Raw genomic sequence first — 280817 nt, forward strand, 5'->3', positions numbered from 1 at the left:
TCAAGATAAATATCATATGTTAAATAATTATATAGTGAATTTGCTTCACATAAATTTTTAAACTAGTTTTTAAAATCTTTTACTTTTACTAAATACTTACTAATTCAAGTAAGTTTTCATAAAATTAAATTGTTTTATAGTTATGATATTATAATATTTTGAAAGAGTAGTAAATAAAAATTTATTTCTTAGTAAGTACTTAGAGTTTGTCTTTGATATTATGGAACATGATAACTATTATTATTAAAATCCTGGATAATAAAACTAAATTATGATAGTAAAATGGATATTAATTAAAGTTTCAGTCTATAATAGTAAGTAAAAGAATTAGTTTTGTAAATTTCTAGGTTTAGACTGAAATTTATTGTTGTTAAGGTTTGCTAGGTTAGGTTGCTTTAATACTTATGTCACAGCTCATGTTTGGTGATATTGAAAATGTAATATTCTTTACATGAACATTATCATGACCATGAGATTGGTTTGTACCATAGTTATTGTGTGTATATGATTATCTAAAAAAATATTTGTTATTGACATTTATCATATTTTATTATGTTAAGATTTATGGTATGAAAAATTTGAAATTTGTTGAATCTCATATAAGTATAAAGTATTTGTATTAGTAGATACTCTTTGTGGTAAGTTAGTTTTTAATTTTAAAATTTCTTATTGTCATATTTGAATTGACATGCCATAATAAAATCATTATTAATTGTTGAAGCAATTATTGGTAATATGACATTCTAAGTATTTTTGTTGATTAATAGCATGATTATAGAACATGACAAAAAATTTTAAGGTGTTTAAAATGGTACTGGGCATTTTAAATATTTACTTTTAGTGATCCGTAAAGGTTTATTTAAATTAGTACCTTGCCTTGAGTGATTACATATATAAATGGACATAACAAAATTAGTAAAATTTTTAAAATAAATATAAAATTTTTTATATTGTTAGGGGATTGTTTTTAGGTTACTACATGTGTTACCTGCCCAAAGAAGGTGCTTGAATGTTTTTATTTTAGAAATAATTATGAATCATTTTGTGAAGTGAAAAGATACATAGATCTAAACAATTTATCTACCCAAAAGGGATAAATATTCAAAAGTCTTTGTATTCACAATTATTTTTAGTTGAAAACATATAAGGTATAACGTTTTTTTTTTCTAAATGAGTTTGCCCAAGATAAAATTTTTATAAAGCGCTTTAATTATTAATGATAAGACTAGAAAGTTATTAACTTGATTAAAGTTTTTTTCGTTTGGATCATTGATTGACCTTTGTTCACAATTTCAGTTTGTTAGGGTAATTGTCATCATAATTAGTTAATGTTTGCCATGAGTAAAAGTTTTTGGATGTTTTATACTATATAATAAATGCATAAATTGTTAATCATTTTAATTTATCATATATGAGAATATAAATTTGTTGCATAGTACCTTATGATAGCTAATATGGTTTTCTTCCATACAAAAATGTTTTAGACATGTTATAATATCTTAATTTGTTTTAAGTAAAATTGAAAGTTGTTGAAATATAATTTTATTTTGACAAATATTTAGTTTGGTTATTTAACTTTAAATTAAAATATTAGTTTGATTATCTTAGCTAATATTATTAATCTAAAAATAATCGATTTTAAAGGTCATATTATTATCATTTGTTGACAATGCATTTTAAAAAAAAATTAATTTTTTTATGAACTCACATTTAAAGGAAAAAATATTATTTTACACTTATCACATGTATTAGAGTTTCACGAAATGAATTTTATACAAATAAATAAACTATTTGTTTTATTTTATTGGTTCAATTCATTTTTTGATAATCTTCCTTGAATTTTGTTTTGATTTACATTATGTATTTTTTCGAACTAATTTTTAAAGGAAGTGAAAATCAACAGGAGTTTTTTTGCATATGTTGTTTTAAAAATTGATAAAATGATCTTATTAGATAAAATTATTAAGATGTTGTCTCAAGAGCTAAATTATTTTTAAAATTATAGCCACATCAAAATAAAATTAATCAGTTTGGAATCTTATTTTTTAAATTATATTTTCTTAAAATCAAATAACTTAATTAATATTACTCAAGTGAGAATATTTGAATTTTTTATAATATAGGCTATTATTAATAAATAATTTTATAATTTAAATAAAATAAATTAATAAATTTAGTTTTAATATGAGACATGAACGAAAACTTAAATAATTATAATCATTTATATGTGAGTTTTACGTATTTTATTAGATTAATGTAGTTTAACAGTTAAGTAGACTTTTAACTTGTAAACTTTTGATGAAAGTTTTTTAGAATTATAATAAAATTGGTTAAGATCCTTTTTTTCCCTCTAAGTAATCCATATCTACACATGGAAACCATCGTTTAGAAAAAAAGGAAGAAAAAAACTTAATCTTTGCTATAAAATTACAGGTACTACTGTTTATCAACTGTAGTTGCATGAACAAATATGTTAATTAATTAGTTTGATCTTAAAATTGAATGCTAACACCTGGAGCTCCAAATACTGGTTTGTCCACTTGCAGGCCTTTGTTTGGGTCTTTTCGCCTTCCGGGGTTAAATCTCTCCCTCTCTCCATCCTTTCTAATTCTGATTTCTCCGACACGATAAACTTCCACTCTCTCTCTCTCTCTCCCTCCTGGTTCAGACGACCCGGAAAAGGCTTTCTTTCTCTGAAACGTTAATTTCTCGTCTCTTTATTTATTATTTCTCTCCCACTGCTTCACTGCTCGATAATATACGCTGGTTCCCTTTTTTTTTTTTTTTTTAATAATGGGTTTCGCAATTGCAAGTGCATATAATAGCAGGGGTTTTATTCGCGATTCGTTGAAGCACTGAACACCTTTTTTTTTCCTGGTATATTCTTCTTTTCTCTTTGCACAACTTTTTATTTTCTTTTTAATTTTAAATAAATGCATCAGAAGGAAAAAAAAAAAGTTCAATCGTTACCGTTTTGATAACCAATTCAATGGAAAGTGGATCCCAAGTTTGGTTCATGCCATCATGTTTATCGCAGTTATTTTAGTTTTCCTGTTTGTTTAATTTGCTTTTTGCTTCTTTTTTGTTTTTTTTCTCAGTTTGAGATCAAGGACGAGCTGTGGAGTGAAGAACTATATAAGCGAAGATGTTTGGTGCAACTAACCGTCTGGTAGAAAATTTACTGGAAATTTTATTTTAATTCAATTCGTTGAGCTGATGTTTCCATGAATGTATGATTGCTTCTGTTCTTTATTAAAACTGGAAGCGTGTGTCTAGTGACTTTTATGTTCTTCTACTCCTGCTTTTGGCAGTTCATCATCATCTTTTGGTGGTAAGTGTTTTTATGTATGTTTTCTCTTTTCTGTTATTATCATTCAGTTCTCCTTCATTTCATATTATTTCTGTTCTATTTAAAGATATTAGAGAATATGATTTTAATGTCTTTTTGTCTTTTGATATTTTGTGATGCTTTATTCCTAGTGTTCTAATACCACATGTGTAGATCTTTGAGTTGTTACGCTTACGAGTATACATACATACATACATACATACATATTGATATTACCATTAGTTGCAGTTTTAATTTTGTGGAAATGGAAGAATTTAGTGTTTCATTAGTAAGAAACTAACTTGTTTGTTTCATTATTCATTCTTGAATGGGAGCCATCTTTTTCATAAGGAGCAATTGTTATTTCTCATGTACATTTAATTTGCTAAGTTTGGTAATCTACTTTAAATTTTATGCATGTGTTGACTTTTTAGTCATTAGCTCTTGTGTAACTTGGTTTCCTTTCCTCGGTATTAAACTGATAACTTTCTTTTTGGATAGGGTCTTCTGTTTTTGGTCAGAAGCCTGCATTTGGCTTTGGGTCTACTCCTACTCAATCAAGTCTTTTTGGAAGCACAATGCAGCAATCATAGCCTGCATTTGGTACTGGTATATTTGGTTCCTCTGCTCCTTTTGGTTCAACTCAGTCTGTATTTGGTTCCAGTACCCCTGCCTTCGGTGCCACGAGCATGCCTGCTTTTGGTGCCACAAGCACCCCTCCCTTTGGTTCAACTGGAAGTCCAGCATTTGGGAGCACTGGAACTGCATTTAGTGTCTCTAATTCCCCAGTCTTTGGAACAGGAGGCATGATGCAGCAATCACAGCCTGCATTTGGTAGTGGTATATTTGGTTCCTCTGCTTCTTTTGGTTCAACTCAGTCTGCATTTGGTTCCAGTACCCCTGCCTTTGGTGCCACAAGCACCCCTGCTTTCGGTGCCACAAGTACCCCTGCCTTCGGTGCCACGAGCATGCCTGCTTTCGGTGCCACGAGCACCCCTCCCTTTGGTTTAACTGGAAGTCCAGCATTTGGGAGCACTGGAACTGCATTTGGTGTCTCTAATTCCCCAGTCTTTGGAACAGGAGGCACGATGCAGCAATCACAGCCTGCATCTGGTAGTGGTATATTTGGTTCCTCTGCTTCTTTTGGTTCAACTCAGTCTGCATTTGGTTCCAGTACCCCTGCCTTTGGTGCCACAAGCACCCCTGCTTTCGGTGCCACAAGTACCCCTGCCTTCGGTGCCACGAGCACCCCTGCCTTTGGTTCAACTGGATGTCCAGCATTTGGGAGCACTGGAACTGCATTTGGTGTGTCTAATTCCCCAGTCTTTGGAACAGGAGGCACATTTGGAGCATCGAGCATACCTGCTTTTGGCACTTCCAGCACTTCTGCTTTTGGAGCTTCAAGTTCTGTTTATTGGGGTTCAAGCACTCCTGCTTTTGGAGCATCTTCTACTCCTTCATTCAGCTTTGGGTCTAGCCCAGCTTTTGGCCAGTCAACACCAGCATTTGGTAGTAGTCCTTTTGGAACCACTACATTTGGAGCCCAGAGTTGTCCTTTTGGTGAGTAATCAAGTCTCCATGATTAATTATAAACTTTGAAATTACTTAATACAGTTTGGGAAAAAATATATATTTTCATAAGCTTCCACCTTTTGAGTACTAGGAAGTTCATATCTATATCTATATCTATATATATATATATATATATATATATAATTAAATTCTTTTGAGTTCTCATGTAGGAACTCAATCTTCTGCACCGGCATTTGGAAGCACCAGCTTTGGCCAGTCACCATTTGGGGGTCAACGTGGGGGAAGTAGAGTAGCTCCTTACACACCTACAGCTGAAGCAGATAGTGGGAGTAGTACACAGCCAGCTGGAAAGTTGGAGTCAATATCAGCGATGCCTGTTTGTAAAGATAAAAGTCATGAGGAGCTGAGATGGGAGGATTATCAGTTAGGAGATAAAGGTGCCTTCGTAAAATATTGCAAAACCCTGAAAGTTAATCATTCTTCTTTTCTGTGCTTGACTTTGACTACCTTGCTGTATTAATTTGAAATTTCAGGTGGACCACAGCCAGCTGCTCAGCCTTCTGGAGGGATTGGCTTTGGTGTGTCAGCTGCACCCACAAGTCCTTTTGGCTCTTCTTCAACATTTGGTCAAACATCTGTAAATCCTTTCTCCGGCACTAGTACCAATCCATTTAGTCCAAAGCCTCCATCCTTTAATAGTACAGGTCTCACATCCTCGACTGTTACATCAAATCCTTTTCAATCGACATGTAGTCCTTTTGGAACCACTACATTTGGAGCCCAGAGTTGTCCTTTTGGTGAGTAATCAAGTCTCCACGATTAATTATAAACTTTGAAATTACTTAATACAGTTTGGGAGAAAATATATATTTTCATAGGCTTCCACCTTTTGAGTACTAGGAAGTTCATATCTATATATAATTAAATTCTTTTGAGTTCTCATGTAGGAACTCAATCTTCTGCACCGGCATATGGAAGCACCAGCTTTGGCCAGTCACCATTTGGGTGTCAACGTGGGGGAAGTAGAGTAGCTCCTTACACACCTACAACTGAAGCAGATAGTGGGAGTAGTACACAGCCAGCTGGAAAGTTGGAGTCAATATCAGCGATGCCTGTTTATAAAGATAAAAGTCATGAGGAGCTGAGATGGGAGGATTATCGGTTAGGAGATAAAGGTACCTTCGTAAAATATTGCAAAACCCTGAAAGTTAATCATTCTTCTTTTCTGTGCTTGACTTTGACTACCTTGCTGTATTAATTTGAAATTTCAGGTGGACCACAGCCAGCTGCTCAGCCTTCTGGAGGGATTGGCTTTGGTGTGTCAGCTGCACCCACAAGTCCTTTTGGCTCTTCTTCAACATTTGGTCAAACATCTGTAAATCCTTTCTTCGGCACTAGTACGAGTCCATTTAGTCCAAAGCCTCCATCCTTTAATAGTATAGGTCTCACATCCTTGATTGCTACATCAAATCCTTTTCAATCAACATGTAGTCCTTTTGGAGCCACTACATTTGGAGCCCAGAGTTGTCCTTTTGGTGAGTAATCAAGTCTCCACGATTAATAATAAACTTTGAAATTACTTAATACAGTTTGGGAGAAAATATATATTTTCGTAGGCTTCCACCTTTTGAGTACTAGGAAGTTCATATCTACATCTATATATATATATATATATGTGTGTGTGTGTGTATATATATATATAATTAAATTCTTTTGAGTTCTCATGTAGGAACTCAATCTTCTGCACCGGCATATGGAAGCACCAGCTTTGGCCAGTCACCATTTGGGTGTCAACGTGGGGGAAGTAGAGTAGCTCCTTACACACCTACAGCTGAAGCAGATAGTGGGAGTAGTACACAGCCAGCTGGAAAGTTGGAGTCAATATCAGCGATGCCTGTCTATAAAGATAAAAGTCATGAGCAGCTGAGATGGGAGGATTATCAGTTAGGAGATAAAGGTACCTTCGTAAAATATTGCAAAACCCTGAAAGTTAATCATTCTTCTTTTCTGTGCTTGACTTTGACTACCTTGCTGTATTAATTTGAAATTTCAGGTGGACCACAGCCAGCTGCTCAGCCTTCTGGAGGGATTGGCTTTGGTGTGTCAGCTGCACCCACAAATCCTTTTGGCTCTTCTTCAACATTTGGTCAAACATCTGTAAATCCTTTCTTCGGCACTAGTACCAATCCATTTAGTCCAAAGCCTCCATCCTTTAATAGTACAGGTCTCACATCCTCGACTGCTACATCAAATCCTTTTCAATCAACATCATCAAGCCTTTTTGGCCCAACTTCGTCAACAACAACTTCAATATTTAGTTCATCTTCAACTCCTACATTTGGAACTGGTTCATCATTCTTTAATTTGTCTGTCACTCTTTCTTTTTCAACTTCACCATCCATTTTTGGTACAACTCCTACATTTGGAACTGGTTCATCACTTTTTAGTTCGTCTATCACTCCATTTTCATCTTCACCATCCATTTTTTATGCTGGTGTAGCTCCGGCAACAACTCCTGCATTTGCTACTGGTTTAAATTTTAGCAGCAGTCAGACATCCCCTCTGTTCACTTCTACTGCTGCAATTGGGCAGACAGGCAATGCTTTTGGGCAGGTGACCTCTACCTTTGGACAGAATACTGGTAACTTTGGTCAAACAAGCATTTTCAACACACCTTCCACTGGGTTTAGTGGGAATATGTTTTCAAGCTCTCTATCATTGGCTTCTTCTAGCAACCCAGCTGGGTTCGGCCCAACAACTGTAAGCAATGCATGAAATCTTTACAATCATACGGCTTTTTCATCATATTTATGATCCTTTGCTCATGTCATTTGATTATAGAATGAAGCTACAATATTTGTTGCTTTAGTCTTTAACTTTGATCTAAGTATTCTGTTTCTGTACATTTTCATCATGCTTTTCGAGTGATGCAGAATTATTTGCATTTCTTCTTTTATTGAATTGAGAATTCAAACTAATTATCCAATGTTGAGCCCTGTCGTGCATGATTGATTGGGAAGTGGACTAGATATCTGATTTAATTGCTGATAAGAGCCAGCTATTTGATTCTGTATTATATAATTAATAAAGATCCAAATAAGAATTTTTTATCTTGCCAGATTTGGAAGCCTATCTTTTTTGTTGAATGAAGAGTCATAATTGATATTTTTATGAGGATAGCTTCTGCATATCTCAATGTCAGGGTTAATGCGGAGTGATATTTTAATTTCATGTATACTTGTTGATTGAAATGCGTTTCAAATATTTTATGAAAAATATGCGTTGCTTTATGATTTTAGGAGTTCTGCTAGTTTTAATTTGCAATAATACTCTCTAGGTTTGTGCATGAGTCTCATGTAAACACAAATGCTTTTCTTAACTGTTTCTGAGCCTTAAGCTCAGAGTTTGATCGACTGTTTGTGCAGCCCTCTTTTGCTTCACCTTTTCAGCCAGCTCAGAGCAGTGGTGCTTTCAGCTTTAGCAATTTTGGTCAGAATCAATCAGGTAGTAGAAGTTTTATTTTGAATATTATCATTGAATGTTTGAGCTTTCTATGATGATGCTGACTATAATGATGTTGCTGGGCTTTATAGGTGGTGGATCAAGCATTTTTGGTCAGAGTAATATTGGCCTGTCGTATGTGTAATATCCTTTGGATTTTAGTTTTGTTTTCACTGGCACTTGTACATATCCTTATACATGGCTAGAAGCTTCTGCATATCTGTTACTAATATAATTTTTTCTTGTACCTTTCTATATGTGCATGCAAAAGTATGCCAGAACAAGTTCTATCCATGGTTATCCAAATAGTTATATGATTATATTTTGGAGCTTAATCCTGCATGCTCTTCTGTTTGACAGGTCTTCTACACAGAGTGCTGCTGTAGTACAACCCGTGACTATCACAAACCCCTATGGAACACTCCCTGCAATGCCTCAAATGTCAATTGGTCGGGCTGGGACTTCAGCATCTGTTCAATATGGGATTTCAAGCATGCCTGTAACTTTCTGACCTTACTTTAGTTACTCTAAGGCTTTGAGTTTGATCTACTGTTTTATTTATTTGCTGTAGAGCGTTCTCTGTCTCTTCATGCTAGTATTGCCAATGATTTTGTTGTAAATTAAAATATAATAGTATTAATTGGTTGACTGGTAATGAATTTATCAGGTCGTGGACAAACCTGCTCCTGTTAGAATATCACCCTTATTGACTTCTCGATACCTTTCACAAAGGCGGATTAGGCTGCCTGCAAGGAAATATCATTCTAATAATGATAGTCTGAAGGTGGGGGTACTGCCTCTTGTTAAAGTAGTAACTCTAATCTTCTGATTTAAAATATTATTAAATTGCTTTCCATATGAGGTAACAGTTCTAACATGTGTTTGTTTCATTTGTTAATCGATATATGCAGGTTCCATTTTTCAGTGATGATGAAGAGACACCCAGCACACCTAAGGTTGATGCTGTTTTTATTCCTAGGGAAGACCCAAGTGCTCTGGTTATTCATCCCACAAAAAATTGGCCTTCAGGAGATTCTGCAGAGATGGCATCACCATTGAAGGATTCATCCACTCTAGTGCACGAGAATGGTACCGTAAGACTCTTTCGAGCTCATCTGCATTCCGTTGGTGGGACTAAGTGAATTAATTAGGATTTGAACAAAAGCTTATAGATAGGGGCGAAAGTTGATTGCTTTGAAGCATTTTAACTTTTTGCAGGCTTTGTTTCTTCTTTCCATGTGTTACCTACCACCATTTGACAATCTAATGTGTTCTGCGATTCAAAAAATGCTATTGATTCTAAGGCCCTTGCTAATAGCATTTAATCTTTGAGAAGTCGGTAGTGAGAGTATTTTTTTGTTATGCTATTGATTCTCTTTGTAGTCTGTTGTGTTTCTGTTCTCTCTGTTTCTCTCAAACATATGCACAAACACTTACATACAAAAACCCTTGGATTATAATCAAACTAATGAGCTAACCAATAAATACCAATTGGCCAAGGGAAAAGATGGTAATGCCTTCTATTGTTAGAAGTAATGTTTCTGGTGCCATTACAATATTCTTATTGCACTGAGAAAATGCTGTGATTTTGTTTTCAGATGTATGGATTATGTGAGTATTTTTTTTATGGTCTGATTACATTGATTTTTGACTTCTTGTGGCTGATTCTTTGGAGCATCCTTTTCATTTAGGCAAAATTTCTGGTGATGGCTCCAAAGCTGAAGAGAAAGATAGTAAGTAGTATCTTTTACATGAAATTATAATCAACTTTAATTTCCTGTTTTGCCATTTTATTAATTTTATGTCACAAAAATAGTTTCTTTGATTTAGTGTTTTATGATGTGAAAATTGCATGGGTCATAAAACATTTCCTCCCATCTCCAGTTCCATGGCTTGATTTAGGAACTATCTGTAGCTCCTGCAGTTTCTCCGTAGTCTGTTTTATAACTCTGTGCTAGACTTTCAGAAACAGAAACAGGGTAGCCTCTTGTCTATTCCTTTTCTTTGGAGTTTCTGATATTCATATGGGACAAGGCAAAGCATTAACGTAATCTTTTCGCCTTTCTGCAACGGTGATTCTATTTGTGATAAAGATCGGTAATAACTTTCAGATGAACTTAGGATCATTATAAAATGGCTTGCTGGCATTACTGGTACTGTTTAATTTCTTTTGATTGATATGATCATTGTAGAAAATCCAGTTGAATATGGCCTTGTGAAGGAGCCAAGTCATCCTGTCAGAGGTAACCAGAAAGCTAATGGAGTCCATGATGATCATTCTGTTCAAAAAGAGGACTCTTACATGAAGATCAGTGGCCACAGAGCTGTCGAGGATGCTATTGTCTATGAGCATGGGGCTGACATTGAGGCTCTAATGCCAAAGCTCCGGCGGTCTGACTACTATACAGAACCTCGAACCCAAGAACTGGCAGCCAAGGAAAGGGCTGAACCAGGGTACTGTCGCCATGTCAAGGACTTTGTGGTTGGGCGGCATGATTATGGAAGCGTCAAGTTCCTGGGTGAGACAGATGTGGGACATCTTGATCTGGAGTCACTTGTCCAGTTCAACAACCGTGAGGTGATTGTTTACATGGATGACAGCAAGAAACCTCCTGTTGGACAAGGTCTTAATAAACCTGCAGAGGTAACACTTCTCAATATCAAATGCTTTGATAAAAAGACCGGATGCCAGTACATGGAAGGGCCACAAGCCGAGATTTTTAAGAAAATTCTTAAGAGGAAGGCTGAGGACCAAGGAGCAGAGTTTCTGTCCTATGATCCCATCAAAGAAGAATGGAAGTTCAGGGTCAATCACTTCAGCATCTACAAATTGGAAGACGAAGAGAAAGATTACTCAGAAATGTGCTCTGTTCTCGATTGCTGATAAGATGGGGACACTGTTTGCTTCCTGCCAAGTTTTGGCTGGCCTTAATGTTTTGTCCCCATGAAGAGTTGATTTGAATTGTATAGAGATTGCCCAATTGTGGTATTGTTGTTGACTTTTGAGTTGTGTCATCGGAGTAACACATGAATTGTTGTCGTCTAGTAGTTTATTTATTTTCGTTCTTGCTGAGTATTGGTTTTGTTTTTGTATTTTTCTTTCTCTTTTCAACTCTTTCAACATGTTACTTCTGAATTGACATATCAGGGAAACTGCTGGTCAGGAGGGAGATCTGATGTTAGTGCTTTTTCACATGAAAATGTTTCCTCCGGCTTTGAATTTTGAATTGAAGTCTGTTATGTTCATGTTTCAATCATACATACATAGATATGTTTAGGAGGTGTTGCTATCTGTTTGTATAATTTTCTTCTTTCTTTTTTTGGACTGAATATGTATGTTCCTTCTCACTAGGAATATTGTTATCCAGTATCATTACCACTACTTATAGTTACTCTCAAAAATAACGAAAATATATAAAAAAAAAATCAATACTATCAAAACTAATGAAATATTAAACTGAAAACATCAGAATTTATTTATTTATTACGTTATATGGGCCAATCAAAGAGCTTTATTAAATTTAAAATGTTGGATCTTAAATAAAAACATTGTCGCAAGCCAGCCGCATTAACCTTAAAGAATTAGGTCTAAAATAAAAACACTGTAGCAAGCTAGCTGTGGACAATTCTTTCAGTGAGGGAAATTTAAAGTATCGGGTCAGCTGTATTAAATTTAAAGTATTGGGCCGTAAATAAAAACACTGTGCCACCTGTGGGCATTCTTTGGGACGGGGAAATTTAAAGTATTGGGTCAGCCGTAGGTAAATTTAAAGTATTGGGCATAAATAAAAACAAACCAGCTGTGGACGTTTTTGAGTTAGGGAAACGCATTGGATCATGTAACATTCATTCCGCACTAAAAAAGTCCTAAAATTATTATTATTTTTTTAAAAAAACTATTGTATATTTATTATACATAAATAAACCAACCTTCTTCTTTGATTTATATTTAAATAAGTTATTATTTCAAACAAAATATTAATTTATATTAAAAGTTTATTTAAGTATAAATTAAAAATTAAAAAATTATTAAAATACAAATTAAATGTTAAGTACTTATTTGAATACAAATTAAAAATTAAAAATTTATTTGTGTTCAAATTAAAGATAAATGTCATATTTAAAAAATAAAAGAATTTATCTAAATAAAATAGTAAAGTTTAAGAATTTTTTTATTATTTTAGTCAAAGCAATAAAGTAATAGATAAAACATAATTACTAAAATAAATAGTGAAATTGACAAATTTTTGCACTTTAATAAATTGTAAGATTTTTTGGATTATAACACTACAAATTTGTAGACCACAAAGAAAAATAATTTTATAATTTAAACAAACAATGTAAATAGTAAAAGAGTTAGTATTTGATATTGTGTCATTATAAATTTTTATTTACACAATTTGAATTAAAAGATTGATACATGTACCTTTTTTTAATTAATAAAATAAAATAAAAATAGTTTTCATAAGAAAATTTTATAATGTAAAAATATTAATAGATAAAATATTTTAAAATTTAAAATGAAATGTAATTTATGATAGTAATGATACTATGGGTCTATTTGGATGAACGATGAGATTAATTTCAATAAAATTAAAAAATTGGTAACAATGAAATTAATTACTATAATTATGAAATTAAAATAAATGATAATATAAATGTTTTGATATAAAAGCAATAGTAACAGTTAAGTGAAATATAAATTTTAAAAATACCATTAAATACATTAGATTAAATTTTTTATATATAATAAATTTTAAATTATTTATTATTTGCTAATTTATCTAATAAATAGTTAAAATTACTAAAAATATAATATATTATTTATTTATGCATTTATTCGATTTTTAGTTATTTGTTTATTAATTATTTTATAATATATAATTATAAAAAAATATTTATTATATTTAATTAATAAACCTATTTAAAAATTTTAAATAAAATATAATAAAATAATAAAAGGCTAAGTCACAAGGATATTGTGTCCCTTCGTTATACTTTTTAGGGTAAAAAAGAAAAAAAAATAGTAAAGCAAGGATACTAAATTTAATAGTAATACTTATATATAAACTAGAAAAATGCTGAGTATTGCTGTGAGTAAAAATTATTTGTTTATCATTTCTATTCACTATTAAATTTTTTATAAAATTTATCTAATTAAAAAAATAAATAATAAATAAATGAAAATGATATGCGAATATTTTAATTGATCTTTTTTTTTCATAAAATATATCTAATAAAAAAATAAATACAAAATAAAAAAAAATGAAAAAAAAAACTCACAACTCAACATTGACACCTCATATTGATTTTAAAATATTAATTTATTTAATTAAGATAGAAATAACTTTATTAGCACAAAACATATATATAAATATATGTATAAATTAAATAAATAATAAAATATATTTTTATATATACTTTGAAATAAATAAGGGTAAAACATTATAAATACACTTTTAACGAACTTTTTTTTAAATAACTCGACTTGTTTCAAGTTAATTCTTATTAAAAATAAAAAAAATGAAATAACTTTCTTAATCAATAATATCACATGAGTCTCACATTACAAATATTAAATATTAAAAAAAATAAATATTAAAAAAACAGAAAAAGTAAATTTGAAAAATGATAAAAGAATAACTTAACAAATTGTATATCTTTGATATCAAGTTTGCGAAATAAAAAAATTTAAAATCTTAAAAAAATTTATTTAATATATAAAAATTAAAAATAATTACAAAAGAGAAAAAATGCAACACCTTAAGAAAGATTTTTAAACTAAAAAAAGGAAAATGAGTGAAAAAAAAAGAATTTAAAATCAAATAAATTATTTATTATATATAAAAAATATATAAATTCACAGCATACCCTTAATATTAAATGTGTGTCACACAAAAAAATACGTATTAAAAAATTTTAAAAAGTAAATCTAAAAATAAAAAATTTTAGAATAATGTGGATCCTACCTAAAAAATAAAATTTTTAAAAATATTTATTAAATATTAAAAAAATAAAATAAAAAAATAGAAACAAACAAGTGTCACGTAGCACAATTTAAAGAACGTACATAGAAAAATAAAAAATTAAAATTTTTTAAAAGAATAAGAGAAATGAAAGCCACCGTATGACACCGGGATTAAGTTTCGTGAAGGAATAAAATTTATTTAAAGGCTATATTAAAAAAAAAAAAAAAACTTGGTAGAATGGATCCTAAAACAATTGGAAAAATCATGGCAAAAAAAGTAAAAAATATGAAAAAAAAATAAAATAAACTTAAAATGCAAAAAAATAAAAAAATAATAATAAATAAATTATTGCACGTGACACTATGCAGTGAAGGGGAGGGTGCCGTATATTAGTAATTTCAAATGTACAAATGGATTTCGATATAAGGTCGCTAGGGTTAGGGTTTTTACAAAGTGAATGTTGGGTGGGCCGCCTAAGAGAGGAAGCAGAGAGTAAAGAGAAGATGAAGACCATACTCTCCTCGGAGACAATGGACATCCCCGATGGGGTTAATATCAAAGTGAAGGCCAAGATGATCGAGGTTGAGGGCCCCAGGGGTAAGCTCACCCGCAACTTTAAGCACCTCAACCTTGACTTCCATCTCATCAAGGACGAGGAGACTGGCAAGCGCAAGCTCAGGATTGAGGCTTGGTTTGGCTCCAGGAAGACCAGCGCCGCCATCCGTACTGCTCTCAGCCACGTTGAGAATCTCATCACCGGCGTCACAAAGGGATACCGTTACAAGATGAGGTTCGTCTACGCTCACTTTCCAATCAACGCCTCCATCACTAATGGCAGCAAGTCCATTGAGATCCGTAACTTCCTTGGCGAGAAGAAGGTCTCCTATTTCTCTCTCTCTCCCTCTCTCTTTCCCTTCCCTTTTTAAATATATTTTAATGCATATATTTATATTGAACCCGATTCTGATTGTTACCGTTATTTTATTTCTTTTATTTATTTATTTAAGGTAAGCATTTGTTTGTTTTTCTACGTTATGCATCTTTGTTCCGAATGCCAACACCCCTAATCGAAGCTTAAAATTCTTACATGTTCTTGACCTGTTATTTATTTACTGATGTATTGAAATGGGCAGCCCTTGCTTTTACTTTTTAAACCAAATTGTTCCTGTTCAAGGGTTTAAGGAACCAAATGTGAACCATTTTTAGACTTGAATTGCCATACTATTATTGTTTAAGAATTCGAGATTTTATTTTATTTTATTTTATTTCTATGACATATTAATATGGCTTGTTCTTCTTTTTTTGGCGTACATCAGGTTCGGAAAGTGGATATGTTGGAAGGGGTTTCTATTGTTCGATCTGAAAAAGTTAAGGATGAGATCATTTTGGATGGTAATGATATTGAACTTGTGTCACGATCCGCAGCTTTGATAAACCAGGTATTCTCTCCTTATTTAGGATTATTAAACACTCAGTAGACACATTACGCAAATATTTCGTATTTGTCCATGTTTTATATATAGCTTTCAACTTTGCTTTTATAATCCGACTCTCTGACCTTCATTTTGAACAGAAATGCCATGTGAAGAACAAGGATATTAGAAAGTTCCTTGATGGTATCTATGTTAGCGAGAAGGGCAGGGTCGTTGAAGATGAATGATTGTTATCTCTTGAGTTGTAGTTATAGTGGTATTTTATTTTTCTGTCATATTATTATCTTGGGACCTTGGTTTTGTTGTCTTTCCCCTCTCCCTGGATTTCAGCTGCTGAATACAGGATCTTATTGCCATTTTAAGTGTTGTGTTGAAAATTTTGAATATCTGTTTGATCTTTAGTGCTCTAATTATATTTTGTTGCCGTTTAAAGTGTTGTGTTGGTTTATAGAATTCTTCCTCAACAAATTTCATTTTCTGCAATTTGCTTAAGTGCCAACTCTTTTAGAGTTTGAATTCTGCAGACTCTGACATACAGATTTTTGAAATTGAATCGATTTCACAGTATGAGGTTGTCAGAATCTAACGTACGGTCAATGCAGTTTAGCTGCGACAGATGCTACTGGTAAATTCATCATATTCTTGGTTCATTGTTATTGACTTCAATTTATTTTGTATATAAGGAGTCCACTTTCATTTTTTCCGCCTCTGCGATTACTGTCTGATAACAGTGGTTCCAGATACTTGTTTGCTCTGTTGGTCAGTTCTCTGTAGTTGCTAGTTTTTATTTGTTCAACCAGGCTCCAGCTGGTTGACGAACTCCTATTTCATCTTACTAATTTTCGAGAGACGGTAGTTAGAGTGAAAATTGAGCTGAAACTTGAAATGGGTGATGGTGAGTGCTTGAGCTGCAATAGGACAATTCTTAGGTTGAGAATTAGGAAATTAATAAATTCCAGTACCGTTAGCAACTCTGGCACTGCAATGGCCAGAATAATAGGGTTTTATTTCTTAAACTTCGACAATGGTTTCTAAGCGTCTAGTTCAAACACATTTAAGAATGAAGTGTGCTGAAGTTTGTTCTCTTGCCTGGTGGTAACTGGTAAGGCAGGACAGATCATCTCTACCTTCTTTTTTTTTTTTTTAACCTTTATTGAGTGTTTTCCATTGTCGTGTTTCTTTTTTTCCTCTTGCTAGATTGATTTTAATCCTTTACAACATTTTCAGTTTTATATCTATACCCAGTAAAAATCAATCCGTATTTGCAAGCACAATAACGAAAATAACAGTGAAATTTTAACCAGTTAACATTTAGATTGATATTTTACATTTAAAAAAAAATACAAGAATTAAATTTGTTCAAATTATTATATAAAAATTAAATTTTAATCTTTGTACGAGTGTATAGATAGTCCCATAATTTGACCTTCAAAATAAAGCTCTAGTGAAATGTTGATTAGTCTTTCCTGCTGGCTCATTACGTCTTTGGCAATTTTTCAGCTGTCATCATTTTGGGTCTCTGGTCTCTACATTGTACTTTGTGACTGGAAATGGGAAGGATAAAAACTAACTCGATGGTGGTAGTAGAATAACGGAGATTTCTGAGAATTACTGCAATTAAACAACCGGCGATAAATTAAGTGAAATGCTGAGAGAAATTAAATTTGCTCTTGCTAAAATCTTTAGTCGTTAAGACATGAAATAGCCAGTTGCTCCGATGTGCTGCCACTAATGCCATCATTGACACAAACAAGAATGTGGACATACGCTGTGAATAAACAAAGATTTCAATAGATATTCTTACGTCTCAATCGAACCCATTCTGAGTAACACTCTTCTTTTCACTGACAGTTCGCTTATTTCAACTTAATTATTGACCTAGGTTTTTTCACACAACACAATAAAAGCTCCAAGGGATTAGTACATTCCCACCATCCATCTAAGAATAATGCTAATCACAATACATGTGCTTTCACCATATGTGCTGGACTTATAAGCCTGTGTTGCAGAAGATAAATTCATTTTTGCTGCCATAATCTCATTTCAGGGTGTTCTCGATGTCAATCACAAAGCGGTACTTAACATCCCTCTTTATTAGCCTCTCAAGAGCTTCATTGGCGTATTGAATTGGAATTACCTCTATCTGTGGGTAAATTTTATGAGCAGAACAAAAGTCTATCATTTCTTGAGTCACTTTTGTACCCCCCGTTATGCTTCCTGAGACTGTTCTCATACCTGCCAAATGGTTGAGTCAAGCATTTAAGTTTACACTGCTCAAGTTAGAATAAAGACTGCAACACAAATAGTGTTACATACCCAGATTAAGGCTTGCAGGACTAAATTTGACTTCACTTGGGAACCCAACGAGGACATAAACACCAGCAATTTTCAGGAGTGACATGTAGGGATCAAACGGATGATCACCAGATGCGGTGTCAACTATAAAGTCCAATGATTTTGATAGGCCCTGCACCCAAAATATCAGCTCCAGAATGGTCAAAGATTCAAATGATTATAAAATATGAGCTTCTATGATGCTGACACTCCTTAGTCTTTACCTTCATCTGCTCTTGGTCAGAGGAGACAACAAATTTGTCTGCACCAAGCAGATTCAGAGCCTCCTCTTTCTTAGATATGCTTGTGCTAAAAACTGTTACACACAACCCGAAAGCCTTCCCAAACTTCACTGCCATGTGACCAAGACCACCGAGCCCAATCACTCCCAAAGATTTGCCAGGTTGGTTCATGTTATGGCGTATCATTGGTGTATAAACAGTGATTCCAGCACAAAGCAAAGGTGCTGCTGAAGCCAAAGGATAGTTGTTTGGTATTCTGAAACAGTACCTGTTGATTCAACACCAAAGCTGAAATTTTATCTTTGGTAGATATTTGCTATGGCTATGAAACATTATGCAAAACAAGTAAACAAATCGCAGAAAAAGTTAATTAACTCTAGAAACAGAAATATCAAATTGTTATAAACTATTAAATCCATGCATTTGTTTTATAGCATCTTTTACTTGACAAATATTAGATGATTAAACAGCTTCATGCCAGAAGAAAAGGAGTCATCAAAGAAAGAAAAAAAAATGAAAATTCAGCTTTCGTGAATTGGCAAATCTAAATGGATAATCTAATAACCTCCTTTAAGAAACTAAAAAACAAATTAAGTAAAATAAAACAAGAATTACAGCCACATAGTTTTGCATCATGAAATGCTTGCCTTTCAGGGACAACAATATAGCTAGAATATCCGCCTTTTGTGACCGTTCCATCCTCATCAATGCCATTAAAAGTGAAAACCGTCCCTTTTACACAATGAACTTCAACACCATCGTTACAATACTCACAATCTCTGCATGAGTTCACATAAGTTCCCACTCCGACTGGATCACCAACCTTGAAGCGTTGAACATTGGACCCGACCTCCTTCACAATACCAGCAATCTCATGCCTGTTATGGAAGCAATTATAATAGCCACATCAGCTTAAGATCAAGTTTAGGAACCATTCATAATTCTCAATCAAAAATCATACCCGGGCACCAAAGGATACATTGAATCTCCCAGTATATTCCTAGACCAAATGACATCAGCATAACAAATTCCACAGTGAGTAATTTTTATGGAAACATCGTCACTTCGAAGAGGCCTGAATACAGTTTACCAGACAAAAGAACAAAAGTGATCAAAGTAATGCAATTGAAAGATCATCAAGTTATGTGTGAAGCCAAGTTTCTTTATCAGATGTTCACCCTCTAAGCCAATGTCAACAAAAGATAATGAAAATTACTGCCTAAACAAACAATAGTTAGGCCAAGAACATGAACTTGGCATAAAGTTCAACGATTTTTAATAATCCAATGAATGAAAGGTGCTCTAAGAAACAATCCCTTTATTGCTATGTTCTGCAAAATGGCAATAACTTAAAATGTGTCAGTTGAAAGGAAAAAAGAATCGATCCAATGCACCTGCGACTGAATTTGTAGGGTGATAGAACTCCAGATGGATCTCTGGCAGCCCACCCAAGGCAATTCTCGGTTTTGGTCTGAGAATCCATGGTTAACTAACCCACCAATACAGCAATTCAGAGTCAGTTTTCTTAATGTCAATCAAATTTAAGAAAAAAAAAAAAAGAGTACAGATAACAGAATATAGTGTATCGACCACCATCTGATCAGTATTAGACAAAATTTCAGAAAAAAAAAAATTGTCTTATATGTTCTCCATCATAACCCAAATCCTAGATTCCAGTCTATGGCATCCAACTGTCATATTGAAGTTTTTTTGGGAGGAGACAATCAGAAAGGTTTGAGTGATGGGATTGAGAAAATGAACTTCATGGTTTCGTTCAGCAGTTAATGCTTCGTGTGGGATTCTGCGTTGTACGGTAATAAGTAAATTTTCAAAGAAATGCGACAAGAAAAAGCTTACCATAGATCGACAAAAGAGACAAACTGCTACTCAGTTCTATCTGCACTCTGTTTCCTCATCCCCAAAACCACGGCCCTTTTAACACTTGTTGTAAAGCCTACCACTCTCCTTGGCGCATGCAAATCTCTAACGTCACCTCTTACGAATGCATAAGCTTGTTACATTTTCATTTTTGGGGGAATTAGAAGTACCGTCAAATAAGAAGTTTTATATTTTGATAGAAAAAATTAACAAAATTACCAAATAAAAAATTAATACAATTTTTTAATGTCATCAACGAAATTAAAATTGTGATTCATATTCCTTTAGTATATATTTAAAAAATAAAAAAAAAATTTAAAAAATAAAAAATAAATTATTATTTTAATTTTATTTTTGAATTAAAAATTTCACTATTAAATAATTTCTCATATAATAAAAATAATTTTCTGTGTCAATAAATTAAAATTTTGCTATTTCCCACCAAGTAATAATTTCTTTCTATGACAGTGATTCATAAAAAAATTTGATTGATTTAGTTTTCAATATATTTTGTAAATTTTAATTAATAAAAATTTTAATATAATAGAGATTAAAATTGAAAAAAATTGATCAAAACAAAGTTAATCTGTGACAAATTTTATGCATGGAATATTTAGTTTTTAACAAATGTAATTTTACCTTTTAATTCGATTTAAACTTGATTAAAAGTTTTAAATTTGATAAAATATTTTGCTATTTTCTCATGGAGTAGAGAAATATCTTTTATTAATACTTTTGACTATTTTTAAATCAAATTAAGAATTATATTAGTTAAAATATGAGTGATAAATTTAATTAATCACTTTAAGTAAAATAATGAACTTATATTTTATCCCTAAATCTTAATCAAAGGATTAATTAATAGTTGTATAATTCATTACTTTTTTTTTAAGTACAAAGGAAGCAAAGACCTAAAAGAAATTAGAAAAAGCATCCTCATTTTTTCCATCCCAATATCAAATGGTAATAGTATAAAATCTTCAGTAGAGGAAAAGCAAGCTCGGTTGCCAGTTTAAACCCTGAATGCATAAACATTAACCAGGTATGCAAAGCTTATCATCTTTCAGTCGATCAGAACAGATTAAAAGTCAGCACAGTTGTATTCAAAAGATTCTACAGAAAAAGCCTAAAAATAGGTAAACAACAGAGAAGACATGATAGAAGCATTGAGCCAAAAAGGAAGACTCAAATACTAAGGGATCTTGTATAGCAATAAAATTGATTGCAGGCAAAGAACCAGGATACATCTTATTTTTTAGTTTTCTTCTTCCCCTTAGTGGAAGGCTTCTTGGTTTGAAGTTCAAGCTGTGGAGGTCCTTTTAATAGGTCAGTTTGAGGTTCTTCAGGCAGGGTACAGTGCAAAAATTTCTTGCTGGAACCAACTTGGTTGCAGAACAACTTTAACATTTGTCTCCCCCTCATCCATTTGAGCATTATCTTCATGTGTGTTTTGCTGTGTAATCCACCAATACCAGCTTCCTGTCATTAGAATAAAAAGCATCCAAATTAGAAACAAGAAGCTTGTACAGAAAATAAGAATAGCCTTCTATTCTATCCTTATTAAACGTTTTGAAAAGCCAAACAATAAATGCAAAGCAGAATCTTGGTAAACCAGCAAGATACATGTCTCAAGCAGAAAAATAAATAGAGCATAATATCCAAATGAACATAACTACACAAGTTTATCGTATTATGCTACAGGTCTAATCGTCAAGGTGGTGAAGATTCTACTGTCTTCCTAGGAATTGCAAAGCACATATACTAACCCTTTTTCCACGTGTTTACTTGAAGATATTGACCATAACTTGTTCCCTGCATAACCCTCATGCCTAAAGTTGCAGACAGACATAACTCATGTGATCAAAAGGAAAGGAAGAACTCGACACATCATCAGAAATTTGCAAGATTAAAACGGACAGAATCAAAACAGAGCAAAAGAAATTACAACATTATCTGCATAGTTGGTATAAAAATACTAAGACAATCATTCTAATTCATCAGAAACGAAATGCAACTAACTGGCAAAGAGATACTGACAAAATGAATGCAACCGAGTCATGATAATCAATTATCAACAAATTAATATGTGTGAGTTAACTTCTTTTATTTCAGAATCCTCTGGAATTATAGGCATGCAATTCATGGATAATTTTGACATATCAATTGATAAAATGACAATAAAAATCAGTTTTTAAGTTCACAAATGAACTGACAAGAAAATTCTCTATCCACAACGGCATGATGAAATGGAAGGGAAAAGTAAAGCTTTCTAAGGCTAATAAACTTAAGTATTCAGAACTCAATCAAAAGGAAGAAATGATGCAAATTATTGAAGGCGATGGGCATTTTTGAAATGATAATCAAGAAAATACAGTCAATAATAAAATTTACCAAAAAAAAAAAGAAGGGAAGAAAGAAAGAGGACCTTGGCGTGGATCCAAGTGTTGGGAATGGTGAGAGGACCGTGTTGCTTGATGAGATCGTAAAGGGAACTGGCGATGCAATTAGCTTCTGGAATGGGTACCTTTGGGTTCATCTTCCTCACATTCACTGCCCTACTCCTCGACATGTACCGAACCAACAAATTCCCAACGCCACCGTTCCCACCCTTTATGCTGTTCTTCACCATCCCTGTTAACCACATCTTCCTTTTGTTTCTGATTACTCCACTTTTTTCAATGCTTATTTCTTCAATGATTCTTCTCCGCCAAAGCTTTGAGGTTCTTCGGATTTCAGGGTTTTAAGAAACCCAGGTCGACCACGTTCGTCACTTGGACCATTGGGCTGAAGTTTATGTGCCTTTTAGGTAACTGAAATGGGCCTCCCTTCCCTACCCAATAAGCATGGAGTCAAGTAAATGACTGGTGAGGTGAAGAATGAAATGGCCCTTCCTGTCTTTCCGTCCATTTATTCTTTTACATTTTCTTTGTACCTTTTCTCTTCATTATTATTATCATGAAAAATGTTAATTAGTGTTTAGAGATATTGATTAAAATATTATTAAAAAAATGCAATTAATAAATTATTTTTTAATTTAAAAAATAATATATTAAATACAAACAAAATTCTTAAATAATATTTTAATTATTTTTTAACCAATGCCTATAAAAACTCTTTAACATATCATATTATCATATATTTTTATCATTCTTATTTTGTTGTAAGAAATTTTGTGTTAAATAATTATATTTTTAAAATTTTAAAAAATATATAAAACATGTCTCATTCTCTCTCATGATCATGAATCATAATATGTATCAATAACAATAGTTTCTTTTAAAAAATATTATCTTGATTTAAAAGTTTTTATATGTGCAATAGCAAATTTTGGAAAAAAAATGATTTTATATTTATTATTTGCTTTTCCTGACCTTTGATAACATTATTTTTGGAGGCAATGTATTTGGTACATAGAATAATATTCTATGGAGATGATTAAATAAGATAAAATAAGAAAATCAATATAATTATTAATTTTTATATTATTTATATTATGTGTGATTTGTGCAAAACTATTAGTAGGGGAGGGGTAACTTTTACCTCATGTCATATTTTGTTTACTATAGTGCACTTAATACAAATTTTTAAAGAAAGTTCCAAATGTACTTAACTTTAGATGTAAAAATGACAAACATGGAAAATAAGGCATATAAAACCAACAAATTTATATTATGAGATAATGGAAATTTAATCATTTAATTTGTTTTATAATTGTGTGATTCAAAATTCTATAAAAGCTGTATGGATACTTTTGGATGTTTCTTGTTTGGGACGGGGATGCTTAAAAAAAAATTTATGCGTTAAAAAACAAATAGAGGTATGAAAAAGAAGAAGAAGCAATATTAAAATAAGAAAAAGAAGATGGTAAAAAATAATAATAATAATAAAAAACAAAAAATATGTGAAAACCCAAAAAAAAAAAAGCAAAAAAGCAGCGGTCCACTTGCCTCTGCGATAAAGCCGATCCTGCAGTATCCACATGGCACGTATCTTTACTTTTACATTTTTTTTTCCTGTTTTCCTCTTTTATCCTTCCCTTGGGATTGAAGAAAAAGAGACCACTGTCCGTCTCTACTCTCCAAGAATCTCCTCCTTGTTCTTCGCATTTCGTCTGAATTTCCCCATCAGCTTCATCTCGTTTCCACTATTAGGTTTGCTTCTTTCCCTTTTTAATTTTTTTTTATTATTAGTATTACTTATTCGACCCATCTGCTATCTTTGCCATCACTTTTTTTTTTTTTGACGATTTAAACTCTGCCCAAGTTTTTGATAATATTTTACTTTTATTAGTTTTGGTTATTCAGGTAAACTTGTTCTTCTTTGCCTCCTAGCTGTTTTCCCTGCATCCATTTCGTTAGATGTTGTATTGTTTTTACTCTTTCAATTTCCAATTCCATCAACTTTTTTTTTTTTAAAAAATTTTGCATGTTCCTTGATTGTGGGTTGCGTGCGATTCTGCTTTTGATTGATATCTGCGTTTAGGGTCACTTACCGTTCAATTTCTTGCAGCTTTTGCTCTTGTTCAAACTCAAGAGCATGTCAAAAAAAAAAAAAAAACTTTTATTTTGTAAAGTTAGTGACTATTTTAACTGGTTTGATCATAGCCGTCTGTTTTTCTGACATCGATCTGCTTGAAAAACTTATTATTGGGTTTTGATGATCGGGTCTTCTCTTACTAGCAACAGTAACTATTGGTGACTGAAACTAACCAGTTGGATCTGTAACTAGATGGTGTCTGAATTAACAACTGATGAAGCTTAGTTAAAGCATAAACTTCTGGCTATACGCAATTTACATTTTCCTTGATTATATGTTTTATTTTTCGACAAAAAAAAGTGTTAACAAATGGACTCTGGCAGTGTTAAATAATTTGACTAGGCTTATTATATTCATCTTGTAGCATCAGCTGTCTAGATGTGCTCACTCACCTACATGTCATTGTTCAAGATGTCATATAAACAAGTATGTTCTGTTTGTGAAGTTTTAGAAAGTTTCTTTGTTCCGAAAGACCAGAATACTTGTGTACCCATTTGTTGACTAATTGAGGGACTCCAGTATTCTTCAAATGGATAATCTGTTATGCTCCATTATCAGGTCAATCTTAAGTATGGCAGATACTGAAGACATTCAGCCTCTTGTTGTCGATAATGGGACTGGAATGGTTAAGGTGAGAAAAATCTGTTATTTATTTTCTGGTCTCTGTGTTTTTCACTTTAAGGCAGTAAAGATTTAATAACCCTCACATATTTCCTCAAACAGGCTGGTTTTGCTGGAGACGATGCTCCTAGGGCTGTCTTCCCTAGTATTGTTGGGCGGCCTAGGCACACAGGTGTCATGGTGGGGATGGGACAGAAAGATGCCTATGTGGGGGATGAGGCTCAGTCCAAAAGAGGTATTCTCACATTGAAATACCCAATTGAACATGGTATCGTTAGCAATTGGGATGACATGGAAAAGATCTGGCATCACACTTTCTACAATGAGCTTCGTGTTGCTCCTGAAGAACATCCTGTGCTCCTTACTGAGGCTCCTCTCAATCCAAAGGCCAACAGGGAGAAAATGACACAGATAATGTTTGAGACATTTAACGTTCCTGCCATGTATGTTGCAATCCAGGCAGTTCTATCCCTTTATGCTAGTGGGCGTACTACAGGTTAGTAGCAGTGTATGATGACTTACTTGAGACAACATGATGCTCCCTCAAAGTTGAATGCCAATTTGTTGACAATGTTGTTATTTCCAGGTATTGTGCTGGATTCTGGTGATGGAGTCAGTCACACGGTTCCCATCTATGAAGGTTATGCACTTCCGCATGCCATCCTCAGGCTTGACCTTGCTGGACGAGATTTAACAGATGCCTTGATGAAGATCCTGACAGAGAGGGGGTACTCATTCACCACAACTGCTGAACGAGAAATTGTACGTGACATCAAGGAAAAACTTGCTTATGTAGCACTTGACTTTGAGCAGGAGCTTGAAACTGCAAAAACCAGCTCATCAATTGAGAAAAGTTATGAGCTACCTGATGGTCAGGTAATAACCATTGGAGCAGAGCGTTTCCGTTGTCCTGAGGTCTTATTTCAACCATCGCTCATTGGAATGGAAGCTCCTGGAATTCACGAGACCACCTATAACTCAATCATGAAATGTGATGTTGATATTAGAAAGGACTTGTATGGTAACATAGTGCTTAGCGGTGGGTCCACCATGTTTCCTGGTATTGCTGATAGAATGAGCAAGGAAATCACAGCCCTTGCACCAAGTAGCATGAAGATTAAGGTGGTAGCACCCCCAGAGAGAAAGTACAGTGTCTGGATTGGTGGTTCTATTTTGGCTTCTCTTAGTACATTCCAGCAGGTATGAAGTATATTATATTGCTTTCACAAGGTTGTACTACCTTTAATTCTTTTATCTGCTGTATTAGAATACTGACTTTAATTCTCGACTAATGTAAAAGGCTGAAGATTTGATGTTGACAGAAGAGTGTCACCTTGCACTGTTAAATAAAGAAAGAAACCAAAGAAAGACTTGACTGAAACTTGAAAGCCTTTGCTAGAAAGAACAGATTTAAATTAGAAAATGAAGTCAGTGGATCTTCTTAATGTGCTTTCCATCTTACATTGAATGCTTTGAGTTCTGTTGCATTTTTCATAGATGAAGTTGTACTTATTTATACTTTTGGTTATTCAGAGTTCAGACAATGTTATGCTATCAATTAACTCTAAATGTTGTGTTTTGTTTGCATTGAATGTAGATGTGGATATCAAAGGCAGAATATGACGAATCAGGGCCTTCAATTGTTCACAGGAAGTGCTTCTAGATATGTGCTTGTGTTCCTTTGCTGTTTCCTTCTGCATTTTGTGGTTTTGGATTTTCTGATTTGGTGATGGTCGGTTTGGCTTGCCTTTCATTTTGTTTTATTTTTTTTTTATTTTTATCCTAAGTGTATGTATGAGACATGCTTAGTTGATATGTATGATTATATGCTAGATTGTTTTGCATTGTATCGTATAATGGTAGACTTGGTCTCATTAATAATGTAATATGACTATTTTCTTCTTTCCTTTTGACTGTATTGTATCTTAACCAGCTGAAAGTTTAGAAGTTTAATGCTAGAAAAGCTTGTAACTTCCGGTATAGATCATTTGGCATCGAATGACCCCTGCTTTTCAAGAATCTTGGATACAGTTGTGTAGTGGATCAGTATCTACTTCCCTGCTCTTATCTACATCAACTTTTTATATCTGGCCGGAAAGTTAAAAAGTTGCGTGGCATTGATGATTGTTTGCACTACCTGAAGCAGCGGTGGGCAGTGTTGAGATTAAGGTTAGAACTTCCAAAATAAATTAAGAAAAAAGTTTTGTTTTCTCATAGAGATTTTATTTTAATCAAAGAACTGTTTTAAAAATAGCCTTATGGCTTGCACGCAACTTGTGGATTCATGGGAAATTTGAATTGGTCAATGCTCCCATGTAGAAATACTCGTAAAATGCCTAGTGGAAGGCACAATTTGAGGATCCTAAATTCTAGAAGGGAAATGGTAAAGAGTCCAATTAGAAGGCCCAACTAATCGATTCAACTAGAATTGGAAGTCCAACTGTTTGGTTCAACAGTCTTCAAGTACGGCAAAGAATCTTTATTACTGGAAGTTGATACTGGCGGCAGAGGCAATGCTTCAAAGGAAAAAAAAAAAAAAAAAAGAAAAGAAAACTCCCAAGGTTGTCCCATCAGCCAAAAAGATAAAAGGAATACCGGAGACGGAGAATCTGTTGAATAATTGTCGGGCGTCAGTCAGAAACTCATAATGACTAGAAGCCCCGAGGTTGAATATGCGATAATTTACCAGAAAAGCAACAAGAAGCCGCTACAACATGTTTAGTAAGTTATTGGTTGTTAAGATGTCGCAGTTCTTATTGTACCTATTCAACGGAAACCGGTTTAATTTTAACAGATCTCTGTTTCTCTCCGGGTCCTCTTATTATTATTTTATTTTTTAAAATTCAGTTTTTCCGTTTAAGTGTATTTGATGAGCGGTGATATTGATGACAGTGAGATTAGCCAATATAAAAAGTTACTTGAAATGTAAGAAAGGTTTTGAGTATGTTAAATACAGAGGTGTACTGGTTGAAGACAAAATAAGTAACATATACATACGCTATGGAGAAGAGCAACCAAAGCTGCTACAGTTCTAAGGTTCCCTCTCGGAAATCACTGGTTGGGAACTGTTGTCAACGCATTGGTGGTTAGTTTCTTCTTGGGATGGAGATGGAGGAAAGCAACTACAGCGGCAAGTGGGACAAGAGGAATGGGAAGACAACCACTGCTGTATGCATTGTACATGGAAACCATGCTTACAGTTTGCCAGAACTTGAATTCCCTCTCCATCCACGAATTCAGACAAGCAAATAGCACATTCAGCCTCTGCTCCTGCCAGCTTCACCCCGGTTGAGTAAACCAGTATTGGAGCTGCCACCATGTTAGCTGCAGCTGCCTCTGAGACAGGCTTTCTCTGCTCAAGTTCTTGCTGCGTTTGGGGAAGGTGGTTGTTGTTGCGGGAATAGCGTGGGCGGCGCCTACCATCGCCACGTAGGCAGCAGCGAATGGCAGCGTTAAGAGCCAGAGAGCATATTAGAGCACAGAAGAGAATGATTAAGACCATGCCCACCTTAGCTTCAAAGTCATTTGAGTTGGAGTAAGGCCGCCACCTGCAAGTCGGGGGGTTACACGTTGAAGTTGAAGGGGAAGACATTTGTGGTTCCCGGGAAGAAAGCGGTGGGGACATGTGGATGAGGAGCTGAGCGATTGCCTCTGGCGGTGGTCGCATTTGGTTTTCCTAGTATTTTGGTTTTCCTTGTTATCTGCAATGTTGCCGGTTTGGGGTTTTACGGGGTTATGGCTTCCGAAGAAAGGGGAGAATGTTATTGGAATTTCTGGGTTTTGGCTTCTGAGAGGGAGAGGGGGATTGCGTGTGAGTAGAAACGAGGATGTTTATAGGCATATTTTAGTAGGCATCAAGAAATGCATACGTGCATTTGAGGTTAAATGCTGTTAACCTTGTGGGGTCTTACAGCACGTGTGTCCTTTTTCATTTGAGGTTAAATTCTGTTAACCTTGGGGGGACTTAAAAGCATGTATGTCCTTTTTCATCTCAACTTTTTTCTCTTGTACAGTGTGAAAAAAAGCCTTTAATTAATGTTTTTTAATTTCTTGGACTTTTTCAACGTCCTTTCTCCCCTAATTATATTCCAGCTTTTTTCAATTCTCCATGATCACCTAAACAGTGCAATAATCGTTGTTAAAGGAACCTTTTTATAATGCCAGGTCCCTGAAGCTTTTTCTGTAAAATTAAATCATGCCCGGCCCCTTCTATATTTTCTTTGGCATATTTTTTAATAAAATATTCTACACTCTTGCTGTCTTGCTTTCTGTACTGTTATGTGGCGATGGGCTCCATATATATTGTGCTTGAATCTCTCTTTCAATCATAGAGATGAGCACTTACAACAATCAAAACAAAAACGTCGCTAATGCAAGTTCCACATATTTGCTTTTTTGATAGGCCTTGACGAAGAGGTCACAATCCAACAGCCGAATAAGATATGAGAGACATAAATGTTTATAATGTCAGAAGTAATAGTCTGAAATGAAATGCAATCACTTATCCAAAGGAAAAAAAAGGCTCATGGACGACTGTGTTTCTTTTTCTTTTGCCTGATGAAGGCAGTGTTTGAGGTAAAGATAGGTTGAGAGGTAAAAGTTGTTAGGATAAGTTTGCAACACCTTTGAACACAGGGTAGACCCCAGAGAAGGCCTACAAGCTTTAAGAAGAGAGTCCTGGACAAGATAAGTTGATAAGGTTTTCAAAACCAAAGTGAACGAAGATGCTGATTGGTGTTTTTTGGTCTTATTAGCGGAGAGTGAGAGAAGGGTGTCTCAAAGATTTTAGAGATAGACCCTTTATTAAGACCACGTAGACAGTAACATAATTCCCTGAAGTTGTTCCAGGAAACGGACAGAGTTATGGTTTTGTGGCATAGAGCGGAGAGTGAGAGACTTGAGAGTCAGGGAAATAAGCTAAGGTCCACATGAGTAAATGAATATCAACATGGCATGGCCTGGCATTATGGCAGGACGCTGGCTTTCAGAAAAATACAATCCACAGATGTCATTGTGGACTGACCCACCAGGCCCACCAGCGCCAGGTTTACCATAAACTTCTTCTGAAATCAAGATGCGTGCGTAAAACACAAAACAAGATATTAAAATCAGGAAAACAGGGATGCGTTGCCTATTCTCCTTTGCCTTCAGGCAAATGCACAATAGCATATCGAATTGTAATGAGTAATGAAAACCTTTTACCCACCTCCATCCTCGCATCTAATGCGTTAGGTGGAGGTTGCTTTCTTCAGAGTACAATGATTTAGACCATTTAGTCATTTTCCTTACTTTTCTGCCCAGCTAAAAATGAAAAAAAAAAAAAACAGTACTAGTTTTCTAGTTGATCTTGCTTGAGTTTTTTCCCCGTTAATATAGCAAAAGAAAAGAATAGACTGCCCACAGAACTACATCGGTCGCCCCGTACTGTTAAAGTCAAGCCAATAGTACTTTTGAAGGTCTCGATCAGACAGAAGCCTTAAAAGCTTAAACAAATGTTCGTTGCCTGCTCCAGATGCCAGGATACTCAAATTTCAAACATGGTTAGTTAATTATTGGAAGGGGCTCAAGCTGCCGAAGAATATTCCTTGATTGCAAAACGAAAAAACCTTGAGAATATACGTTTCTTTTCGCGTTAACTGTAATGGGATTCGATTTGGAGTTGTAGACCAAAAGCTATGCGAAGTTGATGAGAAAGTTAAAGAAGTAAAAACACAGCTTGAAGAAGCAGCTATAGGTTTTAAACATTTTGTAATTATCATTCAATTCGCTCCGCACTTTTGATTTTTTTCAATTAGATTTCAATTGGCTCAATGGCTGTGGTTACCTTGCTCCGCACTGGAGATCATGTCGATTGATTGAAGATGATGAGTTGTCGGGTACCGTTCAAGCTCCTACCAATATGGTTGGCTGAAAATTTCAGTTTGTTTTGGCTTTGATTAGCCTCCGTAAGGGCTAAGTATATTTGATATTATAGCTTTGTCTTGGATTTTGGATAACCGAAATAATATATGGGTACAAGAATAGATTTCTTAATTTGGCTCAAAAAAAAAAAAAGAGTAGACTTTTTAATTAAGCAATATTTCAAAATCCGTTTTAAATTTCGTGAGAGAATTGGAAATGTTCTAATACTAGTAATAATTATTAAATGATTTGGGGAAAGTTAAAATAAAAAACATATTTTTCATTGATTAATATATTGGGTGGTTCACGGTGACGTTAAAAAAATAAAAGTTTGAACTCAGCGAACATAGCATAGGGTGATTAATTAAAAAAAAAAATTTGATCAAAGTTACAAATAAGACAAAGTCATGGTCTATCACACATTCCACTTGTGCACTCCGATTTGATGGGGAATTTCGCATAGCTTTTGGGTTTGTTCTTGGGCCTTTAAACTTCAGACTGTTTATAATTTTTGGGTTTTTTTTCACTTTTGACTGGGTGGGCTCCTGTCATTGCGGGCCTAACTGTTTGGGGTGAAGGAAAACTAGAGCGGAGCGGGGCAATCGATCATCGAGGAGTTTAAGGTTGGAGGATTCGATCGTTGAACGATTCCCTGGCTCTAATTCCCAAACGGAGACACCGTCAATGGCGGGATCATCATTGTCGGCGGCGGCCGTGAGGTCATGGAGAACGGCGTTTCTTACTCTGAGAGACGAAACCCTAACGAGCCCTCCTTCCATTCCTCAACTTGTCCAATCCCTAATCTTCTCTCACTCTCACTCTTCTTTCATCTCTGCCGCCCCCGATCTCCCTGCCCACGAGGTATCTTTTTCTTTCCAAAATTCCACTTGCTTTTACTCTTCCTTTTCATGCTGATGGTAAAGCTTTCAATTTTTTTTTCAGGTGACTTCCGATATATTATTTCTCATCCAACTTGTTGTCAATGCCTCCCAATTTCAACAAGATTTTATCCCCACCTTTTCCAACACTTGGCACTTGGTATTGTAATTTCAGTCACACTGGCTTTTTCTTTTCTTCTATTTATTATTTATTGTGAAGAAGTTCCTGACTGCTTCCTTATTTGCCTAGATCCATGACGTCACTCGTCGAGTTTCTCTTGATATGAATTCCTCATCTTGGGCTTTGATTCTCGAATCCTTCACCAAAATGATGGATTTTTTTCTTGCCAAAGCAACCTCCAATGCTGCTTTGTATAAACCAGTTTTGGAATGCTTAGAAACTGTCAGGTTTCTTCATTTTGCCATGCTTTTATTTTCCCTTTTGCAATTATTTTTAATGCTTGCCGAAATTCTTAAGTTGTTTATTCCCAGATATCTTGTCAGTGAAAACCAACGAAAATGCACTGTGTCAGATGATGTTCAGTTGGTAAATTTTCTTCTCCACATCATTGCATGTTCGCACGTGGATTTAATCTCCTTGTATCGTCCAAGTGGCAATCAAAAGAGTACTATTGAAAAGGGAAAGAAATTACCACGATATGGTAGTTTATGGGAGGTTCAAACTGCTGCCTTTACTATGCTTGGTGAAGTATATTCAAGGACTGGTTCTTCTTTTCAATTTGATATTTGGCAATCAACTATTCAGGTAAGTTCTCTATTTGGCTTTGATGGCATCTGTAAACGAGTAGCTAAGATTGGGTTTTATGAATTAGGTTCATAGGAAGATGATGGACTTATTAGCATCCAAGAATTTGGTTGTGGAAGACATAGTAATGTCCAGGTATGGCTCTTTCCTGCCTCCTTTGCGGTTAAGAGAAATTGAGAAAATAAAAATAGATATTGCTCTTTCAAATTTTGATAAACAAAATTTCTTGTTATGTGAAGGTTTTATGCATCACTTCTGCATTGCCTTCATTTGGTTCTTATGGATCCTAAAGGTTCTATTTCTGAACATGTAAGTAAATCATTACAGCTTAGGGCTGTAGTATTGATTTGTAAATTTTGAATTGCCTTTTTGTCTTTGCTACTTCATGAATGTAAAATGCACTTGCAGGTGTCTGGTTTTGTAGCATCCTTGCGAATGTTTTTCATTTATGGCCTTACTAGTGGACCCCAACTCATGTCTGCTGCTGTTGGTTGCAAGGAGAAGGAACTTGGTTCACTGAGTCTTAAGTTTACTTCAGAAGAGCCTAAAAGAACAAATAATTCTCTGTATAAGCCCCCGCACTTGCGCAAAAAGGATGGTTTAAATACAAGGCAGGCTAAAGCTCAGGATTCTCAGATTTCTTCTGATCATGATTCTCCTATCGTTGATGTTACATCGTCAGATTCCGATTACAGTGATAATGATGGATCACTTAAAGATATTAATAGTTCTTGTTACTCAAAGGTTAGAGTATCTGCCATTGTTTGTGTACAGGTAAAATTTAACATCATTCTATCTTCCTTGTGACTCGCTTTTGATGCTTAGGTTTTCAAGGTTTCTCCATTTATAATAGCTTAGTTCTAGGTGATTTTTGACTATTCCATATTAAATATGTGGAAAAAATTTGAAATGTGGTAAGTCTTGTTTTTGATTTAGGAATTAGTAGGAATACTTGCAATGCCATGAGGGTGATACCTAAGCCTAGGTTATACAGTATAAATGGAGTCCTTTAGAACAGAAGCGATTATATTCTAAATTGTTAAATTCACTGATTAGTCATATGAATTGGCATTAGGAATAACTATGAGTTCTACACCGATATGTCATTGAAGGATCCTTTCTTTAGGTAGCTTTTTTTTAGTTTGATTTGTTATTCTATGCATTTAGGATTTCTTATGTCAGAGTAGAATTAAGTTGGGGAGGGCATTTACCTTGAAATCGACTTAAATTGGTTTATAATGTTATTTGCGTAACATTGTTTTAAAGTAAACAAAGTACTATTTTATGCTTCTTAAATTTTTTATCAGTCCATTTTTAATTCCTTTCTCCCTATGTACAGAGCCTTTAGCATTTCTGTAAACACCTGTCATTGGGTTGGTGTTGGAACTATTCTTATCCAGCTGTTTTTGTTTTCTTGCTCAACACTTTGATCTAGATTGTCCTTTAACATATGTTGCTTCGAGTTAGTATTCTTTTTTTTCTTTTTTTTTTGCAATATTGCTTTCTGTTACTCTTGTATTAACTCAGTGTGAGGTTGATACCATCAAACCATGGAAGCTGCTTGTCTTTGTTAGTCTTTTGCTTTATGGTTTTCGTAATTTGCTCGGATGCTTGCTGGGTGACATTTCCTTTTTTGGTCATTAATGGGTAATGTACTAGTGAGTGATCATTGACACTGAATACTTCTAACCGGGGCTTCCTTGGTTGTTTGTGTTTCTGGTGAAGGATCTTTGTCAAGCTGATCCCAAGTCCTTTACAACTCAATGGACGATGCTTTTGCCAACCAATGATGTACTACAACCAAGGTAATGTGATCCACTATTATTCTTATTGAACTATTTTGTTCATGGATTCTATTTTTTATTCCTTTTTTTTGTCTGTAGAAAGTTGTCTTTGTTTTCCATTTATTTCACATTGTTGACTGCAGGAAATTTGAAGCAACTCTAATGGCAACCTTGCTATTTGATCCTTACTTAAAGGTACAATTTTTGTTGTTTGTAGAGATATATATATATATATATATATATATATATATCATCTGTTTTTCTTGGCCAATTGTTTAACATCTAGGCCTCACGCTTAATTTAGTTGACAATCATTGGATTATGATGCATGGATATTTTCATTGTTATTTATGACTTTACAATGTCTAGTTGGCAGATGTTTTCCTTAACCTCAGTAATACTTCTTGCTTACATGTGAATTTTACGATGCTTAGGCTCGAATGGCGTCGGCCTCAGCTCTGGCTGTCATGATGGATGGGCCTGCTACTGTTTTTCTTCAGGTAGCGGAATACAAAGAATCTACTAAGTGTGGATCTTTTATGGCACTTTCTAGTTCACTTGGCCAGATACTAATGCAACTTCATACTGGTACTAGAAATAAACAATTTTCCTCTGCAGTTCAACTTTTTTTTTTCTTTTTTCGGACTGTGCTTGCTTTTGGTACTTTCCGTCTGTGTTTCTTGTTATTTTTTTAATATAATTACCTATGGTAGTACTATCTTTCTCTCCTTTCTGATGTAGGTATTCTGCACTTAATTCAGCATGAAACTAATAGTCGGTTGCTGGTGTTGGTATTCAAGATTCTCATGCTTTTGATATCATGCACACCGTATGAGTCTGCCTTCTCATACCCTCTCATTGTTGTTAAAATGCTTGTTTATTCCTTTTTCTTTAGCTGACAATTTGTGCCTTTTCAGTTAATGCTTTCTGTTGTTCTTATGATGCTAAACCTTGTTTTCAGACTTATCATGTGCATAGAATTTTCTATCAGATATAAGAACACTGATCTGTAGAATCTTTTTTGGAGGAAAATAAAGACAAAGGTGGTGTTTGAGAATAAAAGACAACCTATGCAGAACAGAAAGATAATGAAGAGAGATTATAAAATGACTAGATTATTCGAAGTCAGTAGTGTAACATATGAGATTGTTGAGTAGCCCTATATCAATTCATGGGTGATCTTTCCTCTGCCTTCTTCCTCTCCTTTCTTGTGTCTATTATCCCGTCCTTATCTCTCTCTCTTTTCTTTTTTCTGCTAATCTTGTGTCTATTCATGATATTCTGATAATTATCTTGGAGACTATGATAACTTCTTTCATTGTGTGCATGCAAAATGATGTATGAATATGCTTTTTTATAGTCCAATTTACTACAGGTTTTGTGTGCATGCAAAATGGTGTATAAATATGCTCTTTTATAGTCCAATTTAGTGCAGGTTTGGAATTCACTAACTGATAAAGAACAAATAAGATACTTCAATCAATTGTATTTTGTGGGTCCCCTGGGACTTTATGAAGGATTTGATTCACAAAAATATTTGAACGATGAATAAGAATCTGAGTTTCAGTCCATAACGAAAATCCAGTATGGTTTTTATTGATTGATTTTAGATGCTTAAATAGGAACTCATTTGCTGGTATTCATGCCTTCGTTAATTTCATGTGTTACCTCCTTTCATCTTTTGAGAAAAGCTTTACATATGCATACTGGATTTATTGCATTTTGTTGCTTATAATTCCACAGATATTTACGAATGCCAGGAGATCTGTTGCTGAAAGTAATTTTGTCTCTGCAAGCTAGGATTGAAGCAGGTTTTCCATTCAAAAGTGATCAGACTGGTCTGCAGGTTAGGGTTTTCTTAATTGTTTTTATTATTTTTTGCTTTACTCGACACCCCGCTTCGCATCTCTTCAACTGGTGTGGATAGGCAGCATTTAGGTATTTTTGGTTGTGCAGAAAACTATATAAAATTTTCTTTTGTTAGGTCGCTGCTATTAGTTGTTTGACAGCTGCTTTATCAGTTTCACCTTCAATCCAAGTCAAAGAAATGATTTTAGAGGAAGCGTTGACAGGTTGGCACACTTTTCATATGTTTTTACTTAATTTTATATTATTTATTTTCAGTTAGGCTTTCCCCTTTCTTTCTTTTTTTTGGTGTGGAGGGAGTCAGAGATGGATTTCAGCTTGTGAAACTAATCAAAGCATATATGCTCGTTGTTGACATTGATTTCACATGAAAGAGGTTGCTAAAGAGCATTATGCTGATTGACGATTGCTTCTACCTTTGGTAATAAAATTAAAAGCATGGAGTTGGTAACATGCTTTTATAACCTCATCTCATGCTAAGGTGAGGAGAGGGAAATTCAAGTGACTGAACACCAGAGTGAGAGTCAGAGAGAGTGAGGCATAGGAATCTACTCTATTGTTCACCTTCTTCTGTTCTTTGTGCTCAATTTTTTTTTAAAAATATTTTATATTATCACTAACATATATCTTTCATAAAAGATTAGTTTTTTACCTTTGTCACTTTCCTTATTTATCCCGATCTTGCTTGCTGTCATACTAGTGTCTTTTTAATAAGTTTTTCCCTAATTCAAATTGGAACATCCATACATACATGTAAGTGTTTGAGAATAAATGGTGGTCATGCCCTGCTTCTCTCCAATTTTGTGAACCAAGACCTGCCGAATATTTCGCTTGTGAGTCATGAAAATGTTTACTGGTGCAGAAATTGCTGCACCATCTCACATGTGATTGGAGATTTTTAATTTATTACATTGCAAAACTTTCAATGCTCAATGATAAACCAGTTTTGCTTTGGCCTGTTTATCGTTGAGCATTTCTTTAATGTGAATAATTATTCAGGATATATGGGTTCCGTATCCAGTTTTGCAATGGCCCATTTGCTGTCTGAAGCTTTGAGTTGTATGCATGTATCAAAAAGTCAAAATATTGTTTTTTTTTTTTTTGGTCTCTCTTCGAGAAATTATTTGCTAATTTAACCTCGGAATTCTATTTGAAGCCTTATTCCAGGTTTTGTGGAGGCTGACAATAAGTCTGGTGTTCTTTTTACATTACTTAAACATTCTGAACGACTAAGCAACCCAACAATATGCTTTGAAGCACTACAGGTAATTCAATTGAAGCTATAAGCATCTAATATGTTGGTTAATTATGTTGAGTTGTGGTGGCTTATAAGTTATCAATGCTCCTTTGGTTGAGCATGTATCATTATGTATCCCTGATCCTTGTTTGTGCATTTTCCTCCCTTTTCTCTGATGAATACTTTATGCACTTCACAATTTGGTAACGTGTATTCTGAATTTTTGTATGATTCTGGATAAATCTTTTGTGGTTATCTTATATATGTACCTTTCATTCAATTAGACATTGATAAACTGTCTAAGCTTGAATTATCTGCTTGTTACAGCAAAGGTAGATGAAATAAAGGATGCTAAAGAGGGAATGAGATCATGTTTAAGTGTAATGAGCCACAGGATCAATAAATAATAAATGTAGTATCAGTGCAATAGAACTGATGAGCCTTATATTAAGTTGATTTTGAAGATAATGCTTGTTTGTTTTTATGTTAAATGAGCATTTCCTTCTCCGATGACAACACACAGACACAGGGAAAAATGAAGGAATTGGCATTTGATTGATTGTGATCTATATTAATTAAGCTATAGGTGGGAAAAACAGATTGATCAAGATATATATAAAAAAAAGGATATATATATTTTGTTTGGTATTGAAAAGATACTTTTCACTCTTATGATTGCGCAATCCTGTGTTTTGAATGAGAAGCATAATGATGGAGGACATTCTTGCAAATATTGGGAGAATATTTATTCGGCCTAAATTTAGAAATATTGAATTTAAACTGCTCTACGGGCTTGTTTGTTTGGTTTGTTTTATTGGATTTTGCTTGGTATCTAGGTAGGCTTTACTTCCCGTGGGCTTAATTGAAACTTGAGATTTGAGCTTATTCAATTGAGGTTTTCTTTGACTATTTTGATTTTTTTTTACCAATGAGTATTTTGATTTAAGAATACTTATTACACACAAATATGCACTGCATGGTTCAGGCCCTTCGAACTGTTTCACACAATTACCCTGACTTAATGTTAGTAAGTTGGGGACAAATTTCTGCCATTGTTCATAAAATTCTGAGAGAAGCTACTGCTGAAGTTCCAACTAAGACCTGGAAGGAACAAGCTGGAAATACTATTGTGTTTGTTGGGGAAAAAATGGTTACAGCTGCTATAAAGGTAAGTTATCCTTTGGCAATTGGTTTCTTCTTTAAATTTTATTTGTGTCTTATTGTATGTTTGTGAGTGACATTTCAGATCAGATCCTTTTGAATGTACTCTTTATAGGCATTAGTATAATTTATGTTGTGGTTCCTTTGGATTTCGTTGGTCTGGAAACTCCAGAAACACATCCTGTGCACCAAACAAATGGAAGGCAGGCAGATTGGTCTTGCTGGAGTTATTAGATATATTAGATCTTAGAGAAGTTTCATTTTTTTTATACTATATTGTGAGCTACCTATGTAATAGGTCAAGATGTTCTTTCTTCATGTGGTAGTTGTGCGTGCAAGTTTCCATTTCTGATTTAAATTCTTTTTGTTTCTCCTTGTTTGACTTGACAATTTATAACTTTTTATGCTACTTTATTCTTCAGGTTTTGGATGAATGTCTTCGTGGAATATCTGGATTTAGAGGAACTGAGGATCTTTCGGATGAAAAATTTTTGGATACCCCATTTACTTCTGATTGCGTAAGGTCAAAGAAAGTATCATCAGCCCCATCTTATGGACCACAGAGTATGGAGGATACAAAAGAACAAAATAAATGTTCATCAGGAATTGAGCAGTGGGCTGAGACAATTGAGAAGCACATGCCTCTCGTTCTAGGGCATACTTCTGCAATGGTTAGTTAGAGTCTTGTTCCCCTTCTCTTCAGATTTCCTGGACCACTGTAAGGCTTATTCAAGCTGAGTTGATGGACTTCTACTACTACTACTACTACTACTACTACTACTACTACTACTACTACTACTACTACTAGTATTATTATTATTATGTTTTTGTTATTTTATATGCAATTAGAGGTGGATGCATGCTCTTCTCTTTGCCTTTCTTTTTGTTTTTCCTCTGAATATCTACTTCCGATCCAATTATGTCATGGTGTAAAGGATCCTCCTAGCTTTGAATGGCTAAACAAATAGAAGATAAAACACCATAATTTTTGGTGGAAATCATTTGACCATCAAAATTCTTAACTTTCTGGCTACTCTTGGAGAAGCTTAAAAAATTATCCATTTGGTTTAATATGGATGGCCTTCAGTGCTATATGTAATAGCAATGTTTATCTGGTGAAGTTTTAACTTTTTAAACACCACAAACTTGTTTGTGAGAGCTGCAATTTTTTAGGGTTGAAGCATGCAATAAACTCTGGAGGACTAAAGAAATTTGTGGTGACCTGTCATCTTTTAAACTCCCTATTTTTTTATCCATACTCAACTATCTGGTAAAACCATGAAAATCAATTTTGGCCTCATTTGATGCCTTGCAGACATAAAGTAACTCCTGATAACTGCCATAATCTTTTTTATTTTATTCCTTATTTATATGTATTTTTGGTTGACAAATAGATGTTGAGTTGTTGATGGGCTGTATAAATTCTACTGCATGCTACTGTTATTGGTGCTAATTATTTATCCATGGAATTAATTTTCAATGAAGCTTATAAAAAATTTAGATGAAACTTAGGGTTTTGCTTTTTAAATTGTGATTATGATCTCTTTCCATTTTATTGAAGATAGTAAGTATGGTTCTAGATTCAAGTATTCTATTATTACTTGTATACGACACTTAACTGCTTCTTTTCACTGGAAGGTGAGAACTGCATCAGTAACTTGTTTTGCTGGAATCACTTCCTCTGTATTCTTCACTCTCACGAAAGAAAAACAAGATTTTGTTGTCTCATCTTTAGTAAGTCCCGATATAGCATTGTTCCAAACCTGATTTTTCTTATTGCTGTAAACTCACACAACATTGGAAAAAAATTGTAGATCAGTGCTGCTACGCATGATAAGGTTCCTTCAGTTAGGTCAGCTGCTTGTCGAGCCATTGGTGTTGTCTCTTGTTTCCAGAAAACTTCTGAGAGGTAATTCTACAATGTTGCTTAATGATCCACCCAAGTTTTTATGATCTTTTAATTAGTTGTATATGTTTGAATCATGAATGAAAAGTTTACAGAAAGCAAAACTATTTAGTGCAGGGATCCTTGGCAAGTTTATCCATGCTGTTGAGATTAACACTCGTGATCCTGTGGTTTCGGTATATTTTCCTACTGTTCTTGAGTTAGACCTTAAGAGAGCGTTTACATATTTATTTTTTAATATTTAAATATCACTTCTGAATATGTTTAAAAAAATATCACTTTAAAAAAAAATCACTTCTGAATGCTTTTGTAGGTACGAATACCAGCCTCTTGGGCTTTGGCAAACATATGTGATTCTTTCCGCCACTTTGTTGATGATTTTCCTTTAAAAAAGTCAACAGGTCTGTCTTGATGGAATTGTTTTTGAATTTTCTATATCTGATAATAATGTTTTTTCAAGTATTTAATTACTCTTTTCTTGACTCTGTTATAGAATCAGATACAAACTCCCAATTAGTGGAGTTGTTAACTGAGTGTGCTCTGCGCCTAGCAAAGGATGGGGACAAGGTATAAATGTTTGTCACATCTTACAATTGTTGGTGAGATAGGTATTTGATGCACACTTTTGCCTTTTTTTTGTATGCTTGTTCAGTAATTGATAACTTTTCTGGCTGATCCAGCAATGCTCGTACGTTTGTGAGTTATTTCAGTTATTAGAGTATATCTATTTTTTCATGAGTTTCTTGCTTTAGCTTTATATCTGCCATAAGTTCAATTCAGTAATGTACGAATTACTTGATCATACGTGAAAGCAAAGGGAGAGGATGGGAACTGGGAAGAGTATGGGTATCTCTCTTTTTACAACTTTGGAAAATATATTGGGTACCTTTATATATCAGTTGTGGATTTAATTTTCTGTTGCTTTGACATCATCTCTTTGTATTCTCTTAATCCATTTGTGTGAATATTGATATGTTGTAAGTGAGAATGTACTCATTAAACTTGAATCTGGAACTTGTAGGGTCAGCTAACAAATCCTTTTATGTGGATTTCTTCCATATTAGCCCAAGAAGAATTGAAATGCTATAAATTAAGGGTCATAGTGTCCTAGAATATCTGTTTTATGAACTGTCTATTTAACTGTATACATCTAAGTTATCATATATCATGGTTTATATCAAGTGTTTAGCCTTTTCCATGACGGCAGACTAGGAAAGCTGCTGCTCTATTTTTCTTATATTTTCAATAATTTATCCTGGGTGCTCAGATGTTAGATACTTGGTTTTGGTAATTACTAGTTAATATTCAGCCAAGTAATGGTCTATGAATTTTTTTTTTTTTTAATTCTTGAAGAGTGTAACCATCCTAATGGTACATCATTTATCGGCTTTTATCTCTCTTTTTCTTTTTATTAGATCAAATCAAATGCCGTGAGAGCTCTGGGAAATCTTGCAAGATTTGTCAGATATACAAGTTCATGTGTGCATAATAAGCCAGTGCCAAATACAGGATTTTCTTCTTCTTGCAACAATCTTACTATGTTGCCAGCAAGAAGCAATCTGAAAGCTTTTGATGCAGGCACAATAAATTCATCCTACCCAGCATCATTGAAGGATTTGGATTGGCTGTATAGAATGGTACAAGCATTTATTTCTTGTGTTACAACTGGAAATGTCAAGGTATTATCTTGCATTGTAATTTTTCTGCAAAACATTAAGTTCAACTTGGTGCAAGCACATAATCCTTATGAATAGTAATTTAACTATTCTTCACTGTCTGACTTTACATTTACCAGGTTCAATGGAATGTCTGTCATGCGCTGAGCAACCTGTTTTTAAATAAGACAATACAACTGCAGGATATGGATTGGTATGATGGTGCTAAATTCTTTTCACTTACATTCTTACAAATACGTCTCTATACGTTTGCCATTTCTTGTTTAATACAGTTGTATGTTTACTGTTGCTAACAATAAAATCATAAACCAGTCAAAATGAAAGGCTGGATAAATTATTGAATGGGCAATTTGCTCTTACATAGTTGGGCATGTTTAAAGAATGTCCAAGCGTACTCTGACCTCAGTCTTCATTATCATGTGATAAGCCAACCCTACATTTAAAAACCTGCACATTCAAGTTTGACAAGAGGAGGAAGTCGCAGAATTGTTGTCATTGTTTTATAGCTATTAACCTTATTTTCAGAATGATGCTCAAGGATAGGAAACTAGCTTGGCTCCCCAAGATCTTTTTCAGAGTTAATTTTATATGGTTGTATTTTGTAAATGCTTTCCCACTATTCGGTATGCTTCCTACCTGAGACAATTTTTAATTTCGAACTCCTTTTTTTTATTTCTGAACAACTAGAAGATTAAAGCCATCAATACCTCTTCTTAAGGATAAAATATCTAGCCTATCATGTATCTATTTAGGCATAAATCATAAATCATAGAATCCTCAACTTTTGTTGCCTTGACACATAATATAGTTACTGACCTGTGAGAAATATCTTATTTTCTTGTTTGGTTTCATCAGTGATAAGACTTTGCTGCTCTTATGCCTTAAGCTAAGAACTGAATGTCTTCTTAAATATTTGAATCAATTAGTTCCTACTTCCTTGATAATTTATGTGTTTTATTTATATGAGCAACTTGTTTTTATTTTACAATTTGTGATACCTAATTGAAATATATTTGTAACTTTGCTTATACACATTTATGGCAGGGCTCCGTCAGTTTTTGGTATTCTTCTGTTACTCCTACGTGATTCTTCGAACTTCAAGATCAGGATACAAGCTGCTGCTGCATTGGCTGTGCCAGCATCAGCACTTGGTAAATATTAGGATTGCTTACTGTTTTGTTGTCATGGTTATGATGCGGTTGTGGTTTTGTTTGCCTTGAATTTAAGATGCCTTCTTCAATCATTATTTATGGCTAAACTTGGACTTCTTAACTGGGATTGATTGTCACAATAGTTTGTACGCTTCTCTTCAATGTAAAGCTATTTTACTCTTTGGTTTGAGATTATCACATTGTTTGACAGTTTAAAGCTGGATTTATAACATTGCTTACTTTGTTTGATGCAGATTATGGGAAATCTTTCCCTGACATTGTCCAAGGTCTGGAGCATGTAGTGGAGAATCTAGGTTCAGACCAAATTTCAGTGCCATCAAGTTTCAAATATAGAATTGCACTTGAGAAGCAGGTTATTTTGTGCATATGTCTTTTGAAATAGTATAACACAGTTTAGAGAACCTTGCATTTTCTGCACTTATTGAACAAATGTTTTGTATCTAATCCTGGTCAATGGAGAATATGATATTAAATTAAGTGAAATTAAGAGAAGAAATTTACACAGCCACAATAACTCCTGTAAGTCTGAAGTTTCTTGACAAAATTTTAAATTGCTTCATTTGTTATTAATTATTTTCAAAAATAGTTTTTATAGCGTTCCAAGTTGATTAATACAAAGCCATGTCTGATCATTAATTGGATTTGCTTTTTCTTTTGCAGTTAACTGCAACCATGTTGCATGTTCTTAGCTTTGCTTCAACCACTGATCACCAACCTCTGAAAGATTTTCTTGTCAAAGTAAGCTTTAACCACCCTCATTTGACATCCACCATTGCTGTGAATGGATTCAATGAATTTTATATGAAATCATGTCTTTCATATAGTTTTTATTGTTGCTAATGATGATTTCTCACTTTGTATGGAGTGACAAATTTCCAAGACTAAAAAACAATCACCTAAAACTTAGAAAGTTGAAGCTTTGGCTTAACAAAGTTTCTGTTAGATGTTAACTATTAAGCACTATGAGCATGAGTTTGCTTAAAAATTTGGGAATGACCTGACGCACCTAGATTTCACATCTACTTTGAAGTGATGTGTGCTAATATAAGCATTCCTCGTCATAGGGGATCATATTCTCATTACTGGAAACTTGAAACAAAAGGAATCCCTGCCATTCATTATCAGGGATGGCCAATATTTGTGCAATATAAGCAATTGACTGCAAACAATATTGCTTCTTCAAAATCAAATGCTGGCAATTTATTCTGCTCTGCCATATTCCATTTTTGTTTAATAGAAAGCATCCTTTCTGGAGGACTGGTTTAAGATGGTATGCTCATCACTGGGGGAGAGTACTGCTCAGCCTGAGATTGAAAGTGATTCTATTGGCAACCAAAAGAAAGAGATGATATCCAAAGCTCTACAATCATTGATTGAAGTTTATGAAGGCAAGAAACAGCTTACAATCTCTCAGAAATTCAAGAAGCTGGACAGTAGCATATCCTGAATATATCATAATCAGCCATTTTCATTTTGCTTGGCTGGCTGATCATTTTTGTTTTGTTATATGGGTAATCTTGGTTTCGAGCACCTTAAGGATTACTTTGAGTCTTTGAATCCTTGAATGGCAGTTTGCCCCTCAAAAGCCAATTCATTGGAATTTGGAAACACCCTTTCCTGTCCTCTGATTGAACATAGAGTGGGGAGTAACAGAATTATCCGGCGTGCATGAGGGCCCCTGATGGTGAGGAAAGTTTGGTGCAGGATCTTCGAGTCGTACACAGCTAGTCCTTCTGGTAGAAATTCAATGTGAATTAGATGAATGGGGTCCTGATGTATGTAAATTATGATGTTTTTGCTTGTAACCGTAGCTGTGTGCAGCAAGCGGTTAGACTCGGATGCATAGGAATTACTATGTTACCAATTTTGCTTGTAAGATTTAATTAGTAGCGTAATCAAAGGGGGTCCCTGATCAGACTTTCTACTATGTATTGCATTTCTCATACATCTATCAGGCTAGCGTAAGACCCTGAATTTAGATACGGTGGAGCAGAGTTGGTGTGCTTATGTCTGCCTCGGTGAGTTGAATAAAACAGAAATTTTGGCCGACTATTGCCGGTAACGGCCAACGTAAATTAGGCCTTCTAGGAATGTGTTCACTTTAAGGAAAAAAGAAAATGAAGAGTCTCGGTATTGTTGTTTTCCCCTTTGTTTTTTCTTTTCTTCGGTGAATTTTGAGCTCTATCTTACTAGGTAAGCTAATTTTCCTTTCCTTTTATCTCATACAAACAAACTTTGTCTTTTATATCAATAAAAGTTTCAAATCTGTTTTCTTTAAACCTTCTTTGAGATGTGTTATTAGAATCATAAGTCAATATTCAGTCAATTACTTTAATTTTGAGTCACTTGTTTTATTAATGGGCAATGAATAACTGGGCATATGGTTGGTTGGTAATAGCAAAACGCAACAATGCATATTTGTTGCGGTCGAACTATAATAGGTAGATCAGGTGAGGATATTTGCTCTCTTGAATGAATTGTCTACAAAACAAGGGGATGCAGAATGGCCTGGATGGGAGCGTGCTTGAGAGAAAAAAAAATTGTAGTAAATGAAAGCATCAATGAGCACACAAAGACATTATTTGTTTATTATATATGAGCCCAAAAAAAACAATTACGGGAAAGAAGCAATTCTTTTGACTAAAAAGTCAGGGTGCAACGTGTCCCACTAGCTACCAACGTCCTTTATTTCCACTTAAGCTAATGAATATGACGTAGTAATAGTAACAGTATTGGATTGAGATTCTATGATTCTTTGCATGTAGATTGTTCTAGCCCCGACACTTTCAACCCTAAGCCGAGAGGTCAAACGTGCGACATCATCAAATCGTAAAAGAAAACCATGAATTAGTCATCAACAGGACTCCTTTCTCACTTCTACTTTTATCGTTAGTTCCATTTTTTTTTTCCCTGGTCACGCAACATTTTTGTCTCTCTATTCTTTTTCCAATGTGATTGGACATCACTGAGCCCACACTCGGCCTTTTAATCTGATATATATATATATATATATATATGTACGTATGTATGGACGAGTGATCTTTACCTAGACAATTATTATCACCTCAACTTGCTTTGGTTGATATTTCCCTTTCTTTTGGATATATCTGTCAGAAAGTGCAGAAAAAAAGAGTCATGCTTGATTCCAGACTGTGTGGTGGGTCTATCTTCTTGAAAGCTGGAACAAAATTCCCTACCGCAACTTTCCAAATGAAAATATTTTTTTAAAGCAAAAAAGTTTTTTTTATTACGTCAAAGTTTGATGTTGGAACCTAAAAAGCAGGGTAAAAAATTGACTGGAAATGAAGACGGATGAGACAAATGAGGCTGGTCTCTCTCCTGTGAATGCTCAAATTCTTCCACTTCCCGTTTGTCCATTCTTAGACAAAATCCACGCTCTTGTAGAACTTAGATCTCTTACCTCTTCTTCTGTCCTTTACGTTATTCCATTTTTGGTTTAAAACATCCCAAAAAAATTTTGAAAAAAATAAATAAGCCCCACTAAGATAGTACATGTTATCCATTCCTCCTTTTTTAGTGCTAGTATAGTTCTTTTTTCATAAAATAAGAGTCACCTACTCCTGTAATGGCGGAGATCTTATACTTTCCTTTTTCATGGTCCCTTATTATTAAAACCTCCCTTCTGCACCAATGTCTACCTGCTTTTTCTTAGCTACTTCTTTGGTCTTCTTTTCTCTATTTATTTATGTATTCATATGTATAAGATAAACACAAAGTTCCATGTACCCTTTTTACAGATACCTTCATACTTTGAGTGTCTGAAAGTCTTTACAAAACCAGATCACCTTCTTCAGGTACTTTCCCGTTTCTTTTTTGGGTATAAAATTTTCTTTTTTTTTCCCTCAATATAAATGGAACAAGGTTGCTGCTGCAGTGTAGTATGTTTTATGCTGAATATCTCCCAAAGTCAGGGTTTTGTTTCTTTTTAATTTGTTGTGAAAGATGAAGAAGGTAACCCCAGACAAAATGTATTGCAAGGTTTTCTTTCTTCCAAGAAGTTTGTAAGTTTCTTAAAGGACTCGTTTGTTCCATGATTTCCCTTTTTTTTTTGTTTTTCCTGTGATGGGTCTGCTGTAGTGTTCTGTTGGGTTATTTGATACGTTCTGGTACATCATTTTCGTGGGTGTTGAGATGCTTGCTTTTAACTGCCTTTCTTTTTCAAGTTCTTTTAGTTTAGGTATAAATCAAAATATTGTTGCCTGGATTCCCTTAAGGCGCTGCAGTCCGTATTCTCTTCTCTGTGTTTGCTCTGATTCTTCTGTTTATTCGCCTTATTCTTGTTAATCGGACGGCTTTAGAGTCTTTAGTTAATTTTGTTCTGTTCAGTCTAGTTTATGAAACTTTACTTTTACCTGCTTGAATTCCAGCATTATATCTGCAGTTTACTTATGAATGAATCACTTGTTTCCTGACTTACTTTGGACGAAATGTGGCCATCTTTTCTGTCAGACTGGGTTCTTGTTTTCTCTTTTCTATAAATAATTGAATATAGAATTAAACTAAAATCTTTCTTTTAAAAAAGGATTGGAACAAATTTGCCCCTGTAGCTACTTGTCGTATCCTTCCTTACTTTTGTATAAAGGAAATTATGATGACATCCTTTAAGAGAATTCGTATGCTGATATTTTTGTTTTCAATTGGTGCTATGTTTCAATTCTAATCTTTCCCCCTTTCATCTTTTTGTATATTAGCTTGTCATCAGATAATTGCAGTAGATCGTGATGGCCAAAGAGTATAGTGGATCGCCTAAGCATCATCAGCTAGAAGCAAAGAGGAAGCGTCTCACTTGGATACTAGGTGGTAGTGGCCTCTGCATATTGTTTTATGTGTTGGGAGCTTGGCAGAATTCTTTTATTCCCACCACTCGATCTGATGTATACACTAGAGTTCGTTGTGATAATAATGTCACTACGTCAGACAGCGGCAATGCTGTAGTTAATCCATCAACAACCAACTTGGACTTTGCAAGTCATCATCAAGTTGAGCTAGACGGTTCTAAAACAGTCAGTCAGTTCCCACCATGTGATATGTCATTCAGCGAGTACACTCCCTGCCAAGATAAAGTGAGGGGAAGGAAATTTGATCGTGACATGATGAAATATAGAGAGCGGCATTGTCCCACGAAGGAAGAACTCCTCCTCTGCCTTGTACCTGCTCCACCAAAATATAAGACCCCTTTCAAATGGCCTCAAAGCCGAGATTATGCCTGGTACGACAATATCCCTCACAGAGAACTCAGCATTGAGAAGGCAATTCAGAATTGGATTCAAGTAGAGGGTGATCGTTTCAGATTCCCTGGGGGAGGCACCATGTTCCCTCGGGGAGCTGATGCATATATTGATGACATTGGCCAGCTCATTCCCCTTACTGATGGAACCATCAGAACAGCAATTGATACTGGCTGTGGGGTAAGTAATTAACATCCTTTTCGATTTTTTTGCTTGCATAGTTTTTCATCCTTTAGAATTTGTTGCTATCTAATGGCTTAGAAACTTTTTAAAACCATGAATTCTTTTTTACTTCTGTGCTATTACAAATACCATATCTACTTTTGGTCTATGTTTATAACTCTTGCTCCAATTGTCTACCAATTGCCTCTGCTAGACTGCTAATTTTTTCATGGATGTTAGGTTGCAAGTTTCGGTGCTTACCTGTTGAAGAGGAATGTCTTGACAATGTCTTTTGCTCCTAGAGATACACACGAAGCACAGGTTCAGTTTGCTCTGGAACGTGGAGTTCCTGCAATGATTGGAATCATGGGTTCACAGAGGCTTCCTTACCCGGCAAGGGCTTTTGACTTGGCTCATTGTTCTCGCTGTTTGATCCCTTGGCAAAAGTATGGTAAGGCATATATGTATGTCGTGCTGTTTTGTCAAAAATAAGGTGACTCTGTAAGGAAGATGGAAATGCCAATACTACCTTCTATGTTTCAACAGCTTTGTATCATGTGACCTTTTATTACCCTCTATCACATTATCCTATAGGTTGAAAAGTTGTGTAATGCTAATAGTTTAATTTAATTGGTATAGATGGTTTGTATCTTGCCGAAGTGGATCGGATTCTAAGGCCTGGAGGTTATTGGGTTCTCTCTGGTCCTCCTATTCACTGGAAGAAATACTGGAGAGGTTGGGAAAGGACCCAGGAGGACTTAAAACAAGAGCAAGATGCTATTGAAGATGTTGCCCAACGACTATGCTGGAAGAAAGTGATTGAACAGAATGATCTATCAGTTTGGCAAAAGCCCATCAACCACATTGAGTGTATTAAAAGTAAGGTCTTTAAAACACCGCATATTTGCAAGTCAGACGATCCAGACACAGCTTGGTACTCTCTTTAGCGACTTTCATGCTTTTATTTCCACCTTTGACACACATACACATAAAGCCCTTTGTGTTCTCATTTTCCTTTTGTCATTTGTGCTAAAAAGGTACAGAAATTTGGAAGCTTGCATAACCCCACTTCCAGAAGTAAGCAGCTCAGATGATGTTGCTGGTGGCACAATAAAAAAATGGCCGGACCGTTTATTTACTCTTCCTCCTAGAATTAGCAGTGGCTCAATACCAGGCTTCACTGCTGAGAAATTTAAAGAGGATAATGAACTGTGGAAGGAAAGAGTAGCACACTACAAACGAATTATTAGTCCCCTACCCACTGGACAATATCGGAATATTATGGACATGAATGCTTACCTTGGGGGATTTGCAGCAGCCGTTTCAAAGTATCCAGTGTGGGTCATGAATGTGGTCCCTGCAAATTCAGATCATAACACTCTAGGAGTTATTTATGACCGAGGTTTAATTGGTACGTACCAGGACTGGTGTGAGGCATTCTCAACATATCCAAGGACGTATGATCTCATCCATGCTAGTGGCTTGTTTAGTATATATCAGGACAGGTAATATTTGAGAGGATGGCAATCTCAATCATGAACCTTCTTTTTTGATCTTGCAATTTATAATTGTGGTTGAACTTGTTTAATTTTGTTTATTGAAGGTGCGACATCACTTACATCTTACTGGAGATGGATCGGATTCTGAGGCCAGAAGGGACAGTAATATTTAGGGACACAGTGGACCTGCTTGTGAAGATTAAGAGTATAATAGATGGAATGAGATGGAAGAGTCAGATCATGGACCATGAAAGCGGACCCTTCAATCCAGAGAAAATCCTTGTTGCTGTCAAAACATACTGGACTGGTGAAGCAACCCAAAAGCAACGCTAGTAGAGATTTATGCTCTCTCTCTCTCTCTCTCTCTCTCTCACTTTTGCACTTTCTTTGTTTCATTTTTCATCTTGGGAAATGGTCGAAGTCACTCAGATTCCATCCAAGATGGTTTTTCCTTTTCAAAGAGTAAAAGGTTAGGTTTAATTAAAATGATTATGTATTTTATTTACTGTAAAAGTAAGCATTTTACTCCAAATCTTTGTCACTGTCATTGGCTTGATGCTAGTAGGATTAGCCGAACAGAAATGCTCAGTGCTTACTGTGTGCATTAACTGAAAAGCAAGCTCTCGTCTCTGCAGGTGTAATGATCATGTATAAATTGCAAGATGATAAGGTATAATATGGTCGGGATAGAAAACAAACCTGTCTTCTTCAATAGCAGATAGCAAGGCATCACAACTGCTAGAACGGTGTGCTTTTGAAATTTTCATTGCAGCATATTTTTAGATCTGCAGTACTAATGGTGGTTGAATTCGGACGTTAGTTAGACTTTCCAACTTCCATGGTGCAGTTTCGGATATGTAATTTTTTGTTTATAATTAAAATTATCAGAAACTGAATTGATTATTGAAATTAAAATTTTAATATTTTATTGGAAGTGATTGTTTTGGTGCAGATGATTTCTTTGTTTTGGTGCGGATGATTTCTTTCCTTCTTTATTTCGTTTTCTTTTCTTCTTTTTTTTTTTTTGGGTGGGCTATTGATGATATTGAATGGTTAGGTAGCTTTTCAATTGCAACCAAGTAGGGAATGACACGACTCTCACAAGTCAAAGCAAGCCAACAATCCTCCGTTAAAGAAGGGTCTTTTATAGTAATTGGTAGTTTATTCAAGTACTTAAGTTGTACCAACAAAAGGAAATTATAATACAACTTTGACAAAAGATATCCAACAAAGTTGTAGGAGTAATTGCGTAATTGGCAGAAGTGGCCGGCGTGAGGTCAAGGTTTTTGTCATAGTTGGATAAATTGGAGTTTGGTGAGTGGAGAGGCTTTCAAAGTTGCCAACCGCAATAGACCATGGCAAACTCCGAACCGAAGGCTACGGACCATAGCTAGGTTTCCAGGAGTTGGCTAGGTCCACTGTTGTACGGGAGAGAGGTCCTCGGCTCTACCTGTAGAATAATGGTAACATCTCTTGGAATATTTTAGCAATGTTGCTTATTGCCTGGACAAGCTTTTAAATGAAAGCTTTGCTCTGGAAACCACCGGTGAGTGGGATTAGTGCTCTAATGAACAATTAACAGTTATTACTTATTACCATTTCCCTTCATCAGGGAAGACCATCTTTTTCTTAGTATAGTATATAAGTTAAAACCAAAGTGGAATAGGTACTGTAGAGACCAATGTCTAGGAGTTAGGCCCCCTAACACCTACGAAGGCCGGAGGGTCCCGTCTCGACTATCCTCTACCCTGTGTGGTTAAGAGTTCAAATAATTAAGGATCGAGGCCATTGCCCGTGTTGGTGCTCTAAAAGCTAAGGTTGCTGCCTGCGGTTGCTGCTGGTCAACTTGGACCCATCTATGGTTTGTTTTTCTCAATAACCGAACACAAAAAAAAAATAAAAAAAAGTAAATAAAATATGGAACCACGGTTGGCGTTGGTGGTCCTTGTCCCATCCCTCGATTTTTTTTTTTTTTTTTGGTTAGAGAAGAGAAATGAAGAAGCCTTTTCCTTTCCCTTTCCACCCCCACCCCCACACCCCCAGAAGGTTATGTTTCCAAAAGGACGAGGAAAGCACACCTTTTGTTCCTTCAACCTTTGAGCAACAAAATATATATATATATATATATATATTCATTTTTCATTTTTCAATTTATTGCCTTTTGTCTTCTGCAATAATAACTCAAACAAAATTCTTAGATATCACATCAAATCAAAGAATATTTTATTAGAAAGAAAAAACCTTATTCGAAAAATCTAAGGAGAAGAAAATGGAGAGGGTGGAGGAATCGGCGAATAAAGTGGAAGAAGAAGTAGGGAAAGTGGTGGAGCAAGCCAGAGAGTTGCACGAATCAGGCACTTCCCTCATATCGAGGATATCGAAAGAGGAGCAATCTCTTCGCCAAAAAGCTAATTCTCTCGAATCCTCTATTCGCCGCCTCCGTTCCCTTCTCTCTCAAAAGCTTTTGGATCCCAAGCTCTCCGAGAAGGCAAAGTCCCTACCTTGCATCTTCCCTTTTCATTTTCTTTTTATTTTCTCTTCGATTGTTTATTTAATCGAATCTTAACAAAAAAATTTAAATTTGGATCCGAAAACAGCTTGAAGAGGATTTACAGAGAGCCAGATGCATTATGACCGATGGAAACGCCGCTGCTTTTCTTCCTGCCAAAGCTCAGGGTATACTAATTTCTCCTTGTTTTAATTAATTTGATTTTCCTGTCATTAGAGATAATAATTAATTAATTTGTAATTGGTAATGGCAGGAAGATTTCTGAGGATGTTTCTGGGACCAATCAATGTGCGTGCATCCCGCAAAGACGTCCAGTTGAAAGTTAAGGAGGAATATAATAGCTACAAAGTAAGAATCACTTCTCTTTAACTCTTTTTTTTTTTTAATTCTATTCTTTGATTGTAATTTGATTGGCATCCGAATGTATTCTTCAATTGCATGTCATTTCCCTCGTATACTTACACATCTCAAATTAGTAGTAGGATTTTTTCGGACTCATGATTTATTTGTGAATTATTTTATTAGAAAGAAAATTTGGAATGTTTTAAATTTAAGTATTTTTACGTACTTATTACTATCTCCCTTCAACAGGATAGGACTGCCTTTCTGTTTCTTCTTTTTCCATTAACTTTGCTTATTTTAAGATCTTGGATCTGGGAAGGATGCTTGCCTGCATTTCCAGTTCAATTGTACCAGGTATTATACAAGTTAATCATTAGGGTTTTTGTTTGGGATTCGGTTCATTTGTTGCTGATCTAATGCAGAGTTCTTTTTCTTGTGATTTAATGCTGAGTGTATTCAATGTCAGGCATGGTTGTTGTTCCTTTACACTGGTTTGGCTTTGCGAGAGAATATATTGGGAGCCAATGGAAGTGATATTCGTTCATGGTAATTGCATGTCTCCTCAAAGCATGTTTACTTCTATTATTGTTTTGTATAAAAAGGACTTTGTCATAAAAAAATGAGATTGTATATGCAGTACTTTTGAGATTAAAATAACTTGAGAGGTGTGTTTAAGTTCATGCAAATGGTGACTTGTGGCCTACATCATATTTGGACATATGCCCATTCTCCTAGCAATCAGATGGTCTCTCTCTTTTTTGTTTCTCTTTAAGGGTTACTACATGATTTTAAATTATGTCTTTTGTGGTTTTCATTGTAATGCATACAAAGGAAAAAAGTAGGAAAGAATTCAGAAACGTGACCTCTCTTGTATGTTTATGCACTACAGTTAATCATCCTTGCCCTATTGCATTTTCCTCCTAGAGTAATCATTTAATGTTAATAATTCTGTTATACCCTTAGGTTGGTGAACTTGTGCAATTGTTTAGGACTACTTGGAAGAGATCCTACAGAGTGCTTGCCAGTGTGTGAGTATGTGGTTGAGTGGAGAAGAAAAAGTAGAAGTTTGTGAGTAAGACGCTTTAGGGGGATAGAATGTCATGAGATCGTCAAACTGGAGAGTTAGAGTTAGAGGGACGTAGGTCATCAGTATGATTTTTTATCTTATTATGATGCTGAAGTTGATGTTTCTTTGTTTTGAAGAGTGGAATAAATCCTGGTTGTTTCTTTGAGAACATAGAAAGAAAATGGTGTCTATGTCTATGTTAAATTCTCCTTTGGTTACACCATCACAACTGATTCTATGTACTGGTTGTAACTTGTAACCATTTTCTTGTGTTGTAGATGGTTTATCTGTATCTTATCCCTTTCCTGGTTTAAATCAAATGTTTAGATCTTCCATCTGGTAATTGTTTATTGCACTGTGCTCACAGTTAATGCCTGGAACAGTCTCTTATTGCACTTTGCTTAAACGTCTTGACTTCTTGTCTTGGCTACATTGCCAGATTTGTGCGAGAGAATAGAGATTGACTTGCTTGTGATTACATACATGCATTTTGCTTGGTTATATAGCCTCTCCTAGTTTGTTTGCTGAATTACATTAGTTACAACGTCAGCCTGTCAAAATCAGTTTACTCAAATAACATCTATATTACATAAGGTGGGTGAGGAAATAAGTTTTATCCATGACCACTTTATCTGGGTTATTTGAAATTGTTCAAATCCACTTAGCAAGCTAATTTTAGCCATGAAGTACCTAGAATCTTGTGGAATCTCCTTTAGGATTGGTATGTTTTGATATTTTTTGGCAACTCCTTATCTAATCTAGATTTATTATAGCTTTGTTTGGATATGTGTTGATAGATTGTAGCTTACAACAGCCTGGGAGAATAATTATTATCTGCATTATGAAATACCTATATGTTAGTTAATTATCAATTCTAGAACTTCTAACGTTCATTGTTGATGTTTATCTGTAGTTTGTGTTGTGCATCACAATTTCCTGGTTAATCTTTCAACTCAATTGATGACTATATGATACTTTCGCAGGTGGATATACCATCATTATTGTGCAATGGTTATGGCCCTAGTTAGTCTCACTATGGAGATTAAAGGACAGCCTAATTGTGCTCAAAAGCAGGTCATTATTGTACCATTGTGCACTAATTATAATTTGTGTCATTGATTAACAAACTGTTAAATCCTGTGCAGAGAGGTGTAGAACTTTTCCTTCAATGGGCTATGATGCAAGGGGTTGCCATGCTTCTTCAAAATAGATATCAGCGCCAGAGACTTTATACGCGTATTGCCCTTGGAAAGGTGTTATCCTCTTTCTGCATCAAAAAATAAAATAATTTGTTACCTTTGTTCAACATTAATTCTTTTTGCATGCTAGCTATAACCTTGGTTTGAATCCCTTTCTGTTCTTTTGCATGTTACAAAATCTTACCCCTTGTCTGCCATGAGTAGTGGCTATTATGCCTCCGTTTCAGATCCTTAAAATTACAGAGAGCCAGCTCTAAATTCTAATATTTTATTGTTGTTTCCAGGCTAATAGAATGGATGTCGTCTGGGGAGAAACAGCTGGTGTAGACGGCCAGTTGTGGGTTTTATGTCCAGTACTTTTCCTTATGCAGGTAATGCAAGCTAACTTTTGACTAATTGCTGAGAATGTGTCGATAGGACAATGTCCATTTATGTTGTTCTCTACCACTATAAGGATCTAAAATCTTCAGTTCAAACTCACAATTTGTAGTGTCCTTATGGTTTCCATGATTTAGTATAGTTCAAGTCAGCAAATAAGTTAATCTCTTGTTGCTATCAAATTCTTATTTATCTTTGAAGTTGCATACCTGTTTTAGCTTGTTTAAATTCTTTAAGTGAATGCACAGCTTTAAAGGTGTATGTTTTAGCCTTTTAGGCATGCTGTAAAATTTTTAATTTTAGTTTTCGATCGACATAAAACTTAAATCAATCATATCCTGTAGGTTGTGTGAAGTGCTTCTCTAGGGTTGAACTTCCATTAGGTCATTAAACATCTCAAAGATAACTGCTTAAGGGCCATAGAGTATGACCAAGATCTTGCAGAAAATCTCAGTTGTTGGTTGCAAGCACAAAGTCCCTTTTCATTTTTTTTTTTTTTGCTGGTTTTCTAATCTTACATCTCTTTGCTCTTTCTCCTGCTTAGCATGAAGGAAACCAGTGTCCATTTTCTTTTCCTTTTTTCTCCCTGGATACAAAAGGGATAAAGATTGATGAAGCATGTCTTTTTGTCATCAGAGCATCTTGTTATAATCCAGAATACCGTTCTATTCATGAGTTATCCATTTTCTTTTGTAGTTTCTCCACTAATAATTGCAATTAACCATGTGCCTGTAAACATGATCATAGGGTTTTGAGGCATATGTTGGACTACTATTGCTCAAGACAGCATTTGTTGGGGTTGATTCTGAATGGCAGGTAGGTTCACTTCTCACAGTTTTGCTTCGTTCATTTGTGCCAAAAAAAAAAGTATAAAAATAGAAAACAAATTACAGTTGTATACATGCTAGAAATAACGTAATCGGTGATGGAAAACTGGGTTTTGGCAGGTAATTTTTTGTGGTGTCCTTTTCGTTTTGATGGCTGTTGGGAACTTTATAAACACAGTACAGACACTCATGACAAAGTCAAGGTTTAAGGCAAAGATGAAAAGAACTAAGAGCAAGCAGTAGTTGGATTTGTTAGGTCAATCTTCCATAGTTTTATAGTCTCATTTTTTTTTATGTTTCCAGCGTCTCAAACATGTTTGGTTTTAGATGAGGCAATGAAAATTCTTTCCGAGATTTTTCATTTTCACAGGGAGTTCAACTTCCTATGAAATTACTGTTGGTTTTTTTTTTTTTTTCCTTTTTCCGTCTTTTCCGTTATCCAAAGTAAAGAGTACTGTAAATTTGAGTGGAAACAAGCAATGCCATATTCTTGGCCGCTCTCACCTGACCTAAAGCAGCAGGGGATTCTCATATTTGGGAGTTCTCATGGGACAAAGATGAGGCAGCCGAAAACATGGCCTTTCTATGCTAGTTGTCTTTTTTTTTTTTTTTTTCTTATTGGGCCTGAAATTCTTCACCATTTTGTAACTCTAAGAAAATGCCAAGCCCAATGGTCGGCTTTCTCATTACAAATAATTGGCTTGTACTGTAATGCAACCAGTTTTCATTTCTCCAATTAATAAAAGATAGAGAAAGGGGATTGTAAACTTTAATACGATCTTACTTAAAATCTGTATTACCTTATCTAATTTTATGGTACTTTAAAAGTTGTGTTAGTTATTTATTCACCTGTCACTATTCCATCATTAAATGTTTTTATTCGATTTATCATATGGAGTATTATTATGTACATTTCCCTTACATTAATTATAGGTGATTGTCACTTGATATAATGTTAAATTTTTTATTTTTGTGATAAAGATGAAGTTGCTTAATTATACCCTTCAAGTTGTCTACTTACTCTTTAGTATCAACAATTTAATTAACAAAAAATAAAATGCAATATTTTTTTTCAATTTTTTAATTCTGTGGAAGGAATATTTGAATCCGGATATTCCTTTTCACAAAAAAAAAAAAAAAAGTGATGGCTAGCTAATTGTATTTTTGAAAATATATACAGCCTTAAAAATAGTAGAAAAAAAAAAAGAAGAAAGATTGTCCATAACGCAATGAAACACATGGTGGTGCATGTCCAATTGTCTATTCCCATGTGCTAAATGTAATAATGTTGGTGTTGTTTTCTTTTGATTCCCCAAATATAAAGCAAAGTGGAAGAATATTGGGATAAGTATGTCTCCCCTCTGACGCTGTTCTCTTCCTTCCCTTTCTACCGTCACTTTAAAAATGTTTGCAAGCGAGATGAAAGTTTTTGTACGTTACAGGCTGGGCCCATCCTTATTCATATGTGTAAATCCAGCCACCTCTTCTCACCCCCGCGTGCTGCTGCGCAACTACTGTTTATTTATATATATACTATATGGTTTTATCATACGAATAGGGTTAAATAACTATTTACCCTTGAATTATATCACTTATGTTGTATTGATAGTTAAAAGAATTAAAATTTACGACTTCCGTCGTCGGGAAGTTTGAATATGTGAGTGTAGTTTATATAAGATTTTACATTAATTTAAATTAATTAATTTTAAATTAATAACGTATCATATTCTAAAATAAAAATAATAATATGTTTTTTTTGCCTTCACTAGTTGTTAGCAATAAACCCATTAAAAATGTATCTGTTTCTGGTAAATAGGGCTTATGCCTCACAAAAATCTAAAAATTTAATAAATGAAAAAAAATTGAGGAAAAGTTTTTAATAAAAAAATAAAAGGAAAAGCGAAAATCGGAGAGCGAGAGAGTAAAGGAAAGGAGGCGGCTCCGACTAACCCGGGTGATCGGCAGCCAATCTACCCTGAAACAAACAGATCGATGATCAATCGCTCGAGCCGACTAGATCGCAATAGTCAAAACCATCCACATTCCCCTTCTCTTTTTTTTTCTCTCACTTTCCATTCCTTCCTTTACTTTCTCTCTTTTCTTTTTTATTTTTTTCAAATTTCTATTTTTAACTTTTTGATTTTTTTATGTGGCGTCGAAACTCGCAAATGATTTAGCTTTTGAGTGTAAATTGACTTGACATTTTTAATAAATGCTGATTTATTATTGGATAATAAAATCATGTCAGCTTTAATTCTAATGTAATTAGTCTTTGGATTAATTTTCCCATAAAAGAAATTTTAAGTGTTTGATTATGAATTTTAATTCTTTTAAGTTCAAATATGACAAAAGTATTATAATTCAAGAGACAAATAAATATTTAACTCATATAAATTCACAATATATTTTAATTTGTATACGAATTTACGATGTATTCTTATTGATCACCAGTAGTGGATAAAGATGTAAATGATATATTAGTACTCGCAAGTTACTCGAGTTCGATTCGAAGAAAACTTGAATTCGGTTCGATTATTATCGAGTCGAGCTCGAGTAGTTCGATTTATTGATCGAGCCACATTTGAGTATTTTTATATCCGATTCGAATAGCTCGCGAGCCTAATCGAACTTTTATATTTAAATATATTTTTATTATTTTAATTAATAAAATATTTTGAGTTCGAGTATAAATAATCAAATCCTTATTTAATATATGAATTGAGCTTATTTTTATATATTAATCGAGCTTAATTGAACAAACTCGAATAATTCGAATTTGATCACGAATCAAACTCAACCTTAAAAAATAAAACTCGATCGAATTCGAATCAAGTATCAAACCCTGAGTTGTGAGTTGAGCTCGAGCTCGAGCTCAAACTTCTCACTATTCGGCTCGATTACACCCCTAGCAATGAGCAAACAATCCCCACTATAATTATTAACATCATAAAATACTATACCAATACACATTTATATTTATATTTATATGCTTATAATAATTACATAAAAAAAAAAGCACATGAAGGATAAGTAAGTCGATAAAGATGGGAAAATGAAAAGGCAAATCGGCAGTGAAAGAAAAGAAAAAGAAAAGTTACACGGCTATGAAGTTAAAAAAAAAATTGGGAAAGTCTGGGGTGCTAGAGAAAGGCCAGGATAGTGGTAGTAAAATAACAAGCACATGGGGAGGGGCATGTCAAAGGGGTTGAATGATCATCAAATGTCACCTTCGTTTTTCTTTATTCTTTTGTGTGTGTCTGTGCGTGTGGGGTGAGAGAAAGAGAGATATTGTCATTGTTTGATCTTGATAGGTATACGAAAGTGGGGAAAAGAGAAACTCGCAGTGCACAGTGCAGAAGATAGCTAGTTGGCAAAAGCTGAATTTGCAAGTGCAATTATGGGGACTACTGTGCTACGCGTAATTGCTGCCTACTTTTCAATTTGCATTTCTTTTCTTCTTGTCTGCCCACAAATTAAAATGTGATAATTTGTATATATGTGGTTGAAAAATAGATCTAACGAGTATAAATCACTAGAAAGAATGTCACTTTTTGTAATATTTCTATCTTGGTTTTACTTGTATTTGAAATTTCTTTTCACATCTCACTGAGCGTTGGCCCCCGGGATAGCATAATTATTGATAAGAGAATTTATTACATTAAATTTCCTTGCGAATTAACAGGATTAACTAATGTTTCTTTCAGTTTGGTACGCTTGTTTCTAATTTTTTTCTTCTTAAATATTTACTGTTTTTATTTGTTTTGCAATTGATAACAGTCAACATTGATCCATTAGATGTTGTCTTCATTTTTTTTGTTTATTAATGGAAGGAAAAAAGCAAGACATTCACTTTACAGATCAAGAACAACCAACTGACACAGTATCTGAAGAAACATTTTTTTTCCCATTTTGTTGGTTAATTATCACAATTCAGTGGCATTCCAAATTTCAAATTCCAAATCCTTTATGACCTAATAAGATATTGAAGTTAATTTTATGACCTCCAAATTTACAAATTCAACCATTAATTACCAGTTCAAACCCAAGAACAATTTCCTTTTTGTAAAGGGAAAAAAATGGGTCTAACAGGAAGATCCAACCGTGCATGTATATATATACACATACGTATATATATGTATGTATATACTAATACACTGGCACATTTATTTAACAGTAGCTGAAATGACAACGTCGGAACTGGTAACCAGTCGGGGAACTCAAGGCTACCTTGACGAGCAACAAAGACTTGAATAGTAGTAATAATAATAATAATATAATAATGAAAGAAAAAGGAGGGAGAAAAGGGATTGATCATGAAAAGACCAACACCTTCTCCCCTAGGAGTTACTGTTTCCGTCTGTACTTGTTCATTGAGATTCTGAACTGCTAAGCCTAGATACAAAGAATTATGACAGAAGACATAACTGATTACAAAGTTTAAAAGGGCAAGAATAGGAGTGAACAGGTCAGTACACAGTTGACAAAAAAGAAAACAAATCTAATTCTAAGAAACCCTGGAAGGAACGGATATTCTTTCACTTCTTTATTTATAACCAATCAAAGTAAGAGAAATTTTGACACAAAACATCTGCTTATCCTACTTACACCATACACGTACCTCTCTATGATCCATTGGTTCATGTTTCTTTCTGTCCTTCGACGGTGCTTCTGGTAATATATACCCAAGCTTATTTCCTGTCTCAATTCAGTCGTACACTTTTAGTGTCTCAATTCAATTCATTCGAAGGTACATATGGTGTACATTTTTAGTGATGGAGCTGCTGCCGAGGTTATTGAAACATGGCCAAGAAGGAGAGTGCCACATTCCTTCCTCCATTGGGAGTGGTTGCCTTCTGTCTTTGCTATTCTATCTTATAACCCATCTTTCTCTCTTCTTCCAATTCGTCATCATCCTCATCGTCATCTTCATCTTCCTCGTAATCCATATTATCACTATCAGGTTCATCAATCTTTTCATAGCCATCCAATGCTGTTGTTGCCGGTGCATCCTCTGCTCCTCCATCAGCTCCCACACAATGTCTTCTGGCTTCAATACCACCCCAGAAATCAATAAGGCATCATATAAAATGGTTTATCAAAATGCAATGGTAATTGAAAATGTCCAAATGACGATAGTGAGGGGAAAAAGAAAATAAAGAAGCCGGTAAGTAAAATAAATTTACCATGCATCTTTGCAGCTCCACCGTTTCCTTCTCCAAATAGACTCCTGGGCAAACCTTCTTTGCTTGTCAGCACATCAACAGTAGCTCCAGTTTTATTTTCAGATTGATCAGTTAGCAGCGTCAATGGCGGGGCCGCCGTGATTGGTGAGGCGTCAGTAGCATCTTGATGCTACCGTGACGTTTCTTCTTCAGGCCTATTCTGGTCACTAAAGCTACTGGAACCACCGCTAGTAGCACCTCCAAGTATTTTCTTACGGTAAAGGGTATCAAGTTGGTGAAAATAGGGGCAAGTTTTGGCATCCTCGGGACGTTTCTTATTACTTTCTTTGACCTTTTTGAAGTACTTGTTGATGTTCTCCCATTTTTCCTTGCATCGTTTGGAGCTTCTCTTGTAGCCCATCCTGAACATATCAGCGGAGATTTCTTTCCAAAGAGGGCCCTTGGGCACAGCCTCTTGGTACCGGGATTCAAGCCCACTCCTCAGGCTTATAAGTGCAAGAACTTCATCTTTAGGCCATCTAGACGAGGCAGGATCCAAGCTCCCGCTCCCACCAACCTCCTGTGGTGGAACCTGTTGTTCCGGGATAGCCATTACTACTTCTGAAAAAATAGGCTGTTGATGATACCTCACAACTTCTGTATTTTGAGGTTGCTGCTGCGGCTTAACAACTTGTGGCTGCAACGGATGTTGAAGGTGCGATTGTGACTGTTGCTGCTGTTGCGAGTTACGCTGTTGTTGTTGTGGTAATGACGGTGGCTGATGCAATGGCGGAGCTGCTGAAGGAATAGGAGCCCCTGGTGGAACAACTGGCACGGTCGTTTGTTTCGATGGAAGGGGAGCGGCGGGAACAGTGACAGTTGAGGGTAACTGTATAGTCTGACCAGTAATCTTTTGCAAAAAATAAATAATAGCAGCATCTCTTGAAGCAGAAATGGCACGTTCTTGAGCCATAAGTTCACGTTCGCGAGTTAAACTTGCCATCTCTTGTCTTTTCCAAGCTTGTTCTCTTATCATCCTATCTTGCTCTCTCTTCTCTATCGCTTCTAAATACCTCTGCTGCATGGCTTCTTGTTTCTGCATGACCTGTTTCAATAGACCCTCGAAGAACTCCATCATCCTCCTGGTGGTACTACCGCCCCCTCTTGAAGACTGCCTTTTACGTTTACGGCTAGTGCCAGCCATGTTCGACAGTTCTCCTCCGAGTTCATCCTCCTCGCCATCGTCGTCTTCCAAGCCTTGAGAAGAGGAAGAGCTGTTAGAAGAGAAGCTGATTCCAAATGGAGCGGCTGTTTTGGTGATAGGAGGTGCTGATGCCGGAACTGGTGCTCTTGCTGGCACTGTCGCAGGAGCAGACCCAGGCATGGGTAACATAGAGGAGGACATTGGAATAGCTGTAGTAGGTGGAATTCTGACAGAAGAAATGGCCATAGGAATCCCAACCGAAACGGGAGCCACGTCAGGGCTGGCAGCGGTAGCGGTAGTGACAGCAACAGTGGCAGAAGTTGTATGGAGAGCCTCTAGCTGGCTGAAAAACATGCAACTCTTACCATCTTGATGCCCAGCTCTCCCTTCTTTTGTTCGCTTGTAGTACTTGTGAAAGTTCTCGAATTTTTCCTCCCACTTTTTGGCACTCCTTTTGTAACCCAACTCCGCTAGCTTCCTGCGAGCGATGCCCGTAGTTTTTTCATATAATCAAAACACTAATAATTTGGCAATCATCTGAACTAGACCTTTTGCCAGGTTTTTTTCTGACTGTTAATTAATGCTAAGTGTCGAGAAAAGGAAAGGAGATGAAAGAATGAACGAAGTCTCGTAAACCTTCTAGTTATACTCTTCGTGCTTGAATGAAGATTGAACATGAGAAATATGGTAGGAAAATAATTTGATGCCTCCACTCTCACACAGTTACCCAACTGACCTCATCCTTCCTTCCATATAATAATAATGAATGATAACCGATTTGGTGTCTAAGTAAGCATTATTGACGTGAAAAGGAGGGAAAGACCAAAAACACAAATGAACAGAAAGAGCTGACGGGGAGAGAATGGAGAGTGGGCGAGCCCTCCCTTCCATGGCGTCTAAGAAATTTAATAATTAAGTAGTAAAAACAATTCCTCTCGGGATTTTCAAATTTCCGAATTTCCACTTGAAATTGACAAAATAAGATAGCCAAGCCAAGCGCAAGCCATAGCAGTTGCCTGGATTAATGCTTTTAAATTACTTAAAAGTAAATAAAGGAGAATATATATATATATATAGATAGATATATATATATAGAAAAGATAAAAGATAGGATTGGCTAGAGTTCATGTTTCTTAATTGTAAGAAAGAAGGTGGTAAAAAAAGGAAGAAGAAGAAGAAGAAGAAGATGCCCCAGATCGTGAGTCGTGATGGAAACAGATAGAAGCCATGTGCGTTTGTGTTCAAAATGAGAGAGAAAAAGGGAGAGCGGGAGACGTTGAGAAAAAGCCCATCCCATCAGTATTTCACTGCTACAACTAAGCTCTTTGATAGCAATGCATTATATTAATGATTAAATTTTTACCAGTTGTTGAATTTACTTTATTTTTGGCAAACAACATTTAGAAAAGGAAAAAAAAAAAAAACTGATTTTAGGTTACGGCCGTGTGGAGTGGGGGCGAAGTACTTTACCTGGAAACGTCTTCCCAAAGAGGGCCCTTGACGGTGGCATCATGAAAAGTAGCATCCATATCTGACCTAATCTTGAGAAGGGCAAGAGTCTCTTGACGGGGCCACCTATTACCACCTGAAACTCCAGCTGCTCCTCCGCCACCAGGTTGATCCCCTTCATCTCCTTCCTCATCTCCACCACCAATTGCTAACCTCATGAGCTCATCCAAATTACCAGTGGCAGGTGGTCTACTACTTATAGGCGATGCCGCTTCCACTAACTGCTCCGACTGGTCGCTTACCATGTGGCTACCGCTCACTGCAACCGTTGTTTGAGCACCCATCTCCCCATATTGAGATTGATGCCCTCCCCCTCCTCCTCCTTGCTGCATCTCTTTCAATTCTCTTGTTTTCCCTCAATGATGTCGATGAAGTTGCTGGTTGGCAAAAGTCGGAATAATCTTTTATCAGTGGTGCATGAAGATCTTTCTTCTTCTTCTTCTCATCAACGATAATATAATTCAGTTGAATCGTTTTCACATATTGCCCTCCTCCTCCCTCCCCCACACAGTTGCGATGCGAGAGGGCCGGGGGAGCTGCTGGTTTATGGCGGTGATGAGGATGTTGAAAAACAAAGAAAGAAATGGGCTTAATCGAAACGATAAGAGAAACAAAACAGTAAGCAGAAAAAGCTCGGTGAAAAGATGAGGTGATGTTAAATACGATTAATTTTTCTTCAAAATAAAAAAAAAAAGGACTCAGAGAAAGAGAGAAGACAACCGGAAAGATTGGTCGGCAGAAAGAGTAATCCTACGAGTTAGTGCTGCGATTTAGACTTCTATTTTCCCTTCTTTATAAGTAAAATTTTTTTGTTTGTTTTGATGGGAAAATTAAACTAGTTATAGAAAAAGAAAAAGAAGGAAGGAGGGTTGCAGTAAAGAAGAAAGAGAAAAGGGGCAGAAAGGCTTAATCAAAATCATCATCAACTGCACTGCTACTGCACTCTGAAAAATTTTGGACAGAATAAAAAAGAAAGTTAATAATGGAAAGAGAGGGAGGCAGATAAAAATGAATGGAGATGACGATTATGATGATGACGATGATTAAGAGAGAGAAGGAGAAAGAAGAGGCAAACCAAAGTAGATGTTGTGTTGTTAGCGGCTCTAACTTTGCAGCTAATAAGGAACAACCTATATCATAGTTTTTTTAAGTAAATTTATGGATTTTTTTATTAAAAACAACTTAATAAAAATTTTATATTTATATATGAATGGTGTTTAATAAAAAATAAATATTATTAAAAATATAATTTATAATTAAATTATATATATATTTTTAATGATAAATTTTTTTTAAAATTTTTACTAAAAATATTTATTTAAATAATATATTAAAAATTTTTTTTAGTTTTAATTTTGATTCAATAAATTTTAATAGAGGATTTCAACTAATAAATCTCGTATAAGACTATTCCATAACATTTACTTGTTAAAACCACTTTTCAAAACATTTATTCCATTAAATTAAAAATAAAATTTTCAAATATGTTTTATATTTATTCACACGTCTACTATCTCTATATAATTCAAATAATTTTATTTTTAAAAATAAAAAGAAATCCGGAATAAAAATTCCTCGTTTATTCCTACGTGGCCATTACTAGTTGGGTTATTGGCCTCTCACCAACAGAGAACCTGGGATTTGCATCTTTTTTTATTTTTTTAATAATTTACCAACAGTTAGATGCATGCTTCATAAATGACTCGAGCAAAGCAATAGACATCTTCTACCTTTGGTAATGCATGCAGGTACGCTTCTAAATTTGTGCTGTTCAGGAACTCAATTCCAATGGCAATGGGAAAGAATTTTAATTGCATACTTTTTCTTTCTTCTACTCCTCTCAAGGATCCTTTGTTCCTTCCCCTGTCTTAATTAAACCAAATTAATCACCAATCAACAGGCATGGTCAGTGCGCCCGCCCTTGTCGATATGAGAGAACTTTACTTGAACGACCGATAAATGATTAATTTAATCAGTTAAAATTTTTTTTTGATAAAAAAATTTTAAATTTAAATGTTACTATAATTATTTATAAAAATTATTCTAATATACTATTTATAATTATTCATTTTCAATTATTAAATATAATATATATTTTTTAACATAAAAAACGAAATAACCTATTTATTTCGAAACTTTCTTACCAAAAAAAAAAAGAACAGAACTTTACTTGAACAGCCTTTGTCGGGAAAACCCCTTCTTACATAGTCCAATCATAACATTTTTACGAAAAAATTAATTGTATTGAGAAATGATAATAAGGCAAGAGTGAAATGGATTCAAATGTATTGAAGGAATTCAAAATTTATTTTAATTAATTTATATATTTATATTAAAAAAATAATATTAAAAGATAATTTAAATTTTAAATTCTATAATTTTTTTTCAAATTACGATATACGATATTTCCTAGCGTATGTAGCATCGGTAAGTTATTTTTATACAATTAAGAATAGTAATCAAGCTTACGTATAATAATAAAGGAAGGGACAGGAACAGATCCGTACAGCTGTAACTGGGCCCAAAATATGAGGTGGTGGTAAGAACGTGCGTGGCGTTTCTCCCTGATTTGTGAAACCAACCCCCCCCCCCCTCCCCAACTGCCATGCCAGGCATCTTTTTCAATTATACCCAAATCGGTGCACATGCCTTATCCCTCTCCCCTCTCTTTGCTTCCGCATTTTCAAATCCTCATTTCTATTTACTCTTTCTATTTTTAAACCTCTGCTTCTCGTGATTATTTCCGGGCTTATAGTGGCCACCGGCCAGCCAGTGAGTTTTAAACTTTAATCAAAGTGGTTATTGATTCCACTACATCCGAATCAGTTGGTGCTCATTATTTTTTTGTGGTTATAGCCCAACACAATGTCAAATCAAGAATTAATAGCTTTTGCAATCTTGGAATTTTGATTCTCAATTTTTAAAAAATTTTAATTAAATATTTAGCTGAATCCGACACATGTTTGATATTTATAGTCAAATTAAATAGTTTCACACATAAATGACTAAAATAATATATATATTTTTGTGATCAGAGATCTAATTAAAAATTTTTTACAAATTAAAAACTAATAAAAACTTGAGCCAAAATTGGAAGACTAGCGTGTTATTAACTCTAAAGTCTGAAGTCAAATCAGTTCAAAATGTAGGTATAAATAAATGTTTTTCTGGTACGTTCCCGCCGGCGACAAAAAAAAAAAAAAGCAAAAGCAAGCATCCCCAAGCATACCATGTCAATGAAGCTAGGGTTGAAAAGACTGTAGGTAAAAAGAAAATTTCACTGAAAAATTTGTGTTGAAAAAGAAATAATAGTAGTGGGGATTTGCTTTAAGAAAACAACAATTGAAATGCCATGGCCAAATAAATATCCGAAAAACCCAGGGCACATGGAATACTTTAAAATCAAAAGGAAGTTTGAATAGCGTCTTTTCAACGTCTCAAACGCAATTCTAAACCACGAAAAAAAAGGAGCAAACTGCTTTTTGTGTTCTGAGTTGTATTTGCATTCCATTTAACTCAAATTAATGAACTCAACCAAAATCCAAAAACAAAAATAAAATGCACAGTGAATTGCGATAGTGGTCCAAACTCCAAATCAACTTTTGGTGTTCATAACTTCATATAACAACGTCGAAAAAACTCTTAATCAAAGCTGATTTTTCCGTGGTGAAGATCTTGCTCTAGAGCTGAAATTTGAAAGCAATTTGAGCCCAGAGAAGAACAAATTTCCAGTAAAACTGTAAATACTTCGGCTTTATGTTAATAAATAGAAATCCCACTTGAGTATGCATTTTTGTATTTTTCATCCAATTGGTATTAAAAATATATTAATAATATTATAAAACAAAGGGAAAAGGGTTATTTATTCCCATGGTCGGTATTTTTTCTGCCCCAACATGCTAATACATAACTCGTCGAAAGTATAGGAAGCGATTTGCTTCTTTGTTGCTACATTCTTGTCAAATTGGAACCAAGGTATGAATAAAACAGAAGGCAAAAATGAGATTTCAGCTGAAAAACCTCTTCCTCAAATCAATTATTAAAAAAAAAAATTACAGTGATTAAAAATCGGGTTTAAGCACATAAAGCAAAAGAAGACACTTGTCTTTAGCAGTTCACATCATATACGTATTTGGCAAAAGCTACAGGCGTGGATTTATGGTCAAATCCAAATTGACTTACATTTGACAATATCAAAGAATTTGCCTCGACGATTAGGAAATCAAGGCATCAAGCCAACATTTCCATGCTGCAATGGCGGCATTGAGCGGTCAAAGCAGGATGGCTATTATTTCGTTTGGATGATCGGATTGAAGGAGACTCACTCCATTTGGTCCCAATAAGATAAACAAACAAGTATTTTCTAGTAATAAGAAAACAAAAATCCTACCTGTTCCATCTACACAGTCACGATTGCAAAATGCATAAACGAGTATGCCATAAAATACATGTTCACATGCAGCATCAGCGCCCTTTACCACCACCCACCCCGCCTCCCCTCACAGAAAAAATGCAACAGCAACTATGTCACTGCTGAGTTCCATAACAAGAGAAGAAAGTTCAAAGGAATCCAAATAACTGGTGCACTTTTCATGCAACAGTATATAATATTGTAGGGATAGGAAAATCTTCCGAAATATAGAAGGGAGCAACTAACTGAAGTTTTAGATGTGTCCCATCTAATTAAATCAACCAAATTTGTAACGGGTTCAACTCTCAACTACTAAGTTACAGTTTCGTCCACATATTATTAGTGGCTTATGATTCATAAAATATCAGTCAGTCAGCTGGAGTGAAGTATCCCAGTTTGATACACTCGAAATTCTCATCAAGTTCTAAAATAATCATTACAAAAGCATGAGAAACTATGATGCAAGAAACAAATGTAACAAGGTACATCTAATATACTACGATTCTTAGCCTTACTAGCCAGTTACTGAGTTAACCTTACAATTTCGCAAATGTGCCTCTTATAAGTTTTACAGTGCCATCAAATGTCTTGATCAGATTGACTTCTTAAATCCTAGCTTCACCCTCTTCCCAAGCAGGTCCCATCAGTTCCCTCTCAACCACGACAGTGAACCATAGTTTCTAAACTACTTGAAGTAACTTCAAATGAGTTATAGCCTAGAACAGTTAGTCCGAGTGGCGGCATAGTATCTTCTAAAAGAGATTGAATAAGTCCTATAATGAATTTAATTCCTGATTTCCATTCCATAAAATCTAGAAACCCTCGCTTTTAAATTCCTAATGTTTAGCAGAAGTTCCATTGATACAGTAAGGTTGTTCACATAGGACATTTCTAAGCAATTCTGTTAAGCAGACCTTTAAATCATTTTTTTTTTTCTTTCTTTGATCTGAGACCTCTCGATCAAATTCATGGTCATCATTTTCACACATTAATATGCTATACTTGTTATAGTACCTTTGTTTTATATATGCTAGCTTCGCTTTGGGACTAACAATTCAACCAATCATCACCAAAGGAACGCTAAAAGAAAACAATTCTTCCCAAACTTGAAGTTCAGCTATGTGGAGAAAAGCTGAAGACAAATTGGAAATTCTGAAATTACATGGAGTAATGAATAAACAAAATTAAGCTCCACTTACATAAAATTATCATTTTTCCCGGCTCTAACATCTAAAAGCAACTTTCCCGATCATCAAATTTCAGTACATCAAGTACAATCAAAAGGGGAAAAAACTAATAAGTATTAAAGAAAAGAAGAAATGATGTCAGAATTATAAAATAACCCAGTATCAATTCCTATTTAAATTGCAAAAGAATGTAGAAAACTAAGCATGCAGGGACACCTACTTTGGGTTATCTATGATACCACTCTACCCAAATGAATGGCCAAAAGAAAGACATAAATCTTCAGCCATTGCAGCAGCATCTCCTCCATTTTAACAGTTAGTCAACATAAATCTTCACGGAAGCATATGTGTTTCTCTAATGAGAAAAGATAATGTTTTTGTTCTTTCTATTTCAAGCTAGGGAAAGTACTCCACAGAGATAATAACCAGGCAAGTTTATCTTCTAAATTGCAACCTCGCCATTAAAAAAAAAGGCCAGTTTATAGGCCTTTTCTATTTTTGTTGTTAATCCCATGAAGGACCAGCTACAATTCCAAAATACTAGCATGAGAGTTATAAGCTCAGTGAACTGAACTTACATTTAGCCAAGTCAAGCAACAGAGCAAGTCCATTTGGCCATCTGAGCTTTTAACTAAGGCAGTTGGACTAAGGATCCCAGCCTCCCAGGTGCAAGCCAACATGTTGCAGACACAATAGATTCATTTTACTGTTGGACATTTGAGGGAAAATAAGTGGTAAATTTAGACAGGTCTGTATCTGCTTTCCTCCATAAAACAAAATCAAATAGGATAGGTGTTTTTAACAAAACAGCAATAACAACAAACAAGATATACAGAAAAAAGAAGAAAACAAGCAGTAAAAAGGAGAATATTTTGACTAACGCCCCAAATTTCATAAAAACTTTTTTTATCAGAATGCCAGATCAGAGCATATCACACACCACAGGAAGGATAGAACTGCAGCGAAGAAAAGGAATCAAAGGTATTCCAAGAATGATGATCTAAGCACAGAGAAAATGCCCGTTTATTGATATATATATATATATATTTTGGCCAAGTTCATTGGTTTATATTTCATGGCATAACACTATGGACCTCATTTCAAACATTTATAACTGATTACAGAGGACACAATATATCTCATTGGTTTATAACAATCATTGATCAAGAGAAAGAAAACCAAAAGAACATTATAGAATTACCTAAATATCTGGCTCTTAAAGTTCTGAAAAATCACACAGCTAGTAGGTTAATGCCTAAAAGTCTAGAAGGAACTAATAGATCAAGCGAAAGTTCCTTAGGGGTAAAGTTAGCAGCGTTAGAAGAAAAGGCAAAGAAATGGATCTAAAGAAATAATAGATGTCCTACTAGCATAGTTAAGATGCTGGATGAAGCATGTTTTCTTTCCATCACACGGTCAAAGACAGGATATACATCGGAGAAGACAAAATAACAACAATTTAATCTAATGATTGCAAACATATTCTCTCAAGTCACTACAGCTATTCTAGACTGAACAGAAGCTTGTCTGGCATGAGGTTTTCTTACTAAGCATGCTTTTAAAGAAATGACTTGTATTGTAAACCAGGACAAATTGGGACAATGCATCCACAGGGCTTTCAAAAAAAGACGCAGAGACTGATTTCTAGAGTTGCTCAAAGTTGTAATCACTTTAGATGACCTCTGTTAATAATAATGATCCATTGAAGCAAAAAAAGAAAATGAAAAATGTGCAACCACCTGGCTAAGGATTATGCTACTATGATATAAAATGTAACTCAAGTCTATAAAGCATTAATTCGGTTTCATGGAATCAATCATGATCAAACTAAAAGGCTCATCTTGAATTATGATGAGTACATATAATGCCCTGAATCCTGATCAGCTCGCTCGCATACTCCCCTCTTCTTTTTCAAAACGCATTTTGTCCTCTCCTTAACCTCCTCTTAAGATACGTCGTCCTTTTATGATAAAGAAGAAAATAACATAATATCATTGATAGAATCCAGGCTTTTACAATCCAAATAGTTATGGGGCAGGCCTGATATACAAAAAAGCTCTGGAGAAAGAAGGAGAAGAAAATAAAAGGGAACTATATGGTCAAGTTAAAGCAATAAACAAATGAAAATGGAAAAGGACTTGGTTTGGAGGGGTGACTAAAATCTCATAAGTTATACTTAAGTTCAATACAGCTTTTGTTAAAAAGGTAAACTTGTATTAATTAAACAGACTTGAGTAGCTAACCACAAACAGACAATCCCTGTTGCGTTGTCTAGCTTGAGATCCATAAGTGTTCAAATTTAAAATGGATGAGGACATAAAAACTAGATTACTAATGCATTTTGTTCAATTTTGTTCAATCTGTTTTGATATAAGATTCTTCTCCTTTACTGACATATTACTTTCCCTCCTCTGAATTAGTCATTGCGCAATCGTAAAATTGTTTGCATGGCCAATCACCTAGATGGTAAGATTAGGTTTATTCCAGACCAAACATCTCCTTTCAATTGGAGCAAGCTCAAGAAGAACTATGAAAATTAATGAAAGCATGCGCAATGCCTAGAATCTGGAGGGGCACCAAAAATAAATTTAACAAAATCAATATTTAATATCGACAAGTAAGTACCAATGTCACTGCATCAGCAAGTTCAAAATGTTAGCTATCAGTATATGATGAATACCTTCTGAACAAAAATGAAGGCAACGAATTGAATGACTGAGCTGAAGTTGCAAACCAATCTTCAACTCTATCAACTGTGTACAACAAAGCACTCCAATATCTGATATAAGGAAGTAAGCTAATGAGAAAAATGTTCAATGTCAATCTCAAGGCAAACCCCAAAAACTTACATGCAGCTAAAAAGCATAAGGAACAAATAGGTTTGAGGTCCATCTTGAAGCCTGTATGTATACTCAACAGCATCCCTCCATCATTCACAGAGAATCAGTAAAAGAACTGCGAGCTTCCTTCCCACACTGCCCAACTGTTAATCTAAGGAGTTCATCACCAGTATTGTTTATCTTGCAACATAACCGACGCGGCACCTGCCATAATACATACAAATTATCATGAAAACGAAAAGGCCAGAAACCACCTAAAGAGGAAAAAAAACTTAGGAAACAATTATGAGAACATGACGCACCAGATGCCAATTCTTTCCAAGAGGATACCCTAAAACCTGGATGTTCTGCACATATTGCAATGGAGGGGAACGTGGAAAGCAGAAAACCTTTCTTTTCAGGTCATCTTTGGCTTTGGCCCGAGCATATGAACCCAATGTAGCATTACCATCTTTCATTACATCTTTTAGGAAAAATAGAACTGGCTTTTTGCAAACAGATTTGTAAGAACCCCTGGTGTCATGATCAAATTCGTGGGGGTGTCGTAATTTATTCCAGGCAATGTAGGTATGCTCTGAACGTTCTAGCTCACGAGGTGGCACAATATTTGGGAACACTTGAACAACATAACCGAGTGAAACTAAAAAAGTGAGGCGCCTAACACGATCATAACAGATTGATCGTTGTAGAAAGCTCCTGGGTTCAATTCTCATAGCTTTTATAAACAGTTTTAAACTGTCTAACGAACTTAATCCAGGAAAAAATGGATCCACATATTCAACATGGTGGATTGAAACGAATGGTGCAATTGGATGAGAAGATAAAAGACCGTGGGCATTTCCTCTAATATCCCACTATCAAAACAAATATAATAATTAGTTAATCATATTTAACTATATTAATTAGCAGAATTTTAATAGTTTATTTTATGATTACCTGATGAAAACCATTCTCTCTGGTGAGTGGAACACCGAGTTCCGTAATGCAGGCGTGTAGACGATCATCGCTTCCATAAAGCTTCGGATACCTCTCGATGCAATCGTCGTGGAATTTAGAGAGAGCCTCCACCAGAGGATAACTAATGGCAATGCCGCCACCGCCAAACGCCATGGAGTGGCTGAAATACGCGTTGGCGGAGTGGCTTTCAGAGGGTGCCCCGATGTACATCATCTCGGAAGAATCATATTTGTTTAAGACTGCCACCAGATTGTCTACATTGAAAACCGTGTCGTCATCTCCTAAAACGAACCAGCGGACGTTTGGCAGACGGAGACGGAAGGATTCCGTTAAAATGCGAGAGATTCGGAGACCGGAAGGATGGCCCGTTGGGTTAGTGTAACGGAAACGTGAGATGTCTTCGGAGACCATGAGTGGTGGAAGCGAATCGTCGGCTTCTTCAGGTGGGACCTGCTCTTCTAACCAAACGTGACCGCGCATTTCCGACTGTCGCCACCAAAGCCTAACTAACTCTTTCCGTTGTTTCCATAGATGTGAAGATCCTGCTATTCCAAATAAGATGTCGTTCAGAAAAAGCTCTTTTTTCTCATTTCCACGCTCCGAGAGGCTACGGTTACGAGGAGAGGCTGGTGGCAAATCAAACCGAAGAGGGGGAGGAATTGATCGAAGATAGGGAGATGAAGACCAGGGAAGAGAGCGGGAGAGGTAATGGGGACCACCTTCCCAGTCCTTGAAACGACGCCAGCAACGAGTGGTGGTGCCGGAGAAAACAAGAGAGAGCCAGGCGCTGGTGGAGATAAGCAACGCGGCAACCGCAACCACTGCGGTTCCCATACGGCTCTGACGCCAACGACGACATCGGCTTCGAGGGAGGCGTGGAGATGGCTCATTGGATATGGAGAGATTATTATGGCAAGGCAGCATCATGACATTGAGCAGCCTCATCCTCAACGCTCATTTCCGCCACCGCCTAATCAAAACGGTAACTGAAAAAATAAAAATTAAAGTAAAACGGCGGGGAAAAACCAATGTGTTACGTACAAAATGGATAAAAAGATTTGAAGGGTCTTGAATTTGGTAAAGAATTTGCAGTTGGAAGGACATAATTGGATTTAATTAAAATCAAGAGCAATTAGGGGTTTTCTTCTATCCCTTCCCCCACTTTTTTTTTTTTTGGTGTTTGGATATTTTTGTATTTGGGAAATTTGGACTCCGTTTGTGCGCTTTTTTCAAATTCTGAAACTGACCAAACGCAAAAGGAATCGGGAAAGATCGATAAATAGAGCCGTTGCGTTTTTTGTAGCTTTATATATACTGGAAGCCCTACTTTCCGCTGTCTTCCCTGTGTTGGTTGATGTCCCCAGAAACCATTTTCCAACGTCATCCAATAATTCTTCTTTGGAATTGAAGAAGGCAAACTTTTGTTTGTAAAGAGCATTTGTTTTTATCTCACCTTGGGCAGTTTTTAATGCGTAATTACTGCTAATTGCCAAAGTAGTTGCTGTACCCAAGTGGTTTTTTTTTTTTTTCTCCAATACGAACGCAAACGGATTATGCTAAGCTTTGAAACAAGAAATCTGTGTATGCATTTTGTCTGCATGCTTATTTGCTACCCAAATTTCCATCCTGGAAAACAGTTCCCACGCAAATTCGAATTCAACGGGATAACTGTGAGCCATGGCCCCCGGGCCCCACGCCCAGGGTATGGTCTCAAAACAAAAGAAAGGCAGAAATTCCCCACGTGTCTCGCCGAAAGTGAGCACATTTTGAAGAATATAAGGCCCGAAGCCCATTACTTTTCTTGGGAAGGCCCGCACGTGGAAGCCCCAGTCTAAAGTACGAAACTCCGACGCTGAGGATGGACTACAGTGTACAAAGACTTATCAAGAGAGAAGGCCCAAAAAGAAAATGAAAGTGAGCGATCATTAATATATAAAGCAACCGGCAACCGTCCACCAGCCCCACTGCTTTCCTTTCATTCTGAACACTGATATGGACATTTCCAAATATCACGCTTCTCAAAATTGCAGTAAATGCATAAAAAATTGTCTGGCATGAGCTTCTCGTGATTGGCATGCCACTCGCTATCATCATGATTTGAATTTTAAAAAAAAAATAAAAAGGTAGAAAAATTTGGAAATGATCATCGTTCTTGGCAAAATGGATTAATCAAGTAGAACGAAAGGAAACTGATGAAAAATAAAGCTATAAGAGGTTACTATCTTTTATCCTAGAGATCTTTGAAAAATATTACACGTGAAAACGAAATGTAAATGTTTCTTTCGGTAATAATTAAAAAGAATAAATTTTAAATGAGGACTAATTGTATATTTCTATAATTATAATATATTACTAAAAAAATTTAAATACGTTTGATCATAAACAAAAGTTTTTAACGAATATTTGATTAACTACCTTCTCTCCATATTCACTCACACAGTCACATGGGACAAAATGATAATTTGAAGCCATAGAAGAGTCAATTTTGGATTAACAATTTTCCCTCCATAGCCCACTAACTTTTTTCAGTTTGCTAATTATAAGTCAAATTTTATTTTTTTAAAATATAATTTCTTCTTATATTTAAACTCACTCTCCCCTTTTTATTTTCTAAAATAAAAATTATTAGCTATATTATCGATTGCTAAAAATATCAATTTTACTTACGAAAATTTTAATTTTTATCTAAGTAGAAGTGGATCTAGATATCAAATTTTGGGGATAATGACAAAGATGAATATCATTTTGAAATACTCATTGGATTGAGGATGAAGATATATAATATAATATACATCTTGTATTTGTATGTTATATATTTAATAAATATATAAAATATATATTTGTTACTTATCTTAGATTATTAATTTTTATATTTAAAAATGTCAGAATTTGAATTATAATTATTAAAATTAAAAAATAAATATTTTATTAGTAGATTATATAATTGTTAATTCAATAATTTTTTTAATTATAATTGTTTAAACTTGTTTTAATATATGTGTATAATTTGTAAATTATTATTTATTTCAATAAATATTAAATATTTTAATTTTTAAAGAATTACAAATACAAAAATTATCTTTACCTATTAAAATTTATTGGGAATAAGAATGAATATTAATTTTTATCCAAGTAGATTAGGATATAAAGATGAAAATATAAAAAAATAGGGATGGAAATGAAAAAATGTTTATATATATGTAAAATTGGGAAAGAGAAAGATACATGCGTGTATCTATTTTGGATTTTAAAGCTACTACTGCAAACCTACGTTGCAATCTGTAGTGTATTTTCTTTCGGGGGTTAGCCCTCGTGTCTTATTTTTTTAATTTGAAATTTTTTGATGTTTGATAATTATTTTAAATTTTAATTAATTTAAAATCAAATTAAATTGAATTTCATAAAAAAATATTTTTTAATATTTTTTTTATTTATAAAATTTAAAATTTTAAAAATAAGACACGAGGGCTTTCACACGTCCCCTTTGCTAGTGTTATATACTTATAAATTTAAATAAATAGAGTAATAATAATAAAAAAAAAAGGGGTCCCTGAAGTGTTGTCTCTTTTGGTGTTATGGAATAATGGGGGAAGGCAATCTGCGCCTAGCGATTTGGTTGGTAAAGGGTGGCGTTCAGTGGTATTAGGAAGTCGCTTTTAAGTGTATGGCGACCATCCAACTACATTGGGAAATTGTGGTTGGGGACATAATCAGTCCTTTAAGCCTATTATTTTTCATTGGTCTTTCTGCCCCAAACTCTGAAAAACATACTTTTAAGCCTATTATTTTTCTTTGGTCATGCTTCCAAATTTTGATTTTAACCAAATTATTATTTAAAAAATTTTTTTTTTTACTGTCTCAGTCTTACCCATTTTTTGTCAACTTTAAAGAGGATAAATAAGAAGGAAAGAAGATATCAGTGAAAAGGATAAGAGTGGGATTTAAGAAAGATACTCCGAGTGGAGTAGAGAAAGAGAGAGGGGAAAGTATTAGTAAAGGAAATTGAAAGTAGAGTTAAAAATGGGATAATGCCTATGGTAGCCAGATGCCGAGATCCGCCTAAAATGCTGCCCAAATTGCTGTCCACATGCCATGTCGGTTTGATCGATGCCTAATCCAGCCCCGAATGCAGCAAATCAATGCTCAGCAAGCAAGCATTATATTTATGTCAAATCCACAAATAGGTGAGATTTTCAGCATTGACTTTTTTTTTTTATGTATACTTTATAGAGAAGGAACTTTTTTTTTTAATGAAGCATTTTACTTATATTATTATTATAATTTAAAATTTTATATGTAATTTATACATATAAATAATGAAGAAACTATACATAAAAATAATTAATCTTTCCATAATTATTTGTTATTATTGAACAATAACAAGATTATAAAATGAAATACTCCTTCTTTATTATAACATTGGCCACGTCAACAATTAATCGTCATTTTTTTTTATAATTTAGCAATTAACTTTAACAAAATTTAATTAAAAACATAAAAATTGTACTACTAAAATGAATTGAACATGATGAACAAAATCTTGTTATTATATGATAAATTGAAAATTTTTGTTGTCTCATTAATTTATATCATAACTTTATATGAGAATGATGACTTGATAATAACAAAATACAAAGTTATTAATAATTAATTTAATTGATTAATATAATTATTTTTTAAAAAATAATTTTAAAATTTAATATATATAATTATTTTTATTTTTAAATTTATTATTTATAAAATAATAAAAAAATTATTTAATACACTATATTTAGTAAGTTCTAAAAAAATAACTACCAAACATTGGATGGTAATGAAGTTTTTGGTAGAAATGAAGTAGTTATGGTCATTTCCCCGTGCAGCCACGATCATGATTATAAAGCATGACATCATAAATAACGCGTATACAATGATATTAAAATTGCAAAATATTGAAGTATAAAACGGCATGAGTTGCACATTATAAAAAAAGGCATGGGTTGTTAGATTGATTAAGACTTTATGTGAAATTGACAATGTTAACAGCTTACTTTTTAATACTTAATACTTAATCTACTATTATCATTTTTGAATTAATGTGCAACTTTTCATTTAAAATATAAAGTAGAATTAAAGAAAAAAAAAAGATACACATGAAAAACAAGGTTTTTTTTTTTATTATTATTATTAAGATCTCATTTCACTGTCATTTGGATCCTTTCATTGTTTTTTGAAAATGATATATTAAAAGTGCTTATTTATCAATTTTCTTAAAGATTTATTTAATATTTTTTAAAAATTTCAAAATAAAAAATAAAGCAAAAAAAATCTTTAAAAAATACAAAAACAATAAAAAAATTCACCAAAATAAATTTGGCTTCAAATATATAGTAATAAATTTTTTTATAATCAATTTCGTAGACAAGGGAATCGTCCTTAGTCTTTGGTGTTGGTGCTGGCATGCCACTATCTTACTTTTTTTTTTTTCTTTCAATAAAAATTTTAAATTTTGTTAGATGAAACAAATAAAGTAAATAAAAAATAAAAAGAAATTCTCAACTTTCAAATTTTTGTAGTACTAGTATATTTAAAAAATAACCAGACTATATTTTGAATAGCCGATCGGTCAAACTCAAATGGCTAATTGCTCAAAAAGAGAACCTCTTTGGCTTTCCTTGGAGGTTTCCATCGTTTCTCTGCCTCTTTCTCTCTCCACTTAGATCGGACTATTAGATCGAGCTTTGTAGGATTCTGCGCGTTCCCATGGCTACAGCTTTGACTACTGACAAATCTAAGGTTCGAAGGGAATGGATTTTAGGTGTTTCAAATTTTGTCTGCTGGTACAGGCGTTGTTGGTCCATCCCATCCATTCTCTTATTACTACCAATGCTCATTTTATCTTCTCTATTCACTTTCTGCGTCGCTTCCCAACCCATACCTTCTACTGTTTCCCACACTTCCAGTGATCCGCCGACACCTTCTTTAAAACCAACCCAATCGCACGTTAACCCTCAAATTGCTATTCTCATCACTGTTTCTATTGTCTTGCTTCTTGCCTTGTTGTTTGCCATGGGGTTCTTGTTCAGATTCCTCGGATGCGGTAAATCCTCGGCAACCGCTCAACCTGATCAAAACAAGGGAAAAGATTCTGGCGTCGAAGGTGAAGGGTTTGCCAGGAAATTCGGATGGGAGGAGATTAAAGTCGTGACTAAGGATTTTTCCCGTGTAATTGGTCAGGGAGGGTTTAGCAATGTCTACTTGGCTAACTTGTCTGGTTCCAGTCAAGGAGCAGTTAAGATCCATGTTGGTAGTGATCGACTAAACCAAGTGTTCAAACAGGAACTGGATATTTTGCTCCGACTCCGTCACGACAACATCGTTAAGCTTCTTGGTTACTGCGATGATCTAGGTGCGTTGCGTGAGGCTTTTGCTTTACTCTTCAAAAAAAGAAAAAGAGCAGTCTTTTTTATTACTTTAGAAATGAAAAGTTATTAATTGAAAATTTTTTTTTTTTAATTTTGTGTCCAGAGGAAGGGGCCATGGTGTTTGAGTACGTTCCTAATGGAAACCTACAAGAGAAGCTACACGAAAGGGGAAGGGAAGTACTTCCATGGAAAACCCGCACGGCCATAGCTTTCCAACTCGCCCAAGCAATCGAATACCTACATGAAAAATGCACCCTCCAAATAGTTCATGGGGACATCAAAGCTTCTAATATCTTGCTAGACGAGCATTTTAATTGCAAGCTCTGCGATTTCGGGTCAGCAAAGATGGGTTTTTCTTCCGCGGTGATGCCGCCGTCGTGTTCCAGGACGAAGCAAGTAATGATAGGCTCACCAGGTTACACTGACCCTCATTACTTGAGAACTGGGTTCGCCTCCAAGAAGAACGATGTTTACAGCTTGGGTGTTGTTATTTTGGAACTTGTTACTGGAATGGAGGCCTTTTGCCCAGAAAAGGGACAGCTATTAACATCAATAGTGGCACCCAGCTTAAGAGACATTGCTGAGTGTGGGGCGGAGGAGAAAGTGGCAGAATTGGTGGATCCACGCCTGGCTGGAGAGTTTGACTTGGAAGAAGCCAAGGCTATGCTTTCAATTGCTGCTCTTTGTCTTCACCAGTCTCCCACTGTTAGGCCTTCTGCTTCTCAAATCATGCAAACAATTAAGGAGAAAATTCCTTCCATCGACTTCCTATTCTCACCAGGCAAAGATTGCCACTAGTAACTAATTGATGGAAAGAACCGTGCTGATTGGGCTTATTGCTTTGAAAACTGAAATTGTTAATACGTAGTTGCATTTTTTTTTCCGTTTCTTTTCTTGTAAGTAGATTTGCAAAGTCCAAAAATCAGGGCGTGTCCTGGACTGTGTGCCCTTAGATTATAGAAAGAAAAGATTCGTGTGGAAATTCAGCACATGTAAATTAAATCATCAAATCTTTAGGACAACGATTTTACTGTAAAGTGGAAAGTAAAAACACATTGGACAGGTGCATTGGATTTTGAATGTTTTGCTTATTATACTTTGATTCTGGCCGTCTTGAAATTCTGGCTTTCAGTTGCAGCAATTCGATGGACAGTCGATTGGGACGTAACGTAAACGCGTGCCTTTGTATTTTTTTTTTTAATTATATTATTTGATGAGAAGCATGCTTGCTTGAAATCGAAACATTTGAAGGATAGAGCCCAGCCCAAATTTACAGCCCGAAGCAGAACCGAAGGGGGCCCAAATATCTCAAAAAGTCAGAAAAATTGAGCAGGTTGATTCATAACGAAGAGAGCAGGGGAGTGGAAGCGAAACAGTCGAGATGCTGTCGTTATCTTTGGTACCGTTAGTAATTAAAATGCCCGCAATGGCTGCGGCCAAAGGCGCCTCAAATCCAAACGACCATCCAAAATTCCCATCCTTAAATCATCAAACTCCGAAAGCAAAGATTTGGTTGGCTTTTGTTTGAGAAACCAAAATCCTATTCCAAAGAAGGCTTTGCTGCCTATCCCAGCTAGCAGATTTTGCCCCAGTTACCTCCGCTGCCTATGGAATCCTTCTACTCTCTGGCGGTCTCTTTGCCTGTATTCTTCTCTGCATTCACATCTCTCTATTTGCTTTCTTTCATTTATCAGCAATTGAATATTTACCAACTATATTAGCATAATTTGCAATTTGAAATTTGCTTCTAGTTAGTCAGGGAGTCAGGGATCACTCTTTGGAGGCCTCAGCGGAGCTCCTCTCAAGACATCTGTGTGTTTGATATATCAACTTCTTCTGCATTCTGTTTGGACCTTTTCTGTTTAATAAGGTTGCTTATTGAGTTGTGGTGTTCATTGAAAGATGGATCCCACCATTACGGTGCTCCATTGTAACTGCTTGAGTAATATGGATATACTTGGGTTTTGCTCTTCTAAGTGGTGTCTTAGTGTAAATATGTTAAAATCATATCAGGCTGAATTGTTCTTTGGTGTTACTGTCAAAACTGGGGCATCACTCAAACTATTTTTGATTGATTGTTGTTTGTTTTCTGTTTTTATGTATAAGTTGTTGCATTTCTCTACTTGCTGTCTGTAATTGTTTTTATAGGTGTGCTGTTATTGACATGCATCCTTATACTATGATATAGCAGGTCTCTCCTGCCTCTTGGATAAATAAAATATTTTTATCTTATCCAAAAAAAATATTCTTTGATGTTGCTGTAGGAGCTTTTCAGATCTATTATAATTTCCAATGTTGGATGCTATGCTGCTACGAAAATCCTGTTGAAACCCGCAAGATACCATTGGGTTTTTGTCTCATCAATGTTTCATATTCATAGAACAAATCTGACTTTGATTTTTTGAGTTTGTTTCTTTTTCTGGAATGTGTTGACTAAAAGTCGGGTTTCATTTTACACGTGAACTTTGCTTGTCTTGGACCTCCCCTCAGCTACTTGTATATTTAGACCAGTCTTTCTCTTCATATTTCAACTGAATCTTCTTTTGTCATTCCTTAAAATAAGGTTACTTGGAGGCATGTTCTTTTGTCACTGGACACTTCTTTAGCTTGCATTTACATTCTTCAGAAATCATTTTTGATTACATATGCCTATTTTCATTGTTCTCAAGTACTTAGTGCACTACAAGTTGAGTCTTTAATGAACATTACTTGTCAACTTCTTGGATTCTGTGTATATTTTTAGTTTAATATCCAGTTAACATGTGCTTTTATTCACTTTGGATCACATAAATCAATATTATAATTGAAAGTCAGAGTGCTGTTACTTGATGCCATAATGTTGCTCAATAGTTCACTTTTGCAATTGTAGACACATCTCTCTAATTAACATTAATGTGAATGATATTTGCAACCTGTAACTGTAATATTGTCTACATAGGCATTCAGTTAGTCATCTTCTGAGTTTGGAAAATTATACCATTCAAGTAACTAAAAGTTGTATGGTTATGTGAATTGAATGCTATTCATTTACACACTCCATGGGTAGATAGTATAATTAGTTAACTTTTGACCTGGGGAAAATGAAGGAGTTTGGATATGGTTCTTCCTCTTTCTGCGGGATACTTAATTCTCCTCCATCTCATCCTTCATATTTCCTTCTTTTCTTATTATCTCTTTAATTTTTGACTCCTACATCATTCAAAGCATTGTTGTTTCCAAATTTTGACTTGCATCTTCACATTGATTTCCTATTGGAACAACCTAAGTCGTTCTTGAGAAGAGTGAGGTTCACATCTCACTCCACTTCATCAAGATTGAACCAACAATCTTGGTTAAACATCTTATTCCGTCTATGAAGTATCTTGCTATTAGGTATAATATAATAGCCTCTTAAAGTGTAACCATTTTATAAATCATCCCAATGCTTACATTCTTCTTTATTTTTTTCCTTTAATCACATTACAGCTGCTATTAATTTTGTCATCCTCCTAGGAACCATGAAGCATGTGAAAAAGTTTGTGTAACTTAATACAATTATCATTGTCTGTTATGTCAGTTTAAATGAATGATTTAATTTTGTGCTCCATAAGGATTTCGCAAAAATGATATTTGCATGATGTAGATGTAATTTTATCATAACTAATGTAATTTGATTTCTTAGTGCTATCTACTCGGTTTTCTTCACTTTAATTTGCTTGATTTTTGTAGGGTGCTCATGGTTATAGCTATACAGATCATTTAAATTTTAGTTTGCCTGTGACCTGGTATCTTCTTAAAACAGAAGTTATTCTACCATAAAATGCAATATGTAATATTTGATTGTCCAGTTCAGGCTTATTTTCTTATGCAAGCATCAGAGACTAAAGAATTTGGTGATGCCCTTGGTTTTGGGTCTGTCTTCCTTTTCTCCTCTGTGTTTGGTATGTTTATTTTTTGAAATTTTTGGTATTTTTACCTTTTACCATATTTGGTGATGACTATGCTGCATGCACACAATATTTTAGATGCATTTCATGTCAGTTCAGTAAAAATCAATATATGGAATTTGAGGTCTAATCCTTATCTCCCCGTCTCTCTCCCTATCTGGTTACTGTTTTAGGGATACGATTGGCAGCTACTCGAACTGATTCCTGCAGGTCCTTTATTAGGTCTTTCTATCTGTGCATTGGTTGTGTTTACCTCAGCGTATTTGCAAGATAGTCTTTGATCCTTGTCTTTTATATTTGGCACAACACTGCTAGAAAGTAATTACCTCTTGTTAATGCGACAAAATTATGTTACTTTAATATGATATTTGTATTCCTTTTGGAATTAGCAGCTGAAGTACTTCAATAACTTGTCTCTGTCTCACTTGCATTCTCAATGCAAGTTTCTGCATTCAGTGTTTACCATCATTGATGGTTTAATGTGCTATTTTGCATCTCTCAACGGAAAAAAAAAAACTATTCGACAAATTTTATATACGTGTCTTGTGCATAATGATACGGCTCCTGTTGATTGAAATTTAGCACAGTTTTTTAGGTAGAAGTAGTAGCATTTTGAAAAGCAACATCAATTGATTTTCCTTTTTGGTTTTCTTTTTTTCTTTTCACACTTTTTTCTAGGGGTGGGTTGGTTTATTTAATGTTGGCAAGGCATAAAGATTGAGTGAAATGCTTTGTTGGAAGTCCACATGCCTTTCTGCTGATTGAAAATGCAAAACCCATTTGAAGTTAAATAGAAATTAGTCTTCCACTCTAATCTTTGTTTGATATTGTTCTAACAAAATTGTTTTTGCCTGTGATACGTTCACGTAATAGGGATATGTGTTTATGAGATTAACCACAAGGTGTGGAAGTTTATCATTTATCCAACAGAAAAAGGGAAAAAATAGTATTTTGATAAGCTGATCAGAGAGGTTAAATCATAAAAGTAAATTATAGGAGTTTGTATTTTCTGAGAAAATACATGAATTATCAATAGAATTAAGAATGTGGTGGAAAAGGATTTTCTAAATTTGGTATTGAGACCATGAGGAACATATAAAGAATGTTCCCCAGAAACTTGTAAGAAACTGAGTTATAGTTAAAGAAATCTTTAAGTGTTTGGTGGGGGAGGCCGCCGTCTGGCTCGGTTTAGCATGGCCCCTCAGAAGGTTGCTGGTTATGAAGAGTTGGTAGCTTTGGTTTTTGCAGTGCAAAAGTTGGCGATTTGAGTTCTGTAGTTGGTTTTAGGAGATGAAGTTGTTTAATTTGGCATAGCTGATATCATAAGCTGAAATAAAATAACAAAAAAAAAAGGGTTTGTTGGGCTGGCTTATGGCCATGAGTGACATAATCAATTGTTTTCCTATAACCGCGTTTGATTCTTAAATTTTTTCGTTTAATACTATGATTTATGTTTTTACTTGTTTCTTACATATTCCTGGTCCCTGGAACATGTGCTAAATGTCATTATTTTTGACAAGTATTTTTTTAAAGGCAATACAATTAACGAACTTTTACGTATGGATGTACCACTGAAAATGCTCTGCTTGCTGCATTGTACATACATCATCCATAGACATTTTCTCCCTCGTCATCAAAAGCATATATCGGTGGCAGTAACATCCATGAAAATGCATTCGTGATTATTCATACAATGAAACTATCTGTATTCATGCATAGTATTTAGGGATGGGAATTCAACCCGACTCCGGCAGGTTCCGACCCGACCCGACCCTATGAGGTAGGGTTTTTTTTTTTTTTTTGAATTTCGGGTTTTCGGATCGGGTCGGGTAATGTTAGGAAATAATCGAGGTCGGGTTTTAGGTATACCCGACCCGATCCGACTCGATATTATTTAAAAAATTATTTTTAATTAATTTTTTAATTAATTATTTATATATGTATATTTATGTAATGATATTTTTAAATATTTATATTTAAAAAATAATATTTTTATTAATTTCGAGTCGGATCGAATCGAGTACGGATTATATAGTATCGGGTTCAGATCGGAATCGAATATGAAAAAATAAAAAAAATTTCGGGTCGGATCGAGGCGAGCAAAACCCGCCCCGAACCCGACCCGATGTCAACCCTAATAGTATTACATTACAGTACAGGAAAAGTCTCTTTATCTGTTTCAAAAAGAGGCTGTAACCCTGTGTTTACCTGTTAAAAAAATGAAGCAGAGAAAAGCTCCTGTTGTGTTGCTGCTTTCTGCATATGGCTGGCATTTCGTTATAAAAGTTGATAGTTAAGCCATGGCTAATTGGCTTGAAAAGTTTTAAGTGGATGGGAAGGGGAGGTTGGTAGTTCTCATTGAGAATCATGTGGAGTATATTCTACTCATCAATCACGTCCCCATCCCAAAGTCTTGTGCCACGAAATAAACTCCAACAATAATAAAGCTTGTTTGACAGAATCAAGCACTCACATGCAATCATTAATTACACCACAAGCTTTAGCAACTTTCGCACTTCGATTTTTAATTTCTCCAATTCATGATGACATACGTAAGAGCAGAGAGAACGTGGGAATCATTACTACACAAAAATAATGAAAGTACTTTTAGCAGAGGTACGAACGAATTTATATATTTGTAATATGCTTGTTTATTTTTAGAGTTATTCATATTGGATAAGAAAATTATTTATTTGTTTCAATTTGATTCAAAAGGTAAAATGTTTACGTGCGATTTATGTTTGATTTATTTAGGTTAAATAAAATTATTTATAAATATTAAATGAATAAGTTCACAAATATATATAAATAAACATGTTTATAAATAATAAATAAATATATCAATAAACAACAAATAAATTATAACTAAATAAAATTTTAACAAAATTACAATTGTAAAATTAAGAATAAATAAACATAAACAGACAAAATATAAAACTATTTAACGAGTGAAAGTGTTAAACAACAAGTAAAGGATAAAAATATAATATTATTATTACTATTATTAAATAATAAAAGAATATAAACAAATCTTAACAACAAGTTTTAAAAGAATATTAAATAAATTTATTTAAAAATATAAATAAATCAAACAAATATTTATTTGTATTCGATTCGTTTAAGAAACAAATGTAAAAGTATTATTTAAAATTTTTTGTTAAGCTTAATAAATAAAAAAAATCGAACATATTCTTGAATCGTTCGTCAAATTAAATTCTATTCATTTTCATTTTTAATTTTTAGCTTATGTTTAGATTGAGAGAAGGGGAAGAAAAGGAAAATAAAATCGAGAAAAGAGGGAAAAGTTTCCCTTGTTCGAATATTATTTAAATTAAAATAATCCCTTTCTCTCAAATGTTTTAATTTTCAATTATCCTAAATTAGAGAAAAAAAACAAGGAAAAAAAAAGAAAGAGATTAATTTTTTTAAAAATATAAAATAAAATTTATGTTATTATTATTTTCTTTAAATTTTAAAAAATACATTATAAGCTTGACAATTGATATTAATATTTATTTTTTTTATCACACTTGAACCTGTCTCCCTACTTGTTTTATTTGCTTATAACTTTCATCAACTTCGTATAATATGATTTCTAAATTTATTTTTATGAAATTTTTTGTTTCTTCTTTTTTAGTATATATTCTTTATTTTATATGAAAATAAATTTTAATTTATTATCTATTTAGGTAATATCAATTGTCCATAATAAAAAGTAATCGTATCTTTTATTTTTTTTTTAATTTGGGTTGGAGGCTCATATTTTTTTTATATTTTATTATTATTTCATAAATTTGAGAAAAAGAAAGAATATATACATGAAAAAACACATAATTGAAGAAATAATGTCTATGTTAATTTATATTTGTAAGAAAATACTAATATAAGTTTATAATTAATTTTATTTACTAGAAATATATAGATTTTAAAAATTTCTTATTGAAATTAATTCTGAAAAAATATAAATCTGTGGAAATAATTTCAAACATACATTATTTTATGTATTAATAAAAATCCATCTCTTTTATTAAATTGTTCCATTCTTTTGTACTTAAACAATTAATTTCTAAATTCTTCATGTGATAAATAAAATATTTCATTTAAAAAGAGTATAATTAAAAAAATATTATATTGAATTTTTTTTTCATTTTTTAACCAAACAATAATCATTATAATTTTTTTCTTTTATTAATTTTAAACTATCCAAATACAAAGCATAGCGTATCTTTTTTTCCTCTAAAAAATCTTATTTTATTTTCCTTCACTTTTTATTTATCCAAATATACCCTAAGAATTTAAATTAAGAATGATGGATTAGTCACTTTTGCTCCGGATGGGTAGCTGGGTTTTGTTTTTATCTTATAATATAAATTTGCTACTCAAACCAAAAGACAAAGGGAGAAAAAAAAAAAAAAAAAAAGGGAAAAGAAGGGAGTGTTCCCGTTCATCTGGTTTGTCCACTACAATGGGAGTTTTCCCGACTTTGGTTGAGTTTCAAATTTCATCATTAAACCTCTCTCTCTCTCTCTCTCTCTCAAAAAGGATCTCCACTAGCATTTGTCCTCAAGTGCTCCTATAATGAACCATCAATTTTCTTCGTGCTTTCCAAATTTTTATCTTTTCTGAACCTCTGTCACTTTTTTTTTTAATATTTTAAATGAATAATTGCTTGATTATATTTGTTGACGAGGTTATTTTTTTAATGAAAATTACATTTTTTATAAAAAAATCATAGTTTAGAAATAAAAAAGTATACATATTTAAATTTGAATTTTGTATATTTAAATGTTATTTTTAAAAAAATAATTATCAATTAAAATATTTTAGATTAATTAATATCCCCTTGAAAATTTAATACACAATTAAACCCACCCGTTTAGACCTAAAATATGTTTGTTTGATGCTGCCAAGTTAATTAAGCCTGGTTTATAGAAGGAACTAAGAAGGTGACTGTCACCTTGGTGGTCAAGTATTCTCTGCTAATGCAGAGTTAATCATGCTTTCCTAAGAACACTTAAAAGACTATATCTTCAAATTAAGTGCACAAACCCCACCCATTTAGGAGAAAAAAATGAAAAAAAAAGAAAAAAAAAAGGTGCATAATCTCCGCTTAGAAAGGCAGCCATGGTAGTGCTACAGAATAATTTCTAAAAGAAGTCATTCGATGCATTATTTAATCCTTAACAAGTACTTAATTAGACCTTTATGACTTTTGTTAGGGGCATATAATAGTAAAAAGGATATAGTAATTTTTTTCATTTTCAAAGCTTTCAACAAATAATTTGGGATATTTTGATAATTTGTACTAATTTGATATGGCCACCTCAGCTTGGTTGTCATAACTGTTCTCTTTTTAACCTTTTTAGTTTACCTATAAATATGAAAACTCAGACATTATGAAACCAGGTTCATCTAATCTATATCTTTCTCTCATTATTATTTTTTCACTTTTTTTTTGACCTAATTCTTACTGACTTGCGAGTCGGAATGCAAATATAGGAAATACTCATTATCTTTACCTCTAATCGTCATTCCCTTCTGTATGTACATGAATACTCTTAGGTCAAAACTCGATTCCAATATTTGGCACACCAAATAGAGGGCACATTTTACATTAATTGAGCACGAAACAATGCCACCAAGAAAAAAAACCCAAGAGGAAGGAGAGGCAGCTGCTTTGACTGGAGTAGAAACTCACCTAAGCCAGCATTCTATCTGCCTAGCTCAACCACTGGTGAATCCAACCATAGGGTAATTTCAAGCCTAAACCGAACAAATACAAGCCCTCAAACAGATGCTACAAACTATAACCTATCATAAGTCTCCAAAGTGTTAGACTTAGTCACACTGGGCCGAGAAGCTATTGTCAAGTAGGTAAGCTACGAAGAGGTAGAAGCCTCATCGGCCTTCAAAGAAGAAGAACACACTAATCTAACTCATCACCACCCTAGCTATAATTCAACACATGCCACTACCCTAAAGTCTAAACAAAACAGACCATGAACTTCAATTGAATAGAGATTTGGAAGCTTAAATGCAAGCTATAGAGAAAGAAATGAAAATGAAACCAATAGCATTTGAGGATGAGCTCAAATTCTGGGAGACCTCACCCTTTACCTAAGAGATTGACAGAGCCATGCTTCCCAAGGGATTTAAAATGCCAACTTTAGAGACATATGATGGTACTTCTGACTCTTTTGATTATTTAAAACTTTATTGAACTAACATGATGATCTAGGGGACAAATGAGGCTCTAATGTGCAAAGGTCTAGCCACTACGTTGAAAAGTGCAGCTCTGTCCTGGTATAACAATCTGGAGCCAAGGTTAATCACAATATTTAAGGAGCTTAACCACTTATTCCTGTCCCGATTTGTAAGTAGCAGAAGAGTTAAGAAAACAACTCTGAGCCTAATGTCAATTCATCAAGGGCGGAATGAAACTTTAAAAAGTAATGTCACGTATTTTAATGCGAAAGCTTTACAGGTCAATGATCCAAAACAGACAATCGTTATTGTCGTATTGACTTGTGAACTCAATGATAAAAAGTACCACTTAAAGTTGACGTTATTACTGGAACCACCTAAAACTTTGATTGATATCCTGTTAATAGTAAGAAAATATATCAACGCTAAAGCTACAACAAAAATAAACCAAAGTGAGAGAGGCTTATTCTCCCTCTTCAGTTGTAAAAAAGGTAAGAAATTTTATGATCCTCTCTAAAAAAAGAGACAACACAGGGTTAGAAGCCTTAGTAGAGAAATAAGCTACATTACATTGAATACCTCTTATAAGAGGATTCTGATGCAAATTAAAAAAAATCTCAACCTCAGATGGCTTAAGCCACTAAAACAAAACACAAGGTAGGATTCGACAAAAAGACGCGCCTTCCACCGGGACATTGATCATAATACTGAAGACTGTATCGACTTGAAAAATGAGATTGAAGCTTTAATAAGGCAATGTTAGTTGAAAAGATTTGTAAGACAGAAAAGATAAGATCAGTTTAGAAAAAACTACAAAAATAACCACAAAACCCCCACTCGAAGTAAAAAAAGAAGGTTGGATCAAGGAGAAAATAATGCCCAAAGAAAAAAGTTGAATCAAGAATAGGGCTTAACTGACAATAATAGGCCAATCACTGGGGGTGATTAATGTGATCACATGAGGCAGCTCTACCTCGATGAAAGAATGTTTAACTCAAGCACGATGATGACAATAGGCACCTCGACTAAGAAAAAAAAAGATCGAAGAGATGAGTTGATCTCCTTCAACTCAAAAATCTTGAAAGAGATCCAACACACATATGATGATATCATAATGATCACAGTCTTAGTATACAACTATGTGGTCAAAAGAATCCTATTTAACAATAAGAGTTCGACCAATGTTATATACTATGGCTGTTTTAAGAAAATAAGGATTGAAAAAGATCAGTTGAAGCTTATCACTATAACATTAGTGGGATTTAGAAATGAACAGATGCCAAAAAGAGGAACCATAAAGCTCTCAATCTCCCTAAGGACAGAATCGAAGATAATTACCTCAATTGTAGAGTTCATGATAGTAGATGTCTTGTTTGCCTATAACATGATATTAAGCCAACCTAGCCAATTTATTATGTGGTTTATAGGCTCAGCTCCTCACTTGAAAGTAAAATTTTCAACACCTACAGGGGTTAAAAAAGTTCAGAGAGATCAGTTAATAGTACGATAATACTATGTCACAATGACGAAGGGTAAGACTGAAAAGCAAGCCTCTAGTTCGATCAATACCAAGGTAAAAAGTAATGAAAAACTAACATAGAGAACCAACAAGAAGCAAAAAACTACCAACAAAATCATAAAACGTAAAGTTGACCTAGAAGAAGTGCGCTCTTAAGCTGCTCTCAGCTTCTAAGCTTTAAAAAACTTTAATTTTGTTCTTTTTTTAAATTTTTTGAAACAATAGTAGAAACGATCGAGCTTTTAAGATGGTATGAAAAATTTGATGTCACTTGGAGCAAGCTAACACATCAACCAAAACACAACATTAAATAAAGAATATACTTCACTTTTACCAATACAATTTAACAAGTTGCTTAATATACTAATCATCACATCAGGATCTGTTATTGCAGGAAATGATACCGACCTAATGGAACAAAAATAGATAATTAACTAAAAATCAAACTTAGATGCAAACTGACCTGAGTTGATTGAAGATTTTATGATAATTTTGTTCTGGAACAATATTCCTCAAAAATACATGTAGATCAGAGCCAAATTCCAATATAAAGACTAGCTTATTCAACTTATAAAAGATATTGTTGACCTACTTGTGTGGATATCGTTCAGTGTACCCGAAATTGACACTAAAATGATAATCCACAGACTATACACCAATCTTGAGGTCAAACCAGTTTGACAAAAGAAAAAAACTTTTACCTTTGAAAGACAACAAGCCATCGAGTAAAAGATTGACAAATTATTATGAGCTAACTTTATGAGAGAGGTCTACTACCCTGAATGGATAGCCAAAGTGGTCATGATAGAAAAGCATAGCAATAAATGGAGAATGTCCATCGACTTCACCAACTTGAATAAAAGCATATTCAAACGATAGCTTCTCATTCTCTAGCATAGATCGACTAGTAAATGATAATGCCAAGCACGATCTCTTTAGCTTTATAGATGCTTATTTAGGCTACAATCATATCAAAATATTAAAAAAAATGATGATAAAATAGGCTTTATTACTAAGAAATGCCTTTATTACTATAAGGTCATACTCTTTGGATTAAAGAATAAAAGAACGACCTACTAGAGATTAGTGAATAAGGTGTTTAATGACCAAATCGGCTATAATATAGAGATATATGTAGATGACATGATAGTCAAGAGTAAGAGTTTGATCGATTATCTAAAAGACTTCAAATAAACTTTTAATACTTTGAAAAAGTATAATATGAAACTTAACTCGAGCAAATGTGCTTTTGGGGTTACATTGGGTAAGTTTCTTGACTATATGATCAACTAAAAAGGGATAGAAGTGAACTTTGAGAAGGTTTAGGTGATATTAGAAATAAAGGCACTGACTTGGTAAAAAAGGTGTAGAGGTTAATAGATAGAATAGTTGCACTTAGCTGATTCATGTCCAGATCGATAAAATGATGTCTACCATTCTTTAAAACTCTCAGGAATGTCTTTGACTTCAAATGCACTTTTCAATACCAAAAAGCTTTCTATGAACTCAAAGAGTTCTTATCCTTCTTGCCTATCCTATCAAAATCGAAGACTAATGAAATACTATACTTATACTTGGCTAGCATAAATTGGGCTGTCAACTTGATCATAGTTTGAGAAAAAAAAAATAATGATCGATCTATTTTACAGGCAAAGTAGTGACAGAACCTAAAGTTAACTATAGTAGTATAGAGAAATTGACTTATGCCATAGTCACCTCAGCCAAAAAAATTAGGCTATACTTCTAGGCCTATACGATTAATGTTCTAATCGATCAACCATTGAGGTAAATCTTACAGAAATCTAAAATGTCAAGAAGGCTAATCAAATGAGCAGTAGAGCTTAACAAATTTGATTTACACTTTTTACTTAGATCGATATTAAAATCACTGGTGCTAAAAAATTTTGTAGTAAAACACACTTCGATACAATCGAAATGACAACATTAGAAAAAGAAAAAAACTTCAAATAAGGATGACTAGAAGCTTTATGTCAATAGATCTGCTATAAGCCAGAGGGAAGAACCAGCTTCATTCTGATCAATCTAGAAGGGCTACAATACTTGTATGCCTTGATATTCAAGTTCAGGGTATCCAACAATGAAGTAAAATATGAGACACTGATAGCTGGTTTAAGGTTAAGAATCGAGCTGAATGTTTAACATATAACTGCTTATAGTGACTTTCAACTAGTGATTGATTGGGTAAACGAGGAATTTAGAGCTCAAAAAAATAAAATTTAAAAGTACCTCGACAAAGTACTAGCCTTGATAGTTGGCTTAAAAAAATTAAGGTAAAAAAGATACTGAGGTTAAAAAATTCAATGACAGATTCTTTGTCTAAGTTGACATTAAGAGCTGCAATGAAAAGCTTAAACCAAGTTTTAGTAGAGGAACTAATGTATAAAAATACTGAGGACAAGTTTATGGGATAGGTCATAGAGAAGAAAACCATGATGATGTCAATTAAAGCATACATGGCCACAAGAGTGCTACTCAATGAAACAGTCTGAGCTAAAGCACTAATGAGAAAAGCCTTCCAATACACAATGATCGAAAAAAAATTATACATAAGATTCTTTAGTCATCATACTTGAGATGTATTGATGAGAAAAAGGTATAGTATGTTATAAAAGAAATCTATGAAAGAATATGTTGAAATCACCTCGGACCTTAACCTTTGGCTTATAAAATGTTGAGGTAGGGTTATTACTGGCCCACTATCAGGAGAGATACAATCGAACTAGTAAAAATATATGAAAATGTCAAAGGTTTGCCCACGTGCAACATTTTCCCTCAATTGAGCTCACTTCTATCATCAGCCCATGGCCATTCATGCAATGGGGGATTGATGTCCTCGAACCATTCACTCTAGCCACATGTCAAAAAAGATTTGTTTTAATGGTAGTAGATTACTTCATAAAATGATTGAAAGTCGAAGCTTTAGCCACTACCATAGAATCATAAGTTGTAGAAAAACCTAGTTTGTAGATTCAAACTACCTCAATCTATAATAACAGACAATGGTAAACAATTCGATAATTCAAGGTTCAAGAAATGGTGTTCAAATCTTCATATCAACCTTAGGTTTATATCGGTTGCCTACACTTAATCTAACAGACAGGTCGAAGCTACAAATAAAATCATACTAAAAGTTTTAAAAAAGAAGCTCAATGCAACAAAAGGAAAATGGGTCGATGAGTTACTAAGAGTTCTATGGGCATTAAGGATAACTACGAAAGTTCTCACTGGTGAAACCCCTTTTCACTTTTCATTTGAAACAAAGGTCGTAGTGCTAGTTAGAATCAACTTACTGAGCTTAAGAGTTGAACTAATGTTGGAAGAAAAAACTAAACAAGCACTTAGGGCCAACCTTGACCTTGTTGAAGAACAGATAGACATAGCTTTAATCTGGATTATAGCCTACCAGCAGAAGGTAGCTAATTATTATAACAAGAGTGTCTGACGTCAACACATTAGGAAAGGTGAACTAGTACTAAAAAAAATTAAAGCTTCAAACATAGATGACCAAGATGGTAAATTGGTCTTGACATGAAAAAGATCGTATATTATTAAAGAGGTCATTCATGATACAGTCTATAGATTACAATATCTGAATGGCAACATCATTTCAAGGATGTGAAACACAGACAACTTAAAAATTTACTAAAGTAGTTTAGTTTTAACTGAGCTTGCACTTGTATTATTTTATCCTAAAGATATGAAATATCACTAGATTGGTTTAACTGAGCTTACACTTAATGTTATTTTTATGTGCAAACATATGAAGTAAATTATCTTCAGTAAGCTTGTGTATGAATGATCTAAAGTCATTTGAAGAAATCTAACATAGAACTCGTAATTATATTAATCTGATCTAAAATAATTATGCAAGTCTATAGTCTAATTATCTACCTCTGGATGGTAAACCATTCTTGAACTAATGTAAATAAAAAAGAAATGATAGTAAAACTAAGCTAAAACTTAAGAAATTTTCTTTTCTATTTCAATATAACAAAGTACATCAGTTGGAGTACGAAAAGTCTTCACAAAAACCTAACTTCAAAGTCAAAAAGTTTACAAAAAGTTTACAAAATCAAAAGCAAAGACAAAAATCATCAAATTGATTCATAAATGGTAGCTACAGTGGGAGGAATACTCTCATCAATAGTAGTGAGAGGAATGACTTTAACTTTAACGAACTTTCCATCTTTCTCTTTTATCCCGATGGTAACCTTTAACTCTTCTTCTAAGGCTTTATCTTCATCCTCCTCATCTTTTTTTTTTTATTATTCTTTGGTTGATTCAGAATAGGTCTTGATATGATATTATTGATATTTATATCAGAGAGGTCGAGGTTAAGAAAGAAAATTTTGAACTATACCTCTTTTTTGGAAAGCTAAAAGGTACCAACAATGTTTTTTCTAAAGAATTCCACCTTTACTAGGAGATAATCATCGGAGGCTTTATACTTTTCCACTATGTTCATCTCTAGCTTTTTCTCTTTCTTGTCATGAGCTTTGAACTAAAACCTCAACCTCATAATTTTAGCCTAAGCACTATTTAATTTTAGCTCAGTCTATTCTTTCATTGATTCAACTGAGACCTTGTCCATTAAGATGACCTCTAGCTTCACTGTCAAGTCATCTACTTTTTTTTTCAACTCTACCTCCTTATTGTGAGATGCAATTAGGCTTGATATGATATTACTTAATGCCTTCGAGCTTTTTTTTATACTATTCAGCAAGGGCAACTATATCTCTTTCAGCCTTCAACATATGTTTCATGATAAAATAAGCATGATGAAGGGCTTGGCTATTATTCTCTAAGGGATGAGGTGGGAATTTCTTTTGGATTGTGTAAAAAGACCTTAGATTTTAAAAAATAAAAACAAAAATAGTAAGAAAAAACTAAGTTGAGGTCAAGAGATACTTACCAAGAAGAAGAACCACCACTTTGTAGAATCTCTTAGCAACATCGAGGTTAGAGATAGGGTTATCTATCAAAGCAAATTCTAACCCTACAAATATTCTTTTTGAGCTAGGTCTCAACACCTTATCCTCGAGGTTCTCAAGAAGAGAGGATAACACCTCTACCCATGATTTTTTGGTTGGAAAGGGTGGCATCGGTGTGGATATGAAAGACAGGTCTTGACTTGCCTTAACCTTTGATTTTTAACCTAAGAAAGTGCAAGGTATAGCTGTAATAATCATCTTGTCTCCCCTGCGTAATGAGGCCCCAAACTAGAATTTTTTTCTTTCTTGGGCCACAAGGCGTGTTGATATAGGGCGATGTTAAAATCTTTTCCAACTTTAGTCATATATGTAAAACTGAGCTAATAGTTATATAAAAAATTAACTCAAAATAAATTTTAACAAGGTTACCTCAAACCTACTCTAATACTTTGTCCTGTTTATTACTTCCGAGGAGATCAGCCTGTGAGCATCGATAATGAGCTCCTCTTACATGAAAAATCTAAAATTTTATCCCGATATAACAGATTAAGGATAAAAAGGACCACCGGTGCATTCACAAAGAAATCGAATGTACTTCTTATTTCTTAATCCTCAACCTTTGACTCACCATCTTTATTGGCCTTCTATTTTTCAAGGCATAGAAAGAGTAGCTTTTAATTTTTTATTGAGCTTAGACAATCAGTGAGAATCTTTTTATTTCGTTGAGCTGTGATATGAAACCACCTACTATCATTATAATGCTTTTTAAGATAGAAGAATTTATTGAATAGAGGGAAAAAATAAAGAATATTTAAATGTTGATAAAGAATAATAAAAAAGACTATGTACTGAACGAAAGTTAGGGTGAGCTAAGTTATGGTTAAATTATAAGAATTAAAAATTAGAATAAATAATGGATATAATGGAAACCTTAGACCGACCATGAATGAATCCCAATATACATAGATATAATATGGCTCTAGTCTATTAATGACCTGATTTGAAGAGTTCGACATTATTATATTGTACCTTTCTATGAGAAAAAGAAAAGTGAAACCCAAAGCTCAAACGTGATGAACCGAGCATATGTTAAGACTATCTTCAAGATTTGCTCTTTCTTTTAGCTTGTTCATCACGTCCTTAAGGATCACATCAAGGTCACATAGAGTATATACATAGATTTTGATGAGTTCATCTTGCTCTATAAAACTCTTTCTTTCATCGTCACTTTTTTTGATCGAGGTATTCCCTTCCTTTTATTCCTCATTAGAACCTTCATGTCAGAATAATCTAATTTTTAGGTGGGAGATGGATCTTAAAGAAAAGTAGTGGATGAAAATAGCTCAATCCCAAAGAAAGAATGACAAGGTGAAAACCTCTCAAGAGAGGATAAAATATCAAGAAAAATTGATTAAGGGGAAAGAGTAGAAGTGGCATAAGGTAGAGAAGATTGAACCCCAGAAGGGAAAATAACTGAAGAGGAAGAAAGATCAATCATAGAAGATGGATAGACTTGAGATATGAAAAAAGTAAATGGATTTTGAAGTTCGAAGTTGATTTGAGCACATAGCTCTTTAGTGTTCAAAACTCATTCACATCATCCTCGAGCATTCTTTTTATTACGCCACTGCCCTTATACATCGGGTTGAACCAATAAGCCATTTTTTCATAGTTGTGGTCCCTAATAATATGAGAGATCAAGTTATCAACATGCTGCTTTTACGGGCCTCTTTTTAGCTTTACCCTATAACTTTCAGTCTCTTCAGAACTTATACTAGAAGACATGGTTAGAAATATATACTGAAGTAGGTATAAAAAAAACTTGAAAGGGTGAAAAGCTATTAAAATAAAAAATTTTAGGTTAGATTCAAAGCAAAGAAAGTAAAGGGTGAAAGGCTAAAGCCTTATCAGCCTATATATATAGACATGTTATAAACTGGATGAATGACAAGATCCTCAACAAGTGTACAAGATCCTCGCCAAGTGTCAAAGATTGGATGGGTATATGTTTTCTCATTTTTTTGCTTTAAACCTTCTTGCTCAAACCACCTCTCTTTTCATCTAATGCTATTAAACTGGTCTAACTAGTCAAATCCTAGATTAGACCGACTGAATCAGATAATTGTCAGGGGTAAACTGAAAGCTCGATTTATTTTTAAAGCCCAAAATAGAGGTTCAAATCTAAATTTTTGAAAGAAAACACATGTCTCACCATAGCCAAATGAACTCCAGCAATAACCTCGAACCACCTCAGATAATTATCACCTCGATAATCCCTAAATTTGTTATACACTTAATCCTGAACACATGCGTGAGATCGGACTATGGGTTAAAGCTAGTCATCATCCAAAATCGACCTCATTCTACAACGTCAGCCTTTGATGAACTATGCAGCCAACTTACCCCACTCCATGAATGTCAGTAATAAATTTGACCATATAATATTCAAATTGCTTGATAGGAGACAGTGTTCAAGGCGTTTGATGGTAAAAAAGTCATAGTATTTTTTTTCCTTTCAAAGCCTTCAGTAGACAACCAAAGATATCTTGGTCATTTATGCTGAACTGACATATTAGGTTGATCTAACATGGTTAGTGTTATTTCAGCTCAGTCCTATCATGATTGTCCCTTTTTTATCCTCTTCAACTTACTTATAAATATGAAAACTTAGGCATCATGAAGTTAGATTCATCTAATTCATATATTTCTCTCATTTTTACTTTTTCACTTCCTTTTTAACCTAATTTTTACTAATTTGTACGTCATATTGCAAATGCAATGAACACTTCTTATCTTTGCCTCTAACTATTCTTTCTTTTTACATTTATAAGAACACCCTTAGATCAGAGCTCGACACTAACAACTTTATTCCCAGGTTTAAATACATTGGTTTGTTTTTATTTGAATACTATATATAATATAGGAAATAAAAGAAAATTCAATGATGCATATAACTTTGGCGGGATGGAAGTTGCCAAAAATTTACACATTGGCACTTTTTCAACTCCCAAATCCATTTAACGAAGAGTTGTTGATGCATCAAGAATTAAAACTTGTAGAGAAACTTTTTTTTATACAAAAAAAATTTAAAATAAATAAGTTATTCAATTTTTAAGTTAAAATTAAATATATTTTATTTAATAATTTAAAATAAATAATTATAAATTATGTATTTCAAATAATTTTAATAAATAATTATTAATAAAATTTAAATCTCAAAATTTTTTTATCAAAAAAGACTAACTTTAACCATTTGAACTATCTACCTATCGGAAACTTGTAGAGGAATTCGAAGAAACTAATCGTGACAAAGGAAGGACGAACAGAGTGAAAAATTATTAGCCAAAGCAGCCGCGGACAAAAATGTTCCAATTCAATTATAGGCCGTGCTATCTTGTTCTGGAGCATGGAAAAGTTTGTCCTCCTCCTGTTAATTATTTCCTCTTCTGACAGGAGATTAGGAAAATTTACATACCGACAACCCGTTCATAATCATATAGCTAGTAAGAAGGGAGGTAGCTAGTTCTTAGGGGTAGTTTCTGAGTTCTCTCACATTGTCGGAATGTTGTTCATCAAATGGGGTTAAAGTATGAAAAAAAAAAAAAAAACAATTATCCCAATCGATATTAGAAAAACGGGGCAAAAAGAGATTTCAAGCTCTTACGAGTGAAGTTGAATGACTGATTCCAGGGTTCTGTTGTGGGTAACTAAATAGGAAAGTAGGATCATTATATTTCTTTATTTCCATTTCTTTGCTTCATTCTAATTTTCTGTACTAGTAATACAAATTAAAAAGCAATTTGATCAATTATTTTATTCAAAAAGCAGTTTCAATTTTATTTGGTTGATTTTGATTTTGAGACAATGAGATCTTAATGCAATAATAAGGCACAAAGTTGGGACCTTATATCTAACTTATATGTTTTTTATAGTTATTATTGTTTGTGAAAAACAATTGGATTTTATAACAATGAAATAAATTTGACTTGTTTTGAACTTTTATTATTTTGTGTTTGAATGTGATGAATTTAAATTATTAATTTTTTTATTATATAAATTAAATTGAGTCAAGATAAATTTTAAAATTCGTATCAACTTTATTAATTAGACATGAAAATCATATATTAATAACACGGGTAATGAACAAAGATTTAAAAAAATGAACAGCAACAGCTTATTATTTTAAGAAGCAAAACGTACGCTGTCTCTTTTATTATTTTACTCTCTTTTTTGTCTCTTTAAGGTGGGTGGCGTGGAGGTCATTGTTTATTACATTATATTGGGCGGCAGTGTAATAATATAAAAGGGGAAAATGATGTCGTGACAGGGGCATTCGGGGTCTTTCGCATTAGAGTTGGGAAGATGCCTTGAAGAACCAATCCATCCATCAAAACCCAAAATCGGACGGCTCTTACAACGTCTGTGAGCCAATGTTCCAGTCACTTTAGCACTCATTTGTTAAAGCCAAAGAGCTGTCAAGTTTCAAGATGATGGGATGTTGCCATTGACTTTTAGAAATTGACATTGTGTTATATTAACGTGCAGCCTTCACCCCAAATGGCTCCTTCGTATATCTATCGTCATCCTGATCATATATGTACTATAGTTTTCTTACAATTTATAATCCCGAAACTCTCGTTTCTTCTCCATCTTCTTCTTTTATCAGCAGCTAAGTTGCTAGGCGCCTGATTTGCCCTTTTTTCTTCCTTCTATATCTCTTTCATTTGAAGCTGGATTGGTTCGTTTTCGCTCATCCTTAACTATACTTCATAAAAACATTTGAAGCATGTAAGTTTTGCCTTTCCTAGTTCAAATCCTTTTCCAGAAAAAAAAAAAAAAGTTTCTGTTTTGATTTTCTGTGCAAGTACTTGATGCTTTATCTATCTAGCTAATTGTAGTTTGTAATGTGGCTATCGTCACATCTCAAATTCCTTGGCCGCACTTTTATAAAAACCTGCACAGCATTTAATAAATAAAAAAATTATTTTTTATTTAAACTTTTAATTTTTTAAATTTTAAAATATTAATTTTATTTTAAATACACATATTTGAAACAAAATGATTATTTGATTAAATAAAAAATAATTATACAAATTATCATATGTTTTAATAAAAATTTTATGACTATTTATTATAAATAATTTTTTTATCTAATCAATTTTATTATTTTTTATTTAAAAATTTGAAAATTTTGTTATATCAATAGTTATAATTACTTTTAAAATAATATTTTTCACTTTTCAAAATTATTATTTTTATTATTTTTATTTTCTCAAAATTTTTTAACACCATTAATTCTTAAAAAATCAAAAAAAGAAAAAAAAAAGGATTTTTTAAGAGAAAATGCCTGATGGGACTGGAACCCCTACGGCGTCGGCACCGGCAACTCCGGGAACGCCAGGTGGACCGCTGTTCACGTCCATGAGGGTGGACTCGCTGTCGTATGATCGGAAGTCAATGCCACGATGCAAATGCTTTCCGGTGACTGCCGCAACGTGGGGTCAACCTCACACATGCTTCACTGATTTCCCTGCACCAGACGTCTCTCTTACCCGCAAGGTTCTATCTCTCTCTCTCTCTCTCTCTGTGTCCCTCAGTTCAGATAATTAATTTCTGTTCCTATTAGTGGAGTATTCCGTCAACTAGAATGGGTACTGCTACGGCTATGCGTTTTATTGCTATACGCGCCAAAGCCTTTGCAGCAGCAGGAAGCCCAAGTTGAGAGAAAGGGTTAATTTCTGGCAGAATCATTAGCCAGTAATGATTCGTTTGCAATGTTTCACTGGAAATTATAATAATGCGGCCGTTAGCAGTAACAGGCTAAGAATTTTTTTTGTAAGCAATCGTTCCAACAAAAAAAATAGTGTTATTATCATAGTAATTAAGTAGAGTTCATTCAAATTTGAACCCCATTTAGCCACTTTTTATGCCTGCATATCGGTAAATAAATCTTAGACTTTATCCACCGAAAGCCCATGTTCTGACTTGTTTGTCATATATCATGATCATAAATTAAATTGTTTCCGCACTTGTTTCTTCATTTTCTTTGAAAGGAAATTATGCGATGCAATATCATTTTCCCTTTTATTTTGGAAAAATGAAACGAAATGAAACTCAGTAATTAATCAAAATCGAACCCGATAAGATGCTAGCTAAGAAGTACTGCACTGCGAAGTTCGTCCTGTAGTGGATGGGAAGAGTAGTAGAGTTTGGAATTCTTATGAAACTTATGGGAAGAGGCCTTCTTCCACTTTAGAATAGTGGAAATTGGAAAGCAAAGACTTTAGCCAGCAAACGAGGGTTTACATTTTTAATTCCATAGAGAATGAAAGCCACCGACTCTTACTTTTAGTGGTCTCCTTTTTTATTTATGCGGGCGGTACGTAGTGGCCTGTGGAGGGTCACGACTCCTCAAGAGTTGCAAGAGAAATTCCAGAAGTAGTTTGATCTAATTAATTACCTAAGATAAATTAATGAATGTTAAAGTACATAATTGTTTTACTATATCATTTTCCTGTGATTGGTTGTTACAAGCCTGAATCGCTTTCCATAAGCACGGGCATGAACTGTATCTAAATTTTGAAACAAACTAGTAGAAATTACAATGGTATGGAAATGGCTTTATGCAGCTGGGAGCAGAATTTGTGGGAACCTTTATCCTAATTTTTGCGGCTACAGCGGGACCAATAGTGAACCAAAAGTATTCTGGAGCGGAGACACTGATAGGAAATGCAGCATGTGCAGGGCTGGCTGTTATGATAATAATTTTATCAACCGGACACATCTCTGGGGCTCATCTTAACCCTTCCCTCACCATTGCATTTGCTGCCTGTCGTCACTTCCCATGGGCACAGGTTCCAGCATACATAGCCGCTCAGGTTTCGGCCTCCATTTGTGCTTCTTTCGCTCTCAAGGGAGTCTTTCATCCCTTCATGTCTGGTGGCGTCACTGTCCCCTCCGTCAACTATGGACAAGCTTTTGCACTCGAGTTCCTCATTACTTTTAATCTTCTCTTCGTTGTCACTGCCGTTGCCACTGACACCCGTGCTGTACGTTGTCTTTGCTCTGCCACTGCTACAATTCGATCTTTACCATCTACTTACAACCCTATGATATCTTTATTCTCATGAACAGGTTGGAGAGCTGGCGGGCATAGCGGTTGGGGCGACTGTCATGCTTAACATTCTTGTGGCAGGGTAATTAATACTTTTTGCTTCTTTTGCCCCCTTATCAAATTCCTACTTTATCTTCCCAAGTTTTATTTCTTTTTTATCCATTTTGTTTATGCTTAGAACATATCACAATTACATTTAATTATTATTTTATTTATTTTGTCTTAAGTTGATTTTTTAATTTTAAACACAATTTTGGTGCACGCTTTGAAACGAATATCATATTCTTTGATTATATTTATATACAGGGCTTCTTTTTGTTTTTATTTTTTCAACATAAAGATGTTAAACTTTACTTTGGTGTATACAGACCCCAAATGTAGAATTTTAATCATCAAGAAATGTCAAATGATATAGATTTTTTAAAACCTTTTTATACATATTTTTTAAAACTTTACTCTAGGGTTAAACGTCCATGGTATTTAATTCTCATAATGTTCATTACTTTACTCAATATGTATACGCTTTATATATATATATACATTTTAATGTAATAATCTATGAAATAGTATAAAATATAATCCGAAATTCCTAGACATATATGGATAGAGCAGCTAGGCTTAGGTCGACAGCAAAGATAATTGATAGAAAGACTAGAGGTCTGCTTTTGGTGTCATTCAAAAAAAAGTAGCTAACAAATGATCCAAATAGTAGTGATAATAATTTATGTTTGACCTTGTTTGCAGGCAAAGTAGTGGGGGTTCAATGAATCCAGTGCGGACTTTGGGGCCGGCTGTGGCAGCAGGAAATTATAAGGCATTATGGATTTACTTGATAGCACCCACACTGGGTGCCCTGGTTGGTTCTGGCACATACACTTTGGTGAAGCTCCGAGGGGAAGAGGCTGAAGCACCACGGCAGGTCAGGAGTTTTCGACGCTAGCTTTGAAGTCCAAGATAGCAATCATATCATCGTTGAAGGCAGAAATTTGATAGTTTACGTATAGTTTTTCTTCTTCTAATGTCTCTTTCTATGAAAGCATATATGGTCGTTTGGTTGTGAGTGGGGTAAGGATAAGACAGCTTTGGAGGAGAATGGGCAATGTGACTATAAGTCCACGCCCTACAGTATGATTGAATAATCTTGTCCTTGCTTCTTTATTCTATATGGTTTTTGGACATGAATGTGATTGGCATTTCCTTGTCTGTTTTAATTATGCATCGTTCAATAATTGGACTTTGATTTGTAATTTTCCTTGTGATGTTTTGATTTATAGTGTCAATAATGTACGCTATCATAGGCAAAATAAATGAATAAAAAAAATAATAATATATCTTTATCACCTGTGATATTGTTTAATTAAGAGTATAGTAGGCAAAATCCAAAATTATTATTTATTTAAAAAAATCTGCATATTAAAAAAATTATAGATATTAAAATTTGAAATAAAATTTTGATAAATATATATTTTTTTAAAATAATTATTTAAATTATTTAAATTAAACTTTGGATTGATATTGTTATTATTTAATTTAATCTCTACTTTATTATCACTTGGTTTTAGTCTAAACCCAAGTGGCAGGTAGCCATATACAGTAGTTAATTTGACACAAGATTTCATGGTCAAAATTTTTTCATGATCTTCTGCATTTAGTATTGTTAGAATACAAAACAACTATTTTTTTAGGAAAGTATATAAAACAAATTAGTACTGAAAATAATCGATTTAATTGGCAAAAAATAAAGTACGATTTCATTGCAAAAAAGGACTGATGGGCGATAGCACTCTATGTTTCCAGTCCATGAGGTGTCATGGTCAGGTCCTGGTATACCTTAATCCTACCATAATTGATCTTGAGTTGAACAGCAAATGAGATCTTATTTTTAAGATAGTGGTCTTGAAGTTGTACGCGGGTATTTTAAACACAAGGAATATGTTGCTGATATTACGTGCGGACAGTGTGAGTCATAGGTCTCAAAATATGTAGATAAGTGTTAGTTAGTAGACAGGTGTCTTAGAGTCGGTTAGCTAGTTGAGTGCTATTGAAGTTGTGTATGGACATCTTCAAGTGGATTGATAGAGTAACAAGTAAAATGCTAGAATTATGGTGATTAAAAAAAAGGTCATTGAATCCTAAGTTGGGTGAAGAAAAGCATGAGATGATTGTGAAAAAAAATACTCATTTTAAACATTTTTACAATTCTTGATAGGAAGGCAGAAAAAACTCTTATGTTTTTTACAAGAGAATGATTGGTGTCAATTTTCTATCAATCCTTTGATTAGTGGGTAAGTCGGAGTTTAATTAATCTGAAGTAAATTACTCTTTGGCACATATGTTATTTAGGTAGGCAAGTATAGTTAGATCATGAGTGTGTGAGAAGATATTTTTTCAAATCATGATAAATTTAAGAATAATCGGAGTCGATGTGTCTCGTATAATGTCGTTGCATTGAACTATGGGGTTAGACAATAACGTTTGTTATGTCTTTCAATTTTTTTTCTTTTAAATTAAAAAAATCATGAGATAATATTTACATAAAAAAAATATTATCGAACTTGAGAGATGAGCGAGTTAACAGACAGTTATTTTGTTAGATCCTTGTAGCCAATTAATAGAGGTGTACTACGGATGGGTAGTATATCGAAGTTCCCCGAGGCAAGACGTGTATAATGTCTGGTGTCCATTATGCATACGAATAGCTACAATGAAACTAAGGGCTAAGGCCCTAAGATATGAGTGTCGTCGGATGATATAAGCCTAGGTTGGCTTAGGGTTGACCAATATATGTATTGTACTTTCGAGATTTAAGCATGAAAGCTTGCATACGATACCGGCGGACATAATTTTGGATTCTCACTATACAAGAATGAGATAATATCACGAGAACTAGAGTTGTGAGCCCTTACATACAAGGTAGGTCGGTGCCCGTGACCTTAATGCCGCGGGCAAAGATGGGTGTGGGGGCCACCCGGAATTTTGTGGGTTGATGAGTTTATGAGAGTTGAGTTCCTTCTCGTCGAGTCTAGAAATGTGCAACTCTACGGAATCAAAGCTAAGAAAGACTCTCGGGCATGAAAAAATTAACCCGCGAAAAGCTGACCTCGATTAAGAATAATTTTGATGCCATACCGACGGTGCCACACGCACACGTGATTTCGGTCTAAGAAATGTGTGGCCCGTGACACCAAGCTTATCCAAGACCATATGTTCCAAACTGCCAGGGCCTACCTCTATCTATAATGAGAATTCTTGTCCTTGTTTCAGTTCAGACAAGACCCCCCTGCAAAGATTCAGCAATGTTGTTCAAACAACTGGTTTAACTATGTTTGGAACCTTGGATTAACTCTTCTTGGGCCGTGCGATGATAGGCGCAAACAAGCCTAGACACCTTGAAATTGAAAGACCTAAAAAATGGAGAGAGTTGAAGAGTTGATCAAGAAAATCTAACATCAATCTGAAGGAAAAGTTACTTATTTCTTTACCAAGTTTCCGCAAAGCTAAATGTAAGGTACCGAGAAGAATATACATACCCAAAATAAAAGCTAACAAGTTACATGACTGATTGAAAATTGATGCTCTTGGCATCATTTACTCGATTCGATCAACTTTTTGTTCAAAATGCCTGGAATTCAAGCCCAGAAGAACTTCAATAGGATGCCCGTCCCACCTCCAATGGTATTGTCTCCAAAAATGGCATGTTGACAGCTGAACTTGACTCAAACAAACCAAGCTTCTCTAGGAGTTTCTTGATTAGTTCACCAACTAGGTACGAGATCCAGGAGCCGTAATCCCTTGGAAGACATAGCATGATACAGTCCGGTAGTAAGTTCTGTGTGGTTTTCTAGCATGACGTCTCCCAAGTGCAAGCAAAATTATGCAAATTAGAGAAGCACCCGCCACTGCTGCAACCTTGAGATCTTTATCATTGCTCTTACGAAATGAGAAGCCATAGAAGACAGGAGGAACCAAGCCAAAAATAAGGAATGAAAAAATAGCTAATTAGCTACAGTAACCTGCAATGTAAAATTCTGTCCCGTCCTAACAGTACTTGATACCGGTCTTCCTCTATGTTGGTATCAGCGGAAGCTCCACGAGGTTGGTCATTTTTCAGTTCTCTAAGCTGTAAAATTTAATTGTAAGTTAGTCGCCAGAAATGAGATCATGAAAAACAACTGAAAGAAATTTGTCAATTCTAAAATACATAGCTATGGTTAACGACGTAAGTAAAAACTCTAAACCACCTATATGCAAGCCAGTTCAGTACTGAAAACAAGAAAGATCTAACGATGTGAAAATGTCTGTCTCTGAAAATGCATATAGAAAAAGCACTAAAATGATAAAAATAGCCTCTGTATTTAGGAATGTGTCTGTAAGAAAGATAATTTACAAAATTCTATCCTGCATTTTAAGGCTTGGAATTTCCAAGTGAATCTAAATACAGGTCCCATCTTCGGTACAACACTCGTGGATTGACAATATATTAAATCTATTATTACATAATAAAATGTACATATTAACAGACAACTTTCAATTTTATCATGCATCATTGCTAACCGATGAATATTATTCACCGGGAAAAAAAACTCATATTATGACTAAAAGACAATAAGTCCTCCAATCAGATTTGCAAATCCCTAAGCCAAAACATTCACTGCAATTACAAAGCAAAAACTTGGTGTAAATGACAGAAGCATAAAATTATAGGCAATACTTATTATTGTGTCTGCTCCGGTAGGGGATGCTTGGCCTATGAATCTGAAAGCAAGCAAAACTACTCAAAAGAGTCAGGTATAGTATGTGGCAATGCACGGCAATGGAGCCATTATAAAATTCAAAGTTCAAATTGTTCTTTATTCTCTATGCAAGGAAATACAGCCATTATAAATCATTTGCTGGAAGTGAGAAATATTCTAGGCTATATATATGATATAAAGGATGACAGAATATGACAAAATATGCATCTACTCAAACCATTTGATGGAATCTGGAGAGGGGAAAAAGAGAGAAAACTTACCTTTATCAGCACCAACACCTGCTGCAGAAGACACAACACCTAAACCTGTGATTGATTCAATTAGTCCACCATAGACAATGCTTTTTAGAATTTCCCATTCATGAGCTTCACCACCATCGGTACCTCTCCGTTCATTTTGGGTTCTACTTTGAGATGAAGGTGCCACTTCCGTACACGGGTATGATGTCGGCTCAAGTGGCCCAGCTTCAATATCCTCTTATCTCATTGTCCCCTGCATCTTATTGCATGGTAGAAGATGCGGACAAATCAGAACTTCTACGAATGTATGCAATAGATTGCATTAGAACAATCAAGTAAATGAGTCAATAAATGTGAGAAAGCATTTTTATTCCCGTTCAAAGGAAAGAAAATTAAAGTTAAATATTCAATTAAAGGGCCCAGACACTGAGTGATTGGTTTTGCTATAAGAGCAGGCAAACACACATTTAACAGGACTAATCACCTTAAAGAGAATTATGTATGAATTCAAAGATATAGATGGTGATGAGAACTATTGAGCTTAAAAAGTTTTATTTCATATGTTGAGAAAGAGCAGGTTTGAATCCTCAGGTAATGCCAAGCAAGCACACAAAAGTCAAGGGAATCGTTAATGAGAATTTTGCTTTGAAACTAAGGTTTAACAGTAAAAAATATACTGTCATCAGGCTAATGCACAACAAAGACTCGAATTATCCAGAAAAAAAAAAAAAAAAGAAATACTTGAAAGGATAACAAAAGATTAGAAACAGAGAGGAAAACATCAACACAATAATTCAAAGGCAATCTGAAACCTTCTAAGCAACTACAAACTCCATACAAAGAGAAAAGGCAAACAATAAACAGAAAAAGACAAATGAGCAAATAGTCATAGCAGAGTTTCATCTTTTAATGGTTGGAAAGTTAATCATACTTTTCTCAAGAGTAGCGTTGGAAGCATTTAGAGATCATAAAGTTATAATGATATTTTTCTATGTTAGAAGCCTTTAGCATATAGTTAGAGGTCAATCTAATATATTCAGTGCCACATCAATTCAATTATGTTTTTATTGTCTCCTAATCGTTTTCTATCGCTTTATCTATAAATACAAATGTTCAGGTATCATTAAAACAAATCCAATCTACCCTTAATTCTTTTTACTACTCTCATTTCGACCTCACTACTTATGCGTCGGAGTATAAATGCAGGGAATACTCATTACTTTTGACTCTAATTGTCCTTCTCTTTTGTTTTTCCAAGAATACCCTAAGATTGGAGTTCGGCACAAACATTTAGCATTCCAAGTAAAGGTTTTTTTTTCATTCACTAACCGAGCATGAAACAATACCACCAAGGAAGAGAACTTTTGAGGAATGAGAGATGGACATTTTGACTAGAATAGAAACGCATAATAGCTAACACTCGAAATGACCTGTCCCACCATAGGCTCGATCATGAAACAATTTCAGGCTTTTATTGAGCAAATACAAGCCCTTAAATAGATGTTGCAAACCATAACCCCATCATAAGTTTTGAAAGTGCCTGACTTAATCACCTTTGGCAAAAAAGATGGAATAAGACAACAAAGTTATGAAGAGATAGAAGGCCTCTCGAGCTCCAGAGAATAAGAGCATAACACCCCAATTCGCCATTACCCTAACCACAACTCAACACATGCTACAATTCAAAAATCCAAAGAGACAAACTTTGAACCCCAATCAAACAAAAACTTAAAAGCCCAGATGCAAACATTGGAAAAAGAGTTAAAAATGAAGGCAGTAACATTTAAGGGTAAGCTTAAGTTCTTCAAGACCTCGTCTTCACTAAAGAAATCAATAGAGACATGTCTCTCAAAGGGTTTAAAATACCAATTTTAGAAATATACAACGGTATTTCTAATCCCTTTGATCATTTGAAAATTTATAAGACTAACATAATTATACATGGGGCAAACAAAGTTTTGATGTATAAAGGCCTTACTATCATTCTAAAGGGCATAGCTCAGTTTTAGTATAACAGCCTGAAATCGAGGTCAATTATAACGCTCAAAGAGATCAGCTACTCTTTCTTGTCTCGATTTGTAAGTAGCCAAAAAAGGAAGAAGATAACTTTAAGTTTAATGCCAATCCACTTAGGTCGCAATGAATTTTTAAAGAGTTATGTCACGCGTTTTAATGCGAAAACTCTATAAATTAAATACTTAGAGTAAATGGTCACTGTAACTGTCCTAACAAATGGATTCAACAACAAAGAGTATCACCTAAATTTGACATTCTCATAGCAAAATTACATCTTTTAATGATTGGAAAGTTAATCCTACCTTTTTCAACAGTAGCTTTGCCCTTATGAAATGGAAAAATAAATAAAATCCAATTTATCTTGATTGTAGGTATCTTTTGAGGAGTTTGTTTGCTTTCATTATAGTTCATGTCTGTAGACACCCAATTTGATCTAAGTCCGGATCAATTGGGCTTAGTCCAATGACGTCAGTCATGGGCTTAATTATTATCTATTTATTTATTTGTTTGTTTTTCTTCTAGATTTTTCTTTTGTTTCCTTTTCAGATTGATTTTCGATTATTATTAGAATAATTAAAAATAAAAAGGGGGGAATGAATTCTACCATGAATAAGGCCAATGAAGAATCATAGTTGGATTAAACTATTAGAGGATAAATTCAATGACTAATCTGATAATCCAGAAATCTAATTAGAAAGAGAATTCGGATTAATCAGGGATTCTAAAATTGATCATATAAATATAGGCTTAAACAGAACCACAAAACAGAAGAGACAGAAAGAAAACAAAAGGTAAACAGAAGCAAAATTAGTGTTTAGAAGAATAGAGGCGATTTTAGAATTTTTAGGAAACTTTGTTGAATTTTTGGCTTTTTTTTTTTTTGAAAAATTTTTGGAAAATTTTCAGATTCCAAGCAATTTTTAGGCAAAATTCAAGTTTTTTAATGACTTTTCCAATGAAAAACTCAGTTTCCTGTAGAAAAACCCAGAAACTGGTGAGAATTTCATCGACGTTCTTCGTGGGTAGAAAAAAAAGGAGAAAAAATTGAGGGAAAGAGAGGAAAGGGAGAAGCATCTGGCAAAAAAACGAAAGTTTTTGCCTTTTATACTATCGCAAAACGACGTCGTTTTGAGTGTTAATAAATCTAAGATCCGTGTATTTTGTCAAGATCCGACCCGATTCGAGCGCTAACCCGAGTTCGTTGACTTGCACCCTTGCATTTGGTTTAGTCGAGTCGAGCTGTTAAATCGAGCCGCATATCAAGCCATCCAGCAGCTTTTATCTCTCAAGTTAACCGAATTCAAGTCGGAGCCGTTTCAAGGTTTTTTTATATATTTATATTTATATTATTATTTCTAAATTAGAATTATTTGGTATTTTTTAATTTTTTTAATTTAAATTTAATTTAATTTAATTTTTCTTTTTAATGATTTTCTTAAAATAAAGTTTTCAAAAAAAAATATTTTTGAGAAAAAATTAAAAATATCAATTTTTTTAAAAAATAAAATTTTAAAAAATATATTTAAAAAAAAATTAAATCTATCAATTTTTTTAATAAAAAATAAAATTTTAAAGAAAAATTAAAAGTACCAAATCTCTCGTTTAATATTGAAAAAGGGAGAGAGCCAACATCGAACTCCATTTAATGGTGTCGGTAATGACAGGAGAAGTTTCCAGGAATTAAGGAACATCATGAGTTAAGTTGATAGAAAGATTAGTAACTAACATATAAAAAGACATTGAAAAGCCCCAACTCCGATGAAGAAACTTGATGATGTTGCAAGATTTTTACACTCCAACCAATTTTCCGCGTCATTCTTATTCTTGGATGGATGAAGTTATTCCATACTGCTATTCTAATCCTTTTACTCTGTTATTTTATTTTCTATTCTCTTTCGTCCCTTAAATAACTTATTTTTTATTTTTTCAATAAGATATTATAATTTGAGAAAAATAAAATAAAAATATTATAAATGTTGACATTTAAATTTTAACCAAATTAACTAACTTAAATTTCAGATTATTCTAAAAAAGTTTTTAGTTTTTGCATGTACAACAACTTCAAAAAAATTACAAAAAATTATTTTCAACCACAAAATAGACATGGATTATTTTCATAAAATATTTTGATTATTGTTAATATTATTTATGATTGTTTTCATAAAAATAATAATTATTATTTGATAATGTACATTTTTTAAAAAATTTTAATTATTTGAAATCATAATATATCAACAAATGTATTATTTTAATATATTTGGATGAGAAATAATAAATTTTTTCCTTTTTTAATTATTTAAAATTATAATATATCCATAAATTATATATTGATTTTATTGTTTTGAACATATATTTGATTTTTTTTCTTATATTTGAATTTGTTTTATATTTTTTTTCTTAAGAATCGGACGGGTCGCCGTCCGAAGAAGCAGAGTGTGAACCCTGGCTCTGGCTAATGGCGGCCACATCAGACTTTGTTAGAAGGCATTTCTCTTTTTCTCTGTTCTGTTTTATTTTTAGTTTTTGTAAGTTTCTTTTATAAAAAAAAAAATAAAAATTGAAGATCCAATTATTGAATGAAACGTGTCACTAATTGGAGTCTCCATGCACAATGCGTCAATGCCAATTACAACCTTTATTTTTTGTGTGGTTAGATTTCCCAATAATACAGAAAAGAAATTAAACTGTTCTCTACAGCTTCAGATTACAAGTTTAAACCAAGATGAAAAATGACACTTCTCTGGCCAAGTGGAACCAGAAAGTGATTTATATTGGCCTTCTGCAAAGCATCTATGATTCCCACTGGCAGAATATAATTCAGACAAAAAAAACAAAACCCAACTGAATATAAAGCAATTTGAAGCCAGAAGGCAGGGGCAGGGCACTTAAAACACGTTGGACTCATTAAGGCTTCTGAAACTGATTGGGATTGTGCACCGTAACTTACAGGAGTTGCTGGCACTTGGACCGATGATGACTATACACTTGTCAAAAGAGGAGCTGCCAACTTTGAGTTGGATGCCTAATAACATCCCATATTTTTCATGTGCTTTGCCTGATTGTGAAGATACAGTTTTCAGGAGCGAAGTTGCCAACTTTAGGGTGGAAAAAAGCGAGGGCCAAGGAAAGCCATTGACCATAGACTCAACAATTTTGCCTATATGAAACAAGGAGCTAAATGTCAAGTGCAAAACAGCCATAGTGCTTTGGAATCGATAAGTTTGACTAGCAATGTTGGCTTGTTGTCCAGACAGGCAAAATAGAGCTGACCATAGGCTTTTCCAGGTAAAAGTTGACCAAAAAAAAAATCAATAATTATCATAATAGAGGTCCAACATTTGGGATTTCTTGACATCCAACTCTAATATTGCTATAACAGCATCTAAGGAAGAGCTTAATCAAGATTATGCCAACTTTAGAGACCAACAAAAAATCAAAGTATACAAAACATGCATATGTCAAATGCGAAATTTTTTACATTAACTCATGAATTAAAAAAAAAACACTTAAAAAAGCAATGGTACTGGTAAAAACCATAGATTTACATTCCACATAGACATCCTGGAAAAGGATTTATATTCATTTTTGTTTTAAGAAAGGAAAAGGCACAAAACTTTACAAGTAGATGAAATAGATAAACAGTACCTAAGGACTCAGAAGTTCGCTATATTCTACAATTTTGTTTTTTGGCCAATATATTCCTCTACAATTTAATGAAGGTGCTATTTATTGTTTTGAGTTGTTCCAGCTCCTCCCCACAAGCAATTCCAGGATCAATATAGCACAACTGAAAAAGTCGTAGAATATAAGCCCATATATCAAAAGATGGTTAGATCAAAGAGAAAGTGTTTAAAAATTGTGTTATAACCTGGTATTGTGGCTTGTTCAGGGTGTGGACTCCTCTTTTTATAAGCTTCTGCCATCCCTCATTCTTTTTAAGCGATCTTTCCAAAGCAATTGTTCCCTGTACTTATATAAAAGGTTACAGAAGAAATGTAGCATTAGCTGTGCAACAATCACATGCACAAACATTAATGCATCAACAAGAGCACGCATACACGTAAAAAGCGCTAGATTCTAGCAACATAAAGAAAGACTGGTTATTGACACCCCTGCAAGTCCCAACTTTTGTAATTTCTGCCAAAAGAAAATTTTCAGATTACTTATTTCCCAAAATTTGCTTCCCTGATTACAGAACAATAATTAACAGGCCAGTGCATCAGACTTGAATTCTACAGTTACAAGGGCATCTAAAAACCTAACTCTTAACATGGTGGTCATGATTGGGCCTGAGTTTGTGAATCAAATGTACCATACAGGTTTTTCTACCAAATATTTAAATCAGATGGAAACCTTCCAAATTTCATATGAGGAACTCTGGATATGATTAATGTGCATAGTAATTGCAGTATTCAAGCATAGTTAAAATACACGAGCAAATGATAAAAGAAATGAGATAGCTAGGGTGAGGACTACATATATTATCAGAACTTCAGTAAAGTGGCAATATCATGATTCATAAGTATTAAAATCAGCAAAATTCAGTAGTAGTGGCATTTGTCAATGTCTACAAGCTGTTAAGAACGTCAGATAGCCAGCAAAGGCAGATATATGTGTAATACTCACATCAGAAGGGTCCAAAATCAAGAGATTGAACTGATGCATCCCATTCTGTTGATGTTTAACTTGAATCCCAACTATCGTTCGTGAATGTCCGTCATGTTGGAAGTATAAAGGCCTGCTGGGGAAAGCTACTGTCAAAACGGAACCATAGAATGTAATAAAAAATTGTATGCTTTCGTATCTTAATAAAACTGAGGGGAAAATTGGACAGAAACACAATGATATTCATTTGATGCACACCCTAGAACAAAAAACAATGTTAGAATAAAAGTTATAGCAGCAGTGTTGATGCTCACTTACGCTCTATCAGTGACTACAACACGACTGGAGCCAGATATGGTTAACCCAGTATCTGAAAAGTAATTCCACACCCAATCAACCAGAACCTGAGGTCCCTCACTTTTCCCTTTAGAATTATCACTCCTTCCATTGCCCAAAGACACACAAGAGTGACTTCGCTTCTTCAAACCCTGCTGTTGATGAACGTATCTATCCATAGGTCCAGAAACTTGGATTGCGTTCCTTTTCATCACTGGTTGTCCAGCAGTAGAGCTAGGAACAGAAAGATAAAATGGCTGAGATTCCTCCGGGCCAAAGTCAACCACCCTAGCACGAAGACCAAATGAACGCAAAAGAGAAGCACATTCAGTAGTCCCGATCCTATGAATGGAACCATAGATTTTGCAGTTAAAATGCTGGGCACCAGGTGGATCAAATCCCCTTTCCCAAGCAATCTCAAGCCAACGTTGGAGGAAGGCAATATCAGGAACAAAACCCGAACCACCAAACAGGACTTGTCTAGCTTCCTGCCTGCAAGCAAGCAAATGAGAGCTCAGCATTTGGATGTTGCGCCAGCCACAACCCCAACCAACATCCACGGACGGAAGGCTTTGGAAGTGGTCCACATAACCAGACAATATGGTTACTGATGAATTGTGTTGGGTTTCTAGTTCTAAACAGTTTCTCAGCAAGGAAATCAAACCATCTCTGACATGGTAAAAGTTGCTCCTTGTCTGTAAAGCAATCAACGTGGAAATGCTATCCACGTCAGTTGAGCCTGAAAAACAGCCAATTTGAATTTGAATAGCCAATCCCAGGTTTTTAGCTTCTTCATCTTCATCCTCAAAGTGACCGTTGGCGTGCCTGTATCAAATAATTGCTACTACTATTTATTAAAAATCTTAAACAAAAATTAGAATTTAAAAAGGAAGTAGAACAAAGAAAAGAGCATACCGTTGCAGATCTGAGGAGGAAACTGAAAGATGACAAAAAGGACAGATGGAAGATTCCATAGATCGTACTTCTTCAATGCCGAATAGTTTATTTTTTAAAAAAAGAAAAAATTATTTTTACTTTGATCTCAATTTCGACGAAAATCCAAATCTTTTGGTTAGCGCTAATTTTCTGATGAATAATAGCAAGAAAAATAAATAAACAAATAAATTCAGTCTCGGAGCCTATGATGAAAGAAAGATGCGGCCATGGGTATCAAGACGCTCACCTCCAAAAGCAGAAGCGGTGGTGAAGGCAAGGGGGAGAGGTGATCAAAGTGAAGCCGTCGATTCGCCTCCTAAGTTGCGTTTATGAATTGTAATGTTTGGTTGGGAAACACGGGAAAATTGGAGCGAAAACTCGCTGTCCTTCCATTTTCACTTCAGACAAATCATCCCAAATTAGGAGAAAACTATAGTTATATTTAAAAAAAAAAAAAAAGACATTCAAATTTTAAAATCAAATTACCTGGAACCAGTAGCAAATGTCTTTCCCCAAATACACGAGCTCCTTTAAGTTCTAGGGTTAATTTAAGATTGAAGTTGGGGGTTGCTTTTACATTTAAAAATACTTTTTAAATAATGCTAAATAATAAACAAATGATTTTTCGATATAAAAATATGAATTGTAAATTCAAATAAAAAAACTAATAAAGGTATTTTTTATTATTATCTTTATATCCCTTAGTTATGCTTACTTTCAGACATTTAAATTATAACTATTTTTTTTCAACTCAAACTTTTTTATTACGGTAACAAAAATACGAAACTATACCTTAACCTGCTTGAAAACTAAAAATGAGCCGTGCACTTATAGAATCCCTTTGCAACAAGTTCTTCCGTGCTAGTAACAAATTATTGGGAAAGTGTATAAGTATAAACGTAAGAATAACTGACTACAATCTTGTTGGAACAAAACATCAACAATTATTTGTTACTGCCGGTACTGGTATTATTTGTTTATCCAAAAATAAAAGGAGAAACTTTTGTTTTTCCCAACTTCTTGAACTAAATTCACAAGGGATTTCTCAAGAACAAGCAACGTCTAGATGAGAGAATTTTGTTTGCATTTAGCAAATTCCAATGACTAATTCAATAATCGTAACCAATGTTCATTCAGAATATGTACATAATCCGTTAATCCTCTCTTAAAGAAATTTATTCTGTTTTGATCTAAACTGCATCAGCTGCTGCTGTATTTAGCATCAGTTGACAGCAATATGATCATCTACAACACCCCACCCACCGAGAGAGCAACTACATTTCCTCTTTCCTAACCACCTGAGTTCCACTCTTTGATACTAGTAGATCTTTCATTTCTCTGTAGCTCTTGAGCTCTTCGAGCGCATCTGCTGTTTTACGTGGCATAAAAAATCCAGAAGCAGTGCCAATACCTCCCTCATATTCAGTCCTTATCGAATGAGTTGAATAACAACTTGGATCTTGTCGCAGAGGAGGTGCTGTTCTAAGCATTTGAACAAGAATGCCAACAGCAGCATCTTGTGATTTTTTACCAACTGGCACTGCCTGTGCAGTGAATTCTGAAGCTTTTTTACCCTCTACGTTCTGACTGTAAAACCCAATTGCAGGCATAGAAAGAAGAATAAAGAATGTAAGCCAAAAGGGAACCAATCATAAACATTATATAAAATCAAACTCTTACAACAAGCAACAATAAGGTAACCTCAAGAATAGGAAAGTCCCATATTAAATTGATCCAAATCAGCAAAGGCAAGTAAAGGAGGAGATGCATATCCGAGAGCAGACTCTGATTCCATATAAAAAAAATTAACACATCACTTTGTTCCTGAAGAATAGAACTATTCTAGAGAAAAATTTTCCTGGTTTTTATTACTCGTTGTATTCTTTATTCTGATGATATAAATGACCTATATGTCAAGCGCCGACTATTAACCAGGCTCACAACTTCTGATGCCTAGGCTTTTTGTACACTTTTAGTTTCCTTCTTGTTTTCCGTAGATTTGCTTCCTTTATCCATGCTTCAGGAACGGAATCTTTATCTTAACCAATATCATATTCTAAGCTTAGAAACAAGTATATAGGATCAATTAACCTGAGCATGTAATGTGTGTAAGATAGACTTGAGGCAAAATAAAGCTAACTGAATGAGTGCAGCCTGAAAATAGCAGTTCAAAATTAGTCTTTCATATCATGAAAAACTTTTCACACAAGGAGTGCTTCAAAGATAAGCACTAGATCAAATGTGAAACTAGCAGGCATAAAAACTAACACTAAATATTTTTTCAACAAGAAATGTAGTACGGGCATCAATACCATGAAACAGATTTAAAAAAAAAAAAACCTACGTACCTGGTCTGATTCAAGGAATCAGATACATCTACATCATCAACATCAAACGGGCAAGAGAATTCGCAATCATCCATGTCATCCTGAAAAGATAATCTACTAGAGCTTCTAGAGAATCCAATACGGGGTGATCCACTAGAAGATAACAATCCAGAGAATCGGCCTGAGTCATCTTTACTATCTCTGACCACCTATGAAACAAATGAGTATTGGCCTTATGCCCTTATCAGCTGGTACATAAATACAGATACAAGGTTTTGTAGAAAGGTAAAAGTTTCAAATAGAAGAAACAGAAATTTAAGACTACCTTGTGTACAGAATAATGATTTGATAAGCCAGAAGGAGACTCTCCAGCCCTTAGAGCTTCTATTTTCCTGTATGATCGAATCCCAGAGGGAGATTCCTGAGATGAGGCATAATGCTTTGAGCTTCTGGGAGACAGAGGGGGAAGGGAATGTCTACTTGTATCAGAAGAGTTAGGAGAAAGATATCTAGAACTTCTGCCAGTTATTGGACGAGGAATGGTTACAGGGGCAGTCTCAGAACGATGATGACTAAGTAAAGGATTAGCACCAGATAAGTATGTTGGAGGTGATGGGGAAGGAGATGGTGAGAATGGGGGTGAAAGCTGATATTCATCACGAGCAGTAACCTGTTGTAGAGTTGACAGTCTAGGATTTTGAATTCTATTACCATACATATCAGAAGGTGGAGATGCAACATCATATGTCATCGGAGATGTAGAATAAGCAGGTGGAGATCCCGCAAGGGATTGATTTTGTGCAAAAGGGAATCCTCTGTGAAAACCACTAGACCAGCTATGTGGACGTTGAAGTGGAGCTGAAGATGGAGGTCGCACTCCTATTAATGGAAAGGAAGTAGCACGGACACCCTTCTCTGATGAAGGAAAGGATCTCATAGGGTCTGTGGTCGGGCTACCAACATAGTCTGTAATAATCTTTGGTGGCAAAGATACCAAAGGCTCAAGGTTGAAATCAGATAGAGATGTACGGTAGGTCACTGACACACAAAGAAGACCAGAAAGAGCCTCAACAGGAACAAAACTATATTCTTTCATCACATGCTCCTCTTCCCTAGTGAATGGATGACAAAATGATGAAACCTTGTAAACAAGATCGAAATTATATGTTTGGCTCAATGAACTCAGCTGCCTAAAGATTCTATATGCAGGAAGAAGCCTCATTTGTGCATAAACAGACCGTAAAAGTATGATAGACTTCCTGTAAGTCTTCTTATACAAACCAGAAGTATCAGCACCACTTGGAGTAGCAACAACCCGAGGGCAATCATATTGAACAACCCATCTTTCTATAACAGTCTCGGTAAAGCCCGCAGCTGCAGCTGAAGGAGTACAAATATTGTCCACTGATGAGGAAGAAGAACCATGTTGAACTAGTATTATGTCGATTATCACAGGATCCAAGAGATTTCTAAGGGAGAAATTGAGATTCTCCAAAGCTGCTGGGCGGTGTCCTAATACTAAATTGAACCATTTGTCAGTCTTTCTCACCCGAGAAAGAGAAAAAGATTCTTGCTGTTGGTGGTGGTGGTGAAAAGAAGGGACCCTGGAGTCCAAAATAACGTGCAAGATCTTGGAACGAAATTGAGAAACAATTTGTTCCGATTTTCCAGACTCTCGATCCATTTCCATGGCAATCAATCATCAATCCTTCCCCAAATAAACCGAAAATTATTGCGATGTATTACGAAAACGACTATAATTAGTCGACAAAGGTGGAGAAGGGAAGCTCCCTCTCAACTCCGATCACCAACGATTTCACTAATCATTACCGAATAATGATGATGCAAAATCATTCATATAAATCAATCTGAAATGAAAATAATAAAACCTAGTCAGCCGGCAAATCTAAGGATTTAGGAATTTCGAAAGTCTTACCTGTAATCGGGAACGATAGAAAGGGTAAAAGGATTTCAAACTGGAGGCTAACCAAACCAACACGATCTAAAAGAAAAGAGCGAAAGAGTATAAGAAATTAGATTAACTTACTTGAGATGAGAAGGGAAAAATGGTGGCTGGCTGTGTAGTGATATGCACTCAAAGCCAAAAGAGACGTGAAAATCAAAAACACGATCGCGTGAAACGCAGAGGATGATATGAGCCCGGCGTCCCGCTGTTAAAATTATTAAACTCTCTCCCTCGGCTACGTCACTCTCAATTAAGTATAAAAATATTAATTTGACGAATAAAATATGACTTTTTGGGTGTGAAAAATTTGACTAATGGATGGTTTTCAGACGCCGACACGAGTGTCAGGGCTCCGACACGGGTAAGAATTAGTTACTTTTCTTTTTCTTTCCCCTCGCGGTTAAGTCAAGTTCATGAATTTTTTTGTTAAATATAATTAAATATTTAATTATATATAAAATTTATCACAATTTTAATATATTTTACAATTTTATTATAAATTATAAAAAGTTATACTAATCAATAAACATCGATAATTTTTGTACGAATGTGTTAATTTTAGCTATTTTTTATATATTATTAACATTTTCATTAATTTTATCAATTTTTTATTTTAATTTTTAAATTTAATTTTCATTTAATCAATTTTAACCAAAAAATTTACATGTATAATTTTAAAAACTTTATCTAAATTCTCGTTTGATTTCATTTTGGCATTAAATAACAATAGGATGCAACGAAGTTCATTTTCAATTTCCATACCTTGAATTAAAATTAATTAAAAAATATGAAAATAAATTCATTAATAAAACACAATTAGTGTAGATAAATGAAATTAAAGTTAATAACTGGTAACCTTTTCAACTCATCTACTTATAATATGTTATTTAGTTTAATTATATTATTATTATTATTATGCAATGTACCCTTCTTGGGGCCACATTCACGGCGTGCCATATTACTTTCACAGGTCCTGGGCCGAAGCCAACGGGCTTCTAATCTTCAGCATGAAGGCTCACCCCTTCTCAATCTCTTCTGTTTTCTTCACCGTCCATGTGACAGCTCCAGCGTTATGTCTTTTGTTTTTTCTACTTTTTTGGATGACAAAATATTATATATCAAGGAAAAAAATTTGTTTTCTTTAATAGACTTTCGTGCCATTGCCAATACCATAACTATCATTCCTCGTTTGGCGAAACAAAAATTAAAATTGTTTTATTTATTTGTAAATATAAATAATTAAATAGGTCAATTTTCAAAAAGCGTACATCATAACTTAATAATGCTCCAAGTGAAAAGCTAAAGTAAAAGAAACTAAGCAAGCAAAAATAAAATAAAAATATTGATGGATGGATGAAGTTTTAACAAATTTAAAAATCAGGAATTAAAAAAATTTTACATTGCAAATTAAAAATATATTACAAAAAATTAAGAATTAATGGTGGAATTTAGTCAAAAAAAAAAAAGAAAATATAAAAAGAGGTAAGGAACGCAAGGAGAATAAGGGAAAAAGAAAAAGCAGACAAAAGACCGGGAAAATATCGGAGAAAAGAGCCCTGGATTGGATGGTTGGGTTTTGGAGGTTTCAAGAATCTACAACAGAGCTTCATCGACATTTGTGCATTTGTTTTACTTATCTTCATCATTCATTCAAGTGATTTGATAAAACCTAAATGAAAAAGTGTCGGTGAATGGAAGACCATATCTTAAAAAGGACGAATGCCTACTAATAACATCGGGTTTGATATCAGGCCGGGTAGTGGGGGTCCCGATGGACCCAAAACCCAATTAAAATTATTAAATAAGAAGGCCAAACTTCACGCAAGAAGCCCTTAACCCATTGCGTCACGTCTATCGACAGGCTGCAATTATGTGCATAAGGACAAGGAAAGGTCACGCAAATCAAATACTGCAAAGAGTTGAAAATTGAATTTGTAAAAGCATTAAGCATATAGAAACGCCAATAAAGAAAAGGGCATTTTTGGTTGAAGCTATATAGGAGAGTCTACTCCTCCGACATCGGTTGATCCTCCATAACTGCATCTACTGTACTCTCCACCAATCAAAGTAAAAAACATATAACAACGAGCAAATGGCTCCAACAATGGCTGTAGCTGATTCCAAAGCCATGGCAGCAAAGAAAAAAGAGGAGGAAGAGTTGAGAAAGAGAAACCAAGAGTTGGAGAAGGAGTTGAAGGAAAGCAGGGAAAGAGAGGAACATATGAGAAAAGAGTTACAAAAGATATGGGAAAGGCTAAGGGTGGCGGAAGAAGCCGAGGAAAGGCTGTGTTCTCAGTTGGGAGAGCTAGAAGCAGAGTCCTTCAATCAGGCCCGTGCTTACAACGCCCATATCCTCTACCTCATGAACCAGCCCTCCAAACCACAGCTCCCCTGCACCCATCTCCATCCTTTGATTTTTTTTTTTTTCTAAATTTTCCAAAAGTTTTCTAGTACTGGTATATAATTTTTTGGCTTCTGGTTTTGTCTGATGTTTTATTATGTAACAAAGGCGTGAGGAATCTAACCAAGTTTGTCTATGGATCCGTAAATATATGAGTTCCAGTCTGTTGCTAATCAGCAGTTATGTAAACAATGTTAAATATTCATGTGTCAGCGTTTGAAATGTGGCAGGACAAAAAATACTAGTCGGTTACTAAAAATTTAATGACAACATGGTAAGATGACACAGCACACAGCAACCAATTGAGCCAACTTGGTGTTTTGTTGGACGAATGAGAGAACTCCATGTGGCAGAAAGGATATAGTGGCTAAACCACCGAGGGAATCAGGAATGGATTGGAGAAGTTGTTGATTTTAAGAAACAATTTTCTTCGATCGTTGGTTGAGCCAGAATTAGAGTCAGTTGCTCGAGTGGAGGAAGCGACTATTGAAAGAGTCCCTTCAAAAAGGGGCAGGGCCGCCAATTGATCAAGGATAAACCTACTACACACAAACGACTCATCATGCTTTAGCTGCAGCAGTTCTATTTCTACTCAAAAGTTTATTTAAAATTGTTTTGTCCAGTCAAGACACTCGAAAAAACCATCAACATAATTCATTTTAATTCTTATAAAATTATCTTTCTTTGATTCCAGAGTATCCTTTACATTTTCAATTCATGCTTTTAATGATTTAAAGAATCTTTTGCAATTTTAAAAGAAATTCAAAAATTCAATCGTCTTTCAAAAACTATAACTCACTTGATTGATTTTCTGTAAGGTGCTCTATAATTAATCTTCAATCAGTTATACTGCTTCAAAAGAAAGGTCACCAAAATCATGCTTTAGTAATTTGAATTCAAAATTAACAGGCACACCTGATTGATTTAGTGTGATAAAATATTAATTCAACAAAAACACCTAAAATTTTTTAAAACATTAAACATTGAAACTAGCATGTAATTTTTTCACTTGATCGATTTTCGGTAAGGTGCTATATGACTGTATGCATGCTTGTTTGTCCATAACCATCTTTAGTTTTTTGAACTCGTGTTTGTATAAATTTACGCAATTTGAATCTGCAGCGCCATTCAATGGAGAGGGAACTTTCTCCTTTTTGTAGAGTGAAATTTGATCTTCCAATCCCAATAATCTGCAAGCTACAAGAAAGAAAATTTAATTAAATAAGAACGAAACTAAAAACAAAAATCGAGATCGAGACAACAGTAACGAAATCCAAGCCCTACGGCTACGAAGAAATGAAAAGATTAGGCAAGGCATGCCGGGGCTGGGCTGATGGTTACTGTTCGGGCAAGGATGGTCCACCATTGCACGTTTCCCGATTATTAATGATAGTTTTGCCAACAAGTGGCTTCCAATTGTTCATTTTCGTTTTTGTAAAATATTAAAAAAAATACTTAAACTATTTCACCTTATTTTTAAAAAAATAAATTTGAATATATTTATTATATTTAAATAAGTTTTTATTTTTTATTTATATTCGAATAATTTTTTATTTTAAATAAAAAATTACATTATATCAAAGATTTATTTAGATATAAATTCAAAAATAAATATCTATTTGAATAAATTAAAAATTAAAAATTTATTTATTTATCCCACCGCAACCTCGGGTGCCAACTCTGTTACTAAAAACCACCTTTTCACCCCGGCATGGCAGCCTGCATCAATTAACCATCTTTACTACACTTCCAGACCAGAATCCCAAGGTCAGCAGACCACCAGAATTTAGTCACATATCTAGTTTGCTTTGCTTTCGAGCTTTGGGTAAAATTTATACCACACGTTGCAAGCTGACTCATCCAAAAAATAGGTTCAGATCACCTGGAAACGAAGTCATCATATAATTCTCAACGCAAGCAAATACTTTGGACGTTTCCAGTATCTAAAACAGCTTGTATTCCAGGTCAAGGAGTGATACAATCATCATATCCAATTTACCATGCATTTGAATGCTGTCAAAGGACGGCAAACTTACTAGCAGCTGCATTAACCCTGTTGGACTTGGAAGCCATTAAAGCTTTGGCTAGAAAAAGCAGATGCAAATACAAAAATTACTGCATTCGTTCATGCAACTAGCTTTATCTGATGTTTAGTATAACAGCAACTGAAACTACTCAATAAAATAAAGCTAGAGCAAACTTGTTTATTGAAATTGGTCGTTAAGGACAAAGAAACAAAAGGAATTCATTTCATTGGAAGAGATACAAGCCAGTCCCCCATTCTTTAGTTTCAGATATATTGGAAATTGCCCCTACATGGTGAACCAGCTTGATAATAGAACTTCACGCACGAAGCCCTTGCTTCTCTCTCAATTCTGGGTCCCTGAAGACAAATATTTAACTAGAAGGTGAGATAGGATCCAATGATCAAGGGCAATATATGATTATCCTACATGGAAGATTGAGTCAAACCTCTTAATGTGATCAAGAATAAGGAGCCTGGGTCCAGGGGGTATTTTGACGTCTCTAAGAGCACTGAAACACACCATGTCAATGTAAAGGCCGTGAGAATATATCTACATGGTTCATAAAATATTAATTAGAGAGTTAAATTAAGATAAAAAAATCCAACTGCTTGCCTATCAGTGAGCAAAGGCAACGTGCTATCTGTTAACAAGCCTTTTTTGAAATTCTTCTCGTAGTTCTGCAGGCCAAGACTATTTAACATGGACCTTGTTCGGCAATAGTACACATCCTCAGCAGGTGGTTGAGAAAACTTTTGCCCTAACTGTATAATCAGAAAAAAAGGGCTGCTACATATGAAACTACAGGCCAATAGAGCAATATTTCAAAGCAGTACTCATTCAGAATATTCAACCGCTGAAAGGGGAAAATTTGCTTGAAAAGCAAATGGATATAGACACTCTCAACAACAATTAATTCCAAAGTCTTTTGGTTTATGCATGCTCTATTATGTTCACAGCTTGCAGAGCACTTAATAACATGGGCTGAAAATAAAATAGTGATTTCAGAGAGGTTAATGAGATAATAAATCACCTGGAAAAGCCCGCCTTGAACAAGTGCGAAAAAAAGTCCAGAAGTGACTGCATTTGCTGCTTGATTTGGGCCACCAATGCCACTCACTAAAGAAAACATGGCCCCAGAACCAAAAGCTGCCACCATGCTGCAAAATACAATATTTGTCTTAAACAATTTTGTAAACCTAAAGTATTAAAGTCCACCAAAATAAAACAAAACTAATGAAGTCTACAGTTATTTATTCAAACAACAAGCTTGGATCATCTATACAATCTTCAGATGACCACACACAAGTATCCAATAATGCTCTCCACAAATAATATTGCAATTCTAATTTATGACGGGAGAGAGGAGGTACAGAAGGCAGATTGCACCCTGGAGAAAGGGAAATAAAAGTAGGGGGAGAGGTAGTATCTAGAAGAGTAAATGAGAGAAGAAAAAACCTAGTGTATATTTTTATCGACATAGCACCTCCAAGTTTCTAACTGATAGAGAAATAAGCCAGTTCCAAATGACAACATTTTCAAATATTGTTATCTCATTTGCCACTCAAAATAATATATAATCAGTTAATCACCTTTTAACTGTACCAGTTAAAATGTTTGCAAACTTATTTCTATTCATCAGATGCCTACAAATTAAAATAGTAATGGGATGATGATAGTGTCAAAAAATAAAAAATAAAAAAATAATAATAACAGGACCATGATCTTTACATAGCTTGATACAGCCTATTTTCCCAGATTAGCTAGAATGGAAATAAATTTGGTTTCTAAAAGGCAGCAACCTTTAGAGTCTCCAGGAAAATTAAAGAGAAATTGCCTCCAATTATGACTAGACAACAAACCAAAGGGATACATGATACTTCATCCTTTCCCAAATACTCAGTCGTTGAATCTAACTGTGCTGCTTTTAGACCAAAGCAAGAAAGAACACTCCTTTCTAACTAACCAATTCAGCAAAAGCCAGTATAGGATACTACAATAAAGTTTCCATGGTCCGGAACAACCTGTTTGACCAGAACATTTGCAAAGCTAATATTGTTTTGGCCTTAAAGAATGAAAAAGATTTTCTTCGCATCTCAACAAGGATCTCAGTGAGATTCAATACACAACTGAGGATAAAAAGAGAATAATCAAATAAGAATATACGATGAAAAATATTTGTAGTGTGTCTGTGTTCAGAAACAAGTCCATTTATAGCATTATCTGTTGGTATCTTTTATGGGTTAATTGTGCATATTGCAGCATACGTTCGTATGTTGTATTCTGATTGAACTATGACTAGTAGCAATATCCTCCAGTTATAAACCAACAGCAAGAAAATCAGTGAAGATAAAGAAACTGTGATCAAAGGTCCACCTAGATTGAACATCCTCCTTCCCTCTCAATCTTTTCATAACACAAGATATGCCAGCATTGACACCCGTCATCACGGCAAAATTGCGAGCTTGTACCACGGGTCCTCCTGATAGAGCCTGTAATCAAAGTAAGCGTCCATCATATATCAGTAAAATCCATTTATCGACAATAGTCCGATACTGTTTAGAAAACACTTCAGTAGTTGTAATTTGTAACTAATGCTTTCTAAACAGCAGTAAACTCAATTCGCATGCACCATATAAGAACCTGATTCTTCCCAAAATAACACAATCAGCTTTAACCCATGAATTCACAGAGCAGCAAAATAGACAAAAAGCATTCCAAAAACATAAAAAAAACCGTGACTTCGGCATTAACCCAAATTAAAAACGAACTTGAGAAAGGAGGATTGGAAACCGTGTTGTTGGTTAAGTTACAGTAAAAACTATTACCAAGTAATACTGTTTTTTGAGATAAGGCGATTGTAGTTCTTAAAACATCTAGGTTGTAGAGAAGAATAAAGGCAACAAAAACAGACAAGACCTGGGCTTGCTTGAGAGAAGCCATGGCTTGAGGATTGAGGGAAGCCTGAGGAGGAGTTGGAAGAGAGGACGAAACATCGCTGGTAAGGGTACCCATGAAAGCACCGATAGCAGCACCCTGAGCAGCGCTGGTGGTGGTTACCACAGCCGCCTCGACTGCCAAGGACTGCTTGGCTAGCCATGCCCTGAACCCACTCTCCACTTCCTTGAACTTGGTTTGCAATTGTTCCAGAGGGTTTTGCTGGGGCATCACCATTATCCCTTGCTCTTTTCCTCGCTCCATTTCGTTACCTATTTATTTATTTATTGTTAAACTGCCCAAAGGAAGAAGAGGCTTAGGAATTGGAAATTGGAAATTGGAAATTGGAACGTGGGTTTGCCTGATGCTGCCGCTGAAGATGGATATAGATATATCTGGTAGTTGGTACAGCATCCTATATTTTTTTGCTTCTGGATTTGGTTTTATTCTAGAATGGGCTTTTAGCTGAAACCCGAGTCCGGATCTGTTATAAAAAGGCTAAAATGGACCGACTCAACCCCAGAACTGAAATTTTACAATGCGGTAGAAGGATTTATATATAGTTCATAACTACTCCTTAAACAACATGATTAATATTTCCTTCCATGAAAAATGCGAATACAATGCTTGTAAGAATCAATTACATATAAATGTTGTACCAGCATAACCCTAAAATTAATTGCACAATTTTTGCTTCTTTTGCAAGGTCATAAATCACAAATACGGACCAGCAGTGGTAAATGGGGAAGAAAAGAGGAAGGGAGTTGTTACAACTAAGCTAAGTGATGATCTTAGCTAGGAGACTAGGTAAATCAAAACTACCTATCATAACTACATTTAAGAATTCGAGGAACACTGCTTGACAATATTAAGCATTCAAACAGCTTACAGGCTGAGTGGTTGCAGCTTCCAAGTATGGCAGGATTGGATGAACAAAAAGGAACAAGTCTTGGCGGCACTTCGGAGTTGGGTTTGACAAAACTTCAATGTCTCAGGATAGCACAACTTATAACAACTTCCTTGGTCTGCGGCTCAGCAACTCAAACCTGGATCCACCTCACCAGGTAAAACTCAGCATCAGTTCCTCTTACCTTAAGTGTTTTGCTAGCCCTGACAATTGCCGGGACAAAAAACAAGAATCATGTAATGGAATAGCAAGATTTCGACATTGCAATTAGCAAAGCTTTGATGTTTCAAGTCGGACACAATCCAGGCAACTACCAGCTGTACAGTTCAGCTACCTAAAACACATCCAACTTCTTCGCTAAATTCAGCACTACAGCCTATTTTTCCCAAAATTTTTTGTTAGCATGCACTTTGATTCAGTTGGAACAAGGGAGCTTTCTGATAAGCACAATTTGATTCTCAGAGGTCCGTAAATGGTTATCTCACTTCTTCATTGGTTCCAAATACAGGCCAAAGGTTTTCAGCAACTGATCCCATAGAAGTCAAACGATATAGTTATTTCATTCTCAGCACAGAGAAACCAAGTAATTAAATGGTAAGGGGATCAATCACCTTGCTTATAACTCCATTTTAATTTGGCAAATCAGGTTCAAACCTCAAAATACATCTGCTATTATTCAGAAAGACAGCAGCATTAACACAACATTTGTTCAAGAGCAGCCAAGCAGAAGATACCAATTGGTTTCTTCTCCCCACCAAAGCTGCAAAAGCATGGGTAATTGATAAGCACTAGCACGTAGCAGTTCTTCCATGTGCAAAACTCAAACAGTACACATTTACATGGAACTAGCAATAGTTCTACCTTGCTGTTGTCTGAAGATGGCAATTTAATGTTTGACTTGTGTAAGGTTGAACCACCTTGCATTCTGTGGGGGAAAAAGCCAGACTGCTAATAGCAGGCAGCAAGCATATCATGGAACCTAGTTCACCAGCAGTAACAGGCATGGTTTTGACATCTAACACAAGCAATGAAAAATTTACCTGCACAAGAATTATTAAAAAATATGAAAGTCAGAACATTTCGATCCATAAAAACCCGGAAATGGAAAAATTCATTCATTATTGCAAATGCATATTTAAACTCTCCTGAATTGCACACTTTCAACCCCTGCAAAATCAACATATACTTCAGGTCTCATATAACAAATTAACTGGGGAAAAAGAAAAGGAAGAGAAAAGAATAAACTAAAATGTAAAAAACGCATGACAATAGCCATGCCATTCCTCTTCAACCTGCATTCAACTAGTCAAAACACAAAGCAAAAAGTTATAGAATCACATTGAAAAATAATGGCAAACCATGAAAATAGGTACAATATTTATAAAATGAAAAGCTATAACTGATTCCACACTATCAATACGATTCAGAGCTAGGTTAACAATCAAATATAGCACCATACATCCACAAATGCTCAAGTTCAATAAAATAATTAAGAAAGGTGCAACATTAACAATTAGAATAAACATAAATAACCAAGGAACTGCTAAATGAATATCTTGACAATTTAACTCCTACCAAGGACCTAGAAGCACCATGTAGCTGTGAAAGTTGATAAATCTTAGTATAAGAAGAGTTAGAAAGAAACTGAATTAAATTCAAGTTTCATAACGAAGCTAGGAGCTACATAGCATTAGGAAAGATAAGAAATATAAGTGTTTTTCCTACAGGCGAGTAGAACGCCAACGTCCATCAACATCAAGTCTATTATCCATTTATCCATATTTCTCCCATGAAAGGAAGCAAAATGGCAAAGATTCAATGGAACACGATAAGTGAAACAAGTATAGGAGTCCTGAAGGATAATAATATGATACTATATATGTAACCTAAAATCTAATCTAATCTTAGCTCATATCCATGCCATCTCCAACTTGGCTGCAGATCGGACTAACAGCAGAGAAAGATCTCTCGAAAGGAGAAGGGTGAAACTGCGCATTGCGCCTGCGCTTAAAACAACAGCTATCAGAGGGTGGGGAATTGTCAGCATCAAGCTTCCTCCTGACGCCTCTGACCGCCTGTTCCTCAGCTTGAGTAAGGGGAAAGACCTGGCCGCTTGCCCGGCAAAGGGAACTATGGTTATCATACAAAATTCTCTGGTTACAATTCTTGTCACAGATGTGTGTGATTCCTGTTAGTTTGCAGCGATACATGTTGCCACAAACATGTTCATTTTGACATTTCCAATCGCATTTGTGAACAGGAATAGGGCCATCACGGCCCAAAATAGTAGACAAAAAAATAACATTTGCAGGGACAGCAGCCATGGTTTTGCCATATACCTCCATTGCCTCTGGGACTAAACTTGATCAAAAAGTCTTTCTATGATGGAAAATCCCCAAAGCTCCCAACCGTGAAAACACTCAAACGTTCTTCTGCAAAACCCAACAGAAGATCAAAAAATTGGTCAAAATCTTGATACACTTTGGCGGGGTCTCTTCTCTTGCTTGCTACTACAAATATCTTTGTCAAAATCGCTAAAAAAGTAGTCTTGCATTTGAGCAAAATTACAAAAACAACCGAGCTTATAGATCAAAGATTTAAAGAATGTGCCTTATTCCATTAAAAAAAAAAAGCCTTAACCGTTCAACCCATCACGTAAAAACCAAAATACATGGTCAAATTGCAAACAGATCTCAAAATAGGCACAAAATTGCTCATCCTCCAACAACTAAAAAGAACAAAACTTAAAGGAAATCAAATAATAGCAAGAACATGGGAAAAAAGACACAGAAACTAACCTGGAGCCGGAACAGTGAAAGCAGAAAAGAAAAAAGGAAACCCAAGAAAGAAAAGAGAGCCCTCTCTCTTGAAGAAGCGGCAGCAACCAAAAAGCAAAGAAATGGGAGAAACAGGTGAAGGGTGGGGAGAATATATAGAAAAAGGGCAAGAGTGGAAGATGGGTAAAGTGTCGAAGAGTGGGCGTTGGGTTGACTCGGCGCGGCCCTAGTGATTGAAAAGAAAATGAAAGCACTTAGGAGTTTGGAAACAGCACACGCACGCAAAGGACAAAAGATTAAATAAAGACAGAGTGTGGTTTGGTTGGGGGACATGAAATTGAAATGCCAAGCAAATTCACATGATATTTTGCATTGTTACGACATGCGAGAGGTACTCAAATCCCAACACTCAAAACCACTGAATTAGAATTTGTCTCCGTCTAATTTTCCACTATTTACTTAATCACTGCCACGTGTCTATCGTTTCTGTTCTCATTATTTATTTGTTACCTTCTCTCCTCTCTCATGACTTTTTATCTGCTACTTTTGTTAACTATTCAATCGGGAAAGTCCCACTTCCTCTCTCTCTATCTCTCTCTCTCTCTTCAATAAGAGAGAGAATGATTACGTCAGCTAATTGTTCAGCCCACGCCTTCGCCCACCCATTCTAATCCAATTCTTTAAGTAATCTTCATAATGCAGATAAAAAGAATAGGCAAAAGAAAAAAAAAAGCACTTATGTAACATTCGTTTTACTGAATAATTTTTTATGGAATGTGAAAAACAATTTTAAAAAAATAAAATTAGTTAAAAATATGTAAAATTTCATATTAAATGATATTTATATCTTTCGTGTTATGTAGTTATTGTGATTTAATTTGGATTTCATGTTAATTCAATATTATTATATAATTTTTTGTAAAAGAGATTGTAATTTAAAAATAAATAATAAATTATAAGTATTTGAATTTAAATTTTAAATTTATTAAATGTTATATTCTAAAAATGAACTATATAAATTAATTAAATTAAGTTCTAAATGCGTATTATTTCATAATTTGTTAGTTTTGTTTTCTATATTGTTTTCTTCTAAATATGGTCCTTTAGTTGGGCTTCAAATCTTAATGGATGGGCGAGCCCGATCAATTTTCCCATTATGCCGGTCATTATCTGGCCCAAATCTTGAATAAATAAGTCGACCTGGTCAGGTCCCTCCACTCCTAGCTTAAGGCCTTTATAATTAATGTTAAATGTTGCCCTAGCCCGACTGAAAAGGAGCCGAAGCTTGCAGGCCTAGGACGACACCTGGGTCCCTGCCTCCTGGATAGATTTGTCTTTCTTCATTTCTAATCCTGGCGATAATATACATGCATCAAACATCATCGTGGTATTGTGAATGTTCCCATTGGATTTATAAGAACATTCAAACAAACTTGTTCTTGTGGGGATATAGTAACAACAATTTGTTAATTACCACAACACTGATCATTTTATATATGGATATGATCTGATTTTCAATTGTTACAGATCATGTAACAACAATGGAAGATATAAAGCTGATCATAACGAATCTGATCAGGGTGATACAAATTACAAAATACAATCCGAACTTCCAAAAGTAACAATTTTTAAAGATGATGAACCCTGCCCTAGAGGCTATAGTTTTTCTCCGTGATCACAGAGAAACGAGAGGCGTATCACTTCTTACTTCTTCCTTGCTTGGGGCAGCATTTGATTTGAGATCAGCTTCACCCTCCTTTTGCCGGCTGTACTGTGGTATTGTCAGTAATCTCCTTAACGATGTCCTCTGTTGGTTTGACGGTCTCAGCGACTGTCTCTGCCGAAACTGGTTCAGCAGTAGCAGCCTTTGGTTCAAAGGACGAGTCTTGAGCCCCCTCCTTTTCAGGTTCAGAAAGATCTACCAAAGGTTTTTCAATCTGACTCTCACCTCCGTTAGTGTTGTTCTGCGCTCATATATATTGAAAATAAAGAATATTAATGAAACAACAACACAAAACCGTTAATCTGTAAGCCCCCTAATCGTATGAATAGAAATTTAAGGTGTTACCTGAGCAGCGGTCTCAAGCTGAGGCTCCTCAGAGTTGGCCGGAGCCTCGACAGGGATGTCAGACTCCTTAGGTCTGCTCGCACAGCCTCCCATTATACGTCAGGAATTTTTGGGATGATTGGGCGAGTCTCTGGAGGTGGTCGGATTGTACTTTCTCCAATATGCTTTTAGATTCAATAATACAATTGAGGCTAAGGAATGGGAGCAATGGAAGGGAATCGTTAATATAGGTTGAGCAGTTTCTAATATTTAGGAGACTTTCTCGATAGCCCTTTGTTGTCCTAGCAAGCTGGTTTTTTTGGCCTATCTATATTTGACCTTGTCAATTGGAATACAAACCGGACGGCATGGTTTCCTCTGGCGCCTTTCATACCAGGGTGCAGAGTGAGAAATCAGAAACGCACCTGGAACAGTTATGATCTTGTCCCTTCTTACATATGCACCATGAAGAAAAGGGAGATCTGGTCATTTGCAGATCAAGATTTGAACCTCAGATGATATCTTTCTCCAATCACATCCGCAATGGTCGGCTGGTCATAATCTTCCATCCGAGGCCAATCCCCTCAAATTTTCCCCTCTCAAACACATTGTCGAACTCACCCCTCAAAAAAGAACAACTCGAATCAAGGCATCGACTCAACGTAACCCAAACTTTTTTTTATACATTATTATGTTCGAATCATTTTATATCAATTATATGCATGCTCTATATCATAATACATCGGGTATTTCAGATTTTGGTTGGCCTTAAATCTCCTACCTAAAAGATTGTAAAGGTGCACTCCTCGTATATTTCATATCTAAATAATAAATTTTGACCATGAATGAACAATCAAGGGTACCGCATACTACTCTTTAATTTTTCTTTTTCTTTTTTTAATTTTTTCTTTTTTTATATTTAATAAATATTTTTATAGATTTTATCTTTTAAAAGTGAGACTCGCTTTACACCAAACTTTCTTTATATATATATATATATATATATATATATATTAGACATAAAAATATTATATTTTTCAAATAATTAAGAGGTATTCTATACATTATATCATCCATTATATAAATTTTGCTTATTTTGACTTTTTTTTCCCATTCAATTTGTTAGTGTGACACTTTAAATTTTTTTTGCTAATTTTTTGGTTTTTTATTATTAATTTAAATGGATTTGTAAAATAAACCCAATTGAGATATCCACATGACACCCCAATTTGAAATTTTTTTTGTTTATTTTTAATTACATAAATTTTGCAACACAAATGAGTTTATGGATAAGTATAACAAAATAATTTATATTTATTGCAATTTTATCTAACTCGATTTTATAGAACATGATTTTTTTTTTTTTGTTTGTTGGCTTTTTTTATTGTTTAATTTTTATTAGATCAATTTTGTGAAAATTAATTTCGATGAAAGTGTTTATATAGTACCCCATTTGTTTATTTCTTTTTTTTTTTTTGCTTTTTAAATTTTTTTTAAATGCTAACTTTTGATTTTTATATTTTTTATTGCTTTTTCTTTAACTGTTTCTTTTTAACTTTTTTTGGTTTTTATTTTTCTTTTTATATACAATAAATATTTTTTAATTGTTTTTTATTTTTTTGAAACCCACTTAATACATAATTTTTTTTTTACTTTTTTAAAAAATATTTAATAAATATTTTTAAGATTTTAATTTTTTTGCGTGTGAGATCTACTTAATACTAAAAGTATGCCACATGTTTATTTTTTCATTTTTTTTATTTTTCTTTTTTTAATATATTTAGTAAATAATTATTTAGATTTTATTTTTTTTGACCCACTTGATATCAAGAGCATGTCACGTATCAAACTATTTGATTTTTTTATTTACATAATATTTATTTTTTATTTAATTAATATTTTAGAATATTTTAAATTTTTTAAAAAATGGAGCCCATTTGATTTAGTTATTAAAAATATATATTATTTTCTTTTTTATTTTTATCTTTTTAATTTAATAATTATTTATCTCATTTTATATTTATATATGTATTATATTAGTAAAGTTATTATTTAATATTTTAATTTAATAAAAATACAACTTTTTTATATAATTAAGATGTAATTTATCTATCTATCCATCTGACATCCGTTATATAAATTTTACTCATTTTTATTATGATTTGATCTTTAACTAATATGTTGGTGTAACATTTTATGTTTTTTTTAATTTATTTTTTTACAATCTTTTTGTTTTTATTTAAATAAATTTATTTTAAAAACCAATATAAGTATCCATGTAGCATCTTAATTTCTTTTTTTTTTATTTCATTATTTTCTTTTTTTAATTAGATAAATTTCACAATCAAAGAGTCGATGGATAAGCAAAACGAATTGTTATGAGTTTTAATCCAACTTAATCCAATAGTAAGATTTTTTTTTCTAATTTCTTTTACTTTTTGCTTTTTTTTTTCATTTATTAATTTTTTTAGTTAGGTCATTTTTTGTAGAAAATAAATGTTAATAGAGGTGCGCACGTAGTATTCAATATATTTTTAATTCAATATCTGATATATTTTTATCTATTTTAATTCAATATAAATACTTTTATAAAAAATCAATATTTAATCAATTTGATTTAATTTTTTAATAAAAATTGAGGATGTATCAAAGGCCAATTTAGTTTTTTATCTCAAGCCACCATATGATATATATAAAAATATATATCTTATTATTATTTAATTTTATATCTATATATGATATAGGACTTTTTGTTGAAAGCCTTATATTAGTGGGTTCCACAAGTAAAAAAATAAAAAAATTATAATATATATTTTGTTGGGAATAAGAGGTTAATTTAAATATTCACGTTAACCTTTATTTGGATGTTTTATCTTTAAATTTTTGCAAAAAAAAAAAAAAAGAAACACGATAAATTTTTCAAAAAAAAAGAATAAAAATAAAAAATAAAAAATAAATTGGATTCAAGCCAGCGTCCCACCTAATTAACCTAAAAAATATAAAAAATTAGTAAACTGATTTTCCACGTGGCATGATGCAAGTTAAACATACTTACATAAGAATAATTGAGAAGCAGTTTAAGCCTGGCATCAATCGTCATCAATGGAAAACCTGTAAACTGTATTGGACAGCTAAGAACAAAACCAAAAGGTTAATAATTATAGTATTAGTATTCTCTGAACCTTCATTATCTTTCCTTTTCCTTCCCTTCTCTAGCTTTCCTCTTTTCGTATTTACGTACATGTAATGTAAGATAAATTCTTTGCTTTCGAGGCAAGGATTAAGCCTTGATTTCCTCCATTCCTCTGTTCTGCCTCAATCTTGCTTTGTCTGAGTCGGGAAAGAAAGAAACGCAAGGCGAGCTTTCCCTTTTTCGTTTAACAAAAGGAAAGCTTGCCCCCACTTTTAATGTTCTTAAAAATTCCTTTCACGGAGAACCCATTTTCGAGTTTGAGATCAATCAATCAATCAAACATGGTGGTGTTGTTTCCAATCCCATTCCGTGAATCCACATTGTCCCTGATGTTGCTGCTGCTGCTCGTTCCTTTCTCCTCTTCCTTCACCAGCGGATCACAACCGAAATTCTCGGCCATCCGATTGCCTTCGGAAGCCGATCCATGCGCCACTTTGCCACGACCCAATTCCTGCCCCGTCAACTGCTTCAGGGCTGACCCAGTTTGCGGGGACGACGGAGTTACCTACTGGTGCGGCTGTGCGGATGCTCATTGCGCTGGGGCTAAAGTTGCCAAAATAGGATTTTGCGAGGTTGGTAATAATGGTGGAAATGGATCTTTGTCTGGTCAGGCTCTACTTTTGTTGCATATAGTTTGGCTCATTGTTCTGGGCTTCTCTGTTTTGTTCGGCCTCATCTGATTTTCTCTTCTTTCTTTTCCCTAAAAGAACAAAGAGGGCTCTTTTTAAATCGTCGACTTTTTAGTGTACCCAGAGACAGGCGTATCCGTGAGCATTTGTGCAAGTAAATGTTAGATTTTTCATTTCTCGGCCATCATTTTACTCTGTTCATCTCTTGTTTTTGTTCAGCTTCAATATTGCTTGGTTGCTAATTCCTTTTTGTTCTATAATGGCGTTTTAACTTCTGCATAATTGTATTGAAACTATTATGATTGTGAACTGTGATGTACTCTTTGCTTTTGATCATATGGTTGTTGGAATCATATTCCATCACAAGTAGCTTCTATTGCATCTGAATTTCTTAAAATAATGCACTTTCATTTGAATTTCATTTGTCAAATTCGTTTCAAGCATAGTGCGTGAGAACTTGCAAGCTTTTTCCAGTTCATTAATTATATGGGAGTAAATGAGTTATATATCATTGGCAACAGGAGAGTTATCACTTTGTTTGGATGGGAAAAGGCAACCATGATTTTCGTTGCCACTCCTTGCCATGGAACTCTTCGGGAACAGAGATAATGTTGTGACAGTGGCAGGCCAAAGACATCTATTTTGTGACAAAAAAATGAACATTTTTCTTTTCTTTCAAAACAAAAACGGACTCACTGTTTCTCCCACGAGCGGGCAGCTGTCAACGGTTCACGTAGTCGATGGTCTCACTCTTACATGCTACCGGCGTATTACTTATCATGCCCTTTATTTTTTTGTTCATAAGTAGGAAAGCCTTGCCATTTTATGAACACACCTGGAACTGTTGGTAGTATTTTTCATGAGGAATGAGTAGTAGGCAGAAGGGACATCATAAGTTTACATGTTGCTGCAGAAATGATAGTTGATAGCTTGAAAACTTCGAAAAAAAATGGAAGAAAAAAACAGATCAAGTTTTATTTGATTTACAGTTTAGACTGTAAGCGTAAGAAATTAAATCCAATCAAATGTTTGTACCCCACTGCTACGTATAGGCTTTTAACCCTTTAGTTGGTGCCTCGAGGCTCAAAAAGATACCCAGCCTGTATCACATCGCAGTCCTAAACTCTTACCATATGAATGGACATCCTCTCTTATCAATTCTTAAATCCCTAAATCCTTGCCTTTCTTTTTGAAATATTCAAAACCTTCTCCTAACTAGTATCAAAATAGTCTTCATACAAGAACCCGGAAATATCTGGTTTCAAGCAATGGAATTTTGGTAAAAATCATTTTATTCGTTCTTCTTGGAGGCCAGAAGTGAAAATCCAGCTTGACCAACATGACTTGAGTCTCTTGCTTCCTTGGCTTTAGGGTTCAGGATTTCACTTTCAGTCTCTCCAGAGGGAGCATTCTTTGTGCTTCCAGATAGCTCAGGGGAAATGTTTACACGAGAACCATCAGTAGAAACATCGCTGACCAGGCTTTTGTACATGGTGAGAGCTTGGGCAATCATGTTGGCAGGGTTTGCAGCAGAACTAGGAAGCAACATTGTTGTGCCCTAACAAATGAGCAGAGAGGACAAGTTCAAGCAGCATGATAGAACGAATAAACATTGATAACATTAATACTCGCAATACGTGTCTGAGATCTCTCTTTTACCTCCTTGGCAATATTACTGAAGGCTTGAATGTACTGCTCTGCAATCTTCAAGCTTGCTGCCTGCCAAAGAGACCATAATTTTGAGTCCCATTTTTAGTTAGGAATGAGCATGATATCAGTACCTCACATCTACAAATGACTTCAGCAACACTTTATGATTCATATAACACTTAGAAATTAAAAAAAAATGCTACATATAAGCATAAAATTATTCCTTTAAATAACAAATCCTTTTGGGTATCACCTCAGGATCAACAAAGGGTTTTTTCTCTCTCCGAGACTAATAATTCCCTCTTAGAGCATACAACAATACAGGGAACAGACTGAATATCTCCTAAGATCGAACTAGAGTTGTACAGACAACTGAACCAAGCTTTAACTGGAAAAGACAAAGAAGGAAGTACGGACAAGAAAGTTTGAAAAAAAAAAAAAAACTGATGTCTTCGGTATATTCCCTATATCTACAAATCCAGAAAACTAATGAGCATCAAGTCACTAAATTCAGACAACTAATGACACTCCAGTCATTATACAAGTGCAGGTGTCCCGGACCTAAGGAGGAGTTTTGAATCTCACATCGAATATAAAATGAAGGTCACTAGGGTATATAAAGATTCACACTAGCTCTGCCTTGTGAAGAGCCTTTTGTGGGACAATCGTAAGGCCAGAGCGGACAACACTTTACAAGGATGTGAACCGTGACAGTCAGGCTGATCTAGGACACCGAAAGAGTAAATGCCCGGGTCTTAGAGCCGCGTGGGTCAAAGCTTAAGTCTCGACCCATGACAAATGATATCAGAACCAGCCCTAAACCGTTCAATCCACGCCAAGCCCCTCGAAAGAGGTAAGCAGGGTGGCTAGCCTCCGTAACGAGAGCGTCACGAGGTTAGGTGAGGGAGAATGTCACGGACCTAAGGACGAGCCTTGAATCCCACATCAAATATAAAAGAAAAGTCACTGGGGTATATAAGAGTTCACACTACCTCTGCCTTGTAAGGTGCTTTTTGTGGAACAAAACCGTGAGGTCAGAGGAGTCAAAGCGGACAATACCTCACAAGACTGTGAACCGTGACGGTCATACTGATCTGGGACACTGAAAGAGTAAATGTCCGAATCTTGGAGCCGCACGGGTCGAAGCTTAAGTCTCGACTCGTGACACAGGCACCGGGAATTGAGATCTCTTTGACATTTATAAGTATCACTATGAGGCCAACATGTTTACGAACTTCTAAGTTCTATCACATGGAAAATAATGATAGCATAAAAGTAGACTAGGAAATCTTGTTTGAATCCTCCTCTAATAGTTTCAGCTTGGATGGTATAAATCTTAGCACCTATTATGCACAAACGTGATGACAAAGATGGAAGAACCTCACCTCAACTCCCCCATTTTCCTTCAGGGACCGAGACACCAAGGCAATTCCTTTAGCTGTAGCTTGAGCTCTAGCAAGGATGGCTTCCGCTTCACCTGATAAATTAGTTTGTTAAGAAGGAAAAATTCAAGGCATCAAGGAAGTAATCAAAAGAGACAAGAACAATAATAAAATTGTTGCTCGATCAGCTTGGATTGTCCATATGAGGAGAGTTCATGATAATATAAACAGATAAATAATCAAAATTAATCACCCACATCAATTTCAATTACAATTCAGATTAAGCCTCATCATTTTTTTAACATAATGACTGTTTACAAGTTGATAATTACTAACCTTGCGCTCGGTTAACTTGATCCATTCTTGCAGCTTCAGATGCTAAGATCACAGCATTTTTCCCACCATCAGCAATATTTATGTTGGCCTGTCTTTCTCCTGTTAGAATTAACTTTTATGAATAAATCATGCCATCTAAATCAACGAATAAGATGATATAGTACCATTAGATGCTACCTTAAGGCTAAAAATGAAAAGAAATATTGAAATTACTGCATTACCTTCAGATTCAAGAACTTGAGCTCTCTTTTTGCGCTCCGCTTCTGCTTGCATCTCCATAGCTGCCCTCACTCCACGGGGTGGAGATATATCCCCTGGAATGACAGGGAAGTAAAATATGTATGAAGGATGTATTGGGAACATAAAGAATGCCCAAAAGAAAATATTTGCAGAACCATACTCACTTATCTCATATCGGAGACATTGGAGACCCCAGTCTTTTGCGGCCACATTGATGGCCTCCTGCAGCACTCATGTCATTTAAAAAGAATCATCATCCTTTTTGTTAAGAGGGGAGTAAGGGAAAAGGGGCTGTGTGCTGCAATTTGAGGCTTTCTACGGTGGAATTAGAGTATAAGATTAATATGGTATTCCAACTATTTTGGCACTTCCAGAATTACTTGTCAGTGGAAAATTATCTCAGACATTTAACAAACTAGCTAAAAGAAATATAACACATTAGGCATAAACTTGTCATAGCGGTCACATCAAGCTTTGACACAAAGGTTAATCATGAAAAACTGATAGACCTACATCAACTTGCCCGCCCTACTAGGGAAAAAAGCTGCCATACAACATACGGTTTTCAACTTGACACCATCGGGCAGGAACCATCAAAGGCATACCTTAGCGTTCCATAGAAATAAAATGTGTGGAAAGATATAAGTTAATCAAATGTTAAATAAAATAGTCATAAACAATTTCCAAAATGTTATATATATTCAACACAAAGTGTAAACAACATTCTTTTCACTAAGTGAAAGTAAACAAAAGGAAAATAGAATAGTTATTCACAATGCCTCCTCCCAAACTGTTGGCAGAAAAAGGATTTGTAGAGAGCCTTGACCTCTCTTCTACCTATCCCATTACTAATCTGGAACCAGAATTGTACTATAAACTCAATTTATTTGTATGTCGGGTTGATTCATGTAATTTAATAAGGTTAAATTTGAAATGGGAGAATCAAGGAAAGAAAACGAACCACAATCTTTTCGTTGAGAGTGTCTCTCTCTTCGAAGGTCTTGTCGAGGGTAATTTTACCAAGCTCGCTACGCATGGTGGTTTGAGCAAGCTGAATGACGGCATAGATTGGGTTCTCAACGCCATAAGAGGCAAGCTTGGGGTCCACAATCTGCAAAGTTCCAAAGCAAATTATAGACCAAATGTTTTAAACTTGAGCAAAGGGCAGCAAAGAAGAGGGTGAAAGAAAGACCTTGACATAGAGAACGCCATCAATGAGAATGCTGACATTGTCCTTGGTAATAGCGGATTGGTCCGGGATAGGAATGGCCTCTTCCTTGAGTGAATGAACGTAGGCAATTCGATCCACGAGTGGGATAAGGAAATGTATTCCAGACGACAGCGTTTTCAAGTATTTCCCAAATCTTTCTATCACGTAGGCTCTCTTCTCCGGTACGATGCGGATGCCCCAGTTTACTGGAGGTGTAGTCTCGTAACTAAAAATTGAACAAAAAGTTAGAAATAAGAATTGAAATCATTATTGGATTCTAGAATATAGTATAAAAATACAAATAGTAAACTACCTGACGCCAGCATCGCGGCCTGTGCGAAGGTGGCGGAGAGTGGTGGCCAAAGGCGGAAAAGAGAGGCGTGGAGAGGAAGAAGAATGCTGGCGGATAACTGCAGTAGAGAAGGAGGATTGCTGGAGATATCTAAGAGTCCTCACGGCGTTGTCAAGGGAAGTCAGCCTCCACATTCTACTCATTTCAATCCTTGCTATCTATTTCGTTGTTTTAGGGATTGACTTCTATTCCTATGATTTTCCTTCTTTCTAATTTTGTTAGCTTTTTTTTTTTTTTTTTTTTTTCCGTTTCCAGATTCAATACAAGATAAAGACTCCAAGAGGGATTTGAATTAATAAGTGGTAAAGCCCTAGAAATACCTTTGAATTGGAAAATCAAAATCTTTTTCTGCAAGTCCCCTCCCTTTTTTTTCTCCTACAAATATTGAATTGGGCCGCAAGAATATCAAGTGCGAACACTCGTGGCACCAAATTAATATCGTGAGTTAACTTACATAGTTCAACATTTAAAAAGTTTTATTTTTTTAATATTTAATTTTAATAAATTTAAAAGATGAAAAAGATAAATAAAAATAAAATAAAAAATAATTTAATTTTATATTTAGATTTATTAAAATTAATAGTTACAAAATATAAAATTACAAAAAAATACACTATATAAGTTTATTTTTCCTATTAAAAAAATTATTATTCACTGGTTTGAGAAAATATTATGTAAATGTGTCTTATTTATTTACCAAAAAATTCTCACTAATTAAGAAAAGAATAACGTATGATATTTCAATCATATCATAATTTTAAATATTATTTTAATTACATTATTATAATCTCTAATATTATATTTAATTATATAATTAAATTATTTTACATTAACATAATATATAACTTTTTATTTTTATTTTTAATATATAATTTTTTATTTTTAATATATATTGATAAGTACCGTGTGCAGTCTTGAGTCTTCCCTAAGGGTTTTTCATAATAATAATAATATAATATAAAATTTATACATTATTATCTCACTATTGGAATCTCTTATTCTAAATCTCATTAACAATGCATCAAAACAAAATATCTTGGATACTATATATGTATAATATATATTTGGGAAATATTTATTATTATTAAGACATTAATGACAATTTCTTACTTTAAACTTTTCATTTACTTCATTCAATTAAAAAATTAAAAAAATCTTTGGGAAATTTTGTTTCATTCATTATTGAAAAGATAAGGATGGGTACATTACAAAACAAAATCAAATCATGGTTGTTTGGTTTGGATTCTGGTTGGGGGGTTTGCACTCAAGTACAGTGCGGCGTCAAGGAATCAGGTCCCCATAAATTTTTTTTTTTTTTGTTTTTTTTTCTGCCGAAAGTTGTGATGGTGGATATTAATAGATTTTCATTAGTTATTTTACCTTTTCACATTCACTATATTTTTTTTTTTATTCTTTTAGCTTGTTTGATTACTAAACCCTCAGAGCACAAACTCTTCGTCTACGTAAATTCTTTAATTCATAATTTTGTGGTAATAGCATTTTTCATCAAATCCACTTCAGAATATATATTATTCATTCAGGATAATCTTCTTCGTTTTTTTTTCTCAATTTTGTATAATGGAACATTCCAGGTTCAAAAACATTGAGAGCAGCGCAGGGGCAGCATTGAGCTTGTTCGTACACTCGCAATTCGGCAAAAATATCGAGTCGAATCTTGTGCTAATGGTAAAGTAACCATAGTTGATAAAAAAACGTTTGAATAAAAAGCTAAAGGATCAATACGGAATATTGAGAAAAGGAAGAGGAGCGTTTTCTTTTTTTTTTTTCTTGAAGAAGAGGCAAAAGACACGTGCTTCATTCTCTATGACTCCAAATTAGGAGTATAATCAAATTAAGTTAAGTTGGCGTAGTAGGATATTTAAATTTGATTTATAAATTTAAATTTAAATTAACTCGAATTTTAATTTTTAAATTTAAATTTCACTCGAAATAAAATTTAAGTAGAGTTAAAATTCGTTCGACTCAAATTATATTAAAAAATTTATAATTTATATTTATTCTTCACAAAACAAAAATAAGAATAAAAAACTAAGAATAATAAAATTTTTTGTAAATCATTTCGAATATAACAATAAAACATAAAAATTCAAAACAATAAAAATAATTTTAAAAAAATAAGAAAATAAAAAAAAATTAAATCACATATCATCATTTTAAATAATCATCAAATCTTAAGATGATATCAATAATTTAATAATTTTGTTAACATATTTTATCACAAAAATAAATTTAAATACTATAAATACTCAAAAAAATAATACAAATGCCACGAATACCCAAAATTTTTTTCAAAAAGCTAAAAAAAAATAGCAAAAAGTAAAGATGCTGGAAATGATGGTTGTTCCTATCAAGATAGGATTTTGACTTAACACATATAATTAATTTATATTTTCGCTTCTTGCAAATTATCACCGACCTTTCAAGCATAATTTATGATAAAAAAGATTTTTTTTTTTTTAAATAGTTAAAGTAGAAACATTATAAGGAAGATTTAGATAAAGTAAAAGAGGAACGGGGCAAAAAGTGAAAGAGGTAGCATTGTTTGGAAAGGGTGAGTGAGTGAAAGAGGTAGGGCCATTTGAGGGGAGGGGAGAGTGTAAAAGTGAAAGAAGAAAAGAAAAGATTTAGGGCTTTTAGTTTTAAATTTTTATATTTTAAAGGTAAAAATATAATTAAATTATTAACATATATATTAAAATAAAAAAATTTGAATAAGCTTACGAACACTCAAGTCAAATATTAAAATACTTAAACTCGACTCGTTTTGCTCAAATTAAATTACTCTAATTTGAGTTTGATTTGATAATAATATAATCGAATTTAAATTTTTTTTTAAATTAAATCCAAATAATTTGTAAGTATATTATTTACATCTCTATCTCAAATTATAATCTCCATGGAATAATTAAACCAAAATGCACAATGACCAAAAAACACAACTTCGTTGCCTGCCACTACGAGATATTAATACGTGTTTACTTAAATACACTACTATTTTTAAGATTACGTTTATTAAAAATAAAAAAAATCAAAGACATATACTTTAAAGAAGCAACTTCAAGTTAAAAATTAACAGAGTTAAGAGTCAAGATCAAGGTCCTCAATGTTTTGATTTAATGGTTAAAAAACTTTTCAAAAAATATAAAAATATTAATTTCGAATAAAACCCTCATCCCTTTTTCATAAGTTATGTTCATCTTATGTATAATTAAAAAAAATCGAAACCAAAATCATTTAATTTAAAATCGGACCATAAATTTTAAAAATATTTATGGACTAAATTTAATTTTAATCGATTTGGTCCAACACATCCACTCATATACTTTGTTATTTAAAAATAAAAATATAATTTAAATTTAAAATTAAATAAAACATATTATGTTTTTATAAATCAAGATCTTCAATTCAAGTTTGAATTGGGCTCAAATTGTAAAATATAAACCTCAATATCCAATAACCCAACCTTGATCAACTCATATGTAAAAGTCTGGTGTAACCAAAATTATTCAAGACCAAATACCAATCATCAACTCTTAATTGATCTAACATATTAAAACACCTAACAATTCTCCAAAGACTGTAGTTTTCCTCATCAACTCGTTAGAGAGAACATTTGAGTATTTTTTGAATGATATTAGATAAGTGCTTGTGCCTTATTCTAGGCTAAAATTTTTTTTATTTTGTTATTTTTCTTCATATGTAAAAAAATTACCTAAATTTAGAAAAAAAATAGATATATTAAAAGATCTCATTATATAAATTAAATGTATAAAATTTAAAAAAATTTATATATATTTAGATAAATATTTTTAATAAAAATATTTATAAAATTTTTATCGTCGAATAAATATCGATTAAAATTGAATTATAAATAATATTTTTAATTTTTTTTTACATATTATTAATTTTTATATTAAACTCTCTTAATTCATCTGTTTAAAATTTATTAAATTATTTTTTAAAAATTTTTTTCTAAATTTCACCATAAAAAATTTTATTTAATTTTTGCGTCTTTTTCAGAAAGTCTCTGTTCCATTTTTTCTCCTACAAATATTGAATGGGCCGAATATCGAGTGCAAAGACTCGTGGCACTGTTGTAAGGGAACAAGGCCTCGCGTCGGCTTGCTGGGAGCTCTAGTGCTCAGAAACTCCATCACTTCCTCTATGCTAGGCCTATCTTTCGACTCGATTAGTGTGCAAAGTAGCCCAATGTCCAAAACCCGACTGGCTTGGTCCAAATTAACCAGTAAGGCCCTTTTTTCTTAAAAACAAACAATACACCCATGCTTTCCTTTTTCTTACTTAAAATTTATGTCAAGCAAACAAGTACCAAATTGTAAATAAAGCTGATAAAGTTCACAAACTATGCCCATTCATCAACGTATTCATACATTGATGTCAATAAACTTTTAGTATAGATCATGCTAACACAAATTCTTGCAGTGATGATCTGATTGGTCTGTGAATGTATAGTGGGGTCATGAGTGAGGACTGAATCAATAATAAGGTATATTTAGATCTAATAATTTATGTTACCATATCATATAAAATATTATATTTTATATAAAAATCGTATGTCAATTTATATCGATATAAAAATATAAAATATAATTTTTTTATTTTACTAAATTTATTTATAATTTTTTAAAAAATTTAAATTATATTATTTTTATTTTTATTATTTTTATATCATGTCCTCATATCATTTTTATATAAATAAAAAATATGCTCCGGTCTAAAGTTGGACTTCTATTTCTACAACTGCAGTGGCACGATAACAACTTTTAAAAAAGGGGGTCGGCCGGATTTGTGACAGTTCTTTTGCAAATCGTTTTTATTGACCGTCGTACTTCCAAACCAGATTAATTTATTTGTAAGATAAGGATTAAACTGATGGCTCTGCGATCGACGAGTCAAAAACTGGTGACGAGCAAAAACGAAAATCCTTGAAAGACAACACGGTCACTGAATCTGTGGGATATTGTTTTTTATTTTCGTACAAGACAATTTAGGTGATGAGAGGATATTCCATACCAGGATCAGTAGGCTTCAACGAGGACTTCAATCAGAAAAACAGGTAACATAAGTATTTAATTCAATTCTTGTACTAGAAGTATAGTTGAATGCGACACCATAGCCATGATCCTTTTGTCATTCGAATTCTATCTGTCATCTATTTCTCGATATACTATCATAGCTTTAAGCTCCGACGAGTGATAACTTTTTAATTCTTGAGATGTGACATAAATGGATGGCCACATTTCCCCCTGAACAGTCATCTTTAGAAGACTCCAAAAACGTAGTTGTTAAGGATATTTTTAGTTCCAAAGGCCATTATGAAAATTCTTTTTTATTAGAGTAATTATTTTTATCAAATTAACATGTCAGGTCAATTTAAATTTATAGGTCCATGTTAGTTTGGTCACTTCAATATTTTAAATATTAGACATTTTAAATGTTGACTTATCATACTTTAAATGGATAATTAATTATCAGCTTAGCTTGGATCTATCAAATCATTTTTAATATTTAAGGTTGATCTCAGGTAATTTAGACTGTCCAAAACCTCCCATTTCATAAATACAAATAGCATCATTTAGTAACCCTTTAACAATTTTGCTTTTATCACATTCTTATTTCTTTTCTAGATTGACCACTAACTTGAACATCGAAATGCAAATGATAAGACCATTTCGACCTTTGTTGTTAACTGCTTTCTTTTTCTATTTTTTTTATTTCAAGGTTTTACCCTTTTTAGATAATTTTAATTTCAAAGTTTTACTTTTTGAAGACAGTTCAACACAAATATTTGGCATTCCAAGTAGGGGGATCTATATTTAGCTGAGCTACAAATGCCACTCAAAAAGAGAGTTGTTGAAGAATGAGAAGTAGCTGTTGCTCGGACAAACTAGCTCAGCTAACCTAACCTAACAGACCTGTAATAGCAAGCCCCACCATGTAACAATTTTAAACCCTAACCTAATAGCTTCAATTTTTAAAAGAAATGATCTAAAACATTACCCTACTTTGGACTTCAAAAACTCCTGACCCGACCACTCTACAAAACCCACATGTCAAAAAACTCTGAGCTATTACAACATCATAGCCTCATTGGCATTAGATGATGAGGAAGAAGTGACACTGATGGCCCACTACCTTACACACACCAAAACACAAACCACCACTAAAAAATCCAAATAAGCCATTTTGGAATCCCAACCGAACAAGAAACTAGAATTAGAGAATGAATTAAAGAATAAAGCTTTTGTCTTTGAAGAAGAGCTAAGGTTCTTAGAAACCTTTCTTTTTATCAAGGAGATTGATCGAGCAATGCCACTAAAATGGTTCAATATGTTGACCTTAGAAACATATGATAGTATATTTAACTATTTAGATCATTTAAATCTTTATCGGATTATCATGATAATGTAGGGAGCTGATAAAACTCTAATGTGTAAAGGACTAGAAAGGGCAGCTCGATCATGGTATTACAGTTTAGAACCAAGATCGAACATAACTTTCAAATAACTCCTCAACCATTCCTTCTTATTTAAGTTCGTCAGCAACCGACAAACTAAAAAAACTTCATTAAGCTTAATGTCAATCTACTAGGACCAAAATGAATTTATGAAAGAATACGTGATGCATTTTAATGTTAAAGCTTTTCAGGTTAAAGACTTAGAACATGTCATTATAGTTGCCATTTTGACTAGTGGATTAAGCGACATGAATACCACTTCAAATTTACCCTCTCCCTAGAGCCATTAAAGACTTTGGCTGGTGTTCTACTCATTGTCAAAAAGTACATCAACACTGAAGTTACAATGAAAAGCAACTGAGGTGAGAGAGGCATATTGCCCTTCTCGACTAGAGATAAGAAAAAAAAATATATGATCCTCTAAGAAGAAAAAGAATAATGGGATACCCTAGGGTTAGAAGCTCGATACAACGATATGATAACTACATTGCACTAACTAGAGAGAGAATTTTGATGCATATTGAAAATGACCTCAACTAGATGGCTAAAGCCACTGAGACAAACCATCAAAAGAGATCTTATCAAAATATGTGTTTTTATAAATATTACAGTAACAACACCAAATATGTATTGAACTGAAGAATAAAATTGAGAATTTGTTCAAAAGAGGTTGGTTGGGCGTATTTGTGGACTAAAAGAGATAAGGATAGGGGAAAATAGATTTCAAAAAAAGAGACAAAAAAGAAAGGATAGAAAAAAATCAAAAAAATAGAAGAAGAGAAAAAAATCGATGTGTGGTAATCAAAGAACTGAGCAGTAAGAAAATGAAAGGAATAATGTAGATAACATGCCTATTTTAAACATAATAAATGTGATCACATGGGGACAACAACGTCAACCAAAAAGACATTTGATCAGGGAACAGTGATGGCTAGTAAATTTTCAACCAAAACATAAAAAAAATAGAATGACAAGATAATATCTTTTACTTTGAAAGACTTGTAAGGGATCTAGTTCCTATATAATGATGTTGTTGTGATCTAAGCTATAGTTTACAACTATATGGTGAAGAGAGTTCTATTTGATAGTGGGAGTTCCACCGATATCTTATACTATGCCACAATGTTGAAGATAAGCATAACCGATGACATGTTGAAGCTATTTACCACCAGATTGACTTTGGGAATGAATAGGTGTTTGTCAAAAGAACTATGAGGTTGCCAATCTAATTGGGTACAGAGCCAAGGAATGTCACTTTGGTATTTGAATTCATAGTGGTAGATGTCTCCTCTACCTATAATATGATATTAGGTCGATCTAACCAATATGTTATGAGAAATATTAGTTCTTCATCTGAAGATCAAGTTGTTGATGCCTAACAGGGTTGGAGAGGTTAAAATGGTGAGACAATCTATGTGACTACAATGAAATGTAGGACTAGAAAGCAAATTGAAAGTTAATCCAAAGCTAAAAAGTTCCAAAACAATGACGAGTAGGGGTTAAGGTGAAAAATGTCAAAGTAAATGAAAACACCTAGGGTAAGAAGTAGAAAGAAATTGAAGAAAAAAAAAGTGCACTCCTAATAGCCGCACTAAGCTATTAAGCTCGATACTTGTTCATACTTTTAAAAGGAATTTTTTAAAAATTCATTGAAGTCGTAAATTGAAGTCAGCATACACATACATGTTAATTGAACCTACCTTTTAAACCGATCACATGAATATAAAATTATATTTTGATAATCTTATCTTTTTATAATGCATTATTCTACTAACAAGTTAACTAACATCCACGTCGGGATTTATCCTTGTAGGAAATGGTCCCAACCTAACTGAATTAAAGGAAATCATTAATAAAAGGCGTGAGATTGATATTAGCTAACCAGAACCATAGCAAACCTCATTCTTGTGCCGTTATGTGAAAATAATGTTGATAAATGCATGCAAATTGGGGTTAAACTTGAACAGAAAGAGCAAATAATTCAACTTCTAAAAAATAATGCCAACTTGTTTACATAGGCCTTATCCAACATGCCTAGGATAAATCTCATGATCATGGTCCACAAGCTACACATTGATTCAAACATGAAGTCAATTTAACAAAAGAAGAGGACATTTACCATAGAAAGGTAAAAAATAATTAAAGAAGAGGTCGATAAACTATTAAAAGCTAGTTTCATCATGGAAGCATACTACTTCGAATGGATTGTCAACGTTGTTATGGTGAAAAAACGTAATGGAAGATGAAAAATGTGTATAAACTTCATCGACCTTAATAAAGCTCACCAAATGATAGCTTTCCTCTACCTAGCATAAATCGATAGGTGGATGACAATGCCAAGCATAAAATGCTTAGCTTCATAGATGCTTATTAAAGTTACAATCAAATCAAGATGCTAAAGGAAGATGAGAAAAAAATCGTATTTGTGACCAAGAAAAGTTGTATTGTTACAAAGTGATGTCCTTTGGCTTGAAGAATATAGGGATAACCTACCAAAGGTTAGTCAATAAAGTATTCAAGGACTAGATTAGCCATAACATCAAAGTATACGTTGACGACATAATTGTCAAAAGTAAGAGTTTGATCATGCACCTGAAGGATCTAAATGAGACCTTCAATATGTTCAAAAAGTATAACATGAGGCTTAATCCGAGCAAATATTCTTTTGTTGCCACATCAGGCAAGTTCCTTAACTACACAATAAATCAAAGAGGGATAAAGCAAATCATGATAAGGTTCTAGCCATTTTAGACGTGAAAGCACTGACCTCAATGAAAAAAATATAAAAATTAATTAGAAAAATTACTGCTATGACTAGATTTATGTTAAGGTCGACTGATCGGTGCTTGTCATTTTTTAAAATTTTTAAAAATAACTCAAAATTAAATGGACACTTCAATGCCAAAAAGCACTTAAAGAGCTCAAATAATTTCTCTTATTTCATCGTATACTATCAAAACCAAAGCCTAAAAAAATATTATACTTCTACATAACAAATACGGACCAAGTAGTCAGCTCGATATTGGCTTTAAAAAAAAGGGCAATAAAGATTGGTATATTTTATGGGTAGAGTATTAACATGGTCTGAGATAAACTATTCCAGAATAAAAAAGTTGGCTTACATTGTTGTAATTTCGACTAGAAAGCTCAGGCCGTGTTTCTATTCCCACCTGGTGAATGTCCTAATCGATCAATCACTTAGGTAAATTTTACAAAAACCTGAGTTGTTAAAAAGGCTGATCAAGTGGACGGTAAAGCTTAATGACTACAATCTACACTTTTTACTTAGGTTAACACTAAAATCATAGGTACTAACTGATTTTATAATTGAATGCACCTCGATTGAAACCAACAAACAACCCAAAGAGGTCGATGAATAGAAGAGAAAAGAGACATGAAAACTTTTTATTGATGGATCGACTATAAACCAAAAAAGTGAGGTCGATCTAATTCTAATAAAACCACACTCGAGGCCTTCAAGAAAAGATTAGATAAAGTTAAAGGTAAATAGGCTGATGAGCTCTTTAGAGTATTGTGTGCTTTCAGAACAACTATAAAAGTCATCACTAAAGACCACTATAGAAACTCCTTTCAATCTGGCTTTTGAAATAGAGGCTATGGTAATTGTTGAGATCAACTTCCCTAATCTCGAAGTTGAGCTCGGGTTCAAAGAGAGAAATGAAGAAGCCCTAAGAGCCAATTTGGATTTGACCAAAGAGTAAAAGGACATTGTTTTGACAAGATTAGTAGCTTATCAACAAATGGTTGCCAATTTTTAAAATAAGAGGGATTGATGAAAAAGCATAAAAAAGGGTAACTTAGTGTTAAAGAAAGTGAAAGCCTCAGGAGTTGATAATCGAGGCGGAAAGTTGGCCCCGAATTGAATGGGCTCTTATATAATTAAAGAGGTCATCCAGGATGGGACCTATAGGCTATAAAATCTGAATGAAAATCCTATTCCAAGGATATGAAATTCAAATAATTTAAAATTTTATTAACAGTAAAGGCCTTTAGGCCAAGCTCACATTTTGTAATTTTGACGCTTATTTGTACTATCAAGTTTCGAGTTGAATAAAAGTTTAAAGCTCAAACTCCTTATATATCTACCTACTGTATCTTTAATTCGAAGTAATAAATTATTTAATGCCTAAAAAATTTAAAGTCTGAATTCAGACACATATCGATCTTAAATTTTAAGTTACATAATCAAAGGGTCTGAGTTGTTCTTTATATCAAATCCTAAAATCTTTTATCAAGATCAGATAAATTATTTAAAACCAATCTCAAACTTGGTCCATTTCTCGAAAGTCATTTGAAAGTTAATCAATATTTAAAAATTAAAAGTCTAAGCTGAGATTTGTTACCAAGCTGCTACTTTAATGAATTTGCCTGTTTGAAATATGAAGTTATTCCAATCTTTTATTTGTTTATGCCTTTCGAGCTAAGACTTGAAAAATTATTTACTATTATTCATATACTGATAAGAGGAACTACAAGGTAAGGAAAAAAAGATTTGAGCTGATAATTGGGTAAATTTTTCATTTGTATTAATGGATGTGGTATATACAAGATTTGAACAAAAAATTGTTATTTAATACAAGTTAAGTTAAAATCTTAATCATAGAAAACTATAAAAGGTCACATAAATGTAAAAAGAGAAGTAATTAAATTGACAATTTAAAAGGAAAGAAATATAATTAATTATTTAAATTTTTTAATTTAAATGAAATTAAATAAAAAAATTTAAATGCATGACACAATTATATTTTAAGATCGACTATATGTCAATTATATAGGATATTCAAGTTGAAAATTTTTTTTTTGACTTTTATATATTTATATAAGAGAAGATATCTTATCCATTTACCAACTATTGCTTAAATAATTGCACATTCTTTATATCTAAATCTGGTCTTTTAATGTGGCAATTATAATAGACGTATAAGAAAAAACTTTTGGTGGACCTAAGTAGGCTTTACCATAAAAGGATATATTTGTAGATATATAGGTACATTTATGTATAGAATCCAAGAGTTCAAGAGGGCATTAAACAGAAAGTTTCATGGTCCAATCTCCCGAAGAGTTAAATCAAACGAGTGCTCAAGCAAAGCCATATTTCGTGTGGGTTATGTACTGCGTGAATATGCCGATGACTGACACAGAGCTCTCTGACTCAGAATATATATATGGCTTGGCATTGGCATCTGTAAGAGACTCTAGCTCTTTGGATTTTCCAATGCCACTGCATTTATTTCTCCTCTTCGACCCCATTTTGACTTTTCTGTGTTTATTGGGAATCAGAAAAATACAAATTCAACAGAAAACAAAGTGGTGACAGCCGTTTCCAGTCTCTTTCTTAATTAATCTTACCCATTCCCTCTCTTTCACTCGCTTTTATAGAGAAGTTAGAAAGATTGAATTGTTTGAGAGCATGGCGGTAATGGGTACAGTGAAGAAATGGTTGGGCTGGTCACAGATGGCAGCGAGCATGTTGGCGGTGCAGCTCTTTGCAACAGGGCAGCAGCTGCTTTCTAAAGTCATACTGAGTCAAGGAACCTTTATCTTTGCACTCATGACCTACCGACATTTGGTTGCTGCTCTTTGTGTTGCTCCTTTTGCTTTCTTCCTGGAAAGGTTTTTCTCTTCCATTTTCCTTTTTCTTTTTTTGTTTTTTTCACATTTTCTTTTCATATATATGTAGAACTATATGTTTGTAATCATAGATGTGATGGTTGCGCCTGTTTGTGCCATGGCTGCAGAGGTAATGCAAAGAAGCTGGCCTGGTCGACTTGGTTCTGGCTCTTCATCAATGCCTTGACAGGGTAAGCCACTTTATTCCCTCTTGGGCTTTGGTAATTACCAAACGTTGTGTGTTTGGCTCTAAGCGTTTCGTATATCATGGAAACTTAATATTTTGCACGTTTCGTTGATTAAAAAGCAAACATCAAAAGCTTCACGATGGCATAATTTAAGATGATATAAAAGTGCTCTTTTCATCATTCAAAATGACTTGTACAACTGGATAAACTTGTTATTTTCCCTTCAACCCTTCAAATCATCTGTTTTTAAGCGCAAAGACCTAGGCTTTTCTTAAATATTTAGGAACTGTAGAATACCTAGATAATAAAATTTTTTACCTGTAGAGCTCTATATATATATTAACCAACTTCAAAAACAAAAATTTATTTTTTTATCAAAAATTGAATTATAATCACTAAAATTAAAAATTTAACATTCACATATTACACTATTATATTTTATATAAAAAACCTCAAAAATAAAAATTTGTTAGATTTTATAAAAGATAACTTATCAAATACATTAATAATAAAATTTTTAGATTTCACAAATATAATTAACATGATGATACCTACTCTTTAGAGTATATTAAAAAATTATGTGTTAATTTTTTTTTTAATTTTGCTTATAAAATTAAAAAACACCAAATAGCATATCAAATAATTTTCTCCACAACATCACTCATATCTATGTATAAAGGTTGTTGGCAGATCACAATCAAGCTTATATATTAGGGCTTTTTCAAAAAGCATAAACAAACACATTCCCCTTTTTTTTTTTTCCTTTAACAAAGTCATAAAGATAATAAGCATACTTATCTGAATCATACGCATGAACATCGTTCTTCTTCAATTAGAGACAGCTATTTGATTAAGCATAATTTAGCTGATTCATTGATTATCAGCTGATTCTTTTTGTGACCAATTAAATGATGATTACAAAGAAGCAAGGACAATGGTTTTAAATTGGTTCGATGGGAGTTTTTCTTTTTTTTTTTGGCAATCATCTACCTGTCAATTTTTTTCACTTTTTTTTAGACATAATCTTGATCGTTGATTTTTTTTGAGGGGCAATAATGTTGATCGTTGATTAAGACGCATTTGATAACACAGGGACAAGGACAAGGGTTGATTGCTTTTCTTTTTTTTCTGATTGCTTTCAAGTAGTTTTATTGTTTTTGGTTTCTTCTGCCTGTCTAATGATGTGAGCCACGAGGAGCGTAGTTTCCCCATTATTTGCCGAAAGATAAAAGAAGCCTAAAGGCATGCAGATCATTAAAAAAATATCTCAACACCTTTTTATACTTAATATTACGTGATTGAATTTGATTATTAAAATTAAAAATTCCTTTAATAATTAAAATTACAATTTCAATGCTTTTTTGATAAAGCACAAGTCTGTCTCAACAAAAATTTCTTTCAAAATTGAATTTAAGCGATATAAATAATGAGCAAAAAGTATTGTATAGTTGTCTAAAGGTTTGAACTTCTTCCATTTTTTTGAGCCAATCAAAACGAGTTCAAGTCCAGCACAACTTCTGCCAGATTCAATAAACTTAGGCTTTCATTGAGAGGATAACACTTACATGAATTTTTTGAGACGAAATTTATAAATTTTTTAAAAATAAATAAATAAAAAATTTTAAATTGATAAATCATATATAAAAATATTTAAAATATTATTTATAATTTAAATTTATACTTAATAATAAAAGTTTTATCAATATTTTATTATTATTACAGTTTCATTCATATGAAAAATAATATTTTTTACAATTTATTTTTTTCACATATTTGCTAACATTTTTTTATATTTTGTATAATAATTTTGTCGAGATTACTGAAGTAAAAATGTGTTAATACTTCTTTTATTATTTAATTTATCATTCAATAATATATATTTTTATTTTTTTAGAAAAGACATACTTTATTTTTATTTGATGTAATTTTACAAGTGTATAAATATTATTATAAACAAAAATATCCAAAGGAAAGATACATTTTTTTTTTTTTTTGCTGTTTTCAAATGGTTTATATTTTAATGACAAGTCAATATATATAAAATTTATATATGTTATAAATTTTAAAATTTTAATATAATTTTGAAAAGAAACTAATATATATATATTTATATTAAATAAATAAAATTATTTTGTGCAAGGTTATAATCTAGTTTAATCTATACAATATGACGTTTTAATCTATCATTTTGATTTTTAATTTTAACTTTTACTAAATCATTTTTAGTAAAAAATTTCACGACTCTCATTAAAATATTTCTTTTAAATCTTTTCCCAATTCAGAATTGAGAATTACATTTTCATGAGATCATTTCTATTTTCAAGAGCACTGGATCTTTGACTACCTAATAATTAAAGTTGCTAATTTTAAAATCATTAATTATTTAATTTTCTAATCGTTGATATAACCTTATGATCAAGCAGGATAACAATGGCCATGGGACTATTTTATTATGGTCTTCGAGACACAACAGCTACGTATTCCACCAACTTCCTCAACATAATTCCGATAGTCACCTTTGTTTTCTCCATCGTTTTCCGGTAAATTAATACATTTGATGGTTGCTATTGCAAAATCCAGAAAGAAGGCCTAATAATTAAGGAATTGTGTGAAACGTGAAAATGTTTTTGTTATGTGTATTGTAGAATGGAAAAGCTGGGACTAGGCAGCAGAGCAGGTAAAATTAAGACTGTGGGTGCAATTTTGTGCGTGGGAGGAGCGCTGACAACTAGCCTGTATAAGGGAAAAGCATTCTATCTTTCTCATGATCACCATATTCACACACCTGCTGCCACGGACGTATCCGAGACTCACTGGACTCGCGGAACTTTCATGCTTGTAGGCAGTTGCTTGTGCTATGCCACTTGGTATATATTGCAGGTGTGAATTAAAATGATAAACTAATTAACCTCTCTTGATGTTACAATGTCAGTCGACTCAGTTCATAAGTTTTTCTACTTTCAAAACAGGTCAAATTGCTCAAAGTATTCCCTTCAAAATACCGGGCAACGCTGATAACATGCATCATGGCGTCCATACAATCAGCAGCAATCGGCCTATGCTTAGACAGGCACAAGTCTGCATGGAGATTACAGTGGAACTTGCAGCTGGTTACTATAGTTTACTCGGTAAAGTTTCTGATCCATTTCTTCATTTAAATTTTTTATGCTCAATTTATTTTTCCGGAACAGCAAGGTTTGAATAAGCTGCGAATTCCGCAGGGAGCACTAAGTACCGCAGCAACATTCTGCATACTTACATGGTCTATTGCTAAACGAGGCCCAACTTATGCTCCAATGTTCAATCCTCTGGCCCTAATTTTTGTTGCCATATCAGAAGCTTTAGTACTTGGTGAACAAATGAGACTCGGAATGTATGATCTGTTTCCTTTCTACTAATTTACCAGAGATGCAAATATACAATCCTTTACCATGCATACATCGTTTTTCAATATTTCAATACTAAATTTTACGTTCTCTTACATTACTACAAATGGGTTCATGATTTCAGTGTGGTTGGCACGGTTATGATAATAGGCGGCTTGTACTCGTTTTTGTGGGGAAGAAAGAAGGAAATAAAATGCTTGCCTCAGCCAAATGCGGGTATTGAAGAATTGGCAAAAGCGGTTCCTGAATCTGGAGGGATGCAGTTGAAGACCTTGGTTGTAATGCCAACTACTACTTCACCTGTTAAAAGCGTTTATGCTATGGAAGAAGGAACTCTAAAAGATTCTGTAAACTCCTGAATTAATTACGAACCCATTTTCCTGAGGTTCTATACTCGAAAACATAACCCACCTTCCTGAGAAACTAGCTAGGCTCTTGATTTTAGAAATTTGACGAATAAATTCAAGGGTACTGTTTTAAATAAAGTATATTGTATTCTCTAGTTATTTCCTTTTCGTTTCTTCTTATTTCTTTCCAAATTCATCTTTAACAATTAGAGAGGAACAAGAAGGAGGAGTTGATGCATTTCACAAAACAAATAGTATTGTTATATAGTAGTAATTCACAATTACAATGACAAGCGTCAGGTTTTGTGTAACTTTTTCTGTGCCCCTTTTGGCATCAATTAAGCAGGAGAAAGTCCAACTGTCATAGGACAAGAAAAAGAGGGATTCATAGCATGTCAAAAGAGAAGGGGCAAAAAGGGATTCATATTTTATACTACAACTTAAAGCTAGAAAATTTTATTTGTTTTCTTCTGTTTGCATAAGGCCTTTAAAATGGAGCAGGGACCAAGAAGACAGGCAGAGAACCTGTCGGATGGCAGAAAATTGATGTATTCAAGAGAAGTTAGCGATGATGAAGGATTAATTAACCAGGACCTAGTTATCATTTTAGTTTTCAAAATGCTTCAGCACAATTTCTTGGTTAAAATATAACAGAAAGCTCGGGATTTGAAGCAAATATTTTCCAGTTTCAATATGATTTTACAAGCCAATTGCCAATGCCATACTTCTAACAAAAAATATATTACATATAATTATAAACAGTAGTAGAAACTAATAAGAATGAAAATTAAGAACAAAGCAAACTCAGAAAAGCATTTACAATAACCTGATAAACCTCTGGTGAGTTGAGAGCAATGTAACAGTAAACCAACTCTTCCATTGCATTCCAATCATGTATACCTGCATCATCAATCATTTCTAATATGGACTCTTAGACATCAGAAAATGGGTCATTGCCTCATTGGACAACTTAACTGCACATATACTACCAGCAAAAACAATGCTAAAATCACCAGGCAAGGTGGCTGAAAAGCAAATTCTCTCATGCCGCTTTCGGCTTTTGCATGTTCTTCTTCCTTTCCTATCTTGTTTGATTCCTCAACACCGTCTATGGCTCCTGCAATGCAGCGCATGCCAGCTCACTAAAGATAAATTCTATCGTTAGGCAATTGCATGCTTAATGGCAATTGCATGCTTAAAGGGTTATCAAGAGGCGCTGGCAGCGGGGGACAGGGGCGCTGTGGTTAGGATTTGTCTCGTTGTGGTCATGAATCCAATCGGACGAGGGAAGTGCTGTAATGTCAAATCAGTTACAAAGGCATGTTACAAAGGTATATGACGCCATGAATGCAATCCTGCATTTTGTTAATTAATGTTAGGAAGCCGGTTCCTAATTAATGTTCATGTGAGGTGGTTGAGATTCATGAGCCAAATCAGATTGGAGTCAGGTCTACATTTGATATTAATAATTTATATGTTTGTTCAAATATGATCAATAATTTAAATTTCAAAATTTTTTCAAATATTAAAAAAATAAATTTAAAATCCATCATTAAATCGAATTTATATAATAAAAAATTTTAAAAATCTTTTGTTAAATAAAATATAAAAATAAAAATTCACATATATATTTATATAATTATAATATTTTAATTATATATATTTTAGGTTGGACATTTTTCTATTGAGCTCGAATTTTAATTTTTTTTATCCAAAATCTAATTCCAAACTTAAATAAGTTTAAAAATTATTTCAAAATCTATTTAATAAGTTTTAATTTTTTGACTATACCTTATCAAAATTTGAACTAACATTCAAATACTATTGTACCATATAGAATGGTACAAAATGGATCAAAGATATCATTCAAAAAGTACTAAAATCTTCTCTCTATCGAGTTGACGAGGAAAACTACTAGTCTTTGGAGAATTGGGAGGTGTTGCATGTGTTAGATCAATTAAGAGTTGATAACTGGGATCTGGTTTTGGATAATTTTGGTTACACCAAGCTTTTACATATGAGGTGATCAAATTATCGGGTTATTGGATATTGATGAGGTTTTTATTATACAATTTGAGCCCAATTCAAACTTGAGTTGAAGATCTTGTTTTATAAAAACATAATATGTTTTATTTAATTTTAATTTTAAATATATTTTTATTATTTAAATAACAAATTATATGAGTGGATGGGTAGGCCAAGCTCATGTTCAAGTTTATAAAAACTAAAAAAAAAAAAGAACAATTTGATTAGGGTTGACTTAAATCTGACTTAATCCATAAACATTTTTAGATGTTATGATCCAAATTCGAGTGATTACTAATTAGATGGTCTTGGTCTTGACTTTTTTGTTTTAATACATAAGATGGACAAAACTTATAAAAAAAAAAAAGAAATTTTAGTTCGAAATCAATATCTTTATATTTTTGTAAGAGTTTCTTAATCAATAATAAAAAAGTTGAGGATCAATTTTGATATTTTTGTTGAGAATAATGACTTAAATTTTATAAAAAATTTATTTGAGATTAGTTAAATATTACTTGATAGATAAAAATTCTTATAGAAAAAAAATTTTAAGAGAAAAATGATTCTTGATAGGCTAATTTGTATACTTATAAATAAGTGAAATATTTAAAAGTTAGGTATGAAAAAAAAATATAAAAGAGTTGTAAGGTTTTATGAGTAGATATCCCATAAGACTATAAGATACTTATATTTTTGAGTATATATGTTTGAATGTTTGTAAGTGAACTATAGGAGAATAAAAATGTCTACATAGGCATGGTGCATGAGTGTACATGAGTATATGTTTATTTGGGTTGAGAATATTTCATAGGACTAAATGAGAGTATGTATGGGTATTGATGTGGTTGATATAATTATATGTTTGTAATTTCTTATAACTAATAGATCTTTTTTTTTATCCGTAGACGTAGGTCAGTTAAATCAAATCATATTAAATTACTGTCTCTTGTGTGATTGATTAATTATTTAATTATATTTTTGCTGACATGAATATTTAATTGAATTAGGGTTATTTAGCCTAACAAGTGAAATTAAAGTTGTTGTGATCCCAACAAGTGGTATCAAATTCAAGATATGAGAAGAGACAAACCTAGAGTAACTACTCGATTCAATGAAAGAATTTGAGTTTGTGTTTTGGAAATTAATTTGCATAAAGCTTGAAAACACACAAAAGAGGGTGATTTTGATACTTTCATTACAAGTAGAGCCAAGAATATCTAGTATGAATATTGATAATTGATAGAATTTGGGCTAAGATGAAGATTGTTAGGAATAATGACTTAAATCAAATAATAGATTTATTTGAGATTTGTTAGATATTATTTAATGAATAATAAGACTTGTAGAAGAAAAATTATAAGAGAAAATAGATTTTTAATAGGTAAATTTGTATACTTATAAATAGGTAAAATCTTTACAGGATTAGATATGAAAAAAAAATGTAAAAGAATTATAGGATTTTATAGGTAAACACCACATAAGAATACTGAAGATTTATATTTTATAGGTGTGTATATTTGAATGTTTGTAAGTATATAAAAAAAAACTGAAAGGGTTCATATAAGCATGGTGCATGGGTGCATATTGTTATATAGTTATTTGTTTTGAGAATATTGTATAAGATTAGAAGAGATTGTGAGTGTCTATGATTATTGATGTGGTTGATATGATTGTATGTTACTAATAGATTTTTTTTTTTATTGATAGACTTAGATTGGTTGGGTTAATCTCGTTAAATTAATATCTCTTATGTGATTGATTGTTTGATTATATTTTCATTAATGTGAATATTCAATTAAATTGAGACTATTTAACCTAATAATTTCAACTCAATTAATTTTTAACTTGAAGTTGCTTCTTTGAGTATGCGTCTTAGGGGTTTTTTTTTTTTTTTTTTTTCTTTTTTTCATAAACGTAATCTTTAAGTAGTGGCAGGCGTCAAAGTTGCATTTTGGTGCACTGTCGTTGCCAACTTCAAGTGCAAGTATTACGTGCATTTTGGTTTTTGGTTTAATTATTCCGTGGGTTCATGGTTCAAAGCAGTGGAGAACGGAGCACGTCTCTTTTGCCTCGTCTTCCCAAATAAATGCTCCTTTTCCTTTTCTCAATTCCTCAAATTCCCTATCGATCCTCCATCTTTTTCTTTCTATTTTTTATCAACTACGCGCACTCTATTACAAGCACAAGATTCCACTCGATATTTTCGCGAATTGCGAGGGTATGATCAAGCTCAATTGCTGCTCTCAATATTTTTGAACCCGGAATGTTCCATTATACAAACTTGAGAAAAAAAAAAAAAAAAAGAAGATTATCATGCATGAATAATATATATATATATATATATATATATATATTCTGAAATGGATTCGATGAAAATCTATTACCACAAAATTATGAATGAAAGAATTTACGTAGACGGAGAGTTTTGTCTCCTGATTGATTAGTAATCAAACAATCTAAAGGAAAGAAAAAATAATGGATGTGAAAAAGTGAAATAACTAATGAAAATATCTACTAATATCCACCATAACTTTCGGCAGAAAAAAAAAAAGAATAAATTCTGTGGGGACCTGATTCCTGAACGCCGCATTATACTTGAGTATAACCATCAACCAGGACCCAAACCAAACTACTATGATTTGATTTTGTTTTGTAATGTCCCCCTCCCTATTTTTTCAACAATGAATGAAACAAAAATTCCCAAAGACGTTTTATTTTTTTAATTGAATGAAGTAAATGATAAGTTTCAAGTAAGAAATTGTCATTTATACTTATCATGTTTCATTGTTACATAAATGACAATTTATGAGAATAATTTATAAGAAATTGTCATTTATACTCTAAAGGAAAAAAAAATAAAAAATATATATATATATATATATTAAAATTTTGAAATTGAAAATTGAATTTTGAGATTTTATCATAGCTCATTTTATATTTCTAAAGATTTTTTTTATTGAAAGATTGAATCACTAAAGATTTTTTCCTCCAAGATATTTTGTTTTGGATGCATTATCAACGTGATTTAGAACAAGAGATTCCAAAAATGGGATAATAATAATAAAATTTATATTTGATGTATTAATAATGTATAAATTTTATATTATATTATATTCTATTATTATTATGAATAATAATAATATAATTTATATTTAATGTATTAATAATATATAACTTTTATATTATTATTATTATTATTATTATTATTATTATTATTATTATGAAAAAACGTTAGGAAATGACTTAAAACATGTACACGATACTTATCAATATATATTAAAAAAATAAAAATTTATATATTATGTTAACGTAATATAATGTAATTATATAATTAAATATAATATTAGAGATTATAATAATATAATTGAAATAATATTTAAGATTATGATACAATTGTGATATCATACATTCTTTTCTTAATTAGTGGGATTTTTTTGTAAATAAATAAGACACCTTTACATAATATTTTTTCAAATTATTGAATAACATATATTTTATATATTAAAAATAAAAGAGGATGAATCAACTTACCTTTTTTTTTTTTAATTTTATACATTTTTAATTATTAATTTCAATCATTTTAAAGGGTAAAATTAATTTTTTTTTTATTTTTACTTATTTCTCTCGTCTCTTAGATATATTAAAATAAAAGGTTAAAAATATATGCAAAACTATTTGTAGTTTTATATTATATAAATTGATTTTTTTTAAAAAAAATAGAATATTTATCGATAATATTTTTAAAATTATAAATATTATAAAAATTATAATTCTAATTAACTATTACTTTTATATAATAACAACGGGCACCATTTTCAAAACTAATAGTAGTAGAAAATGGAATATGGAATAACATTAGCACTATTTCAATACAATAAGACAATGGTGCCAAGGATACAAATACAAGGAGAGGAGTGAGGAGTCATATGAAGTACAAACCAAGGATAGCAACAAAAACAAGGTAAAATATGAGGTTGCGCGTTTTTTCACTTGAAAGCAGAACAAGGAAAGGCGGTTGTCGTGGTGGTGCTGCCATTTTCGGGGTGGCTTTGGTTTCCTAAGGGGAAGGGGCACCGCCGCAACCGCCTTTTTTTTTTCTTATATTTTCGAAAAACATTCCTGAAAATCGACTGTCACGTCCGCTTAACCTTCAAAATTTTGAATTTGCGAAAGGACTCTGTTTTCTTTATTACAGTATATTTTTGTTTGGTTTGTTGTAAAAATCGAAAATGAGAAAAGATAGGAGACTAAAGATGAAGACAAGGGTATCGAGGATTGGAAGCTATGCGATTGCATCTTCCATGAGGGATCATCCTCACCAACCCTGCATTACCTGCACCACTTTTAACATCCTCGCCCCCATTTACAAACGCCTTTCTCATAAGGTTTCTTTCTTTTCCTCTGTTTTTTGTCCAGTTTTTCATTGTATTCTACTGCCTTTTTTCAACTTCTGTTTTGTTTTGCATTTGTGATTGGATTCAGGACCAGAACTGCCGTGAAAGCGATTACAGGGCATATTGGTTGGCCAGGAATGATCGGATATTGGATTCTTTGTTACACGAGAGATCTTCCATTATTTGTCTACAGGTATCCAATAACTTTCATACCATTTCATTTCATTATTATTATTATTATGAATATGCCGTTGAAATTGTGCCTACTTATTGGCTGCTGCAGATATCATGTTTCACTATATCTAGTTCTCTTTCTTGAGTTTGTTTTTTTCATTGTTCACCAGCATTTCATTTTCTGTTTCGGTCGTTCTGTCTTTGAGCTTAACTGTTTTGCTTCTTCTAGTGTGATTATCTTCGAAGGTTTTGAGCATGTAGTCTAGTGATTCTAGCTTATGCAAACACCCTTTTCTTTTTCATATTTCTAATTCCTTTTGCTGTAGGAATTCTGGGTTGGGAATGAAGAGCTTGTAAATATGTATGAGAAGAGGCTGGGTGATGCTGGTTATCTTAATTTCAAGCTTGGACGTACCAACAACCGTGGTGATGGTCAGTTTAACTCCTCTATCCTTTTTTTTTTTAATTTTAATTGAATTTATGTAAAATTTCAATAGGCACTTTACGCAGCCGCCCCGCTCACTGTATATCTAGATGGTCATAACCAAGTCACCAACCGCATTGGCCTTGATTAGGACGGCGACAATCATTTCTTTTCCCACCTAACATATTGATCTGGGGGATGTATGCAAGGAAATATAGAAGGTGATACTTTAGAGAATGAAAAGTGGGTTTGAGGGTAGGGAAACAAATTAAGAAAATAAATGTGACCACTTCAAAATCCAATTAAATAAATAGAAACTGATGACAAGATCCTTGGTAGTATCATAGGAAGACCATGCTTTCTTCCTCGAATGATGTTGACACAGTTTTTTTCCCAACCAAAGAGAAAACGAAAAAAAAAAAAGGATTTTTTTTTTCAAGTTGAGAACTAACAAGTCTCATGAATGGGGATTTGGGTAGGCTTGTAAGTGTTTGCTTTTTCTTTTCTTGAAATGGTCATTTAACTCTTTATAGACTTTTGGAATTCCATAGTATTATGTTGACTATTATAGCCGGCATTGTTCATTTGTTCTAGTGACGCACAAAATAGGAAGCAGTGGGGCCCGGTCTTGCATTTTGGAAGAAATTATCAAATGATTACTTTTAGATTAAGCAATGAAGTTGCCCATTTTTTCCATTTCTAATTCTGTTGATTCCTTCTAACTTAACTTTGTTTCTGCTGTTGTGGCCCAAAAAAAAAAAAAAAAAAACCGTGTTTCTGTTGGAGATAACAGGTCTGTTGACTGCCGTGCATAAGGACTATTTTAGAGTTATTAAGTATAGGGAATTGCTATTCAATGATTGTGGAGACCGGGTTGCGCAGTTGCTACATGTTGAGTTGGCAACCCCTGCTTCACTATATCGAAACAATGATACTTGCCAAGAAATTCTCATTGTAAACACCCATTTGCTTTTTCCTCACGATTCAAGTTTGTGCATAGTACGATTGCATCAGGTAAAAACATCCTTCCTTTCATATCTAAACAGAAATTGTTCACTAAGTTCTTTCTTACTTCTTTTGATCCATTTTATATAATTGTTTTAGCAGGTCTATAAAATCTTGCAATATGTGGAATCTTATCAGAAGGAGTACAAGCTTAGTCCTTTACCAATTATGCTTTGCGGGTGAAAATATAATTCATTTCTTTTAGTTTGGACCAAGCACTGATGTCTTACCCTTATAGAACAATACTAACTTGTTTTCTTTTCTTGCTAATTTCCTACAGTGACTGGAACGGGAGCAAACGTGGGCACGTGTACAAGTTCCTTAGGTCCCAGGGCTTTGTATCATCATATGATACTGCTCATCAGTACACCGATGCAGATGCACATAAGGTGAATATCATTAGTCAAAGCTTATACATATCAAGTAATTTTCTCACATCTTCTGAATTTTAAAAACAGTGGGTTAGCCACCTCAATCATCGGGGAAATGTATGTGGTGTGGATTTTATTTGGCTTCTCAATCCCAATAGATATCGGAAACTGCTGAAAACAAGTTGGAGTGAAGCAGTATTTGGCATGTTCAAGGTCAGAAGCTTAACAATTAACATTGTTGTTCTATCTACATCTCCATCGTCCATCCCCTCAGTTGTTGACCTTTACTTTCTTTGCCCTGTCTAATATTGTCAAATTTGATTTCTTCTCAATATTCCTCATTATGCGATTAGAGTTTCACTGAATTAATAATTGCTTACCTGGTTGTTTGCTTTAAGCTGAGTACGAGAAAATCAGCCAGATATCTGTGCCTTGTTTCCTGTTTCCACGAATCCAAGAGCAAATGTGGACCTAGCCAAGAAAATATAGTTCTGTAAAATTTTTATCTGACAGTGGCAAATTCTATTACAGAATCAACTAAAGAAAGCTTCGCTGACAGAAGATGATGCATTTGCTTTTCTTAAGGCTGACAATGATGGTGATTACATTACCTACTTAGGTTTTTGCGAAGCTCTTCGACAGGTATAGAACTTTCCTGATATTGGGATCTGAAACTCATTTCTTTCCTTTTTTTATTACCTTATTGCTTAGTAGAAGAATACAAATAGTGCAATGTTCTTTCTACAGCTTAATATAACTGGTCATTGCCATGGACTCAGCGTTGAAGAGACAAAAGACTTGTGGGTTCAAGCAGACATTGATGGAAACGGTGTTGTTGACCGTGAAGAATTTCAGGTAACCCTTATGGAACTGTCTTAGATGTTGGCTCTTATTTGAGGTTTTTAGCATTATGCGGTATGCCGGTGGTCCAGGGTATTTGATCTTCAGAGTCTGTCCAATGAACCAAACTTATTGCTTATATGTATGTCTCTGAGTCTCGCTAATCATATTCTGAATTCAGAGAGGTCTGCACAATGTACCCACCCAGTATTAGGAACAAACAGTCAAACACTGCTAGAAAGTAATTTAACTTACATTACCGTCAATTCCATTAGGCAGATTTATAATGTATAATGCTAATGCTGTGGAATAATGGACTTTGCAGCAGCGAATCTGGAAAGGTACGTGGTCAGAGCAAAGAGATGAACACAGCAATGAAGGCCGAGATGGGGCCGCTGCGGAATATCGTCAGGAGCAAGCTGTTGGTTTTAGTGTGAAGAACGCAGTCCTATTCCCTTCGGAAGTGGAAAAAGGAATGTGGCCTGAAAATTATTCTCTTTCCGATCACGCGAGACTTACGGTGGTGTTCTCACCAGTAGAAATGCCAATATGCCATTTTCCCAGTTAACAACTTGACAAACTTGGGGTGCAACGAGACATATATGGGAATTTTGTATAGGCACAGAAATGAAAAAAGACTAATGAAGAAAGTTCAGGGGCGCGGGCAGTTTGTGCTGTTCATACCAAGATAGCCATCGGAGTGTTTCAGAGAGAACTTGAAATTTTTCGTGTGCAAGCACCGTCCATGCTTCCTGCAATACTTTTGATCATGCTCAAGAACACCAGCTCTCTCACATATCATGTAAGGGACTCCACTGCCGACCGTCTCCTACAACATGAAATTTAACGGCTGCCCCATAAAGGGGTCATTCTGTTGGCCATTGGCAGATGGACTAGCTCTCCTCTACTTGTGTTTGCTTATTAAACAAGGAAATGGAAAAGAGAAAGTAGTGAAAGTTTGCATGTAAATATTCATTACAGGTAGGCAGGTTACAGGTAGCTATCACGCTTTTGTAGCATGGTGAGTTCAGTGCAACACTTTAGGGCTTCTTGTATATAGAATGTTACCAAGATGGATGTAATACAATTACACAACTATTTTGTAGCACTTTTCACTATGCCATGAATAATAGAGCACTAACAATTGAAAATTCTGCAGTTATGTTCCACGGAGATGGACTTTTCCAACATTATGGTTGATTTCCTGTATTTTTGCACATTGAAGAGTTCTGTTTCCAAAATCCGGACCGATGGACAGATGCAAGAATTTTACATGGGGACAACGGAAATTAATGTCTGAAAATCTCATATTTTGCAATAAAATGTATGAAAGTACGTAATAGCTAAAAAATTAATCTTTTATAAATTCAGTACATAAAATCGAGAGAAAAATGATTGTGTTCAAAATTTTCAATAATTTTTTCTTGAGAAACATCTATTAAGTTTTTTTTTCTCACACAGGTTGATAAAAATTATAAAATAATATCAAAATAATAGTCGCTGGTTTACTCAATCTCCACTTGGTTTCGGAGAATCCACCCTTAAATTTTCAGCAAAATTACTCCCTTGGACACTGTACAAACAACGAAGGGAGGAAAAGGGAATCTCGGGGTTTGAAGAATGGGCATAATGGTAAAAACACAGCTTAGCTGAGACTTCCTAGCGGAATATACGAGTTGAAACGCGGGTAACTGTAGTGATACTGAAATTTAAAAATAAATTATGAAGGCTTTCATATACTATGGAAGCTATAGGCCATTTTCCTCTCCTTTTAGACTCTTAACCAATCTCTTCCAAATACTTTAATACCCCTTTGATTCTTCTCTCACTCACTCCATCTTCCTTTTCTTTTAATTTTTTAGGGTTTTCTTTTCTTTTTCTTTTTGTTTTCTAAAAATTTACCTAAGAATCTCTCCTTTTTGTTTGGTTAACAACGTTTTAGCATGGCTGTTCTGTCACTGAATTCAGTACCCATCGGATTCCGATTCCGACCAACGGACGAGGAATTGATCGATTTTTACTTACGGTCTAAGATAAACGGGAACAGGGACGATGAGCTTGGAGTTATACGTGAAATCGATGTTTGTAAATGTGAGCCCTGGGATTTGCCTCATTTGTCCGCTATAAGGACTCGTGACCCAGAGTGGTTTTTCTTCTGCCCACTCGACCGGAAGTACCCTAAAGGCAACAGACTCAACAGGGCTACCGAGGCTGGTTACTGGAAGGCTACGGGTAAGGATCGCAAGATTAAGTCTGGGTCCAGCTTGATCGGCATGAAGAAAACCCTGGTGTTTTACTCCGGCCGGGCTCCTAGGGGAAAGCGAACCAATTGGGTTATGCACGAGTACCGTACTACCCTCGATGAGCTTGACGGCACCAAGCCCGGACAGGTTCCTTCTTTCTTTGTCTTACTTCTGTATTGTTTCGAATTCCAGTTTCTGTTTAGTTACCCTTGTTATTATGATCATGGAAAATAAGGTCAATTTTGTAATATCGCTAGTGGAAACTAGTTGACATCATGAACTCCTTTATGTGATTTATATTTTGGTACAAGATTAGTTATGCCAATCCGTTTGCATCAATTCCTGTTTTTAGTTTTGTTGATGGTTCATTTTTTTTTTTTACACAATAATAACTAGGGTTTATGTATATTATCGGTGGGGTAATTGTGATAATGTGTTGAATTAGTTGCTTGATTTACATGTATTGGTCATTTGATTATAGTTTTTTTTTTTTTTTTTTCCATATTCGTTGTTTTTCGTTTGTCCTTGTGCAGAACGCATTTGTGATTTGTCGTCTATTCAAGAAACAAGATGAGACCACTGAAGATATAAATGGTGAAGAAGTTGATCCCGATGTATCATCTCCTACAGAAGACTTGCAAGCTGAGTTAGAAGGGCCTCAAGACTCCCTAGCGGCGGAAGAGGAAGCTGAAAAAATTCCCAATAGCAGTGAAACTTATCCTGCGGGTTTACACGATGAAGTGATTTGTAACGCTGTTGCACCCATATTAGAGTGCGACAACAATGACTATGAGGCTTATGGTGTAATAGGTGAAGTGCTAGAAATAGCACCTGCAGAGGTGAGAAAATGAAACTGAATTTGAATTTAGGTTTTGCAATCATTGCTATAGCACTTATGTTGTTCAATTTCAGGTGGATCCACTTGTAGATGCTTTGAATCCTGTTTATAATCCCATGGTGGGGCCACTGGACTGCAAACTCTTTTCTCCATTGCATGCACAGATTGAGGCAGAGCAGGCACCTTGGATGTTTGATCATGTTGGGGACAGGTTCAGTGGGATGGAGTTTGAGCATGGTACAAATGAAAATGATGCCTACATTTCTGACTTCTGGGATTTTTTTTACTACAGTGATGACTCTGGAAGTCAGAAGAATTCAACTATTGAAAGTGAGACCCCTAAGGCCATGGCCTTTGGTAAGGATGGTGGTTCATGCAGTGAATCAGATGCTGAAGTGGCCCAAGTACTGGTGAGTAGAAGCCATCTACTTACATGTTGTTTATCCTATATTCTTACTAGTGTCTCATAGTGTTCTTATGACTTATGATCAGGCGTATGACACACATAACTTCATATTTGCATCTTCAGGCATTAAGAACTCTTTTTTGTTAAGAATAACCTTTTTTTCTAAAAACAAGAATTTTTCTTTGGAACAGCTTGGGACAGAAACTGCCAACAAAGGGGCTTCTCTAGAGATTAAAGCAACTGCACAAGATTGCACAATTCCAATTTGCAAGCAGGATGTTAACTTTTCTGGCACAGGGGCATTCTACAATGTGCTAAATAGTAATGAAGAACTGAGCAATCATGTGAATACAACTTGTAATGTTGATAGAGCTATCACTGGGATCAGGATTAGATCTCGCTCTGCTCGAAGTCAAACAGATACTGAGAACTTTGTGACTCAGGGTAATGCGCCAAGAAGACTACGTCTGCAGTGTAAACTTCAAGTCCTCTCACTTTACCAAGGCAATGCAACAAATAACTGGAGTAGTGAAGAGAAAGAAGATTCAAAACCAGTTGTTACAAAGGTGAGAAGTTTGTAACTGATGATAGTATAAAACCACTGCCAATTCCAGATTTGTATTGGACCTTAATAAGTTGTCTTTGCAGGAGGTAAAGGTCATGGAAGAGGATATCACTATTGGTGGTGATGCTGCTTGTGGCACCATGGACGAACTTCAGGAAATATCCCTTTCCGAGTCAAGCAAAAACAATATTTCAAGGTCAAAGAGCATCATTTCAGTTGGTGAAGAGGTTCCAGCTCGATGGAAAAAGAAGTTTTCAGCTCGACGCTCGCACAAGCCTTTTTCTATTATATTTTGGGTAGCGGTGACATTAATCTTGTTTATAGTTTTGGTCAGCACATCGAATGCCTTTTTAATTTGATGCTCCTTGTTTCGTTGTGTATAGTTGACTTGTTTCATTTTGAGGCTCTCTGCTAATTAGGATTGCGGCCATGATTTAGAGGACTAACATGTATACGAGTAATATACGGAGCATCTATTTAGATAGATTAATATACAGAGCATCTGTCTTTGCAGTATATACTCTCTGGTTTTTGCGTTTTGCTACTCGAAAGCTCCGCCATTGGGCATGCCTACATTTTGAAGGTAGGAAGGCACTAACTGGAACTGAATCTTGGCATTGTACGTACGACAGTTTTTTTTTTTTTTTTTTTTCCCCCTCATATGGGCATTGCTGTAAGGAGCATACCATTTAAAATAATTAAATTATAATTAATTAATCATAATTTAAAAATATGTAAAATTTATCAAAATTTTATTTATAGGAAGTTCACAGTTATCGGTGTTGGATCTCACGTAACTTTTTATTGGGATTAGATAAATATAAGATTGTAATACAAAAAATTATAGATGAAATACGTTAACTTATTTTATATTTTATTCATTATATATATTTTATTTTATCTTCTACGTTGTATCAATTTTTAGACCAAAAGTTTTACTTTTATTATAGATTAAAAAATTAAATAAAAATTATTGATCGTATTTATGGTATATCAAGCTAATTTCAATCCTATAAAAGAATTTATCCAAAAATAATTCTCTTATTGTGAAAGTGTGCATTTTGAATTACAATGCCGGATTGATATGTTCGCTAAATTGAAATAGCATGGATTTAAGGTTATGATAGATTGAATAATTATAGATTATTAAAATTAATTTATAAAACTTATTTATTTGTGTGATTATTAATAAATAATAGCGATTGGATGAGCGAGGCTCGAACGCCTAACCTCAGGAACGTAAACTACAACACTCATGTGTTAGCCAACTGCGCCGCCATCCCTTCTATGCATTTCTGGCCAAATTAACATAAGGTTGTTTCAATTGACGTCCTTCCCTCAAACGCGGTAGCAAGATTCGTTTTCCTGTTAGAAACTGTTTGAAGAAAGCCAATCGATAACTCATATGGGTCAAACAACTTTCGTCTCTGTGCTTTTGTTCCTTCCTTACCTCTCGGCTATACACGGCAGACGTTACCAAGATTACACAGATCAACTCTTAAGTTCCGCCCAGCAAGACAAAGATTGGTTGGTTTCCATCAGGAGGCAAATCCATGAAAACCCGGAACTCCGCTTCCAAGAACATAACACGAGTGCTCTTATCCGCAAACAACTCGATCAACTTGGCATCCCTTATTCATACCCGGTTGCCAAGACCGGTATAGTTGCCCAAATTGGCTCTGGTTCTAAACCCGTAGTTGCTCTTCGGGCTGACATGGACGCTCTTCCAATTCAGGTGATCCTACTAGAAGGAACCCTGTTCTTCTTTTTACTACATTCAGGTGATCATCACAAATTTATTGTTTTTTTGCCTTGATGCTTTCTGTAGGAGCTTGTGGAATGGGAGCATAAGAGCAAAATAGATGGCAAAATGCACGCATGTGGGCACGATGCTCACACTACCATGCTCCTTGGTGCTGCCAAGTTGCTTAGTCAACGCAAAAATAGCCTTAAGGTTAGCTTTGATTTGCAATCTTTATAACTGGTAATCTCTACTGGATTGATGTGTAGTTGAATTAGTTTATCTTTTTTCATGATTGAAAAGGAGAGTTTTGTTTTATAGATAAGCTCATTATGTTTATTTTCAGGAATATTTGACCATTCATTGAAGTTAGGTTTGGATATCCTTCACAAGCATCACATCTAGCTTAATGATACTTGTCTAGATTCCTGATTTACCTTTTAGACTAGAGGCCACGGAGGATAAAAAGAATTAGTTTACTTTTTGTCTGTTTACAAAAGTTTTTCTAGTATAAGTTCCTTTTATTAAAGTTTTCAAACTCACTCAATTGAATGATTTCCCCTTTATATGTCAATGAAGGGAACTGTCAGACTACTTTTCCAACCCGCAGAGGAGGGAGGTGCTGGTGCAGCTCAAATGATAAGGGAAGGAGCTCTCGGTGATTCTGAAGCAATATTTGGAATGCATATTGATTGCCAAACCCCCACAGGAAGCATAGCATTGGTTCCAGGGCCACTTTTGGCTGCTGTAAGCTTCTTTGAAGCCAAAATAGAAGGAGTTGGTGGGCATGCTGCAGAGCCCCATTATACTGCAGATACAATACTTGCTGCATCCTTTGCAATTTTGGCATTGCAACAACTGATCTCTAGAGAAGCTGATCCACTCCATAGCCTAGTATGGTCCTATTTTCTTATCTAGATGTTCATGTAATCTTCTGCTTTCAGTCTTCCTAGAAATGCATGAAATTTTGTGGACCTTGTTGCTTGATAATTTTGAAAGTATCTAGATACAAACTCCTTTGACTCACTCAGTGTAAAGCCTTAGACATGATTTATAATTATATGTGAGAGTTCTACCACCTCGACACTCATAATATTGCTGTTTAAGTGCTTCATTCCTTGAAAATCAATTTGCTGAGTAAGAAGAGTACTGCCAAAAAGCAGTGGCAAAGTGTGTTTCTCATTTGTGGTAAGTTGTAGAGGAATGTTTCATGCCTATTCTTTGACAAAATTGACATCTATCTGTTGTTTGGATATTTCACAAATTATGCATATATAGTGACTTATGTAAATTAGGCAGCCAATGCAACCTAATGCTGATGCTTTAACCTTTGCTGTAAGGTGTTGTCTGTTACTTATATCAGAGGTGGGTCTGCATTCAATGTAATTCCATCATATGTTGAATTTGGGGGTACTCTAAGGAGTCTCTCCACGGAAGGCTTACATAAACTTCAACAGAGGTTGAAAGAGGTATACGGCATTACTCAGCCTTTTTAATTTTGGTTCTGGTAAACGATATCATAGTGAATCATAATTTTCTAACAAACCGGTTAAGAAAAATCCTCACATGTCCACTGTCCTTAAGTTTTCCTGCCCTTTGCAACATTTTACTAACTTATCACATCTCTTTTATTCTTATTGTAGAGTAGATGATTTGTCCAAACCCTTAGGTTTTTTTTTAGATAAGCTAAATTTTCGTTATCCAAAGAAGCATGAGATAGCCTGCTCTAGAGTTTACAACCTGCAGATTACAGGAAACAACCCTTCAATTTTATCCTCTTCCTGCTCTTTTACTCAAATATTTCATGCATCAGTTTATTATTATTATTATTGAGGAAAATTCCGTGTTTGTTTGTTCTCCATTTTCTCTTGTTTTTTTCCTTGTTGTGATGCTATCCCCTCGACAACATATCTGAAATAGGGGGTAAAATTCCTTGTTCCCAGTCTATTGTTTTTTTGTCTTTGAAGAGTACTCTCTCTTGACATGTTGTATCAGTGTTCTGGGAATTATTATATGTAGTTTGGCGCTTTGTTGATAGCATACGTTTCCATTATCATTTCCACTGCTTCAAGTTATTGGCCGACTGCCAATCCATTTGTTTTTATGAACTAGTGAAAGATATTAGATTGTTTGCAAGCTTAGTCCTGCTTATATAATTGTGACTTCTTGTAGGTCATAAAAGGCCAAGCAGCCGTACACAGATGTAATGCTTATATAGACATGAAAGAAGAAGATTACCCTTCCTATCCTGCTGTTGTTAATGATGATAACTTGCATCAACATGTTCACAAGGTTGGTGGGCTTTTGCTTGGTCCTGAGAATGTCAAGAGGGGCAACAAAGTTATGGCAGGGGAGGACTTTGCCTTCTATCAAGAAGTAATCCCTGGATACATGCTAAGCATTGGAATTAGAAATGAGGAAGTTGGCTCTATTCATTCACCTCACTCCCCTTACTTCTGCATTGATGAGAATGTCCTTCCAATTGGGGCAGCTTTACACACTGCCCTGGCAGAAATATACCTGAAGGAGCGGAACGATTCTATTGCACATTATATTTGAAGGATTTCTATAACAAGAAAAATTACATTTTGCTGATGTATTCAACTTGTCTGTATTATGAAATCAAGGGAAGTGATCCTAAACGATTTGTGCTTATGTGCAGTAGCACACTTCCAAATAGATGGTGCACTTTGTTCTAAAAAGAAACTAGTACATTTGCAAAAGAAAATGAGGTGTTCATTAATCATAAGCGTAATAGTTTGCTACAAAAATGTCTGGTGTAAGGAGGAGACAGTTCTTCCCAATTCAGACTGCATTTTGCTTGGATAAAAGAGCAGCAGCTATTTGGAAGGTGCAGATTGTATTTGTAAAGGCTTTTTTCTATGGCAGTTAGAAAAGTTGCGACTAAAAATAGTCGAGTTTGGAAAGAGTTAAACACCAATAACAAAAAGGTATGAATACGACTTTGGGATCACTCTTTAAGCTAAGAGGTTTGAGGTCCCACCAACTTCGCCAGCACCCATGTGCAACAGTTCAATGTGGTAAATGAAAAACATAATATGGCTTTCCTCCGCTGAAATCGGTAAATTTGGATGCAAAAACTCTTTTGCTGTTGCTATTTTATTAAGCCATTTCATCTCTGCTGGGCTGGATTCTGCAATTTAATGAATCTCTTGCCAAAGTCTAGCTGCAACTTTCCATGGCTGCCACCACTACTCTGATCGCCCAGGTTTTGCTCGTTGTGCTATTCTTCCTTGCTTACCTCTCTGCTGTACATGGCAGACTTGATCAAGATTACAAAGATCAACTCCTAAGCTCAGCCCAGCAGGACAAAGATTGGTTGGTTTCTGTCAGGAGGCAAATCCATGAAAATCCCGAACTCCGCTTCCAAGAGCACGATACTTGTGCTCTTATCCGCCAACAACTCGAGCAATTTGGCATCCCTTATTCATACCCATTTGCCAAGACAGGTATTGTAGCTCAAATTGGCTCCGGTACTAAGCCTGTCGTTGCTCTTCGTGCTGATATGGATGCTCTCCCGATTCAGGTGATCCTAATATTAATAACCCTTTCTTCTTTTTCTGTATTCCTACTATCTTACGTATGCAGGTGATCATCGCACTGTTGCTGTTTTGTTAGCCTTAACTGTTTCCAATGGCTCTGCTTTTATAGGAGCTTGTGGAATGGGAGCATAAGAGCAAAATAGATGGCAAAATGCACGCGTGCGGGCACGATGCTCATACTACCATGCTTCTTGGTGCTGCCAAGTTGCTTAATGAACGCAAAGATAGGCTTAAGGTTAGCTTTGATTTGGAATCTTCGTAACTGTCTAGAAATATTCTCGACTGATTGGATGTAGTTGACTTAGCTATGTCTTCTCATGATTACGAAGGAAAGCCTTGTTTGAAATCTGATCAGCAAACTGATCTTGAGTTTATGAATTAGAATAAAAAAAGAGAAGAAGAAATCTGTACCAATAGTTGCACCCAATGTTATGTTACATACCCTTGGAGAAGAGAAATTACTTACCATTTACCATCATGGAAGAATGGAGCACTTATTAAAGTTAGGTTTTGAATGATTAATGATACTTGGCCAGGTTTAGGAATCACCTCTGGCTAGAGGTAAGGCAGGGTAAAAGTAAGTTGTTTGTTTCTCCTGATCTGCGAAAAGGAAATTCTGATCCATTTGCTAAAAGTGGCAAATACTAGACTTATTCTTTATTAGTTATTACAAACTCGTCTTCCTGTATCTTTTACAGTTTCTTCTTGCTTGTATAATCTTGTACAAGTTTCATTTTAATACAATGCCGTATTATACAGTTCCCATTTGATAAATATGGTGTAGTTAGAGACTTACAAGAGAAAAAGGGCTATCAGTAGCCAATTTTCTTACAACATCATATTAAAGTAGTTGACTTGATTCCTTATATTGATTCTCATCCCTTTCAATGAAAACACATGTACATACATATACATATATGACCTATAAAAGCATGTGTGTACAGGTAAACTCTATAATCTATATGTATTTATTTGAAGAAATGGTTCATCTTAAATGCTGCAGGACTGCTAATGAAGAATTCATCTAAAAAAATTGAACGGACAGTTTGTTATAAGAATCATGTTCACGCTTTGCACATTTGTCTATGTTTAACATTTCAATTGATTGGCTTATGTCATTATTACTGGTTAAAGTTCACATTTTTCAAACTTATTCAATGTCAACTTTTCCTCTATATGCCACTGAAGGGAACTGTCCGACTACTTTTCCAACCTGCAGAGGAGGGGGGTGCTGGTGCATTTCACATGATAAAGGACGGAGCTTTAGGTGATGCTGAAGCAATATTTGGAATGCATGTTGATGATGAAAAACCCACAGGAAGCATAGCATTGGTTCCAGGGCCACTCTCAGCTGCTACATGCATCTTTGAAGCCAAAATAGAAGGAGTTGGTGGGCATGCTACAGTGCCTCATTCTACTGTAGATCCAATACTAGCTGCATCCTTTGCAATTTTAGCATTGCAACAGCTAACCTCTAGAGAAGCTGATCCTCTCCACAGTCAAGTAAGTTCCCATTTTCTTATCTAGATATCCATTGTCAACTTTGTTCGTGACTTATTGTAACTTAAAGAGGAATGTTCCATGCCTATTCTTTGATAAATTTGACATCTATCATTTATTGATATACACAAACAATGGTTATGTAGTGGCTAAAGTACACAGTGCGTCCAATGGAACCTAATGCTCATGCCTTTTTTTTTTTTTTTTTTTTTTTCTGTAAGGTGTTGTCTGTTACTTTTATCAGAGGTGGATCTGCCTTCAACGTGATTCCACCATATGTGGAATTTGGGGGCACTTTGAGGAGTCTCACCACCGAAGGCTTGCATAATCTCCGACAGAGGTTGAAAGAGGTATCCAGCGTTATTGCATGTAAATTTTGTTCTCTCCATAGAATGATTCTTGTAATTACCCTTTTTGGTTTATCTTCTTTTCTTCCTTCCTTGCTAAGACGCTATTCTCGTAAACAAAATACCTTAAATTGAGAGTACAAATTCCTTGTTCCTCTTTTTCAAGTCAATTATTTCTTGTCTGCTAAGATTACTCCCTATTGGCCTTCTGTATTGGTGCGATTGGTGCTCTGGGAATTATTATATGTTGTTTGCAAGTTGATAGATTAGTTTTCCACTATCATCTCTGCTTAGATTATATTATATTCAACTTAATTTTTAAGATCTTGGCTTCTTGCTAATTGCAATTGATTTGTTCTTAGAACCGAGTGAAAGATATTTTTTTCTGTTTCACCTTAGGCAGGATTATGTAGTCGTAACTTGTTGTAGGTCATAAAAGGACAAGCAGCCGTACACAAATGTGATGCTTCTATAGACATGAAAGAAGATTACCTGCCCTATCCTGCTGTTGTAAATGATGATAGCTTGCATCAACATGTTCAGAAGGTTGGCCGCCTTTTGCTTGGTCCTGAGAATGTTAAGAGAGGCAACAAGGCTATGGTAGGAGAGGACTTTGCCTTTTATCAAGAAATAATCCCTGGATTTATGCTAAGCATTGGAATTAGAAATGAGGAAGTCGGCTCAATTCATCCACCACACTCCCCTTACTTCCGTATCGACGAGGATATCCTTCCAATTGGGGCAGCCTTAAATACTGCTCTGGCAGAACTATACCTGAAAGAGCACGAACATTCTATTTTACATCAAACATTTTAAGGGCTTCAAAAGTATTGATAAATTCCTTTATGCTGATAGATTGAACTTGTCCATATATGCAGTCAAAGGAAGTCCAACTTTCCATTTGTATACTTTTCTTTGCGGTAGCACATTTTGAATAGCTACTGCATTTGCAAAAGTTTCTCTTTGAAGTCCTTTCCATTCAGCATAGACAATGAATAGGATTATGTACTTGATAGTAACTTGTTAGAGATTAATGTTTGGGAAATGGGTAGCCGCTTCATTTTCTGTTTTAGCACCTGCTCCCTACAACTCCCTATGCCCCAACCCTCGAATGAATCCATTTACTGGATTACAGTAACAATCGTCTGGTATGTACAAAATGCAGCTGATTAAACACAATTTTTTTTACTGTATTAGTTGATTGCAGTCAACCAGGCAGCTTGTAAGAAAATCACTACTAGGAGAGTGTGACTGTGTTGTGGAAAAGGCTACATCAGGGGCCACAGATTATCCCACTTTCGCGTTTGCTTGGTTTGGTCTGTTGCACTCTTTAGACTCTCACAACCACCTAAAATGCATCCCCTCCTCCACTTCTGCCTTTTTCATTTCCCTTGGCCAAAGTAGGTATTTTCTGGTCAAATCTTTAACGACAATAACTAACGCATCACATGGATCATGAGAGGAAAAGGCTTCCTTTGAACAATCATGGTAGGTTTCTTCTTGTTTTAACTGTCTATTCCTCTGAACAAACAGATATGTTTTAACTCATAACTCAGATGAGTCCAAGCTCAACTTGTTTGACATACTACCTAGTAGATTTAAAATTCTTATATTTATATTATATTTTATATAAAATTATATGTAATAATTTAAGTTTATATGAAAAATACAGAAATTTTTTTTTGTTTTAATTAAAACTTGTATATGATTTTTATTATAATTTTAAATCATATCACTTTTATATTTATTTATATTTTTTCATATTTTATCATCATATCAAGTGTCTTATGTCTTAATAAAGATGTATATGTCTTTCATCATTATATGTTTTGTTGTTCATAATCCTAACTAATTGGCTGGCCATTGAAGGAAGTTGCATGTGCCTTCAGACATTGTCAATTTATTCGGTTTCATATATGGCTTCATATATACAACCAAATATATATATATATATATATATATTTAAAGCTTGAAGATTTGAGAATCATATAACCTTTCTTTGTTTTATAACTTTCTCACATGTAACAAAAAATATTTTTCATTTTCTCGTTTCTTTTTCCTATATTTTTCAAAGTGCTAATCACACCACTAATTGTCCCATTCTTTTCTTTTCTTTTTTAAATTAATCAAATTGCTACTTAAGAAAAATTCTTTTAAAATTAAAATTTTGTTCATGCAATTAAGCTTTTAAGAGTTAACATTTGTAAATTTAAAATTCCAATTTCATTACCAACAACCATTTCTTTTATTTTCAGATTGTAATTTTTTTTTTTAAAAAAAATTAAACCCTTAGTATCACCTGTAGGTGCAAGGCATCTTTAGATGATGATGATGATGGTTTACTTAGAAAAAATGTGCTCATGCAATCATGAAGATATAGTATTACAAGTTTACAACAATGGATTTGGAAAAGAAAGTCATGGGTTGTTGAGAATGATTGCTTTATTAATCAATCTTCCAGATTCTAGTAACCGCCCATCATAACATGGACAACAAACACCACCTTAATCAACATATCCCTTAAAAGTTAGAATGATTCTCAAATAGTTTTTCTTTCCTTCATTTTTCTTTTTGTATTTGAAAAGGCAAAAAAGAATTTGAAATGGGGTGTCAACGACAAATCTCAAGGACTTGCCTTCTAATTAGCTAAACAATTATTTTCTTTGTTATTTTCCTCCTACATTGGATTAGTTACAAGATATGTTGCTTGGTGTAATGGGTACAGGGTTAGATTAATTCAGGAATTTCACTTGATTTTTGCTGTCCCAAGATTGCTGGGTCATTCCCCCGTGGAACTACAAAGGTAAATTGGGCCTTCACTTTTTACATTGGTGAAAAATCTATCCGCCCTTTGGGTCCAAAGTAGTTTTGTTCTCTATCAAATTTAGAAGCCCAAACTAATACGACATGGGTAGGAAGTAGGCTATTGAATCTCCTTCAAGGAGCTCATCTTTTTTGTGGTTTGGTTTCTGAATTGATGGATGGAGAAATATATACACCAGATCAATCACCGCTTTGTATGTAAAGTTTGGTAAGTTGGAGAAATTACATATATATATTTATGTATATAGGAGGAGAAAATATTTTGTTCTTTGGGGCTGCTTTGAAGCAAAGAAGAAAATGGCAAAGAGCCTTTTGAAAACCTAAAAAGGAAGAAAAGGAAAGAAATTGAACCAAAAAAAAAAGGCAAAAAAAAGGAAGATGAAGCTTGGTAATTTCAAGGGCAGCATCCCATGTGATATCAACTTAGATCTTTACACGCAAAAACTTGATACATTTTTCGGATCCCCACATTTCATCCATCCTAACTTTATCCTTTGTTTTTCTCCAAAATGGTAAGTAAAACTATAAAACCCTGTGTCACTCAATTTACATATATATATATATTCACGTTTCAACACCTTCGTCCACTCTATCAGACAAAGCTTAAGGCTAAAATGGTGAATAGTTTTCATGTTGATCCAACTGAAAACTAACAGTTAATTACTAGCTAGCGACTTCCATGAGCAGCAGGATATGGATCATCCAACAACCAATGCTAGCTCATAACATTCCAAATAGTCAAAAATATGATCACTATAAAATCTACCCCCATTTTTCCTTAGTAGGTGGAAGACAAGAGAAACTCATATTTCGTACTTCATTATGAAGGCAAGTTAAGTTCGGAGGACTTTTCCAAAAAAAAAAAAAATCGGAGGACATAATGTTCAATATCATTCAGTATACAGGTTTTAGAGTTTATTTCACATGAGGTTATAGAGTTTCATTTAATTGCAATTTTTGTCAAATATGATCGCAAAATTGGAATTTGTGATAATAAAAAAAAAATTCTCGATTACAATTAAATTTATTCTCAATGCAAATCATGTTTTTACTTATTTGACCGAACAATTTGCCCTTAATTACGATTTTAATTTAAAATTTATTAAAAATTAAAAATTCATTTAATTACAATCATAGATGATACAAACCACTACTTCGCCGTATAGTTTCCCCATCAACGGTATAAAACTTCCACTCTAGTTAATGTTTAATTTAGTGTTCAAATTAAAAACAACTGATTTTAATCATTCATGGTTTCATCCCGTGGATAAAACCCCAAACTATCATTCAACCATAACCCTAATGCCAAAACAATCACACAACTGAGATGTGCAGACGTGACAAACAGAAAAAGGTTTAGACTGCTTATGAAGTAAGTGATTGGCCGTACTGTATTATACCCCAAAATCCACCCTCATAAATCTGAATATCAGGTTGTCCAAGTAAGATTTAACACGTCTGACAAATCACCGCCTTAGGAAATCCAAAAATCCACCCCAAGTCGGATGATGATGGAAGTATTACCATTGTCAATTCGGTTCTCCTTTCACATATCTCCTTTAGCCCCCACTTCACCACCAGCCACCCCAACGACTTCCAATTGAGCTCCCCCAGTCTTCTCTATAAATCGGTCAACTCTGCTCCACTGGTTTCCACCCCCCTTTTTTTTTCTCTACCTCATCACCTTATAATTTCACATTTTCACCCAAGAGCAAACGAAATACTTAATAATTAAAAAAAAAAAAAGAGCAATGGTTTCATAAAAGTATTAATCATTAATGGTATTAATGTTTGGGTAATTATTCCAGGTTAATGGATTAACAAAGGTGGAGCTTAACGTAGACATGCATTGCCAAGCCTGTGCTGAGCAAGTCATGAGAAAGATACTAAAAATGAGAGGTTGGTTAAGCTGTGGCATGTATATGGTTAGAATTATTAAAATCATCGTCCAATGAAATCTTAGTTTGGTTAAGGTTTATGCCAATTTAAGAACAGTGCCCATTGGGTAACGTAATAATTTTAATTTACCCAGTGAATCTGTAGAATAACAGCAGGCCACTTAGCCAGCAAGAAGCAAAATGATAATTCTGAGTGATTGACCAACTGCATGCATGAGAAACTAAAAACAGTAAAAATAAAGCAGACAACGAAAAGGAATCCAATATAGAAGGACAATGGCAGTGGGACTTTCTGACGTGGCAAGCAATTATTTTACATTTTTTTAACAAAAGAAGTTATAATTTAATAACAAAAATTATTACAAGATGCTAAAATTTAAATTTTATATTTATAAAATATTACCTTTTAAAAATAATTAATTATATAAGCCATTTCATTATGAATTATATTTTACATGCTTTTGGACATTAATTTGTATTAGTCTAATTCTATCAAAAAATTTGTAGTAGTCTAATCAGTTATATTTATTGTTATTGTTAATTTAATTAAGATGATATTTAAACACTAGATTTCAATAATTGAGGCATAATTTATTATTTAAAGAATAAAGTTCGAATCATTTTTCCCAATTCAAAATTGGGGATGTGGTATTTTGCAAAGGGCAATGGATAAAAAATCTTCTAGTACTACTATATATTGGTACTTTCATAGGAATTCTTTTGGGGATAATTTTATTGATTTTGATGTTTATTACTATATATCTTGTTACAGCCGTACGAAGTGCGGTAACCGAGCATAGCACAGGGAAGGTTACAGTCACGGGTATCATGGATGCAAACAAGCTATTGGATTACGTGTATAGACGGACCAAAAAGCAAGCCAGGATGTGAGCCTCAACCTAAACCCGACAAAGAAGAGAAAAAAGAAGGGGAAGAGAAGCCAGCGGAAGAAGCAAAACCTGAATTAGAAAACGCGGAGAAAAAACCACCCGAAGAAGCTAAGAAAGAAGAAAGTAACAACGAAGCAGCTGAAAACAAAGAAGGCAAAGAAGAGGAGAAGAAAGGAGCAGAAGAGAACAGTAGCAATAACAATGAGGAGGAATCGATGAAGAGGATGATCTACTACTACCACAGCTGCCCCTGTACGTTATCGAGCGAATGCCTCATCCTCCTCATCTCTTCAGCAATGAAAACCCCAACGCTTGCTGCATTTCCTGGTCATGATCATGCATTCATACTAATCAAACATCAGATCATTTCATGATGAGAACAAAGTTTTTACTTGAGAGAGTTTTTAGAGAAATCCGGTGGACGGTCACATCAATCAGGGAATGTGGGGAGTGGAATCATTGTACAACTGAGTTGATTAATGATCATTTTGTATTAAAATGTATTAAATTATGTGTAAGCTGCTCAATATACGATATATATACATGATCTTTTGCTATATATGTTAGCTAGCTTGAAGAAATTAATATCTGATTCATGATCTTTCATATATATATATATATATATTTTATAAAACCTACAAATATTAAAAATATAAAATTTTTAAACTTCACAAATAAAATTAAAAACATAATACATATATTTTAAAGTATAAAAAAAATAAAAAAATGAGACATGTCAATCTTAATTTTAACCTCGTTTGTAAATAAAAAAATTTCACCGTCAAATCAATAAAAAGCAAAATCTTATATATGTGCTGTGCCATATGTAAATACTAAACTCTATTAAACAATAGTTTACAAAGTATATTACTATAGTAAAAATTAATTAATGAACAAGAAAGTATAGTTCTATGACTGTCATGATATATATTTTGATTATCATTTTGAATGTCTCAAATTTTGTTCATCGAAAATGAACACAACTCATTAATTAAATTCCTGAAAAGAAATTAAATTATCTTATTCCTTTTGTTTGGGAATATATCATAATGCAAAAGAAATGCTACTGATTCTATTTCTTCTTTCACTATTTTGCAACTGCTTTTGGGTTTTCATCCGAGGTACTTCAGGAGGATATAATAATATGACGTAGATACCCAAGCAAAGCACCAACATTTGTATTTTTTCTTCGTCTTGGCCTAAATCTAGCTACCATTCTATATTTATAGCGGCGCTCTCCGATGCCCTCCAGAAACCAGATCATGGTCATGCACAATCTCTACACTTGCCCTTGGACTGCGAGGGATCAAGTGTGGGGTAAAAAAGGCCATTGCGATATATTCCAAACCTTTCGTGGATGTCACATTTTGAAACGATGGGATAAAATGACAAAACTGATAAAAGGATAAAAATGATGGGTTTTATGATTCTCCGAGGAAATCAGAGGTGTGGGTTTCACATGGTAGGGCCTCTCTCTCTGTATCTATGAGATCTGAATCATCCTAAATCCTAATAATAGGCACCCTATGCTGTCACTTTCCTTCACTAATTAAAAGTATCTTTTGAAAATATAAATTTGACCTCCTAAACCTGACTCGATCTAGCAACCAAGATGAACAGTGAAGCATAAACAGCAAACAAGAAAATTAAATGAAAGAAAAGGTGTGGGCAGGGGGATGGGAAAAAGAGACCAGTATAGCCTTCTTTTCCAGGGAATCCAGGATCGGCCTATTTCTTGTTTAAATCTCTTACATAAGGCCTTTCACCAATTTGTAGAATAGAAGAAAAAATAAGCACATTAATAAGAAAAAAATTTTAGCTTCAATTAAGTTGGGAATAGCAAACATGCAAATAATTGTAGCTAGTAATAATGTGGAGCCACAGTATGTGGAGATGATGGTGCCATTGTATTCATACGGGTGCTGGAGGAAAATGACGAAGACTTTGTCCCATCTCATATCTCTTAACAAATCGAATATGTGACATATCCATGTGTTGTCACCTAATTTCGAAGTTTTCTCTACGTTCTCTGCCATGCTTTCAATCGTTCCAGGTTCAGTGTACTCGTTCAAAGCTTAGAATTTATGTACCTAGCTAAAATTCCAGTCTTAGATTAGTGGCCCAAGCCCAAAACGTTTCAAATTAATGGTTTTTGTTGGACCCACAATTGTCTACGAACTACCCTTTTTGGCATGTCTCCTGTTGGTCCATTGAATCTGAAACTATAATAGACGTGTGTGCAAATGAACATTTCAAAAACAAAAGTGTAATTGAAAAGCAATGCACTCCTCGAGCAAATGCGTGGAAAAAGGAGAATAACAATATTTGTAATCATACACTTGGTTTTTGCAAATTTCCTTTCTCATTCTTATTTTTTCGTTTAGGCTTTATTTGCTGCGCATTTTCATGTGTTTTAATTAGAGACTAAATTAAATTATTTATTAGACCCCCATTCCCCACCCCTGTTGACCAGTGATTGTAGTTACATGTGATTTCAGGACGTCCCACGTGCCCACCATTAATTAAATTAATTATTAATTAAGTATTAACCTTTGCAGTTAATTAAATCATGGTGGCTAGAAGAGAGCTTGTGACACATGTAAGTTTGGGTTCAAGTTTAAGCAACTTCATCATCCACCCTAACTATTAAAAAAAAAAAAAATTCATAGGTCCCCGGCCAATAGGATAAAAGTTTTACCAGTTTCATGCAATGTTAGGGGCGAAATATTGAAGTTTTCTGTTATTTTAATGGCTATGGCAGGAATATAGTTGGTAACTATGGGCTATAATCAACAAAAGGAAACAGTATGGGGTATATGTAACAAATACGATGTAGTATCAACCATGAGGAGCAAAAGGAAAGAACTCAGAAGACAACATTGAGATGGAAGATGATCGGGCTTCTCTTCCTCCAACAAGCCTTGTTTAGTTCTAATGAAGGCTCGCTCTCTAAGCTGTAAGGCATCGACAAAAGGTATTCACCCGATCCTAGCTATTCCTTCGAAAAGATAAGTAATTAACTATATGTCGGCTCATTCAATTTCACATGGAAATTGCTTTTGCTTGATTAATTATGTCGTATTGTTAGGTACTGAAATTGAGCTTTGCCATGACTTTTTTTTTCTTGAATATAAAAATAATAATCATGCTTGTGTTTTGCAATTTGCTGTGTTAGTTGACGGGCAAAATCAATAGGGAGAGCACAAGAAAATTCTTGTAATCAAAAGTGTAAGTTATTGACTTTCTCAGCCTAATTTTCTATCTAAGATTAATTAAGGTTTAAATATAAAAAAAGTCCCTAAACTAAAATTAAATAATAATAAAAAATTTTATTATTTTATTACAATCAATTAAACCCTCAAACATATATTTTTACCTAATTCAGATTTTATTTTTACCATATCACAACATTGAGATGAAAACATGGAAAAGACTAAAAAAAATCAAATGAATTTTCTTTCTAATAACCTCATTAAACAAACCTAAGTTTCACTATTACAAAGCACAACTCAAGTCATTGCAACTTAAAAGGCATTGCCTTTTGGATCAAAAGGAAAGCATATGTTTATTCCTATCGAAAGTCCGAATTAGGTGCCAGTTTCTCTACGCAACACCCTGGAAGACTTCAAAGTCAAATGATAAACGTAGAAATCAAAACACCAATGTGATTAGCCCTTTGCGGCTTTACCCAAACATAGAAAAGTTGTGGTTAAAATTAATAGTTGAGTAAAACAAAAAACATTGATTATCAATGTCAGATTAACTCAATTGGTAAAATCATTCGGCTAAACATAAATTATTTAATTTTTATTCGAGCTTTATGATTATGTATTTTGATATTATTTGGGTAAAAGAAGCAATTCCCAATATCTATACTTTTATCATAAGATCAATTGAAGCAATTTATTTTGAAAATAAAATATATATAAAAAAGAGATTAATGGTTAATTTAGCATTAAGGTTAAAAGTGACTTTTGCTTTAAAAAATTCATAAGAAAGTGTTTTTGTCTAATTTTTTTTATAAAATAAATTTATTGTTTTTATATCTCTAAATTTTTATTATTTTTTGCATTTTTTTTAGATATTTTGATTAATTACAACAATGTTAAACATTTAAGAATTTTTTTAATTATATTTTTCTCACTACATTTTTAAACATAATGTTTTTTTAACTGCTTTGGCAAAAAAAAATTTCAACTGTAATAACAATATTAAATTAAGTGTAAACAAGAGTTAATAGGTGATTATTTGAAATTAATGATTACAAATTAAGCTGGCCCAACTAATGTGAAAACCAATATTCAATCCATCATTATTCACTCTAATAATTTATTGATCCATGATTACTAATAGGGAATTATGGATAATAATCTCTTGTATGAAATGAAGTATGAACAAAATAAAATAAAGAACCCAAAAGAGGTAGATGAGATCCCACCACTATAGCTAGTTTACAAGTTTGGCTGCATCTTTGTCCACTTTTTTTATTTTCTCCTCTGCATTCAAATACTTCGTTGGGTAGGCTAAAAGCAAATTCACTTTTTTGCTTATTAAAGACATTCTGGTATTGGAGGTCTAAAAGAAAAGGCCTTTGAAAATTTAAAAAAAAAAAAAAAAAACTTCTCTTACTCTTACTTCCCAAGTCCAGAATCAGGAGCTGAAGATGATAAAAGTGTCGACTATGGCGGGGCTGTTAGGAGAATGCACGGTGGCGCTGGCTAGGGTAAGGGCGAGTCTTTTAGCACCAAGGGCAACCCTTCATTTTCGTCGTCTTACCTCTTTTTCTGCCACCCTGTATCAGGACTCTTCTTTCCTTGTTTACTTTTAGTACATCATTTCTATTTTGAAAGAAAAACTCTTTATTTATTTGGGTTCTTATTATTTCTTTAATTTTAGTTTTTTTTTTTATCCATATCCGAACTCTTCTGTGTACATTTGTTGGAGTTCATCAATAATTCATCATCGTCATTCTTTTTTCAATGCTCTGCGAATATGTAATTTTCAGGAAACCATTATGTTTCTCTAGTTAGAGCTTAATTATGTGAGATTATGTATACCAGTATTATAATCCGTACATACATTGCTTGTTTATGGAATGTATGCAGAACTGGGAATGTATGAACAAGAAATGTTCAAAGGGAGAGGGGAATTGCTCTTCTCTCCTGTTGGGTTTAGGTTTATCCCAAATTCTTATCACTCATTATTAGTTTTGGCTTTTTTGAGTCATGAAAGTGGTTGGATAATGCCAAATTGCACAGCACAATGCCCAGCAGAAAATAAAAAATGGAGCTCAAATTGTATTAGAATAGTAATTAAGTACTAACCATTCTCATGTAAATTAGGCTAGGTTTGAAAATTCACAATGCCATGGTCCACATTCTCCTCCCAAGTCCCATTCCAGTTTTTACTTTTACTTTTCTTTTTGATTCACAAAAAAAAAAAAAAAAAAAAAAGAATGAAAAGAGAAACCCATATCCATGTTTGTTTCATCATTGAAGTTTTGGACATTTTAGGCGTTTGGTCGTTGCCTAATTCTAAATGATGATAATGCGTAGGAACCGCGGGCTAGCTCTGCCTGATAAACAGAGACTAATGCTTTTGGTATGATTTTGTCAAAGAGAAAGGCAATGAAAATGTTGGAGTTTTGAGGTGTTTACGCCAATGTTACCATAGCTATTACCATTAGCAATACAATACCGGTAATCTTTAACCAGATGATCATCAAAATACCATTTCAATTGAAGCTCAACTTATCCTTTTCTTAATTTGAAAAGACTTGTTTGAGAACAATATCAAAATGGTCTTTAGCTCGACAACCACTATCCCATTTGTTTCATTTTTCTTCCTTGACGACATTGCTAACCTTCATTTCTCAGTCTACCCCACACAAAATTAGTGGCGCAATTGAGCCTACTATGGAAAACGACAACGTTTTCTACGTATTATCAATTTCAAAAGTGCAAATTATGAATAAATTTATTAAATTAATTATATTGACTTTAGATAAATACTTTTTATTAAATTATAAAAAATATAGAATTTTTATTCCACTAAATATCGAAGAAATTTAAATAAATAAATTTAACGTCTAACTAATGATGTATGGTGGCTACAAATATAGGAAGAAATTTTTTTTAATTAATAGATAATTTATTCATAAAGTGATCACTTCACAAACTTTCAGTTTAAGAAGTTTGGGTGTGAACATGTTTACTGTATTTATTTTTTTCATTTAATTTTTATTAAATTTATATTTTATCTCGATAAAATAATTTATGATTAAAAGTAAAATACAAAAAATTTTAATTTCCGTACAATAAATCAAAATATAATGCTCTGTCAAAGATTTTTTATTTTGATATATGAATAGCTAAGCAATCCAAAATTCATCAGGATATCTAAAAAATCAGTGCTCCTATTACTGAATAGATTAACACATTTTTTTTTTTATACATAATAGATTGCAATTTGAAAATTTTAAAAAATAAAATTTAAAAACTATTAAATATTTTTTGAAAATAATTATATAAATAAATTAAGTTAAAATTTAAATTTAAACTAATACAAAGTTTACTTCTAATGAATTTATAGTAAAAGAAAGTTTGGCTCCAGCACTTCAGAATTTTTTTGAAGCTATCACTCATACGTGACTTCGTAGAGCGTAAAGTAAAAGATGAGGGCATCACAGTAAGAAAAACAAGAAATTAGAAATCAGAAAAGGGTTCAGAAATCATTTTGGAAAACTGTAGGGACTTTTGGGAAATTATTTTCAAAGCATTAGTTGCGAACAAGAAGGACTCGTGGTACACCTAATTCTCAAACTCTCCAAACTAAAATAATTTTATCTATTGCTGTGTTATTAAAAAAAAAAAAAATAGCTCAAAGTGATGGAGCTGACGATGATTTCTACAAATTGGGTTTTTGGTTTCAAGTCTTAGCTTTTCGTCTTCGTTGGTATGATCAATAAAACCGATGATTACTATGATGCTTTTGATTCTATTTACATTTTCTTATCCATATAAAGTTTGGAGCCAAAATTGTTCTTTGTCTGAGGACTGAAAAAGCTGTTGCCGGTTCTTGCAGAGGTCGAACTTTTTTATTTTTGTTTTTTCGATTAGGTGCGTGAAGATTTGATTTTTTAGATGAAACACGATGATGGGATTTGGGTCTTATGGTGGAAACGCTCATGGAGGAGGATCTTCAAATTTATCAGCTTTAGCTCCGCCTTTCACCGTCGACCGATCCATCCCAAAACCTACAGCTACCACACTTGTTGATTTGGGTGAACCCTTGAATTGGCTTGATACTTTTAATTCACCCCAACCTGTTCAACTGGCTCAGTTGGATTTGGACCCAATTCCCACTACATATAACCAAAATTCGGATCTTTTTGAACCCAAAACCTACTATCCTTCCTATGTCTCACCACGCCTTCCTGTGCCAACTTTCAATGAGCAGAGCTTGTCCGGCCTGGACCATACGTCTCAACGGGGTGGTGGCTTGTGGGATTGGGAGAAAGGGAAGGCGGCTCAGCATGGCGGGAGTTTTTATTCAAAGGATACGAATGTAGCTCCTTCCGCTATTTACACGGACCGTATCAACCTTGGTAAGTTTTCCCTTTTCTTTTGATCATATATACATGCTGCTTTTAGGTAAAATTGTTCCTGAAATTTGTTTCCTTCTTTGCTTTCCTATGATTTACTATTGTTCCTGTTGTATTTGTTTCTTGTTTCTACATGGTTCTTGTATTTCCATTACTTTCCTTTTTGTCTTGTCTATCCCATGTGCAGAATTTCAGTGATCAAATGCACTTTGTGTCCATGAGAAAATATTTCAATTCAGGTATCCCCCCACCCCCCAACACCCTCCCCTTAAGCTCTTAATGACTGATTATATCTTGTCTGTCACAATTTTTCTGAGATAAGGATTACCTGCATATTTAATAAGCTCGCCTAGACCATTGTCTAAGTGAGACTCTGGAATTATGCCTTCTTATTGTTAACACTCAAACATATTGAACTGCTTGATTTAGGGTTGTCTCGGCTGGCATGACTGGTCAAATTTTCTTTTATTCAAATATTGTCTGACCATATTTTGTTTCCTTTTCGTTGTTTTTATTGATCATGGTCTTTACCTGTACTTGAGAGCTGTATACTGACTCATGCATTTTTTTCCCGGAACCTGGACTCATACATACAAAAATTTGTGATGTCTTTATTCTCCCACCCTGCACTATTACACAAAAATAAGAAAAGTACTAACCACTTTACTGGCTTGCAAATATGATTCATGTTATCATTTTGCTATGATCACAATGATTGTAGGAAAATGCATCTTCACTCTTTGTTTACTCCCAAGTCATATTCTATCCCTGCATACTTTGGTGTTGTTAAATTCAATTTTTGGGAAGAGCTGCATGTGGGAAATGTGGGAGGGGGGGGGGGGGGGGGGAACTAGCTGATAATGATAAAGAAAGGTCAGGTGGGATGTAAGGTAAGCCTTTTTTTATTTTTTTGTCTCTGATTGCAGGAGCTCATCCCCCCAAAAGCCTTAAGACATGTGAAGAAACTTCACATAATATTTATTCTCTAGGTAGGGAAAATCAAGTTGGGTCTCCTAGTATAGAAAAACTAGATTATAACCCTCTGGTGGGGCTAAATCACTCATTCATGCCTGTGGATTACTTGAAGACATCAGTTGTCAGGTCCAGTTCTGGACTTTCTGAACCAGATTTGCAGGTGCCTCCCTTAAATCTAGTAAATTGCAAGAACAATGAAGTGTCATTCAGCACTCCATATGAGAAACCTGCGAGACAGCATGGTACTACTCCAAGTGATAGTATACTTGCCATGAAGTCTTCACCTGGGATTGTTATTAGACCACCAGCTGTTGGTGCCTGCTCTTCAGCATCCAATACTGTTTCAGTCAAAAACGTTAATACTGGCATCAATGGAACTGATACAAATTTGACCGGCAAAAATCCCTCTTATTCGAAGGAACCTAATTATTTGTTAAACTTTGGTAGCAAAAATGAGTTTGACCCAAGTCAACTCAGCATTCTTCTTGATGGACGTTGTTATTTGTCTGGGGAATCATCAGCAACAAAGACTGAAAAGCTGTCAACATCAAATATGGCCTCTAAGGATGCTTCTGATCATTTGTTCAGAGCAAAATCTGGAGTTACTTTTTCTCGAATGAGTCCAAATAATTTCAGTCTGGCATTTGATAATAGTGAATCAGTCATTGTTTTGGGGAATTATTTAGAGAGGTTAGATCATTACAACCCTCCTGTTGACTCACCTTGCTGGAAAGGAGCTCCAGCTTCTTATAATTCCCCATTTGGATCTTCTGAGCCTGTGTCTGTGCAGCTTGTAAAGAAACATGAAACATGTGATGGTTCAAATGGTCAAGCACTTAAATTTATCCCCCTGAATACTGCTAATGCGGAAGATGGTTCAGTCTCTTCTCTGAAATTGTCTTCAGTCTCTATCCCATCATCTGGAGAATATCGACCTGATGATGCTGGAAAAGCAGGATACTATCACATAAAAACAAGTTCTGCATGTGAGATCAAATTCTCTGATGATGCAAGTGAACTAAAGAAAGATTATGTCATGTTTAAGAAGTCAGTGGATGAGGTTGAGAAGGCATCTTTCACCATTCAACAAGGTCTTGCTGAAAGTAGATTGGCTTCTAAAAATTTGTGCACATCTGAGACGGGTGTTGCAGATCTTGAGAGGAAGATAAATGATATCTCAAGTGGTGGTTCATCTCATATGTCATGCCATGCTGTGAAAAACCTCTCGTTCTCACCTTCCTCTGTAGAAAATGTTTGTACTAGGCATTCTAAATTCTTAGGCAAAGAACCCGTTTCAAATAGCAGCACCAGTGTTCTAGTAGATACCATGCATAACCTGTCAGAATTAGTTCTGTATCACTGCTCCAATGAGACATGTGAATTAAAGGAACAAGATATCAAATCCCTTGAAAAAGTAATCAACAATCTTGATACATGCATGTCAAAAAATATTGGACAAGAGTCATTTTTTAGTGAGCTTCATGAGGTATGCTTCCCTTTTTATTTTCTTTGTATTGTCTAATTGGTTTGTAATTAAATGTAGGAAATTCGAAATGTTAAGTTGTGTTTCTCCTTGCTATTATGCTTATTCCTTTGGAAGTCTTTCATGGAAATGCATTTTTGGTTAATCACTGAGCTGAAAATATTCTTCTCAGGGCATAAGCATGGGGAGGCCCCAGGTGGCAGCTATTGATGTTCTGAGTCAGTATGTACAAGAGAAAGGGAAGCATTCTGGTAAGAAAGATGAGAAATGTTCTGATTTCGTTTCTGTCAAGAGTGGCCCAGACATAAAAGTGAAAAATGATAAGATGACCCAGGTATTTGCTTATTTGATTCTGTATCTCTACTGTGATAGATAATGTTTCATTTCATCATTTGTCTTTCTATGGTAGGAAGGAAGAGCTGAAACTTGAAAGCACACTTATATTCTGTCTCTCTTGGTTGGCGATTTGCAGGCTATAAAGAAGATTCTTATTGAGAATTTTCATGAAGGGGAAGAGGCACAACCAGAAGTTCTCTTGTATAAGAATCTATGGCTTGAGGCAGAAGCTGCTTTATGTTCCATCAGTTACATGGCTCGCTTTAATAACATGAAGATAGAAATAGAAAAATGCAAATTGGACTGTGAAAAAGGTTAAAAATTTTCTATATACTTGTTGGATCACGACTTGTTCATAACAAAAGCTTTAGAATTTTCCGTTAGGTATCCTTGACTCTTTCATTTTGGCCATCTGATATACAGTTTATACCTGTTGTTTTGCTTTAGATTTGTCTGAAGATGCACCAGATGAGGAAAAAATATCGAGTTCTAAATTTTTTGCTGAAGTAAACACTGATAAAAAATTAATAGCAGTGGCTGAGACTGGACCTACCCCTGCTGTTTCTAACCAAAATTCTCCTATCGAAAGCTCCAGCTACCATGCTGATGATGTAACAGCCAGATTTCATGTACTAAAACAGCGGCTTAACAATTCAAATTCTGTTTGTAAAGATGTGGATGAACTCTCGAGCTCCAAGCATTCTTTGGATTTGGATGAAGTTGACAAATTGGCAGCTGAAGTCAAGGATATTTCAACCCGGTGCCTGTCATCCCAAGACTCCGCTGTACCAGGAACGGCCTGCCGTACAGATGAAATTGAAGCCTTTGTTATGGCTAGGTCCCATATTCTGAAAAGCCATGGCATTGACAATTTGGATTCTGATGAGATAGGAAGGAAACTACTGCCGGAAGTTGTTGATCTTGGATTTGCAGGAAAAAGAAAGCAAATAGCCATTGATAAAGACACAGCAGAGGATGTGATTTCGGGTGCTAATCTGGAATTAGTTTCACAGCACCAAGTGGCCAACCATGCAGGAGAACAGTTAGCTGTGAAGGATTTTCATCCATGTGTCCAGCACGATTGCATGATACAATCTCCTCACTACGCTTTCAAATAAACTCTCTGCAGGTTGGTATGACAGCTGTTCTTCAGACTGGGAACATGTGTTGAAGGAGGAGCTTTCAGGACAGAACAGTTGAATCTAAATATGGTCCAGGCTGTCCCTTTGGGAACATCCAATAAAATTGGAATGATACAGAGAAAATTAGCATGGCTCTTGTATAAGGATGACATGCACGAATCGAGAAATGGTCCAAAAAATTATGGTGAATGATATCTTGTTTCCTCTTAAACATTCGTGTAAAGTTTGTGGAATACCAACCGTGAGTTGCTCAGAACATGACTGCTCTCCAACCTTGTAAAAAAACTGCTAAAAACTTATTTTGAATAAACCTTTTATGAATCTTGCTTTTCTTGTGCGATTTGGGTAACCCTCTCCTGGAAGCTTTTCAATTCTTCTTGGTTTCGTGTGTGCTAGCTAGCAAATGTATTCTTGTGTAAAGCGGTCTCTGGCTGTTCATCATGGTATTGGTCTATTGAAAGGCAGTAATTACAGGATGCTACTGTACATTTAGATATCATCAGCTGCTGTGCATGCATGGTGGAGTGTGAATCAAGGATGATTCTATGACATCATTCTGTTAAAACCAAAACAAAACTCATCATGCATAATTCTTGGTGGCGCATTAAACTATATGAAGATACGCAAATTTGTTACAACACACTAGCTTTTCTTACATTTGTTTGAAGTTGATCCAGCTTCCAGAGCAAAACATGTGACAAGCAGGGAAAAAATAAAATAAAGATGGGTTCTTTCTATATTTTAATATAATTGAGGTTGCGCACCCTATGGCTTACTGCTTTCCCTGCCTTCAGACTGAAAAACGGTTTCAATATTAAGTTCTTCTCACAGTACAGCATATAAATATATGTGCACTGTGCATGGTATACTTTATCAGCTTTCAGATTCCGAAAATCCTATGTTTCTGCAGCAGATTCGGAAAGTACCATATTTCTGCATCGATCATTCGTTCAATAAAAAACTACCATTTTAAGTTAATAAAAAGATAGAGGAAAAATTAAAAACTGTTAAAATGAATTATCTTATATTTAATAAATTTTTAATTTTTTATAATTTTATATCCCGTCTCTTCACTTATAATCAATTGATTTTAAATCAGATACTTAACAAAAAAAAAACTTTATTTGATCATTCCTTACGTATGCATGTCCAAAGCTATATGGAAGATAAATAACAACAGACTATCTACTCCAGTTGTCGTTTCTCCAAATAATTTTTCTCAGTAGTGCCAACAATGTTCGGCCCCCCAAGTGACAAGGACATTCCAGAGCATTGCCTCCTCATATGGCACTACTTTAACACTCATGTTAAGCAACTAATCAAGATTATTTAACCATAAAAAAGATAAATAATTTTTCTTCAACTATAAGTAGCTGTGACGATGTTGGGAGCATTGAATCACAAGAATCTGTTGAGATGATTGAGATGAGTCCAGGGAAGCTATCTCCAGTCCTTGCAATTTTGGCTGTGGTTTTGTTTCGTCAGAGTGTTCATTCTCAGCTTCAAATAGGATTTTACAAATATAAATGCAGCTTAGTCGAATTCATTGTCAAAGAAGAGGTGACAAAAGCGTTGATTAGAGATAGAGGACTAGCTGCGGGCCTCTTGAGAATGCATTTTCATGATTGCTTTGTTAGGGTGAGTGCGATGAGTCCCTTCTTGTTTGGCTTCTGATTTAATTGACTTAACTATATGCAATTGCAAAGCTTCCTTAGTGAAAATACTTCCTTCAATAATCAAATAGCCAATGTCATCATCCTGGACAATTTACATAGTTACATATTGAGAGTATAGCCATTAGATCTTTCTGTACAAAATTAGACTAATTCACTTGTATCGGTCTTATATATAGGGTTGTGATGCGTCCATACTCCTTGATTCCACTCCCTCCAGCACAGCAGAGAAAGACTCCTTTGCCAATAATCCGAGTTTACGAGGGTATGAAGTCATAGACAATGCAAAGGCTAGACTGGAAGCTGTTTGTAAAGGAGTAGTTTCCTGCGCTGATATAGTTGCATTTGCAGCAAGGGACAGCATAGAGATAGTAAGCACGCAAACTTTTACTTAGGTTTGATGATTTCTAGAAAATTGGAACTATTTAAGCAACATTGCTAAAATTGGTGACACTTTTTCCTTTTCTGGTAAAATGTTGGTATAGACTGGAGGACCTGTCTATAATGTCCCTGCAGGAAGAAGAGATGGTAGAACTTCACTAGCCTCTGAGATAACAGGAAACCTACCTCCCCCAACATTTATTGTCAACCAACTGACTCAGTTGTTTGCAAATAAGGGCTTCACACAAGAGGAAATGGTTACACTCTCGGGTAACAGATATCATGAAACTTCGTATTGGAAATGGTTAAAACTAAATATTGAACACTTCTGAGTCAAATAATTCTATGAACAACAGGAGGGCACACCATAGGGCGATCTCACTGCACATCATTTAGTAACAGATTATACAATTTCAGTGGGACATTGATGCAGGATCCAAGTTTAGATCCCAGATATACAGCTATGTTGAAGCAGAAATGCCCTCAGGGTGGCACGAATCCTAACGTGGTGGTGCCGATGACTTCTACTCCAAACATCACCGATGCAGGATACTACGTTGATATTCTAGCAAACAGGGGCCTGTTTACGTCAGACCACACTCTGCTGACAAGCCCGGCTACAGCATATCAAGTGGCTCAGAATGCAAGGAATCCAATGCAGTGGAGGGCCAAATTTGCAGCAGCAATGGTGAAGATGGGTCAGCTTGAGGTCTTGACAGGAACCGCAGGAGAGATTCGAGCCAACTGTAGGGTGACCAACAGCTAGAGATGGGATTGGGAATCAAAAGTGTGATGGAGTAATTACAGTAAACTCTAAGTTTGAAGCTCGATGTGACATAGTTTTCTTTGTTAGGTTGTCTGTATTTGCAATAGAAAATAGAAATGGGTTTGATTGTGAAACTTTATTGGAGCTCGAAACCACCAATAATGCCAATTAGTCGAAAGAATGTCCAATGGTAAAATAGATTATTGATGGAAAATGACAGCCGTATTATCATTTACAGCTAATACGAGGAATCTGGCCCCGCTAATTTTGAATATGCACTGAGACTCGGTCACATTTTGAATGCTAGTATTGTAGAAACAGATCTCAGCATTAAAAACACCAAAAAAAAAAAAAAAAAAGGAAAAGCAAATATCATGAAACTTCGTATTGGAAATAGTTAAACTAAATATTGAAAAACTTCTGAATCAAATAATTCTATGAACAACAGGAGGATACACCACAGGACGATCTCACTGCGCATCATTTAGTGACAGATTATACAATTTCAGTGGGACATTGATGCAGGATCCAAGTTTAGATCCCAGATATGCAGCTATGTTGAAGCAGAAATGCCCTCAGGGTAGCACGAATCCTAATCTGGTGGTTGCCAATGACTTCGATTCCAAGCATCACCGATGCAGGATACTACGTTGATATTCTAGCAAACAGGGGCCTAATTGTAAGATATGAGACTTGAATCCCACATCAAGAGTATTTTTCGTGGAGTTCATATGGATTTGGGTTATCTTACTATAATAGTTTGATTTTGGTATGCGGTTTTCCTAAGATTTGTATCAATTAGTACTAAAAGTCATACACCATATCTTTAAGTTTCAATCATATGGGAGGGTGATGATACAGTAACAGGAATAACAGTGTTGGCCTGAAACTAGATTAAGCTAGCAAAAAGCTAGTCCGCGTGTGCATTAGGACTGTGGAATATGGATGATTTCTATGTTGAGATTTTTTTGTGAAATTTTTTAAAATGATATTATTTTGCAGTTATTATTAACTTTTTAATGATTTTATATTTTTATTTATTGTCAATTAATTTGAAATTAAATACGTAATAAAACTTATGAATTTTTTAAAACTCTTTTAAGTAGCAAATTTTTGGAATGTAATTCTCCTAAAATTCGGATAAAAATATTATGGGTAAAACTTGTCTAAATATCACAAGAAAACATGAATAAAATTTAGTTAAATATTGAACTATATGACGAAATCTTTCCAGCAATTTGAAGTAGATCAAATTGTTTTTATTACCAAATATTTTTTTGTGCAATAATATGAGTTATAAAATTGGCGCACGACATGGGTTGATGACATGGGCTGATTACTGATATCCTAAGCCCTCACCACGAGGAACAACAAAAAAGACACGTAACAGCAGTCATGTCTCTCTCAGGACTTTCCGGTTTCACTCCACATTTAAAGCGGAAAAGATGAGTGCTTGTCCGATTTATTAAAAAAAAAAGAAAGAAAGAAAGAAAGAAATGGCCAAAAAGATGATGTAAAATTCCAATGAAGAATGGGGGAAGTGGGAAAGCCTCAACCCTGAAATATTGTCTCTCATACTTGTAAGAATCCCAGCTGACTCGAGGGTGGCAACCGCCTCTTTGGTCTGCAAGTCCTGGATGGCCTGTGTCTTGGGTCCCTTTTGTTGGGCCGACACTGACATCCAAGAGTGCTGCCGCAGCCGCTACCTCCCAGTCGAATACGTCAATTCTGCTGTCAGGAAGCTCGTCCGTCGCAGTAAGGGCACTTTCCGCCTCCTCTCTGCCTTCCGCCTTGGTGACACTGGCTTCGCTTTTGCGGCTAACTGGTACTGGTTCTCTTTTCATTACTCTTCTATAATCTTCATAACATTTTCTTTAAACTTTTCTTTTCTTGGTGAATAAAAAAAGTTCATTTTTTCTCTACATCTCTTTTTCCTTTAAAAAAAAAAAAAAAAAACAGGGTAACTAAAACAGGGTATTGTAGAACGTGAGGGTGGAGGTTAAAGTTAAACATACGCTTTTAAACTTAATGAATGATTAACTAGTGAAAATGGGGATGATTATCATTAGTATCACACTTTGAAATTTTTGGGTTAGCTTTAAATATACAAACATATTTGATATGCTTATCCCAAAACACATTTGATAGACCGTGGCCGGAATTGGTAAAATTTAGAAGTGAGATGCAATTACTTCTCTTTTCTTCAGTGGAAGATATCTTAAAGTGTTGGAGATTCCCACGAGTGAAGTAAATGACAAGATAGTTGAAAAGTTTGCAGAATCACTTGCAAATTTTACTGTCTTGGATATCAGCTACTGTTTGAAGATTACTCACGTAGGCATTGAAGCAGTGGGGAAGAACTGCAAATCCTTGATTCAGTTGAAGAGAAATATGCCCCCACCAGAATTGGAGAGATTTTCAAGCATATTAAAGCTCGATGATCGTGAGGCAATGGTCGTAGCTGATACAATGCCATTGCTCCAGGATCTTCAGCTTGGTTTTGGCTGTTTTGGTGACTTTGGTCTTTATGCCATTCTTGCCGAGAATAAGTGTCACAGTTCTAAGGAAGAGACATGAATTTCACATCGGTTGTGTTCTAGAGTTAGTCATGGATATAAGAGTTCATACCACTTTCAATTTGTAAAACATTTTTTGTGGGACAAAATCATAACGGAATGGGAGAGAATGTCACGTTCCTAAAGAATAACTATGAATCTCACATCAACTGTATATTAAAGTTCGTCATTGTGGGACAATATCTCACAAATTAGTGTGAACCGTTATAGTTAGACTGATCTGAATCATGGAAGAGACCATCCCCATGTCTTGGCGCCATGCGAGCCTGAAGTTTGAATTCGGCCCGTGACATAAGGCCCTCACCCACCCTGACATCCAAAGATGTTGGAAATTGAAACTGGAAGGCGAGTTGGAGGACAGGTGCTAGCAACTGTTGGCTTTTAAGAGCCCCTGGATTTATGACATGATTACTGATGGCGATGAACAAGACGATGATAAGGAATTAATATCCTTCCTCGGATAGAATAGAAGATCTTGTTGCTTGCACAGAGTCATAGCTATATTGATGAGTTTCCTCTTAGCCAGAAAACTTGATTCACTAGACATTATAGTGCAGGTAATCTTTTGCTTGTTATGTTGAGATACTCCGAATGTTAATAGACTTGACACCCTAAAAGAAATCAAATTTGTCCAAGGAAAGTGGCTGAGAAGAATTCTATGGACCTCGTTTCTATAAACATGATGATGATTTCGGAATCTTCCTTTTATTTTGTTTGCTCTGGTTTTATGGTGATTTCTTCATGTATTTGCACATACTGTGCTGAGTTAACTGCTTTACTAGAAGTGTATTTCGATGCTGGGTCTTAAATCACTTACATGCAACAAGGATGAATCTCAGATTTATTATCTTGCCTGTTCTGGCAACAAAACATAGACCTAATGCACTTATCATTTAAGCAATAAAATAAGTAACAAAAAGTAATAAACATTGGCTCGATTTTGTACAGTCCTTTCGTGTGATAATGTTTGATTCGGGAGTTCAATAATCAGCCTTCTCAATGAACACTCCTAACTGAACTAATCACAATCTAATGACAAAACTCATCATTGGCAGCTTCCGCTGATGCCTGAGGAGAATTCAGTTCACCAACAAAAGAAATGCCATGTGACACCCAGTATACGAGGATATTAACATTTCTCTGAAAAAACAGACTTGACATTTTCATTTCCTTTGATTTTGATATCCTTTTTTGCCCAGATTTCCGTTTTCCCACAAACTTGCAGCAGAAGCATTGGGATCAAAGTACTCGATCTCTAATGCCCTCAACATCAAATCATACATGAATTCAGTTGCACCACGATCTCAATTGCAAAAAACCAGTTTAATCAAGTTGCAAAAATTCCTTATAGAAAAGGGTAAGGGAGCGATCAGTCACAGAGATGGTGATCATGAGTTGTGAGAAAATTATCTAAAATTTGATAAAAATAAAAGGCTAATCTAGCCACCCATTAGATGGTAAGTTAGCTCAACTACAACAACTAAAATGTTGAACTAGTTCCAACAACTCATTGACAGCCTGCAAGTGCAAACCAATAAGGCAACAGAGGCCACCTAAGTGGTAAGCTCCATAATAGCACTAACAATGTCCCCATTGTGAGTCTTGAGAGCCTTGACAGCCTTGCTCCTCGATACCCCAGCTTGTGTCATGACCAAATCAATGTCCCTAGGCTCTACCCCAGTCTCATCAATTTCTTCCTCTTCCTCATCAGCCGGTGCTCCAGCAGCTGCAGCAGAGGTGTCTGATTTTGCCATCACAGATCCCATGTCTGGCATCCTGAACTGCTGGGCAGCTTGTGTCTGTAGCTGAGAGCTCAAATCCTCTATCTTAGCCTCACCAAAAATGACATAGGTCTCAGAATTTGGGCTCTTGAAGACGTCAGGTTTTGAGATGAAAAATAGTATCTGAATCCAAGAGAAACTAAGTTATATTACTATTTATCAGGTAGCTAAACTCCATAGAAAGAATATCCGAGAATTCATACATTCTTGGTTCTCTTTATGGCCACCCTGCTTACACCAGTAACAGGTTTCATGCCCAGCTTTAGCATCGCCTTCCGACTCTTCTTCTCACTTCTGCTTTGCTTTGAACTTCCATTAGCACCTGCAACCAATATTCCAAGCAAACTATAAGGGCCGTATAGAAATTTCAACACAATTAACTTCGGATAAGACAATTAGCCAAAAAGGATTGAAACAACACAAACTACATATGGCGTGATAGCCAACGAAATAGCACCAGCAAGCAGAGAAATGCTGCCATACATAGCAACTAAATAAATAAGATATCTACAAAAGGTGCGTTGCAAGTAATTGCACTCTAACAAGAGATCTCAGCTACTAAAAGTTGACAAAGTTGCATGAACCAGAAGACTCTGGGTAGCAAGCTATGCAGGAGGTCCTAAAAGGAAACCCGATTCTAGAGGATGTGGTAATTGAGAACCAGTAAGCAAAAATTAACAGATCAAAAGATAGACTTTTAACATGCAATTCTTGAAGCCTTTCAGACAATTTTAAATAAGTTCATTTCACACTTGAAGATAAGTAAACATTCAAACTGAAAATTTAAGCACGCATACAGACCAAATTCCAAAAATGATAGAGAAAAATTTCCACTGATTCGTGAAGTATCACTCAAATCACTATAACAGTATTAATACTGAAATGAAAACAAAGATTTGAAGCCCAAGCAAGTATCAGCTATACAGTCCAGCAAAGAAAAGTTAAATAAAAAAAAAAAAAGGAAATGAATCAAGTAAAAACTCAGAGGGGAAAATAAAAATAAAAGAGAGAAACCTTGGGCACCATCTTCCTTATCATCATCATCGTCATCGTCATCCTCGTCATCGTCATCTTCTTTCTCATCTTCCTTGACGTCCTCAACCACAGCCTCCTCCTCGCTCTGCAAATGATACCATATTAACATATATTTAAAAAAGAAAAAGAAAGGATAAAATAAGTGAAATGATGGGGGAAACCTGGGGCTGCTTCTTGGGTTCCTCAGTAGAAGGAACCTGCTCAGTCTCAGGCTGGGCGGCTTCAACCACAAGAGCTGGCGACATGCTTATTTTGGTTAAATAGGGTTTACCCGACCAGGGAAAAAAAAACAACAAAATGGATTATCGGAAAGATTCAGGAATCCGGAGCGTCTATACTCCAGCGGCTTTAACCCTCCAGTGGGTTTTTGACGTTTTGTTTTATGGTGATAATAAGGTTTCTCCTTAATTGAGCTGCCTTTATTTAAGGCCCGTTTCGAGGATCCCTGCTGCCCTCTAGTTCTCCACATATGAAACCCGAAGCCCCACCCAAACATAACATACGCTAACCGACCGTAGATATTTTATTGATTATATTGGGATTGTTTAATTTGAAATCGAATTATTTAAAATAAAAATATTATATTATATTATTTTTAATTAAATCAATTTTATTAATTTAAAAATTAATAGACCAAATAAATTATTTTTATTTTTTTATTAATTGAATAATAAAAGTTAAACTCTTAATTTTTATATTTAAAAAAAAAATAAAATTATTTAATAAAATATTTAAAAATCAAAATATTAAATTAAAAATACTAACAACTTATAAAATAAAATGATCCACACATGTTTTTAGTTTTACATTTAGATTTTGTAACATATTATTTAAGTTTTAGTTAATTTGATTTTTGAATCAAATTAATTAAAAATTATTTTTATCGTAAATCAAAATTAATTTGATAATTAATTGATTAATTAAATTAAATTAATTCTATCAATTAATTCAATTGAAATCCAATTTTAAACATTAATAGACAGTAGCAATTTAAACTATTTCGCTTTTTAGAATCAATGGCATAAATAAACTATGAGAGAGTTACATAATACTAGCATTTATATTTTTTGAAATTTACCAGCATTTATATTAGTACTAATAAATAAATAACTATTATTGTAAAAAAAACAAAAATCAATGATGATTTTTTTTCTTCTACTATAGTCTATATTGGATTTTTTATTTTTTTCTTTCTTTTGATAAAAAGGAGTTCAAATCTTGAACATCGAATTTGAAAGACAATCATCAGCTACCCCAAATATAACCTCGGGAAAAAGGAAACGCCATGGTTTTAGGGTCTAATCATTTGGGATGTTTCCTTTTAATCAAAAAATTAATGTTGTATTCTGTGCGTTAAATTAATTTTTAATATTTTTTTAATTAATATTTGATTGAATTAAAAATTAAAATAATGTAATATAAAGATCGTATTGTTAAGTGCACAAATCTTTGTTAAAATAATTGACAAAAAAAAATTATTATAAAACTAAATAAAAAATATTAGGTGTGTATTTAAAATTACAAAATAAAAAAAAATTTGTTAAACAACAACCGTAACGAAACACTTAATTTGTAGTTACAATTAATTATTTAAAAAATTTATTTATAGTCAAGATAAATAATTATTTTAAAAGTATCATGTATTATCATAACAAATAAACAATAATAGTCAATATTCAACTGATTATTCATAATAATTTTTTTTTATTTTTTTTAGAATAATTTGTTTATGATGTTGTAACGTATGATATATGATTTATTTTCTTCAAGATTTAATAGAGTGATAAAAGAATATTTACCTAACAATGCTTATAGAAATAGCTTGGAATATATTATAAAAATAATATGATGAAAAATTGTTAATAGAAATTTTAAATATATATTTTATTATATTCTATAGAAATAATATATACATAATTATTTACCCAAATGAGATAACTATTGACATTTGCACTTAGTCATCAAGTTATGAAAAATAAAACTGTCAAAAATAATTATAAATTCTCTTAGAAATAACAGAAGTTTTCAAATATAAAAAAAATTAAACTCAAAATTCAAACGCCCGCACTCACAGGAGTTAAAATGAAACAATCCAAAGGTAAAAAAAATTCCAAAAAAACAGCCTACCATGAAAGACAACTGTCAAGCTATTAATACCTTCGTTTTATCTAGAGTTATAAGATTTGGCTTAATGACATATCCTACAATTTTAGTAAAAAAATAGAATTAAGTCCTTAAAATAAAATATAATTATAACATTTTAAAATCAATGAAAAAATCTAATTGGAATAATGAAATAATAACATTTGTTATCTAGCATTTTAGGTAAATACTTGACGCCATACTTAATCCTTCACTATTTAGTAAAATAATTTAAATTATAAAACAACTTAAAATTATTTCAAATGAATTTTTTAAATTAATTTAAAAATTTTATAATTATGATATAAAAAATTATAATCTTATTTACAAGTAATAAAACGGCAAGAACTTAATTTAATTTTTACTAAAATTTTAAATTAAGCCAAAATTTCTGAATGATTCAATTCAACATTTCAAACTCGGAAAAAAATTGTTGTGCTTTCAGATTTCAGCTCTAGGCCCATCTAGGCATTTGCCTTCCCCATAGTAAAACCCAAATGCGTAAGTGGACGGTCTCTGCCGAAATCACTTCGAGTCCGAATCTCTTGAAAACTTTTTCTTTAGAGTACTTAAAAAATTAGCTTAATCGAAAATTAACCTTTATTATAGTAATTATTTCATAACAGAAATTTGGTTGATGGATGAGATTTTAACTTATTGATAGTTACATTTTACTTCCCAAATTTATGGTTCTAGGTTAAATTTGTCACACTTATTTTCAATTATTGAAAAACAATAATGATTTAGATTTAAACAAATAGATACATAATTAATTTTTTATGTTTGGGAAAGAAATTAGACCTAGACAAAGGAACCGTGTTTTAAATCACAAAAAAGACCTCTAATCTCAAGTAACGCTCACTTTTTCCTTTGGCACAACAAATTAAAGCCATGATTCCTTAATTACTAATTAAAATTAGTACGAGCATAGCAACAAACTGTTAGTTTAATTATACTAAAGTCAGTTTTATGGATGAGGGTTTCAAATTTGAGTTTCATTTTTTATTTCAAAATTTAAGGTTTCAATTTCGAACTCTAATCGTAATTTAAGTACAAAAAGATAATAATAAAAGCATGTAAATTTGAAATAAATGAGAGAAGCATATATATTTTTTTTCATCTTTTTTAATTTGATAGATGAGAGACTGATCGAAAGGCAATGCTAATGCAATTCGTATAAGTTGAAATTCTTGATTCTTGATTATGTTTTGTGAAGTGGATTTTGCTTAGTATGATGATAAACATCTTGATCTTCCCATGGCAAAGCATGCATATAGAAAAGAGAAGGCTGAAGAGGTTGAGAGTAAGTAAAAGAGTTGGAATGATATACCTATGCTTTAATTTTACTTTTTACAGTGTAGATGAGTGCTATTTTGATAGAGTATTTGATTTTGTCCTGCTGTCAATGGACATTAAATGTGCCGATCACCCTGTTGGCAATCAATGTGTGTTAACGAGTGCTAACTTGCGGTCAAGGCATTGATTTGGTGATCATATAACATATTGTTATTTGTATCTGTGATTGTTTTCCTGCATAACAAATCATCAAAAGCGTTCAAATATCTCTGGTATCAATTAGATTTTCACCAATATCCAATAAAAACATTGATCTTGATACTAATATATCATTCATTAGCAAATGAGCGGAGCAAAAATACATAACAAAACCGTCCTCTATTTACTAATCACTAGTTCAAAAATGACTTAAACTGAGAAGCAGCAGCTATCATAATTGTTAGAAAAATGGGGTCCAGGCTCATGTAAGTGGTTTTAGACCAAGTAAAGGCCATGGGCCTTGATCTTTCATTTTACTCGGAGCCCTAGCTACTTAATAAAAAAGAGGTGGGGTTGTTTTAAGTGTGTGTCGAAAACCAAGTAGAGAAAGATGAAAAGCCAGAAAAAGCAGAGAGAAAAAAGAGAAGGGAGAGTTGGTTGAACGAAAGTCGATCCGTGGTTCGATTGAGTTGGAACCTTGTCAGGAGGTTTATGATTCATAGTTCTACATTTTAAACAGTGAAAATCGGGTTTGAAGCTCTCTAGGAACAAATTCAAAGTGTATTTGTTAAGTCACTTATTTAGTGAGATTTCTTCAATTATTTTCTCTAGTTTTAGCTAGAAAAGAACTTTATATACCTATTATTTGATAGTGAAGATTTTTTTGGTGGTCCGTAGTTTTTTTTCTCTACACTGGAGGGTTTGTCACATAAATCTTTGTGTGCTTTATTTTTCCTGCGTCTTTGATTATTGATTGTTGTCTATTGCTTCTGTATTGTTGTGATTATTGCTTCAGGCGCAACAAGTGGTATCAGAGCGAGGGTTATTTTGAGACATCGATACAGAAGCAACCTAGGATAGAAGTAAATTCTATTTGAGATCATAGATGGTGATACAGGTTCTATGATAAAATTGATAGCATCAAATTATTCAATTTAGAAGCATATGATGGATGATCATCTATACTGCAAAGATTTGTATGAGTCAGTATTGGGTGATTCGGTTAAACCAGCAGATATGAAAGATGAAAGCTAAAAGAAGCTAAGTAGAAAGACGCTGGCTATAATCAAAAAATGAGTTGATATCAGCGTGTTCCATCATGTAGCGCAAGAGTCAGATGCTCACATTGTTTGAGAAAAATTGGCAGCATTGTATGAGAGAAAAATAGGTATAAATAAAGTTATGCTTGTTAAAAAGCTTATAACTTTACAGTACATGGATGGACGATCTGTTACAAAGCACTTGAGTGATTTTTAAGATATATTTAATCGGATGACTACTATGGAGCTTAAGATGGATGATGAAATGAAAGCATTATTTTTTTTGAGTTCATTGTCAGACAGCTGGAATACTCTAGTTGTGACTGTTCTTAATTCAGCTCCTAATTATAAGGTGACATTGAAGATGGTAAAAGATAATATGCATAATGAAGAAACAAGATGAAAAGATATAAACCCTGAGAATCAAGCTCTGGTCATAGAGAATAGGGGTAGAAACGTCGATAAAGGTCAGGACTCAAAAGGCCGTGGTAAGTCTAAACATAGATCCAAGTCTAAAGGTAAAGTGAAGTGTTTCTATTAAAGTAAGGCAGGTCATATAAAATGTAACTGTAAAATCTTAAAGCAAGATAAAAAAGATAAGAAAAGTAAGAGTTCAGATGATGGTAATGTTGTAGCAGTGAATTCAGATAATGATTCAGTTACTTTGATTTGTACACATGGTGATTGTAATCATGTTAGTGATCCCGACATTGAGTGGATAGTTGACACAGGAACGGCATATCATTGTGTTCCTAAGAGAGAATTATTTACAACTTACAAAATAAGATACTTTGGTTGTACTAAGATGAAAAATAAAAGTGTATCATAAATTGTTAAGATTGATGATATTATTGTACAAACTAGTACAAGTTGCATGTTGACTTTGAGGGATGTCAGATACATTCTAGATATGAGAATGAACTTGCTTGCTATTAATGTCCTTGATAAAGAGGGATATGAAAGTCGACAAAAGAATGGATAATGGAAGCTTCTCAGAGGATCTATGGTAGTTGCAAGGGAAAAATTATGCTGCACAATGTATAAGACATGGATGCAATTGAACGGTAACCAGGTAAATACCGTTGAAAATGATGCTTCAGCAAACTTGTGGCACAAGAGGCTAGTACACATAAGTGAAAAAAGGTTATAGGTTTTGGCAAGGCAGTCTCTCATTCCTTTGAGCAAAGGTATGTCTCTCGATTCATGTGATTATTATTTATTTGGTAAGCATCATAGAGTTTTTTTTCATAAAAGTTCTCAGAGAAAAGAAAATAAATTAGAATTAATTTATTCTGACGTATGTGATCCCATTGAGGTTGAGTCATTAGGTGGTAGCAGATATTTTATTACTTTTATTGATGATGCTTTACGTAAAACTTGGGTGTATATGTTGAAATAAAAAAATCAGGTATTGCAGTATTTTTAAAAATTTTATGCCATGGTTGAAAGGATGACAAGGTTACCCTTAAAATATATTCGAACTGATAATGGTAGGGAATACACATCTAAATGCTTTGAAGAGTATTGCTCAAAGCATGAGATCAGGTATGAGAGGACAGAACCTGGAATACTGCAGCATAACGGTATAGCTGAAAGAATGAATCGTACCATTGTGAAAAAAGTCAGATGTATGTTGAAGATGGTAAAATTATTAAAGCCATTCTGGGGTGAAGCAGTCAACACAGCTTGTTATTTACTTAACAGGTCACCATCAGTTTCTTTGAGCTTTGACATTCTAGAAAGAGTGTGGATAGGGAAAGATACTTCATACTTTCACTTGAAAGTTTTTGGATGTAAAGCATTCATGCATATGCCAAAAGAGCAAAGATCAGCTTGACAATAAAGTTACACAGTGTGTGTTTGTAAGATATGGTGATAAAGAATTTGGCTACAGGGTATGGGATCTAGTATAGAGAAACATAATCAAAAGCAGAGATGTGGTCTTTCATGAAAAAGAACCATAACAGACCTTGAGAAAAATGAAAAGACTACACGAGTTACTGTTGAGTGTGATATTTCAACATCGATAAGGATTTCACAAGAAAAAGCCACAGATGGTGGAAATAAGCAAGAAACAAAACTTGAGGATATGAATGAGTCAGCCACAGTTGGTGATGAGCCAGATGCTATTAGTTTTGAGCAGGAAGAGCAATCCTCTCTACTTGAGAGTGTTGAGCAGGGGGAGCTACCTTCGGTATTAAGTGATGTAGAGTCTCAACCCAAGAGATCTACTAGAGAGCGCATGCCATCTACTAGGTATCTAAGTTCAGATTTTATTTTAGTTACCAGTGAAAGGGAGCCAGAAAGCTTCAAAGATGTGCATGCTACTTCGAATAGAGAGCACTACTTAAAAGTAATGAAAGAAGAGATAGAATCATTACGAAAAAATGGTACTTATGATCTTGTTAAACTTTCAACAGAGAAGAGGCCATTAAAGAATAAATGGGTGTTCAAGTTGAAAAAAGATGGTGACAAACTAGTGAGGTACAAAGTTCGATTGGTAGTAAAAGGTTTTTCTAAAAAATCAGGCATCGATTTTGATGAGATTTTTTGCTTCAGTTATAAAGATAAGTTCTATTTGAGTGGTACTGGGATTGACAGTTAGTTTAAATTTTGAGCTTGAGCAACTTGATGTTAAAACTGTATTTTTGCATGGTGATTTATAGAAAGACATTTATATGAATCAGCCTGAGGGTTTTGAAGTGAAAGAAAAAGAGCACTTAGTTTGTAAATTAAAGAAAAGCTTGTATAGCTTAAAATAAGCTCCGCGACAGTGGTACAAGAAGTTTGATTCTTTTATGATGAGTCATAGCTATAAAAGAATAGCAGCAAATTCTTGTGTGTATGTTAAACAATTTCCTAATGGTAACTTCATTATCCTATTATTATATGTTGATGATATGTTGATTGTAGGACAAGATGCTAGTATGATTTACAAGTTGAAAGAACAATTATCTAAGTCTTTTGATATGAAGGATTTAGGTTCAGCAAAATAGATTCTTGGTATGGATATTATCCGAGATAGGAGAGCTGAAAAGCTGTGGTTGTCACAGAAAAAGTATGTTGAACGAGTGCTTGATAGATTCAACATGTAATATGCTAAATTAGTTAACAGTTCACTTGTCAATCATTTTCATCTAAGTAAAAAATCTTATCCAGTGTCTAAGAAAGAGCAACTAGCTATGTCTAGTATTCCTTATTCTTCTACAGTCGATTCTTTAATGTATCTTATGATTTGTACAAAGCCTAATGTTGCTCATGCAGTTGGTGTAGTGAACAAATTTTTTTCTAATTCGAAGAAAGTTCACTGGAAAGCAATGAAATGGATTTTTAGATATTTGAGGGGTATCTAAAAAATGTGCTTGACTTATGGAGTTTCACAACCAGTTCTAGAAAGATTTACTAATGCTGACATGGCAGGCGATCTTGATGGTAGAAAATCTACTTCAAGGTATTTGTTCACTTTTACAGGAGGAGCTGTATCTTGACAATTTAAGTTACAAAAGTGTGTTGCTTTGTCAACTACAGAGGTTGAGTATGTTGCAGTAACTGAAGCATGTAAAGAAATACTTTGGATGGAACGTTTTCTTTTTGAATTGGGGTTAAAACTTATGGAGTTTCACAACCAGTTCTAGAAGGGTTTACTGATGCTGACATGGTAGGCGATCTTGATGGTAGAAAATCTACTTCATGGTATTTGTTCACTTTTACAGGAGGAACTATATCTTGACAATTTAAGTTACAGAAGTGTGTTGCTTTGTCAACTACAGAGGCTGAGTATGTTGCAGCAACTGAAGCATGTAAAAAAATACTTTGGATGGAACGTTTTCTTTTTGAATTGGGGTTGAATCAGAAAGACTATGTGATATTTTGTAATAGTCAAAAGTGCTTTAGATTTGAGTAAGAATACCATGTACCATGCTAGAAAAAAGCACATTGATGTTAGATATCATTGGTTACGTTCAATGATTAAAGAACAGCAGATGTTATTGAAGAAAGTCCATACTGATAAGAATGTAGCAGATATGTTGACTAAGATACTTTTCAGGAAAAAACTTAAGCTTTGCAGTAACTTAGCCGGAATGAGTTCCCTGGCCAAGGTAAGTTCCAAATGAAACTGCTATAGTGATGAATCTCCTCCTAATGAGGCTGAAGGGGGAGATTGTTAGAAAAATGGGGTCCAGTCTCATGTAAGTGGTTTTGTACCAAGGTCATGGGCCTTGATCTTTCATTTTACACAGAGCCCTAACTACTTAATAAAAAAGAGGTGGGGTTGTTTTAAGTGTGTGTGAAAAACCAAGTAGAGAAAGAGGAAAAGCCAGAAAAAGCAGAGAGAAAAAAGAGAAGGGAGAGTTGGTTGAACGGAAGTCGATCCATGGTCCGATTGAGTTGAAACCTTGTCACGAGGTTTATGATTCAAAGTTCTACATTCTGAATGGTGAAGATTGGGTTTGAAGCTCTCTAGGAACAAATTTAAGGTGTATTTATTGAGTCACTTATTTGGTGAGATTTCTTCAATTATTTTTTTTAGTTGTTATTTAGTTCTAGTTTTAGCTAGAGAAGAACTTTATATACTTATTATTTGATAATGAAGATTTTTCTGGTGGTCTGTGATTTTTTTCCTCTACATTGGAGGATTTTTCATGTAAATCTTAGTGTACTTTATTTTTTTTGTATCTTTGATTATTTATTGTTGTTTATTAATTTTGTATTATTGTGATTATTGCTTCAGACGTAACAATAATCATCTTATATTCTGACATTGTCCATTTCATCAAACCAACATTTACTGCAGGAATAGATCTAAAACACAGTTAACCATTAATTAATGTGTGAATTCAACTCCTGTTTGTATTTGGTGCCACGTTCTGCTGGCCCGTTGCATTATTCTAGTTCCCTTACATTATTCAAATTGGAAGTTCTAAATCATTCACTGCCTATTATTAAACAGTACTAACATTATTAAGGAATGGTGAGTTCATGGGGCAAGTTTTTATTTATAATTTATGAGCAAAGGAAGTTGAAAGGTCGTTATTGTTCGCAGTGACGGACATTATTTTTGTAAAATATTGATAGAAGGGCATAAATTTCCCTCTTGGAACCTTCAGAGAGAGGGAATGAAGAGTTGTTGGGAGAGTTTGGTGAGGACAGTAACGTTTCCAGCTCAAAACTTGTATAATATTTCTTTTATATAATGGCAATGATGATTCACTACTGATGAGAGGTTGACAATAGACCAATAGACAAATAATAAATGGTTTCCGGATCAAAAGGTAAAGGTCAAATCAAGTTCGTTGCAGTTTTTGGTGGTCACCAAATGCTGCAGATTTTTCATCTTGCGGTAGTAGGTGAGATGTGATATGCGCCCATCCCATCGAAAACCTCCACAAATTAAATCACCATTTTAATCATAACAATGCACGTACGTGTATCATTCCTTGCTGATGAAATTGCGTCAAAAACGAGTTAGATCTCAATCGTGGCCCTACAGAGTACAGGGTAGATAGATAGTCATCCTAATTTGACACAACAAAAAATTAATTTTTTCATATATTAAATATAAAATAAAATAATATTATTTTATTTAATTATATTCATAATATTAATTTATTTTATTTTATCATAATCTTAAGAATTAAATATAACATGATAGGATAAGATAATATGATATTATGAATAAGAGTAAATTAAATAATATTATCTTATATTATATTTGATATATGTAAGAATTAAGATAATAATTTATTTATTAATCAAAATTATCTTTTTTTAAACTTTATACAATTTAAATTATTAATATAATTTTTAAAAATATAATAGGACTTGCAAGTTTAATTTTATGAATTAAAAATATTTTTTTTATTTTAGGAGGATTTAATTATTTTATACTAAGAAGATGATTAATTTTTTTTTAAATTCTATTATTTTTTTTGAGACAAATGAAACATAACATAAAATAATTATTATCCTATCTTATCCATTACTTTATATATTAAACATAATTTATATTTCTTAAATATAAACATAGAATGGTGATTGAATGTCAAAGCATATTGTATTATTCATTTGTAATTCAAAAAATGCTTAAAGAAACTTGAAAATATCACAACAAATACTTAACTTGATCTCAATTTGTAGATTTTCTTCCCAATTTTTGTGGTTTCAAGTTCAAAGTTATTCGTTTGACCTTTTTGGCATTGGCTGAAATGCTCCTATGAGTCCTAACTCCTGGGGGAGCCTTCCCTCCCTAGTCCCCAACCACAAAATGGTCTCTGAAATTCAAATGAATTACTTGAGGTTGAGGAGAGGGGCTGACTTTTTTGTAGTCTGCCTCAATAGATCATTAGGTTACCTGAAACATTATCTGAATACTAAACCTTTTTCTCGTCCTGGAAAAAAAAAGAGGTTACTTGTAAAATTTGTACCGTCTTTTTTAGTTTAGAAGCTTGAGTATGAACTTTCCATTAACACTTCTCTCTCTCTCCATGAACATGAACCTAAGTCGATCGGTTTGCACGTCCTATGGTGGCTTTGTTCTTAACACTAAACAGAGCCGCAGTTCCAGCCTTGACTTTGAATTGCATCCATCCAATTTCACTGCTGACATTTTTTTCTCCCGTTTGTCAAACGGCCGTTAGGATAATCACAGCAAAGTAAAATCTATCTAGACTATAGCAAACCCACAAATTATTTAATTGAATACTCCTATGGTTGGTTCCTTATGAGTTATGTTAATAGAAAATTAAAACAACTCTGATTCCCCCTTCTCTCGCCAAGCCAAACTCGAGGGAAAAAAAACGATGGTATTATAGTTTTATATATCTTCTTAGATCATGGGTGATGGTGAAATAGGAGATTTGCATTGAAATACAGACGTATAATACCTACCAAAGCATAAAAAAATTGGGGGAAAGTGGTCTTAAAATAAATGAAAAAAAAAAAAAATGAAGAGTGGGGTTGTGAATGTGGATGTCGGGTCAACGTTTCAGGTGGTGGACACGCAAAATTGGGACCAAGAGCGAAATGGTTGAGACAAAACACCATATATAACACCACTTTGTGTCCGTCTGTCATGCCCATATCTTCAACCCTGCAATTTGTACTTCTTTTTTCAGCGTTTCAAACCCAACCAAAGAAAGCAGCACAATGGGTTCAAGCGGTGAAACCCAAATGACTCCCACCCAAGTGTCCGACGAGGAAGCAAACTTATTCGCCATGCAACTGGCCAGTGCCTCGGTTCTACCCATGGTCCTCAAGTCAGCCATAGAACTTGAACTGCTCGAGATCATGGCCAAAGCTGGTCCAGGTGCTTTCCTGTCTCCAAATGAAGTGGCTTCCCAGTTACCCACCAAGAACCCTGATGCACCTGTCATGCTAGACCGCATCTTGCGCCTCCTGGCTAGCTACTCCATCCTCACTTGCTCCTTGCGCACTCTTCCTGATGGCAAAGTGGAGAGACTCTATGGTCTTGGTCCTGTCTGCAAATTCTTGACCAAGAACGAGGATGGTGTAACTCTTTCCGCCCTAAATCTCATGAATCAAGACAAGGTCCTCATGGAGAGCTGGTAAGCGCTATATATACCTTAATTTACTTCTTTCTTTTTATCTTTAATTCTTCTTAAACCATTAAAATCTTTAACAGTCTCCAATTCTTCAAAACTTTTACGCCTCAAAAGAAATCTTCCCTTCTATATCTGTTCATTGTAATGATAAAGTTGGTGTCATCAACCTTTCATTTCTTTTCAGATGTTAAATATAATTCATTGACTAAGGTATTCCATTCTCGGAAAGTATATTTTCAGGAGTGTTAATCTCTCTTTCAAACATTCTAAGACTAACTTTTTCTTTATCTGTGAGTTTAAATTGGATGAATAATATTAACAATAATATGATGTTTTAAATATAAAAGAGAAGGGAATGAGAGTTGTAAGCACCGAGAATTATATCTCAGCCTTACAATAGATGATGTTTATGAATTTAAAGTTGTCAAACTTTTACTATATATACATGAAAGAAGTATTTAATATTAATATAGTATTTAATAATAAAAGGAGATATTACCCATTCATGAGAAGTGAAAGGAGGTCAATCACATGAAGAAAAAAACGTTTGGAAGTGTTGGAATCCCTGCTCCTAGCTCATGTAAAAATAAAAAAAAATTACATGTTACACTCACAAGTCTCGAGCCTTCAAAATGTTGAAAATTGAATATTATATATCCTTCTTTTTCTAACCCCATCTTTTAAATTCTCTGTTTTTTTTTTTTTCTCATAAAAGATTTAATTTGATTTTAACCATGTCATTTATTTAGATTAATATTTCATCTTTTACCCTAGTTGCCTTCCTGATCCACTGAATTCAATTGCTAAGCTATAGCCATTAAATCTACCTCTATTCTCTCCACAAAAACCAGACAGTTTCAAACATGTTCTTGATACTTTAAAAAATATTGTGGCTTCCAATTTGAATTACTTGATCATAGAATTACGGTCCTGATACTCAAGGACTGATAAGTTGTGTCAAGGTGTGGGATTCAATAAAAATTTTAAGAAAAATATTTTTAGGTGAAATTTCCTGTTAAAAATTATCTAATAAAAATTCAAATTGATAGATTGAGAATTCAATGATAAAATTAATAATGTGAAAAAAGTTATTGAAAATAAAATTTATAATTCAAAATTGATTAGTATTTATTTAATTGTAAAAATTTTATCAAAATTTTTAATAAAAATATCTATGTAAAAAAATATCAAAATTAAAAAAATTTTAAAATATATACACTTGATATATATAATAAAAATTTTCAATCTATCTATTTAAATTTTTTGTTTAGTTATTTTACATAAAAAAAAAAAAAAACTCATAAATTTCACTTGAACAATTTCATTTAAATCTTTTCCACGTATATTTATACTATTATTGCATAGTTAGGTAAATGAGATAAAAAATTGGGGGCCATCACTTGAAATTTGGGTCGAAATAGTTATCATATCGAACACCCAACTTTTGTCTAGGTTTAAATTTAGAAAATGAAAACGATTGTCCGTTAATCACGAGGAGAATATCCCAGTTTTCATCATATTCTTTGACTGGCTTTGTTCGCCCTCCATATGGAAATTATGTGAATGATTGAGTTATTTTTATCTTTATCTCGATTAACTTAGTCAAATTTAACTTACAAAATATTTATTCATCGTACATCAGATGATGGGAAAATAAATATATTGAAAATGAAAGAAAATGAAGTAAAATGAAATACCCTGAAGAAGCAGTGAGTTGGCACTTGGGGACGGTTTTAGTTTCAGTTCAAACTAGAAATGGTTTTATTGACTACCCTTCGATATGATATATAGGGACCTGATTCTATGTTCCACAAATTTCAAAACAGTTCATCAAAATTTTCAAGGGTGCTCGGGCAACAAATTGATGCTACTCTTTGACCTCCTTATTAAGAATACTTGAAAGTATTGCTGAATGTTTAAGCTGTTTTATTTTTATTTTTATTTTTATGTAAATGGATAATTAGAATGATGTAACAGACCTGGACTGCTATATGAATGATCATAGTTTCAACATTTCAAGCAAGGAAGTTCTACTGGTCCTGAAATAAACTAAAGATATTATTGTCCATATTGAGAGTGGACTGAGTCTATGCATGTTGGATTGATTTCAGGTACTACTTGAAAGATGCAGTGCTGGAAGGTGGAATTCCCTTCAACAAGGCCTATGGTATGACCGCATTTGAGTACCATGGCACAGATCCTAGATTCAACAAGGTTTTCAACAGGGGAATGTCTGATCACTCTACCATTACCATGAAGAAGATTCTTGAGACCTATGATGGCTTTGAGAGACTCAAAACACTGGTTGATGTTGGCGGTGGTACTGGAGCCACACTTAACATGATCGTCTCCAAGTACGCTTCGATAAAGGGCATCAACTTTGATTTGCCTCATGTTATTGAAGATGCTCCAGCTTATCCTGGTATGACGTTATCCACGCTTCACTAGTCCTTTCAATAATAGGTTTTAAATATTTATGAAGTCACGGTGGAACTGGATTGCAAAATGCATAGTAAGCAGTTTATTGACCATTCATTTCAGAATGTGGGCTGAGATTTGTATAATCATAGAATGAATTTCTTGAATTCCTCAATGTTTTTGAATTAAGATTGGGCTCTGCTTTGGCTGTAGGTGTGGAGCATGTTGGAGGAGACATGTTTGTAAGTGTTCCAAAAGGAGACGCCATTTTCATGAAGGTGAGTTTGAATAAAATGGAAATGAACTCTGTTTGCCCTACCTCATCATGTGATTTGTTGATTAGTTGGATCAACCATCTGAGAAATAATGGAGCTAATTGATGACATGTGGAATGCCCCACTAACTCTCAACTTGTTCCCCTCTGATTCAACTCTTGGGAGTGTTTCATTCACCTGGCTCTAAAGAATTTTCTTTTTTCCCATTCCCTGTTTATTTAGTGGGGGTAAATAAGTTATTAAAACAACGTACATTCTAATGCACTGCTCCAGTGATTCAAATTAATGCCTGAACTTCCTTTGTGAGGTGAAGGGAACTTTAAGCAGAGAAATTCCATCTTTTATAGTAGGCAGAGTGCATGCACTAACCATGATGAAAAACATGGATTAGGAATTTTATTAGCCTGATCAACCATGATTTCTGCTCCTGACATGTATGTGCTGATGCAGTGGATATGTCACGATTGGAGCGATGAACACTGCTCTAAATTTTTGAAGAAATGCTATGAAGCCTTGCCAGACAATGGAAAAGTGATTGTTGCCGAATGCATTCTTCCAGATTACCCAGATCCTAGCCTTGCCACAAAGCTAGTTGTCCATATTGATTGTATCATGTTGGCTCACAACCCTGGTGGGAAAGAGAGGACTGAGAAGGAATTCGAGGCCTTGGCTAAGGGTGCAGGATTTCAAGGGTTCCAAGTGAAGTGTTGTGCTTTCGGCACTTATATCATGGAGTTTCTCAAAAGGGTTTGAATCTGTCTGGGTTGCATGATCGACCATCACTTTTGGTTTCTAAGCTTTTTGTGATTGTCTCACAGGTGGCTTTCCGGAGTACATACTTCTTGCTCACTTAAAACAATAAGAGTGAGATTTCATGCTTCTTGTGTAAAATAAGTACTATTTTCTACGTTGATAAATTTACCCCCTGCCTTACTGTAACTATTAAAGAAAGCGTTGATTAATGTCTCCGAAAGGCATAAAGCCTCAACTTTGAGAACCAATCGTGAAGAACCTGATTGCAAAAATACGCATTTTGTTTGCTGCCATTTTCCTTTACCAAAACTTGGGAAATAGTTTTCAAATTATCTTGGTAGCTTAAAGCATGAAATAGGGCCAACCAACTGATTGAGTGATAGCCCATAGCTAAACCATGCATGGCTGCTCGTAGTTAAATATAGTGTTACAAATCAGAATGATGGAGATGGTTAAACTGTCTGTGCAGATAGATATTGCAACTGAGATGAAGAAAAAGTAGAGACCATTGACACGACAGATTCTGGAAAAACTGGGGGGGGGGGGGGGGGGGGGGAAGGGGAGGGAATCAATAAAGAAAAGAAATGGGCTTAACAAGCAACCCTGTAGATTTTGGGTCGACTTCACCCTTTTATGGTTGCTAAAGTTTTAACGATACTTTTATCATTAGGAGTCAAGAGTAGTTGAGACTCGAGAGGTAAATTAGAAGAATGTTATGCGATCAGTTCATAAATAAATTTAATTTTTGTTTGTTTATATTCATAAACAAATTTATTTATAAGCTTGCTTAAAAATTGATTTAAAAGATCATTTATAAAATTTTTATTATTCAATAGTAATAAAATTATTATATTTTATTATTATTTCATTTATTTCTAGATATATTTATTGAAATTTATAATTGACTTGTTAATTTGTTTTAAATTGTTTGAATATAATTTGTTCTTTATTCACGAATATATTTTTAATTGTTCACAAGCATGTTCTGATTATATGTTTATTTAATATTTATGAACAAGTTTTATGTAACATATACAAACTGGGCTTGATTAAATCCCATTTGTTCTTAAAAATAAACGAACCATCACAAACAGAACCGCGTTTCGTTCAAGCAGGGCTCGTTCACAGCACGAAAAAGAAGAGAAGCTTGGGGAAGTATCAGAACTTTAACTAATGGCACTCTTTTTCCTTGAGGGCCAGACATTTAGGACGAGCATGGTCTTCGTCAAGGTATTCACTCCATAAAGTTGCACAAGTCAGTATAATTAAGACTCTCAATTTAACAGATGCCGATATTGCAAATGCAAATTGTATGAAAATGCTAAAAGCATATGTCATGTTAAGTTCTAATACAAATATACAGAAGTAATTCAGATTCACCAATTATCAAATCCGATTTCGAGATCCAGTTAAGAAAAGATGCATTGTAACTTAGGGAATGTGGAGGCTAGCAACCTCGGAAGAAACTACACTGCTAGGCTAGGCAATAACTTGTTGTTATATGGATCCTGAAAATGTTGACAAGTTCATATAATGTCCCAAGATATCCAAGTTTTACTGCTGTGAAATTTAATTTTCCACTTTAACACTTCCTATGGCTGGGTAGGTTCAAATTATCTTAGAACATTCACAAAAGCAAGAACCATTTCATGACAGATAATATATGATTGTCCTGCATACAACCATCTTATGACAGATAATATTGTCCCGCATGCTAGAATACAATAATATAGGGAAATGCAACATAATTCCATGCTTCTTTGTGTACCAAGAATCGATCCACAATCAACTGAAATTTGGAAGTCCTACGTATGGATAAATGCAATATGATGCATTGAAAAGTGGCGCATTGCCATGAATAATTAAGGGGTGTTCTAGTGATGCTGCAGTTATGCATTTTGGAAAAACAAAACCAAAACCTCTTGTACAGCAGAATGCATGGCATTTTAACTGGCAGCAAGGAGGCAATAAGTGACAAATCGAGGAAATTATAGAATAAGTATCGAAGTGACAGGCAATAAAGCTGGTATTAGTTCTTGAAAAGTTCCAAACAACGTTCTTGGTCCAGGTTCCTGCTCCAAAACTTACTGTAATACTCTGCATAAGTAAAATCCCTGTATACAGCTCCATATCCATCTTCTGTGAGAGGTTTTGCAGGGCTGATCAAGGCATGGTCACAAGGGCAGAGGAAGGAAGCAACCGATATCCTTTCCTTGTCAGCATTCACAACGGCCCGATGCCACACGCTCTTGTACCTCCCATTACTCAATGCCTGCAATCATGGATGTCATAACTCAACCGATTTACTAGCAAGCTTGCATATTGGCATGCTAAAACTAATGATCATAATTCAATTTGAAAACTGAGAGTAAGTGTTGTTCAGAAGGCAAAGTAGTAGTGTTATATTACCTGTAATTGATCACCAATGTTAATGACAAAAGCATTTGATTGGGGATTAACAGCAACCCATTTGCCGTCTTTGAGTACTTGAAGGCCCGCAACTTGCAAGTCTTGAAGTAAAATTGTAAGAGCATTGGGGTCTGTATGTCCAGGCAATCCATAAGTCAGTTCTGGCTCCGGACATGGCGGGTAATAGTTCACAGCCATATGCTGCCCTTGCTCCCCAAGAACATTCCTTATGTAATCTTTTTCCAGGCCTAAGCTCTCTGATATTAATTCCTGCAATCTATACCCAAGTTCTCGAACTTCTACGCAGTAATGACTTACAGTTTCCCTATCAATTCAACACAACTTGACATTTAGACATTAAAACTCTCTTTCTTTCTCCTCCATGGAATTTATCAAACATTTAGACATTAATTGAACTAAGAAGGAAGAACATATGTATGTATTTATCTGCTTATAATTAATTCTATTATGTTTTATCTTCTTTGTTTGGGGCCCTTACAAGATTACTGGTCTTATTTTCAAGCATTCTCCACTACTAGAACAAAAAATGATTCACCCTTCATATCTTTGGGGCCAGCCTCATAGTTGAAAATACTTTACTTGACAAAAGAAACAATGATGATAAATGTGGGAAATGAAAGAGTGATATGCATAGATGTCCATGTAATTTGGCTGATAAGGTAATAGTTTCAAGTAGTGTTATCAGCAAAGATTTGTTCATTTTTAAGTCTTGAAGTGAATAGAAATCCATGGGTACTGTACAACTCTCAGCAAGAAACCCATATTGACATTAATAATGGAGAAAATAAGGACCATTACAATGGGCGCACTCGGAGAAAATTCAAATTTGTCACCAACATGATCATTTTCTAACCTACTATTGTATATCTTTTTCACAAAAAAAAAAAAAAGAAGATAGTGTAATAATATGGGTTTAGTTCTGATTGGAGAAGTGTCTCTTTCAAGAACGGTGCAGTTCTTTATTGACCAATAATTATGCAAAAATAAATACTGTAACAAAAAAAAAAAACGATTAAATATGCAAATGAAGATGATGATCAAAGGTTTTTTTTTTCCCACAGTGATGATGATCATAGTTTGAAACGTTGATTCGACTAATAAAATCTTCATCTTGAATTATTGATGCATGGAGAATGCCAAGCAATCGAGAAAGCTCATCAGGAATTTATAAATTATAGCCCCCCAAAGGCAATTTTCAAACTTCCAACTCATCAGCAATATCACAATTGTAGTTTATAAATGAGAAAATAAGAAAAAGAAATTCAAGCCACCGTCACTTGCAATCCTAACTTATTCATTATTGAAAATTTAATACATTTTCATATATGAGGTTCAATGTATTTACTACATTATATTTTTTTGGGAACTGTTAACTGAATTTTATATTTAAGAAAAAATATAATAATATTATTTCATTTAAATTTAGTGAAAATAATGTATTAAATGTAAAACTTTTAATAATATTTTAATTATTTTTAAAAAGAGTGTCTGTACACGCACGTAAACCAAACCCTATATTTTTTTAGCCAAAAAATTTCCTTGATTTACTTATTCTTATTTTAAATTATTTTTCAATTATCAACACATTTAAAAAAGTTAGTAGTATTTTTCTTTGGTGGACTTTGAAGACGGCATCCCGATTGTTTAATGAACAAAGATTGAATATCTAATAATAAAAAACTAATTACTCTTTTTTTTAATGAGATGCATTTTTCAAATGACAAAATCATGAAAAAGACTGTGAAGTATCCGAAACAAACAATATCTCTTATCAAATGTAATTAAAATCCAAAAATTCTAACATCAACGCTAATAATAATATTAAATTTAACAAAATTGATAAAATGTTATAGGCGCCGACTCAGCCCTTCTGCAATCACTTTTTTTTTTATGCAATGTAAATATCTCCAGACAAAAAAAATAAGTGATTCCAGAAGCGCATGAGTCGGCCCCTTGTAATAAGAGCTTAAAAGTTAGTCGGAGCCCTCAGCCATGGGCCCAAAATTCAATTAATTTGGGTCTCATTTATTCAATCTGATTACGTCAACACGGCTTTTAGCCCATGATGTCACTCCTGTTACAGTTTTCTCTCCTTTTCTACGCGTGGGGCTGGCTCGGACACCGCCCTATGACTATTTGACAATCGGCTATTTTCTCCGCTTGTGTTGCCGTTCACTACGTTACTGTTAGGTAATAAAGTCTAAAAGTGAAATTGGGTCCAATTTTGCTCTTGCTTATAAATTTCTCTGACTATGTCAATGAAGCACTTGATTATCTCTCACTGACCTGTTTGTCCGCTACCTAGAACAGGCCATGAACCTCTGGCTCACGATCCACCCATTTTGATGTGTGTCGACATCCTCTTATAAACGCCAGAACTGGTACTATTCGCTGCTCGTTCAAGTTGCTATCCAGACCGATAAATTTTGACTTTAACACCCTGAATCGAGTTGTTTGCTGAAGGGAACATCATCTAAAAATATCGGTGTTCAACTGGCTCCTTCGGATCCTCCAGGATTTGGTATAAGTAATTATAACTAGGGGAACGGGGTAAAATGTTTTTACTTTTAAGAAATAGAGTTGAGCTTCAGAAGGGTATTTTTACTTGTTCCAGAAAAAAGCCTGGAACTTCGGGCACGTCCCTCTGAAACGTGGCGTCTGACATCTGCCGAGAACCAACAAATGCAGCACGTGCTCAAATTAAACTCTAATAGCTCTTCCAATAGCCAAAAAGGCACCTCCCTATCAAGTATTTTTAGCGACCCTGTGGACGGAAAATTGTTTAATTGCGCACTTCTAAAGAATCCATTACTCCGTGTTTATCGCTGATTTTTTTGACAATTACGCTTTTGTTTCTTTCTTTAAGAGGTTACGCTTTATAGATTTGAATCTTTATTCACATCGTCACTCTACCAACAAATCGCAATCGCACCACCACCAATTACTATAGATTAGTAATGCAACTTCTCTGAGAATAAGATCGGTGACTTGGTCTAGTTATTGCTTTATTGACCAGGGAGTCTAGGGAGTGATAAGCAAGCAAATTGGCTTCTAACTGTGATCTACAAATATCAAAACTTGGCCACGGGAGGCTTATCTAAAAGATCCCTTACTCTGCATCACATTGTTGAGTTGTTGTGGTATTCTCTAGGCTCTACAAATCGCCTACAAACTCAGTAAAACCATGTGGGCACATGGCCTATTCATTAAGGGGCAACAATCTATAGCTTGCACTAGGGGGACCAATGGGCAGGAGAATCAAGAGGGGGCTTACTTTTTCTTTTGTATGTACTCGACTTTATGACTTGGTTAGAAAAAAAAAACAATTGCTCTTTTAGCAAAAGGAAAAAGACTAAATTCCATCTTTAAGGACATCCTATATATTATATTGAGAGAACAAACTTGATATTTTAAAAGAATTCATTAGTTTTGTCTTAAAAAAAGTAATTAGATCATTATAATTAATCAAATATAATATGTAATATAAAAATATCAGAACATTTAAAGAATCTTTTAATTAAAAATAGATCATTATATCAGATTTATTTTTTCACGTTCTAAAATAAAGTGAGAGAAACCATAATATATGTACACTGTCTAGTTTACTTTTGATTTCATGCAGAATGTTCTGGCTATTTAAAGAGTTTTATTTAATTTTTGAAAGAAGACAAAAAGATTTTAAGAATGTTTTTAAAACATAAAACATGGAAATTATATGGTGAAATCAATTTGTTACTTCTCTACAAAATAATGCATTAAACTAATCTTACTCCAGTGTGAACTGAAACACCATTAGAACATGCATGACTAATGAAAATGAATGACGTTGGCCAAATTACGTATTATCTGACGAAGGGTTTGCTCCGATTTTTTCATTTGCTCTGATTTTTTCAAAAAAAAAAAAAGAAAAAAACAACACGAACAAAGCAAGGGAGGAAGAAGAGAAAAGGCTTACTTGAAGGAAGGAGGGTTGGAAGGCCACTCGGGAACATACTTGTCAAGAGGATAACAGTGTAATCGTAGATAATCTCTCCAGTTGTGAACCTTCTCCTTGTTGACATTAAAACTGGTTGAAAGTCTTATTGTCTTGGAAGGATCATCTGAGTAGAGCTTCATCTTCTCCTCCAGCGGCAGCCCAAAGAAATCATGCGCCACTTTTAACATTCTTTCCACCGCTTCTTTGGAAACTCCGTGATTAATAACCTGATGATATGAGTAATTAATCCCCACTTCATAAACCAACACTATCAAGAAAAAGACAGATGCGACGATATCGGAAACCCAGGGGAATTTCAAATCGACAAGAAAAAAATTGCGGGTATTAGCTAGCTCTACCTGAAAAAATCCATAGTACATGCAGGCAAGAGAAATTTTTTGTATAATTTGGCATCTGTCCTCACACCCCAAGTCTACGACAGGGATGTTTTCGCATTCGGACACTTCAGATAAGCGGGGACGCTCAGATTCCGGTCTCACATAACTTTCTGGCAAGTTAGTATGGCGGATTCCAGAGGAAAGAACTTTTGCATCCATGTCAAACTATTAAAACACGACAACAACCAAAAAAGAAAAAAGAGCACTTGGAGGGGAGAGTAAGGGAGAGCGTTGACAAGGACAATGAAAGGGCAATACGCCCAAATTCATCAGCTTCTAAGAGAATGAGTACCTACGTTCACGCTTTAGATTATATTTTTATTTATAGACGTGGATAATGTGTTACGGCAAAAGTCCTCCGATCCAACTACATAAGTAGAAACAAAATTAAATAATTAAATAATTACATAAAAGATAATAATTTGACGTGATTTGATTTAATTGATCTACGTTTAAGGATGAAAAATAAGATCCACTAAGTATATAAAATTACAATCATACAAATTAAATCAAATACTAATAACTAATACCTATAGATTCTCTCAATCTTTTTTAATTTTATGGAATATTTTCAACTCAAACAAATATATACTTATGTGTACTTTTTCAATAAAATAAACCCATACTCATATGTACTCATTCATCATATTAATGTATAATCTCTCTATCTCATCTAGTTTACTACTATGAACCATATTTATGTAGACGCTCTTAAAACGTAAATCTTCAATAGTCGTATGAGATATTTATTCCATAAAATCTTATAATTATTTTACTTTTTTTTTCATACTTAATTCTGCAAAGATTTCACATATTTATAACCAATGCAAACTTACTTATTAAGAATATTTTTTTCTTTTAGAATTCTTCTTCTGCAAGTCAAATTTGCTTATTAAGAATTCATTTCTTTTTAGAATTCATCTTTTGGAAGTTTTTTTGTCCATAAAGTAATATTTAGCTAATTCTAAACAAATCTCTTATAAGATTTGAGTTATTATTTCTAATATAATGGACAATACTGTCTCCTTTTTTAGTAAGTATTTTTCATTAAATTTGGACTGAGTTTTCAAATTTATCTAATAACATTCATATCTAAACTAATTAAATTGTAAAATTACCCTATTTCTTTTTATAAAAAAGTGATAGATAACTATAGATATCATAAAGACAATTTAATGATATAAAATTAGTAAATTTCATCAATTACATAAATAAATACATATATCATATTGATGAAGGTATCTTTTAAGAAAAACTAGTATGATGGTCATGTTTTGCTATGAGTTTTTTTTATTTAAAATAATTAGATTTGATAATTTCAGATACGACATAGTTGTACGACATGAAAATAATACAAAAAAAAATGTATATATATTTTAAAAAAATTTGTTTCGTGTTTATTCGTATCGACATGAATTTCAACACAATATAATTTATATCGTATATGTGTTGATCATCTAAATACGTGACACAATATGAATAATATATTTAATTTAATCTTATTATACGAATATACATTTTAACACATTTTTTATATCTATTTTAATTTAATATAAACGTATAAAGGTTATTTTAATTTTTAATCTTTTAATTATGATACTTAATTAGCTATTTAATATTATACAAAAATTATTTTAAACATTTAATTATGATACTTATTTAATAATTATTATAAAATTATTTTTTATATTAATAATATAAATATAATATAAATATTAATAATAGTCTTATATATTATTATTTTATTCTTTAATCTCTAATAATTTATCATTTTGAATTTGATACCAAAAATTAATATAGTTATATAATATAAATATATATAAATATATATATATATATTAAATACATATTAAATGAATATTAATTTTTTTTTATTTTTTAATATGTAAGTACTTTTTTATAATATTAACATGCCAAGTTTATTAAGTTGTAAATGATGAATAGTTTATAATTATTTATTATTTATTCGTGTCTATTCGTATATATTCGTATTTGTTATATTTATTAGTGTATATTCGTATTATTTATATTTATTCAGATCATGTTTAAACGAATTAATTGTATACGTGTTAATCATATCGTGTTACGTGTAATATGTATATTAAATGTGTTGTATTCGTATTTAGGATTTAAAAACATTTTATAATTTGTGTCGTGTTAATGTTTTAATAATTTGCATCATTATACATGTCAATTACGACACGAACATAACACGAAAATACGAATTGCTAGGTCTAAGCATAATTAAAATTTTAAAATATATAAAATTTTTATTTAATTGAAAAAACAGTATACTAAAAATAAATAATCAAAAGAAAGTAAATCTAAAAATTTATATATACCAAAGTAAAATATAATATATTAAATTTATTGAATTGAGTATACTAAGAAATAAATAATCAAAGTCAATATAAGAATTTATGTATAAAAAAGAGGTAAGATATAATACATCAAATTTATTGAATTGATCATAGCTTATAAACTATATCTATTACATTTTTATAAGGACAACTTCATGAATCATAATTAGACAAATATAGTTATTAAGGGAACATGTCCATGTACTATCAAGATGATAAAACTATGTCCTTTACAAAACAAAAAACTGATTTACAATGTTTTATATTACAAAACTTCTAATACATAAGAGATGTGTGCTTAATTTTTTCCCAGACATCATATGCTTACAATTCTAAAATTCAGTCATTGAAAGAAAAAAGATATTTTGATTCATTATTTGAGAAATAGAGATAATAGAGCATTAGCATGCATTTATACTAACCCTTGTTAAGTCATATATTAAATCTTTTTCTACTATTCAATTTTTTTTTTGAAAAGTTTTTATTCTACCTCTAATCCCACTCAACTCCACTATCTATAGTAAACTATAGGAGCTTACTTGATTAGGGGAGGGGATTACGCCTTGAACGTTGACAACCCTCCAAATGCCAATACCATGATGCCACTAAACCAAAGGCTCATTGGCTCTACCATTCACATGTCATTCATCAGCAAATTCCAATAGAAAAAAAAGCCATACAATCCAATTTAAAGCCAGAAACCATTAAATAAATGTCTAATTCAGCTTAAACTTAAAGCAAACCAACAACATTCTTCATTACCTTGGTTTTAAATAAATAAAGAAAAAATAACAAAATTATCAAAACTATATTCCTGAATTCAACTAAATCAGGCATCACATAAAGATAGTAAATAATGAAATTTACCTGTAATTACTTGTTTGCAACCTAACCTTGTAAAAAGATTGCTCTCTTTAAGCTATTAGATGATAAATTATTTTCTTCCAAGGTTTTTAAACAAACATTCAGTTCTATTGACGACAAAAGATGTCAAGGTTTTGTAAAGTTGTAATAAACTTCCCCAACATTGGGTGTGCTACATCAATTTCTCTAATAAACACCATCTTAAAAGTTATTTTCTTTTATGATATTCTAGGTGCAGATACAATTTATTAATTTGAAAATAAATCGATCTTGTCAATTATCTTTAACTTGAAACTAAAAAAAGTTAGATTGTTTACTCATACCTAAAAATGAGCATTAAATAAGCGCTGAGAGGTTTTTAAGATAAAAAATCATTTATTTTTGTCTCTGCAAAATAAAGCAAGTACCGTCTTAAAATTGAATGCAAAATGGTAAAACATAGTGTGCAAATTTCACTCTTATAAGAAATCATGATGTTTGAATTGCATTACTTTTCAATCATGTTGTTTATATTTTTAATTGAATATGATATATGATTGTTACTATTTACGTTATTTGTAGAAAAAACAATTTAAATTTCTCAATCACCTAGGACAACAACATCCTAAAAACCCAAAAGAAAAACCAATTCACTTGATTAAGCGAGATACCAAGAGAAAATGTTTGCTTAACTAAAACATAGTCAAGAAAGCTTGAAAATTATATCACGATAAACTAAGTGCATAATAATATAATTTAAAGTGATCTAACCAAGAAGAAATGAAGAAGAAAATAGGCCACCAAGGTTATGGTTTAACCAAAACTGTTTAAACTTTAAATTTAGATCTAGAAATAGAAAAAAAAAGGCAAATCAAATAAAAAAAAAAAGAAATTCCATAAACAAAACTGGATTATTTTAACAAATATTTCAAAGGTAAATATGAACTTTGCTTTGCTTAATCCAATTATAAATATGTGAAAACTAAACTTTGATTAAATCAGTTTGTCATAACATATAGATCAATAGACCTACCGCTAGACATCGATTAAAAAAGTCGTCACAAATTTTTTTTATTTAGGTGTAATTGACTACCTAATTAAATCTATTCCATTTAAAGTGGAGTCTCAAGTTTGACTTAGATATCTTTAAATAGTATATTTTAGTCAACGAAATTAGATTTTAGGTTCAGGAGTATAGTTATGCTTAAGAAAAGTTATAACACCCTCACACCACCCATCCAAAGGATGGTATTAGTTTGATTTCAAATTATCCAAGTCTTAAATATGTTTATATTTTACCAAAGTATTTAATGTTAAAAATTAATCCTAAAATTACTCAAATAGTTTGGTAGCAATTTAAAATAATTCTCTGACATCAAAAGTATTCATGAAGACTAATGTCTCACCCTGAAGAAGCTCCGTTGTCAGATTTAGTAATATATTTTATTCAAAAAAATTATTAAAGTCTTTCAATAATTTGGTAAGATTTACTTTTACGCAGATATCTCAATAGTTTAATGAGATTTTATTATGAAATATTTATAAAATTTATTTTTGAGAAAATTCATTAAATCTCCTAATAGTTTGGTAAAATTTAATTTAAGATGCAAATCTTCCAATAATTTGGTAGGATAAAATACAAAGTCTTTATTAAAATATTTTTTCTTTTGAAACTTGATTTACAAAATTCTCCAATAGTTTGGTAAATTTCGTAAAGCTTAAATTTATGAAAAATCCTTCAATAATTTAGTAGGATTTATGAATCGATTTTAAAAATATTTTATTATTATTTGTAGACACCCAATTGGGTCCGGGCCCAAATCAATTGGGCTTGGCCCAAACGGGTAAGGCCCAATTCAATCCTGTATTTTTTTTTTCTTTTTCTTCTTTTGTATTTTATGTATTTTATTATTATTATTATTATGTATATATTTATTTATTTTTTTTATTAGATTAGATTTATATGTATATAGTTATATATTTATTATTATTATTATTATTTTTTTTTTGTAATATATACTTGGGTTTATCTTATTTTATTATTATTATTATTATTATTATTATTTTTAATTATCTGTTCTGATTTTTCCTGATTATCAGATATTTTTTTTTTAAATATCTTTTGATTTATCTGATTATTATCTAGTATTTTTTTATTTTTGATTTTGGAGGGCTAAGATTGAAGCTGAAGAATCCTACCGGGAATGAGAATTCAATCAAGAGAGTCCAATTGGATTCAAAGACTGAATTCCCGTCCAAGGAGGAATTGGGATTGATCAGAAACTCCTGATCAATCCCTATATAAAGCACCTCCTGGAACAGTTCAAGAACACACAGAAAACAGTAAGCAAAGCTACTGATTTGAGAGAAAAGGAGGCGTATAGGAAGCTAGGAAAAGTTTAGGAGTGGTCTGGGAGTGAGAAAAAATTTCTAGAAATTTTTGGCGAAAAAATTTTCTGGAAATTTCTGGGAAATTTCCAGATTCCGACAAAAATTCCGGCGAAGTTTGAATTTTCCGGCGATAGTTCCGGCCAAACTTGAAGTTTCCGGCAACCAGCCCAGTTTTCGGCGAAGAATCCCAGAAACCGGCGATCTTTCGGCAACTTCCGGCGAACTTCCGGCGAAATTTTCCAGATTCCGACGAGAATTTCCAGAATCCGACGAAATCCCACCGGTGTTCTTCAGTCTTTAGAGAGAAGGCAGAGGAAAAAAGGAAGAAGAGAGAGAGAGAGGAGGGGCGGTCTGCCGAAAAACAGAGGGTAGTGCCTTTTATACCCTCCCAAAACGACGTCGTTTTGGCTTTAAGTTAATCAGAGGATCCGTGCGTTTTGCCGAAAACCCGACCCGACCCGGGCGTCGACCCGCTTTCTGACCCGCGCGTGCAGCCCCTCCGAGCCGAGCCGAGCCGAGCCGAGCCAAGCCACCAAGCCGCTTCCCCCGAGCCGTTTTCTCTTCCTTGAGCCGAGCCGAGCCGAGCCGCGATCCGAGCCGCTCCAGGTTTTTTTTTTTTTTTTTTTTCTTTGAATTTTTTTTCTTTGTTTATTTGTTTATTTTATTTTTTATTTATTAGATTAGGTTTATGTAATATTCTTTTTATTTATTTTCTTTAAATAAAAATAAAAATTTTCAAAAAAAAAATATTTTTAGGAAAAAGTTGAAAGTATCAATTTTCCTTAAGAATAAATTTCCAAAAAATATTTTTAGGGAAAAATTAAAAGTATCAATTTTCCTTAGAAATAAATTTCCAAAAAAAATATTTTTAGGGAAAAGTTGAAAGTATCAATTTTCCTTAAAAGAAAAATAAATTTCCAAAAAAAAAAGTATTTTTGGGGAAAAGTTGAAAGTATCAATTTTCCTTGAAAATCAAAATTTCAAAAAAAAATATTTTTGGGGAAAAGTTGAAAGTATTAATTTTCCTTAGAAATAAATTTTCAAAAAAAGGGGTTTTTGAGGAAAAGTTGAAAAGCTGAAAGTATCAATTTTCCTTGAAAATCGAAATTTTCAAAAAATATTTTTGGGGAAAAGTTGAAAGTATCAATTTTTCCTACAAAAAAAAATCATTCTTTCCTTCCTTTCTATCTTAATTTTGATTTTGTTTTTTTTTTAAATAATCCGACGACGGAGCCTCTGTAAGTGAAACAATAGTTTTTCTTGCATACTCTTGAGGTGAGGGAATTTTCTCAATTTTCTGCTAAAAGTATTAGAGTCAATTGAGAATAATTTCCAATAACTAATTACTTGGTAAAATTTTAAAGCTTTTGGATAACACAAATTTAAGCTGGTACCATCTTTTGATGGGCGTTGTGAGGGTGCTATAACCTTCCTCACACGTAACCGAACTCCCGAATCCTGTTCTGGTTAGTAGACCTGAACCTATTCTTTTAGGGACCCTTAAGCTTAGGTGTTCCCTGAAAGGACAGATTCCATAGGTGGCCAATCGCACCTAGACAAAAAAGATTGGTGGCGACTCCCTGAAAGTCAATGTCTAGCGATAGATCCCCGGATCTAGACGTTACGACAGCTTGGCGACTCCACTGGGGACCTTGAGAGTCAGGCCAGCAAATAATTTGTGTTGTCCAAAAGCCAAAGGAAATTGAACCATTTTTGTATATATGTGTTATTATTCATTCCTGTTTATTTATCTTGTTAATTATGTCATTCATGTGCATGTGCATAACATGAGTTCTACACCCGAGCTCCGTCCCTCTAGGAGGGAGTAAAGTAACTATTGCTTTCGTGAGGTCTAATACCTCCGCAGTGGCTAGCGAAATACTCCCACTCAAATTGAACCTTTTCCGCTTGTAGCCTGTAATGGGTGAGGATTAGGGTACCTTACTAGTCTGTGATGAACAAGGATGTAAGGAGCAATTTGAGTACCTTTAGACTCTGACCTTTAAAACCACATGTAGTGAACCTTAAGAGTGCCTACACCTAGGATAGAGCCCTTTCTACCCAATGATAGATATACCCTGAAATTAAGACACAAAAAGGGTGTTTATCTAATCATTTTGATTGCTTAACTTTGTGTATTATTTTTATCATATGTAACACTATGCATCAGCATCACTTCCATTTCATCCATGGAACTAACTATGTTGTTTGTCTGATTGTATGCATCTGTATTATTTTCATGATCATGTTTTAACGCAATCATTTGCATTCATTTCATACTAGATTTCATTCAAAAAAATGTACATTTCATTTGTGTATCAAAGCATCATATATAAAGCATAGCATAACATTTCTAATCATAAATATGGTACTCAAGATCCAAGGATAGCTCCGTCTAGCGAGAACCCTGCTCATCCATACAACACAAGATCCAGAGCAAGGCAAATGGAGGAAGAAAGTTATCATAGATTTGAAAAGTTAGAAAAAGCTCAGGAGAAGATTGAAAGTGAACTAAGCAAGATTCTGGAGGCTCTTAATAACATGAACAAAGGAAAAGGAGTTGAAGGAAATACAAGCCAGCAAGATGTGGTTGACCCTTTGTACCCTCCAGGTTTTGGCCCACCTCAGGCCCAACCTGCTCAAGAGGTCCCACCATATCCTGAAATGCCATCAGCTTTCAACTCGGGGCAGTATAATAGCTATATAAATCCTGTCTTCACTGAAAAAATAGCAGAACCAATTCCTAACCTAGATGATCTAAAAGAGAAGGAGAAGGAAAAAATGAAGGTGGAAGCTGAAGAAAGTTCCAAGATTAGTATGCTAGAGCAGAGGCTAAGGGCTGTGGAAGGATTTAGCTTTTATGGGTCAGTAGATGCTGCTGGGCTCTGCCTAGTCCCTGATGTGGTTATCCCCTATAAGTTCAAAGTACCGAAGTTTGAAAAATATGACGGTACAAAGTGTCCCAAAACCCACATCACCATGTATTGCAGAAAGATGGCAGCTCATGCACATGATGAAAAACTCTTGATGCATGTTTTTCAGGACAGTCTTACTGGCTCTGCCGCCAGATGGTATGTTCAGTTGGATAGGACTCGTATTCGCTCTTGGAGTGATATGGCACATGACTTCATCAGTCAATATCGACACATTATCGATTTGGCTCCTGATCGTTTGTCTTTGCAGAATCTGGAGAAAAAGTCAAACGAGTCTTTTAAAGAGTACGCCCAAAGATGGAGAGATATAGCTTCACAGGTACAACCTCCTCTAACAGAAAAAGAGACCACAGTGCTGTTTGTTAGCACTTTGAAACCTCCTTATTATGAAAAGATGATAGGGAATGCAACAAAGAATTTTGCTGACATGGTGATCTCTGGAGAAATTATTGAAAGTGCCATAAAAAATGGCAAGTTGAGAGGAGGAGAAACCAAGAAGGCATCAGAAAAGAAAGAAACTGAAGCTCAAGCTGTGAGCTTTGATAGACAACAATTCAGGGGTTATCAACCCTATCCATCCCAAGGCTACTCTCCATACTATCCCGCTGTGAATAATGCATCATCCTACCCCTACCAGCTAGCCCCACAACCATCTTATTCATCCACTTACCACCTTAACATTCAAGCTCCTGTAAGAACCCAAATTCGTCCTACTCACCCAGCAAGTGGTTCACGAGAACAAAGAACTACTCGAGAAAAACCTGTATTTGATCCAATCCCTATGACTTATACAGAGTTATATCGAGAACTCTATAATAGCCACTTGATTGCCCCCAGCCATGTGGAACCGCTTAAACCACCCTATCCAAAGTGGTATGATCCTACAGCCCGTTGTGACTACCATTATGGAATTACTGGCCATTCTACTGAAAATTGCATTGCTTTAAAGTATAAGGTGCAACGGTTGATCAATGATGGAATGGTAAGTTTTGATCAAGGAAAAGCAACAGCACCTAATGTTAGTGTACTGAGCGAAAGTCAAGAAGAGAAAGGATCCGGAGATTCACAATGAATTGAGGGGCAAGATGTCAATGGAGATAAGGCTGGTTGAAGGTTTCTTCTGTCATTTTGGGATTTCTTTTCAAACAATGTTAGATTTTTTTTGCAATATAACTTCACTTGTTATCATTTTAATAAAGGCAAGTCAGTGCATTTCATTACATTTTTCTCTTTCACTTGACCATTATTCCATGCCTTGTTACCTTCCATAACTTCACATTCCCATTCTTAAATTTCAGATGATGAATATTTAGACAATGATAACAATAATTCTGGAATTTAATTTTGAGAACTCATTCACAGAGGAGATGATTTGAGCGAAAATAAAGAGGGTAAGCCATCACCAGAGATGAAAGAGATATATCTTGAAGGGGTGCAATATTTTATACAAGTTCATGAGCTTTGTTCAATAGATGATGTTCAAGAAAGGTATTCACAATTGAGATGAAAAATGGCCATCTTTCTTTTACCATTGGAAAAACCATTTATTGCTACCCCTTTGAGCTTATCATTTTTTTGAAGAACCCCAACCAAGGATCACCCTCTACACTGGAGGGTAAATTTTGAAAAAAAAAAAAAGGAAAAAAACACCACAAAAGGTCTCAAAGATGAAAAGAGAAAGAAAAGCAAAAAGAAAAATAAATGCCACACATGACTTGGGGCAAAGTAATGAGAATCCTTTGTGTGAGGAAAGAAAAAATAGTGAAACGATGTGGGGCAAAATGCCAAGCTGCATCAAATGATCCTTCGGTCTTGAACCTTTTTAATACATATTTTGAGCCTATTATATCCATTTTTTTTATGACCCTTCACCTTGGCCTACATTACAACCTTGAAAAGTCCATTTGGATCAAGTGTGAATACTCAACTTGAATGATCATATGTTGAGCGAAGGTATGCTCATGAGGAAGCAATGAAACCATGGTCTAAAGTTGGACGTATGAAAGATATCAACAATGGATGAAAAAAAAATGATGAAAAAAAAAAGAAGAAAAAAGGAAAAAAAGAAAAAATGAGAAAAAAAGAAGGAAAAAATGAGAAAATGAAAAAAGAGATCCAAATTGAAAACCTGAAAGGGTGATTTTGGTACCCAAAAAAAAAAAAAAAATCCAGGTCAAATGGCTCACATGAATGAAAGATCAAAGACATCTGAAGATTCCTCAAAGACTGGGGCAGAGTTCGCCAAGCTCAAGATGACTTCAACAGTAAATGAATGAGTTTTTGAAAAAGAATCCTAGATTAATGTTGAAAATTGTCTGAATATTCATCATTTGGACATACCATTTACCTTAATGACATCCAATTTATTTCCTTTCCCATTTATTTTCTACCAAAATAGATCTCCATTGATTATCTTTACCATAATTCACTTTCTGTCCTCTTATTATTACACCCTTAGAATGAATTGAGAAAATGCTTGATTGCATTGTATTTGTCAGGATTTGAAATGATAATGAATGAATGAATATGTGTTTAAAAGAATCTTACATTCATTTGAAAAGAAATCTAAGATGATGAAGAAATGGTAGAAACCTAAAAGAGATGATGGGACAAATCTTGAAAAGTGATGAATTGATCGATATGACTTGCAAGATATGATTGAATGATGAAGACAATCAGTAGACAAAGTCTGTTTTGGAATAGTTGATGCTGAGACAAGGACCCAATGATGGTGGATGAAATTTGTTTTGAAATTTGCTAGTGCTGAGAAATTCATTGAATGATGGTCAAGGGATGATCGATTGATGAAGTTTATTCCAAAGTATTGAAAAACAGAACAAGGAAAGAATGTGAGTGGAAAGGACAATTGAGAGCTACACTGGTTCGATCTTAGAAGAGCAGTGCAATTGGATCCTTGAGGAATCAAAGGGCTTGACACCCAAGAAAGAAAAAAAGAGCTTGAGAAACTTGAGTACCATACATTAAACAGGAATTAATTGGCCAACATTTGCATAGCATGCATTGAAAATCATGCACATTGCATAGCATACACTACTTTCAGGAAAGTATAGTGTACAAATTCAAGAAGCAGGGGGGTTCCAACATCCCACATAGAGAAGATAGATGTGAAGACACTTTCAAAATTGAGAAAGAAAAAGCTTGTCAGGTAAGTTCCTAATCCTTGAAATAGGATGTTTTTTGGTATCAGGGTTGATTTATAAGACCTTTGGGCATAATCTCCTGAAATTCCTCCAAACACAACTTTCAACTCCTCCGGACATGATTGTCTAGGAGTATTTACTTTTCCAAGTTTGTTGCCTCTGTTTAGAGGAGCAATTTACTTTTCAAAAGTTGTGGTGCCTCTGTTTAGAGGAGTAATTTACTTTTCAAAAGTCGTGGTGCCTCTGTTTAGAGGAGCAATTTATTTTTCCAAAGTCGTGGTGCCTCTGTTTAGAGGAGCAATTTACTTTTCAAAGTCGTGGTGCCTCTGTTGAGAGGAGCAATTTACTTTTCCAAAGTCGTGGTGCCTCTGTTGAGAGGAGCAATTTACTTTCCAAAGTCCGTTGCCTCTGTTTAGAGGAGCAATTTACTTTCAAAAGTCGTTGAGTCTCTGTTTAGAGGAGCTTCGGCAAAAAAAAAAAAAAAAAAAACAAAACAAAAAAAACAAAAAAAAAACAAAAAAAAAAACAAAAAAACAAAAAAAAACAAAAACAAAAAAACAAAAAAAACAAAAATTTTAAAAAAAAAAAATCAAAAAATAAAAATGTTGAGTTGAATTTTGATTGGGTGTCTACGTCTTTGCACAATTTCTGTTTCACAGAAAATGTGCAAAGAGGGGCAGCTGTAGACACCCAATTGGGTCCGGGCCCAGATCAATTGGGCCTGGCCCAAACGGGTAAGGCCAAATTCAATCCTGTATTTTTTTTTTCTTTTTCTTCTTTTGTATTTTATGTATTTTATTATTATTATTATTATGTATATATTTATTTATTTTTTTTATTAGATTAGATTTATATGTATATAGTTATATATTTATTATTATTATTATTTTTTTTTTTTATAATATATACTTGGGTTTATCTTATTTTATTATTATTATTATTATTTTTAATTATCTGTTCTGATTTTTCCTGATTATCAGATATTTTTTTTTAAATATCTTTTGATTTATCTGATTATTATCTAGTATTTTTTTATTTTTGATTTTGGAGGGCTAAGATTGAAGCTGAAGAATCCTACCGGGAATGGGAATTCAATCAAGAGAGTCCAATTGGATTCAAAGACTGAATTCCCGTCCAAGGAGGAATTGGGATTGATCAGAAACTCCTGATCAATCCCTATATAAAGCACCTCCTGGAACAGTTCAAGAACACACAGAAAACAGTAAGCAAAGCTACTGATTTGAGAGAAAATGAGGCGTATAGGAAGCTAGGAAAAGTTTAGGAGTGGTCTGGGAGTGAGAAAAAATTTCTAGAAATTTTTGGCGAAAAAATTTTCTGGAAATTTCTGGGAAATTTCCAGATTCCGGCAAAAATTCCGGCGAAGTTTGAATTTTCCGGCGATAGTTCCGGCCAAACTTGAAGTTTCCGGCAACCAGCCCAGTTTTCGGCGAAGAATCCCAGAAACCGGCGATCTTTCGGCAACTTCCGGCGAACTTCCGGCGAAATTTTCCAGATTTCGGCGAGAATTTCCAGAATCCGACGAAATCCCACCGGTGTTCTTCAGTCTTTAGAGAGAAGGCAGAGGAAAGAAGGAAGAAGAGAGAGAGAGAGGAGGGGCGGTCTGCCGAAAAACAGAGGGTAGTGCCTTTTATACCCTCCCAAAACGACGTCGTTTTGGCTTTAAGTTAATCAGAGGATCCGCGCGTTTTGCCGAAAACCCGACCCGACCCGGGCGTCGACCCGCTTTCTGACCCGCGCGTGCAGCCCCTCCGAGCCGAGCCGAGCCGAGCCGAGCCAAGCCACCAAGCCGCTTCCCCCGAGCCGTTTTCTCTTCCTTGAGCCGAGCCGAGCCGAGCCGCGATCCGAGCCGCGATCCGAGCCGCTCCAGGTTTTTTTTTTTTTTTTTTTTTTCTTTGAATTTTTTTTTCTTTGTTTATTTGTTTATTTTATTTTTTATTTATTAGATTAGGTTTATGTAATATTCTTTTTATTTATTTTCTTTAAATAAAAATAAAAATTTTCAAAAAAAAAATATTTTTAGGGAAAAGTTGAAAGTATCAATTTTCCTTAAGAATAAATTTCCAAAAAATATTTTTAGGGAAAAATTAAAAGTATCAATTTTCCTTAGAAATAAATTTCCAAAAAAAATATTTTTAGGGAAAAGTTGAAAGTATCAATTTTCCTTAAAAGAAAAATAAATTTCCAAAAAAAAAAAGTATTTTTGGGGAAAAGTTGAAAGTATCAATTTTCCTTAGAAATAAATTTTCAAAAAAAGGGGTTTTTGAGGAAAAGTTGAAAAGTTGAAAGTATCAATTTTCCTTGAAAATCGAAATTTTCAAAAAATATTTTTGGGGAAAAGTTGAAAGTATCAATTTTCCCTACAAAAAAAAATCATTCTTTCCTTCCTTTCTATCTTAATTTTGATTTTGTTTTTTTTTTAAATAATCCGACGACGGAGCCTCTGTAAGTGAAACAATAGTTTTTCTTGCATACTCCTGAGGTGAGGGAATTTTCTCAATTTTCTGCTAAAAGTATTAGAGTCAATTGAGAATAATTTCCAATAACTAATTACTTGGTAAAATTTTAAAGCTTTTGGATAACACAAATTTAAGCTGGTACCATCTTTTGATGGGCGTTGTGAGGGTGCTATAACCTTCCTCACACGTAACCGAACTCCCGAACCCTGTTCTGGTTAGTAGACCTGAACCTATTCTTTTAGGGACCCTTAAGCTTAGGTGTTCCCTGAAAGGACAGATTCCATAGGTGGCCAATCGCACCTAGACAAAAAAGATTGGTGGCGACTCCCTGAAAGTCAATGTCTAGCGATAGATCCCCGGATCTAGACGTTACGACATTATTATTTTCATAAATAAGTTAAATGAAACTCACAAAGAAAAAAATTATAATAAAAAGTAATGTATTCTTTAATTTAAAATAAGAAATAATAAGAGTAAATAAAATAAAATAAAATAAAATAAATAAAAAGAATAAAATCAAAAAAGAAAATGGAGTGAAAAATGAAAAAAAAATACCTGCGATTGGGTCGGGTTGTGCATGGTAAAATATGCAGATCTATATGCCTTAAATTTTAAGCTTTTTTTCATAAATGTTTAAGTATGCCTTTCTTTCTAAAATGGTTATTCTTCTATCTTTTCTTTAACTGATTTATAGATGCCTAAAAATTAATAAATAAATCCCAAAAGCGGACAAAGAATTTATAAAAATCCAATAAATTGTCTAAAAAGCTAAACCCAGAAATCCCTAGAATGCAAAACTTTACAGAAATTCAAACCTAAAAACACCAAATCTCAATTCTAGAAAATCTAAACAAATCAAACCCAGAACCTAAAACCTTTTGGTTACTAAATATATTTCTCTATTTTCTCTCAAGAGTTTCTATATCATCTTTTTTATGAATGTTCCTCTCTTTGTGTGTGTGCTTGAACATTAGTTTGTAGGGATTCAATCCCTTTTTATTTTGGCAAGTAAATCGAATCTAGGATTATGATTATATGTGATTTGATTATGACTATATTATGATTTTGTAATCTATGATTTGATTTTGAGTTTCTCTTTTTATAGGATTTGCATAAATCAAGCCAAAATCACTTGTTTTCTTATTTCTCTTTTTTTTTTTTTACTTTTTTTGAAAACAAATAAAATTAAATCAAATGTAATTAAAATTAAAAGTTTTCCTATTGGGCTCGAAGCTTTTTTTTTTGTCTAAAAAAAATCCTGGACATAATAGGGTGTCTACACAGTCCATCTCAATTAAAAGCCTCTAAGCACTAATGTTCTTCACAAGCAACCAGTAAGCAGCCAATCTGGGAAGAAAGAAAGATTTGTCTGCTATCATCCCTTTCTTACTATTCTCTTAACATTTTAAGACAAAATCAAAAATGGCAATTTTATTAAAAACATTTCAAAAGTAGAAAATAAATTTCAAACATAAAATGAAAAATAAATTACCTTGTTGTCGATGATGGATGTGATACAAAACACCAACATGATCTTGGCAAGGGCTAGGGTTTATCTCCTCCAGCCTTGCTATAATCATCTCTTTTGTTTTCTACCCATTTTTCTTTCCCCAATTCTCATTTCCTTCAATCTACCCATATGCCCTTTAAGATTTGCACTATATTCTAAAGAGTTACTTTATGCCTAAAAATACTATCTAATGAAAGATATTGGACCATTCATTTATAATGATGGGTATATTTGAGAATACTGCCCCATTCCAATATTATTAACATAAAATAATTTTTTTTCTAATTGATGGAATTGATGTATAGGCATTTCTAATGTAAAAGAGTGCAAGAATATCAGCATTTGTTACCTTTGATCATGATAGCAATTTCGGCCAAGTAGTGGTTCTTATGCTCTATAATGATAAATTAAAAATGTAATGAAACATTTTTGTCAATTTAAAAGTTTCTCATTTTCATACTTATATATATTATATTATGTATTATAAATAGACATGCATGCTCATACATATAATTAGATGTAAAAAAATAAGTTGTTAGAGTAAGATCTAAAAGTTAGATATCATAAAAAATTATATTGTGATATATTTAAGTTTGACTAAAGAAATAGAAGGAGAATATCAAATTCTATTGTTCTAGCCGACCAATAGTGTAAGGATAAAGCTAAGAAACATGTGAGTCAAAAAGCAAGATATTTAAAAGGATTCATGTGGCCTTGATTTTTTAGATTTACTTGTTATTTGTTTGGTTGTTTGCCATGCATGAGGGCCAAGGCGACTAGGGAATATCCACAATGTGAATTAAAGATCAATCCAAAATAAACTAATTATATAGTGTATTTTTTTATTGTTAAGTAATTTTCAGTTTATTCAATATTATAATTGTTTCAATTGTGCAAATAAATATATATATATAAATACAGAGGATTTTTATTTTACACATCATGAGATTTTAAATTCTATAAGTTAAATTAGAATATTAATTGTGATGTTTTTGTTTATTTTCATTAAGAACCAAAATAGATGAAGTCATTTTTATCATTTTATTCTTCCAAAATTTTCTTTAAGAACCAAAACAAATCATAATTCAATTTTGCCTCTTAAAGCCCTGAATTCTGAATTGTTAATTATCAGGTTTTCACTTCAAACAACAAAATCAAACACCCTTAAACCATATCCAAATTGAATGAATAAATACAATTTAAATAGCAAACTGACTAAATAAATGAAAAAAACAAAAAACCAATTTCATAGAACAACATGAATTTTGCCTAAAAAAAAAGAAATTGACAATTCAATAGAATATTTGATATTGCAGAAACTTCAACTAACTAATGATCATCATCAAAATTTTACTCAATAAATTCATTCATAATAATACAAAAAAAGATAAAAATTAATCATCATAATAAAAGAAACTTCTCATTGCTCCCTAACTAATGCTAATTCCAACAAGGATATGAATTGTCAAACATAATAATATATATATAACATATTTGCCTATTATAAAAAGACATCAATATTTATCTCTAAAATTCCTAGACTTTTTCCACCAAAAAGCACTAATGAAGGTCTGTATGCCTTTTAACTTCTCTCATTGATCGACTATAATGGGAAAGGAAAAGAGAATATTACAGTAAGCATTTACATAACCTCATATAGTACTTTTAATTACCAAATTAAAATATTACCTTATCTTGTGTTTTGCCTGAATTTTGTACCACAAACATCTTTGAAGAAATGATGCTGCAAATAAATTTTTAAAAATCATTGAAAGATGGCTATAAATAATAAGTAGAATAAAATCAACAAATATACATGTTAAGGATAAAAGAAAAATCTTTTCCAATTAGAAAAAACAAAGATGGTTCAAAGCACCAAGCAGAAGTAACTATCTGCAATGCCAAATGGCTTATTTTCGTAATTAGTATTCTGATTAAAACCCACTATAGGAACATAGGTTTTTAATGACTTTTTCTTTCATGTTTTAGCAGTGTTTATAATTACCGCTAAATGATTCACGACATTTGCCAAAAACATTGTTAAAAGCATCGGTTGTACCTGCATTAGAAAAAATAGCGGTGTTTTAGGAAAAAACATTACTAAGTTAGCAGCATTTTTGTGCTAAAATGCTGCTAAATTTAGCAGCATTTGTATTAAAAACATCACTAAATTTAATAGCATTTTTAAGCACAAATACTAATTAATTGTTAAATTTAACGACGTTTATATTGAAAAATACCGCTAAAATTAGAAAATTTATTTATTTTTATTCTTTTAATATTTACTACTATAATTAAATAAAAAATTATTAAAAGAAATAAAAATGAATTTAAATTCATAAATTGAATATTATAAATATTTAAATATCTAAATACATAATATATTTCAACATGCATGTAATACACAATTTAATATAATAACATTTAAATTATAACATTTAAATTATTTTAGTACATTAATAAAAAATTTAAAATATATAAAATTGATAATCGCTTAAACTTGGAGCACTGCCATCAAAATAAACATCGTCAAAGAAATTAAAAGTCTTTGGGGCAAGCTGAAGAAGTGATATCAATGCAGTAACATTATTAACATGCATGATATGTTAGCCCCACAATAATCTCTATATGCCCAAGAATTATGCCAAATCATGGCCTTCTCTTCCTTGTCATTTTCAAAGTTTATCTCAAACAATTTTGCAAAGTTTTAGCCCAAACAATGGGAGGTCACACCTTGAATACCATGGCCAGTGTTTGGAATAAATGCCTATCATATTATAAATATAAAAAGTTCCTTAATTAAGATGAAAGCAAATTGATCAATCAAATAATTTAAGTTCATTGACATGACGATAATTTAAGTCCTTTTTTCGCTTGGTTAGTTAACAACATGAGATATCACAAAGAATGTGAAAATGAGAAGCACCATAATTTAGTATAACTATTGTATGAGTGAATAGATGTTAGAATTGAAGTCCAAAATCTACCAAGGACAAAGTAATTCAACAACAAAATACATAGAACTCAACATGTCATTTTTTACATCTTGTCATAATGTATAAATCCGTGGACTTACTACTAGACATAGATTAGAGGCACCACCACCAATCTTTTTTGTTTATATGTGATTGGTCACCTAAAGCAAATTTTGATCCACGAAATCAGATTTTAGGTTTAAGAGTACTGTTTCATGTGAAGAAGGTTATAACACCCATACAACGCCCATAAAAAGATGGTATTGGTTTGATTCTAAATTATCAAAGGCTTAAACTTGTTTATGATTTTTTAAAATATTTAATATTAAAAATTAGTTTTAAAATCATCATAATAGTTTGGTAACAATTTAAAATAATTTTCTCATCTAAGGAGTATTCATGGAGACTAATGTCTTGCTTTGAATAGGCTCCATCATCAGATGAATTAATATTTATTTTTTTATTTAGAAAAAATCAATAAAGTCTCCCAATAGTTTGTTAAGACTTACTTTGAAATAGTTCTCTTAAAAGTTTGATGAGATTTTATTGTAAAAATATTTATAAAAATTTTGAGGATTTTATTAAGTCTCCCAATAGTTTGGTAAGACTTAATTTAAAAAGTAATCCTCCAATCGTTTGGAGGATAAATCATTTCTTTTTAATTTTGTTTTTTGTTTTATTATTTATTTATTTTTTGAAAACTAATTTGTGAAAATTTTCAATAGTTTGGTAGATTCCATAAACTTATTTGAAAAAGATTTATTTTTATTATTTTATTTTATTTTTTTTGTTTCATAAACTTATTTGAAAAGAATTTTCTTTTTTCATTTTTTTATAAAAATTATTTTTTTTGCAAAATATATAATAAAGGATAAGTTGCTCAAAAAATCAAATAAATAATAAAAATCAGTAAGCAAAAATTTTTTTAAATAAAAGAAAATCAAAATATAAAATAATTAAAAAATAAAATAAAATAAAAAACTTGTGATCGGGTTAGGTTGGCGCCCAGGTTAGCACACAAGTCAATAGGTCATGCATTGATCCTAGTTTATTCAAAACAACGTCATTCTAGTGCGGTATAAAAGCCAACTTTAAGCGTTTTTACTTCAAAAGCCTTGGTATTCTTTCTCTGCCCCTGATTCTCTCTCCCTTGTCTCTAAACTCAACCAAGAACACTCATCAAAAATTGGAAATTCTTGGTGATTTCTAGAAAAAATGATGAAACGTCATAAAAAAATTCAAACCCCCGTAAAAAAATTCATATGTTCTTCAGAAAACCCAAATTTCTCAGAAAATCCCAAAAAATCCCAAATTTTTTTTCTAGATTCTTACAAAAACCTCACAAAAACTTAAACCTAATCTCATAAACCTAAATCTAAACCCAAAATCTTTAAATCACACCCAGAAATTCAAATTCAAAAATTCTCGAAACCCAGATTTTAAAAAATCCAACAAAAACTTAAACTACAAAATCTTTTCTAAAAGTTTCCTCATCCCAGATTAATCTTATCCTGTGTTGTCTAAGAAATTTTCAATTTATAGGCATTCTTAAGAGGATTTTTAAGAAATGGACAAAATCAATCTCAGGCTAAAATCTTGAGATTGGATTCTGTTCAAACATCAATTAGGTCTAGGTTTTTTGCTGATTTTCTGTATTGATCCCAAAAATCCTCCCTTTAATTGCATTGAATTCCATATTTTAGTTTCTCCATTCAATCGATAGTTAAGAAAGAAAATAAAAACAAAAATAAAAAAATAAAAAAATAAAAAATAATAATAATAATAATAATAATAATAATAATAATAATAATAATAATAGTAATGTAATATACTATAGTAGTAATATAATATACTATAATATAATAACACAATAGTAATGACAATATAATAATATGATAATAACAAAATAATAATAGTTGAATAGACTTTGATTGACCCCGGACATAGATGAATGTCTACAACTGTCACTATTTACACATCTCTGTTAGACAAGGATGATACAAAGACCTAGACAACCACTTTATTTCAACAATCAAGTTAATAAGTAGAAATAACTGAGATTAAGCCGCAAGTTAGAAAAATGATTTGGACTAGCCAAAATCGAATGATCGGGATGAAACCGTGAGTCTAAAAGGTATTGTGACCAAGACTGAGTCAAGGTCAAAGATGAATGACTGAGACGAAATCGTAAGTCTAAAAGATAAAGCGACCAAGACCGAGTCGAAGTCAAAAATAAATGACCAAGATGAAACTGTGAGTTTAAAAGCTAAAGTGACCTGAACTGAGTCGAGGTCTAAGATTAATGAACGAAATGAAACCTTGAGTTAGGAAAATGATCTAGACTGAGTCAAGATCGAATGATCGGGATGAAATCATGAGTAAAAAAAATGATTTGGATTGAGTCGAAATTGAATAACTAAGAATGAACCATAAGTCTAAAAGATAAAATGATCAAGATTGAGTCGAGGTCAAAGATGAATGATTGAGACTAAATTACAAGTCAAAAAATGATCTGAATTGAGTTGAGACCGGATAACTAGGACAAAACTGTAACTCTAAAAGATAAAATGACCAAGATCGAATCAAGGTCGAAGATGAATAACTGAGATGAAATCACGAGTCTAAAAGATGAAGCAACCAGGACTAAGTCGAGGTTGAAGATGAATAACCAAGATGAAATCGTGAGTCTAAAAGATGAAGCTACTAGGATTAAGTCAAGATTGAAGATGAATGATCAAGATAAAATTACAAGTCAAAAAAATGTTCTAGATTGAGTCGAGATAGAATGACTATGATGAAATCACGAGTCTAAAAGATGAAGAGATCGAGATCAAGTTGAGGTAAAAAATAAATGACTGAGATGAAATTACAAGTCAGAAAGATAATTTGGACTGAGTCGAGATCGGATGATTAAGACAAAATCGTGAGTCTAAAAGATAAAGCGATCAGAACTAAGTTGAGGTCAAAGATGAATGACCGAGATGAAACTACAAGTCAAAAAAATGATTTGGACTGAGTCAAGATCAAATTGGTGATAAGTGATAATGTGACGATACAAATGTAAGTCCTATCTGGCATACAATATGTGTAATGCAGATGTTACTAAATCAATGTCATGAAGTTTTAATTATGGTAACAAAGTTCTTAAGATTCCACTATCTCATGTATTCTTTCTTAGCTTCTTAGTATCTCAGAACAAATTTTGTTAACCAATTCATGTCATTCTTTTTATTTGGTTATAACTTGTAAGTCATGTCAACCAATCTATTACTGAATTCATCACTAGGTCATTTTGTTTACCCCCTAGTAAATCTTTTTTTCATGCTTTTTCATTTATCTCATCTTGGATTTTTTTCAAAAGAATGAAAAACTCTTTATAAATATTGTCATTCATTTATTTGTCATCATTCAAATCAATGACAGATATGATCCATTTTCTTGGTTTATTAAGGGAATGTTCATTTAGTGAAGGATAAGAAAAATGAGTCTTTATTTTTGAAAGAACAAAAAGTATGGTTAAGAACAACTTAAAGGTAAACAAAGGCAAAATGCTATGATTATTCAAATAGGATATCAATACCCAAAATAACGATTATTCAGACAATTTTGAACTTAAACTCATAATCATTTTCAAAAACACATTCTATTAATATCTTTAATCTTTAAGCCAACATCCTCATTCTTAGGACCTTTACATGAAGTTATTTTTTTTAAGTTTTAATTTTTATTTAAATTATCCCTTCGGGTTTTTAATTTAAGTATTTTTTTCCTCTTTTTGTTTTTTTTTCCTTTTTTCTTTTTTTTTTGCACACCTCTTGCTTATCTTTTCTTCTATTTTTTTTTCTTTTGATCCATCAATGACACTTTGATCAAAGTTTCAAACAATTCAATAGCAAATCTACCTTAATTCAACTCATGATTCTTCAAATCGAGTATTCATATTTAATCAAAATACATTTTTAAAGGACATAATGTAGGCTAGGTGAGGGGTTATCAAGGAAATAGATAAAATAGGCTCAAATTGTATTTGAAGGGTTATCAAACCAAGAATCATTTTTTAATGTAGAGCACATTGGCATTTTACCCCATTAGTTTTTTCACTTTTTCTTCTTTTTTTTTATCATTTTTTAAGAAACTTAAGCACAAAAGAGCTTTGCCTTTGAAATTACTAAGGGTTGCAAACTTTTTGACTTTGCCCCCTAATGTGGGGGTGATTCTTGGTTAGGGTTCTTCAAAAGAACTTTTCACCATTCTCAAATAGGGAACAAAGGATAATTTTATCTTTTTTTTTAGGAATGAGAGAAGAAAGATGCTTATTTTTCATTTCGAACATAAATACTCTCAATGAAGAACATTTATTGACTAAGAGTAGACTTGTGAATAATTGTAAAGATCATGCGTTACATCACTTTTGAAAAAATTTTTTAGATTTCTTCATTTATTTAGTAGCTCTAATGGATCAATAATTTTTATCTATCAATCAGATCATCAAATGATGTTTTCAAAATCGAATCTTAAATTATCAGCACGATTGTTTGAACATTCATTATTTGAAATCAAAGAATGAAGATGAGAAAAAGGCATGAGTAAGTAAAATTAAATAATGGGGATTCACACAAAAGAGAAATATTATGAAAATACATCAAATATGTCACTTTATTAAAATGATGAAAAATAAGATAAAATCTAAATACATAAAAAAAATCCATGTTCTAAAAAAATCTTAAAAAGATAAGTAGCCTAAATCAACCTCCCTAAAATCATCCTCCTAGATGATTGGACAATGGGTTACTACAGACATTAAATGTCGTGTTTCCACCAGTGTCAAAGTTTATTAGCCTTTATTTGATAAGACTTTACAGCATATGTTTCAAAGGGATACAATTTTTGGTGAAATGGCCCACCACTCTAAAATGGTAGCACAGTGAGCAGTGGAGTCATACCATTTGTGATAAAAAGGTTCAGGTTGTTTTACAAGAATATGAGTAATCAAACAGTTCTTATAAAACTTTTGGTACAAATCTTTGTAGCTTATAAAAATAGGGTTAAATATAGGTTTTTCTCGATTTTGTAATTTTCTCACACCACTTGTTAGGGTAGTTGGATGAACAAAGGGCCTAGGTATGGATGGATAAGAAAGTCATGAAATTGATTGGTAAACTGTAGTAGAAGGATGACTCACAACAAGATGATATATGAGATAAATTGATTGAGAGTGGTTTCTGAATTGTTATCTGTCAAAACTCACAGCTTAAATCTCACTTTTTTTTCTTAGGCATCTTATTAGCAGCAAAAAACTCTCATTCTTCCAATTTACCACTCTTGATTGCATTTTCAATAATCTTTCTTGAAATCATCATGTCAGCAAAATTCTTAGTCGCGTTTCCTATTATATTCTCATAATACGATGACTTTTAAGTGTTTACAAATAGTACTATCATTTTTTTCTCTATTAAAAAAAATTGTACCTGAGTAGCCATATCCTGTCACCTTTGGGCATACTTTTTAAAAGATTCATATGCTTTTTTCTCTATTTCTTGTAATGAAAGATGATGAAGAGCCATATCTATGATGTGATGGTATTGGTTGATGAATGATCGAGTCAAATCCTTTCATGATTTTATGTGAGTTCTATCTAACTGAACATACCATCTTACTGTAGACCTAGTTAAGCTGTCCTTAAACACATGCATGAACAGTTTCTTATTGTTGGTGTATGCTGTCATCTTACAACAATACATTATGATATATGTAATAGGGCACTTAGTACTATCATACTTTTTAAAATCTAGTACTTTGAATTTAGAGGGAACAATCACATTAAGTACCAAATAAAGGTTGACAGCATTCATGGATCCATAAAAATTAATACCTTTCAAAGCTCGTAATCATTTTTTAATCATGCTTATGGCTTGATTGATCTTAGAGTCTTTTAAGGGTGTAGCTATTTACAGTTTCACTTTTTCTTTTGTTTCATCCATTTTAAGAATTTGGATGGGCTCATCTACCTTTTCATCGAAGACAAGATTGGTATAACTTTGAGCGTTCTTTTAATTGGGTGCATAAGGCATTTTGTAATTCAGAAATGTGATCTACTGTGGTTGAAGACTTAGAGTGGTTTGGGTCTGATATGAATCAAAATCTGGTGGATATGGTGATTTAATGACTTCTGTGCACTATCTTTTTTCACTTTTTTTTCTTTGTTTATCTTTTTTAGAATGTCCAAATTCTTGCTTAATTTTCCCTCAAATATCTCATAGGTTTTTTTTATCTTTTCGAGATGATTTGCATTATCCTGCTCCATTTTTTTGGCTCTAGCCCGAGTAGAATACTAGTGTTAAGCTATCATCGAACCTTGATTTCCATAATGTGCAAATTAAAAATAATGTTTATGGAACTATCAAGTTATGTATGAGAATGAATGTAAAAACATAATACATAAATGCAATAAAGAGAATTTATCACATAACAATTATTATCAAAAAAATTTTTTTATTGAATTAAAATTCATTTTATTACATACATGAAAAGTCTATAACTATTGAGAAAAGAAACCCATAACCTGTCGATATTGGCTTTGCACTTCATTAATGAAATCTATCAATTTTTGACCATGTGCTCCCACTGGTGGCACCCTTACTTTCTATTTTTCAATAATTGTTACTATGTCTTTAGCTTTGTAAATAGCGATAATGATTCGATCAAGCAAAGACTTCAATTGGTTATGTTTTTTCATATATGTTTTTTTCATCTGCTCACATTATTCAGTCATAGCCCTCATTTATGCTTTGACTCCTACCATTACTCCATTTAGCATCTAGATGTGCCTTTGCGCTTCATGAAGTATTAAATCCCTTTTTTGTAGTTTTGCTTGCAACTGTCTATTTTCTTTCAAAAATTGAGCCAATTTTTGATTAGTTGATAACCTTCTTGTATTAAGATCAATGCTCAAACTCCTCTATCCATCCTTTTCTTATTCTAGTGTTTGGACTTCCTTTTTTAGCTTTTTGTTTGCAAGCTTTAACTCTTTGAACTCCCTTTTTAGGCCAATAGAAAATTTTGCTAGACTTTCCATAGATGTAATTGAGATTTTCCTAGTTAAAAATTATTTCGTGGCAAATACTCCTTAATGATGTGAATGCATGATAAAAAAAAAAGGTTAGTAAAAAAAAATAATATACAAAGACCAACATACAAGGTCAGTATACAGATATATATAGAAAGACAACACATAATCTTATAAGTAAAACAAGCATCCAATCATGTATCTTATTTAAGATTTTCTAACATAGGGGAAGGCATGGCTTTATCTAGGTTCAGACCCTTAGGGTTAACTATATGTGGCTTGGATTATTTCTAAAAGGTTCCTAAATTATTCTTTACATCATTATCCATCATAAACTAGTAAAGCTTCCCGATCCTCACCCATCATAAGCTTCAAATGGAAAAGGTTCAATTTGAGTGAGAGTATTTTGTAGGCCCATGCAGAGACATGAAATCTTACGGAGCATAGGTACTTCACTCCCTTCTAAGGGTATAACTCGGGTGGAGAGCTTTATGTTATGCACCTGCAAATGAATGATGAATATATACAATAAATAAATAACTAAGCAAATATAAAAAAGAAGTAAATAGGAAAAAATAATCCTAAATTTATTAGACAGGGCTTGAATAATAAGAAATCAATTACTAGCATGACTCTCGATGTCTCTAGCGAAATTACTAAATTGTTATAACATATGGATCCATGGACCTATTGTTATACATAGATTAGAGAAGGCACCGCCAATCTTTTTTGTTTATGTGTGATTGGCCACCTGAAGTAAATTTTTATCCATGAAACCATATTTTAGGTTCGAAAATACTATTACGTGTGAAAAAAGTTATAGCACCCTTACAATGCCCATCAAAAGATGGTACAAATTTGATTCCAAATTCTCCAAGCCTTAAACTTATTTGTGATTTTTCAAAATATTTAATATTAAAAATTAGTCTTAAAATCCCGCCAATAGTTTATTAGTTGTTTAAGATAATTTTCTTACCCCAATAGTATTCATGGAGACTAGTGTCTTGCTCTGAAAAGGTTCCATCATCGGATTCATTAATATTTATTTTTTTATTTAGGAAAAATCAACAAAGTCTCTCAATAATTTGGTAGGATTTACTTTGAAATAGATCTCCCAATAGTTTGGTGAGATTTTATTGTAAAAAGATTTATAAAAGTTTTGAAGATTTCATTAAGTCTCTCAATAGTTTGGTAAAACTTAATTTAGAAAGTAATCATCCAATCGTTTAGAGGATAAAACATTTTTTTTAATTTTATTTTAATTAATTAATTTATTTATTTTTGAAAACTGATTTATGAAATTTTTCAATAGTTTGGTGGATTCGACAAACTTATTTGAAAAAGATTTATTTTTATTTTATTTTTTTATTTCATAAACTTATTTGAAAAGAATCTTTTTTTAGTTTTTTTATAAAATTTTTTTTTTGCAAAATATATAATAGAGGATAAGTTGTTGTAGATACCCCAATCTGTCTGAAGGTCTATTAGATTTGGATTGTGTTAGTTAAAAATAAAAAATAAAAAATGAAAAAATGAGAAAAAAAGAAAAAATAAGTGATTTAGTTTGTGTGAAATTGTTTGAATTGGTTTGAGATAGGTTTAAGTTTGAAATTTAAAAGGAATTGGGAATCCTATTTAGATTAGGGTTCTTTATATTGAAACCCTATAAATACATACCCAAATCACATAGAATAGCACACACAGTAACACAGATCACACAAAAAAGCAGAAAACAATCAAAAAAATTTTCAAAGTTTTTTTAGGTTTTAAAAAAAAAGGGATTTTTTTGGAAAATTTTTTGGAAATTTTAGATTATGGTGAAATTTTTCGATGCCAGTTGAATTTTTCGGTGACTTTTTTGGAGTCGATTGAATTTTTCAGCAAGCATCCTAGAATCCAGTTGAAGATTTCGATAACTTTGAAATTTTTGGTGAACGTTTAGTGAACCTACCCAGATTTTGGTGATTTTTTTCCAAAATTCGATAAAAATTCAACCAGAGTTCTTCAATTTTTAGAAAGAGAAAAAAAGAAAAGAATGGGGAAGAGAGAGAAAAAAAGTGAGAAATCTGAAAGAAAAGGTTGAAACTTAGGCTTTTATACCGTTTCAAAATGACATCGTTTTGGGCGTGTTATTCACCCAAGATCCACGTGTTTTTCATTAGGTTAATCCGACTCGAGTACAACCCGCTCTGTTCGCCTGAGTCCCAACCAGACCTTGTTGTTGAGCCAAGCTGAGCCAGGTTTCGAGCCATTGTCTGTGCCTGCAGCCAAGCCGATTTAGCTGCTCCAACCGAGTCGTTTCTATTTTTTTATATTTTTTATTTAGTATTTTATTTATGTGTTTGTTTTTTTTAGTATTTTTGCATGATTAAATTTGGAAAAAAATAAAAAAAATAAAATATTTTTTTGGGAATAAGTATTAATTATCCAATGATGGAATTTATAGAAATTTCAAATGATAAATTTCTATAAAGTTCATAGGTGAGAAATTTATCTAAATTTGTCCCAAATGGTGGAATAATTTAGATAAAGTTTCAATAACAATAATCAATATTTATTTTTAATCTAAAAAAATAAAAAAGAAAAAATTTTCGTTAAAAATATTTGATAATTATCCAAGGATGAGAATCTTAAAATTTTCAAATGGTAAATTCCTAAGAAATCTCTAGGTGAGAAATTTCTTTAAATTTGTACCAAATGATAGAAGAATTTAAATGAAATTTCAATAAAAAATAATTGTCACATTATTTTGTTTTCGAAAATAAAAAAAAAAGAAAAAAATTTCTAAATTGACCCAAATTGTGAAAAGTTTAGAAATAAAAAAAAAATTCTAAATAGGTTCAAATGGTGAAAAATTTAGAAATTTTGAAAGAGAATATTTTTAATTTGGCTCAGATTATGGAATAATTAGATATATTTTCGACAAAAATAAAAAAAATAAAATTAATTAACCTTTTTCCGACTACGGAACCTCCTTAAGAAAATAAATGAGATTTTTGAATATTCTTAAAATGAGAAAATATCTTTAAGAGTTTTATCAGATTGATGAAAAAATCTTAAAATTTATTTTCAATATTCAATATAAAATTCAAAATCATTAAAATCAAAACCTTAGGATAAATTTAAAATAAAATGGTATCATCCTTCAAATAGACACATGGGAATGCTATAACCTTCTCCATATGTAATCGAACTCTCGAACCCTATTCTAGTTTATAGACCCGAACCTATTCTTTTAGGGACCCTTATCAAGCTTAAGAGTTCTTTAAAAAAATAGATTCATTAAGTGGTCAATCACACATAATAAAAAAATTGGTGGTGACTCCATTTGTTAAGTATAGCTATAGATTTTCAGATCTATATGTTATGACAGTTGCTTAAAAGATCAAATAAATACTAAAAATTAGTAAAAAATTTTTTAAAAAATAAAATAAAATAAAATAAATCAAAAATCAAAAATAAAATCAAAAACTAAAAAAAAATAAAAAAAAATGAAAAAAAAAAAAACTTACGATCGGGTCAGGTCAGCGCATGGGTCAATAGGCAAGTCGATGGGTTATGGGCGAATCCTAAGTTATCTAAAACGATGTCATTCTGGCACGGTGTAAAAGTCAACTTTTAGCGTTTTTCCTTTAAAAGCCTTGGTTCTCTCTCTCTCTTTACCCTCCGATTCTCTCTTATTTCTCTCTAAACTCAACCAAGAACACCCACTAAAAACTAAAAATTCTTGCTAGTTTTTGGAAAAAATGCCAGAACTTTGTTGGAAAATTCAAACCCTCGTTGAAAAATTCATTGAAAAATTCATATGTTCTTCAAAAATCCAGATTTCTAAAAAATTCTCAAAAAATCTCAATTTTTTTCTAGATTCTTTTAAAAACCTCCCAGAAACTTAAACCTAATCTTAAAAACCTAAATCTAAATTCAGAATCTTTAAATCACACCCAAAAATCCAAATTCAAAAATTTTTGAAACCCAGATTCTAAAAAATTCAGCAAAAACTTAAACCCTAAAATCTTTTCTAAAAATTTTCGTATCCTAGATTAATCCTATCCTATGTCCTCTAAGAAATGTTCAATTTATAGGCACTCTTAGGAGGATTTTTAAGAAATGGATAGAATCAATCCCAAGCTAGAATCTTAGGATTCGATTTTGTCTAAACCTCAATTAAGTCTAGGTTCTTTGTTGATTTTTTGAATTAATCCCGAAAATCCTCCTTTTGACTACATTGAATTCCAGATTCCAGTTTTTCCATTCCAGATTCCAGTTTTTCCATTCAATTTAGAGTTAAGAAAGAAAATAAAAAAAATAAAAAAATAAGAAAAAAAAAAATAATAATAATTAAACATAGTATGGTATAATATGATATAATAATAATAGTAGTAGTAATGTAATATATTATAGTAGTAATATAATATACTATAATATAATAATACAATAGTAATGATAATATAATAATATGATACAATATAATATAGTATAGTATGATAATAATATGATAATATAATAATGTGATAATAACAAAATAATAACAGTAAAACAGACTTTGATTGACCCCGAACACATATTGATGTCTACACATCCCAATCATCCTTTCATTATATATTCAATAACAAAACCATATTTAGACTAATGTATAAGATTCCAAGAATCTGACACACTCTTTAAAGATACTTCACAAGGCAAGAAAAGTGAAATTTGTAAAAATAAAGAAATATGACTTTGATTTTTGACATGGTGCAGAAACTAACAAAATATTGACATTCAAAATAAGAACACGAGAAATTTATAAAATGCTTAAATACTTAATTTAACAATTCTAAGGCAACACTACCATTTTGAACCAAAAGTCAATTGTTGATCAATATGGAAGAGTAAAAGATCAACCCTACAAACTTTTCATTTATACAAACATTGAGATACCAAGTAAACATCGAAAGGGCTAAACCAAGCTCTAGAACATTCTTAAAGTGAACTTTTGCCTAGATATAGTGCATTATACATAAAAGCTTTCTTATTTTTTTCCCCATAGACTTTTTTATTTTCAATTTGTAATTGCATCATGCTCATGTAACAATTAACACTTTAAAATTTTTCTAAAAAGACATTAAAATCAACACACCTTAATAGAATGGCTTAGTTGCCCAAAAAGCGCCAACAATAATGTGTTTTTTTCACATCCTAGATAGCCAAGCAAAAAAGTCATTCTGTATGGAAAATAAATGCAGGTTGGATATGTAGAATGTTTAACTTAATAAAGCAAAAAATTCACTTATTCTATCATTAAAAAATTTTTTTCCTTTATTCTTATATGTGACAAATATAAATCATATAACATACAAGGAAAAACCATCTTAGCCATAGGAAAAGCTAGAATATGATCATTAGAGATAAAAAAAAAACATAAATAAAAGAAAATATAATTTATGCATGACTTTCAATATGTATATAGTGTAGCTTTGAGCTTAATCAAAGTCATTCTATCTAGTGAAAATGTCAATTCATTCCATCAACAAGCACCAAACTTGGCAAAGAAAACCACACATTATAACTTTCCCTATATAGCAATCAATAGTGTTGTGTACTTAAAAACATAAGGATATATATTTGAGGGCATAAGAGAAAGAGTTTGTGGAGCATTTTTAGCTATAGGATTAACTAAAAAACTTATCAACTTTTAAGCACTCTATGGGTTTGTAATCATGGGAAAAAAAAACTAACATAGTATCTACAATAATGTAAAACAAGAAATCAAATTAAAAAATCAACAAAAAAAACCCTTTTAAGAAAATGTGGAAATATAACCAACAAACACTCTTACCTCTGAATATTCTTGTGAAAGACTACATACACTGTTTATCTCAATTTTCACATCATCAGCATGAAAAACAAAACAAAATACACATTAAAACCAAAATAAAAAATAAAATTCCTAAACCCTAAGTAAGTATTAAACAGCTTAATCTAAATAAACTTTTAAAAATAATATATTTAAAAAAAAAAAGAAAAACAATACCTTATCCTTGTATAGTTGCTTAAGCTCAACAACATCTTAAAACCTATTCTTAACAAGCTTCTTCAAATTTTTAGGTCCCACATCTAGTACAGTCAAAAAATCTAAATTCCCCACTAAAACCCCTAAACCCTTTTACATTTTACTTAACTTTATTGGCTTCTCTTTCTCTTCTTTCCCTTCATTTTCACCTAAAATGTTTGACCTTTCGTCGGTTCTCAACTGCTCATCCACCCCATCCAAATAGCACTAAGTTGATTGAATCTTAACCATTTTAGGCCAAGCTCACAAATAGGTTCTTGTATTTAATCTGGGTTGTTTAATATTACAAGTAGCAGTGATGTAAAATCGCCTAGAAAAAAAAGGGTTTTGTCGTTAAGAGTGGTGGCGAAGAGGGTAGAGTTATAGCCTAGGAGAATGGCTGTAGGTATTTTGAAAGTAGAATAGTCAACATTACCTTCTATGAAAGCTTAAGCCCTATCAAGATTTGCAATCATTACATTTATAATGAAGGAAAAAATTTGTAAGCTCTGAAATGTCAAAAGCTAAGAAGGGTGATTTCCACATATGGGTTTCAATTTGAGTAGAATGGGGGAAAAAGAAAATGAAAATGGAAATGAAAATGAAAGATAAACAAAATTGAAAAGGAAATGAAAATTAAAATTAAAACAATTTGGGGGCTCAACTGAATGAAAAAAAAAAGGGAAATGAAAGAAAGGAAAATTTACCGCTCAACTAAATTTTTTATTTTGAGGAAATTTTCACAAACATCGCTAAATGATGCTAAATAGCAATGATTATTCATATAAACACCACTAAATAATGTAAAATAGTTGCGTTTATAAGATAAATGCCACTAAATTTGATCAAAGCTGTGTATCTATCTTTTTTAAAAAAATTTAATTTAATCAATTTTAATAATTTTATTTATGACATTTTAGTTTACAAATGCCATTAATTTTTACTAGTCAGTGGTGTTTTGGGAATAAACACCACTAAATCCTATTGATTAATGGCATTTTATGTTACAAATGTCATTATATGTATATTTAGTGGTGTTTATAATAAAAATGCCACTAACTTTTTTTTAAACATAAAGTCTAGCAGTGTTTGTTGAAAAATGTCCCTAAAAAATTATCACTAAATATTCATTTTCTTGTAGTGACCTTAAAAAGTCTTTATCATAAGTTTACAATCATGTTTGCAAATATGATTTTTTTAAAAAAAATTACATGCAAAGCAAAATAAAAAGAGTATACTAAAAATGCAAAGAAAATAAAAAGAGAAAAGAAAAATTACTCATTTGCATAGAATTCAATCTTAAATAGGCCATTGTAGAAATCCCAGTTTAATTTTGATTTTTGCCTAATTTTTTTACTTGAAAGATAAAAAAAAAAAAAACCCAAAACCTAAATTTTAAGGATTTTCAATAAGTAAAATAATAATACTATTTATTTAATGAAAAAGAGAGCAAAAGAAAAAGATCGTACTTAAGAACCATGGCTGTTATATGTTGTTATTGCTCAGTTTTTTTGCTATGGAAACCTTAATGATGTTGTTATATATATCAAGGATTATGATTAAACCAACGACAACATTGGCAAATGATTGCTATGATAGCATAAGAGGCAGTGATAATAACGTTAACAGAAGAACAAAAAGGATGAAAAAACAGAGAGAGGTGCCATCGAGAAAAGAAAGACCATAAAAAATCCCAAAATCCCAACTAAAAAAAGGACCATAAAAAACCCCAATTCGAGCTTTGTTTTGTTTTTACTTACTCTTTCTAGAATCTTCTACACTGTCTAAAGCTTTATATTCTTAGATTACCTTTATAATTATTTTTAAATATAATAACTATGTGTATAGCAAATTAGGGAGTTAAAGAAGCTGAGATAACTTTTATATAATTTTATAGATTAAATATTTATATTTGCAAAATTGAAAATATAATAGATATTTAAAATTTCAAAAGGCCTATTAATCACATATTTTTGACATTGACCATTTATAAAGAAACTGCAGACACCGAATTTTGTCCGAATCTACATTCTTTATGATTAAAAAAATTAATTAATTAAAAATTTTAAAAAGATTAAAAATTAAAAAAAAAAAGAAAAGAAAGAAGACAAACAGAAAAGCCAAACAGAAGAAAATCCAAATAGAAGAAGAAATGATTGGTACCAGTAGGTGCCGTGCACGGCACCGTTGGCCACTCATGCCTGCCACCACCCCAGCCATTATAACACCCCCTCGTCCAGTCTCTTCACTCCATCAACACACGCAACCACCATTTCAACCCTATAAAATACACGATTCTCCCTCATTTGAGGGATGGCTGAAAACTCTCGGATCCTCTCACCATATCAACAGAAACACGTTCCCTTACCATAAATCTCTCAGACAAAAAAAAACTCACCCCCCAAAATATCCAAACAGATCTACGAAAATCTAAAAAAAAAAAACAAAAAAAATAAAACACAGTCCTCCTCATATGGAAGAACCCAACGTCGAGCCACCTGCACCAAGAAAGAAAGGTATCAGTTAGCTTTCAAAAAAAAAAAAGAAAGAAAAAGATACCAAAAACTTTAAAACTCGATCTACGTGAATCAAGGCTGTTTTCGATGAAAGGAGCATAGATCTGAGCTCAGGAGGTTGAACGGAACCTCCTGGTCACTTTTTAAATAAAAAGAATTAATGTTAAATTTCAAATTAAAACCATTTTTATCCAACATCGAAAATAACGCGTAATTAAATAGTGTCAATTTTTGGGTGTTGTAGGGGTGCTAATCCTTCCCCACACTTTACCAACTCCCGAACCCAACCTGATTTTCGTAGACCAAAATTCATCTTTTCGATAAACTTTAAACCCGCTTTTACAGTTTCATTGAAAAGATAAACTTTTGGGTAGCCAATCACACCCTAACAAAAATTGGTGGCAACTCCCCTATGAAGACCTCGATTTTTTAAAAATCATTTACGTCTAGCGGTCTCAAAACCGTTACGACAGAAACATTATGTAAAATTAATTATGCAAAAAATTTTAAAAATTGTTAAAAATCTATAAGATTTTGCAATAACTTATGTTTAAAAAGATGATAGAGATTTCGTAACAATTATTTTATTGTTTTAAAAAATATTAAGAGGGTTTTAATTTAATATCGATTATAAAAAAATTGTTAGAAATATGATAAGATTTTGAAATATTTTTTTGTTGTTATGAATATAATAAAGATATTGAAACAATTTTTTTTATCATTTTATAAAGTATTTAAAAAGTTAATTAAGTACCAACAACTGAAAATTGTTGCGAATATAATAGGATTTCATAATGAATTTTTTTATTGTTATCAATTTAATAGGAATTCACAATAATAAAAATTATTGTTATATAAAATATAAAAAATTAAAATAAACAACAATTATAAAACATTATTATAAATATAATGAGACTTTGCATAGATATTTTCAACTATGGCAAATTGATGTTGCTAAAATCTAACTTTTAAATAGTGATAGATGGGAAAAGATCCTCTTCACTATTTAAAAAATAGTGGAAATCTATACTAATTTATCTGATGGCCATTAATGCTCTTTCACCTAAATCTATGATTGAAATTTAATGATTTTAAATTGAATATAAAAATAAATAAAACTTAATTAAAAAGTAAAAAGGATTTGAACAAATATCAATAATAAATTTAGGTGAAGGTACATTATTGACCCTTAGATAAAGTAGTGAAAACTTTCACTACTTTTTAAGTAGTGGGGAGGATTCTTTCCCATGATAGATATTATTTCATCAAGTCTAGAACTAGTGTTGGCTCAACACATGTCTGATTTGATTGGTAGCAAGGCTGTTATCTCAAGACATTGTTGCTAACTAAATCATTAGGGATGAAATTTCAAAATAGGATAAATTCTATCCAGGTTTTTAAGTTTTAAATATAATTTAACTCAAATTCATTAGTTTTAAAAAATAAGATTTCAACCCAAACATTTCAATTAATAGGACAAAGGGGGTCATTATGTCAATTATCTCTTAATTATTCCATTAAGAACCTCATTACAAGCCCATTTTACCCCTAAAAAATCAATATCCTCAAATACTCACATAAAGTAATATTTTATAATATAATTTTTTTTATTTTTTCCTCAAAATACATAAAATATATTAATAATATAAAAATGTTTTTTAAATGCAACATATAAAAATAAAATTTATAATTATAAATATGTTAATATTGTTAGGAATAGTGAGTTAAATCTCATAATAGATTTATTTAAGATTAGCTAGATATTACTTGATGAATAAGAAGACTTGTAAAAGAAAAATTTTAAGAGGAAAGGAATTATGAATAGATAAATTTGTATGCTTATAAATAGGTGGAGTCTTTATAGGGCTAGGTATAAAAAATAGATGTAAAAGAGTTATAAGTTTTTATTGGGATAGATACTTCATAAGAGTGCAAGAGAATAACATCTTAATAAGTGTGTATGTTTGTGAATGGACTAGAAGAGACTAAGATGGTCCACATAGATATGGTACATGGGTACACATGATTATATATTTGTCTAAGTTGAGAATATTTCATAAAATTAGAAAAGATTGAAAAAGTTTATGGGTATTAATTATTGTGTGATTGATTGAGATTGTATATTTGTAATTATTTATAACTAGTAGATCTTTTTTTTTTCATTCATAGATGTAAGTCAGTTGGCTGAACCACAGTACATTGTTGTCTCTTATGTGATTGTTTAATAGTTTAATTTTGCTTCCCATATGTTAGATGTTTAATTGATTGGGGGTTTTTTAACCTAACAAGTGGTATTAAAGCTACCGTAACCCTAACAAGTGGTATCAAACATATGTTCAAGATGTGGGAAGAAGCAAGTCTAGAGGAGCTTGATTCAATAAAGAGTTCAAATTAGTATTTTGTAGATCAATTTGTGTAAAGCTTGAAGATACATAGAGAAAATTATTCTGAAACTTTCATTACAAATGAAACTAAGCATGTTTAGCATGAATATTGATGATTGATGGAATTTTGGTTAAAGTGAAGATTGTTAGAAATAGTGAGTCAAATCCTATAACAAATTTGTTTAAGCTTGGATAGATAGTACTTGATGGATAAAAATTCTTACAAAAGAATAATTCTAAGAGGAAAGAAATTTTCAATAGGTAAGCTTGTATACTTATAAATAGGTAGATTCTCTATAAGGTTAGGTATGAGAAAAAGATGTAAGAGAGTTGTAAGGTTTTATTGGGATAGACACCCTATAAGACTATAGGAAATTAACATCTTTATGGGTGTATACATTTATAAGAGGATTAGAAGAGACTGAGATGGTCCACATAGATATGATGTATGAGTGCACATGGATATATATTTGTTTCGGTTGAGAATACTTCATAGGACTAAAAAAAATTGAAAGAGTTTATGAATAGTAATTGTTAAATAGTTGATTGAGATTGTTTATTGGTAATTCTTTACAATTGATGGATCTTTTTTCTCATTCGTGGATGTAAGTCAGTTGGATTAAACTATGTTAAATTACTTTTTCTTGTGTGATTGATTGATTATTTGATTTTACTTTCACTGACGTAAATTTTTAATTGGATTGAGGCTTTGAGCATAATAAATATGTAAATATATTTATAACAAAATAAATATATCAAGCATGCAACAATTTTAACCAAACTTTTTTTTTCTTATTGTATCCTACATGTTCATTTTTAAAAAAATTTGTTATATGTCAAAAAATGGTTACATGTTCAATATATTCATTTTATTATACATATTTATATATTAACATATTTATAATTATACATTTTGATTTTATATGTTACATTTGAAAAATATTTTTATATTATTAATATATTTTATGTATTTTGAGAAAAATAAAAAATAATTTATTATTATAAAATATTATTTTATGTGAGTATTTTAGTATATTGATTTTTTAAGATTAAAATGATCTTTTAATGAGGTTTTTGACAAAATAATTAAGGGATAATTGACAAAAAGACTTTTTTTTCTTGTTAATTAAAAAATTTGGGGTAAAATGTTTATTTTTCAAACTAATAAAATTGAGTTGAATTATACTTAAAATTTAAAGACTCAGATGAAATTTGCCCTTCAAAATATATTAATTAATCTTCCAATAAAAAATTACTTGATAATTTATCCTTAATTTGATTGTCTGATTAATCTTATAAAGTATTTTTTATTCTAAAACACTATTTTAAGATTTTGACTTTTTTCCTTTTTTTTTTTTTTTTTTTAGGTTTTGTTCCATTTTGTACGCAAATAACATCAAGCGTTTGTGCACGCTGTTGATGCCTAGATGGTGGAGTATAAAAATTCAAAGAATCCGACGTGTATAGCAATATTAGCTAGCAGCATCATGATTTTCACGTTGCTAAAATAGTAAAACGTAATTATCTTTAATTAAAACATGAGAAAGATGTTCAAATTTTTTTTATATATATAATATAATATAATGAGTGGTTGTTTAAATTTTTTATTTTAATTTTTTTCGTATGATCTTAAAAGTGTATTCTTTTATATCACTTTAATACATTCAAAATTTTATATTTTGAGTATTTTTCACGAAAACAAACTTTTATTGACAAAGAAATGAAAATAAGTTTCTTACCAATTAAAGGAAGCCAATATTATCCGTGGATGAATCTTTTGTTTAGATTTTTATGTACTATATATGTTAATTAAAACATATTTTTTAAATTTAAAATTATCAAATATTATTAAAATTAAAAATTCTATACAATATTGCCGACAAAACCAACAGCATTTACTTTTGTAATATCAACATGTGACCCTAAAATAAAGTTCTAAAGTGATGGACAATCTCTTAAAAAATTGGTTAGTAAAATTTTTAAATTTTAATAATCAAAAGTTGCAAGATTGTTATATATTTTGTTATTTATATATTTCAATTAATTAATTAATTTTATTTATAAAATTTAAAAACTCTACCTGTAATGCACCAAAAAATAATCTATCAACTATAATTATTTTATTACTCCCTTCAATATGTTTATTACTAATTTGATTTTTTATTTTTTTTTTATTTCCATATTGTCTTTCATTACTGCAGATTTAGTGGGTTGCTTTCCTTTTGTATTTAAACAAATAAAAAGTTAACTTTTTGTGTTTTTTAAAAATATATCCTTTATGATAATTATAAAAAAAAAAAATCACGTTTTGATCATTCCGCAGCCCTTTTTTCCTTTCTGCGTTTGCTGAAAAATCAGTGCGCACTTTGCAGTAGTGGAGGTCGCTTCTTTTGGATTATTTTCAATGTGACTAATGTATTGCTTTATGTGGCTCCCAAAAGCGAATATTAACCGATATTTTTATTTGAAAAAAAGTTAATCTGGTTTTCTAGAAGTAATTTTTATATATTTATTATGAAATCAAATGCCCATTTACGTAAATGATTTTTTTTAAAAAAAAAAGCATATTTGAAGACCAACGTGCATTTGAAGGTGATAGTTGACTGATTAATGACAACCGATGGTCGAATGGATGAGCTTTTGTTGGCAAATGATGAAGTAGAGCGACACGTTGACAAATGTCGTGCTTTCGCAAAAGTTAATGGTATATGCTTAGAGCATACAGATACATGCGGATATATGGTATATGCTTAGAGCATACAGATACATGCGGATATACATAGAGTTATTCAATTTCATATATATATATATATATATATATATATAAAACAGGGCCCGTGACCCCCAAGACTTTGATAAATCTCTTTTATATTTTTATATTTATATATTATATTATTAAATAAATTTAAATGGGCTCCAAATTAAAAGATTGAAATATATTAAAATATATTTATTTATTTTACACATTAATCATTATTCACAAATGTTTAAAGTCAATTAGTTTGTCACATATATTAAGTTATAATCATGTGAATTTAAAAAAAATTAATTTAATTTTTAAATTTTAATTTACATTTTTCATTAGAAAACAAATAAATTTAGGTTTTTTTTCTTTGACCTACTTATTGTAACTTTTCTTTTTATTCTAAAAAGTTTTTTTAACCCCTTTGTTCTTGCCATTTGAGTTTTCATATATTCAGAAGGATATGTAACAAAATTGGTAAAGATTAGTTTATTGGTTTTTTTTTTTATTTTTAAATAATCTATTTACATTTGTCTCTTAGCTCCATATGATAACTTTTTTTCTTAATATTTTGGTTTTACTCTATACCTAACAACGACTTTCTTATTTTGTTTTTTAATTTTTGCAATGACTTGATAGGTTTTAGTATAACTAGAAGTTAGGCAACAATGGACATGATTTGATATTAAGGTTTTTTTTTTTAAAATGACCTAATAGGATTTGATTTTTGGCTAAATAAAAACAATTTTAAATGGGCAAATGAAAGGGTTTTAAACTTGATGGATTGATTTATGGTGAATTTATATAATTAAATGTGTTAGAGAATTTATTATGAAAATTAAACTAATATATCTATGTAATTGTAGGTCTTATCATTCATGGACAAGAAAAAAAGGTTAGACTCGTTTAAAGAAAAAATGAAGATAATTTAGAAAATAGTATACCATCCAAATCTCTAAAGCTTGAGCACCAAAGTTCTAGTCAATCTCCTCTTATGTCTCTTGTTGTTGGTAAAGAAGTTAACGTTCTCTCTATAGAACATGATCTTGGATTACGTCTGTCATAAAGTATAAATCCATAGACCTACCATTAGACATAGACTTTAGGTATAGTCACCGATCTTTTTTATTTAGGTATGATTGACCACTCAGCTAAATCTATCATATTCAAAAATAAATCCTAAGTTTGACTTAGGATCTTTAAATAGTAAATTTTAGTCTACAAAATCAGATTTTAAGTTCAGGAGTATAATTATGCATGAGGAAGGTTATAACACTCTTATAGCACCCATCAAATGATGGTACTAGTTTGATTTCAAATTATCCAAGTCTTTAAAAATCTTTATAATTTTACCAAATGATTTAATTATTGAAAATTGATCATAAAATTACTCAAATAGTTTAGTAGTAATTTAAGATAATTTTTTCACTTTAAAAATATTTATGGAGACTAGTGTCCCACTTTGAAAAAGTTTCATTGCCGGATAATTTATTCTAAAAAATATCTTCTAATATATTGGTAAGATTTTCTATAAAAAATTATTCTCTAACATGTTGGTAGGATTTAATTCAAGATTTAAATTCTCCAATAGTTTAATAAGATTGAAAAAAATATTTTTTTGAAAACCCTTTTTTAAATTTGAAAAAAAAAAACAAAAATCATCATGTAAATAATACCATGCAATAATAATAAAATAATATGCAATTAATATAAACTATCATGCAATTAAAAGGAAATATCAAGCAAATTGATTAATAATCATGCAAAAATAAAGATCACAAATAAAATTATATATAATCATGCACTCAAACATAATCACATAAAAAAATATATTGATAATCATGCAATTAAATATAGTCATCCAAGTAAATATACTATCATATCATGCAAAAATTAAATACGAAAAATAAGAGAATAAGAGAATAAAAAAATAAACTCAAAATTAGAAAAAAAGAAAAAAAGAAAAAAAAACCTGCAATTGGGGCGAGTTTGGAGTGCAGATCTTCACGCGAGTCACCGGGTCACATGTGGGTTAGGTGGTTTTCAAAACAGCGTTGTTTTACTTCCCTATAAAAGCAAAAAAAAAAAAATTGGTTTTTCTTTAAAATGCCTAGCCCGTTCTTTCTCTAACATGATTTTCCTCTGACCTCTCTCTAAGCAAGAGCTGAACATTAGCCAGCTTTTCTCGATTTCAGCACTGTGAAATCCAAATGGCAATCGAAAACTTCAAGTTTTTTCAAAAACCACTAAAAACCTAGAACCCGACTGCCCAAAAACCGTCCAACTATTGTGCACTTCCTCAAAAAATTCAAACATTCAACGAAAAATTCAAAGATTCAACCTAAATAAATAAAAAAAAAAAAACCTAGAAATACCTAGATTTTCAAATTTAAATAGAAAATCCAAGAACCAATCAAAAATCCAAAAAAAAAAAATAAAATAATAGAAACTCCCAACAGGATTCTTTAAAACCTAACCCAATAAAATATGAATCAAATTTAGAAATTAAAATCCAAACTGAAAAAACCCAAAAGTAATTCAAATCAAACCTAAGACAAAGTAAAATCCCAAAACCAAAAGAACGCTATAATTCTCAAAATTTGTTTGAATGACCCTCAGAAACCAAGAACAAACTTAGAGGAAATTTTTATTTTTTCAATTAAATTGCCCCTCTAATTTTTGTGTTTAAGCATGATTTATAGGGCTCATTTACAGAGATTTTAGGCATTTATCAGTAAAGATTGAATTTGTCATTGAATAGATTCGATCCAAAAAATTGCTTGATTTTTTGGATTTAATCGTGGTAATTGGTTTCCAAATTGTGTTTCCAATTTTAAGCAACCTTGATTTTCTGAATTGAAATCCAAAATTTTCTGATTCTATTTCTTTTCTTCTTTTATTTTTTTGGAATTTTAACTTTTAAAAAAAAAGTAAAATTAAACCAAAAAATAAATCAAATTAAGATTTTTCCTACTAGGCTCGAAGCTTTTCAATCATGCCCAATTAATGGTCGAAGGCCCGTTTTCGATCTCAAAAAAAATTTTAGCTAAAATGGGGTATCTACAATTATCCCTTTTTGCGTAATTTTTATAAAATAGGAATTGTGTAAAAATATAGATACCCATTATGACTAGGCCCAAACTAATCAAAAAAATCCTCTAAATAGAGGCATATGACTTTTGGAAATTGAAAACTTCAAATAACTCCTCTAAACAAAGGCTCCAAATTAAGAAATGAGCTCTTTTATACAGAGGCTAAACAACTTTTAAAACTTCAAATAGAAAAAGTCAAATGACATCCATTTTACTTAGGTCTAAAAAAAATTCAAAATTTTTGGCTTGAAATCTAAAGATTTACAATTTGAAATTTCAAGGGTTCACAAAACTGCAAATATTCGTAAGATTCCATAACATAAATTGAAAGATTCTAAGACTTCAAGATTCATAAAAAAATTTGTAATTTCAAAATTTGTAAAGATTCAAAATTCGCAAAGGTTTTCAAATTCCCAAAAATTTTAAGTTTCGTAAAGATTTCAAAAGTTCATAAATGATTTAAGATTCTCAGAGGTTCCATATTCACAAAGATTTCAAGCTTCGTAGAGGTTCCAAATTTGTAAATGTTTTAGATTTGCAAATATTTTCAAGTTTCGCAGAGGTTTTGGGTTTGCAAAGGTTCCAGATTCACAAGAATTTCAAAATTTGCCAAGATTCCAACTTTGCAAGAACTCAAAGATTTGCGAGAGTTTTAGGTTCTTAAGAATTTTTTATTCGTAAAAGTTTCCATCATTGTAAAGATTCCCAAACTGTAATTCACAAACAAGATTTAAAAAGTCATATTCAAAAGATAAAGAATTCGTGGATTCACATAAAAGATTTCAAGACTCACCTCCAAAATTCAAAGATTCTCATTTGAAAAAAAAAAATAGAGGTTCACACCCAAAAGTTAAAGATTTTTGTTTGAAAAACTTAGGGATTCACATCCAAAATTTCAAAGATTCATATTTAAAAAACTTTAGAGATTCACATAAGAATTTCAAGTTTTTTATTCAAAAAACTTAGAGATTCATATAAAAATTTTCAAAGATTTGAAAATCTTAGTATTTTACAACCAAAATTTTAAAATTTCCCACCTGAAAATTTTAGGATTTCACATCCAAAATTTCAAAGCTTCACATTTAAAAAATTAGAGATTCACATCCACAATTTAAAGATTCATTTTCAAAAACTTCCTGGCTTCACAAAAAAATTTCTCATTTGAAAGAATTTTAGGGTTCACATTAAAATTTTCAAAAATTCTCATTCGAAAAGCTCTTTTAAATAAAAGTTCTACAACTTTAAAAGTTTGAAAAGTTTTCATTGTCTAAAAATCTTAACATGAAAGATCATTCTCATTCGAGAAATCAAAAGTCAAATATTTTCTCCTAACAAAGACAAATATCATGTTAATAATGCAAATGCTTTCTAAATAATGCAAATGCAATAGTCCAAATTCTCACTAAATGATGCAAATGCAAATGTCATACAATGATTCAAATGTTCCTTACATGATGCAAATGCATGCCCCAACCGTGATGCAAATACAATTATCAAGGATTTAAATACAATATAAACACAATGTATATAATGCAGATGTCACTAAATCAATGCCATAAAATTATAATTATGGTAACAAGGTTCTTAAGACTTCACCATCTCATATATTCATTCTTAACTTCTCAATGTTAATGATCTTAGAACAAATTTCATCATTCCCTCAATTGATTCATGTTATTTGCTTGGTTTGGTCACAACTCACAAGTTATATTCATCAATCCATCATTGTATTGGGTCATCTCATTTGTCCATTTCAAATTATCTTTTTAAGCTTTTTTTACTTATGCCATCTGGATTTACTTCAAAGGGATGAAAAAATTTTTTACGGACATTGTCATCCACTTATTTATCATCATTCTAATTCATAACAAATATGATACATTTTTTTAATTCTTTTAAGGGATGCAAACAAGAAAATTAGGAATTCATTATAAAAAAAAAGTCTAGCCAAAACAAATTAAAGGTGAACAAAAGTAAAATACTATGAAAATGGGATATTAACATTGAGAATAATGACTGTTCAAACAATTTTGGACTCTAACTAAGAATTCTTTCTCAAAAACACATTCTATCGATATTCTTAATCTTTGAGCCAATCATCATCCATATTCTTGGGATCCTCAAATGAAGCTATTTTTCTAAATATCTATTTTTACTTAAATCACTTTTACGGGTTTTCAATTGAAGTTTTTTTTTTTTTTCATTTTTTCATTTTTTTTTTGCACATAATTTTCTTATCTTTTCTTCTTATTTCTCTTTCATCTTTGATCCACCAATGATACTTTGATCAAAATCTCAAATAATCCAATGGCATATCTGTCTTAGTTCAATTTATGATTCTCTAATTCAAGTATTTTTTCATTAAAATGGACTTTTAAGAAACATAACGTAAGTTAGGGTGAGGAGTTATAAAAGAAATAGATATAATAAGCCTAAACTATATTTGAAGGTCAAACCAAGGATTATTTTTCCATGTAGAGCACCTTGACATTTTATTGCATCAAATTCTTTTTTTTTTGTTACACTTTTCACCATTTTTCAAGAAAAATTTGAACACCAAAAGGCTTTGCCTTAGAAATCACTAAGAATCTCCACTTTTTTAGCTTCTTAAACTTTGCCTCGATTGTAGGGGTAATCCTTGGTTAAGGTTCTTTGAAAGAAAATTTCAATAAGTTCAAATGAGGTAGAAAGGGATAATTTTACTCTTTTTATGAAAGGTAGAAGAAAAATGGCCATTTATCATTTTAAACATGAATACTATCAATGAAGAACATTAATTGACCAAAAATAGACTTGTGAATGAACCATTGCAAAAACCATGTACTGCATCAATTTTATCTTTCAATAAGTAAAATTTTTTACCAGATGTGTCTTTTCTTATTTAGGAATCTCAATAAATCAACAATCTCAATTTATCAACATGAATAATATTTTCAAAATTAAATCTTGAATTATTGTCATGACTATCTGAACATTCATTATTTGGAATCAAACAATGGGTATAGAAAAAAAATGTGAAAAGGTAAAAGCATAAAATGGTAATTCACACAAAAGAAGAAATAAAAATGCATCATATCTGTCACTTTTATTGAAATGGTGAAAAATAAAAAAAAAATTATAGTACATAAAAGAAATCATTATTTTAAAGAAATCATAAAATAATAAACAGTTATAATTAGTCTTCCCAAAATTATGCCCTTGGGTGATTGAGCAAAGAATTTTTATTGAGATTTAGTTCTTCTAATTCATTGAAGTTTACTGAGCTTTTTTGGATCAAACTTTATATCTTATGCTTGAAAGCAAGGTAAGTTTTTATAGAGTGACCCATATTAGCATTATGGTAATCACATGTTGCATTAACATTGTACCATTTGAGATAATGTGGCTTCAATAGTTTCAAAAGGATTGTGGATACCAAGTCATTTTTGACCAATTATGGAAATAGCTTAGCATAATGTATAGGGTTAGAATCAATACGAACTCTTTCTTGGTTACCCTTAGATCTTCTCAAATCACTTGCTTGATTGTTAGCCTTTGAAACTAGTGTAGTGACAGGATTAGGCTCATATGTAAATGTTTAAAAGGCTAGTTGATAAGGGCTTAGGTAGATGTTATTCATGATTTGATAATGAGGCTGATAAGAGAATTGTGCAATATTATTAATTGTAAGGTAGTAAGTAGGATGGACAGGTAGTGGATATGGAGCATAGCTTTTAAATTGTTGCCCATTAAATTCACCACATATGTTTCAGCTTTTTTTTTCTTAAGCATCCCATCTTTCTTAATACTACTGGCTTCTCTTTCTTTAAGTTTACCACTCTTGATGGTATTTTCAGTAATCTCTCCTGAGATTACCATATCAGTAAAGTTTTTTATTGTGTTTCCTTTCATCTTCTCATAATATGGTGCCTTTAAGGTGCTTATAAATAAGATAGTTATTTCTTTCTCAATTAGAAAAGGTTGAACTTAAATAGTCATATCTCTCTATCGTTGAGCATATTCTTTGAAGGATTTTGTTACCTTTTTCTCCATGCTTTGTATAAAAAAAAAGTGATCAAGGACTAAGTCAATAATTTGGTGGTACTGATAGCTTATTTCAAGAGCGAATGCCAGTTTGATCTAATTAAATATACCACCTTGCAGCTGAGCTAGTAAGATTATCTTGAAACACATGCATTAATAGTTTTTTATCACTGGTGTAACCAATCATCTTTCGATAGTACACAGTGACATGTGTAATCAATTAGTACTATTAGACTTCTTAAACTCAGAGACCTTGAACTCTGGTGGGATTACAATATCTAGAACCATGTAAAGGCTAGCTATATCTATTGAACCAAGTCTATACTCTCAATGACTCGTAGTCTCTCATCCAGCATGTTCATCTTGTAATAAGCTTTAGAGTCCTTTAAAGACTCAATCACCTTCAATTTCAGTTTTTCTTTTAGGTTATCCAAATTGAGAATTTTGATCGATTCAACTACCTTTTCAGTGAAGGTAAGGTTGATGTAACTTCAGATGTTTTCTTGGTTGGGTGCATGTGACATTTTTAAGTAAATATAGCTTATAAGAAATGCGAACTATTATGGTGGGCAGTTTTTGTATAGATCGGGCCTACTACGGGCCATAACCCGAATGATACAAATGATTAGTAACATCATGTAAAACATCTGCTTTACCATCTTTTTTTTATTTAGCTTGCACAATGCTTTAAGGATTTTGCTCAATTCTCTTTTGATTTCTTCTTGAACCCTCTCTAACTTTTTAACGTGGCTCGCATTGTCATGCTTCATTCTTTTGGTGAGTTGGTCAAGCCATCCATAAACCCTGATTTACCATAATTATGGTTCATGTTTAGAATGATGTTCATGAAACCATCCAATTATGCATGAGAATAAATAAAAGAATGTATGAATGCAATAAAGAGCATTTACCACATAACAATTGGTAACAAAAAAAATCTTTATTGAATTAAAAGTTATTTCTAACCAAATCCAATATTACATCCATAAAAAGTTTATAATTTATTAAGGAAAGAAACTTCTAATTTGTTTATACTGGCTTTGCACTTCATTAATGAAATCTAGCAGTTTATGGTCATGTGCTCCCACTAGTGGCACCTTTGTTTTCCATTCTTCAACTTTTTCTACTATATCTTTGGCTTTATAAGAAACCAAAACGGTTAAGCAAGGACTTTAACTGGTTATACTTTTTCATATATGCCTCTTTTACTTACTCGTACTCTTCATTCACATCTTCTATTTGTGTTTCAATTTCAACCACAACTTTATTTAGCATTTGGATGTGCTTTTGTGCCTTAGAGAGTGCCTCTTCCCTTTTTTGTAGCTTTACTTGCAACTTTCTATTTTTTTTAAAAAGTTGGGTCAATTCTTGATTGGTGGATGACTGTATTATGTTAAGGTCAGTGAGCAAACTCTTCCATTCATCCTTTTCTTGTTCAAGTACTTAAACTTCCCTTTTTGGCATTTTGTTTACAAGTTTTAACTATTCGGACTCTCTTTTCAAGTTTGTAGAGGACTTTGCTAGGTTTTTCATGTATGTAACAGAGACTTTCCCTATTAAAATTATTTTTTAGCAATGATGTGAATGCATGTATAGTAAAAAAAAAAGGTTAGTAGGTATATAATATATACAAAAAACAACATACAAGGTTAGTATACAAATAATATATACAAAAAAAATAATGCATAAATTACAAGCAAAATAAACATCCCATCATAGGTCTTACTTATGATTTTCTAGCACAAAAAAAGATATGGCTCTAACCTAGATTCAGACCCTTAGGGTTTATTTACATACTAGATTCAAAGATTTGATAATCTAAGGGTTCCCAAATTGTTTCTTACATTATTATTCATTACAGACTAGTAAGGCACCATAGTCTTCACCCATTATAGGCTACAAGTGGAAAGAGTTCAATTTGATTGAGAGTTTTTTGCTAGCTCATGCAAATATATAAATCTTATGAAGGCATAAATATTTACTCCCTTATAAGGGATAGAACTCAAGTGTAAAGCTCATGTTATGCATATGTAAATGAATAATAGATATGAAAAAAATAAATAAATAAAATACAAACAAAGAAAATTTTCTTAAATTTATTAGGTTAGACTTGGATAACAAGAAATTATTTATTAGCCTTACTTTTGATTTTCCTAGTAGAGTCGTCAAATTGTCATAATATGTAAATCTGTAGACCTATTACTAGATATAGACTTTAGGAGTCGCCACCAATCTTTTTTGTTTATGTGCAATTGGCCACCCAATTGAATCTATCTTATTTAAAGATAAATCTTAAGTTTGACTTAGGATTTTTAAACAGTAAATTCTAGTCCATGAAACCAAATTTTTTGTTCGAGAGTAGAATTACGTATGAAGAACGTTATAGCATCCTTATAATGCCCATCAAGGGATGGTGTATGTTTGATTTCAAATTATCCAAACCTTTAAAAATCTTTATAATTTGACCAAATGATTTAATTATTGAAAATTGATTCTAAAATTACTCCAATAGTTTATTAGTAATTTAAGATAATTTTTTCACCTTATAAGTATTCAAGAAGACTACTGTTGCATTCTGAAGAGGCTCCGTCAAATAATTTATTTTCAAAAATATTTTCTAATATGTTGGTAAGATTTGTTGTTAAAGATTATCCTCAAATATGTTGGTAGGATTGACAGTTTATTTATTTATGGAAACAATTTTATTTTTAGAAATATCTTTCAATATGTTGGTAAGATTTTCTATTAAAAATTATCTTCTAATATGTTGGTAGGATTTTAAAATATATTTTTCAAAAAAAATTTATTAAGTCCTCTAATAGTTTAGTAAAACTTAATTCAAGATTTAAATCCTCCAATGATTTGGTAGGATTGAAAAAAATATTTTTTTGAAATCCTTTTTTTAAATTTGAAAAAAAATTAAAAATAAACAAAAATCATCATGCATCTAATACCATGCAATAATAATATTATAATATGCAATTAATATAAACTATCATACAATTAAAAGGAAATATCAAGCGAATTAATTAATAATCATGCAAAAATAAAGATCACAAATAAAATGATATATAATCATGCAATCAAATATAATCACACAAATAAATATATTGATAATCATGCAATTAAATATAGTCATCCAAATAAATATACAATCATATCATGCAAAAATTAAATACAAAAAATAAGAGAATTAAAAAAAATCAAAATAATAAAATCAAAATCAAAAAACAAAAAAAAAGGAAAACCTGCAAATGGGTTAGGTTTGGAATGCAGATCTTCATACCGTCGTTAGGTCACACGCGGATCATAGGATTTTCAAAATGGCGTCTCTTTGCTTCTTTATAAAAGCAAAAAAATTTAGTTTTTCTTCAGAATGCCTAGTCCATTCTCTCTCTAACCTTTCTCTAAACAACATATGAACATTACCAACTGTTTTAGATTTTGACGTTGTAAAATTTAAACGGCCGCTAGAAACTTCAAGTTTTTTTACAAACCACTATGAACCTAGAACCCAAATGTCTTAAAAACCCTCAAACCGCTATGCATTTCACTGTAAAATTCAAACGCTTAATGGAAAATTCAAAGATTCAACCTAAATCCAAAAAAAAAAAAAAAACCAAAAGGACCAGATTTTCAAATTTAAACCAAAAAATCCCAAAACCAAGAACCACCAAAAATCCCAGGAAAGAAAAATAATAAAAAATCCTAATAGGAATCCCAGAAACCTAACCTAATAAAAAATGAATCAAATTTAAAAATTAAAATCCAAATTGAAAAACCTAAAAACAATTGAAATCAAACCCAAAACAAAATAAAATCCCAAAACCAGAAAAATGTTATAATTCCTAGATTTTGTTTGAATGATCCTTAGAAACCAAGAACAAACCCAGATAAATTTTTTATCTCTTCAATCAAATTGCGTCCCTTGATTTCTATGGTTGAGCTTGATTTATAGGGCTCTTTTACAGAGATTTTAAGGATTTATTAGTAAAGATCGAATCTATCATTAACCAGATTTGATCTAAAAGATTGCTTGATTTTTAGAATTTAATCGTGGTCAATGGTTTCCAAATTGTGTTTCTAATTTTAAGTAACCTTGATTTCTGAATTAAAGTCCCAAATTTTCTAATTCTGTTTCCTCTCTCTTTTTTTTTTTTTGGGAACTTTTGACTCTTTTTTTTAATTTTTTGAAAAAAAGTAAAATTAAACCAAAAAATAAATCAAATTAAAAATTTTTCTATTGGGCCTGAAACTTCTCAATCGAGCCCAATTAATGGTTGAAGGCCCGTTTTCAATCTCGAAATTTTTTTTGGATAAAATAAGGTATCTATAACATCAACCAATATAGGAACGTCCAATTAATCAATAGGATGAAATTTGATGAGCTTATTTGAAAGCAGGTCTATATCAAGTTCATCTCTTTAGTTATCCATATAACTTAGAAAAATATCCTAGATGTTTTCAATATTCTTGGTTTGCTTAATTTTCTTTTTGGCTTGAGTATTCTCCAATAAAAGATGTTGCATATTGTTTACCATGTTATCTTTTTAACATGAAATCCAACGGGCAACTTGATTGGGCTGTATTCACTATTAAAAGGTTTACATGTTGAAAAAAGGTAAATACTGAAAAGAATTGTGCATTTCTTAATCATATTAGAGGTGATCCTTGTTTATCGCATAATAATACAATGAGATCTTGTGTGAATTTGTTGAAACAATATAGGCACATTGATAAAGTAATGCATGCATAAAGTTCACAACAAATTTTGGATAATAGGCTATGAGTCAAGACTTTTATAGATATTGTTTGATGGCTTGCATTTCAAACTTGTGCGTTTAGAGGCAATGATGAAACACTTGATTCAAAAAATTAAAGAAATTTTCTTGGGTTAATTAAACTTTTGGCTTCTTATAATGATAATGTTAAGATAGTTGTGTTGGAAAATGCTCATAAATCGACCAAGTCTATTTCTCATTCAATTCAAAAAAAGATTTTGAATGTTCTTGCTAATAAAATGCAAAACAAGATTCGTGAAGATATTGAAGATTCAAAATTTTGCATTATTATTGATGAAGTTTGTGATGAATCCAAAAGAGAACAAATGGCTCTTGTTTTGAGATTTGTTGACAAAGATGGCTTCATTAGGGAGTGTTTATTTGATCTTGCTCATGTTAAAAATACATCTGTATTAACTATTAAGAATGAAATATGTGTTATTCTCTTTCATCATAGTCTTTATGTTGAAAACATCTGTAGTCAAGGATACAATAGGGCTAGTAATATGTGTGAGGAATGAAAAGGATTACAAGCATTATTCTTTAATGATTGTCCTTTTGCTTATTATTTGCATTGCTTAGCTCATAGATTACAATTGGCTCTTATTGTTGCATCTAGAAAAGTATATTATGTTCATGAGTTTTTCAATAATTTGGCATTGATTATCAATTTTGTTTATGCTTCGTGCAAATGTCATAAAGAATTATGAGTTGCTCAAACAGTTGAAATTGCATACATGGTAATTGTTTATAAGTTTGAAACTAGAAAAGGTGCCAATCAAATAGGCACTTTAAAATAAGCCAGTGATACTTGCTGGGATTCTCTCTTTTACTCTATATGTAGTCTTATAATAATGTTTAATGCAAATGCTTAGTATTTGAAAATATTAAAAGAGAATGATCCAATTATTCTCAACGAGCGGATGCAAGTGTTACATTGAAGTTGATTCAATCATTTGAACTTTTTTTTTTTTTTTTGCATTTGATGAAAAAAATCATTGGCATTACTGATGTACTATACTAAGCTTTATAGCAAAAATCTCAAGACATTTTGAATGCTATGCATTTCGTTTCAAGTACAAAAATGTTGATTTAGAAATTGAGAAAAGATGGTTAGAATAATTTGCTTGAGAATGTGATATCATTTTGTAATAAGATGATTTGAGTGTTCCTAATCTGAATGCTCAATATTTTGAAGGTCGACATCGACAACAACAAAGTCAAATCACTATGGAGCATTACTATCATTTTGACATATTCAATGTAGTTATTATTTTTCAATTACAGGAGCTAAACAATAGGTTTAGTGCACAAGCAATGGATCTTTTTACACTTAGCTCTACTTTGGATTGAAAAAAATAGTATAAGTCTTTCAATATTTATGATATTTGCACTTTTGTAGAAAAGTATTATCCTCTTAATTTTACTGAGCAAGAGAGATTGCATTTGAAATTTCAACTGAAACATTTTGAGTATGATATGCACAATGATGCGAAATTGCAAAATTTATCTTCTTTATCACAATTATGCCTTGTTCTGACAATAGCATGAAAATCAAAAGTATATTATCTCATAGATAGATTGATTA

General features: G+C 33.0%; 31 protein-coding genes, 1 non-coding gene and 3 pseudogenes across 81 annotated transcripts; 21 read left to right on the forward strand and 14 right to left on the reverse strand.

Annotated features, from left to right (window-relative positions):
• The first annotated feature begins 2500 nt into the window (after positions 1 to 2500).
• On the forward strand, positions 2501 to 11435 carry LOC111279602 (nuclear pore complex protein NUP98A-like). Of its 13 annotated transcripts, none has more exons than XR_016329109.1 (17): positions 2508 to 2877; positions 3099 to 3331; positions 3830 to 4888; positions 5071 to 5298; positions 5395 to 5658; positions 5809 to 6036; positions 6133 to 6396; positions 6591 to 6818; positions 6915 to 7621; positions 8287 to 8365; positions 8455 to 8503; positions 8723 to 8861; positions 9030 to 9146; positions 9274 to 9451; positions 10054 to 10095; positions 10247 to 10459; positions 10555 to 11435. XR_016329109.1 is itself a non-coding variant. In XM_089746258.1 (17 exons), exons 3-17 carry the CDS (start codon positions 4018 to 4020, stop codon positions 11244 to 11246), a joined length of 3993 nt encoding a protein of 1330 aa, XP_089602384.1. In that variant the 5' UTR covers positions 2557 to 2877; positions 3099 to 3169; positions 3830 to 4017; the 3' UTR covers positions 11247 to 11435. The 13 variants fall into 13 exon arrangements, 12 of the variants coding, with proteins under 12 accessions (XP_089602381.1, XP_089602382.1, XP_022722299.2 ...); XM_089746258.1 differs by lacking the exon at positions 10247 to 10459 and having other exon boundaries at positions 2557 to 2877; positions 3099 to 3169; positions 6915 to 7268; positions 7362 to 7621; XM_089746255.1 differs by lacking the exon at positions 10247 to 10459 and having other exon boundaries at positions 2501 to 2877; positions 8455 to 8497.
• Positions 11436 to 14750: 3315 nt separating this feature from the next.
• Positions 14751 to 16196, forward strand: LOC111279637 (large ribosomal subunit protein uL6-like). Its single transcript, XM_022866610.2, has 3 exons — positions 14751 to 15209; positions 15648 to 15770; positions 15905 to 16196. Exons 1-3 carry the CDS (start codon positions 14835 to 14837, stop codon positions 15989 to 15991), a joined length of 585 nt encoding a protein of 194 aa, XP_022722345.2. The 5' UTR covers positions 14751 to 14834; the 3' UTR covers positions 15992 to 16196.
• A 1339-nt stretch (positions 16197 to 17535) lies between these two features.
• Positions 17536 to 20317, reverse strand: LOC111279610 (putative cinnamyl alcohol dehydrogenase 1). 3 transcript variants are annotated; one of them, XM_022866584.2, is made up of 7 exons: positions 20198 to 20317; positions 19735 to 19829; positions 19302 to 19415; positions 18988 to 19218; positions 18323 to 18608; positions 18081 to 18231; positions 17536 to 17999 (listed from the first exon to the last, which is right to left on the reverse strand). In XM_022866584.2, the coding sequence occupies exons 1-7, from the start codon at positions 20198 to 20200 to the stop codon at positions 17803 to 17805; spliced, it is 1077 nt and encodes a 358-aa protein (XP_022722319.2). In that variant the 5' UTR covers positions 20201 to 20317; the 3' UTR covers positions 17536 to 17802. The 3 variants fall into 3 exon arrangements, with proteins under 3 accessions (XP_022722319.2, XP_022722326.2, XP_022722312.2); XM_022866591.2 differs by lacking the exon at positions 20198 to 20317 and adding an exon at positions 19934 to 20062; XM_022866577.2 differs by lacking the exon at positions 20198 to 20317 and adding an exon at positions 19931 to 20048.
• A 905-nt stretch (positions 20318 to 21222) lies between these two features.
• Positions 21223 to 22970, reverse strand: LOC111287550 (uncharacterized). The gene is made up of 2 exons (XM_022878177.2): positions 22644 to 22970; positions 21223 to 21697 (listed from the first exon to the last, which is right to left on the reverse strand). The coding sequence occupies exons 1-2, from the start codon at positions 22860 to 22862 to the stop codon at positions 21467 to 21469; spliced, it is 450 nt and encodes a 149-aa protein (XP_022733912.1). The 5' UTR covers positions 22863 to 22970; the 3' UTR covers positions 21223 to 21466.
• Positions 22971 to 24199: 1229 nt separating this feature from the next.
• LOC111279688 (actin-7-like) lies at positions 24200 to 27281 on the forward strand. Of its 2 annotated transcripts, none has more exons than XM_022866683.2 (5): positions 24200 to 24369; positions 25313 to 25385; positions 25478 to 25871; positions 25962 to 26575; positions 26973 to 27281. In XM_022866683.2, the coding sequence occupies exons 2-5, from the start codon at positions 25326 to 25328 to the stop codon at positions 27036 to 27038; spliced, it is 1134 nt and encodes a 377-aa protein (XP_022722418.1). In that variant the 5' UTR covers positions 24200 to 24369; positions 25313 to 25325; the 3' UTR covers positions 27039 to 27281. The 2 variants fall into 2 exon arrangements, with proteins under 2 accessions (XP_022722418.1, XP_022722429.1); XM_022866694.2 differs by lacking the exon at positions 24200 to 24369 and adding an exon at positions 24504 to 24522.
• Positions 27282 to 28272: 991 nt separating this feature from the next.
• LOC111279697 (RING-H2 finger protein ATL79 pseudogene) lies at positions 28273 to 29428 on the reverse strand (annotated as a pseudogene). The gene has a single exon (XR_016329112.1). The product of XR_016329112.1 is annotated as an RING-H2 finger protein ATL79 pseudogene (transcript).
• A 2459-nt stretch (positions 29429 to 31887) lies between these two features.
• LOC111279647 (ARM repeat superfamily protein) lies at positions 31888 to 45867 on the forward strand. 6 transcript variants are annotated; one of them, XM_022866636.2, is made up of 28 exons: positions 31888 to 32137; positions 32219 to 32314; positions 32405 to 32562; positions 32647 to 32920; positions 32988 to 33055; positions 33160 to 33229; positions 33329 to 33694; positions 34646 to 34725; positions 34848 to 34899; positions 35139 to 35292; positions 35446 to 35533; positions 36448 to 36550; positions 36689 to 36776; positions 37738 to 37835; positions 38793 to 38975; positions 39391 to 39639; positions 40607 to 40702; positions 40783 to 40877; positions 40987 to 41050; positions 41188 to 41275; positions 41368 to 41441; positions 42290 to 42353; positions 42453 to 42553; positions 42670 to 42743; positions 43595 to 43701; positions 43956 to 44074; positions 44383 to 44460; positions 44960 to 45867. In XM_022866636.2, the coding sequence occupies exons 1-28, from the start codon at positions 31961 to 31963 to the stop codon at positions 45167 to 45169; spliced, it is 3474 nt and encodes a 1157-aa protein (XP_022722371.2). In that variant the 5' UTR covers positions 31888 to 31960; the 3' UTR covers positions 45170 to 45867. The 6 variants fall into 6 exon arrangements, 4 of the variants coding, with proteins under 4 accessions (XP_022722371.2, XP_089602392.1, XP_022722364.2 ...); XR_016329111.1 differs by having other exon boundaries at positions 42290 to 42553; positions 43595 to 43864; positions 44787 to 45867; XR_016329110.1 differs by having other exon boundaries at positions 42290 to 42553; positions 43595 to 43864.
• Positions 45868 to 47026: 1159 nt separating this feature from the next.
• Positions 47027 to 51566, forward strand: LOC111279675 (putative methyltransferase PMT18). 5 transcript variants are annotated; one of them, XR_002688940.2, is made up of 7 exons: positions 47368 to 47744; positions 48435 to 49151; positions 49374 to 49584; positions 49773 to 50067; positions 50171 to 50638; positions 50737 to 51101; positions 51268 to 51566. XR_002688940.2 is itself a non-coding variant. In XM_022866659.2 (6 exons), exons 2-6 carry the CDS (start codon positions 48465 to 48467, stop codon positions 50963 to 50965), a joined length of 1890 nt encoding a protein of 629 aa, XP_022722394.1. In that variant the 5' UTR covers positions 47027 to 47744; positions 48435 to 48464; the 3' UTR covers positions 50966 to 51566. The 5 variants fall into 5 exon arrangements, 3 of the variants coding, with proteins under 3 accessions (XP_022722394.1, XP_022722402.1, XP_089602393.1); XR_016329113.1 differs by having other exon boundaries at positions 47376 to 47537; XM_022866659.2 differs by having other exon boundaries at positions 47027 to 47744; positions 50737 to 51566.
• Positions 51567 to 52770: 1204 nt separating this feature from the next.
• LOC111279705 (uncharacterized) lies at positions 52771 to 57726 on the forward strand. The gene is made up of 10 exons (XM_022866718.2): positions 52771 to 53120; positions 53230 to 53308; positions 53395 to 53489; positions 53733 to 53837; positions 53950 to 54029; positions 55533 to 55623; positions 55695 to 55802; positions 56033 to 56119; positions 56874 to 56942; positions 57074 to 57726. Exons 1-10 carry the CDS (start codon positions 52902 to 52904, stop codon positions 57194 to 57196), a joined length of 1056 nt encoding a protein of 351 aa, XP_022722453.2. The 5' UTR covers positions 52771 to 52901; the 3' UTR covers positions 57197 to 57726.
• A 3473-nt stretch (positions 57727 to 61199) lies between these two features.
• On the reverse strand, positions 61200 to 65933 carry LOC111279712 (trihelix transcription factor GTL1-like). 2 transcript variants are annotated; one of them, XM_022866740.2, is made up of 3 exons: positions 64790 to 65933; positions 62137 to 63797; positions 61200 to 61996 (listed from the first exon to the last, which is right to left on the reverse strand). In XM_022866740.2, exons 1-2 carry the CDS (start codon positions 65158 to 65160, stop codon positions 62306 to 62308), a joined length of 1863 nt encoding a protein of 620 aa, XP_022722475.1. In that variant the 5' UTR covers positions 65161 to 65933; the 3' UTR covers positions 61200 to 61996; positions 62137 to 62305. The 2 variants fall into 2 exon arrangements, with proteins under 2 accessions (XP_022722475.1, XP_022722466.1); XM_022866731.2 differs by having other exon boundaries at positions 61200 to 62000.
• A 4591-nt stretch (positions 65934 to 70524) lies between these two features.
• LOC111279724 (uncharacterized) lies at positions 70525 to 75659 on the reverse strand. 3 transcript variants are annotated; one of them, XR_016329114.1, is made up of 5 exons: positions 74203 to 75659; positions 73569 to 74120; positions 73276 to 73470; positions 73107 to 73205; positions 70525 to 71132 (listed from the first exon to the last, which is right to left on the reverse strand). XR_016329114.1 is itself a non-coding variant. In XM_022866751.2 (3 exons), the coding sequence occupies exons 1-3, from the start codon at positions 75166 to 75168 to the stop codon at positions 73360 to 73362; spliced, it is 1629 nt and encodes a 542-aa protein (XP_022722486.2). In that variant the 5' UTR covers positions 75169 to 75658; the 3' UTR covers positions 72993 to 73359. The 3 variants fall into 3 exon arrangements, 1 of the variants encoding a protein (XP_022722486.2); XR_002688944.2 differs by lacking the exon at positions 70525 to 71132 and having other exon boundaries at positions 72993 to 73205; positions 74203 to 75475; XM_022866751.2 differs by lacking the exon at positions 70525 to 71132 and having other exon boundaries at positions 72993 to 73470; positions 74203 to 75658.
• A 4159-nt stretch (positions 75660 to 79818) lies between these two features.
• LOC111279742 (putative receptor-like protein kinase At1g33260) lies at positions 79819 to 84938 on the forward strand. The gene is made up of 4 exons (XM_022866772.2): positions 79819 to 80611; positions 80731 to 82270; positions 82383 to 84547; positions 84727 to 84938. The coding sequence occupies exons 1-2, from the start codon at positions 79966 to 79968 to the stop codon at positions 81423 to 81425; spliced, it is 1341 nt and encodes a 446-aa protein (XP_022722507.1). The 5' UTR covers positions 79819 to 79965; the 3' UTR covers positions 81426 to 82270; positions 82383 to 84547; positions 84727 to 84938.
• Positions 84939 to 101797: 16859 nt separating this feature from the next.
• LOC111287558 (putative aquaporin NIP5-1) lies at positions 101798 to 105682 on the forward strand. Its single transcript, XM_022878187.2, has 4 exons — positions 101798 to 102787; positions 103858 to 104277; positions 104363 to 104424; positions 105087 to 105682. Exons 1-4 carry the CDS (start codon positions 102572 to 102574, stop codon positions 105280 to 105282), a joined length of 894 nt encoding a protein of 297 aa, XP_022733922.2. The 5' UTR covers positions 101798 to 102571; the 3' UTR covers positions 105283 to 105682.
• A 1498-nt stretch (positions 105683 to 107180) lies between these two features.
• On the reverse strand, positions 107181 to 110238 carry LOC111274102 (membrane protein of ER body-like protein). The gene is given in 8 exon segments (XM_089745729.1): positions 107181 to 108125; positions 108128 to 108341; positions 108391 to 108462; positions 108544 to 108646; positions 109029 to 109113; positions 109357 to 109572; positions 110013 to 110022; positions 110077 to 110238. Coding segments are annotated over 8 exon segments (999 nt in total). The 3' UTR covers positions 107181 to 107988.
• A 3729-nt stretch (positions 110239 to 113967) lies between these two features.
• LOC111274113 (Peptidase C78, ubiquitin fold modifier-specific peptidase 1/ 2) lies at positions 113968 to 117750 on the reverse strand. Of its 7 annotated transcripts, none has more exons than XR_016329118.1 (8): positions 117715 to 117750; positions 117476 to 117626; positions 117208 to 117277; positions 116275 to 117117; positions 115978 to 116089; positions 115220 to 115315; positions 114997 to 115138; positions 113968 to 114508 (listed from the first exon to the last, which is right to left on the reverse strand). XR_016329118.1 is itself a non-coding variant. In XM_089746272.1 (7 exons), exons 3-7 carry the CDS (start codon positions 117264 to 117266, stop codon positions 115055 to 115057), a joined length of 1194 nt encoding a protein of 397 aa, XP_089602398.1. In that variant the 5' UTR covers positions 117267 to 117277; positions 117476 to 117626; positions 117715 to 117750; the 3' UTR covers positions 114873 to 115054. The 7 variants fall into 7 exon arrangements, 4 of the variants coding, with proteins under 4 accessions (XP_089602398.1, XP_089602396.1, XP_089602397.1 ...); XR_016329117.1 differs by having other exon boundaries at positions 117208 to 117378; XR_016329116.1 differs by having other exon boundaries at positions 115978 to 116092; positions 117208 to 117626.
• A 545-nt stretch (positions 117751 to 118295) lies between these two features.
• Positions 118296 to 121807, reverse strand: ATG13 (Autophagy-related protein 13). Of its 6 annotated transcripts, XR_016329115.1 has the most exons (5): positions 121603 to 121752; positions 119881 to 121423; positions 119577 to 119787; positions 118930 to 119013; positions 118799 to 118815 (listed from the first exon to the last, which is right to left on the reverse strand). XR_016329115.1 is itself a non-coding variant. In XM_022866808.2 (4 exons), the coding sequence occupies exons 2-4, from the start codon at positions 121243 to 121245 to the stop codon at positions 118503 to 118505; spliced, it is 1866 nt and encodes a 621-aa protein (XP_022722543.1). In that variant the 5' UTR covers positions 121246 to 121423; positions 121603 to 121807; the 3' UTR covers positions 118296 to 118502. The 6 variants fall into 6 exon arrangements, 5 of the variants coding, with proteins under 5 accessions (XP_022722543.1, XP_022722561.1, XP_022722532.1 ...); XM_022866808.2 differs by lacking the exon at positions 118930 to 119013 and having other exon boundaries at positions 118296 to 118815; positions 119577 to 119764; positions 121603 to 121807; XM_022866826.2 differs by lacking the exon at positions 118930 to 119013 and having other exon boundaries at positions 118296 to 118815; positions 121603 to 121807.
• Positions 121808 to 123485: 1678 nt separating this feature from the next.
• On the forward strand, positions 123486 to 124127 carry LOC111279817 (protein RESPONSE TO LOW SULFUR 2-like). Its single transcript, XM_022866872.2, has one exon. The coding sequence runs from the start codon at positions 123614 to 123616 to the stop codon at positions 123950 to 123952; it is 339 nt and encodes a 112-aa protein (XP_022722607.2). The 5' UTR covers positions 123486 to 123613; the 3' UTR covers positions 123953 to 124127.
• A 1735-nt stretch (positions 124128 to 125862) lies between these two features.
• On the reverse strand, positions 125863 to 129300 carry LOC111279791 (chloroplastic import inner membrane translocase subunit HP30-2-like). The gene is made up of 6 exons (XM_022866849.2): positions 128866 to 129300; positions 128323 to 128438; positions 126980 to 127106; positions 126562 to 126710; positions 126395 to 126457; positions 125863 to 126305 (listed from the first exon to the last, which is right to left on the reverse strand). The coding sequence occupies exons 1-6, from the start codon at positions 129145 to 129147 to the stop codon at positions 126266 to 126268; spliced, it is 777 nt and encodes a 258-aa protein (XP_022722584.2). The 5' UTR covers positions 129148 to 129300; the 3' UTR covers positions 125863 to 126265.
• A 391-nt stretch (positions 129301 to 129691) lies between these two features.
• Positions 129692 to 132846, reverse strand: LOC111279801 (uncharacterized). 6 transcript variants are annotated; one of them, XR_016329121.1, is made up of 5 exons: positions 132589 to 132727; positions 132130 to 132222; positions 130652 to 130830; positions 130402 to 130550; positions 129692 to 129929 (listed from the first exon to the last, which is right to left on the reverse strand). XR_016329121.1 is itself a non-coding variant. In XM_089746273.1 (4 exons), exons 2-4 carry the CDS (start codon positions 132133 to 132135, stop codon positions 129924 to 129926), a joined length of 255 nt encoding a protein of 84 aa, XP_089602399.1. In that variant the 5' UTR covers positions 132136 to 132222; positions 132589 to 132727; the 3' UTR covers positions 129692 to 129923. The 6 variants fall into 6 exon arrangements, 3 of the variants coding, with proteins under 3 accessions (XP_089602399.1, XP_089602400.1, XP_022722591.2); XR_016329120.1 differs by having other exon boundaries at positions 129856 to 129993; XR_016329119.1 differs by lacking the exon at positions 129692 to 129929 and adding an exon at positions 130179 to 130316.
• A 1193-nt stretch (positions 132847 to 134039) lies between these two features.
• On the reverse strand, positions 134040 to 134852 carry LOC111287567 (uncharacterized). The gene is made up of 2 exons (XM_022878197.2): positions 134636 to 134852; positions 134040 to 134531 (listed from the first exon to the last, which is right to left on the reverse strand). The coding sequence occupies exons 1-2, from the start codon at positions 134726 to 134728 to the stop codon at positions 134316 to 134318; spliced, it is 309 nt and encodes a 102-aa protein (XP_022733932.1). The 5' UTR covers positions 134729 to 134852; the 3' UTR covers positions 134040 to 134315.
• A 3025-nt stretch (positions 134853 to 137877) lies between these two features.
• LOC111279834 (uncharacterized) lies at positions 137878 to 138609 on the forward strand. The gene has a single exon (XM_022866893.2). The coding sequence runs from the start codon at positions 138023 to 138025 to the stop codon at positions 138485 to 138487; it is 465 nt and encodes a 154-aa protein (XP_022722628.2). The 5' UTR covers positions 137878 to 138022; the 3' UTR covers positions 138488 to 138609.
• A 777-nt stretch (positions 138610 to 139386) lies between these two features.
• On the reverse strand, positions 139387 to 144048 carry LOC111279824 (uncharacterized). Its single transcript, XM_022866882.2, has 9 exons — positions 143568 to 144048; positions 143237 to 143480; positions 143006 to 143155; positions 142209 to 142266; positions 142026 to 142118; positions 141805 to 141903; positions 141472 to 141563; positions 140096 to 140155; positions 139387 to 139994 (listed from the first exon to the last, which is right to left on the reverse strand). Exons 1-9 carry the CDS (start codon positions 143747 to 143749, stop codon positions 139728 to 139730), a joined length of 1245 nt encoding a protein of 414 aa, XP_022722617.2. The 5' UTR covers positions 143750 to 144048; the 3' UTR covers positions 139387 to 139727.
• Positions 144049 to 155313: 11265 nt separating this feature from the next.
• LOC111279841 (WAT1-related protein At1g43650-like) lies at positions 155314 to 159816 on the forward strand. 2 transcript variants are annotated; one of them, XM_022866906.2, is made up of 7 exons: positions 155314 to 155739; positions 155865 to 155927; positions 158348 to 158464; positions 158570 to 158804; positions 158894 to 159052; positions 159146 to 159297; positions 159435 to 159816. In XM_022866906.2, exons 1-7 carry the CDS (start codon positions 155537 to 155539, stop codon positions 159667 to 159669), a joined length of 1164 nt encoding a protein of 387 aa, XP_022722641.1. In that variant the 5' UTR covers positions 155314 to 155536; the 3' UTR covers positions 159670 to 159816. The 2 variants fall into 2 exon arrangements, with proteins under 2 accessions (XP_022722641.1, XP_022722647.1); XM_022866912.2 differs by lacking the exon at positions 158348 to 158464.
• A 5796-nt stretch (positions 159817 to 165612) lies between these two features.
• LOC111279899 (putative calcium-binding protein At1g02270) lies at positions 165613 to 170037 on the forward strand. 2 transcript variants are annotated; one of them, XM_022866963.2, is made up of 10 exons: positions 165613 to 166067; positions 166165 to 166269; positions 166577 to 166682; positions 167468 to 167688; positions 167782 to 167858; positions 167960 to 168068; positions 168138 to 168263; positions 168582 to 168692; positions 168798 to 168905; positions 169216 to 170037. In XM_022866963.2, the coding sequence occupies exons 1-10, from the start codon at positions 165912 to 165914 to the stop codon at positions 169456 to 169458; spliced, it is 1362 nt and encodes a 453-aa protein (XP_022722698.1). In that variant the 5' UTR covers positions 165613 to 165911; the 3' UTR covers positions 169459 to 170037. The 2 variants fall into 2 exon arrangements, with proteins under 2 accessions (XP_022722698.1, XP_089602402.1); XM_089746276.1 differs by having other exon boundaries at positions 165779 to 166067; positions 169219 to 169603.
• Positions 170038 to 170591: 554 nt separating this feature from the next.
• LOC111279884 (NAC domain-containing protein 62-like) lies at positions 170592 to 173458 on the forward strand. 2 transcript variants are annotated; one of them, XM_022866950.2, is made up of 5 exons: positions 170592 to 171280; positions 171667 to 171972; positions 172046 to 172381; positions 172569 to 172943; positions 173026 to 173458. In XM_022866950.2, exons 1-5 carry the CDS (start codon positions 170834 to 170836, stop codon positions 173299 to 173301), a joined length of 1740 nt encoding a protein of 579 aa, XP_022722685.2. In that variant the 5' UTR covers positions 170592 to 170833; the 3' UTR covers positions 173302 to 173458. The 2 variants fall into 2 exon arrangements, with proteins under 2 accessions (XP_022722685.2, XP_089602401.1); XM_089746275.1 differs by lacking the exon at positions 173026 to 173458 and having other exon boundaries at positions 170691 to 171280; positions 172569 to 172958.
• Positions 173459 to 174250: 792 nt separating this feature from the next.
• Positions 174251 to 177338, forward strand: LOC111279918 (IAA-amino acid hydrolase ILR1-like 3). 2 transcript variants are annotated; one of them, XM_022866987.2, is made up of 5 exons: positions 174254 to 174677; positions 174771 to 174896; positions 175263 to 175577; positions 176024 to 176152; positions 176856 to 177338. In XM_022866987.2, exons 1-5 carry the CDS (start codon positions 174348 to 174350, stop codon positions 177240 to 177242), a joined length of 1287 nt encoding a protein of 428 aa, XP_022722722.1. In that variant the 5' UTR covers positions 174254 to 174347; the 3' UTR covers positions 177243 to 177338. The 2 variants fall into 2 exon arrangements, with proteins under 2 accessions (XP_022722730.1, XP_022722722.1); XM_022866995.2 differs by lacking the exon at positions 176024 to 176152 and having other exon boundaries at positions 174251 to 174677.
• Positions 177339 to 177492: 154 nt separating this feature from the next.
• On the forward strand, positions 177493 to 181165 carry LOC111279907 (IAA-amino acid hydrolase ILR1-like 3). Its single transcript, XM_022866976.2, has 5 exons — positions 177493 to 178230; positions 178356 to 178481; positions 179435 to 179749; positions 179968 to 180096; positions 180523 to 181165. Exons 1-5 carry the CDS (start codon positions 177883 to 177885, stop codon positions 180907 to 180909), a joined length of 1305 nt encoding a protein of 434 aa, XP_022722711.1. The 5' UTR covers positions 177493 to 177882; the 3' UTR covers positions 180910 to 181165.
• A 4319-nt stretch (positions 181166 to 185484) lies between these two features.
• LOC111274122 (heavy metal-associated isoprenylated plant protein 9 pseudogene) lies at positions 185485 to 186263 on the forward strand (annotated as a pseudogene).
• Positions 186264 to 192522: 6259 nt separating this feature from the next.
• LOC111279855 (uncharacterized) lies at positions 192523 to 197454 on the forward strand (annotated as a pseudogene). The gene is made up of 6 exons (XR_016329122.1): positions 192523 to 192658; positions 192788 to 193310; positions 194234 to 195768; positions 195938 to 196099; positions 196238 to 196415; positions 196549 to 197454. The product of XR_016329122.1 is annotated as an uncharacterized LOC111279855 (transcript).
• Positions 197322 to 197424, forward strand: LOC149513985 (U6 spliceosomal RNA). The gene has a single exon (XR_016329444.1). It is a non-coding gene; the product is annotated as a U6 spliceosomal RNA (small nuclear RNA).
• Positions 197455 to 198597: 1143 nt separating the features above from the next.
• On the forward strand, positions 198598 to 200302 carry LOC111287577 (peroxidase 5-like). Its single transcript, XM_022878209.2, has 4 exons — positions 198598 to 198881; positions 199096 to 199287; positions 199402 to 199567; positions 199654 to 200302. Exons 1-4 carry the CDS (start codon positions 198660 to 198662, stop codon positions 200061 to 200063), a joined length of 990 nt encoding a protein of 329 aa, XP_022733944.1. The 5' UTR covers positions 198598 to 198659; the 3' UTR covers positions 200064 to 200302.
• Positions 200303 to 201289: 987 nt separating this feature from the next.
• On the forward strand, positions 201290 to 203671 carry LOC111287583 (F-box protein FBW2-like). Its single transcript, XM_022878223.2, has 2 exons — positions 201290 to 201888; positions 202271 to 203671. Exons 1-2 carry the CDS (start codon positions 201701 to 201703, stop codon positions 202638 to 202640), a joined length of 558 nt encoding a protein of 185 aa, XP_022733958.2. The 5' UTR covers positions 201290 to 201700; the 3' UTR covers positions 202641 to 203671.
• Positions 203672 to 203961: 290 nt separating this feature from the next.
• Positions 203962 to 205860, reverse strand: LOC111287588 (nascent polypeptide-associated complex subunit alpha-like protein 2). The gene is made up of 4 exons (XM_022878236.2): positions 205617 to 205860; positions 205435 to 205540; positions 204624 to 204742; positions 203962 to 204543 (listed from the first exon to the last, which is right to left on the reverse strand). The coding sequence occupies exons 1-4, from the start codon at positions 205698 to 205700 to the stop codon at positions 204193 to 204195; spliced, it is 660 nt and encodes a 219-aa protein (XP_022733971.1). The 5' UTR covers positions 205701 to 205860; the 3' UTR covers positions 203962 to 204192.
• Positions 205861 to 217194: 11334 nt separating this feature from the next.
• LOC111279932 (caffeic acid 3-O-methyltransferase) lies at positions 217195 to 221397 on the forward strand. The gene is made up of 4 exons (XM_022867006.2): positions 217195 to 217696; positions 219805 to 220115; positions 220325 to 220389; positions 220837 to 221397. The coding sequence occupies exons 1-4, from the start codon at positions 217278 to 217280 to the stop codon at positions 221137 to 221139; spliced, it is 1098 nt and encodes a 365-aa protein (XP_022722741.1). The 5' UTR covers positions 217195 to 217277; the 3' UTR covers positions 221140 to 221397.
• A 1397-nt stretch (positions 221398 to 222794) lies between these two features.
• LOC111279941 (protein DOWNY MILDEW RESISTANCE 6-like) lies at positions 222795 to 228241 on the reverse strand. Its single transcript, XM_022867018.2, has 4 exons — positions 227905 to 228241; positions 227525 to 227772; positions 223549 to 223873; positions 222795 to 223411 (listed from the first exon to the last, which is right to left on the reverse strand). Exons 1-4 carry the CDS (start codon positions 228100 to 228102, stop codon positions 223169 to 223171), a joined length of 1014 nt encoding a protein of 337 aa, XP_022722753.1. The 5' UTR covers positions 228103 to 228241; the 3' UTR covers positions 222795 to 223168.
• Positions 228242 to 280817: the final 52576 nt, after the last annotated feature.

Source organism: Durio zibethinus, chromosome 17, assembly GCF_047325235.1.
Source record: "Durio zibethinus cultivar Kanyao isolate XHJ-2024 chromosome 17, ASM4732523v1, whole genome shotgun sequence".
Taxonomy (NCBI): Eukaryota; Viridiplantae; Streptophyta; class Magnoliopsida; order Malvales; family Malvaceae; genus Durio; species Durio zibethinus.

Excerpts from the sequence above, each read along its gene's own strand:
- LOC111279602 (XM_022866564.2), top strand. The coding sequence starts at position 4,018 with ATGCCTGCTTTTGGTGCCACAAGCACCCCTCCCTTTGGTTCAACTGGA. Across the intron at positions 5,659-5,808 it reads AGCCCAGAGTTGTCCTTTTG|GAACTCAATCTTCTGCACCG; the intron begins GTGAGTAATCAA and ends GTTCTCATGTAG. Across the intron at positions 8,366-8,454 it reads TTTTGGTCAGAATCAATCAG|GTGGTGGATCAAGCATTTTT; the intron begins GTAGTAGAAGTT and ends TGGGCTTTATAG.
- LOC111279637 (XM_022866610.2), top strand. The coding sequence starts at position 14,835 with ATGAAGACCATACTCTCCTCGGAGACAATGGACATCCCCGATGGGGTT. Across the intron at positions 15,210-15,647 it reads ACTTCCTTGGCGAGAAGAAG|GTTCGGAAAGTGGATATGTT; the intron begins GTCTCCTATTTC and ends GGCGTACATCAG. Across the intron at positions 15,771-15,904 it reads CCGCAGCTTTGATAAACCAG|AAATGCCATGTGAAGAACAA; the intron begins GTATTCTCTCCT and ends CATTTTGAACAG.
- LOC111279610 (XM_022866577.2), bottom strand. Across the intron at positions 19,416-19,734 it reads CCCTACAAATTCAGTCGCAG|GCCTCTTCGAAGTGACGATG; the intron begins GTGCATTGGATC and ends AACTGTATTCAG. Across the intron at positions 18,609-18,987 it reads TATATTGTTGTCCCTGAAAG|GTACTGTTTCAGAATACCAA; the intron begins GCAAGCATTTCA and ends TTGAATCAACAG.
- LOC111287550 (XM_022878177.2), bottom strand. The coding sequence starts at position 22,862 with ATGTGGTTAACAGGGATGGTGAAGAACAGCATAAAGGGTGGGAACGGT. Across the intron at positions 21,698-22,643 it reads ACACTTGGATCCACGCCAAG|GAAGCTGGTATTGGTGGATT; the intron begins GTCCTCTTTCTT and ends TTCTAATGACAG.
- LOC111279688 (XM_022866683.2), top strand. The coding sequence starts at position 25,326 with ATGGCAGATACTGAAGACATTCAGCCTCTTGTTGTCGATAATGGGACT. Across the intron at positions 25,386-25,477 it reads ATGGGACTGGAATGGTTAAG|GCTGGTTTTGCTGGAGACGA; the intron begins GTGAGAAAAATC and ends TTCCTCAAACAG. Across the intron at positions 25,872-25,961 it reads TGCTAGTGGGCGTACTACAG|GTATTGTGCTGGATTCTGGT; the intron begins GTTAGTAGCAGT and ends TGTTATTTCCAG.
- LOC111279647 (XM_089746266.1), top strand. The coding sequence starts at position 31,961 with ATGGCGGGATCATCATTGTCGGCGGCGGCCGTGAGGTCATGGAGAACG. Across the intron at positions 32,315-32,404 it reads TTTCCAACACTTGGCACTTG|ATCCATGACGTCACTCGTCG; the intron begins GTATTGTAATTT and ends TTATTTGCCTAG. Across the intron at positions 32,563-32,646 it reads GAATGCTTAGAAACTGTCAG|ATATCTTGTCAGTGAAAACC; the intron begins GTTTCTTCATTT and ends GTTTATTCCCAG.
- LOC111279675 (XM_022866659.2), top strand. The coding sequence starts at position 48,465 with ATGGCCAAAGAGTATAGTGGATCGCCTAAGCATCATCAGCTAGAAGCA. Across the intron at positions 49,585-49,772 it reads GATCCCTTGGCAAAAGTATG|ATGGTTTGTATCTTGCCGAA; the intron begins GTAAGGCATATA and ends TAATTGGTATAG. Across the intron at positions 50,639-50,736 it reads TTTAGTATATATCAGGACAG|GTGCGACATCACTTACATCT; the intron begins GTAATATTTGAG and ends TGTTTATTGAAG.
- LOC111279705 (XM_022866718.2), top strand. The coding sequence starts at position 52,902 with ATGGAGAGGGTGGAGGAATCGGCGAATAAAGTGGAAGAAGAAGTAGGG. Across the intron at positions 53,309-53,394 it reads TCTTCCTGCCAAAGCTCAGG|GAAGATTTCTGAGGATGTTT; the intron begins GTATACTAATTT and ends TGGTAATGGCAG. Across the intron at positions 53,490-53,732 it reads AGGAATATAATAGCTACAAA|GATAGGACTGCCTTTCTGTT; the intron begins GTAAGAATCACT and ends TCCCTTCAACAG.
- LOC111279712 (XM_022866740.2), bottom strand. The coding sequence starts at position 65,160 with ATGCAGCAAGGAGGAGGAGGGGGAGGGCATCAATCTCAATATGGGGAG. Across the intron at positions 63,798-64,789 it reads CTTTGGGAAGACGTTTCCAG|GAAGCTAGCGGAGTTGGGTT; the intron begins GTAAAGTACTTC and ends CATCGCTCGCAG.
- LOC111279724 (XM_022866751.2), bottom strand. The coding sequence starts at position 75,168 with ATGAGGCTGCTCAATGTCATGATGCTGCCTTGCCATAATAATCTCTCC. Across the intron at positions 74,121-74,202 it reads GAGAGAATGGTTTTCATCAG|TGGGATATTAGAGGAAATGC; the intron begins GTAATCATAAAA and ends TTGTTTTGATAG. Across the intron at positions 73,471-73,568 it reads TTGGAAAGAATTGGCATCTG|GTGCCGCGTCGGTTATGTTG; the intron begins GTGCGTCATGTT and ends GTATTATGGCAG.
- LOC111279742 (XM_022866772.2), top strand. The coding sequence starts at position 79,966 with ATGGCTACAGCTTTGACTACTGACAAATCTAAGGTTCGAAGGGAATGG. Across the intron at positions 80,612-80,730 it reads TGGTTACTGCGATGATCTAG|AGGAAGGGGCCATGGTGTTT; the intron begins GTGCGTTGCGTG and ends TTTTGTGTCCAG.
- LOC111287558 (XM_022878187.2), top strand. The coding sequence starts at position 102,572 with ATGCCTGATGGGACTGGAACCCCTACGGCGTCGGCACCGGCAACTCCG. Across the intron at positions 102,788-103,857 it reads ACGTCTCTCTTACCCGCAAG|CTGGGAGCAGAATTTGTGGG; the intron begins GTTCTATCTCTC and ends GGCTTTATGCAG. Across the intron at positions 104,278-104,362 it reads TTGCCACTGACACCCGTGCT|GTTGGAGAGCTGGCGGGCAT; the intron begins GTACGTTGTCTT and ends TCTCATGAACAG.
- LOC111274113 (XM_089746270.1), bottom strand. The coding sequence starts at position 117,266 with ATGGAATCTTCCATCTGTCCTTTTTGTCATCTTTCAGTTTCCTCCTCA. Across the intron at positions 115,316-115,977 it reads TGATTTTGGACCCTTCTGAT|GGAACAATTGCTTTGGAAAG; the intron begins GTGAGTATTACA and ends ATATAAGTACAG. Across the intron at positions 115,139-115,219 it reads TGAACAAGCCACAATACCAG|TTGTGCTATATTGATCCTGG; the intron begins GTTATAACACAA and ends CGACTTTTTCAG.
- ATG13 (XM_022866808.2), bottom strand. The coding sequence starts at position 121,245 with ATGGAAATGGATCGAGAGTCTGGAAAATCGGAACAAATTGTTTCTCAA. Across the intron at positions 119,765-119,880 it reads ATCATTATTCTGTACACAAG|GTGGTCAGAGATAGTAAAGA; the intron begins GTAGTCTTAAAT and ends TTTGTTTCATAG. Across the intron at positions 118,816-119,576 it reads GATTCCTTGAATCAGACCAG|TCAGAACGTAGAGGGTAAAA; the intron begins GTACGTAGGTTT and ends TGGGTTTTACAG.
- LOC111279817 (XM_022866872.2), top strand. The coding sequence starts at position 123,614 with ATGGCTCCAACAATGGCTGTAGCTGATTCCAAAGCCATGGCAGCAAAG.
- LOC111279791 (XM_022866849.2), bottom strand. The coding sequence starts at position 129,147 with ATGGAGCGAGGAAAAGAGCAAGGGATAATGGTGATGCCCCAGCAAAAC. Across the intron at positions 126,458-126,561 it reads TTGCCTTTGCTCACTGATAG|TGCTCTTAGAGACGTCAAAA; the intron begins GCAAGCAGTTGG and ends GGTGTGTTTCAG. Across the intron at positions 126,306-126,394 it reads ATTCTTGATCACATTAAGAG|GGACCCAGAATTGAGAGAGA; the intron begins GTTTGACTCAAT and ends ATTTGTCTTCAG.
- LOC111279801 (XM_022866856.2), bottom strand. The coding sequence starts at position 132,135 with ATGGAGGTATATGGCAAAACCATGGCTGCTGTCCCTGCAAATGTTATT.
- LOC111287567 (XM_022878197.2), bottom strand. The coding sequence starts at position 134,728 with ATGGGAGGCTGTGCGAGCAGACCTAAGGAGTCTGACATCCCTGTCGAG. Across the intron at positions 134,532-134,635 it reads AGCTTGAGACCGCTGCTCAG|AACAACACTAACGGAGGTGA; the intron begins GTAACACCTTAA and ends ATATGAGCGCAG.
- LOC111279834 (XM_022866893.2), top strand. The coding sequence starts at position 138,023 with ATGTTCTTAAAAATTCCTTTCACGGAGAACCCATTTTCGAGTTTGAGA.
- LOC111279824 (XM_022866882.2), bottom strand. The coding sequence starts at position 143,749 with ATGAGTAGAATGTGGAGGCTGACTTCCCTTGACAACGCCGTGAGGACT. Across the intron at positions 143,481-143,567 it reads GGCCGCGATGCTGGCGTCAG|TTACGAGACTACACCTCCAG; the intron begins GTAGTTTACTAT and ends TTCAATTTTTAG. Across the intron at positions 142,119-142,208 it reads ATGTCTCCGATATGAGATAA|GGGATATATCTCCACCCCGT; the intron begins GTGAGTATGGTT and ends CTGTCATTCCAG.
- LOC111279841 (XM_022866906.2), top strand. The coding sequence starts at position 155,537 with ATGGCGGTAATGGGTACAGTGAAGAAATGGTTGGGCTGGTCACAGATG. Across the intron at positions 155,928-158,347 it reads TTCATCAATGCCTTGACAGG|GATAACAATGGCCATGGGAC; the intron begins GTAAGCCACTTT and ends ATGATCAAGCAG. Across the intron at positions 159,298-159,434 it reads GAACAAATGAGACTCGGAAT|TGTGGTTGGCACGGTTATGA; the intron begins GTATGATCTGTT and ends TCATGATTTCAG.
- LOC111279899 (XM_022866963.2), top strand. The coding sequence starts at position 165,912 with ATGAGAAAAGATAGGAGACTAAAGATGAAGACAAGGGTATCGAGGATT. Across the intron at positions 166,068-166,164 it reads ACAAACGCCTTTCTCATAAG|GACCAGAACTGCCGTGAAAG; the intron begins GTTTCTTTCTTT and ends GATTGGATTCAG. Across the intron at positions 167,859-167,959 it reads TTACCAATTATGCTTTGCGG|TGACTGGAACGGGAGCAAAC; the intron begins GTGAAAATATAA and ends AATTTCCTACAG.
- LOC111279884 (XM_022866950.2), top strand. The coding sequence starts at position 170,834 with ATGGCTGTTCTGTCACTGAATTCAGTACCCATCGGATTCCGATTCCGA. Across the intron at positions 171,281-171,666 it reads ACGGCACCAAGCCCGGACAG|AACGCATTTGTGATTTGTCG; the intron begins GTTCCTTCTTTC and ends GTCCTTGTGCAG. Across the intron at positions 172,382-172,568 it reads CTGAAGTGGCCCAAGTACTG|CTTGGGACAGAAACTGCCAA; the intron begins GTGAGTAGAAGC and ends TCTTTGGAACAG.
- LOC111279918 (XM_022866987.2), top strand. The coding sequence starts at position 174,348 with ATGGGTCAAACAACTTTCGTCTCTGTGCTTTTGTTCCTTCCTTACCTC. Across the intron at positions 174,678-174,770 it reads TGGACGCTCTTCCAATTCAG|GAGCTTGTGGAATGGGAGCA; the intron begins GTGATCCTACTA and ends TGCTTTCTGTAG. Across the intron at positions 174,897-175,262 it reads AACGCAAAAATAGCCTTAAG|GGAACTGTCAGACTACTTTT; the intron begins GTTAGCTTTGAT and ends ATGTCAATGAAG.
- LOC111279907 (XM_022866976.2), top strand. The coding sequence starts at position 177,883 with ATGGCTGCCACCACTACTCTGATCGCCCAGGTTTTGCTCGTTGTGCTA. Across the intron at positions 178,231-178,355 it reads TGGATGCTCTCCCGATTCAG|GAGCTTGTGGAATGGGAGCA; the intron begins GTGATCCTAATA and ends CTGCTTTTATAG. Across the intron at positions 180,097-180,522 it reads TCCGACAGAGGTTGAAAGAG|GTCATAAAAGGACAAGCAGC; the intron begins GTATCCAGCGTT and ends AACTTGTTGTAG.
- LOC111287577 (XM_022878209.2), top strand. The coding sequence starts at position 198,660 with ATGATTGAGATGAGTCCAGGGAAGCTATCTCCAGTCCTTGCAATTTTG. Across the intron at positions 198,882-199,095 it reads TTCATGATTGCTTTGTTAGG|GGTTGTGATGCGTCCATACT; the intron begins GTGAGTGCGATG and ends TCTTATATATAG. Across the intron at positions 199,568-199,653 it reads GGAAATGGTTACACTCTCGG|GAGGGCACACCATAGGGCGA; the intron begins GTAACAGATATC and ends TATGAACAACAG.
- LOC111287583 (XM_022878223.2), top strand. The coding sequence starts at position 201,701 with ATGGCCTGTGTCTTGGGTCCCTTTTGTTGGGCCGACACTGACATCCAA. Across the intron at positions 201,889-202,270 it reads TTCGCTTTTGCGGCTAACTG|TGGAAGATATCTTAAAGTGT; the intron begins GTACTGGTTCTC and ends TCTTTTCTTCAG.
- LOC111287588 (XM_022878236.2), bottom strand. The coding sequence starts at position 205,700 with ATGTCGCCAGCTCTTGTGGTTGAAGCCGCCCAGCCTGAGACTGAGCAG. Across the intron at positions 204,743-205,434 it reads TAAGGAAGATGGTGCCCAAG|GTGCTAATGGAAGTTCAAAG; the intron begins GTTTCTCTCTTT and ends TATTGGTTGCAG. Across the intron at positions 204,544-204,623 it reads CCATAAAGAGAACCAAGAAT|ATACTATTTTTCATCTCAAA; the intron begins GTATGAATTCTC and ends TCTTGGATTCAG.
- LOC111279932 (XM_022867006.2), top strand. The coding sequence starts at position 217,278 with ATGGGTTCAAGCGGTGAAACCCAAATGACTCCCACCCAAGTGTCCGAC. Across the intron at positions 217,697-219,804 it reads AAGGTCCTCATGGAGAGCTG|GTACTACTTGAAAGATGCAG; the intron begins GTAAGCGCTATA and ends GATTGATTTCAG. Across the intron at positions 220,116-220,324 it reads AGATGCTCCAGCTTATCCTG|GTGTGGAGCATGTTGGAGGA; the intron begins GTATGACGTTAT and ends CTTTGGCTGTAG.
- LOC111279941 (XM_022867018.2), bottom strand. The coding sequence starts at position 228,102 with ATGGATGCAAAAGTTCTTTCCTCTGGAATCCGCCATACTAACTTGCCA. Across the intron at positions 227,773-227,904 it reads TGTACTATGGATTTTTTCAG|GTTATTAATCACGGAGTTTC; the intron begins GTAGAGCTAGCT and ends TCATATCATCAG. Across the intron at positions 223,412-223,548 it reads ACATTGGTGATCAATTACAG|GCATTGAGTAATGGGAGGTA; the intron begins GTAATATAACAC and ends CCATGATTGCAG.